At 41.0% G+C, this 233,875-nt stretch overlaps 18 protein-coding genes and 2 long non-coding RNA genes across 26 annotated transcripts; 12 read left to right on the top strand and 8 right to left on the bottom strand.

Annotated features, from left to right (window-relative positions):
- Positions 1-3,015: 3,015 nt before the first annotated feature.
- Positions 3,016-16,939, bottom strand: LOC116332006 (KN motif and ankyrin repeat domain-containing protein 2-like). The gene is made up of 10 exons (XM_039602511.1): positions 16,703-16,939; positions 11,520-11,598; positions 9,966-11,432; positions 8,853-8,928; positions 6,875-7,207; positions 6,614-6,698; positions 5,412-5,631; positions 5,181-5,323; positions 4,408-4,608; positions 3,016-3,634 (listed from the first exon to the last, which is right to left on the bottom strand). The coding sequence occupies exons 2-10, from the start codon at positions 11,536-11,538 to the stop codon at positions 3,542-3,544; spliced, it is 2,637 nt and encodes an 878-aa protein (XP_039458445.1). The 5' UTR covers positions 11,539-11,598; positions 16,703-16,939; the 3' UTR covers positions 3,016-3,541.
- Positions 16,940-22,379: 5,440 nt separating this feature from the next.
- LOC116332001 (angiopoietin-related protein 3-like) lies at positions 22,380-24,364 on the top strand. The gene is made up of 3 exons (XM_031754841.2): positions 22,380-22,974; positions 23,233-23,343; positions 24,150-24,364. Exons 1-3 carry the CDS (start codon positions 22,468-22,470, stop codon positions 24,186-24,188), a joined length of 657 nt encoding a protein of 218 aa, XP_031610701.1. The 5' UTR covers positions 22,380-22,467; the 3' UTR covers positions 24,189-24,364.
- A 1,293-nt stretch (positions 24,365-25,657) lies between these two features.
- On the bottom strand, positions 25,658-27,062 carry LOC120434431. The gene is made up of 2 exons (XR_005609086.1): positions 26,396-27,062; positions 25,658-26,070 (listed from the first exon to the last, which is right to left on the bottom strand). It is a non-coding gene; the product is annotated as an uncharacterized LOC120434431 (long non-coding RNA).
- A 2,605-nt stretch (positions 27,063-29,667) lies between these two features.
- LOC116331998 (phosphoglucomutase-1-like) lies at positions 29,668-34,924 on the top strand. Its single transcript, XM_031754837.2, has 11 exons — positions 29,668-29,966; positions 31,220-31,382; positions 31,667-31,813; positions 32,053-32,178; positions 32,633-32,823; positions 32,982-33,136; positions 33,216-33,331; positions 33,433-33,568; positions 34,006-34,189; positions 34,349-34,477; positions 34,693-34,924. The coding sequence occupies exons 1-11, from the start codon at positions 29,709-29,711 to the stop codon at positions 34,780-34,782; spliced, it is 1,695 nt and encodes a 564-aa protein (XP_031610697.1). The 5' UTR covers positions 29,668-29,708; the 3' UTR covers positions 34,783-34,924.
- Positions 34,925-37,827: 2,903 nt separating this feature from the next.
- Positions 37,828-40,953, top strand: LOC116331993 (leptin receptor gene-related protein). Its single transcript, XM_031754832.2, has 4 exons — positions 37,828-38,075; positions 38,417-38,492; positions 39,080-39,263; positions 39,421-40,953. Exons 1-4 carry the CDS (start codon positions 38,060-38,062, stop codon positions 39,535-39,537), a joined length of 393 nt encoding a protein of 130 aa, XP_031610692.1. The 5' UTR covers positions 37,828-38,059; the 3' UTR covers positions 39,538-40,953.
- Positions 40,954-44,717: 3,764 nt separating this feature from the next.
- Positions 44,718-90,955, top strand: LOC116332018 (cAMP-specific 3',5'-cyclic phosphodiesterase 4B-like). 4 transcript variants are annotated; one of them, XM_039602512.1, is made up of 19 exons: positions 44,718-44,871; positions 46,951-47,019; positions 55,966-56,107; positions 60,940-61,187; positions 64,661-64,735; positions 66,200-66,394; positions 66,502-66,538; positions 67,063-67,133; positions 67,870-67,919; positions 78,446-78,558; positions 84,814-84,907; positions 86,248-86,465; positions 86,557-86,655; positions 87,064-87,228; positions 87,513-87,612; positions 87,749-87,903; positions 88,014-88,136; positions 88,246-88,428; positions 88,523-90,955. In XM_039602512.1, the coding sequence occupies exons 3-19, from the start codon at positions 56,066-56,068 to the stop codon at positions 88,892-88,894; spliced, it is 2,340 nt and encodes a 779-aa protein (XP_039458446.1). In that variant the 5' UTR covers positions 44,718-44,871; positions 46,951-47,019; positions 55,966-56,065; the 3' UTR covers positions 88,895-90,955. The 4 variants fall into 4 exon arrangements, with proteins under 4 accessions (XP_039458446.1, XP_031610719.1, XP_031610720.1 ...); XM_031754859.2 differs by lacking the exon at positions 64,661-64,735; XM_031754860.2 differs by lacking the exon at positions 55,966-56,107 and having other exon boundaries at positions 44,719-44,871; positions 60,940-64,735.
- Positions 90,956-96,228: 5,273 nt separating this feature from the next.
- Positions 96,229-97,128, top strand: LOC116332004. The gene is made up of 2 exons (XR_004200348.2): positions 96,229-96,311; positions 96,428-97,128. It is a non-coding gene; the product is annotated as an uncharacterized LOC116332004 (long non-coding RNA).
- Positions 97,129-99,885: 2,757 nt separating this feature from the next.
- fzr1b (fizzy/cell division cycle 20 related 1b) lies at positions 99,886-106,281 on the top strand. Of its 2 annotated transcripts, none has more exons than XM_039602514.1 (14): positions 99,886-100,287; positions 100,618-100,798; positions 100,924-101,025; positions 101,110-101,173; positions 101,290-101,417; positions 101,634-101,716; positions 101,820-102,003; positions 102,087-102,152; positions 102,240-102,342; positions 102,530-102,711; positions 103,103-103,336; positions 104,340-104,444; positions 104,954-105,046; positions 105,160-106,281. In XM_039602514.1, exons 2-14 carry the CDS (start codon positions 100,721-100,723, stop codon positions 105,199-105,201), a joined length of 1,464 nt encoding a protein of 487 aa, XP_039458448.1. In that variant the 5' UTR covers positions 99,886-100,287; positions 100,618-100,720; the 3' UTR covers positions 105,202-106,281. The 2 variants fall into 2 exon arrangements, with proteins under 2 accessions (XP_039458448.1, XP_031610671.1); XM_031754811.2 differs by having other exon boundaries at positions 99,887-100,266.
- LOC116331975 (importin-13-like) lies at positions 105,228-118,354 on the bottom strand. 2 transcript variants are annotated; one of them, XM_031754810.2, is made up of 21 exons: positions 117,891-118,334; positions 117,266-117,391; positions 116,496-117,136; positions 116,274-116,414; positions 116,014-116,155; positions 115,759-115,925; positions 115,509-115,629; positions 112,277-112,424; positions 111,884-112,065; positions 111,769-111,795; positions 111,498-111,632; positions 109,424-109,570; positions 109,188-109,268; positions 108,967-109,104; positions 108,763-108,859; positions 108,639-108,691; positions 108,491-108,557; positions 108,305-108,363; positions 108,093-108,182; positions 107,798-107,979; positions 105,228-106,144 (listed from the first exon to the last, which is right to left on the bottom strand). In XM_031754810.2, the coding sequence occupies exons 1-21, from the start codon at positions 117,957-117,959 to the stop codon at positions 106,051-106,053; spliced, it is 2,907 nt and encodes a 968-aa protein (XP_031610670.1). In that variant the 5' UTR covers positions 117,960-118,334; the 3' UTR covers positions 105,228-106,050. The 2 variants fall into 2 exon arrangements, 1 of the variants encoding a protein (XP_031610670.1); XR_005609085.1 differs by lacking the exons at positions 105,228-106,144; positions 108,491-108,557 and having other exon boundaries at positions 107,935-107,979; positions 117,891-118,354.
- A 6-nt stretch (positions 118,355-118,360) lies between these two features.
- On the top strand, positions 118,361-124,921 carry LOC116331977 (cell wall integrity and stress response component 4-like). 2 transcript variants are annotated; one of them, XM_039602515.1, is made up of 6 exons: positions 118,361-118,467; positions 118,594-118,774; positions 119,638-119,922; positions 121,451-121,726; positions 121,853-122,013; positions 123,415-124,921. In XM_039602515.1, the coding sequence occupies exons 2-6, from the start codon at positions 118,708-118,710 to the stop codon at positions 123,457-123,459; spliced, it is 834 nt and encodes a 277-aa protein (XP_039458449.1). In that variant the 5' UTR covers positions 118,361-118,467; positions 118,594-118,707; the 3' UTR covers positions 123,460-124,921. The 2 variants fall into 2 exon arrangements, 1 of the variants encoding a protein (XP_039458449.1); XR_004200344.2 differs by lacking the exon at positions 118,361-118,467 and having other exon boundaries at positions 118,623-118,774; positions 123,415-123,540; positions 123,709-124,921.
- mgst3a (microsomal glutathione S-transferase 3a) lies at positions 124,788-126,570 on the bottom strand. The gene is made up of 6 exons (XM_031754819.2): positions 126,412-126,570; positions 125,969-126,095; positions 125,812-125,885; positions 125,643-125,700; positions 125,404-125,476; positions 124,788-125,312 (listed from the first exon to the last, which is right to left on the bottom strand). The coding sequence occupies exons 2-6, from the start codon at positions 126,083-126,085 to the stop codon at positions 125,170-125,172; spliced, it is 465 nt and encodes a 154-aa protein (XP_031610679.1). The 5' UTR covers positions 126,086-126,095; positions 126,412-126,570; the 3' UTR covers positions 124,788-125,169.
- A 4,334-nt stretch (positions 126,571-130,904) lies between these two features.
- Positions 130,905-138,736, top strand: LOC116331981 (leucine-rich repeat-containing protein 52-like). The gene is made up of 2 exons (XM_031754818.1): positions 130,905-131,553; positions 138,408-138,736. The coding sequence occupies exons 1-2, from the start codon at positions 130,905-130,907 to the stop codon at positions 138,734-138,736; spliced, it is 978 nt and encodes a 325-aa protein (XP_031610678.1).
- Positions 138,737-147,195: 8,459 nt separating this feature from the next.
- LOC116314302 (protein zyg-11 homolog) lies at positions 147,196-172,367 on the bottom strand. The gene is made up of 14 exons (XM_031732282.2): positions 172,337-172,367; positions 154,686-154,851; positions 153,630-154,429; positions 153,329-153,469; positions 151,670-151,846; positions 150,939-151,003; positions 150,553-150,652; positions 150,249-150,299; positions 149,706-149,867; positions 149,540-149,587; positions 149,203-149,403; positions 149,074-149,126; positions 147,912-148,009; positions 147,196-147,701 (listed from the first exon to the last, which is right to left on the bottom strand). The coding sequence occupies exons 2-14, from the start codon at positions 154,831-154,833 to the stop codon at positions 147,520-147,522; spliced, it is 2,226 nt and encodes a 741-aa protein (XP_031588142.2). The 5' UTR covers positions 154,834-154,851; positions 172,337-172,367; the 3' UTR covers positions 147,196-147,519.
- angptl1b (angiopoietin-like 1b) lies at positions 157,799-166,972 on the top strand. The gene is made up of 5 exons (XM_031732983.2): positions 157,799-158,036; positions 160,735-161,559; positions 163,261-163,454; positions 164,545-164,815; positions 165,571-166,972. Exons 2-5 carry the CDS (start codon positions 160,773-160,775, stop codon positions 165,756-165,758), a joined length of 1,440 nt encoding a protein of 479 aa, XP_031588843.1. The 5' UTR covers positions 157,799-158,036; positions 160,735-160,772; the 3' UTR covers positions 165,759-166,972.
- Positions 171,993-178,400, top strand: tada1 (transcriptional adaptor 1). Its single transcript, XM_031732971.2, has 8 exons — positions 171,993-172,092; positions 172,758-172,849; positions 172,954-173,019; positions 173,233-173,327; positions 174,306-174,518; positions 175,081-175,232; positions 175,427-175,583; positions 177,218-178,400. The coding sequence occupies exons 1-8, from the start codon at positions 172,010-172,012 to the stop codon at positions 177,368-177,370; spliced, it is 1,011 nt and encodes a 336-aa protein (XP_031588831.2). The 5' UTR covers positions 171,993-172,009; the 3' UTR covers positions 177,371-178,400.
- A 405-nt stretch (positions 178,401-178,805) lies between these two features.
- On the bottom strand, positions 178,806-180,943 carry LOC116314808 (transcription factor AP-1-like). Its single transcript, XM_031732958.2, has one exon. The coding sequence runs from the start codon at positions 180,542-180,544 to the stop codon at positions 179,573-179,575; it is 972 nt and encodes a 323-aa protein (XP_031588818.1). The 5' UTR covers positions 180,545-180,943; the 3' UTR covers positions 178,806-179,572.
- Positions 180,944-186,286: 5,343 nt separating this feature from the next.
- Positions 186,287-204,345, top strand: fggy (FGGY carbohydrate kinase domain containing). Its single transcript, XM_031732950.2, has 16 exons — positions 186,287-186,391; positions 186,704-186,897; positions 188,658-188,769; positions 189,152-189,303; positions 189,487-189,575; positions 189,901-190,016; positions 190,139-190,267; positions 196,283-196,386; positions 196,823-196,930; positions 197,200-197,261; positions 197,565-197,727; positions 200,544-200,618; positions 200,755-200,875; positions 201,343-201,437; positions 203,731-203,792; positions 203,951-204,345. Exons 2-16 carry the CDS (start codon positions 186,715-186,717, stop codon positions 204,030-204,032), a joined length of 1,653 nt encoding a protein of 550 aa, XP_031588810.1. The 5' UTR covers positions 186,287-186,391; positions 186,704-186,714; the 3' UTR covers positions 204,033-204,345.
- A 139-nt stretch (positions 204,346-204,484) lies between these two features.
- Positions 204,485-219,415, bottom strand: LOC116314195 (peroxiredoxin-6). Its single transcript, XM_031732145.2, has 6 exons — positions 219,319-219,415; positions 218,679-218,810; positions 217,928-218,084; positions 208,180-208,329; positions 207,918-208,064; positions 204,485-207,783 (listed from the first exon to the last, which is right to left on the bottom strand). Exons 2-6 carry the CDS (start codon positions 218,768-218,770, stop codon positions 207,655-207,657), a joined length of 675 nt encoding a protein of 224 aa, XP_031588005.1. The 5' UTR covers positions 218,771-218,810; positions 219,319-219,415; the 3' UTR covers positions 204,485-207,654.
- On the top strand, positions 219,286-223,263 carry LOC116314188 (phospholipid phosphatase 6-like). Its single transcript, XM_031732132.2, has 2 exons — positions 219,286-219,664; positions 222,508-223,263. Exons 1-2 carry the CDS (start codon positions 219,286-219,288, stop codon positions 222,927-222,929), a joined length of 801 nt encoding a protein of 266 aa, XP_031587992.1. The 3' UTR covers positions 222,930-223,263.
- A 3,750-nt stretch (positions 223,264-227,013) lies between these two features.
- LOC116314290 (myocilin-like) lies at positions 227,014-230,185 on the bottom strand. The gene is made up of 3 exons (XM_031732271.2): positions 229,564-230,185; positions 228,991-229,095; positions 227,014-228,892 (listed from the first exon to the last, which is right to left on the bottom strand). The coding sequence occupies exons 1-3, from the start codon at positions 230,039-230,041 to the stop codon at positions 228,090-228,092; spliced, it is 1,386 nt and encodes a 461-aa protein (XP_031588131.1). The 5' UTR covers positions 230,042-230,185; the 3' UTR covers positions 227,014-228,089.
- Between the last annotated feature and the right edge of the window lie 3,690 nt (positions 230,186-233,875).

Raw genomic sequence — 233,875 nt, 5'->3', positions numbered from 1 at the left:
TAAATTCATGTGATGTAGTTTTAATTATGCCAGTTTTAATTGCTTTTGCATTAACTGCCCTACATTTACAAAACATGTTTTTCAGTTGAATCTTTAATGCATTCAGTTAAATAGCTCTGACTGAGCATTTTAGGTTTAGCTAGATTAGCAAGCACCTCAGTTCTCTAGCAATCTCTGGAAGCTGGGAGCAGTCATTTCAATTACAGTGGTGGAAATAATTACTTAATCCCCAGGTGAATTTGTAAGTTTGCGGCCTCTAATTTTTATAATAGTTTCATTTTAGTGGAGAAAGACACAATGTCAAACAAATATTCCAAAAAATAAATAAAAGAACATAAAAATAAAAACACTAACGAGGAGTCTTTAAAGAGTTTATAGAGCGTGTCTTGGCAAAGCAAATATGTTTGGAACAACAGTGCTCTGATGTCAAAAGCTAACAGACAAGGCAGGTTTAAGAGAAAAAGAAAATCCCCAAAAAAACATTACATAAACAGTATTAATTGGTTTCCATGTCATTGAGTGAAATAAGTATTTGATCCCGTGCAACCTGTGAGAATTCTGTGTCCCACAATCTGGCCACCGTGTCTGGAGGAAGAAAAATACTGAGTATGGTTGAAAGAACACCATGTTCACAGTCAAGCACAGAGGTGGAAAAATTATGCTTTGGGGCTGTTTTTCTGCTAAGGTTACAGGACGACTTCACAGCATTAAGGGGCCAATGATTGCGGCCATGCACTGTGAAAATGAGAACTTCCTTCCCTCAGCCAGAACACTGAAGATAATTTGTGGTTGGGCTTTCTAGCATGACGATGACCCAAAACATACCAACAAGGCAACAAAGGAGTGACTAAAGAAAGAGTACATTAAGGTCATGAGCTACAGCCACCCTGCCCAGGAGTTAGCCAAAATCGCTCCTGAGATGTGTGCAAACTGGTGACCTGCAAGAAACATGTTACCCCCACCAGGTACTTAGTCACGTTTTGCTTGAAGATCAATTACTTATTTCACTCAGTGACATGCAAATCAATTTATAACTTTAAGTACTCTCTCCATTAAAATGAATGAGGTATTCATTTTACGTGCATCCCCTGTATTTTTAATATTATTTTTTGTATATAGTCCCCCATATCCTTAACTCTCAGAAACATTAAACACTGTTTTACCTCATTTTGGTTTTCTGATCCACATTTATTGTTTGTTTCAGTCTCTCGCTACCCTTTTCCAGATGCTGCAAACAGATGGTAGACGTGAGTTTAGCTTAGTATGCAGCACCCGAAGACTCTGATATTTTCTCTGGGATTTAGTCGAGATCAAAAACAGAGCTAGAGGTGTGTATTAATATTAAGCTTTCATCAAATCCTCAGAAAGACCCTAAATCAGTGCTAATGCTGTTGCTGCATTTCTGCTACTAGTTTTATGCCTTGTATACATCAATATGTGTCATACATGTATTCAAACCACATTCACATTTTGCACACTTGATTTTTTTTTTTTTTAATAAAACTGGAATTTTTATAAAAAGTCAAATTATACTAATTTGCAAATGTAATTAAAGCCTTGAGTCAGTACTTTTGGCATGTCTCTACAAGCTTTAAAATCCTGGATCTTGACTGTCCGGTCTTCCTGGCACTTCCAACCAAGCTAAATCCATACTGTAGGAAAGTGTGTAAAACGTGGAAATCAAACGTGGAAACAAATGCAAATGCTAAGTTTAGCCCTACAGCATTATCTTTAGCGAACTAGCAGCACAAGCTAACAAGCAGGGAAACCACCAACAGTGTCTGCTAATAAGTGCTCTTCATTTTACCTTTTATGTGAACCGCACGGAGCACAAGTGTTGTCTGTGGAAGCTGCAGAAATATCAGCATTAAGTTGGATAACATTATCAGTTCTTATTAGCTGAAATACTCTATAGACTGTACCAAATGAAGCCACGCTGACTGAAATGCATTTTGCATTCAGAGTGATTCATCAGCAGACAGAGAAACTGTAGCAGATAAATCCAGTCCATTATCATTATTAAACTGAAGCCAGCAAATGCCTTCAGACTGCACAGACGCCCCCCTCCATTGTTGTATCACACCCCCTCAGGGTGTTATGGAATAGGTATGTTTTATTAGTCCACTGTTCCCTGCAGACAAAAAAAGGTGTCACAGACATTTTTATCCCTGCACAAAGGCTGAAATGAGCACTGTTACTTGCTATGGCGTTAAGGCTTTGAGTGGGGGATGGGGGACGCACACCTATGCAGTCATGTGACATGCGTATATGTGTGTGTGTATCCACAGTTACATGTTATCAGAGTCATCTCTTTGAAACACTTAATTCTGACAGAGCATTTCCATACTGGCCTCCTTTTTGGTTATTTCTACATACGGATACATTTCACTAATATAAAAGATGCCCGTTCCATCTCAGTCTGCCTCATCTTCCTCGCTTTCTGACGATTTATAGTTGCTCGTGGTCATTACAGTAGGACAGCCAGTCAGCTAGAATGGAAGAAATCCTCAGGGGAAATGAAGAACCCGTGCCCTGTCACACAGAAATCCAACGCCTTCGCCATCTATGCAATCCTTTTTTTGTCTTATCTCACAAACATAATCTCAGCTCTGTGCACAAAAAAAAAAACAAAACAGTGCCCCTTGCTGTTTCCCAGGGGGCTCGAGGAAACAAAGGCCATTCAAACAAATCTGATTTCACAACTGACTGAGCATTCCTAGGTGCCATACAGCTGGAGTGCAGGTGAATCTCACACGTTGTCCTCTCACACAGTGGAATTACTGCAAATCAAAAGGCACCATGTTTGCAACCGTCTGTCACACTTGAAAGAGATTAAATCTACTTCCTTGTACGTGAGCGTTTTTAGGTTCGCCTCCGCTGTAGCTTTCTGTAGGGGGGATTCTTATTATGTTTGAGTTGGCTGGTCGTTGGCGGTGATGCTGAAATGGATGAGCTGCTCCACCTCCTGGGCGACTTTGCCACTGCATGTTGCTCGTTTCAAACAATGAAATATCATCGCTTTTCTGTTATTTTATTAAAAACAGGCGTTGCATACATCAGTGTAGCTTTTACCAACGTGTGAAATAAACAGACTGGTCAATCGGCTCCAGGGATTTGTTTCTGTTTAGTTGGCATGCAGTATTTTGAAAGTATTTTATTGAAATGATGCTTAAAAATGCTGAGAATTCCCCTTGGAAACACAGGTAGAATCTTCTTACAGACACAGATTTTTAGATAATACAACAAACATAATAAATATTCTTTCCATTGCATAGTTTGCAGAGCGAAGCTGCTGCACAGATGTGCAAAGATCAGCGATAACCTTAAACATCTATGGTAAAGACAAAATGAAAACAGCAGATTCACTGCATGCTGCCCTAGCAACCATCATCTGCCTCACTTTCTCGTGCCATACAGCCTCATTGTAATATCATCCCATTCAGCGCACCAGCTGTCACTAGTCCAGATTTCAGAAAAAAAAAAAGTCTGCGTTTGAAGCGCCACTCAGGTGAGAGGATCTGACACGTGAACAGATCCGCTTCTACAGAGCTCGAGCTTTAGCGTGGGCCTGCAGCAGGGCAGCTGTATCGGCGTGGGAACCTTGCATGGCGATGGAAAGCGCAGTTTGACCTCGCTGGTAGACAGGAAACAAAGAAAAAAACAACATTTCAGCTCAGAGTGCAACATTAATGTGACTGATTCGGGGTCCCCAGATGGTGAACCTTGCAGAATTTGGTGATCTCCTGACTTTGTTATCATCTGATTGTTAGGTTAACATTATTCGTGTTACCACACAAAATTGCTGGCGTATCTGTAGGCCATATAAATTCATTTTTCCATGGTTTAATCAGTCTAATTAGTGTGGGTTTAGGTGAGACATGGTTTACAGTCGAGGAAGGATTTTTTTTTTACTCTTAAGTGTACTTTAAAGGTAGAATATCACAAGCAGAAGAGAGCTTTGCCTCCCTTGCTCTTTCCCTGCCTCCACTTGCTCCGCATGGCACAGATATTGTACTGTTAGCGGATTAGCTCCTCTCAGCCCAGGGAGATTTGTCTTACTGTAGCCTTGATTAATCCTGGGGAAGCTCTGTTCTGCTACATCCAGACTGTCAGTCCACTCACATCCACAGAGTCAATACATTCGAGCTTTCATGCATCTAAGCTGCTTTTCTTTGCATTCAGTGATGTGAATGCTAAGATAGATGTGCCATTTTGTTAACAAATGGAGGTGAATCATCACATGAATTCAGTGTCCTAAAATTGAATTTTAATGGGTATGATGCCCAGACTATTGTTGCATCACAACATTATGATCCAGTTCACTGTGATCCCTGATAATGACCACAGAACAGAGTTTGCCAGCATTGTTTCCCAGGTTACATGATGATTTGTTTGATGTGGTCTTACCTTGTCAGTCAGAGCGAGGTCGCACTGGCTTCTCTCCAGCAGGAGCCTTGCGATGTGCGTGTGGCCCCTCTCAGATGCGAACATCAGCGCTGTGGTTCCCTGGCTGTCCTGGATGTTAGCGTCTGCCCCACAGCTAAGCAGCAGGCGAACCATCACAACTCGGCCATGTCTCACTGCCAAGTGCAGAGCTGTTTGGCCCGTCTGTGCGGGGAGGGAGAGAGTGTGAGGCCCAGACCAAGAATTGTTCAAATCTCCTCTTTCTTCTTCAGCTTTCATTCTTCATCTTTTAGTAGTCAGTGTCTTACTAACCTCACTTTTATAGGGACAAGCCAGCAACTCCAAAGATTGGGTCATTCTTAGTAGGATTGTTTTTTTGAACTCTCCTTGGTATACATGCATACCCATGTCTTTCAAACTGTTCATAACAAAGGTTGAAAGCTGAATGTGCAAACCCTTTACCCCAGTTTAAGATAATCCTGATGACATCATCCGCTTTCTCTGAATTTGAAAATCTCCTCCCAGAGCCACAGAAGACATTATACAGCAGTCTCAGGATGAACTCTGTCAATGATCATTTTTTCCTGTGTAAAATCTACCAAGTGATTCATTAATAATGGATATGGTTAGGTATAGCTTTCCATTCACTGCTTAGAAAACAGTACAAAGAACCAGCACAGGGTGCTATAGGAGGGAGCTGCACTGCCATCTCACACTGATATCCCCCTCCACCCCCACCTCATCCCTGTTACATTTGTTCTTATTGCTTGTGGTACCTTGCTGGAGCGAATGTTAATGTCGCCCTGCTCCATTAGTTTGCGGACAACTTCCATTCCACCGGGTCCATCAGGGGCTGTCAGCGAGGCCAGCATCACTGCCGTGTAGCCAGAATTGTTCTGAATGTTCACATCGCTGACACCTGTGGCACAGGGAAGATGTCAGACGTTTTTAGTACTAACAAACGTTATGTTACAATAGCTTCGACAACACAGTTCCCTATATATTACCTGTATCCAGGATCAGGGTGACAATGCTGTAGTTGCAGTGGGAGACGCTGTAATGAAGCACTGTGTTCCCGTTGTCGTCCGCCAGATTGACCAGAAAGGCCAGCAGGGAGGGTGTTTCCTTCTTTATGTGTTTCAGGTATGCAGCCACCCTACTGGCCTCAGAGGCCTCCTCTGCTGCTGCACTGAACCAGTGCTGGAACAACACAACCAGGGCCTTCCTCTGGAAAATATATGAATAAGAACGATTCCTGGTGAAGCATGAATTTAATTAACATATATTACATGTTTCGATCATTTAACAGTCCTGCTTTAAAGAAATATGTGGTACAATACAAAACTGAGGTGCAACACATGTCAACTTTTTGATGACAAGTTTTGCATGCTATTTTTATTGTTTAAAGTTTATCTGATGAAGACGTCATATCCAGTAGCGTTAATGTTGCTCTGTGGCTGAGTAGTTGCTTTTCTGCCCACCTGTAGAATATAAAATATAAAATATTCTCTCTTTGAAGCCCCTCTGTGGGGCTGGGAAAAGCCAATATAGAAGTCCGTTTATGAATGCAATGAATCATGGATCAGCCTTGTTAGCAATGCTAGCTAGCTGGTGCTAGCATTGCACGATAACTCCTCAGGGCTACCCTCGTGTCTTAATTTGGTATTGTTCAGCTGCCAAACTCAAAAATCCAAAATTATAGTCAACAATCAAATGATTTACATCATTGTAGCAACATTCAACTTTTGAAATTCAACATTTCCCAAGAGAAGCAAGTTCAAGAGCTCGGTGACTGCAATCCACTTCAAAACAAGGCAATGAAGTAACAAACAGAACCACAAAGAAGGAAATAAATGGTGTTGGCAGCTCCGTGTCAACTATTTTTTTTTTACCTTATACAACTCTGTTTAGTGTCTGTGCATTCTGGCGTAAAGGGTTCTGCAGATACCTCAGTTCCCAACCTGGTACTGCAAACTCTGTTCAGCAGGCATTTATACTGCATGTCTCTTTGTGGACAGATTTTTGTCAGCATGATAGGATGACAACCGTCCAAGATGTTTATTTGGCTGGGTTCTGAGAACTCATTTGTGTCTCTGCTGGTGTGATCGCACAGTAGTGTCTATGTAGTGCACAGACATATTTTTAATGCAGTAAATGAAAGAAAAATTTCATATCTATTTAAATTTAATCTCTAGTCATGACTGCTTACCATGTCATCATTGGGGTTGTCCATGTTGTCCATGTGATTATTAAGGAAATGACAGGCAGAAATAAAATCTGCATTCACTGCTTCTCTGGAAGAGGAAAAAAATGTGTATATGTGTGCTCAAGGAAGGTCAGAATAGAGCGACAGTTCACTTTAAAACATGAGGAACATATTATATTATGATCAGATGAAATTAACTTCCTGCTGAGTGCAATTACATCTTCCGAACAGGCACCGATTGGGTGTTTGCTGAGGTCCTCTCACCTGCCTTTGGTGGTTGTTTCCGAGCCAGAGTTTCCCTCCATCTGTTCTCCTGAGGGCTGTGTTTTCATCTTGGCCGTTTTCTCTGTAGCCCTAGCTACCAGAGATACATCACCACCATCTGTCCCCCTAAAACCTGTTCCTTCCAGTTTCATCTGTCTGTCTGGGTCAATTTGCTTCTCTTCTTTCGTTTTTCTCTTCTCTGTGTCTACATCCAGCTGGGCAGGAGCCACCTCCCTAGGAACCGTGCTACTGTTCCTTTGCTCCAAATCATCATGGACACTTTGGCTCATACAGGCTTGACCAGCCGGATTTTTACTGGCAGTCTCATTGCTTCTATAGAAAAATGAAAGAAAAAAAAATGAGGTATATGTTAAATGTTACAACTGCTTCTACACTTTTGGTTTGTTTTTTTATTTCGGTGACAGAGGTTGGTGAACTTATACTTAGTAAATCTTGTGAATTTGCTTAATTATCTCAAACCAATGACTAGTCTGAATGTCTTATGTATGTTTAGGGGAGTCAGAGGCTGGGAATTGCTATACAGTGCATCCAGAAAGTATTCACAGCACTCATCCACTGGTCAAAATTCTACACATAATACCCCATAATGGCAAAGTGAAAAGGTTTGCTTAAAATTTTTTAACATTTAATAAAAATAAAAACCAAATATATAACATGAACATAAAGATTGTGATTATATAAAGATCTAAGGAAGGGTACAGATACATTTCAGCACCATTAAAGTTCCCAATGAGCACAGCGGCCTTCATTATCTGTAAGTGGGAGAAGTTTGAAACCACAGAACTCTTCATAGAGGCCAATGGGGTAGAAAGGTCACCTCTCTGACCAAAAACCTGATCGTCACTCTCACAGAGCACCAGCGTTGCTCTGTGGAGAGAGGAAAACCTTCCAGAAGGACAACCATTTCTGCACCACTCCACCGATCAGACCTGTTGGGTAGAGCAACCAGTCTGAAGTCAATCCTCAGTAAAAGTCACATGACAGTCCACCTGGAGCTTCCCAAAGAACATCTGAAGGGCTCTCAGACCACAAGAAACAAAATTCTCTGGTTCAAACATTGAACTTTTTGGCCCGAAAGCCAAGTGTCATGTCTGGAGGAAACCAGGCATCGCTCATGACCTGGCTAATACCATCCCTACAGTGAAGCATGGTGGTGGTAGCATCATGCTCTGGGGGTGCCTTTCAGCAGCAGGAACTGGGAGACTGGTCAGGGTTGAGGGAAAGATAAATGCAGCATTGTGCAGAGACATCCTTGATGATAACCTGCTTCAGAGTGCTCTGGACCTTGGACTGGGGCGAAGGTTCATCTTCCAACAGGACAACGACCCTAAGCCCACAGCCAACATAACAAAGAAGTGGCATCAGGACCAGTCTGTGGATGTCTGTGAGTGGCTCAGCCAGAGCCCAGACTTGAACCTAATTGAACATCGCTGGAGAGATCTGAAAATGGATGTGTACGATGTTCCCTTCCAAAGTGATGGAGCTTGAGAGGTTCTGCAAAGAAGAATGGGAGAAACTGCCCCAAAATAGGCGTGCCAAGCCTGACGCATCATACTCAAAAAGACTTCAGCATGTAGTTGCTGCCAAAGTGGTTGGTGCTTCAAGAAATATTGAGCAAAGGCTGTGAATACTTTCCTGCTTGTACAGTCAAGCAGATATTTTACTTGAATTGTAATGTTGAACCAGAAAACACATTCCTTTATGGCTATTTTATTGTAGATGAATGAAATAAACGTACATGTGCGGCTTTGAAATATGGTTTATGTTCACTGTGTCATTGTAAGATACAGGAGCTGCCTCTTTTCTCCCCTTAACTGACAGCATTAGAGGGAGTGGTACTCATCTTTCAGACTTAAATCATGATGTTTTTCTGTGTCGGGACTATACAGAACCACAAATCAAATAACCAACAATCATAACATTTAGGGTTGCTAAAGTCAGGGAGTTATTTACTAACCCTTCTTTAACACCCCCAGAATGTAGGTTTTTCGACATCTGGGCACATCCTTCTGTCTGCAGGATGGATTTAGAGGCTACACAGAAGACAAACACAAAGGATATGATGAAATGTCAGCATTACATGCTCCTCATTAGATACAATGGCTTGTTTATGTTTGCATAAACCATTTCATCACTGCTAAAGCTAATTGTAATGCTGTCTGTAAATCCAAGAGCCGCCTACTCATCAGTTAAACAAAAAAACAAAACACAAACCCCATCAGTTTCCTTCTAATCCATCTGTCTCAGTTTTATGATGCAATGTCTTTTAAAGTAAATGGTGACTCAGTTTGAGCTTCAAAACTGACTATAAGCAAACATTTTGCTTATCAGCTTCCTCTTACTCAATTTATCATCGTCCTGGGTTTTAAAATTTTTGTTATGGTCTTGGAATTCTTATTATTATTTAACCTTCTTTTGGTTCTCAGTTTGACCATTTCTCTTTATTCTTGTTTGACACATTCAGTCTTAGTTCTTTGTTTCAGTTTCTGGTGGTTTTCGAATATTCTGCCTTTGGTTTATTTTGTCTTCCCCTCTTTGTCAAGTTTGCATGTTTAAGACTATCATCTCTGTTCAGTTAATTCCTTTCTCGCTTGTGCTTTATATTGAGTTCTTGTCCTTGTCTCGTCCTCCCTGATTATCTTATTACCTTTTGTTTTTTTACTTAGTCTCCCCGTATCATTCCCTGAATAATAATTCCTCATGCCTCCTGGTAATTTGCTTTCCTTAGCTTTGCTTTCTGTTTTTGTACCGTGCAAACCTTTAGACTAGTCAGCATTAAATGCTGGCCTTATGCTCACCTCCATCTCCTCTGTGCTACATTTGGGTCCACAAAAAAACTAACCTCATTCCATGATACATGATACAAAGGTTCATACAGCTAATGAAATGCTGTTGTTGTTAACAGTTATCAAATGGAAATTATTCTTATTCTTTGCACTACACAAAGCTCCACCAACACTGACCCTGGCTCACTTTGACTTCAATGTTACTATTATTAACTCTGAAATGTGGCTTCTGTTATCTTAGCCATAACGTGGCTGCTGTATAGCTACCTGCTGAATCTTCTTACCGTCACTGTCGCCACGCTGTTTGTGGCAGGACATGAGGATGTCGACAAGTCTCATCATCTCCTGCTGCAGAGAGCTGACTTTGGGATCTGGGTGCTTTAGATGCTTGCCCTCTTCTCCTGATTCACTCTCTGTGCACAAACACTTCCACTGCTGATCCAGGAGACTCTTTATCTTCTTTATGTGATGGATCACCGCAGCTGCGTCTGTACCCTCAGAAACCAGTGGACGTCTTTCAGACGATGTTGAACTGACCACAGACTCGTGTTGCTGCCTTCTTTGATCGTTTGCATTAACCACTCGTTTACTAATAAAGCAAGGTGCTTTATCATACTCTGATCTCACTACCGTCTCATCTCCATCCTGATCTACCACCACCCTCTCTGCACGGACCCACACCGCAGGATTCTTAATGAGGTGTTCTATCTTCTCGTCTTTCCTTTTGCTTTCCTTTTGCTGCTCCTTCAGCAGCCCTGACACTCTCTGGAGCTCCAGGCTAGTCTCGTGGAGCTTCTGCTCCAACACAGCTACTTTGGCTTGCAGGGAGGTCACTGTCAGCAGCTCATCCAGATCTGTACTAGTCCTCCACTCATGCGTAGGGTTGGAGTCATCTTGGCTGACACTGTAATTTCTAGGAAATATACTGTGACTTTCATGCTGAGGTCCTCTCAATACTTTGCTATTGTGAGAGGATGTACCAGGATCCGTGGTGCCGTTCATTGTGGAGGGATGGTCACGTGGACTCAGTCCCAGACAAAGTCTTTCTCTTTCCTCCTGGAGGATGCAGATCTGCGCTCTGAGCTCAGGAATGACCCTCACTTCCATCTCAAGCTCCCCCACTCGCTCGAGGGCTTCAGTGAGGCGCCTCAGCAGACCTGAGCAGTCCTGTGGCCGAGGGCTGTCTGAAGAGCGGAACACATCTTCACATGAGATGTTTCTTCCCCCAAGGTGATCCTTTGAACTCCAGACGCTGCTGTGGTCGTCTGTGGACTCTGACCCTCGTCTCAGTAAAACCGTAAGTGGCAGACTGGAGGCACGGAGGAGATTGGGTCTGATATGTTCCCCTAGAGGTTGCTCATCAAACTCCTTGATTCTGGCTTCCATCTCTGCCAAAGATTTAAACCCTGTGGGGGAAAGAGGTGGCCTGTGATCATATGCCCAGGAAGTATAGCCATGATGATGATGATGGGCGTCTGACAATCGAGACCTGGGGCCAAGAGCTCCGGTAGATCCCCAGGGGCTCGGGCGGTAGCCACACCCAGAAGCACTGAGGTGCCTTGGTAAAGTGCTTGCGCGCACTCCCTTGCTTCTGCGCTGAATGGGAATCCTTTTGATGGTGTTCCCTTTCTCTATGTCGTCTACATATTTCAGAAAATCCAGGTCAAGTCGGAAGCCATAAGGGGTTTCCACTGAATATGGGGGCTTCTCCTTGATTCCGTTCTGTGCTGTTTTACAAGGTGCAATATTCCCTGCAAAAATTACAGATAGTAAGTGAGCATGCATTTCAAATAAATATCAGATTCAGTGAAATTCTGAAGCGAAAAACTTTTTTCTACCATTTTGTGTCGCCATCATTTGTTCTCCTTAGTTCTCCGAAAAATGTGTTGACACATTATCTGATTGGACCTCGGGCATCTGACAAGAAAAAAGAGGACTAAATTAAGCCAACAACATATGAAAAACCTGTTTCTGCATTTTTACAAGTGGTCGAAGTGATTATTGTGTGGTTATATAATAATGTAATGAGCATATTGCAGATTTCAACATTTTGGCTCTGACATTGACTTGAGGTTTATTTGTGGTGCGTTTGGTGGCAGACTCGGTCCAAGTTTTGGGATCAGACGGAATAGCAATCATCCTTGTTTGTGCTCCACACACAATATGCTCATTCATTCACCCACATGTAGTGAGTGGATAACAAAACACAAACATTCAATTACGCTGAAGTACTTTTTCTTTCTCCCCCTCTCTTATTCTCTTCTCTTCCCAAAGTTTTCTATTTTTTCTCACACTCTTGCTTCATTTCTTCCGTCCACCAGGCAGCTATTATTCAACAGTGGCAGGCCTGATCTTCACTTGATTACAGCCCTGCCATCCAGGACGAGAGCTGAAAATAGCTTGAGACTGTTTAGCCCAGCAGCTATGGCCAGCAGTGCAAAATAAACTCCTACAGACATAAATACAGACAGTCATTGTTCTGACTCAATACTTTCCTCCCTTCCTCCTCTCCCTGTGCCTCCTACTAGGTCTACAGTTTTCTTTCAGATAGTTTGTTTTTCTATCACCGAACTATCTAGAACTTCATCTTTCACCTTGGAAAGTGATGTATTTTTACAATGCTCTACTGCCTTTTTAATATACTGACGTGCCCTTCTCCTCTTTTATATCACTCCTTCCCCCGCCTCCCTCTCTCAGCATCTCCCCCTCTTAAATCTTTACCTCTTCCCGCCTCCCACGTCTCCCCTCCTCTCTCCTGACCACCAGCCTCTGCGGCTGCTTGCTGTCCTCTTGAGGCACGGTGGCCACCAAGCCACAGCCCCAAACAATGTCAGCTATGCAGTAAACAGACAAACACCACCAAATGTCCCTGCTGGGAATTTTCACCTCCATCATTTACACACTCGTTGGTGGCCGGCAGTAAACGGCAAAGAAATGTGCAAATTGCAGACACGCAGGGATGTGAGCAATTTTGCAGAATAAAGCCTGCACACTGAGACATATACATGAGGCATAGATACTGAGGGCTGTACATTTGGAAATATGGTGCGTATATATTTACAGGACACGACACAGTTCCTGATTAAGAAAAAAAAAACATTGAGAGATTTACTCAGAAATATTTGTTTTAAGAAATAAATAATTTGATGCTCAGTATTGTGCCATGAATAACCGATAAATCAAACATGACACAAAACAAATGAAGAAAGCAGTGTTATTTAAAAAAAGAAATGACTTGATGAGTATTAACAGTGCAGGGTGCAGAGAGAGATGACAAGCAACATTCAGGGAAGGTCCCCTATCAGTGTAGTGAGTGTACTTGTTTGGTACTAAAGTTTAAACAGTTTTGAGCTTCGTTTCTCCGACTTTAATAGCCAAAATCTTTTGCATGAACAGAATAATATAAACTATTCCTTTTTTTCTCCATCATATTCAGTTCTGTTACCCTTGCGTGTCTAACCACTGTATTAGATACTAAAACTACATTATTTACTGTTATTTTCTTGTGGCTTCCATGATGTTGAGAGGACTCTTTTAGGCCTCTGTCTGACAAGTCTAAGTTTAGCTCGTACATGTGGGCGTAAAGCTAAAGCACATGTCAGGCAGTGAGACCCAGATATGTCTTCATTTTAAAGGCTAATTGAAGACCATTCAGGTGCTCCACATATACAGAAAAATCAAGTGGTACACAAGAAATATTTCCATAAAGCTAGTGTAGCATGAATAATAGAAAAAAGAGCGTGCTGATTGCAAGCAGACTTCACTATTGTGTCTGTCAATCAGCGCTGAAGCACAGAACACCTGTTACTGCAGACACCCCGATCTCTCTGTTGACTCAGTTCAAAATATAAGCTGCTGGCTCGACTTCAACCCAATGACAACAAGAAATTCTTTTACAAGTAAAGAAGTTTTAGGTTCTCAATAAGAAATGTCTGGCTTACTTTAAGAATAATATAAGCGTTTAGTATCTACACAGAAAGAATTTGGTGGGGCTAAAATGCACTTTTTGATTTCTTATGAGTAGGCGGACATAGCAGCGCTGTATTTAACTTAAAGCAAGAGCTGGATCAAGTGACCCTGAACGCCCCCATAGTTATGCTGCAGTAGGCCTGGACTGCTGGGGGTTTCCCATGATGCACTTTTTTAAAGCTTCGCTTACCCTTTTGCACGCACTATGTGTTTATAGATCACTCTGCATTTAATCATTAGTTATTATTATTCTCGGACTCTCTTCCCAACTTGTCATGGTAGATGGTTCTGCTAGAGGTTTCTTCCTGGTAAAAGGCATTTTTTTTTCCCACTGTCGCCAAGTGCTTGGTCATGGGGGGTTGTCTGATTGTTGGGGTTTTCTTTCTGTTATTGTAGGGTCTTTACCTGACACCAAGAGGCAGCTGTTTTTGTGTTTTGAAATAATGGAGAAAAAAATGAAAAAATGGAGAGACTTAAAATTATTACAGGTTAAGGTTATTACAGTGGTTGGAAGCAGCTAAATATGGTACACGTTCAATAAACAAGGTATACAGGCGCAAGAAAGAATGATTTATGCAGGATTCTGTGCAGTACCTCCCCAATGATCTGAGAGATTTTTGAGTCACACAGAACATCATAACTGGAAGTTACTGGCGCTAAAGGTGATTCTACAAGGATGGAGCAAGGACACTAAAGTTTTCACAGGACTCTATACTATCCCGTCCTTTGAAAACTTTCCTTTTCATGACTGTACAGTTAAAACCTTTTTAACCTGGAGCCATGTTAGCTTTTTTTTCCCACCTACCAGTCAAGGCTAGCTGTAGTTGAACATTTAAATGGCACTTGTAACTGTAAAGTAATTATCTCCAAATGTCAAACTTTTAAAAACTGCATGTAGAATATTAAGCAATAGGAATGCCAGTTTTAGATGCTTTATTTTCAGTTTTCGAGCAAACAAAGGAGCTTCACACTGCTTGTTGTTGCCCGCAAGCCTTCCATTTTTACGCATAAATATAGACCCGAACATTTCCTCCTCACCAGGTTACCACAGAGGAAACAATATAGCAAAGTTAGGGTTAGGCATTTCCCAGGAGCCACTGCCCAACTTTCTCCACATTTCTGTGGCATAGGTTTTAATTGTCTGCGCCTGGAGGAGTAGGCCCACCTCACAGGAAACCCACGAAATGAAATGTAAAATATTTGCTTTACCCCAAACAGGCCCCAGCCGAACAGCAGTGCCCAGCACTCCTGCTACCTCCGCACATAACGAATTCAGTCCAAAGTCAAGCATTGCAATGGGCTCAAATTTTCTTAAAAATAAAATAAAAAAATCAAGGCTTCCTTTATGTTCAGCTCTTGTTGTCTTTCGGCTGGAGGAAAGCCACATTCTTCTCGCACAGCTATTTTTCCTTTACTTCAGTTTCTTTTCATCCTTGTGTGCCCACAACAGCTGCTCCCCTCCTCTGGGTGAGTGCGTCCTCTCTCATACAGACCTTAAGGCTCTCCCTGCATCAGCATAAACCTCATAATCACAACATGTCTGTCCACAGCATTCTTTACCAAACCCACAAGTTCAGTATTCACTCATCATGACAAATGGCTGCAGCCTCCCTATGTAGCAGCAGTAAACTGGACTAAAAGCTAATTTACTGTTGAAAGTAACAGGTCAAGATTTGCTGTTGTCATAGATGATAGCAAAACATTTCACCAGGCTCATCTTTAGCCATGTTAATCATGTGACTCTCGCAGGATGGTTACTGTTTCTCTTCAGAAATATTGAGGCAACGTTTTGGTGGATTCCCAGAGGAAGTGTCCTGTGTTTTTTGTACTATAGTGCAATATGATCAAGGTGATAACAACTGTTAGCTTGTTAGCATCCCAAAATTAGCATCTGTTTCAGACAATGCTCCGCCTACAAGCTGCAGAGCTGCTGCAATGGAGTCCATCTATTGCTTATGGAATCAGTCCATGCATTTTTGTTTTCTTGGGTTTCTGAAGTTTACAGGAGTGGGCACCTTGTAGTCACATTGCCACCGACAACACTGTATTGCGCACATTTTGACACAATTGTACTGCATACCAGGATACGAATATTTGGGAAGGTTTAGGTGTTTCCTTACCTGTTAATAGTGAGCTTAAATAACTTCAAACCATAGCTTTCTCCGTACACTGAACCTATAACCTGTGTCTCTTTGCTTCTTTACAGTGTCGGTATATATGTGTCTACATGTTTTACTGTCTATGCTGTGTTCCCGGAAAAATCCTTCCTCTCCTCTAGTTTTTTGGCTGTACAGTCTGTGGTTTTTCCAACTCATAACTCTAACCCTCATCTTCTCTTTGGAGCTGATTTAAGAACCAAAGCCAAGTGTTTGGGCTCAACCCCCCGAGTCCCCCTCCCCATCCTATGTCTCCGTATTGCTCTGTTTTCCCTGTTTCTTTAAAACTCACATTTTTCACTGTCTCCTCAAAGTGTTCCTAGAAATTTTTCAGGTTCTGTGATATCCCCTCCCATATGTTTTGTCTTGGTGCTTTTGAACCGCTGGACTTGCCCTGTTCCCATTCCAACAGCACCAGGATCAGGGTTGCAATGAGTTGCAATGTGGCATTCAAAGCCTCACTGGATGGTATGTGGAGCCAAAGCTCATTGGATAAAACAGTTGCCTGGAGCCTCACGCAAGGAAAAAACAATGATATGCTAACATAAGAAGGTTAAAATAGAAACATGGGCAATGCAGGCAATGAGTTTGTGTCAACTGCATTGCATCAGTAAAAGTGTAATAAAATAAAAGTACAACCGACATTTAATCTTTTGAATGCAAAGATGTTGTCCCGAAGATCTGCTTAGTATTCTTACTTGGCCCAGAAGTCCACTCCACACCATTTGTTAAATCCATTTAGAGTCAAAAGCTTTTCTGACCCTGAATTTAAATCAGCCGGTCCCTGATCGAAGACATTCAAGGTCATCTTTCTGCATCTCAGCTTTGATTAACTGTCTGATCCAACAGTCCTCAAATGCCTGCAGATCTGAGATGAATATTATATCTGAGCTTACCTTGTGGCATGTTGAGCAGTTTCCCCCACTTTGTACCGCTGAACTGTGGGATTGATTGCCAGATAGTCCACTACCGTCTGCTCTCAGCTAGTTCAGCCTGTCTGTCTCCTGAGAAGGCAGGGAGGTGCTGTCAGGGAGAGTGGCATGCCGCGGCTATTTGGTAAATGCCAACGTGCAGCCCTTGCCATAACAGAAGCTGGGTTTACTTGTGTGTAAAAGGGAGCAATGAGCAAGGAGGAGCTTGTGAACATGCCTCCTGTCCAACTAGACTGACAAGTGGGAGGCTAGACATAGACGATCACACCCACTCCTCCAGACAGCAGCCAATAGGAGTTCAGAGGTGCAGCCGACTGGGAAAGACAGCTGCTCCTTTGGAACCCCGGTGACAGCACGTCAAAGTATTGAGCTTCTGGTAAGAAATGAGAGAAAGTACTAGTCACCTTACTGTGTGTCTCAGATTACACCAAGTTACCATGTAGAGTCTCATAGACCTCCCTCTTTGAGAATGTGAAATTCTACCCAGTGTTATGTGATCTGTGGCCTCTATAATCTGGTAAACAGTGGGCGAAGCACAGGGCTTGGTGGCATTCATGGGGGTTAAGTCTCTCAGTGCATACCTCTCGTTCTGTAGGGATCCTCTTTCAGCCTGTTACTAGCATCTTCCTCTGGAAATCACCATCACGCCGGGAAAATGGTAAACAGGCAGGTATTTGTACAACACTTTCTACACAGAGTGGCCCAGCAGAGCCCTTTTTTCATCCCTTTATTTTAGTTAAGAGAGAAATACCAACATCTCAGTGACTGCTTAACTTTCATGGTCATCATAGAACAAAAACTAGGACCACAGATGCTCCAAGAATTAATTCTTTCTGAGAAATATCACAACATTTTCTAAATTCATATGGTATCCATAACCTCTATAACTATTTTATAGCTATCCACTTGTAGTTCTGAGAAGATGCATTCTAAGGTGTTAACAGGGTTACACTGCATTCATATTCACCATAGGTAGTTTGATTATGAGCTAGAATGCTGTAACCATCCAAAGCAGACTTACTTGGAGCTACAACACTGTGATAGTATGTGCACCTGCCTGTATGATATCAACCTTGATTAAACAAGAATGTGTTTTGTTCGCAATGTTGCAGAAAAGGATCCTCTACCCACAATCCCAAATTGAAACAGTGATTTCTCTGATTGGTGCAAATCACTTTTACCATATTGATAACTGTGTATGCTCAGGGTACATACACACATATTTACTTAGATAGGTTACGATCATTATGGTAAGGTTATGTAACCACTCCTGTAGCTTTGCCTTTTTTCATTTTCCTTTATTTTTTTTTAATCCAAATCAGATTCTTTTGGAATTCACTGGTAATGATATGACTCTCACTTTAATTATTTACATTTCCTTTTTTTTTTTTAGCTGTTGAGTGCTTCAGAAATTAGTGTTAATGCTAATTTCGACTAATATACCGATGGTAAACCCAGGAAATACACTAAAAACTGTCAACGTTGTAGAAAACACAAATATTTTTGAAAATCTGTAAAAAAAACTTATTTAAAACTAAAAATTATGTTGTTATTCATTAGGCAAATAAAAAACTGAATTCCCATTTTGAAATCCAAATTTGAGCCAGGCTACTGAAAAGTCAGAAATGAATCACACATAACATTCAACCACTAAAACGAATTTTTCTGTTATAGAAAGGAAATAACTGCAATTTGTATTTGTAATTTAATTTAATCTAAAAATAATAATTTGCTTAATTTTTCAACTTTCTAGTAAAACAGTACATTTATTCAAATTCGTAATACATTTTATCAATAAAAATATATCTTTGACTGTAGAGCTTGTGCACACTTAACCATTACAGAAACATTTTGGTAATTACCAGTACTGTTAATTTAGGGCAGTTGTGGCATAAACCTTTAGTGTAGAGGTCTAATAAATTTGTTAAGCACTGTACATTTGCTAACATGAAATATGCTGATGATAGCTCAAAGCAGTGCATATAAATAAAGCCTAACAGTGCTGCTAGCATTGATGTAGACTGTTCATCTTTCTTTGCCTCTCATTCAGTTTATTCAGTTACGAAATTGTAAGCTTTAAGAGTTGGCTCTTTGTCTGTCAGTCAGTGAGATTATGCTGAGTTTATTAGTACTGAGCAAAATTTGTTACATTTGTTGCAAAGAAGGAGCCTATAGGCAAAGGAAGAGCTCCGAGAAGTCTGGAGAACTTTTTCAACAATAATAAAAAACTGACAAGATTCACTCCTTTTAAGTTTTATATACTGCTTTTCATATGAGTTCGATACTGTTACTCTTTTCTCTCCATTTTTTGAATTGTGTCTTTTGTGTGTTGGAGTAGGGCAAACTAAATCTGTGTCCTCAGGCCAAGAGAACTACATTTCAGAATGAAAAACTACAATCACACATTTCACAGTATGTGTGTAAGTCTATGACACGATGCCGCTCAACAAGCTGTAACCACTGCCTTGTGCCCTGCAGGGTTAGCTCTGCCATGGATGGAAAACGAATTAGCGAGAATTAGCAAGAAATACTCCCCTTTCCATTACCCAAGCAGACAACTGACTCCGAGAGGGATTGTGGTTTGAACTGAGGGAAAAAGAGGAAAAAAAACAAGTCTTTATTGGAGCAAATGACTGCTGACGGACAGACCACATACTGCAGAGAACTTGGCCAAGAGGCAAAAATGTCCTCAAAGGCAGTTTCAAAGAAAGATTTACTGTTGCATCATATATAAAGAGAAATATGGCTTATAAAATAAGTTTGTAATTTACTTCAAATATTTTGTTAAAAAGAAAATGAGTAGTTAATCATTAGCTCACACAAATAGACCATTCGGGCTTGCCTGCTGCAGGGTATTAATTTTCCTCCCATTTAGATGAAGCTGCTTTCTGCTGGAAAGTACAGCTTGAGGTTTTTTGCCGAGAGGCAGGTTCTCCTTCAAGCAAGAATCGTGCTAAAGAAAAAGTGTAACGTGTTCTCTGAAGTTTCATTCTGATGAAATAATCTGTACTTTCCCAGTCTGGTCCGCAATCTTAACCAGCCAAAATCCTTATCCTTTGGCTTTTTACCCTTCAAAAACAATGGTGAATTTGTCAATTAAAGAACTGAAACAACACAAAGCAGATGGAAGAGTTTAAAGTGGGTTAGTTGACCTAAAGGTCTCATACAGCTGGCATCCTTCCCCAAATTATGACCATTATGTAACTGCGGTTTGTGGCGAGGGGAGCTGCAAGGTAAGCTGAGGCTGCACTGGCCAAATAAAACAGTATAGTCATGAAACAGTAACCTATGAGCGTATGAATTGAGACCAGTCAATCACCCAGACGGCCACAGGCTCTTGACAACCTAAGTTATTCAGTAATACAATAGCAGATTAGTCTAATAGAATCAGTTTACATCTATTTGATAGCTGGCCTTGGTATTTTTAAGCAGAAGAAATAAATAAATAGTGTGGATGAGCATTAGATAAAAAGCATTAGTTTGCACTTTTATCTTGTTTTCAGAGGCAAAACACAGGCAGCAGTAACAGTTGCTATAATAACTAAACTCTTTTCTCTATTTGGGCTGAAAGAACAAAAACACTTAATGTGAAACATGTTCAATTTTAAAATACACTGTGTTATTTGCACTGTGTTATTTGAACCTTTAAAAACAAACAGCTGTTGTTGTGAACTAGCATGGTGCTACCATGATGCTTTATACTTTTAGATAAGGTCCCTCTGATACGATGTTATACAATTTCTTTTACCTTATGAGGGTTCATAACAGTTTGGTACATTTCATAGCATTTTTTTCTCCGCTACAGGCAACCAAAAAAACAAATACAAAAAAAATACACAAATAATGTAAAAGGCTGTGAGTGGTTTAGTTTCTTTGTTTGTTTCAGACACCTTCTTGCACTCTGCATGGCCCCTAACTACTATTCTGCTAGATGAGTTATAATTGTGGGTAACTGCTGACGCATACAATCGACCTTTCAGACAGCAGAGCCTTTGGTGGAAGTCTGGGCTGAGGACTAAGTTTATTGTGTACACACTGTAGCCCCCATACAACCGTCATAGTTAACATTTAACTGACAGGCGCCACCACAATTGAGAGTGTTATTTTCATGCGTTCTCATGTGTGTGTTTCATGTAATATTGATGTCGCGGGGACATAAATCTCTTATGGGGACATTTCTACTTTTGGGGGATGTGTAGAGTAAAGAATCGGTGGAACAGGTGTTTGGTCCTCGGTGATGTTACACATCTATACAGCCTTTCAAAACCACAGAGTCGTTATTAACTGCAACAACAAGAGGGGACCAGCCATGACCTTATTTACAGGTTAGTTGAATGCATTCCCACACTGTCCTGGCTCAGAGGAAAACATCTTTAGAAAGAATAAACGAAATAAGGATTTTTAAGAGGCATTAACATCAGAAAATTTGGACTTCTGTTTAAACATTTTTTTTTATACTTTGTTTCCAAGGAGCCCGACTTTCTTGCCATTTCCTATGCTGGTCTTGAGCAACAGTTCACGTTTTCTGAAAGTCTTATAAAGTTTTTCTTTGTGTTTGTTTGTTTGTTTAAGTCACTTAACACTGACTTATAAATCCTTCAAGCACAGACAAAAATACACCAAACTCAGGGGATGAACCTGTGTTGTGTGTACACACAATAGACAACTTTAGAACAAAATAATTTGAAATTATATCTTTAGGCACTTTGCTACTAGTTTCCTGTCAAAACACATTTGTTTACATTTCTTTAGTTTTTTAAAATTTTCTTTTGCATTTTCTTCTTAAAGTGACAGGCATATAATGGTGTTTTATGTACCAGCAAGGTGATTCCCAAAGAGCTATTAGCTGAAAGCTTAGTATGTCTCAGCATGGTGTGCAGTCTGTCCTTTAAAATTTTAAACTGGACAAGTGGAAGACAAAAGAAGAAGTGACAGGCCTAACAAACTATCTCCAGCAGATTAATGCCCTTAAGAAATAGGAAAAAATCCATCAAAGACCTGACACAGGATCTGACAGATGGATCTGGCCTTTCAGATGATCTATTTACTGTTCACTGAAGCCTCAGAAATGGTCTCAGTGAAAGGGTATCTGTGAAGAAGCTTAAAAACATACCTGGATAGAAAAACACATAATAGAACGGTATCAGTCGAGGATTGGTGCCCAGACCTCAACATTATTGAAACACTGTGAGATCATCTCGACAAAGAAACAAACAAATCCACAGAAGATCTTTGAATGTCCTTCAAGAAGCCTGGAGAACTATTGCTGAAGACTACTTAAAGAATTGATAAGAAAGCTGTATTTGGGGATTTCAGTCTGTGCTGAAGAATAAAGGCGATCATTCGTTCAACTTTGTTAGAATTGTAAAATCTCTGTATTTTCCTGTTTGCACAGGTTTTCACAGTCCTGTACGCTAGCTTCAAACATCACATCTATATAGTTTATAGATGTATTATATATTTTAGCAACAGTTATGATTTTTGTGTTATTCTGTGAATGAATGCTGTTGTATCATCCCGAGTGACGATAAAACTTACATGCTAATCTTTAAAATTTGAATAAAGCTTAAGTTCCAAGCAGACTTTAATAGTCCTCTGAGAAGGAGAAAACTACATTCTGTAGAAAGATATTGATTCAGCTAACGTGGTAATCATTAATCTGATATCAGACAGAGTATAAAGCTCTGGATCTTCACTCAGGAACTCTTCATCCCGTCACAGAGCGAGGTATGAGAATAACACAAATTGTTTTCGTGTTTGCCCTCGCTGCTGCTTGTATTCCTGCCCTCTGTGGCAAAGAGGAACCTCCGGTCCTCCACCTCGAGGCTCCTGCTGAAAGTCAGTCCCGCTTTGCTGCTTTGGATGATGTGTATCTCCTGGCAAATAGCCTCCTCCGAATGGGTCAGAGCCTGCGGCAATTTGTGCAGAAAACAAAGGGACAGATAAATGATATCTTCCAAAAACTCAACATCTTCAATCGCTCTTTCGGCCAGCTGTCAGTGCTGGCCAGCGAAATCAAGGGGACAGAAGAAGAACTGAAGAGTACCGCTACTGTGTTAATGGCCAACAATGAAGACATCAGGGGCTTGTCTGAAGAGATCAGCTCCAAGATGAACAGCATCCTGCAAGAGAAAAGTCAACTGCAGAATAAATTGGAGGGCCTCGAGGAGAAACTGAGCAGTCTGTCGCTTGGCCTTGTGCCGAGTGAACGAGCAGCAGAGATCAATAGCCTTAGGGTGAGTAACCTGTTGTTAGAAAGAAAACCTGCACTTTATGTTTCTGTACTTTGCTGAGGTAAAAAAAAAAGATCACTGCAACAGTATTGTGCAACAATAAATTCTAAAATAAATCAGACAACCTTTATGCTTTTTGGCTATTACAATAATCTTTGTTTTCCATCTATTCTCTCAGTGTTTGAATGCTGTTATACAAGCTCACAATACTATATTATTATTAACAATCATTCTTTGTTTTCAACATTCTTCCCTGATCAGGAGGTGATCCAGAGCCAGGAGCAAAGCATTACACAGCTGCTGAAGGCCGTGAGGGAACTAAGTGACCAGCTCATCCACCAGAGGACAAAGATCAATATTCTAGAGGAAAAGGTAAATAATAGAGACCTCAGTAAAAATGATTGGCATCTTATGATTGTTTTGTTTGGTGGTGAATCATCATCCATAACAAATGTGCATAACGCTGGGAAGGGTTTAGCTAACTGAGAAAATAAAATACATGATTCACCCCCTGTCGTCACCTCAGTCAGAGTGAATAAGTTCCACTCAAATGCAACTTTAGTACACATTCTGACTGCTTTCAGATAATAAGAAGTTGTAATCAGCTCCAAGTACCTGGCAAGGGCATCTCTAAAGCAGCAGAAAATCACACTGGGGGGTCTACCCTGTTAGCTAAGAACAGGAAACTGAGTCTACAATTCAACAAACTCACCAAAATTGGACAATAGAAGATCAGAAAAAGGTTGCCAGTTCTGATGAGTCTTGATTTCAGCTGCTGAAAGCAGCTGGTAGGGTCTGAATTTGGCGTGAAGCTCATGAGAGCATGGATCCATCCTGCCTTGTGTTAATGGTTAGATCTGGTGGTGGTGTAATGATGTGGGGGAAGTTTTCTTGGCACACTTGGGGTGTTTTGTACTGACTGAGCATTGTTTGACTGTCACAGCCTACCTAAGTATTGTTTCTGACCATGTCCATCAATTATACTGTGATATGTGTGCACATACAAGCATGTGCACCCTCCAATCTCCAAATCTAAATCTTATTGAGATGCTAATCATCTTAGCCAGTGCTGTAGTGCTGTATACATTTCACTGAAAAAGCTTTTGAAGATTTCTACATAGAGTCAATGAGAGTATTTTTTTCTGCAAGCCAAAGATTTTTCTAACAATTTTCCACAGCTGACAGCCAACATGTTAGCTAGCCCAGGAGACCATTGAGAGGATGCCAGAAACCTTCAGCGCTGAGGCTCCAACACTCACCTCTTACCTGACCTCAGGTTCTACCAGCAGCACCAAAACAATCAATAATATGGATAATGAAACATAAAGTGATGTTGTAAGTGACTTATTGGTTTGATATCTGTAATGTGTTATTAAAAACCTGAAATATTCAATCAGACCTCGAATGCTCATCATTTACAAGCGCGTCCAGGATATTTCCTGTGGTTTTCAGCATGTCATTAATACAGTTTCATGAGAGAGAACTGTGCAAACAAGGGCTAAATGAATGCGATGGATAAATATAGACTCTGCTACTAACAATTACAAAAAAGAATAAGACCTCCAAAGATAGTTATTTATCAGTAACGGGTTATTGGTTAATCTCACACATACAGTATGAAATTGTCACCAGTCACAATATCACCACATTGTTTGATTTGTATTTCCCAAATTTGTGTAGTACTGTATACAAGGCAAAGAAAAGCCAAAAATCCTGTCTGGGAGGTGTGAGGCATTAAGTAGTGCAAACTAATTATTGTTTGATGAAGTACTCGATGAATCAGGGGAGCTCTACTTGAGAAAAACAAAATAGCGCTCCGTCATTACCGAAGTATCATTACTCATTTATTAACGAGTGGTGGCCAGCCAAAAAAGGTTTTAAAAACCGTGTAAATATAAAAGCTATAAATTTAAATCCCCTCTTCTCTATGTTTTCAGCTTAGACCATGGAGTAAGAGAAAGAATGGTTCAGTAAATTTTGATCAGACGTGGGAAAAGTATGAAAATGGTTTTAGAGATTATGGAGGTGAGATTTTACAGAGAAAATACATTCTCAAATTCCACATTTGATTCTTATCATCATTACTATCATTATTGTAATTTTATCATCTCTGTGACTAACACAGTGTGCCTGCACCCCTGTAAGCATCTTTGTCTGCATCACTTTTCATATTTACTTGTTAAACCATGTTGGCTCTGAGCCCCCAAATCTCTCTCTCTCGTGCACACAGAGGAGTTCTGGCTTTGTCTCAGGAGGATTCAGTCTCTGTCCTCTTCAGGCATCTCTGTCCTTCACGTAGATCTGGAGGACCGGAGACAGAACAGATGCTTCATCGAATACAGATTTTTACCTTGATGGGCCAGCGAGCAACTACACCATTCAGCTCACGCACGTGTCTGGAAATCTGCCCAACCAATGAACAACTTCACAGGCATGATGTTTTCCACAAAGTATAGGAGCCATAACAACCATCGGGACCCCAGCTGTGCCCACCAGAAAACCAGTTGGTTACAGCAGATGCACATGTAATACCCATGTTTTATTCCCATGGGATTTGCATCCCATGGGAATAAACTGAATCAGATAATAGGAATAATGAATGCTTGTTGTCTACTATTTGTCACGGCACAGTGGCCCGTGGGAATGGAATGGACTCTAGTGCGGATGCAAAACCGGAGGCTTGAAGGGCGGTGCAACAAAAGAACTTTATTCACAACGCTTGTTAGCAACGGAAAACTCAGACTATTATTCAGAAGAAACATAAACTAGACGTCTGAGGTAGAGGAGACTATAACTTTAACTAAAGTAAGACAAAATCACTGTGACGACTGGGTGCAGAGACTGGGCAGGGGAAGCTATCCAAAAGAGAGTTGTTAGTTAATCCAAGAGTAATTTCATTGAGCTGCCTTACATCTTTGCAGGTGGAGTTTGCTTGGAGGGGGGATGGCGTGAGACAGGGGTCCAGGTGAGTACTGAGTGCAATACAGGGAGGCAGGCAGGAGACACTGGCAGTTTGGAAGGGAAGTTACCCGCAGGTTCGAACCAGAATCCAGGAGAGGTTAGGCTGGTGAGGCTTGGTAGGTGGATTCCAGATGCCAACTAGAAGACAGAGGAATGGCGTAAGCAACACACACACACACACACACACACACACACTATGATACACCAAGAAAGGCCGTGAGGCCGAAAACTGACTAAGGTTAGCAGATAATCTGGCGAGGACTAGTTGTGTGCGCTGGTCTTAAATACTGCCGGTGCGATTGCCATCAGGTGAGGAACAACAAGGACTCCACCCAGAGGAGGGGAGCCGATGCAGTGGAAAAGTACTCAGACCTGCCCAGGCCACGACACTATTGTCTTCACAGTATGCGATTTCTATCATTTTCTAAGTGGATGGTGGTTCAGCACCTGTGGAGACACTAACCTGAATGTGAGATATCTTCACATGAAACTAAAGGAGTGGTCTGAATGTAGGAGAGGGATCCAGTGGATGTCAGGTAAAAGGCGTCTTCTTTCAAGTTTACCCAGATCTCCATCTATCATGTGGCTTCCACCAGTGGCACCTCCCAAAAATCTACTTCCCCTGAATCAGACGTCTTTCTGTGATCCAGCATCAGCATTCTCTGAACAAAATCCCAGTAAAAACAGCTTTAAACTGTGGGCTCATGAGGAAAGTCTTGGCAAAGCTTAAATTTTAGCAACCATGGCTCCAGAAAGCATAGGAAGGGAGGAAGATGTTTCCTGCCAAGTATCAGATTCATTGCACAACCCCAGTTTTGAAAAACGTGGAACACTGTGTAAAACATAAATAACAACAGAATGCATAGATTTAGAGATCACATAAACACAGATTATAATCACAATAGAACATCAGCTGAGTAAAGTCAACATTTTAGGAAGAAGAAGAATCTTTAACCATCATAGAACAGTGAGCTGTGTTCACAGACAGTGATTTCTGGAAGTGTTTCTGAGCCCATGCAGTGATTTCTATAGCAGGGTCATGTCTGTTCCTAAATCAGTGCCATCTGAGGTGCTGACAATCACAGCATCCAATACTGATTTTTGTCCTTGTCAGAAGCTGTTTCTCCAGGTTTCCCCAAATCTCTTGATTTTATCATTTACTGCAGATGGTGAGAGTCTTCACCGTTTTACATTAACAAACACTATTCTGAAATACTTCCACAATTTGTTCACTGAGTTTTACCCAGTGTGTTACTGACCTGTCACTAATTAACTTAATTAGTTGCAAATTGTTCCTCCAGCTGTTTCTTTCTGGTAGCACTTATGCTTACAGCCTTTTCCTGCCCCGGTCCCAACTTTTTCAGAAATGTTGCTTCCATTAAATTCAAAATGAGCTAATGTATTACTTAAAATTATACATTTACTCTATATGCATACTTGATATGATTTTATTTGTGAATAAAATGGAGTTTAAGAGATTTGGAAATAATTACATTCTGTTTTTATTTATATGTTACCGGTCAAAGATTATAGAGAAGAAACAGTCACATATGAACAGTTTTTATATTGGGTCACATTTACTCATTGACCCCTGACAATTTGGGAAGGATCCCTTGAATGGACCATGACATAGAAAGGAAAAGGTTGGATGCATATATGAGGCTCCACAATCTCTTCTCGAATTGTTTCTATATGTTTTTCATACTGTCCTTTTTTATGTAACAAGAACAGCATCTAAAAGTGTCAGCTTTTGTCATGATTAATGGGTTCATTGTTTGATATATTTGTTATTATCACAAAAATCAAATAACTGTTATAGAAGACTTTAAAAACAGCAATTGATTCACTTCTGAAATGCTAAAAGCATACATTTTTGTCACTACTGTTGTCAGAATTGTAATGGATTAAAACTGTGTTGGAGAAAAATTGAGAGCTTAATTTTGTTTTATATATAAGAGTCGTTACATATGAAGTGCAATTGTTGGAGGAACTCCATATAATTTAACAACAGGCATCATTTTATGGAAGAAAAGTTGTTCTGACATTTTGACTGGTGGGATAATAAATATAAACAGGCAAACCAAACACTAACATGAATTTGTATCAACTTACAGGAAATGGGTAAAACAACCTTTTATGGAAGGAAAGAATGTGTTTACATGTGACACATTACAGTGAGAACAATGAACTGGATGAGAGTGAGCATGAGTAAGAGTATCCTGGAATCAGGTCTGAGGACAAATGAGAAGATCCGAGGTCAGCTAAGGGTCATACATATATAATGTGCGTGTGTAGTAAATGAAGTGTGTTCAGGTGCTTGGAGAGGACGTTATGCAGTGAGATGTGAGGTACCAGGATGCAATGGTACCCTAAAAGTCAAATAATATAAATATCATATCCACCTCTGTTTCATAAACTTCTCATACAGAACCTTCAGTGTCAGGCACACTGAAACTCTTAACCATACGATTACCTAATTTTGTTGCATGAGTCTGAGAAAACGGTAACATTTTGGTACCTTTATAGCACACTGTTACCCTGAGGCAACAAACTTGCAATTTACCAAAATTACCAAAATTACCAAAATTACCAAAATTTCCGGTAAGGGGTGGTGGTGGGGGCGGGGGGCAAATTTGTTTGATATATCAACAAAGACTTCAAGCTCCCAAAAAGTAAGGTGAAATTTTTATGTCTCAGATTAAATAAATAAATAAATTAAATCCATGCTGTAGTGGTTTTAATATTTAATGTATTTTTTGCATTATTTTAATTAAGTACATTTTAAATAACTTCAAAATAAATACATTTTAGTTATATTTTCACATTGTTTCAGTAACAAAAAAATAAAACAGCACCCAAATTTATCCAGACTACGGAGCCCCGCAGGGGACATGGGAGAAAAAAAATGTCCCCTGCGGGGCTCCGCAGACAAAACAAAACAAATAAATGTTTATTTATTTATTTATTTTACATGGCAGGCTGGCTTTTGAACAAATATTTCTGAATTTCCTCTTAGGCTGAACTTTTTTTCTACTGATTGATTAGTACGGCTCAGTAAACTCCAGAGGGCAGTGTTGTTCCATTGCGTGCAGATGACTTCACTGAGATTTGATTGCACCATGAAGTATGTCTGATGTGAAAACTGATACTTCCTTAAAACCTCACATGTGTGTTCCCAATTACACTCTGACTGCTTGTCCCACTGTCTGCTTCCACAAACAGCATTAAAAACGAGAAATATCCTCTCCTGAGATAGTGTGAGATATGACTTTGATGACGTCATAGTTCTTTTATGCATAATTAGTCTAAGCACAGCTGCAGGACTTTACAGATAGACAAACTGTTCACACGACAGCCACACCTAAACACACACACACACACACACACACACACACACACACACACACACACACACACACACACACACACACACACACACACACACACACACACACACACACACACACACACACACACACACACACTTCTTTGTGTTTTGCCATGCAGACTTGACAGTGATCTCCCTGCACATGTGTGAAGCAGCGTCTTCAGTTACTCTGCCTGCCTCTGCACACACATTAGTTTGAAAGGTTATTTTGGGCTGCACAAGCACCCTCTGCTTCCAGTGAAATAATAGGAGGAGTCAATCTCTTGCCTTTCCATTCTGCTCCTCCGTACCATTCCTCATGTCAGCTGACAGGGGATTTCCCTCTAAATAACAAGTTCCCCTTTGCTGTCTGTGCTGCAGCATTAAGTTAGACCTTTATTTTGAAACAATGGACAACAGCCCTCTGCAGGTTTTGACTGTCCCTACAGCCCCCTACCCAGACCAGCGACCCTGCACCAACGGCCTGAGGAAAAAGGTCTATGTGTTCCAGTCCAGGAGGAACTACCTGCACAACTTCATCCAGAGTATCTTCTCTTCCATTGACCTGCGCGATCGCCAGGGTTCAACCATGGTGGTGGGGGGAGACGGACGCTTCTTCAATCGAACTGCTACTCAGGTCATTGTGCAGATGGCAGCTGCCAATGGGGTCAGTGTCACCATGTGTAAGGGCCCGCTTCCGTTGTTTGTGTGTGCATGTTGGCAGGCGGGTGTGCACATGAGCAAATTTGCAGATAACTGCATGTGTGTCAGTGTCACCTGCCCCAGTAACTTATTATCTCTTTGTCAGCGATTGTAGCTGCTTCATGTCAACTGCAGCCTGTGACTTTTGCTTTTACTGTCCAAACTATAATCAAAAGGTAGAAAAAAAACCACGTAATTTTTGATGTAATTCTATTTTTAAAAAATAATTATAACTTTTAAATGAAATTATAAATTGCATATGGATATAAGATACTGACTAGATATTAGACTAATCTCTGTTCAGTATCTAATATCCGATCTAATAATAATTATTGGAAATGTCACTTTGAAACACCTCCAAGTCCCAGAGTTCTCCATGTCGAGGGAATGCTCTCCATCACTCCCTCTATGACTTTTTTTTTGCCTCCTCTAATAATAGGACCCTTTCCGCAAACATAATCTGAGCTACCTGGGGTAGGGGAGGGGGGGGTAGGGGGTATCCCCTTGTTTTAGTTGCATAACTGATCCTTCATTTTCCTGGGAGATTAGTGAAAGCAAGGCTTAAGTGTTCTTGGCAGAGAAACATCCACCACCGTTATATTCAGTCACCATTTACTGATCTTTCAAAGCAAATAACTTGCATTTTAATTTGTGGGCTAACAGGTCACCTGATGTTTATTTTATACCATATTTGCACTGGTTTGCATAAAATACTATATATATATATATATATATGTATATATATGATACCAATTGGTGCCACATCAAATTATGGAGCCATATAAGAGGCCCTAAACCCTCCTATATGACACTCTCTACCTGTCATGAACAGCATTTAAAATTTAGCCACTTAACCTAACCAGTTGCTTTTTATTTTCTCTGCCGACATAAACACCTGACACTTTAAACGCAGCACACGTCAGGTGTTTGGAACACATATGGCCTACACAAGTGTTCCAGATTAGATCCAAATGTGTCTGTTAATTGGGCCGGGTAAATGATATACTTAGAGGGATTTAAAATACACTTACACATGATAGAACTTGCTCTTGGTGTGCCGCAAGTGCCGTTTGTGAAATAAAATATCCTATTTACTTCTGACAAGAACTGTGACAAACCTGATATTTACTGCTATTCCCACCCCTGCCTCACGCTGATATATCAAGATACATATTTTTCTCAACCAAGTAAAAACACGCCTATGTGACTTTTCCCCAGGTGGGCCGTCTGATCATTGGACACCACGGGATAATGTCCACGCCAGCCGTCTCCTGTATGATCAGGAAATGCAAAGCCATCGGAGGCATCATTCTCACTGCCAGCCCCAATCCCGGTGGACCTGATGGAGACTTTGGCATTAAGTTTAATACTGCAAATGGAGGTATGGTAACTTGAGAAAAGAAAGCATGCAGATGCATTGGCCAAGTACAAAATAGTGTTACAGGAGAAGACAGGCATTTAATAAGGCCTCATTGGGATATGTGGCTCGGACACAGAGAAAATGTGATGCTTGTATTGACACAAATCTGGGACAAAGTTCAAAAACATCAAAACAACACACAATAGTCAGTATCACTATTCCTGTCAACAGAAGATTTTTCTACTATTACAATACTGCAATTTTACACTGTCATCATAAAACCAGGCTTTTTCTGCCTCATTCAGGCCCAGCCAACGAAGCAGTCACAAACAAGATCTTTCAGATCAGCAGGACCATTGAGGAGTTTGCCATCTGCCCTGGACTACAAGTGGATCTGACAACCATGGGAAAACAGACCTTTGACCTGGAGAACAAGTTCAAGCCATTCACAGGTGAACTAGAGCATTAATGTTAGTCTCTCATTCGTCATCGAAATTAATGAGCATGTGGGGGAAAAAGGGATATGAGGCTAGTTATATGACTGACCAGATATATTCTTTGCAGGTACAATAACGCATATTGTCTTTACTCTTTGTCAAATGCGTATTGTAAGTGTATTTATGTATTTAGTCAACATTCTCTTTCCCTGATGATGGATAGAGTTTTGTTTCTGATTTGTGGCGGTGCGCAGTGGAAATCGTAGACTCTGTGGAGTCCTACGCTAACATGCTGAGGAACATCTTTGACTTTGCTGCTCTGAAGCAGCTTCTGTCTGGCAAGAACCACTTCAAGATAAGACTGGATGCCTTGCACGGAGGTCAGAGAAAATGCTCTCATAACTCATTTATTGAATAATGTCATAGTTATATTTGCACGCAACTCCAGCAAGTTCTTTAACTCATTTGCCTATGAAGCATGATACTATTCAAATCTATATGATTTCCATATTTCTCACATTCATGTCAGCAATGTAAAAGAGAAGCTTACCAATATTACAACAACATGGAGATAATAATGAGATAAATGTTCGAGGCTCTGTTCTATTCTGGGAGAGGTAACATTGGGTTGTCAGATCTGTGACTTTACTCTCATTAGATTACTAAATCTATTTTGAGCGTCCCCAAACACTGAAACAAAAAGTCAGGGCTGGAGCACCGTGAGCCTGAGTTTTCTCCTTGTTGTTGTTTTAACATACTTTGTGCAGCACCAGATCTGCCTAGTTCATCTTTGTCCTCTCTCACTCCTGTCTCTCTCACCTGTCCGCTCTCCAGCGGTAGGACCCTACGTGAGGAGAATACTGTGTGATGAGTTGGGTTGTCCTGCCAGTTCTGCCATTAACTGTGTCCCTAAGGAGGATTTTGGGGGTCAACACCCAGATCCTAACCCCATATACGCTACAGATCTGGTTGACAGCATGCGAGACGGACAGTATGATTTTGGTGCAGCATTTGATGCCGATGGGGTGGGCTTACCGAGTTATTATTTCTGCTTTTTATTTGTTTGTTTGGTTTTTCAAACATTACAGTATATGTAATATAAAAATGCAGCTTCAAAAGACATTTCCTTGGGCCTGAATCACAGGCTTTGATTTCTAATCTCGAACCTCTTTCTGCTTTCTAGGACCAGAACATGATCCTTGGTAAACATGGCTTCTTCGTCACCCCATCTGACTCCGTGGCTGTGATTGCTGACAACATTTTTTGCATCCCGTACTTTCAGCATGCAGGGGTGAGAGGTTTTGCTCGTACTATGCCCACAAGTGCGGCATTAGACAGGTAAACGTGTGGTCTGCTTTTCAAATATCACCATCAAAACAAACTGCCTTAGAATACTCTTTCATTGTATTTCCTTCAGAGTAGCCAAGGCAACGAAAATCGAGCTGTATGAAACTCCCACTGCCTGGAAGTTCTTTGGGAACCTAATGGATGCAGGCATGCTGTCTTTGTGTGGAGAGGAAAGCTTTGGTACAGGTACCAAGTAACTAAATCGAAGAAGACGAGGATTCTGATTCTGGGTTTTTGTTTTATGTTTTCTCAACGCACTGTCAACCAAATTCCACTTCACGCTTCAGGAGGAGACCATATTCGTGAGAAGGATGGGCTTTGGGCTGTGCTGGCATGGCTGTCTATCCTGGCCACCAGAAAGAAGAGTGTGGAAGATTTAGTTAAGGACCACTGGCTAAAATATGGAAGAAACTACTTCACCAGGTGAAATGTGGACACACTAAAAAAACACAGTGTTATTACTGAGGTTATGTGATAAAGTTTTTTTTTTATTTGTTTGTTCTAAGTGGCTGAATTATAGTTAAGCAGAAATTGTGTCACTGATACAGATGAAGCTGTAACAGGTGGGTTGATGAGACATGTGAAGACACATGTGGAACATTACTGACACCTAGTGGAACATATGTGGTATTGCACTGTATGAAAGAACATTTAACATGAGAGTATTATTAGTAGTGTTAGTATTTTCTGTACTGACTCACTTTTGATTACAAAATATTCATTATCAACACAAATTAAGCCACATTACAACACATATGTAAAATAAGGCATCAATAATCAATAACAAGTACCTGTTAGTTTATTTATTTAGCTGTTTTTTCTCATTTGATTTTTGTTTCTACTCTTTACATTTTGCCCAGGTATGACTACGAGAATGTAGACATAGACGCAGCATGTGAAATGATGGAGGATTTGGAGATCACGATCACCGACAAGACCTTTGTGAGGCAAAGATTTGCTGTGGAAGACAAAATCTACCAGGTGGAGAAAGCAGACAGCTTTGAGTATGCAGACCCGGTAGACGGCACCATTTCCAGGAATCAGGTACACGAAACACACTGTGGTGCATTTTTCTGTAATGATAATCTTGCGGTATACACAGATGCATAATGTATGCGATCTGTCAGCATCAGAGCCTCTCAGCTGTGTTTGCAAACCCTAAAAAAAATCCTCTCAGTCTGCGCTGGGCTGTTTTCACTGCAGGGGCTGCGGATAATCTTCTCTGATGGTTCTCGAATCATCTACAGACTCAGTGGGACCAGTTTTGATGGGGCAACAGTTCAAATCTATCTCGACAGCTACGAGAAAGAACACGTTTTTGGGGATGCACAGGTGGAGTATCTAAAAGTGAAAACTGCATTTTGACCAGAACAGGCAAAAAAGACAAACCTTTGACTCAATAAGCAGAAACTCAGAACTCTTTTAAATGAAATGTAGCGCTGTGTGGTGGAGAGGAACAGTATGACTGCTCTGTACTTGTTTGGATGATTTTACATATGGCAGCAAGGTGCATGAGTCTCTAATTGTGCCATCCTTGTTTTGGACAGGTGATGCTGGCACCCCTTGCCACTATCGCTCTAAAGATTTCTCAGCTTCATCACAGGACAGGTCGAACTGGTCCGTCTGTCATTATATGATTCCTTATCAATTGACAAAATAACGCTCTTTTTTAAGTTTTTCCATCCTGTTTTTTTTGTGTGTTTGTTTTTGTTTTTTATAAAGGAAGTCTCAAATCCAGTTGTAGCTACACATGATGCAAAAGTGTGCACTTGAATGAAATTAAATGTAATACATTAAACGGCTTTTTTGTTTTTGGTTCGGTTGTGGCATGCTTTGGTGCTTTTTTATGGCAGATGATATTACATCTACTTTAGTTTGTTTCAATTTTGCTTTTGTTAACTGTCATTTTCATTCTCACCAGTGAGGCCCTGGCTAAAATCTGTAAGATTACAGGAAGGTCAGCGTTTTTAGCGAAAAAAACTGAACCTATTTGAGCATAATGTTTTCATAAAGCGACTTGAAAGCAGCACTTTCACTTCCTCAGTGAAACTCTTTGAAAAACAGCATCAGCGCTGTCTCTTTTTAAAAATCTTTTTCTTTTTGTACCAGTTACTACTGAAGACTACTTGACATGTGAAGTTGAGAAAATTAAAACATGACAGTTTTGTGAGTGAAATAACTTCTTGTGCAGCAGGTGCTCAGTTTAAAAAGAAGGAACGGGCTGTTTCCTGTCGTTAATCCTCTAAAACCATCATTTGTATCATGCGTACCCCTTAATTTAGGGAAAATGAAATCTCATCAGCGAATAATAACCTGAAATTGAAGTTGAGTGCATGGGTGGGTGCTTGAGAGTGAGTGACGGCTTTCCAGCTCAAAAAGCAACAAGTCAGCATTTAAAGATTGCTCCCTAGAAAACATCTTTTAAAGATCTTTTAGTTTCACTGTGACAAGGGTCCTTTTTTTCTTTTCTTTTTTTCTTCTTTTACTTCACTATCTGTAAGTACAACTTATGCTGCTACCTTTTTAGTACACCAACAAAGCAACAAGAACAAGGGAAACTTTTAAACTGCAAGAAAATATTTTTTTAAATAGCTTATCCATATCAGGTGAGTGCACCACATAATTTCCATCTGGACGGCAACAGCACGAGTCCACAAACATCTGCCCCAGCTCTGTGATCACTCATGCCCTTTGAAGTACTGTCCCTTTCTTCTGGTTTCATCTCCATAATGCACTGAACCTGAAGGGGAACAACAACACAGCAAGGGGAAGGCCAGCTGTGGTTCATCTCAGGCCCGCCGTGGTGTGAGTTTTGGTTCCACTAAAAATTTCAGCCCAAGATTGCACAAGTTTACATGCATAGTTACTCAGTCATCAGGATCTGTCCGTCAGTAACACGATATTATATTACAGACTGCAAATAGAGGAGGAAGTTAACTAAGGAGGACATAAAAGTCAGGTATTTATGAATGATAAACCTAATGTCAGTAAACAAAATCAAAACCTATACATGCATAGTATAAAGATGCCTAAGAAGCACTAAGAAGTATATTCATGCCTTTTCTAGGTAAGTAAATCCATAACATGGTATTATATTCAAGGGTGTGTCTGGGGGTCTAAATATATTGGCTCCTCTGGTGTCTCCACACCAACACTACTGTAATCTGTAAATCTAGTAATGCCCAACATCATTGGATGTGAGCATGTATAGGGCCAGAGTACAGAACCTGTACCCAGATATATTATTTGTAAATATAGTGCCTTCATAGTTTCATATTGTTCTTGCATATTTTAAAGTATGAATCTAATATATGCTGAACTGGACTCCATTGGGGTAACAGCACTGGGCAGCTTGATTGGCATGCCCCCAGAGAACACCAGAACTGACTGGTCTGCCACTGGCTCCCTGTTCGCTTCACAGATGATGTTACAAGCATTGTGAGGTTTGTCCTGCCATCTCCAGACTCTTTCACACCTGTCACATGTGCTCAGCATGAACCTGCTCTCATTTGGGTGACAATGATGGACCTGGCAGATCTGTTGTTCTCAGGCAAAGACCGGCTGCATGGTGCTGAGCTGTGAACACAGGTCCCACTAAAGGATGCTGGGGCCTCATACCGTGCTCATGGAGTCTGTTTTTGACAGTTTGGTCAGAAACATGCACATGAGTAGCCCGCTGCAGGTCATTTTATAAGGCTCTGGCAGTGCTCCTCCTGTTTTTCCTCACGCAAAGGAGCAGAAACCAGTCCTGCTGATGGGTTTATGCCATTATACGGGCCTATCCAAGTCTCCTTGTGTCACAGCATGGTATCTTATCCACACACTCTGTTGGGAGACATAGCAAACCGACTTGCAAAAGCACCTACAGACAGGTCAAGGTCAAGGTAACAGTGACAAGAACACAGATTAAAAAGCAAAACTACAGAAAAATCAGTCAGAAGGGAAGAGGGCAGGGCTGCGGTCTTTGGCCACTACCTGCAAAACCAGTCCCTTTTTGCTGGGATTGCTTTCTTATTGCCTCACTAGTGTACCTGCACAAACAAAGGGGGAATGGACTCAGTGCTTTATAACGTTTTTAGCTTTTTTTTTTCTTGTACTGTGATGATCACATGTTCCCTTATTTATTTTTTTTCAAGCAGTGTATTATACTATATTATTGTGGATAAAACTCCCCAGCTGTAAGATTATAGTGATATATGCCATAATAAATCAGTCATTAGGATCCAGCAGTATATTTTATATAATTCTGAATAATGTTTAACTACATTATAATACTGAAACTTTAGTTCTATTACTTAAGTAGGGTCATAGAACTAAAGTTTCCCTTAAGTAGGGTCATGAATTTTACTCAAGTAATAGTAGTTGTTATTCAATAAGGAAAAACGACAAGAAAGTATCTCTTGGGTAAGATAAATAGTCATAAATAAATATAACAATAATAATAATAATAATAATTGACTTGATATCCATTTCAAATGTAGGGAAGAGTAAGTTTAAGGTAACAAACAATTAAAATACTCAAGTAACGAATAAGTAATGTAGTCTGTATTACTGCAGCAGGTTATATTGTAACACAACACGCAGACGTGTAAAGCCCGCTGGAGGCACGCGCTAAATCCTCTCGTGCTCGTCATCGAAAGACTACGTCACCAGCTAGGACTGTTTGGGTCAACGTTGGTGAATGGTGTGAGGTGAAACTTTTTGCCCGTCAAGATTACAATAAATCGGTAAAGAAGGTCAAGCCCAGCTAGCCGCAGAGCTACTGTAGCTTTAAGGAGGTCACCTGATGCAGAGAAAGGAAAACCCGACCGAGGAAGCAGGAAGTTCCTGTACGACGACATCGAGCCCGAGCACGTAAACACTGCACAAAGAGCAGAAATAAACACAAAGAGGGGGTTTCAGACGTTGACCGCAATGGCAGGCATTAAAGGTATTTTTTTATTAATTTTGGCTCTGCTGGGTCAACCGAAAGTTGAGTGTTAAAGTTTTTGAAGTTAAAAGTTTGTAAGCTGAGTTTTCCACACTGCTCAAAACGTTTGCTGTATCATCTCGAAACTCGCGTCTCTGTCGCAGATCATTAAGATCTGTTGCCAGATAAGTTATTAACCTGTTGATTTATGCATTAGAGTTGTTGCTATTATCCAGTGTATCCTAACTCTTAGTTTACCGACTGCTCTGCCACGAGTGCTCCACGCCTACCGTGTATTTGTTTTGTATTTTGGCCAAAAACAGCTCTGTGATTAATGTAGAGTTATTGGTGTCTCCTTTTAGCACTGGTTGGTTTGTCCTTTAGTGGTGCTATTGGACTGACATTTCTTCTGCTGGGCTGTGCATTAGAAACCTACGGGTAAGTTCTCCTTGTAAACGTATCAACAGCTATACGTGCTACTTTATGACACTGACTTACGTTATTACAGAAATAACTGAGTTTTGGTTGTAGTTTATCAAAGAGCTCTGAACAACATCATTCACTCTGCAGTTACATTGTGTGACTTTTGATTGGAGAGAAAAAAAAAGGGCTAGATCAATGCAGTCAAGGCCTGTATTTATAGCTCTTATAGTCTCTTGTTGGTCACACTCCAGGAATGCCAGTTTCTGTAATGCAGCTCATCGGTGCCTTTCATTAATAGCCTGCCGCCCTTACATGTCAACATCTCTCAAACCTCAGTTTCTAATGCAGCTTTTCTCTTTCATTAAGAAAAAAAAAAAAAATCAAGCCCATGTTGAGACAACTGATGTGACTGAAGTTACTACTTCAAAACTGGAAATCACCCTAAGAGCCCCAGAACATTTTTCTGTAACTGGTTTCACAGTTTTAGAACTCCTAATGACGAGTAAACTGAGCTTCAGGTGTGCTAAGATGTTTCATTCTTTTGAAGACGAGTGTTTCATGTCCTTTGTAAATATTTTTGACAATTTCATCTGTTTTTGCAGGGTCTACTGGCCGATGTTTGTCCTGATTTTCTACGTATTAAGTCCCATCCCGACCTTCATATCCAGACGCCTCAGTGACGACTCTGAATCCAGCAATGCCTGCAGAGAGCTGGCCTATTTCTTAACAACTGGCATTGTGGTCTCATCGTTTGGACTACCCATTGTTTTGGCCCGTACCAACACCGTGAGTTCTCTTTACTTATTTACTTTATTTGAATACACAGCAAAAAACCTTTCGGATCCTACTAAATGAGCGTAAATTCATCTGTGCGTACAAGTAGTGCATGTGCAGTGAAAACAAAATTACTGTGGAAATCTAATGGGCCATTTCTGTCATGCAGATCAAGTGGGGCGCCTGTGGATTGGTGATGACCGGAAATGCCGTCATCTTTCTCACCATCTTAGGCTTTTTTATCGTGTTTGGAGGCGGGGATGACTGGAGCTGGGAGCAGTGGTAAAGTGCCGTTGGAAAGTGGACAGACAGATGGGTGGGTGGGTGGGTAGGTGGATAGTTGAACGAACAGACTGCAGACTGAGAGGCACATGTGTCCTGCACTCAATGGGGGATGAAGCTCTAGTGTAGGCAGCAAAATGTCAAATGAAACCAGCGTGTTGTCATGCTGATTTTTATACTGGGGTGGGGATTAGGTTTGGAGATAACTGTGTGCCCTGTAATGTGCCTTACATCTGGGACCAGGGAGAAACGAATGTCTGTACCCCTCTTATGTGCCATCAATATCCACATTAATACATATATGATTTTTTTTTCGTCTTGCCTTTGTTTTAGTCGCTGAATCACCCTGCTCACTGCAGCTATTATGCCTCAGTTAATCAATATCCTAAAGGGATCCTAAAGAGTAACTATTGTAATGTATACTGCAAAGCTTGTACTGCATTTTCTGTCCTCAATGTTTAAGGGAGGAGTTATAGCTTGCTTATTATTATCAGCACTCTTTGCTAGTACAGAGCAAGTTATAGGACTCCTAATCAGGTGAAGATATATTTGTGTTAAGTATGTTGTTTTGCTTTTGTTTTTGTTTGTTTCATTTTTCCTCAAGCATTTTATTTTTTTTGTTCTGGTGCAATTGTTTACATTTTCACCAAAGATAGTTTCTAGACTGCAATTCTACTGGAGCATATTCACCACTAAACTATATTTTAAAAAAATAAATAAATGTCCGCTACACAGTAACACGATCCTCAAAAGCCACGCGAGGCATCTGAAAAAGAGCTCTTTGTACGATCAGTCCAGAAAAAGTAGCCATTAAACTTTATACTTCTGTACATTACAAAGCAATCCATAATCCTGACAAAATGTTATGGCATAATGAATTCAGTTTTTTTTTGTTTTTTTTACTTGTTGAATGGTAAATACTGTACATGTTTGCTATTTTTGTCCTAGTAGATGCCTTCTCTCGCATACTTCTTCACACACACCTGCCTTAGACAATGTACCTTTCAAAGGGTCTGGTTGTGATTTGTTTTTCACCATCAGGGCCCGGTGAAATCTTTAACTGTAATTTAACATTTGCATCCTTGCATGTATTGTTTCCATAGTCAGTCAAACTAATGATGAGCTTTGTTTGATCAGCATGTGTAACGAAAACTGTCACAGAAAGAAATGTTCTCAGAAAATTCCTGATTTTCTAAACATCTGCTACACAGTTGCTTTTCGGGGGGAAATGTTGTATTGTTTGTATGTAACTGACATGTTCAAGTCCATCAACAGGAAGAAAGTGTACGTTCTCTGTTGTGACTGCTATATTCACACTTTAAAGACACTAAGGAGTGCCTAAGAGTTCTGTAAGTTTTTTTATAAGCTCCTGATTGCACTTTTCTAACACTGATTAAAACTCTCTGTGTAGTGAAGCAAATGCACGGGCTCTGTCTTTCTGTTCACTGATCATGATTTGATGAGAACTTGATTTGACTTCTGCACATCTCACCTCTTTGTCGCTCCTGATGGCTGATGCATCCAATCAGACACCTGTGCGCTGTTTATACAGCAGAGCAGCAGTAGCGGTTGTAGCAAACCCCAGAAAGGGCCTCTCATGAGACAAAAAGTGGAAAAGAAGCTGTGTGGGTGAGTGTTTTGGAATTATTTCCTTCTGGTTGGATTTTGACAGAAACACAGGTGTGAACAGCTGCTAAATTTTTAATTATCTGTTTATTTTTTTTATGTTTGTTACTTCATATTTTGTGTACAAGCTTATAATCCTCACTGAAAAACCTATTTCTGCTTTCCCTTTCCGCCATTTCCAAACACACGCATTAGTAATGAATGCAGACTGGCAACAATGCCAGTTGTGAACAAACCGCATAACAAAGGAGTGATAAAACCCAACATTACCTATTCAGGGTTAAATTGCATGTGACAGAAATCCACCACGCAGCTGCACACCACCTGAGTGGTTTAATTTCATTCTCTGTTCATGTGTGTCAGGATGCGCCGAAGCCGCCTCACCACTCTGAAATGAGTGCATTTCCTCCACAAAACAAAAGAACCCGCACTCTGCATATGAATTATTATTATTTATATGTAAAACATGCTGCCTGCCTCCACTAATTGCCTTTTATATGAGAGTGGGCACAACATGTATAGTTTATGGTCTAACATCTCTACAAACAGGTTTAGCAGCTGTATCATTGCTGCTGCGTAAAAGTCTCTTCTGAAACGCAATAGCAAAGTTGTGTATGTGCAATGTATAATGTCTTCACTGCATGTTTATGCAAACTTTAAGAACTTGAACACTAGATACTGATTATAGTAAATGTAAACCCGGTTTTGGAAGGCATTAAAATGATGAATTCAGCCACCTGTGTGAAACAATGCCAGCAAGTTGCACTACTGATGCACCCTGCAAAGAATTTTTAGAGCCAATTTACGCTAGTGGACTAGTCTCAGGAATGAAGCAGAGGCCTTAACATGGCTGTAGATCAAAAAAATCCTTTTGTTAATGCAATATTTTATGAAGAAAAGTTGGGGATTGATTGGAGAGAACTAACTGTTACATTTTGATACAATTTGTTAGAAAAAAGAGCCAAATGCTCCTTCGATTACATCAGTGGGATTAATACCATGTGAATCGTGTCTTCCGACTAAAAAGCTGGCACCTTAATGTGATGCAAGTGTCTGCCGAGGGAGAGAGAGTAAGTGCTGAAGTCAGACTACATCTATAATCTCTCTGAAAGTGAGGCATTGAGAAGAAAAGAAAGATGAAAGGAAAGCTGAAGATGAAAAAGATGCCCAGGGACACCCATTCATTTCTCTTTCAGGACAGCTGTTGCCTGGCAACAACCAAGGCATCACAATCATTCTAAAACACTCCCGAGAATGCCCTTGAACACAACACAATGCAACAGAGTTTTGAGCAATGTAACAGCGCAACACACTGTGCAACACGCATACAGTGTTTGTTAATGTGTGATGCTGCAATAAACACTACATGACACTGCCGCTGTGGTGGGTGGCAGTGTCAAAGGCAACACACTGTACAGCTCAGTGCAGATACACAGCTCAACAGAACCCAGTTAAACGATGCAAGACCAAAAAGAAATGAGTAAAGCATAATGCACTGCAGCAAGAGGTAACACAATGCTAATAACAGTGCAGTAACACTACTGAAGGTAATTCTAACTAGAACAGGCAGATATATATTTAAATACCTACTTTTTCCTGTAGAATAGTGGTTGCCAAAATAAAGAAAAGATTCCCACAAAACAGGGATATTTTTTTCATTACCGTCCTCCATATGGTCTATGGGCCAATGAAACTGATGAGACTGTATTTATATAATAGTTTTAGGATAAGAATTGCCCCAAATGGCACCCAATACTGGAATTGTTGGTAAGATCTTAATCAGTTTACAATTATGAGGTTGCCCTTGGAAACCTTTGTTCCTTTTCACAGGTCTGTAACCCATCTGTAGGCTGAATATAAAAGATGCACATTAGCATTAGCATGTTATTTAGTTAGCATTTTGGCCACCTCCGTATTTATTTTATGTTGTTTATTTTATGTTGTCACGAGAAATGTAGTGCTAAATGATCAGCTATCTAGCAGTCTTGGTTAGCATTCATAAACTGTATGAGATTTTCATTCACAAAAAACTGGAGCACAAACAGATGAATCCACTGAAAATGCTTTAAATGTGAGCAACAGCACAAACACAGTGAAGAGATCTAGCTCAGTGACTCAAAATAGCAAAGCGAGGTCTAGCAGACAGTTGCTGGCTAGCACGGTCTGTGTGAACACAGTCAAAATGTTCACACCCTTAACTTTAAGCCAACCTCCAAACAAATGAGTTGTAAAAAACCCCCAAAACTGTCTCCCTCCCTTTCACCCCAAACCAGTCCCAGCCAGTGTTGCCAACTTAGCGACTTTGTCGCTATATTTAGCGAGTTTTCAGACCCCCTAGCGACTTTTTTTCTATAAAAAGTCGCTAAAAAAAGACGTGAAAGCGCGTATCGCTTTTACTCTCAACAAGCAGCGGGTGCTGTAACGCAGTCAGTTCTTCTTTTAATCTTTTACTCTTATGCTGTTTTGTGGATCACAAGGTTTAAAACTACTTATAAACACACAAACACAAAGTAACTCCACCAGAGTGCCTATTTCGGGTCACTTTTGCCGGTCCAAGCCCGGGTAAAGGAGCAGGGTTGGAATTGTGACATTAAAAAAACAATAATTGCTAAAAGAAATTTAATTTGTAGTTCTAAATAAACTCTAAATGCATTTAGGACGTTTTTTACTCACTTTATGTCTCTTCCACGATGTTATTTCTCTCTCCAACAACATAGGTTATAATTATATTAGCGTGACCAATTATGCAAATTAGGTGATGACGTCATTTAGCGACTTCTAGCGACTTTTAGGACAGCCAATAGCGATTTTCCTTACTGAGGAGTTGGCAACACTGGTCCCAGCAGATAGCTGTCCCTCTCTTAGCCTGGTTTCTTCCTGCTAAAAGGGAGTTTTTCCTTTCCATTGTCCCAAGTGCTTGCTCATAGTCTGATTGTTAGCGCCTTGAGGCCATTGTTGTTGTGATTTGGTGCTATAAAAATAAAATTAGAATGGAAACTTCCATCATTTCTGATGCTGAAGTTGGGCATTTTAACCTCGGAATCTACGAGGACTGATTCACTTTCAGAGCAAGTCTCAAGAGTGAATTGGTGAACTTTCAGTTCTTTGCTCTTCTGCACTGGCTTCGTTTTATCTGTTATCTGGGTAGGTTGCAGCTTTGCAACTTGAGTCAGTTCCAGCTGGCATGGGTAAAAGTAATACATCATAGACAGGTCCATCACATCACTGCATGTAGATAATTATTTTGTATGTGAAACATAGAAATAACATCTTTGATTAAAATAAAATAAATAAAAATAGTGTGGATAACTTTCAGTTTAGCTCAGTATCCCTGACTGCTATTTAACAGAAACGATCCGCATATGAGGAAGTTAATGAAAGCCAGAGGGCCAGGGGGACTTGTAGAGCCATTAAACAGTAATCCATATCTTGCGCTGGCAGGAAATCAAATGGATGATGCCGAACAGGCAACAGTAGTGAGGAGGCACAGAGGGCGTGACCGTTGTAAAGCCATTGGTAAGGGGAAGGATTTGCGTCGTGGATGTTAAAGCCAATCGATGCGCTCGCGAGGTCGTGAAAGGGATCGAGCGCGAATGGCACAAATGGAACCTAATAAAAGGGGGCGCGTGCTCGGAGCGCAGCACAGGAACAGTGCGTACAGTTTGTTGCAGTAGACACGAGCGTGTCGGAAAACGGATAAAGCCTATCACTGGTAAGAGACCACGTTTAACCGTTTTCTTATAGACAAACTGTCGTTTTCTTTAGCTTCCAGGAAAATAAATAAAGAAAAAAACTTACCGAGCTTATCATTTGTACACTCAGAGCTTTATGTTGTTTTTCCTCTCTAGCACACAACAATAGCCCACGCGACATTTTTGAAGTTTTGATAAATGTGTGCAGCATCCCTTTAAAATATGTACAGGAAAAGATAATGGAATAAATTATTTCAGATATTTGCGAAAAATTGTGTTTTAGGACGTTCAGGTGACAGGTTTCCGTAATTTGAGCTGTACCGTGGCTATTCTGGGTGGAACACGATCGGCACTCGGATGTCTTGAGTTGCACTGAAAGGTCTTTTGATTTAGTCATATCACGCAGTTTTCGTGTCTCTGTGCAGGCTGTGGTCCTTATCTCTCTGGTGACTTTTCTTTGTGGGCATCTCCCTTCCTGTTGACAGTCGACTTGTTCAATTTTTTTAGTGTGTGTTACACTAAAAACATTCTTAGATTCTCAGGTTAGACGCACTTTACTGAGTCTAACCTAAGAATCTGCACAGATGTTTCTCTTGGAGTGTGACGATGAGGTTAAACAAGGCAAACGCAATCAAAGTTAGTGATTTCTCTCCTACACAAGCGAGTTTGATTTATGTCTGAGTTTGGGACAATTGTGTGGGTGGCGAGAAAGGGAGTATTTGTGTACTGTAGATGATGTGATGGAAAGCTTGGATAGACCCACATTAACACAACCTGTCAACCCATTTAGCAGTGAAGTCAGGGTAGGATGAGGTCAGTCAAAGATGGATAGCACTAGTTAGGCTCATTATTTTAACTTGCTCGAAAAATCATGATAATATTCTAGTAGATTGATGTGTCTAGCTTTAATGAATATAGGTACACAGTAGTGACATATTTACTGGGAATGGCTCCAACACTTTCAAGTTCATTATCTCCCTTTGAGTTTTTGTTGGTGCTGAACTTTGTGAACTTTAATTAATAAAGCCATCACTTTTTGTCATCTTATAAAAGGTCTTTTACCATCTTTCACAGCACTAAGTGGGGCACAACAGTAGCCATTGATTGGTACATGAATATCCACCCGTAAAACTAAAGCGCAACACATAGATACTAAAATGTCAGCAGACTGGTGATGTCATCAGTTCTTTCCAAATGCACTGTTTGCTGTGAATGCTACTGTTAGTAGCGTGGAGAATATAAGTCATTTGCACCATTTTATTAATTTCACAATTGTTAACATTGAGACCGACTTTTGAGAGTTTCTGTTTCTTTTTTGTGGGAGCCTTTTGTTTTGTGCAGGAGTGAGTCTAGATACTTGGCTTTGTGGATTTGTAACAGCATATTTTTGAATGTATGCCTTTTTTTATTCCAAAGTTTGAACATTAAAAAACACCATAGGTTTCATTTTTTCCTCTTCTTAATAATCACTTTTCTGAGCTTTGCGTTGGTTCTGCATCCGACACGAGCTCCCACCCCACACCCTATAGTTGTGACATTTTGCTGGAATGTCACATATTGACGCATGTTACATTTCTGAAATTTAGCTGCATTTCCCTTTAAGCCCAGCTCAAAGCATTTATGATGTCCGTTGGGTTGTGGGGTATGAATTCAGCTGGCCTCTTTGTGATTTTATTCTCAGACAGGGCTGACAAAGAGGGCACATACATACAGCTTTTTGTTGGGCGGGCTGTCAGACAGATGACTCACTTAGTGGTTGCTCGGTTGGTGGTACTAATGATGATGTTGTTACTGTCCTGCCTTTCTTGTCACTGAACTGTGATGTTTGGCTTCCAGCCGGTTTTTGTCATGTTTGGGTGGAAACTCCAGCTGACTGGAAATATAGAAATCACTACATGTATGATTGAATGCACAAGCACAGAATATGGTATATAGTTCCCCTAAGAGATATATCATGGACCATTGGTGCTGGTCTACAATCAATCGTGTAGTTTCAACTGACCAAAATACTGTGATCAGTCAGCATTTTTTCCTTCTCAAAGATTTCACTGTGAAATGTGATCAGTCCAGATATAATCCATACATTGTTTCTCCTTCAGGTCGAAAATTTGCTGATGTGAATTCCTGCTCGCCCGTTCACCACTGTCTCAAGGAGAACAGCTCCTTCTGTAAGTACACCTTTTCAGTCACTCAAAGGAAATATTGTGGCCAGAATCCACTTTATAGGTATTATAGAGTATTATATATTTTTCTATTAGTTTCCATGCAGAGGAATTCTGCTTGCAGTATATTGCAGAGCTGCTTGTTGAAATTGCTCGGTACAATTTTATATCAAGTTCATAATTCAGTGCACTGGGATTATGGGCATTTGTACTACGTGACATTTTCAGAATGCATATGCGGTAGGTATTAATATGATATGTGAAATTGTTTTTCAAGAAAAAATACATAACTAATCCTCCCCTCAGATTTCCCACTTTCCTTAAATGATTTCTTAAAGTGCCTTAAATTGTGGTTTTAAAATGTTGGCCAGACAAATTGAGCAATTTGAAGGCATCTGCTTATCAGCATAAGGTTTTAAAATCAATATTTTCAATTATTTTTTAATCAATTTTGTTTTTGTTTACTCAAATAACATATATATATTTTGTTTATGAAATTGTCCAAAATATATAAAAGAAAAATTAGACATCTGTCACGTAAGGTAACACAGGCTCAGTGAATTTAAAGTACATGGACATAGTTGTGTATAGATTCCTGTTAAAGGCCAGATCTGAAGCAAGAAACCTGAATATACTAACAGCAACAAATGAAGGAAATATTGGCTAGTTCTTATTCAGTTAGTTCTTGTTGCAGAACAGACATTGGTATAGGTGGTGGTGGGAAAGAGAAAATGGTTCCCCAAGATAGCGTTGCGAAACTTTGTGTAAAGAATTTGTTCACTTCAACTCAAGGAGTATGTCCCAATAGGACAGATCAAAGCTTCACAATGATTCATTTCTGGATTTGCGGTTATGTTTACATGGATGTTGCCAGTGATGATGCTCACCAAAGGCCCTATCAGTGAACCATCCCCACCCCCACCTCCGAATCCTGCACACCATGCCAAGCCTTCTGTTACCGCCTTACTCCCCAAGTCAGCTGTTATTTTTCACTCTAAAAGCTTTAGCCTGTGTAGTTGGTACACCAAGTTTCCTCTTGTAAATGGATACTTGACGAAGAGCTGACACCGACAGTACTTCAATCACAATACCTGAGTGCATGTTATTAAAGCGACTTGAGTATGATGGGGTAATCAGCGTGTGAGTGTTTTTTCAAAGCTGGCACTCTCTCGTAATTATTGCTGGTTTTGTCAGAAACTCTTAGCAGTGACTCATCCAGAGTCACTGCTGCCATGTGTCCAGTGTCCAATCCCCATCAATTATGTGTAATTTTGTTCTTTTTGTCTGAATCCACAACATCTAAGGCTCATGATGAACTAAACATTTTTTGTCATTTCTTTCATCCAAATATTAAAAAAAGTATTTTTAATGAATGCTGAATATGAATAAATGAGTCATTTGTGCTAGTCTGCTAGTTACACATGATAAGTACACGAGGGTGATTGTAGGTATCTTCTTTAAGGTAGGTATTTTTGCATGAAATATTTATTTATTTGTATTTGTGTTTTTAAACCAATCAAGTCAGTCTGTAAGACAACAAAGCTGGAAATCGGTCTGCCTCCCCCATTACTGTTATTCACAGTGCCAATATAACAAGCACATGCCGTGAGAGAAGAACAATCTACAAGTACCAACAGGCTCAGAGAGTCTGGCCTACCCATTCTCTCTCTCTCTCTCTCTGTGTGTCTCTGGCTTTCTGTGTCTGTACAGTAGGGCAGTGGGTTCCCTGTGGCCTCCACAGTGACGTCATATTTCAGCTGCCACAAATTGGTGTGTTGTTTCTCTCCCTCCTCAACAAACTCCTCTCAGTCTTCGCTCGTCTGAAAAGCTCATTTCTGCTTGAATCTGCTTTTGCGCTGAATGCAAATGTGACTTAGTTTAGAGCTCTCAACTGCAAGCAGTCTAAAATGAGAAATGCTCATTAACATTAGGAAATTCAGTTGTTGATTGAAGCTTAAAAACAGTGTAAAACTATTAATTAATCTTTGAAAGGTTTCTTCCTTCATAACGTATTTGATAAATATTTATAACACTTGTAGTTGTGTTCATTCAGTTGTGTTTCATTCTTAATCAATTGTTTATTGAAGGCACACCAAAACAGATTTCAAATTTTATTATGCTGTTGCCAAATATAGGTTAGTTGAAAAATACAGCAAAAAAGAAAGAGAAAAGAGTGTTATGCCTAGTTAATTTTCTGCTTTTAATGTTAAGTTGCCATTGAAAATAGGAGCATATGAAAACCAAATAAGATTTTGAAATCTATAATAATCTGTTTTAAGCAGGAATAGATAATGAGTTAATGTTTCAACTCATTGTAGGATGTCTTCCTCTCTCTTGTGCTCACATTTATTAGAATTATGAACAACATAAGACTGTCTTGCCAGGGGGGGCCACTGGGAGAGCCAGCAAATTTTGGGGGGCTGGGCAGTGCCCCCCTTAGCCCCTCCTTGGTGGCACCCCTGGTAGAGACAAGCAGCATTTTGCTTGAAAGCTTGCTTAAAAACTGAATTATATAAATAGTACTGTAGTTACAGATAATAGTTACAGATTACTTTCAGCTAATCAGTTCCTTGGACTAAACATTTTAAGCCTGTGTAGAAAATTGCCTCTGACATATTTTTGATCTGTAACAATGTATCTTTCTATGAAATGATTATTCATATTTGTGGATATAATTATTTCAGTGTGCTATAACTATGTAAATACAAGTACACCTGCATGAAGTGCAACAACTGCTTTGTGTGTAGAACAAGCCTACACACACAGTGTGGGACGGATGGATAAAAATAGAACAATAAGACTGCCTAAAACTTGCTGCAACCGTCTAACAAGTATTTTTCGTGACATGCAGTTCTTAACCTTGTACATTCAAAGGAAATTAACAGATCAACTCTGTGCTGAAGGAGCCTGGCAAATATTGATTGGTATCATATTCAGCGCTGTAGGAATTACATTAATATGGATCTTTCTAAAATGGTGCCTGGAGTGCTTTTGTGAAAGCAGAAGTTCTTCAATCATATATAACATTCTGTGATTGTCTGTTTAATGAAGCCAGGAAGCCTATAAATAGTGTCTATACATTTACTCCAGTTGGCAAGTAGATATTCCAGAAGTTCTGCAAAAAAAGCAAGTACTTGTCACTAGCTTAGATAGTTTTCATTGAAATTCCATTTGTAATGCATACGTGTCTCTCCTCTTGGGAACACGTCTAACTTTGACTTGTCATTTTTCTCAAGCTGTTACATCTACAAAACAGCTTTTTTAGCATTATGCACCACAAATTGTACTATTTTTCAGGCTTGTGCAAATATAAGTAAGTAAGTAAGTAACCTTAAAACTGTGCAAATTAAAGAAATGACTCTGGAGATATTGTCCTCCAGGAGGCCTGATTATTTATTTTTCTTGTCGTCTGTTTGCTCATTGAAGGTTGTAAATAGTGATTGTCATAAACCTACAGCTACATGTCTGCCAGATTAGACTCGACAGATAAAGTGTGCAAATGTTTTTGAAATGCAGTGTGCGATCATTGAGCTGTTTCATTTGAATCACCCTACAATAACATATCGATGTCTTTCGGCTTAAATGAAACTGCGGGTGGCTCTGACTTAGTCTTCATTTGGATGAGTTTCAGTTCCCTTTTTTGCATATTTAGCCTATGATTTGAAATGTCAGGAGGAAAAAAACATTATGTCTTTGTTATCTTTCTGAGGCAGTAAAACAAGACCACTCAACCTCTTGCATTTGGTCATATAGATGAGATACAATCTGTGAACAGCCTGCATGTTTAAATTGCTGTTCTGTAGGACTGAATAAAGTGCATTCAGTGGGATTTAGATGGAATAAACGTGGGTGGGCATAATAGTCAAATGGAACCTAATGTCGACAGCTGTCTTGTCCTGTGACCAGTGCTAGCTTCTCCATTTAGCATTCACACATTGAATATTCAAAACTTAAACAAAGATTAATTCAACACAGAATAGTTCAACGCCAGGTCAATGAAGTCAGTTTGCCAAATAAATACATGTCATATAAGCAAATCTCTGGGTGTTAGTAAATGATAAATGTAAAGTTATTCCTTCAGAGTTGTGCCACACAGATGGCTTCAAAAGCCCGCCTTGTTGGACTTCAGAGTAACTGAATTATTATTATTATTATTAACACAGTTCCACGCATGATTTCTTTACCCCTCTTTGTTTTACCACCACAAAAGGTACCTTTGTGTGGGTGACCAGCTGTTTTCAATTAATGACTCACCCTTCACAGCTCTCCATTGTTCATGGGTGCTGTGTGACATAGATTAACTCGTCAGATGGCTGAATTTTGTCACTTCTCGTTTTCGGCCATGCAGACCTCTGATTGCAGACGCTAGTTTTTGTTAGCATTGTGAACTTCCCATTTACTGTGCATGCTCTTACAGCATTAAGGCATTTCCCTGCTTCCCCAATTCAATGCTTTTGTTTTATTTGATGTTCACATTTATGGACTGTGACAGGAAACCATAGAACCGATGGAAACCCCACGCAAAATATAGTATCACTAACTACAATTTTAATAATCTAATTCGTGCAGTTTATCATGTATCTCAAAATCATGTATCATCACACCTTGTAGGGATTGTAAATTATGTTTTGTAGGCAGTGTACTGTTATGCTGTCTTACACATATCTTGATTTGCCCCCCAATAGAGTTTATCTGATTAGGAAAATTTACACTTATAGTGTACTTTAAAGCTTTTTAGCTTTGTGTTGTGCAGTGACTGATTACTGTAAAGCCAAGGCTGTCCATGACCCTCACATTGCTCTCGAGTTGTAGATTAAGCAAAGATGCTTTGTTATTTTTTCCCCTTAATGCAATGATAATATCCATATAGCACATTTTTATAAGATTTGGGGAAACCTGCAGTCAGCTGAGACTGAAGAAGTCACTTGGATGAGTGACGAAACGTTTCTCCCACAAAACGCTACATCCAGATGAACAGATTCAACTTTTGGAGATTTACTTTCCTGGATGATTGAGAATGCATCAAGACATATAGCACAATGCTCTCTGATGTGCTCTTCAAATCCATGCCAAATTCTTACAATCACCATCTTGAGTGCTGCCTCATGACCATGCATTCTGGTACCCGCTTCACATCAACAATCAATTATTTGTAGAGGCAGAGACCAACCCCTGGGGGTGATCTTTCGCTGAGGCTGTGAGAATGGGAGGTCAGTGGAAGCTTTTTTTTCTCTCTCTAGTAAGTCGAGGCTGTGTAATCTAGTGTCTTAAGTCCACTGATGTTTTGATTGAGAGTTATTTCATGCTCAAATGCTCAAGCCTCAAAGGGCTTTCCCTTCCTTAGATGCATTGAGAGAGCCCTGAAATTTTTATTAAGACGAATGGCATGTAGCAAGACTTTAAAGTAAGATTATGACAAACATTTTTTTTAACACTAGTACATCTATATAATGGCTCCTTGTTGACAGTGAGCCTCAGTTGTCAATCTACTGATCTCCTTAAAATATTGTCTGAAATATAATGAACTAAAACGGAAACTAAACCAAACTTTGACAAAACACCATAATAGAAAGCAAATTATAACTTTGCTGTTTTACCTCAGTAAAAGTTGGAACAGTTGGAAATGCCACAGCTTTCAAATTGTAGCCTCAGAGGCATAGAAACAAATAATTAAACAGTGTATGCTACCTAAATTCACAATAAGTGGTCTCATAGAGACTGCCAACTCCCATAACTCCTTGTTTAAAAAATGTATTACATCTATACACTTACACTAAATTGGGACTTTTGGCCATGTTGTACACTGAGCACATGCTTCTCAGCATCTCTGATGAAGCAAGGACACAGTCATCTTTTCCTTTGATTAATTTTCCCAATAGTGTTAAAGCTTTAAAACTATTTTAGGATAACGTCTATCATTGCTGGGCTTATATGGCATGATTCTGCATAACCTTTCACCATCTGCAGTCCTTTTTCACTACAATAGTCCTTGGCTTTCAGGTCAGGTCAGGCTGATAATCTGTAACAACATGACCTTTATGTCAGGGCATGGGAATATATACCTTTAAGGATACTCTTACAGTGTTTTCTTCCTGGCGTAGGTGTCGCTTTTGAAGTAAATAATTGGCAAAAATGTAGCTTGTTGTTAATGATACGTTTATTAATAATAAAGAAAGAACATTCCAAACACATAACTTATGTGAAATTTTGGAAATTTTAATAATTGGGGCAATTATAGGTTAGCACTTTAAAAAAAAACCCAGCAACTTTGCCTTTGATAATGGTTTTTCCATTAAACATTATAAGTGCTAGTGAAGTCTCAGCCTTAGTCATGTTGAAAAATATTTTATTGGGTAGTTGTTAGAAAATAGTTCAGCGAAATTTATCACACATCCCAAAATTGTGACACAAAGCCAATAACACTAAGAACTCCTTAGACTAATATTATTGCTTTTCCTTGCATTAATACTACAGATTAAGATTTTTTATAATTAAATGGGCTGAAAAATGTTCAAATATGTTTTAAATTTGTGGAAATTATTCTGTTATTTTAAACTATATAAAAATGACTGACTCTTAGAGTCTTAAAAAGAAATGTCACAGTGCCAGCTGCACTAGTTGTGTTTCCAGTGTGTTGTTTTTCCCATGATTGTGGGCATTTCTTTCCCCACACAAGGATAGATCAGCATGTTGCTCCTGTCAGAAGAATTGCAGCTGCATACATCACCTAAAGCAAGTACTGTAGTGTTTTCAGGATTTCTGTATCAAAGGTTATCATAAACATATCAGTTTGGTGGCTGGTTTATTTTACATTCATCTTTGTACTTTTCCATTTCTGTTATTATTTTTAGTGTAATTGTTTACAGTTGCGAAAAAAAATAATCATATGAAACTTTTACAACATATTTGCACACTGTTTGAACCAGTGCCACGGTTAAAATTAATTTTTTATAAGTCAATGCTATAGTTAAAATAAATTAAAGAAATATCTAAAGAAAAGAACACTTCAGAAGAAAAGGTTGTGGATACCCAAGGTGTCTTGCTGAGGATTTAAAAAGCTCTCAAAATTATTTGAATTAATCGTTCCACTTTTCAGAAAATGATCTACAAGTGGCGTAGTTTTTAAACAACTATCAGTTTGTAGTAAAAAAGCAGAGCGCTTTATATGGAACAGTCACTTTTTGGGAGGGCAGTTTGAAGTCACTTTCACACCACACATACACTAGGTGATTGTTTTGAACATCTATTAGCAAGGTTAAACTGTTTGTGGTTTGGAAATTTTCTTTTCATGCCATTTAACTTGGCAGCAGCTGGAGAGCACCGACGGCAGTCTCCCAGCAGTCCTACACAGACATTAACACAAGGACACAGTGCCAGCCAAATTCAGGTTAATGTGGGTGCCACACTGTGGGGATCAATCATGACATGGAAAACATTGATTTATGTCTGTCACATTGATTAGTCAGTCATTCCTGCCTTGCGGTGATTTTCCACCAGCTGCGGTCATTCTATAATTGATGAGTGTGCAGTCACTACATTCAGAGAAGCTGGCAGAAACTGGAACTGGGTTAAAAGCAAGCAGTCAAAGTGATACTTACTACAAAGCCAAATGAGTGGAGCTTGACCTAGGCCAGCTCTCTAGACCAAGTCGGGTGCCACTCATTTGCTAACAGCAATGCATGTCCTTTATGAGACAGCTAGGGACTTTAACCTAATGGGCATAAAAGTGTATATTGTTCGTTGTTGAGGAGAATGTTAGGACCTCCATAGATGCTGGCATACGATCACACCATCACCATGCCTTTGCGACACCACCATCATTTTCAAAATCCTTCATTCTGCTTTCAGTTAGATGAAAGTTAGATGAGGTAGTGTAAAGAGCGGCAAGGTACAAATTATTGGTATGATGCGGGAAATGAATGGCTTAATCAGTGCGTTCACCCAACAAACTGGGGTTCAAATCCTGTGTGAAACTTTAAATCTACTTGATTTGGAAAATATACCGTTTCACTACATTAGCTTGTGTGTGAAAGACTTTCCGACAAAGAGTCCTGGGCTCTGCAGTGAGCAGCATCTCACTAAAAAGCCTTCAGGCACAACTGTATGTATCACAACCCTAACTAATGAGTAATTCTTACCATACTATAAAAAACAAACCGTGGTTCTTTTTTTTCAACCACACCTTTTTTTTTTTTTACAGTAGTGCTTGTTTAAACACTTCATATTTAAGAGGCTTGTGTGCGGTTTTAAGAAATACAAGACTAAGAGGGGCACATGATACAGATTATGTGATCAGCAAGAGATCAGAACAAAGCCATGATCACATTCTGTGTCCATCCATCCAATAGTTGTCAAAGATATTTCACTTACAGTAAGGAATGTCACTTTCATTATGACCATTCGAAAAAAAGCCCTAGGCTTTATTTCTTGAGACCAAGAATGTCTGTAGAAAATTTGATGGCAACAAATAATTGTATTTCATTCTGATCCACAATGACTAACTAAGGCTAACATAATGGCATTGCCTCTCTAAGCCACACTGCTGGCGTAGATAGAATGCTTGTAAAAGTGATTATGGTTGCTTTAGTGTTAACACTGAAAGTATGCTAAGATTTCCAGTTGTGTTTTACACTTTTCTGAAGGGTTTTTACTGCCTTTAAGTTATATTACCTTTTATATGCTTTTTATCCAAATGATGGCATTTGTAAATCACTGATATGTAAATGCATAGAGAAAAGTAGTGTATCACAGCTCATGCAGTGTTGTTTCTTTGTATCAAATTATTCACTGCATGTACACCATATAGCCGGTCAAAACTGTTCAAGTCTGATGCAAGGCTAAAGCAAGTCTGACATCAAATGCAGACAGATTTACTATGATTGAGGCAGAATAACTTTTGGAATTTGCTACTTTAACATTGTTACCCACACCCTCCCTGCTTCACGTGTGCAGGCGTACTGGTGAAGCTGCCCACAGCACAGGACGCAGGAAAGAACTGAATTTTTGGAGGATCTGACACAGAGACGGAGAGTCTGGCTGCGCATCCCTCAGGATGAAGAAAAGTAGGAGTGCGCATGGAGTAACACCAGGTGATGTAAGTGCTGATTTTTTCCCACCAACCATCTGCTAAATCATGAGTCCGTCCATGCATTCAATAGCCTGCAATATGTAATTTCCTTTTATCTGAAATTCTGTGCCTCACCATTAAGGTTTCTGGTTCCGTATTTGTGCACTTTCCATATATTTTGTAATATTTGTCTTCCTTGTGTTTCCTTCTGAATAAAGGTAGATTGAGCTCTAGCAGGAAAACACACTGCAGTATGTCTGTGTGGTGGTCAGTGACTCACAAACAGATGACTGTACTGTACACAAGAGACCGCTATCTGGTAGAATACACCGCAGAGATGGAGATGGCGTGTGTGTTTGTGCATGTGTTCATGATTTGTGTGTGTACGAGAAAGTGAAGATGGAGATCGAGAATTGAGGAGTGACTTTAGAAGCAAGAGGCAGAGTGGGCCGAGGATGAACGTGTTAAAGTACAGCTCACACTAGGAAACATTCAGGGCATAGACTGAATGGAAACATGGATAAGAGGAGGAAGGACAAGGATCTGACAGAGAGGCCCATCTGCTTCTCTTCTGTGTCAGTGGTGTTTATGACTGGGCAGGCAGGCCAGTTCATTTACACTGACATTGTCCAACAGGAGCACAGAGGCCAAGTAAAATCCTGGATGATGAAAGTTTTCCTGCTGTGACTGGCCTTTATCACCCTCTATCCCCTTTAGAATTTATTACGCTTTGCAAAAATGTATTTCTTATTTAAATTTATTGCCTGCCTAATGCAAAGCATTTCTGTGCTGTGTTTGCTTCTTAGCTGAAGGAAATATCCAGTGTAATGTAACATGATGGTTAATCATGACAAGATATATAACATTTTTTACTTTTTTTGTATTTTTACTGTAATGCAAACATTTGTTTTGGTAATGGTGGTCACATTTTTGATAGCTTCATAATAGAGCTCTCTTTTCTGAACCTTATGATGTCAGCCGTTTCTTTCCCTTGCTACAGTTTGTTAGGGCAAATATCTAATCAGCCAATTACGTGGCAGTAACTCAATACATTCGGTGCATGGTGAAGGCGTCCTACTGAAGCTCTGAATGGAAAAGAAAGTTGATTTCAGTATCATATGGTACCAGTATTGTAATGTGTTGTCCAGCACCTCTTTGAAGTAAAGCACCTTTGACAAAAGGGGTTCCAAACTGATACTAGTAAGCTGTACCTAATAAACTGGCTGGTCACTGGATATACTACATAGTACATTGGTGTGCCTTAAATATTTTTTCTCTAGTTGTTCTGTTTTTTCAGTAATTACTTACACTGCTTTTTATAACTGCACTGCAGTGTTTCCCACTATGTGAGAATTTGGCTGTGGCAGTGGGCTGCTGTAGTGTTCCCTAAATGACTCACATGTTGGCATTTGGTAGTTTTGAAAGTGTAACAGAGATTACTTTATTTAAAGAGATTTGTTTATTTCTTTTTATCCACCATATGTGTGTGTTAATTTTGTTCATTTTCAAGCTTGAGGTTTTTGTTTGCTTCATAGAGAAGATTAATAGCTCATTAAGCATGAATTCGCTATGCGACAGTGTTTGATGTGTCCTACCTTTCTTTTAGATTCTGTAGCACTTACATAATTAAAGCACGAGTCATTTTTCCCGTCTTTGCTGAAAGGTTTAATAATTCAGTCACTACATAAAGCCATGCTGTTGGAGCTTCACTCCTAAAGCCGTCTCATTTATGATCGCCTTTCTCAAAAAGGCTTTTTGGAAGTGCCCCACAAAACACTGGAGCTGTTTCAGCTCTGCAGCCAAGAAAGGCCTTTCATCTTCCTGGAGAAAACACCCACTCCACCTCTGTTTGACTCTGTGCAGCTACACTACCTCCGTTTGAGTTTCTGTTGTTTTCCTTTCATCTTAGTTCCTTTCCTTTTATGACCATGTTCTGACACACATTACAGATCCAGGTTTACTAATGTTTCGACCCCTGGCTTATACTTTATGTACAAGGTGAATTGGCCTTATACTTTCTTCCTGATGCCATGGGCAAGTGATCAGTGGAGAAATAGAATTACATAGCGAGACAACAGATGCAATCAATAAACAAATAATAAATAATTTACCCAATAACACTGACATATTGACAGGAGACTATTTAGTTCTCTGCTTGACAAGTGGTTTAGTAAATGGAAACAGACTTCGATTGGTTCTCTGGACAGTTTATGTTTTGCCAAATTTAATTTTCACCCATTTTCCTGGGAGAGGAAGAATATATCTTTAAAAAGACAGGAGCAATATGTCAGGCAAATTGCACAGAACGAGCCGGGGAGTGAAGAGCAGTGTGTTTACTGACAATCAGAAAGGACAGCACACTCCCATCTCTGCATTGGTTTCTTCAACCATCTCATGTTCACTCTGTCATTCGGAGTCTTTTCCTTTCCTGTTCTCATCTTTTTTGCAGTTATCTCTCATTTATGTCTTGCAGGGTACTTCCCTGCTATTACTTGTCAGTCACATTGATTGGAAAGAGGAAATTGGATGACATAATCTTTCTCTCACTTCTCCCGTTAGACAGACACCAGCCTGTGTACACTGTCAGTCAAATAATATCTATATGTTGTCCAAACATCTCTCCGTTTGAGCACTCAGTTGAGTTTACCATGTGCTTTCCATACACCAGTGAAGAATCACTGCTGTAACTGGATAACTGTATTACCTGGAGTGTTTTTCTCAGTGGTCATTTCGAGATTGACAGAGAAGATTTGTCAAGTTTTTCATGGGCGCCATCCACATATTGAACTCTGCTGCTCCACCCACAAATGCATTTTCCTTACAAATGTGGGACATTTTAGGGGAAATGAACAGGATTTCCAACGGTATCAGATTTGGTGAAATAATTGATTAAACACAGTTTTCCTTACTTTTTGAAATATTGCTGTTATCTAGTTAGCATATTAATGTTATCCTATTACTTTTTATTAATCCAAATATTGAAAGCATAATTATGTTTTTGAAAGTTAGCATATAATTATTCCTCATTGTGGTAATCAAATGTGCTTCCCAATTTTGATCCTGTGTTTTTGGCTCTTTATTACACTGTGACTTAAATGTGATACTATACAAAGATTAAACTCCCAGTGTTGCCATGCAATTAATAAAATATCATGTAAAGAATCTTCATTAATGTCTTTAATGCCTTAACCAACTATAACATCACTAAAGTCTGGATCTACATTTTGATTTTATTTTATTTTATTTTTTCAAAATGAGAGGTGAATCAGTGTGTAATGATATTTGATTGATTTAGGCATGAGTAGTGAATCAGAAGCACAGTAGAGCCACAGCAATCGAGTAAGTAACTTTTACTTTGTGCTGTTTTAATTTCAAGTGAATAATTTTTTTATTTTGTTATTTTTATGTCAGCATCTGTCTTCTGTATTTCAGAATGGGGATGTGTACAGAATAAATTCATTACAGTTTTCTGGTTTTGATTATATTGCAACTCTAGGACTTGGTTTCTGCAGAAGTGTAGCCTTTTCTTCGGGTCATTGGATCAGAAGTGCTGTAATTTAAATGTGATACATTAAGACAAACAATTCTGGCCCTCACTACTTTTTTAACTCCAGTTTCATTTCTAAGTGGTGTCTATGAAATAGGTTTATTTGAATGAATCATTGCATGGCTTGTCCACTAGAGAGCACTAAGTTCATTTTTCAAGTTGTTCCATGTGTTCACAGCTGTCTTAAAAAATCTATACTAAGACTGTTGTTTATATCAAGTGTTTACATTAGAAAATACACTGCAGGACAACATAAGAGTATTTGCCTCAGATATCAGATACTGACTGGGTTAAAGAGCCTTGTTGTTGTTGTTAAACAGTGGTAAGCTTTCTGTCTGGATCACAGGGAGGTTAGACTGTAGCTTCACGCTCTTTCCTTTTCACACTAGCTGTCAGCTTCTGTATTTCTCACTCTTCTTGTCTGTCTAGCCTCCTGTGGCCACATTGACATAAAAAACCAAATCATTTCTCAATAGCCTCAGACTCATTCTAGGAATTCTTCAGTCCCCGTCCTTTCCCCCTCTCATTGTTATTGTGCTTCATATGCTGCTTGTCTGCATGAAATCTTTGACGTGTTTAATTTCTTCTTGCATGCTGTGAACATAAACTGTTTTATATATGCAGAATGAGCTCTGGCAGCCCATTTCTGTTTCCTCAGTACGCTGACTTGTTTACAACCCATCATTTCAATGAGTCACTCTGTGATCCATACTGGAACCTTCATGCTAAAGAAGGCGCACTAAACATACAATATTTACACTCTGCACAGCTTCATCGACATAGAAGCTGGCACTTTTTATTTATTATTATTTATTTATTTATGTATTTATTTATTTATTTTTGCATTTCCAACCATAGCTGGAAGCCTTAGGTTTTGCAGTTGACCGAAAAAACCTGAGGCTTGAATTCACATGAATTAAGTGCAAATGTTTGTTGGCTGAAGGATGATGCGATTATAATTTAGTGGTCAGAGGTCACAAAATATATTTTTGGCCACAACTCACACTACATGTGCAAATTTTGACAAAATGTCTAATAAGAAGGATATTTACATAGAAAGGTAAGACGTGGATGTAAAGTAGAGTTTCACTGGCCTGTGAATGCATAAAACTTCAAGGTGTTAATTTCATCTATCCATTTTTATTTTTAAAATCATGTTTTTTCCCCATGGTTTTACATTTTATCCTCTTATTTATAGTATTTGTTATGTGCTATGTGCATTTTTACTCCTTTAACATTTTCCCTTACTGATTTTCTTTTTCTGAGACAAATTCGTATCATAGCTAATCATTCATTATCTCCTTTCTGTCAGGAAAATAAGGAGCCTCCTGTGGGACAGTTTTCTGCAGGCAACACTCTCGGGGTGGAGGTGTGCAAAGTCCACAGGCGGTTTTCTGGCAATCTGCAGCTGCCTCCGTTGTCATGGCGACAGGCGGAGAAGGAGAGGGAAAGGGGAAGGCCGCTCACACCAGAAGAAGATCCCGGGACCCATACCAGACCTACGAGCCTGCCCATCGCCTCTCTGCCTCGCATTGACATCACACAGGCTGACCCTGACAGGTGAGGCTGTGATAAACACATTGACGTGATCAAACGCTTTATAAGGCGGCACCGATGCTGCGCACGTTTGGGCAGATTTTTTTTCCATGTACTTCTCTGCGTTTGTGCTTTTGTTGTGCTGCAGTAATAATGTAGTAATTTGAGAAAAGCAGCACAGCTTGTGTACTGGGTAACAGCGGGAGGCCGGTGTTTTCTCCCATCTAGATCTGACATTAGATTTGCAAACAAGCAACAAAGTTGGCATTTATGATTTTTTTTCAGCTCCCAGCAGTCTTCAGCACCTTGGTTTCTTCTTCTTCTTCTTCTTCTGTTTTTTATTTTTAACCCTGTCCCCTTGTGACAGAACACAGAGTTTTCTCATTTTTAAGGGGGCAGTTGTTTAACTGCAGGGTTGTTTTTAGTTTCTAGGCAGAGGAACAATAACAGACTGCTGGTCTATCCATTTTTTTTTCAAACTATGTAATATACCTGTAAGTATGATAAGAGGGGCACCTCAATCCACATCATTTCCTCAGGGAATAATAAAGTATTCTGATTCTGAACTGTTTGTCCAATTCAGAGTCACTGGGTGGCAGGACCTGATTTGAGCTGTCATAGGGTGAAAGGCAGGGTACATACTCGACAGCTCATGTGTCTATCGCAGTGACAACACAAAGAGGCAGACAACACATTCATGTTACGGCAAATTTAGAATCACCAGTCAAACTAAGATTCATGTGTATTGAATGCGGGAAGAAGCTAGAGTTCCCCAAAAAAACCCACACAGACACGGGAAGAACATGCAAACACTTGAAGTTGCTGAATAGCAGTTTCCCTTACGTATTATTTCGTTGAGCCATTATGATTCATCCCACCAAACTACTTTCTCTTTTGAGATCTTTTGAATCTATTTGATCTGTTTTCCGTTGTATTTTTTGTTGCTTTCATCTGTATAAGACTTATACTATGTCCTCGTGCTTTTGCAAAACCCATGTTTTTCATGAAAAACATGGGTTGGATTTATCTGGATTACAGGTCAGGAGCACAGAAACTTTTGCTCTGTTTATTGCACAACACTGGAGACGCCCCATAACTTTTTGCTTTGTTTTCCAGCTGCTTTTGAGTAGCCAGTCAGCTTGTTGATAAGGCTTCTGTTCATATTGATTAGCATTATAAATAATGCAGTGGGGGACTGTCTGGATCATATCAACCAATAAAAATGAATCATAAGTTCAGCCATATTTATTTCAGTTTGTGAGTGAATATTTTAGTGCAGTCTTGTCCGGCATCAGACTTGGTTGTAAAGCGGACTCTTTAATGGAAACTAGTGGAGAATTCAAAGGGGTCGGGTTGGGCCAGGCAGACTGTTGCAGTGTTACTTCTAGTCATTCTGGCCAGAAACTCTCACCAAGGTCCTCAGGCAAGCAGGCAACGATCAGACGTCTTCATCGATACAGACGCTTCACTGTAGCCAGCGCATGGTAAGGATATTCTTTTGGGGGTGTTAAAGAGAGAAGGAAATAAATAAAATAGAGGATCGAAACTCAAGTAGTGGGTTTGCTTGTCAGCTGTATTGTGTTTTTGAAGAGCTACAGCAGGTAGTTGGGATTGTGGATTTATTTAGTAACTCAGGCGGACCCTTATTTAGAAGTAGTTTATTTCAGGTTGTCAAAAATGTCCCTGCTCCAGGATGAGTTAGAGCCCAGGGGACTCATTTTTAAAAAATAATTCATTGGTGTGGAAAGATGCCTTAGAAAAAGACCCTGAAATAACACGTTAAAAAAAGGATATTAGCAGGAAACAGTCCCCTTTATGTCATACCTTACGTAAGGTAAAGTTTATTTATATAGCCCAATATCGTGGGGTTGTCACTGCGAGCTTCCAATAAAACACACAGCAAACACTTTATTACGATAAAAGTGTGAGACATCTCTGGAAAGCCATTTGCGATTCTAGGACCAAAGCGATTGGCAGACATCCCTGTGCTGTACGTACAGAGTGTTGAAATACTCAGATGATGAAATTCACCCTTGGGGCGTGATTTCATCACAAACGTTTTAGTTCTTAAAATATTTTTAAAAGTACACGCTGAGCAAAGCAGCGTGCTGGGACTTTCTCCTCTGGGATCTACTTACATTAATGTGTGTGGCTAACCCATGTTGTTCATATAGACTACGGCACGATTCTACCCTTTGTTTCCCTTCTTAAATAAATCCTTCTGTTAATGCCACAAACTTGGATTCATCAGAAAACAGGTTTTTTTTCCCCCAATCGTCAGTTGTGAAACATTGGTAATGGTTTTATCCAGTCCAAAGAGTTTAGCCTTGTTTTTTCTCCTGAGAAGCCATTTAGCGACAGGCCATCTTTTGACAGTACTTTTCTTTTTCTATTTTCTTTTTGGGACCCTCTATCTTTGATAAAATTAACTTCTAACTTTCATGTCTAAGTGAAAAAACCCAACATATCAATCTGCCGATAGCGTGATTACTTCTGGCCTGTCTGATTTTTCTTTAGATACGTCTGCTTATCATGCAACTAGAAAAGTAATTTGACACTTTCACCTACTTATGATCCAAGTCCCACTACCACAGGGCTGCTTAGTGAGCAATGTTTTGCTGTACCAGGCAGCGACATGTAAGTTAAAATCTGACATTGTCTTATCTTTGATTTGATTAATAGTCTGTAAATAACCGTTCCTTCATTGTACCCCTCATAATCTCTGGTGGTTTTAAATGTTAATCCAAGCATCAGATTTCCTGACGATTTCCAGGCCTACGTGGAACTGTGACCCCGCTGTATATACTGTATATGGAAGGCTTTTAGTTAAGCTCTGGTTCTCCTCAGTCTTCCACATGTCAACCAAGTCAACAGACCTTCAGCCTAATCACAGAAATCAACTACTGTTATGGACATTGAGTTTTATAAACAGTAGCTAAGTACCAGAGAATTTCTAATAATACATTGTCTGCAATCAGAAGAAGAGCACAGCCATATTGCAGCTTTAATAACACATCACAGCATCAGAAACCTCCTGCTAGTTTTCCTCTTTATTTTACACCACACAGTCACTGTACTGTCTCTTAACACACAGATGTGTTTTTTTCTCATCTGGGGAAATATATACAGTGTACATTAAATGCACATTAACTATAATCTCCAAAGTTGGCAAATAAATGAGGATCTGGATTTTCCACTTAATCCCGACGTCCCACTGTAAAGTGTTGTCGGCGCTGTGTTTTAATACAGAGGGATAAAGGACAGGCGGCCAGATAAACAGAGCGACTGCTGGTGCGTTTTTCCTGCGCTTCAGCCCAGATCTGCATGTTAGCATCTGCCAAGCCTACGTTATTCCAGCACGTGGGCTGCTACTGGACAGAAAAGGGAGGCTATAAAAGTGTGTGTGTGTGTGTGTGTATGTATGAGTGAGCAGACACAGTGTCACTGTTTTATGTTGCTCGATGTGGAAGTGGATGAGGGAGAAAAATGTTTCGAAGGTCTCCTAGGTGCAGAGCTGGACATTTTGACTTCAGTGAGGAAGTTGTCAACAGAGCACACCTCTCAGCTCCAAGGTGATGTTTCAGTAGTTTTCTCTCTTTTTTTATTGCATTATAGTATTTTATATGTATATGAGTCCTTTTTTCACTCTACATGTCAATATTTTAGAAAAATAACTTCATTGGTAGATTTTAACATGATGCTCTTTTTTTTTTAACCTTATTTTTCATTTCCACTGTACTGCATGTTTACTGAAAGTTCTGCAGTTTATCCGAATCTACAGAAATTGCGTTCATATGCTGTGGTTTCTTGATTGGTTTCACACTGTGGGATTAGATCCCTGTAGTTAAAATATGTTGTTTGGTGAAACTGAATGATGCAAAGCACAACACAGATGACGCTGGTCTTCCTGCATGTGTGTAATCAGAGTTCTCACATTAATCTGAGCTTCTCTGGCAGAGGTGTGGGACTGAGTGTCTCAGTGGGACACGCGCCTAGTTAATCCCACATGTAGGAGAAATTAAAGAGGCGGGCTTTAACGTGGAGAAAACATGAAGTGGCACTTCTAATAAAATGAAGTACCCATTTTTGTGTGTAAATGGTAATCAAGCTAAGGACTCTGAGTTATTTTTCCATTTCATGGTTTGTGGCATCTGCTATTCCTGCTGGGCCCTGACAGTTTGACCTTGCACCTCTAAACTCCTGTCCATCTGACCCAATCATCTGGTTACACAATAGCTCGTCCCTGTCCTCTGCACAAACTCTGTGGTGACAAACAGATTATGTCTCTGTGTGCATCTGTGGTGGTTTTTATTGATCAAACAATTATGGAGGAAAGCTGCATTTTTTTATGTGTCAGCTAAGAATGCTAAGAAAGGCCATAAATTCTACAATATTATATTGTCTTCCATTTAAATAAGTTTATTATCATTAGTTCAATTTTAGTGTTCAAATACATTCATCTTAAACAATGAGGGAAGGTAATCAACATGTAGGCAGATGCTTGTGAGTGCATCAGTTACTGTAAAAGAAAACGTAGTTAGTAAAAAAGCAAAAATGTGCCTTGAATCACACAGCAGGGAGCTGGTCACTCTTTGTATGTCATTTCCTAACTACTGGGTTTGAATGGAATTGTCAGTGTTCCAGTAAGAAACAAACCAGACAAGCAGATTACAGTAAAGCCAGCCCTGCTTGTACAGACAGTAAAGCATACTTATTTAATGAGTGTTATAGTTTTTTCTTCAGCTGTGGATGAATGGATGAGTAATTATTTTAGGACTCATGCAATAATCTACTTCCTGGATAGGATTTGTCAACATGTTGTGCAAGCCAGTACTTACAGGTAGATTATGGAAGGTATTTTCAAGATGACGATGATAATTTAAAAGTTAAATTTAAATGACAAGATTGATGATCAATCAGACTTTGACTTATGCTTTTAAAACTAATAGATTTAAGAACTTGCTTTGCGTTGTAATGAATCACATCTTGATATTTTCTTCTTTTCCTCCCCTGATTGTTTTTTCACTTTCTTTTAGTTTTGAAGGGGAGAATGGCCCATCAGTGTGCTGCAGCCCATCAGACCCTCAGGCATCCCCAGGTTCAGGTCTGGTTCTTCATCCCAATATGGCAGCTTACGGCCAGCGGCGAGAGTCCTTCCTGTACCGCTCTGACAGCGACTATGAGCTATCACCAAAATCCTTATCCCGAAATTCTTCCATCGTTGGAGAATTGTGAGTGGTTTTAATCACAGCATTGTCACATTACACTCAGTGGTCAGTTAGCTATTTGTTTGTCTGTTTGTGTAACAGGCTTTCCTTTCATTACTCTCATTTTTCAGACATGGAGAAGACTTGATTGTGACACCGTTTGCCCAGGTAAGAGCTTGTTATAGCTCCATAGATCAAGTACAAAGAGCACCAATTATCTCAGAATATAAAACACAATTTCTCCCAATAACTTTTTAATCTAAATGTCTCATGGAGCCATATTGAACTGGTGGCAATGAGGTGATATAACAACATCGGCTTGGGAGAAGAACTCCACACTCGGATTTCAGCTTCATCGCAGAAATCTTTTCAGACAAACAGTATAGAAATGTAGAAATAATATAGAGATATTTAGTGCCATATTATTTAATTACATTATTAAAAACAGTAATTTGCCCCAAAATAGTCATAAATAAACGAATCACAATTCTTTAAAACACTTCTCTCTTAAACACATGGTAAAGTCAGTAGCAAAGGTTATTCTCCATGCTCTCCTGTGAGAGGTAAATTATAGTCCTTAAACATTTTTCACACTATTTTATTTTCATGCAAAATGTTCAAAATGTTTTAAATTTCACTTTTACTTTTTGCGCATTCTTTCTCTTACATCAGTCTTTTGATCTTCTCTTTAGGTTCTGGCAAGTCTTCGGACTGTTAGGAACAACTTCACCACCTTGACAAATGTACAGTGTGCATCTAATAAGTAAGTGGGATCATTATTAGTTTCTGTACTTAGAGTTTTTATGATCCACAATTTAATATTTATTTTTTATTAAGGAAAAATCTGCATGTGGATTTTAGTTTTTGGAGATACACCAGTAAGCCATACCATTAAAATCAGACTGGGACTTCTGATTGTGCCATGTGGTGTTTTGTAGAAGGCAGCAGATAAGAAGATAATCAGTGTTTGTCACTTCACCTGTCGGTAGTTTTAATGTTGTGGCTCATAAGTGTCTGTTTTGACAATGGTTGGAGATGCCAGCATGCTCCACTTGGGGGCACCAAAGATTCAGAAACTTTTATAATGCTGTGGGCTTGTGAAGAAGTCTCGCAAATATAAATTCACATATCTCAAGAGCCTTTTGCTGGTGACACAAAACTGGACACAGTGACATTTCAATTCTATTTTTTGTTATGAGAGGCACTAACCTCATCTTTTACATGGAAGTGCTCGCAGGTTTCCAGTGATCACTGAATTGGGTCAGTGGTTGTAGTTGCATCACATTTGCCAGAGGTGCACACTAAGTCAATCTGACCTCAGAGAAAAGGGTCACCGCAAGCCTGAGACCTGTTCAGAGAACCAAGGGAGCTGTTTTGTGTTTATGCTATGGCAACAAAGACCGACTGGAACCAAATGAAATAAATAAATAAATAAATGATGGAACCATTTGTCCAGGCTCCCAGTTTTTAAAACTTTGTAAATTATTTCTCTTTTGCAGGAGGTCTCCAGCTACAAATCAGCCCCATGTCACCAAAGTATGCCTGTCAGGTGAGTGATTAAGCCTTCTGTTAAAGAAAGAAAGGGGAGTTCATTATCACCCTTATCAGAATGAATGATTCTGGGAAATGTTGCACCCTGCAACACACATACAGTGCTAACTGTCTGTGCTGTTTATATCGCTTTTGCATTTTCTGAGATTTCAAATTCCAGGTTTTGATGCTTGCGCAGAATGATGCTCAGTTAAAGTTTTGAATGAGCCAAAAAAGAAAGATGCTGAACTGAAAAAAAGCAAAGAAAAAGAAATGGAACAGCCAGTGATGTCCAATTGTTCTCCAATGCATGTGTTGTAATGCATTTACACAGATGGGGATTCTTGAATGCAACTAAAGTCTGCACAGTTGTTAGCAAAAATAATAGTTTAGGTTTCAAACACGTGAAATGGAAGTGGCATACAGTGGACTGCTTATTTCACGCCTCTGCAGTGATCAAATAGATTGTCCCTTTGCACACAACACACATTTGCATGAGGAAATATAGTTCCTCTTTTAAATTTCCATAAAAGTACTGAGTTAGATGTTTTCCCAGCTAGGATAAAATGTTATCTTTGACTCTTTTCACAAATGCAAATATAAGCAGCAGGCCTTTGAGTTATTCAAGGAGGAAACCGTGACTTGGTAAATGCGCAAAATTCCCGTAAAGTGTCATTATGGAGGCATGGCGGAAAAATCAAAGTGTGAGAACAACAGAAGCACCTACTGGTTTAGATTCAGATCAGGTAGATGGCAACAAGTGAAAGAAAAAGAGGAGGGAGGTGTCGATATTGGTTCTTGCTGCACTGGTTCTTCAAGTCCAATTGACGTCAGCAGGGCCTACACACATGGGTGCTCTACTTCCTATCAGCACAGATGGGCTGCGAGGAGTGTCCCACAGCAGGAAAAATACAACACAACTGTGAGTCTCTTATTGTCCTTCCTCCTCCACATTTCTCACAAACCATGACCTCCAAGTAATCAGTGCAGAGTGAAACTATCTCACTGGCTTCCATTATGACGCATGAGGAAGATAAAACAAGAAAAACAAATTTGAAGCCTCTGCGACAGAGCTCGGAGGTTTATATACTGTATTTCTGGTCCTACCAGGGACTCTTGCTGCTCTCAGCTTTCGGTGAGCATATAGAGAAAATGGAGTACACCTGCCACTAAATAATGGTGATTGTTGAGTTTGTTCAGTACGCAGCTACAACAATTAACAATATCACAATGAAAGATGCCATCATATCCTCCCTTGTGCTGCTTTCTGTCCCGTTTTCCTTGACTCTTTGACCGGAAAAGGAGAACAGATTTTTCCTGTTTTCCCTCTGTGTTTTTAGTCCGGCAAAATCCCCAGTAGTGGAAAAGAAAGAGTACCTGCGTCTTTTTGGGCATGAGCTCAGCATAAATGAGTGCGCACTTATACACTCTGGATAGCTCTATAAAGGGATTCAAGACGGACATGGGGAAAGACAATAAAAATCAAGACAGAAGATGATGTGGTGACACATGCACACATTGGCGTCAAGACATATCAAGAGAGCCACCAGATTGTTGCTGCGAGTGAGATACAAAAGAATGAAAACACAGTAAAGGTCAAAGAGAGAGAGAGAGATAATCATCTGGCAGTATGGGAGTAGCATATCAAATTCGGTGAAATAAACAAAAAGAGCACAACCGTGACCACAGCCAGTGGGTGAAGGGGCATAACGAGTAGAAAACAAGAAGCAGGGGGTATACTAAAAATCAGCTCAGCTGCAAATGCGTCACTGCAGGCTGTTTGCGCTGTTCGACTTACTCCAGAAACGTGATGGGATTGAAGTTTTCCCCCGTATGAGTTTGCAATTTATGGTTTGCTAACCAAACTGGCCCCATCGCACACAGTCTCGTGAGCTCAGCCAGCAACAAAGAGCTCACTCTTCCCCTACTGATTCAGATTACAGGCTTTGCTCTATATCATGCCTGATAAATAGCACTTTTGAGAAGTTGCTTTATTATGACGTCTTTGACAGTCAAGGGCTGATGATTAATCTGCAGCGATTATTACTGGCATTAGCCAAACACAGATGGTATGAACTCTGGGGTTAGTCATGTGTCCGAGAGAGCTGTAAAATCTCATAATGGCTTCATGAGCAAATGTTCGCTAGACTGTTTTCAGATATTAATCATTACACAACGCCCTCAGAAATTAATCTTTAAGAAATCCCTGTTCAAAGAAGGCTACTCCTAGTTAGCTTTAGACTTGGCCCTAAGAGGGAAAACTATATATGCGTTCCCACTTAATTTGTGATGAAATTCTACTGTTTTGCTTGATGTGTGTGTGTTTTTAAATGAAGTGTAATATTGGAACTAGTAATTTTTACTTGACTTCCCACTTTCAAATCAAAAGTGATCTTGTTTACACTAGAAGCACACACAGTAGTAAAAAGAACTGTACTGTATAATAATACATTTGCTATTTTCCTAAGAACGGTGACTATCCATTTCATATCTACATGTTAAATTTGAGGCCAACATGAACAGCTGGTCAGCTTAGTGAAAAAAGACAAAAAAAACCAAAAACCCAAGCTTGACTATCCACAGAGCTCACAGCTCACTTATTAACATGCAAAATAACAAAGTAGCCAAGATTTCGCGCTACATTTTCCATCTTCTGTTACACTTTTATCCTTTTCACTGAAAGAATTTTTTTTAAAAAAAGGTAAAACTAAAGTAAAAAAAGTAAAAGCAAATCACACACTAGCGGTTTTCTTTCTTTCTTTCTTTTCTCATATAGATCCCTGGTGTAAATAAGATCTCTTATAAAATATATCATGCTTTTAATGTTATTGTAGCTTTTTGATACCTTTGTGTTTTGTATTATTTAAACCAGCTAGGTGCTTTAGGGGAGATAGATTTGGCTTTCTTCAAACAGAACCACATTGGTGGTTATCGCCTATTTCTGCTCTTTATACTGTTACATCAAGGTTTTATACATCATATTGTTTAAAAAAAAGTTTCTACAGACCTTCAAAGTCACCACTGAGAAAAGCTGCAACTAGATTTAAGTTACACTGTCAACATTTACTTGTGTTAAATATAAGAATTTTGAATTTTGTCAGAAAAAAAATTGAAAACAACAACGTAACGTGGCTCGACCAAATATACAACCCCATTTCCAAAAAAACTGGGGCGCTATGTAAAATTTAAATATAAATAGGATGCATCGATTTGAAAATCTCATAAACCCACATTTTATTCAAATTTTATTTTATTCAAATAGAATATAGACAAAAAATTTAATTTTTACCACTGTGTAGCATCGTCTCTGTTTTTTTAACAGCGATGTCTGGGAAGTGAGTAGACCAGTTTCTGGGCTTTTGGTTGGGGAATGTTTACCCATTCTTGTCTGATTATAGCTGCTGAACAGGATTAGAGGCAGGCCAGTTCAGCATCTGGATTCTTCCAGTATGAAGCCATCTTCTTGTTATACATGCAATTTGGGGTTTAGCATTGTCTTGCTGAAAGTCTTATTGCTCAAGGATAAGATACATATATATATCTATATCTGGAGTACGTAGCTGTACTGTTGCACTAAGGGTGTTTTCTGCATTCACTGACAGCAAACAGTGTAACACCACTGTGTAAGGATTCCATGACAGAGCCATTGGACCCAAGAGTTAAATCAGTGAAATATGCCATTGTCTTTTGAAGTTGCGTCAATAAGCGTATCCGGCATAAAACTCTGCCAAATCAAACATGCAAAGCCACCCGACGTTGCAACCCCTTGTGACAAGGGAGCAGTCGAGAGTAGCATTTATTTGAAGTGCTTGTTTTTCCTCTTGATGGTCTTTCATTGTGAGATGTGTAGTTCAGTGGCTCAGTGAACCTGTTTCCAAGAATATGATGCATTTCCAACCAGGAAAATCAGTTAAGCATAGCAGATCGCTGCACTGAGACATACACATTTTTTACTTTGGAACTAAACAGTCACGTGACTTTGTGCGTAACCTGCAGGGTGTGTGGTCCAACACAATGAGCATTACTCATTTTTCTTTTGTCACTTTTAGTAAACATGCCGTGGAAGAAAAGTGATGACAGACCTAACTGAAACGAGTTAGTCTGACAGTCTAGGAAGAATAGGTTGTTATTTCCCTTTAAACCTCAGGTCTAGAGTTGCTGTCCACACGTGCATTTGTTTGTACAGTCATGGGCTGTTTTTTTTGTTTTTTTAAGAAAAAGGTTCTACGCTTTTGCCTGTCGGGGCATAATGAAAACTTATCTGTTCCTCATAGCTTATTATGCTGTAAATTTGAACAACAACACAGTGTGGCATGTCATACAATGGAAAATGCACTTCATTAATGGATCATCAGGAGATGTGAGCACCCCTATCAAAGCAGAAGTTTTAGTAGTTTGCTGCTCTGGTGCATCTAGGTGTCTTAACACAATAGAAAGCAGGAAAGAAACTAGCTTAGAGAAGCTGTTGTTGCAGTTCATCAAAGTCCATCATTCTGCAGTGAGAAGGATTGGTCACATGTGCAAAGGAGTGGACATCCCAGCAAACTGACATTAGGATGAATTTGCTGGAAATTCATGCTAAGGTAAATTTGCTGGGACGTTTAATGCTGAAAGAAACAGCAAAATCCCAAGAGCTCCATCTCGGACGCTAAAGGCCTCAGTTGGCATGTTAAATGTTAAAGGTCAAACATACCAGCATACCAGCACAAACACCTCAGACCAGCTGCCAATCAAGCAGGTGGAGGGGTGATGATTTGGACTTGCTTTGCAGCCACAGGACCTGGGTACCTTGTAGTCATTAAGTCAAACATGACCTCTTCTGTTACCAATGAATTCTAGAGTCAAATGCGATGCCATCTGTCTATAGCTAAAGCTTTGGTAAAACTGGGTCATGTAATGGGATGGTGAGCCCAAGCACAGCAGGAAATCTACAAAAGAATGGTTGAAAAAGTAAAGAGTCAAGGTGCTGAACTGGTGCAGATTTCAGGCATCAATCTAATGCCATGGAGGAACCTTAAGAGAGCTATGCATAAACGAATGCCTGCACGAAGCAGTGAACTGAAGCAGTGCTGTAAAGAAGATTGGCTCAAAGTTCTTTCTAATGTTCCAAACCAAATTTGCTTTTGCCCAATGTAATTGAAAACATATTAGGAATTTAGTAATGTTGCCAAGATCTTCTAATTGATCAGATTACTTAAACTTTCATCATAGCAAACTTAATCAGTATGAATATGTAGAATTTGTGGGCAAGGGGGAAGATTTTTGGTGCAGGACGCTTCCTGGGTTTTGTTTGCAGACTGCTTGTAGTCTGAATTTTGTTAACCAATCACGTTTGAAGAGACTTGGGTTGCATGCATGTGGAAAGTAAATAAAGGGTTTAATTTCCGAAACCCAATTCCAAAGCCACCAGCTATCTTCTGACGATTTAGTTTTTCGTTCTGTTTTGTTTGTTTGTTTGTTTGTTTTTTCAAAATTATTCATCTGCCATTTCTGGAGCACTAATAATGATGATGTGAAGCAATATCAATTGTCCTCTACCTGGAAATCCACCTGCAAGTCCTGAAAAGTTGCTTTGGTGACTAAGGAGGCAGATTACCTAATGGGCAATTAGATTAAATCATGCAAACCTGTTTCCCAAAGAGGTTTGAGCGCAGTGCAAAATGCAAATGAAAACTTTATACAGGGATTTGCAACTCATTTAAACAACATTCATATCACCATATCAAATGTTTGTTCATTTCGATGTTGATGCCAGCAACACATTTTTCCAGCCAAATCTTTCCCACTCTCACAGGATTTCCAAAAACTTTTGAAATGTTTTATTGCAACAAATTCAAAATGAGCATATGTTTTTTAATAAGGTTTTCAAAACTGTATGGCTAAAACACTTGCAGAATCTCTAAATGCTGTCTTCATACTATTTCCAATTAATTATAGGGTTCAAAAGAATTGCATATAGCTGCATTCTGTTTTTATTAACACTTAACACCCTGTCACAACTTTTTGGGGAATGGTGTTGTACTTAATTTCTAATGTTTGTTATCAATGTGATGTAATTTATTTCCTCCTATTAACAAAAAGTTATTGAGTGAATGGACACACAATCAGACAGCACACCACAAACTGAGCCAGAAGAACTGACCTGTCATTTTCAGTCTGGTCAGTCTGCTTCACTCTCGTGTGCAGCAGTTACTCTGCTCCACAGCAGGATTCCATTTCAGGTTTTCCAGGCTCACAGCCAGGGGAGAGGATCCGGAGGGCTGGAAGCGTGCAGCCTGGTTAAGTATTTGAATTATGTCATTGACGTCAGCACAGTCATAAACCTCCCTGTGGCCCTTCCCTCTAACTGGCCCGTGCCAACACAGCTCCATGGTGCATTGTGAATGAGCTGTCAAACAGGCCCTGATGAGGTGTTTGTATGTGCATGTGTGTTTTCAAGTCTTTTGTTTTCATAGGCGATGAGATTATTTCACAGTTGTAAACTATGAAGCGACACAATTAGTGAGGCTTATTTGTGAGAAGACCAAGAGTGGTGTGGTTTCGGGGGTTGGACCGTCTCTGATTGTCCACCGCACATCACTTTAAATCTAATGCTACCTTAAAAGGGAAAGCATTATACAAAATTGTCTCACATATAGCACACCAACTTATTCCTGTAGCACAGCAAGGGAAACAATAGATTTGTATTGTAACTTGTAACAGTATGCTAATATAATTTTTCTGTGGCTATGACAATTTTTTTCATAAAGTTTTTTAACAATAGACAGCATAAAATTATATATACACACGCATGATGAAATACATTATTTGGAAACACAATAAGTAATTAAACTTAAGTAAAATAAAATACAGAATGATGAACTTAAATATGCTTTGCTAAAATCTAAAAAGCATGCACCATATATAGAAAGTAAAAATATTGAATTTTTAAAATTCTGAATATATACTTGTAATGTCATAAAATTAATAAATTACATTATTTGTGAAAGTACAATATGTGTAACACTTTAGCGTTTTTGCATTTAATTCATATACTACCTTGTGTTAAAATAAGAAAATGTTTAGAGTTCAAAGCAGACGGCATAATGCAAATGATTGACACAAAGAGCAAAGGCTTTTGCAAGAGTAATCATGAATTTGCAAAGTCCTCTTTCCGCCCCTCTCGCACTTTTGAACAAATTGACGTACATTGGAGGTGATACAATGGTAAATTATTGACCCGTGTCCTGTCTTAGCCCCACATGTAATGCAAAATCAATAACAAACGACTGAAAACGTGCAAGTTACTGTGTCAAAGTGTGCATTTCTCTTCTGGGATGTGGTGAGGTCACTATGAGGAATGTGTTTGCGCACATGCAGATAGCCTTGGTCTGTTTACAGGTCTGACATCGGTGTCTTGAGTTGACCATCAACTTTCTTTTCCTGCACTTTCCAAATGTTTGGTGAATTAACAATTAACATTAACACAACTAAAGGCATTGTAGTCACTGTGTTAAAGTCAGCCTCGCTATAAAACTCAAATACTGCATAAAAAATGCCAACTTATAAAGCCACTCTCACACAGAAAGCCATTGTGAAAAGCAAATTTAAAATAAAATAAAAATGAGAAGCTGCTCTGTATATATACTATTTAATGCTACCCAGATGTTGTTTACATTAATAATGCTAACCCAATGATACATACACAAATGCACCCTAATAGGGTCATTTTGCTGTTTTTGTACTACTTTTACTGAAGTGCGTGTTTGGTCAGTCCATGGCAGTTGTTGGTATGAGCTGAGACAGTGCAATTCTTCAGTCAGACACTGAGGAAAAACAGCTTATGGGGGTAGGTTGAGAACATAGAGAGGTGCAGTGTGAGGGGGATGTAAGTGGAAGGTGTTTTGGCAGGAATGGCGGTTTGGGAGCAGCCCTGCTCGTTAGTGTGGTGGATGACTCTTACAGAAGCTGGTTTGTGGCCCTACAGAGGAGAGATAGAGGGGAAAAGGGGGGGAGAGGGGAAGGCAGACGAGGTCTGTCTGCACACTGAGGTCTGTTGTCCTCTTTGCAGCCTCCAGCATATGGCCAAAGCATTAGAACTCACCAAGAAAAAAAAGAAAAAGAAAAAGACATCCACTGAAAAAACAGGCTGGAAAAGTACCTCACACTCTGTCTGGAAGCAGGTTTCTCAGACTGAATGTGCGTCACGCCACCTTTGACTGGTGACATTGTGAAATGTCAGCCCATTTAACACTGTATTTATGAAGAACCAAAGGTGATGATAGGTTCATTCCATCTACTCATACCGTGTGCATGTGCATAACTTTGTTTTATTTAGAACTTCAACTCATATGTCATTGTTATACAGCCCAACTAAGGGAAGTTTGGCTCCAGACTTTGAAAAAATGTAACTTTTCAGCCACTGTTTTAGCCCAAAAAGCCAAAAGTCCAGCAAGCTTTTCTACAGTAGTCTGAGTGTTTCACTCTTATATGTTCTGGACTCTGTCAGTGATTAAGCTGCCAGCTTCAAAATGACCCAAATCCCAATCATACAGACTTCGCAGATGAGCCAGTCCTTTGATGTTTCAAGGTGCCCAGCTAAAATGTCTGCATATGCATGCACCCTCTTCTAAGGGAATGAGGGCAGGATGTGGTCACACCTTCTTGGCAACGTCTACTGCCCCTATGGACCAAGACAGCCGCACGCTGATGTATACCTAGTTTCAACAGCTCACCGCCTTGTGCATGAGCTGCTTTGATGTTATACTTCTGCTCTGTGTCAGTGACTTTTGCATGGCTTGCGTGCCAGTGGAGTCTGTGAATAGGCTGGTCCGCAAAACTTGGCATCCAGTTATGCGTTGTATCGAAGCCAAAGGTTCTTTGAATCGGCCAACCAGGAACTTAAGGAAATAAAAATTAGTCTAACCTGAGAAATGACACAAGTGGTAGCAGTCGTGTAATATGAGGAGCCAGTGGCATGAGTTCTGTGAGTGAACTTAAACAGCTGAAAGTTCACTTTTTTGGGAGTCAAAAGAATCCCGGGTGTTGTTCTGATTACTTTCAAAGGTGAAATATTTCCTTTAACTGTGCTGCATTGTCTGGGGTTGCATTGAAGTTCTTTGTTCAGCACTGGTGGTTCAAAATCTGTATGCCATCATCGTGCTTTGAAGTGCTTTGATCCACTATATTGACGTAAATTGGGGAGCAGCACGCTGGCTGTCCTGTTGTGCTAAGCATATGGGGTAAATTTCTTCCATGTGTGAAGTGCTATGAAGTAGAGATCAGTCTTTTCCATAGAAAAAGGAAGGTGGGGAGATCCAGATGTGTTTTAGCGTTCGCTCCCTCCAGCTAGAAATATGTTGAAACATTGGCATATTGAGCAGTGATACTTTTTAATATGTTTCCTCATGTTTGAGTTTCCCAGTGATTTTCTTGTAAACCACTCTTTTCCTTCTAAACACTGTGCGCCTACCACATGTGAGTCATAGCTGCTAACGACAGAGTTATTTAATCAAACGACAGCTATGATTGCCCTCAGCAGTCACTCCACCATTCATTAATTCCACTCCATGTTTTCTGGGAGTTCATAGCCAAAGAGGAAGTGCTTTGGTTTCTTTGGCTCGCAGTGTGGCCCTAGCCTGGACTCCCCCCGATTCAGGGAGTCAAGATTTGCCTCTCGTGTTGCTTGTGCAAACACGTTTGATGTTTGATATAATTTTTTTTCCTCCCTCAGAGAGGTTCAGAGAGGAGAGAACCAGTTTGTGAAGTGTGGTGGTGTGCTGTGAGCTACTGGAGATGCAGTTCACCAGGGTTCCTTGAAATGGTCTGCATGTCAGAAAGGAAGTCGTTGGAAATGAGTTGTCTTTGCAGTAGTGACGAAGTCCTCCTGCTATTGTCTATAAAGTTCTAATGAAATTTCACAGAGATGCATTTGTTTGGATGTAATCACAGTGACAGGAATAAAAGCTAAAATTATATGTGTCTCTTGCACCAAAAGCAGTTAGGGTTTTTTTGTTTTGTGTTTTTTACTCTAAATGCATGTATACACCATTTCTGTTAATTTAAATGGGCAGGGGGTCACAGACACACCAACAGCAGGAGGCAGCAAACTGCCTAGTCTGCACGCTACTTCTTCAAACGAGTGGAACTGAGAGGGGGATAATTTAATGAGAGAGAGGGAGAAGTTGAGCGAGGGTGGGGGAACCAGACGAAATGGGAGGGGGTTTGCAGCACGCGCAAGAGGGAGGGAAAGAGGGGGTACGCAGAGAATGAGGCTACAGAGAGACAGAAAGACAGAGCGAGTCAGCAAACAGTGACCATAGCCACTGTTTGTTTGAGAAAACAACTCCCCTGAACTTTCGGAGGTGGTGGAGCGGAACAAGATGAAGGAGCTCTGTGTACACACCTCCTCATCTTCCTCTGCGTCTTCCGGAGGTTCTACATGTCAGTGCCCCTTACGATCAAGCCACTCTGGGACACTTGGACCGCCACGCATGGTGTCTGGGGGATCAAGTATGGACATGGATCCTCTCAGACCTGATTACATGTCCATGTGTCTCTTGGCAGATGAGTCCTACCAAAAGCTGGCTATGGAAACCATGGAGGAGCTGGACTGGTGTCTGGACCAGTTGGAGACCATCCAGACCTACCGGTCTGTCAGCGACATGGCCTCCAACAAGGTAGGACAATCTGGGCCATTTGTTAATATATGTAAATGTGACAACAACGCATGTGTGAAGTTACCTGGGACTTTCTACATGTATTTATCAATTACTGTGATTTTATAAAAAGCTATTAGCCTGTCCTCCTGGATGAAATACCTAAGAACACTACAAACATTCACATTTTTGATAATTAACTTCAGGGGTAAAAAACTATTTGGATATTTGACCATTGGCACAGTAGGTTATTAAGATGATTTTATCAAGTCACAAAAGAACCATTAGTTCATTAGTGTGAAAAGCTATCATGCACATAGTGCTGTGCTTTCATCTAGAATCATATTGCACAGCAAACTCTTGCATGCATCCTTCATTTTGCCAGCATCTCTTTTTACCCACTGAAATAACAATCATTAGAGTGTGCCAAACCATAATTAAAAAAGATTTAAGTTAAACATTATAATTGTAACCTATATCTCATAGTATGCAATGCAGAATTATAATTATTACCATCACGGTACATATTCTGTAACGTGCTCACTGAAGGCATGATACTTGTGATGATGGCTTGACTGGCCTGTGATGACCTGCCAGCCTGCATATATATCTGTGTATAATTGCTCTTTGTTTCTGTGTGGTTGTGCATTTGCACAGTCTACGCAAAATGTAAAATACTTGTAGCCACATTGACGCATTTGCAAAGCAACAGCTGTTCTGCGGTAGCATATCAGCAGGCATCATCATTTTATAGATCTCTTGATAAAAACAGGAGAGAAAAAAGTGAATGTTTGCTTCGCTGCATAACAACTTTAGCGAACTACCTGTTGCATCTGAACACCATTATTGCCTGAATTCCAAGGCTGTCCTGCTTGTATATCCTTACCTTAATCAAACTGCCCGAGACACACAGCTTGTTATACTACTAGGTTGGGCTGATTAAAACATTACCCAGATGCATTTTTCATTCATTTTAGTGCTGTGTTGATATTGGCTCAGTTCTAAGGTGTAGCTCTGTGTGAGTCCATTTAGCAGGGCCCTTATTGCTTAAGGCTGGTTTGAAAGTACTGAACTTATTCTTCTGCTTGCTGTGGAAGAGGCAAGACCAGATCTGCTATATGTTCCATTATTAAACAGAATAATGCCAGGATAATTTTATAACTGCGTCTTCTTTACAAGGGGCCAAACATATAGCAAACATATATCTCTTGTGCCATTTAGTTTAGCGTGTTTAAAACATGGTTAAAGCGTGAGACACTTGTGAGACACTTGTGTCTCACGCTGCCTGGAAAGTTATTAAATGGTAAAACTCAGTTTATAGTTAATATAACTGCCCAAAAAAATGTGACCAAAAAAATGTGCTAAAGGAAAAAGGAACTTAAGCATCTCCACAAAAAAATAATTAACTGTTAGTACCGACAAAAGGATGAAAAAATGTCTGTTCTCATCGGTGGTCTCAGCAGCGTGTTGTTTTAAGCGTTTAAAAGTGCCAGTCTTCCAGTTTGGTTTTACTGAATTTAAACACACTGTGGTTTTTAAACCAGCATTTTTGAACTAATTACTTCCCTTTGCTTTGATGCACATGAGCCTGTTTTTTTCTTTGTGCGTATTTTACTTCAAAATTTACTGTATGCGGCACATTATTGCTCAGACAGCGGAGACTGTACGGCGACATCAGATTATAAACACCCAGGGTGGTGGTGTCCATTTCCGTCTGTGCTCTAAGCTTTGGTCTGAGGGAGGATTGGGATGGGGAGGGGGTGTTGTCAGACCATGATGGGTGGCTCTGACCGTGACACCAGCTTCCTGTCTCTGTATTTCCTGTGCCTCCTCTCCTCTGCTCACTTGTTACTCGATGACAATAGTGGTTGAGTCCTAACAGACAGCTACATCCCCGGGACTGTCAAGACAATGAGAAAAGGCCCTCTAGGCTTGTAGCAGCGTAGCAACTTGTTCAGGCAAACCAGGTACAGATTCCTAACAACACGAGCCAGTGCCATTGTTGACCAATGCTGATTTTTTAAAAGTGTACTGGGCAACAGTTTTATAATGTTACAGTTAAGTTTCAACAGTGTCCTACATTGTTGTGCAATTGTACAGGGATAGAAAGAAGCTATTTATTGGTCCATCGAGTTCTTATTGCAAAATTGGGAGTCAAGTCCAGTGATATTGTTACACCATCGGCCCAGTTTTTGTGGGCGTTTGACGCAAATTTTGACAAAGAGTCAGGTTTTCCTTTTTTTCTTCACCACTAGATGTAATTGAAGCCACAATCAAACCCGGGGTGTCTCCGTTTTCAGTTTCCAAGGGCACAGGTGTATCCGGGGATACAAGACCACACACTCTGCTGACCGCCAGCCTGGTTGCTGTGACCTCAGAGCGGGGAGCTACTTCCCTGCCCCTCACTATCATTAACCTCGCCACACTTCCATGCCGATGCCGGTGACGGCCTTGGACAAACACTGCCATCTGAATGCAGTTAAAGGAGTTTAGTGCTTTTGCGGGTAGCGTGCAGGCAAGCCCCTCGAGGAGAACACAAGCGAGTAGGAAACTTTAACTCACGTGTGGTCACTTCAGCTTTGAAGCACCCGCCGTCTTCACTGGGGAAAGAATGACAAAATTATTGAAACAGATGCAGTGGTGGGTCTGTAGCTGTACCAGGCGTAATGGACATTAAATTATAGTGCTGCGCTTCCATTTGACTGAAAGGGTGGTGAGGAGATCAGATGAGCTCCAGCGGTGATTATGGTACTTAATCGTAATTTTTAAAAAAAAAAGTTTTACCTCTGTAATCTTCTGTTTTTCATCTGATCTTCATCTTCGAAAATAAGACAGCACAAGGAGTGCGAATGGAAAATATGTTTCTACTGTAACCCTGTTCTTACCTGTTTCTGTTCAGCACCTTCGAAGAAATGTGTCTTTCTTGTGTTACTAAACAGTGTAAATTTGATGTACATCATTCATTTTGTGTTGACACTCGAAACAGCCGCATGCATGCGACAGAGGCGGCGTGTGCTCACTCTGGGGTTTGTTCGATTGCAGTGCAATGGTGTTGCATTATGAGGTCACATTGTTCCTGAGAAATCCCATTTCTTCACGTTTTATGTTTTTCTTTTTTCTTTATTTCTCTTGTCAGTTAATATATCAGGAACTTTAGCGTGACCCCTAAACTTGTTATCTGGGACTTTTCTGTGATGAGCTCAGGTATGTTAGTAGTGGTGCCTGAGGCTACAGGAAGAAGGATGTCTACCAGTAAATGATCTCAGGGAATTACTATAGCAAAAAAAAGGGAAGTAGGTGGAGACACATGCTCAGGCCTGTATGGGGGGGAGGAGCCATCAATCTCCTGTTAGACTTTGTAGGCCAGTCAGTTAAGTCAGCTTTATTGCTATAAGTTTCCTGCCTGACGCCAGTTGAGAAAAGAGAATAGAGAGAGGAAGACGGCTGGCTCACAGACACGCTGAGACGAGTTAATGTACTTGGACCTTTACAGGATTTCTTTGTGCTGTGTTTGTTTTTTCGTTGTGTGACAATGGGACTATGCTGCTCTGAAAAGCAGAAGATAAACTTTGAGATGCTTGCGAGTTGGAAAAAGGTGAGTTAGCTTTATAGAGGCTTACTTTGTGTTGTAGGAGTGTAGCGTGCCATGTGGAGATGGTGTTTTATTCAAGAATAGATTGCTGGATTTGAAGTGAGATCTAGTTTCAAATAACAAAAATAATTTTGCTCCTCAGTAATTACACTCAAACTTTTCCTGAATTTTTTTTTTCTTCTATGATTGCATATTTGAAAATATGTTGGTCTTTACTTTTTGTAGCATGTTATTTCCATAGTTTTTGTTTTTTTGGGACACATTTATATTATGCATTGAATATTTAAACTTTATTAAACAACGGCTCCTGATTGTGTGAGAGCAAATTCCTTTTTTGTCAGAGTTTGTGCAACTTCTCTCAGTTTCCTCAGTTTGTTCTGAAACTGAGAATCATTTGCTAACGTAAAAGGATGTATGAGTTAACGCCATGCATTGAGTAATCTGGGTTACTGAGAACACTCGCAGCCTTGTCATCGTGCCGTGTGTGTGTGATGTGTTTCAGCTGAACTACATGACCCCGGGTGACTGACATACAGCTGTGTGCCTAATTCACTTCCTAGAGGTCACTCAAATCCAAACTGTGCTGCATTAAAGAATCAATTACAAGCTCTTTTTGAGCAGACTAAAGCCAACTGATTCCAGCTTCTTTGATCTTTCTGGGTTTTTAGTGCAGCCGATGCTTTGAAAGTGGTATTCAAGTTCCACAGTCAACTAGATGTTAGCTGTCTGGTTGACAGCTATTAGACAGCTGTTGAGACCAGACAGTCTGGTTCAGTATGAAGCAAAAAGAACTCATTATAAGAGAGAATATAAGGCCTGGCAGAAACCACAATGACAGGTTTTCTATTTTCTTTCCAGTGCTAGAATACAGAGTTATAAAAAAAGGAAAGCCCAATTACTTTCTCTGGAAATGGCCTTTATTGCACACACCATTACTACATAGTTTTCATAATCAACTTTGGGGTGTGATGTTTGCATACGCTTATTCAAATCGAAAAGAACATTTTGCATGAGAGATAAAAATCGATCTCCTTTTGCACAGAAGCTATGGGTTTTTTAAAAATGCCTATCTGGAGCGTCGCTGCTGCGGTTTTTGTGATGGGTTTGTTTATGTTTACGATGCAGTGCTGTGTTTTTAAAGTAGGGACCACCATGAGAACAGTGAACGGACCATGTGATTCTGTTGCCATGGCATTCGGGTTGCCATGCAGATGGTGGTGCACCGATGGGCCGCAGACTGAAGACTCTGTCGTCTGCTTGATACAGCAAAACATAACGATTGTGGACTGAACTATTTGCATCCCCCCATTTTCTGTTTTTAAAATATGCTTAGTTCTGTGTCTGAGTTTGTGTCTGTGTCTCATCATCCTTGTGATAAACGCTCTGGTGCTTTGAAGTCTCACGTTGCGCAGTATGCTTTGCATCTGTTCTGCATTACTGTGCAGGGGGAGCATTTTAAGTAGAGAAGGGAGACAGCGGTGGGAGGGGGGTTTCACAGAACACAGGAGTGAGAGAGAAATGGCTAGAAATAGGGAGGAAGATGTGGGGGATCCTCCAAGCTCTCATTTTCTGCAGTGCTGTGCATGAGCATCAGTTTTTAGCGGGGGTGGGAGGCAAAGAGAGAGACAGAGAGAGTGAGAGAGAGGCTCCAGCAATTTGTGCCACAGGGAACTCTACAGCTATAGCGCGCCCCCATCTCCTCCTCCTTCTCTCTGCCTTTTTCAGTCCCTCTCTTTCTTTTCTCTTTCTGCTGTGAAGACTGGCTTTTTTTCGTGACTTGCTCAATCTGGGCTTGGAAAGGCTGGATTTTCCCCAGTATGATTTTTGGATGGTGGCAGAAGGAGATGGAGGTTTGAAGAAAGGGACAGAGGCAGCGACAGCCAGAGGAAAGGGAATATTGATCACATCCAGGGGGATTCCATCACTCACGACAGTGGCTCGCAATCCTTGATAACAATGGAGGAAGCCAGGAGGAGGCGCGTTTGGCTGGGAATGTAGGGCTCCGCCACAGCCCCTCTCCAGAGACTTCGGCCGGGGCGTTTTTACCGTAGTCAGCCGTCGCAAGGCGGTGATTTGGTGACGCCTTGAGCTTCAGGCTGTAGGGCTGAGCTAAGCCTTGGGGGTCCACTCAGAGAGGAGCACTTACTGCTTCTGCTGGGGGGCTCAGCACTGCTCAGCACCATGCCTGAGGCCAACTACCTGTTCTCTGTGTCCTGGGGATACATTAAGGTGTGTCCCAGAGGAGATTTTCCATTAATGGGACTGTTTCTGTGCATATTCTACATTCATGTCTGTTTGCTGTTGCTGGTGAAGTGCCCAATTTCTCTTTGAATGCATTACGAAATGTTTTTCATCTTGCTCAGTGGTTGCATGTGTTGAGAAAACTGGCGTCTTTTGCTTATCTGGAAAATCTGCATAAAGGAAATATAAACTATGCACAGCACGCATCGTATATGCTGTGTTGAAATACGAAGCAGTCTGGATAAGGAGACTGGGGAAGAATACACAAACCTAATATGGCGCATTAAATCCAGAGAACAGGGTCCCATGGGACGTGTTCCAGTGGAAAATAACAGGAAAGGGTTTATTCCCCTGCTTAGAAACAGCAGTCAGACTCATTTGCTGGATGTGTTTCTACGTATAAATCACATTACCTCCTTAACATTTTATCTCTTTACTTCCAGTTCAAGAGGATGCTGAACCGGGAGCTAAGCCACCTGTCTGAGATGAGCCGATCAGGCAACCAAGTGTCAGAGTACATCTCCAGCACCTTCCTAGGTGAGCACTGCAGCACATGTTTACCACACACCTCCTGAAGTATGCATTGCACCATTGCAAAATGTGCTGTATGTGTGACTTCAGTGAGCCAGCATCCTTCAGGAATGTAACAGAGGTTGCGAGGTTACCCAAAGCATGTGCCAAGCAGTGGGGAAACTCACAGTTCCTCTGCAACGCTGTTCTTAAACCAGTCTGATCTGGTCTGGAAGGGAGACAGGGTCCCCTCGCTCCGACTGCAGAGATATGTGAAGGGAGGAGGGAGGGCTTTGTACTCAGGGAAGACTTCCCTCTGGAGAGATTAGGAGCAGTGAGTCGGAGAGAGAGAGGGTGCTTGTGTACTTACAGTGCCATCAGGTTCAGAGAGATGCTGCATTATTCATCAGTGGGACAGCAGTGGTTGCTTGTCTTTAAAAAAAAAAAAAGCCTGGCGGCATTTCGTGACTAACGGCCAGCCAGCTCGCCAGCCCTGCAAACCACTCTGCCCCTCAGGTTTTTCTACCCTCCCATCTAGTTCACCACCAGCATACATACAGCCAGACTCCCAGCTTATAAGGGCTCACTGCAGACTAATGTTGTGGCTCTTGTTTGTGAACACGTGTCTATTTTCCTGCCTCGGAGCACTAAAACATAAAACATGACAGAAAAAAGACAAGATGCTGGATGCATGGTGGAAAGAGGAAAAGAAAAAGCTACCTCTTGTGCTAACAATAGAAGTGGCGCAGTGATAGAGACAAACATGAAAGCTCAGCTCAGTTTATCTTTGAAGCTTTGCGGTTTTATCTGCATTGCAGCTAGCACCTGTCAGGTGTAGGGAGATGATTTTCCTGTGCTTTGTGGAGGACGCAGCTAAGATGTTTTTTTTCTCGCTCTGCGGTTGTGCATGTAGTGCACACATACTGACTGAGGGAGTCTCACGCTCACACACAGTGAGAAATGTCACTCAACTAAAACATGAGTCACATGCACCGACTGAACCCGCATACTTCCAAGTCCCTGCTCTAAACATTTCGGCTTAACGTGAACCATCTTTCCATGATTCTCTGAATTGTTACCAACACATGGCTCAGATTCACAGAATGCCTGGAATACTGGCATGCTTCTCTGATCGTCATAACAACTCATTACCACAGCCTGACCCTTTGTGTCATAAAACATTTGCATCTCATCAGTGTATTCAGCTATTTTACTCATTTATTTTTTTGCCTTTCATGCTTTTGTTACTAGTGTATTCTTATTGCAGAAGACAGGCATTGAGGGATTGATTGCTAATTTAATAGCAACCAGTGCAGCTTTTTTGTCTTGAAAACCACCTTTTTTAATGTTAATTCTATTTTCTCCAGACAAGCAGAATGAGTTGGAGCTTCCGTGTCCAGTTCCAAAGCCGAGGGAAAGGAAGAGGAGGCAGGGCCAGCAGCAACAGCAACAGCAGCAGCAGCAACACGGTGGGATGATGACACAGATCAGTGGGGTGAGAAAAGTCAGCCATACATCAAGTATCTCGGGAGGTGCTGGAAATCGCTTTGGGGTCAAGACGGACCAGGAGGAATTGTTGTCAAAGGTAAGTGACAGACAGACTGGAGAAACTTAAACTTGCGTGATATCTGGTGTCTCACATGCTCAAACACTTAAATTTGTGTCCTCTCTAACAGGACCTGGAACACATCAACAGATGGGGCCTGAATATTTTCAAAGTGGCTGAGCATTCTCACAATCGACCTCTCACATGCGTCATGTACACCATCTTCCAGGTTTGTTTTCAGCCTCAGCTTCCATCCTCTAATCGGGAAAGAGCTCATGAAAACTGTGAAGCCATTCAAACAAACACACACGCAAGCCGTGTCAGTGTGTACATCATGCTCTGTTAGCTAGCTCCAAACTGTAATCAGTTTGGGTGCACATGTTTTGTTTTGGGGTTTTTTCCACTTGGTCTAGAAAAATGCTGCACCCCTTTCTGTCGAGGCCAAAAGATAACTTAAAACTGCTGCAGCAGATACTGTCAGTGCACCTGTTAGTCTGGAGCCCTGCCTAGTTTATGACTACCCATCTGATGACTCAGAATTGAACTGTGGTTAGATGGATAGACCGTAGAGAAAATAATATCCTGTAGCACGTTTAGCCAGGAGTCTTGTTTTTCTAATCCACACTGTCACACGCAGGAGCGAGACCTGATGAGGACGTTCAAGATTCCAACGGACACCTTTGTGACGTTCATGCTGACCCTAGAGAGCCACTATCACTCCGACGTGGCGTACCACAACAACCTCCACGCTGCCGACGTAGCCCAGTCCACACACATCCTCCTCTCCACCCCTGCATTAGATGTAAGTCGTGTAAAATCTGTCTTACCTCACTCGCTTTCAGCACTTCTAAGTGTTCAGAGTTTGTCCTTTAAAACGTGGCACAGTTAAAGTGTGTCGCCACCGGCCACACCTTTTACTTGAACTGTTTATATTGTTGTGATGAATAGCAACAATAGAAAGAGCATACCACAGATGGTGACACATGGAAGGATTGGTTTTTCAGACTAATACCTTACCTTGTATGGTCAGCAATTAGCTATCAAGGCTAATTTATTTTTATTTTACTTCCTTCTCTTCAAACACAGGCGGTCTTCACTGACCTGGAGATCTTGGCAGCCATTTTTGCAGCAGCCATTCACGACGTGGACCACCCGGGAGTCTCCAACCAGTTCCTAATCAATACAAGTACGTCCACCTTTTCATTCGACATCCATCAAAAAAGTCAGCTAGAGTTATTTATTCGTCTACGTTTTGAAAAAAGGGAGAAATATTTGCTTGATTTGATGTTTAATCCCCTTTTCTTGTCCTCTTTTGCATTTAGACTCTGAGCTGGCCCTGATGTACAACGATGAGTCAGTGCTGGAAAATCACCACCTGGCCGTGGGCTTCAAACTGCTGCAGGAAGAAAATTGCGACATCTTCCAAAACCTCACCAAGAAGCAGAGGCAGACGCTCCGGAGGATGGTCATAGAAATGGTGAGGAAATGTCTGCATGTCTGTCTCGGGCAGCAGCCCCGTCTCAGGATCTGAGCAGTTTTCACAGTTTTTCTTAAATTGATCGTTTTTCATGTCTTCCTCACTTCCAGGTTTTGGCAACCGACATGTCTAAACACATGAGTCTGCTGGCGGATTTGAAAACAATGGTGGAAACCAAGAAGGTCACCAGCTCTGGTGTCCTGATGCTAGACAACTACACAGACAGGATGCAGGTAAGAGGCAGACTAGTATGCACATTGGACGCAAACACTTTTATATTTACCACAGAGGGAGGAAAGGAAAAAAAAAACATACTAAACTGTGATTTTTTTTTTCCTGCAGGTTCTCCGTAACATGGTTCATTGTGCAGACCTGAGCAACCCCACCAAACCTCTGGATCTGTACCGGCAGTGGACTGACAGAATCATGGATGAGTTCTTCCACCAGGGAGACAGAGAGAGGGAGAGGGGGATGGAAATCAGCCCAATGTGTGACAAACACACAGCTTCAGTAGAGAGGACTCAGGTAGAGAACACAGGCATCCAGCTCTCGAAATAAAACCTGAAAACTGTGGTTAATTTTCATATTTACTGACATCCTCTCTGTTTATCTTTTCTAGGTTAGCTTCATTGATTACATAGTGCACCCTCTGTGGGAGACGTGGGCTGACCTGGTCCATCCCGATGCCCAGGACATCCTGGATACACTAGAGGACAACAGGAACTGGTACCAAAGCATGATCCCCCAGAGCCCCTCACCTCCTTTCTACACCAGTGATGGAGAAGGAGGACCTCACGGGGAGGTGGAAGGGCGGCCTGTAGCGAGTAAATTCAAGTTCGATCTAACGCTGGATGACCAGGAAGGACAAGGTGAAGACAGTGGAATGATGGACACAGCTGACAGTTGTGACAATGTGACATTACAGCATCTTCCCTGTGATCAGGAAGGGGCAGATATGACAACACATGACGGCTCCCCGTCGGAAACATAGCCGAAATGGTGGCGTTCTTGGAGCGTAGCACGTTTTTGGTGAATTCATTTTATTGCAGTGGAGCAATCCTGCAATTTGGCTCTGGCGGGAGCTGCTTGGCAAAGAGGGCCTGACTGAATGTGGGGCACCCCTGCAAACGAGGCTTGGAAACCCTGCGGTAGTTTGTCTTTGAGCCCCCCTGGAAGGGAGCTGGAAGAGTGTAGGCTCTGTTCTTTACAAAAGGGACTACTGTTGGACTGCAGAGGCAGAGCCTAACCTGGGTTCTTTCAGACAGAGAATGTGAAGTGGACGTATGAATCCGTGTACTGGGACAAGTCTAAATTTCAAACTTGCACTTCAGGACATTTTTTTAAAATGTTCATTTAGATTCTTTGTATCGTGTCGAGATTGGATACGATCCTGTATTGTCCAACCACAGCTACTGGTCAGCGAGTTATTTGTAACCCAGTAGTGTTTTTTTAACACTTGTCTAAAAAGAGTAGTGTGCCTTTTTTTACAAGTGTGTGTTTTTGTAAGTGGTTTTTTTTTTTTAATAATTTATTGAACACATTCATGTAGCTGTGTGTCAGATTTTCTACAAAACGGACATAGCTGTCTCACACAGTCTTCCTGATGTTCTGGCAATAGTATAAGCTTGTTCTTCACAAATGGATGTATATTCAAAAAAAAATCAGCTGACTTCCCAGCACAATTTGCACTTTGTGGCACACACAGTTAAACCAAGACAAAGACAGCATCTGTAACTTAAAGGAGAGACCATAGCAAGCATGTCAAACCAAATAATTTGATTTGATTTATCCAAATAAGTAACTGCGTAAGCAATTAAATGACTCATAGGCTAGATTTCGTAAAAGAGGAAAAACCGTTTTTTTTTTGTTTTGTTTTTTGTAGAACAAAAACCAAAACTCCAAAGATCCTATAAGGAAAGCACTTTGTTGGATTCACTGCCACCCCTCAAAAGAGTGATCGCATTTCCAAAGAGTAACTGGTGTGACAAGTCAAACTTCCGAGCGGCGGCGAGATTGATTCCCTCTCACTTAAAGCCAGTTACAGACTAAATTCTCACTACAATCTTCCAAGATTAAAGTGGAAAAGAAAATATTTCATAACCCAGTTGCGTTTAAGCCCCATCCAGTGTGGAAAAACTGTCTCCGCCCTGTAATTCCCCTTTTCATTGCCTCACACAACACACCTGTTGTGGTTAGCAGTATTCTCATGAATAGGCTGACTCATTTTGAACTTTGAATGACTTCAAGGCAGTTTCAGAAGACACCTGTCAGTAATGGAATAATTGAATCTTGTAGTTTTTCATTGCAGCACTTTGAATACGTCGACAGTTATGCAGCTGGTTGCTGATCTGTCCAAACACTTCCTTAGAGGTACCACGTTGTATGGTCATAATACGGGGAGATCAGTTTCATGTTTCACCATATGACATTCTCCTCCTGTGTGTGTGTGTGTGTGTGTGCGTGTGAGGATGTGAGAGTGTATTTAAGTGGTCACAGAGTTGCACAGTCCTGTTGCACCCAACTGTGTTGTGCTGACCCTTAAGCTGTTTGTAACAGTGTATTTATTACATTTTCTTGTATATGTTAATACTGAATTGATAATATTCGCTGTATATTTGTTATTTATATGCACTACCACGTGTCAAATGACAGTTTGACTGAACTCGTTTGTTGGTTCATCCGTGTATAGCAAGGTATTTTGCTATGAGACCATAGCATAAAGTTATGCAGGTCAATTTTGACGATTTGAAAAGTATGTTTCATTTGAAATTCCAGCCAGAAGTGTTTGTACGGTGGAAGCCAGCAGCGCTTCATACGAGGCGCAGCAGAAGCTTTTTTAGTCCTTTTGTTCCTGGCGAAGGCTGGATATTTACTGCAGCATAATGTGTACGGTGACAGGTCATTGTACAGCTATAAGAATATTTGCTGAAATTTATACCATTGTTTCAAATGTATTTTTTCAGTGTTTTCTTCACAGTATACTGTAAAACGGTGTATGTTGTGCTCAGCAAATGTTTTCTATCAGATTATTAAAATGGGCATGTATAATAGACTCTTCTGGTCCGAATGTTATTGGATTACATCAGTGACGTTTGTTTCAGTGCTGTTAAAACCAGTTTGGAGACAGATTTCAGTTTCAGTTTAAATGTTTTTATCTATACACATTAAACTATTTAGAAATTGTCCTAAGATATATATTTGCACATTATGCAATTTAAGGTGCACATTCAGGAGAAAGTCCAAAAAACTAGAAAAGTCCTAAAGAAACAGACACTGCACATTATTTTCTCCCATTTTTTAAAAAGGTAACTTTTTGAACTGTTACAAAAAGGCACAATCTCCAATTCCAAAAATGTAAAGTGTGAATAAAAACACTGCAATGATTTGCAAACCTCCTAAATCCATTTTAATTCACAATAGAGCAAAATAAATTTGATGGCAGCAACAAATTTCAAGAAGTTCAGGGTGGTGCAACAAAAGAGTAACTGTTGCTGTTAGCAACAGGTCAGTCACATGACTGGGTATAAAAAGAGCATGTTAGAGAGGCAGAGGTTCACCACTCTGCAAACAAAAACAAATGTTCTGCGCATATCCAGATGAGGTATTTAAAGTAAGGCCTTGCACATTTCAGCAAGACAATGCTAAACCACATACTACCACATATTACAACAGCATGGAGTCTGGCTGAACTGGCCTGCCTGCTGTGAGGACCTTTCACCAGCTGAAAACTGGTTAAAGTACCTAGAAAATACAACAAAGAAGCTAGAATCCTATATCAGACAAGAAGAGGAAATTTCTCTCCCAAAAGTCCAGGAGCTGGTCTCCTTAGTTTGCAGATGTATACGAACATGATTGTTGCCTTTTAAAAAAATATTTAACAAAAATTAAATTAAGTAAATGTTGACAGTGTATTTTTTAAGTTTTCTCAACTGTGATTTTGGAAGACTGTAGAACCTTTATTTTCAATAATCTGATATATGTAACACAGTGCTACCCAACCCTCAACAGGATTGGTTCCACTCTCATAGATTTCCAGTAAATATGAGTCAAGCAAAGCCACCAACTTTCAGCATAAATAGCACTAACACGCTAATGCGGCTCTGTCTCAAGAAAGCCAAATCTAGCTCCCCTAAAGCAGCTGGCTGGTTTAACTGATAGAAAAACTTAAAGGTATAAAAAAGTAACATTAACACAAAAAGCACCAAGTATTTTGTAAGAGATTTAATTTTTACCAGACGTGTCTCCACAAATCTACACAAGAAAAAAAAAAGAGAAGAAAGAAAACTGGTGCTGTGCAGTTTCCTCTTTCTGATGCTGAAGATTTGTTGTTGCCATCAAATTTAAAATGACAAATTCTACATTTTGTGACTTACTATGAATAAAATCTGGGTTTAATAGATTTGCAAACCATTGCATTCTGTTTTTATTCACGTTTTAAACAATGTCCCAAGATTGTACAAAACTCTGCGCAGGAGTTCAAGACTGGTTTCATTAAACTGCAAACCACAAGTGTGCAATGTCAGGCCTTTCCCTGCCAATGATGACATATTCCAGAAATTGGTGTTTTGAAATCATGCAATAGTGTTAAAAAAAATCAAATATTAATAGAACAAAAAAAATTCTGTGAGTTTTTGAATGATTAGTGATTCATGAGTTCAAAGTAATGGAGGGGGAAGTGTTCTATAAAATTATATACAGAAAGTTCAGCAATCACTTATAATCAAGCACTTAAGTAAAGGGAGAAAAAAAACTGCCAACAATGACAAAAGGAATGGTGAAAGCATTTTGTTGAAGAAAAGTGAGAAAGCTCTCCAATCTAATGGCTTGAATGATTTTTATTTATCAGGTAATAACACCGTTAATGGAAAAATGTAGTCACTGTTGGCATGACTACATTTTCCCTTAAAATAACACCCATGTATTATTATTGCGCAGAGTTTTTTAAAGTACTCAGCAGAAAGAATGTTTCAAACTTCTTGAAAACTTCAATGGAAAATTATCTTATTATTCTTCTGTGGGTTTGGTTTCAGTGTCTTCTGTCACCTTATGAAATGCCAGTCATACTGGAACCTGCCGGCTGTGGGGAAGCCATACCATTTCTTGATGTTGGTTGCCAAACATGACTTTTTGTGGTTTCAGCTGAATAATTGGCTTGTTGACATGTGCTGAATATGGAACAAGTCAAACTTCTTTGTGACGATATTACAAAAAGATAAAAGGCAGCCAATTGTATTTCACTGAGCTATACTGAGTGCCACACTTTATTTTTAGACTCACAAACATGATCTGGTGTGGAAATGATGTGAATCGCACCAAACGTATGTTCTGAGGAAAAAAGCCCAGAAGTGACAGAAGGAAAACAAACAACTGGATTCAGCCCTCAGTGATGTCACTTCCCTGCACTGACACCAGTGACTGCTCTTCCTGCTGATCTGAGGTCAGCATAGCTGGACATCAAGCCAGCAATGTAAACAGGAAAGGTAGAGATAGTGATGCTATGCGCGGGGCCCTCAGGGCATTCACTCTCCCATGGCTTTGAGCACCTTGACCCAAACAGATAAACATCTGAATACGTGATCAACAGGAGGAGAAACATGAACATGAAGTGATGTCTCTGACAGTTTTCAGTTTGTGGGCAAACTCCACAAAACGAAGCAGCATAGACTTAACTAACAACATTCGCTGATGTGATCTACTCATGATTCATGCTGAGGATAATCTCCTGACAATCTGTAATAATAATACTAACATTTATTTATTAAAACCTGACAGTGCCAGTCTGTCTCAGCTCCGTTCCTGACATGACTCTGCTTCCCCTAAAAATTCCGACAGTTACTTTATTGCATTTATGCGGTGACCAAGGTTTAAAAGGCACTCATTACTTAGCTATGAAAATTACCTGGTTGCACAAAACTGAGAAAGACCAGTCAAGAGGTCCTTTGTTCAGCGTAACACGCACTGATTTCAAATTTACAGCTTTAATGAATCACCGGTTACATTTTGACTGTGCTCAGGGTGTTTCATTTATTTACGTTGGAGTTTTTGGATGTCTCGATGACACCAGGAAACCCTAAACCATCCTCGTCTTCCTTTAGATTCAGCAGAAAACGAGGTGACTGTTTATGGTAAACACGGGCGCAGACAGGCTTCCATGGGGGTGGTCCATACTGCCATAGCAATAGGCAGGGAGTTTGTTTGAAACTCTAACACAAACCTTGCGGTTTGTTGGTGACTGACGTAAGCTGGGCTGGAGGCAGCCTGCTCCGGGCCTTCGACAGCAGCACCGTCTGGGTTCAAGCTGGGCAGGACGCTCTTACTGCCAGCAGATCCAGTTGACAGCCACTCAGCGTCCGTTCTCCACTCTTACCAGCCAGGACCCGAAAGGGCCCGCGGCCCAGGGCCAAGGCAGAGAGGAAGAGAACCACTTCCAGCAAAACAAACCTGCTCTCTACATATCCACTTTGTAAAAACAAATGCCTTCCTGGAGTTTCTCCTGGCCAGCTGCTGTTTGTTTTTAGTCGGGTTGACAGTAAGAAGTGAAGTCAACTGGGCGTTCAGTGTTAGGGGAATGTGGGGTAATATGAGAATGGGGCATTCCAGGATAATTCAACAGCTCTACAGGCTTTGTGTGTGGATGGCACAGATCATCTCAGAGTGGCTGAGACAGATGGGTAAGGAAGTGAGCTCAGAAGGACACTTCTTCCCCTCTACAGAATATGATGAATCTGGAAAAGATCAGATGAGGCAGCTAAGCTTCCTCTAAGGCCTCTTGTATGTGTGCATGTGTGTGTGTGTTGTGTCTCATTGACTCTAAAATGCAGGATTAGGACAATAACAGGATGTGTCCTTCCCAGAAAATGTCACAAATCATCGAGTTATCAAACGTGGCGGCAGTCATCGTAGATATGCCATTGTTTCTCTGAGTGTGGTTTTTGCCTTTGCATGCAAATGCCCCAACTACTCACAAAAAGCATTAACCGTGTATGGCAGCAGTTATATAATGCACAGAACGCACAAATGCATTTAAAAAATAAAGTCACAACACATCTGAACCATAAAGGACTCTTTCTCTCAACTTTCCATACGTGCATGCTGGCTTTGACAACTCCGAGTAACACTAATGAGGCGTCGCCTCTGCAAACATCAGCTGTGCAGAAGAATTACACTGACCATGCTGGCAGCTGTTGGTGAAGAAGAGGCTCCTGTGATAGACGCTTTTCACGACTTCAAGGCAACCGTTGGACCCGTGTATAAAGCTGTCTGTGTCAGATCACATTTAACCCTGATGCATTTAAGGACAAAGCATCAGCCTGACATTTGTGCTGATTCCTCTGGGCTCTTTACCCAGAATGCAGCTTGCCTGGGAATTGCTCGGACATGGAAGGGAACATCCCTGTGGGAAGGCAGCAGGCACACAAGAGTACACAGTGCGACAGGGAAGAAAAATAAATAAAAATAACATGCACGCATACTCAGAGATGACACATTTGGTCACATGCATACATAAAGACATGCTGAAAACATTGTGACACTGTGATAAAAGTGTGAAAGAGATGGAAAGATGGAAGCATCCCAGTCCAGACTCAGAGACACAACAGAAGCCTTCCAAGCTTTTAAATTCAGCTTAGATGTCTTTAATTTCCAAACAATTTTTCTGCCACTGGAGCTAAACCCTGTGTCTTTTCTTTCATAGCAAATGAGCTTGGTTCTGTGAAAAGGGGCTCCATTATGGGCTACAGTGTTATCAAGACCAAACTCAACTGTCAACCAAATCATGTTCAATCTGCATGTGCTCCTTTTGATTTTACCCAGATCAATAGCTGTCCTTACTTGACTTATACACACACACTCAGAGGGAGAGGAAAGGGGGAGGGCATGCAGATCTGTGGCTCTGGTGTGTCAAAGTCAGCGAGTGCGTGGGAGGAAACGTTCAACATGAGCTGCTGTGGCAGTCTGCAGCGAAGGGAAAAGAAAGTGAGAAAAAAGAGAGAAAAAATAGTGGGGTCTATGCCACACTGTTTGCTGTGTGGGCCCTATTTGAAGGTATACAGTAAGCTGAATCTATAAAGGTGAGATAATCCTCTACTATTAAAGGTCTTTGCTCCAGACTTGGGTTTAACGCTGGCCTGTGATTCCTGCCTTTTTAATGTTTCACCAAAACACAGTTCAAATTCATGTGAAAAATCACTGGAAATGCAGCTCAGATAAGTAAATAATCTAGCTTTTTGTGTACCTGACTTATCAAACAACACGTGACGCTGCCACCAGGATTTGAAGATAAGGTTGTTGTTTGTCGGTGATGCATTCGAGTCACTGTGCATCAGCACAAACCTTTCAACAAGCTTTTCTCTACAAGCTCTCTGCCTGGAATAACGCTGAGTCTGCTTTCAACACCTACACCGTGACAAGTAAACTCTCTCTCTCTTTTTTAATTTTTCATCATTCTGAAACTATTATATTTCTTGTCATCGCATAAGAGATGAGATTAGTCAGAGTCCCATTGTTGTTTTGTTGTGAATTCCAGTAAGGATCCGAGAGCGTCACCGTCTGCAAGCGCTGACCCAACTTCCTCTGTGTGCACTCAACAGAAATGATAAGGCTTCAACTTCCCCCTCCACCCTGACTCGGGCAAACAGCTGCCCTGCACCCCGAGACTCGGCCCTCCGTGTCGGCATCGGGCCTGACTGCACGTTGCTCTGTGTGGACTTGATGGAGCATGCAGATAAGGCACACTGTTGTGGCTGGGTTGCCTTTAAAGCAGTATGCGATCGTTGGTAGATAGGTTCTAGCAAGTAACCCCGGTGTTTGGATCCCTTTGTGTCTGCTTGTGTGTGCATGTATGGACTGAGTAGTCATGGAAAAGTACTCATATCCTTCACTTAAACAAAGCAATATAGCGGTCCAAAAATACGTCATTATTTGCACGTGCAAATCTGTTTTTTTATCTTTATTTTTTTATATAATTATCAGCAAAATCTCTTTTAAGCATCAAAAGTGAAAATACTCATTCAGTAGAAAATGATGACCAAACATGATTGATGGTGTTTTTATGTGTGTGTGTTTTTTATGTCTAAGATCTTTGTTTATTCTTGTAAATGAGCTCTAGCCTGCAGGATTTCCAAAGCGGTTATATATCAAGTACAAAAATGACCTTATGACTTTGCACTGCTGTACCTACTCCAACCAGTCCTTTATGGACACTTAAAATATCTTTATGAAACTGTTGTTATATTTGTTGCAATCTTTGCTTCCCTCTTGGCCTGATGTCTAAAAAAGAAAATCACAATGAGACTTTTTACCGGGGTAAATGAAGAATATATAAAAGTCATTTTTATATATAACATCGATTGCAGCTTGTACCTCGTGACAAAAATGTTCTTTCAACTTCAAAATGATTTGACGGCAGATATGATTGACAGGATCTTTCTTTATCCCAAGTGCTGCTACTGAAGGTGTTGTGGGTATCAAGGAAAAACATGGGTTGAGGCTTACGGAAATGAATAAATTGTGAAACAGCCACAAAAATTAAATAAACATAGATTTTTTTTTTTTTTACAAATATATCCTAAAAATATATAAAATGCCAAAAAGTGATGCTTAAAGATAGAGATAAATAACAGAAGCTTAAAGCAGCAGATAAAATACTTAAGATAAGATTAAAATAATGGATAAACTCTTGAAATACATAAAACAACCACCCCAGTCAAACCTGCCTAATATTGCAGAGGTTCTGTGCTGCGTTGGCAGCAGATCTTTTGGTTCCTGTGGCTTTGATGGCTGCCTCAGCGGATCGGTTTTGTTCCAGTGCAACTTGCAGCACTTGGCCAGATCGGAAAATAGGGACTTTGGAGCTGAGTCAGCTTCGCTTTTGCTTTGTGTTACTTTAGCTGTTCCCCAGAGGTCTGTGCAGCGCCTTTCTGATTGTAACTGCTGCCGCTGGGCAGTGCCATAGTATGAATAGATGTATGTTTGGGTACATGATGTGTCAAACTAAATATCCACAATCAAAACTAGGACCCATAGTTTCCCCATTAAAATGTTGCTTTCACTTCACTGGAAAGTAGTGGATCTGATAGTTAAAAGCAATGGCTAAACTACTACTCTGATCTTTACAGTTGCAAGAAAAAACTCTGGGAACTCTTTGGAATCGTAGAAACATAGTCAAGGAGTCTGGCACAGCTTCACCTGTTTCCAGGCTGCACAGAGAAGCTTAAAGCTCTTCAGCTTGTAGTCTTCAGCAGGGATGACACACACTCGTTATGCATCATCACTGAAGTCCATTGACACAACAGGACTCAGGTTCAGCTCTGCCGGCCTTTCTCCCATCAACACCCTTCCAGGTTTCAGTTATCACTGGCCTCATGAGCAGCTGAGGTGCCCCAGCAGGACAACGAGGTCTCAGATCAAGGATTTCCCAGCACCCTTTTCTGGGACTCTAAGAAAGCCGGGTACTCTGAGCCATTGGCACATAAATGTTAATAACAGTCAGGGCCCGTTCTTGACCCAAGGAGCGAAGCTACCCTCTCACCCACCGGAGAAAAATCCTGTGTAGAGGCACCAAACAGCTCTGGCTCTTTCCTGAAATACTGCAAAGAATGAGTTAAACTACAGTTTTGAAGTTCTTGCACTTTACCTGACTGTCTTGTTTTCAGGTTAGTTTACTGACGTGTTGTAAAGAAATGTTGCATTTTCCAATTCAGACATACTGACATCCTACTGTGTTTCCAAGGTAACAAATCAGTCCGCACCATGATGAGGTTTTGATGTTACTGTGCACCACCTTTGGCTCAAGGTCAACTTTTGCCTCCTCTGTCCACAGGACATTGTCAAAAAAGTGTTGTAGATCATAAGGGTAGTTTTTAGCAAAGCACAAAGACGTAATTTATTACCATCATTCTTGCTCCGTGTTTGAGACTGTTACACAGTGTAGAGATGTGAGATTTGAAACAAAACGTACAGTGAAAAGGAGACACGAAAGTGACGTTTAAGGCCTTCAGAATTCAGGGAAACACAAAAAGGAACTTAGACACAATCTATAAACAGTGCCTGTGTGGCCCACACCAGATCTGCTGACATGTAAATGAAGACCGAAGTATGTCAGAGTAGCTTGGCAGACAGCCTACGTGCAGCTCAGGGTGCAACCAAAGATGCCAATGCCTCGACTCCACTCTACCATGTCAGTCAGTCTAATTAAAACCCCAACACAATAGTGGGGCCGTTTTCCTTTCTCTGGATCCGTTTATGTGTTTTAGCAGTTTGGCTCAGAAATATTATATGAAAGAGCCCAGAGAATAGACCTTTGTCTGCTTCTATAGTTTGCAAAGTGCCCCCCCCCCCCCCATTGCTTTTAGGCAGAGGATGTAAAAAAAAAAGTAAGATTACTTCACTTTGAAGTTTCACACAGGGGCCCCTAGCCAAGCATATGCTATCAATACTCTGACAGCCTGACCCAAAAACTTTTGATGACCATGCAGCTGGTGAACACGAGAAGTATGCTTTAAAAACTGGTTAAAATTGAGATCTGTAGAATTATTCTCATACACACCTCTCTGGTGTCTACACACCAATGTGAGATAAAAATTTGCATTTTCCTTCTTAATATGTGCACATTTGAGTAAGTGACAGTTAAAAGAAATATAAAAAGAATAAAGAAAGTTTTTTTTAAAATTAAATTCAACTGATGCACTTCGCAACGGTGGGAAGAAAAAGCAGGAAGACTCCTCTGGCAGGACCAAGCTCAGGAGAAAGAGGGAGAGACAGATTAACAATGACTAATGATTAAATGTGTAAAACGCATAAAATAAAGTTAAAGGTGTTGTTTCTCTTAGAATTAGGTTTTACTCATTTAATCAATATTCTTTTTTATGTTTTCCCTACTATTCTCACTTAAATCTTTCATATAATCTATTTTAAAAAAGGAAAGAACAAAAAACCCCCAAACAACAACGAAACCGCAAACAATAACAACAACAACAACAAAGAAATTGGGAATTCAAAGTCGGGTAATTTTATTTTACAGTGCAACAGCGACATCTTCTGTCCTTACGAGGAATCACAAGCTACGCTTCAACGATGCAGTGAACATTTGTCGCCAGCTGGCGTCGCTGTTGAGTTGTACTGCGTTGACTGCACAGACAGCAGAAGTCAACCAAAGAATTTCTTCTACAGCTGTCGCCATCTTGCTCCAGAACATAAACAACACCACCGAGTCCTGTTAGCGTTTGGGTGTACCGCTATTTTTCTTTTTTTTTTGTTTTTACTTTTCTGTTTTTGGAAGAAAACAACAAGTCTTCCGGCCTCAGCGCCGATCCTTTCAAACAGAGATGATGTTTGATGTGGTCACCTGAGCCGCCGTGTCAGTCGGTATGACAGTCGTCAGCTGATGTGCGTTGCTTGTAAATTGGTTGTTGTGTGCGCGAGCATGATACCATGACAACGGTGCGGCTGTCATTAGCACACCCTGAAGCAATTTATTTTAGCTTCATATCTACCCGCTTTAAGCGAGTCATGAACGCCTCAAGCGGAATTGGCTTTTCAGACGTGTATGTTTAAACCAGCTGAGCTTAGACGATGACGCCAGGCTAACCAGGCCGTTTGGTTTGTTAGCCGAAAGAGCTACTTGTGTGTGTGTGTGTGTGCGCGTATCTTTGGATAGCGCACATTGTGTTCTGGATGGATTCTGCTGTGAAATAAGCTGAGCCGTTTTCTACACAGACATGGGGATCCACTGCGGATTTCCTTACCGGGAGGGAGCGGAGGTTTAAAGGGGGGCGGGGAGAGCAGCAGAGGGGGCTCGCTGCTCGTCATCCCCGAAGAAATGGACCAAGAGTACGAGAGACGGCTGCTGAGGCAAATCAACCACCAGAACCTGCCCGCAGAGGCCCGCCTGACCAAGGTGAGGCACAGAGAGCGAAATTTAACACGTTTCAGCACGGCTGCAGAGTCTTCTCGTGCGAGTGTGCTGTTTTTATTAGCACGGATCTTTAGTGGACTGCTTTTAATCTCTTACGTTCATCCTAGTGTTTGAGTGCTACCTGCAGTCCTGTCAGTGTGAAGTCAGGGGACCGCTTCATCCCTACTCGAGCTGGAAGCAACTGGAGCATCAACTTCCACTATGCCAATGTGAGAGGTGTTCGTTTGGTTAAAGTAACAGTGACAGCTCAGTAATCCAGGCCAGTGGTGACATACCTTTCACTTTCTTGACAGGAGAACTGTCGCTCTCCCAGTCAGAACCATAAAGCAAAGGATGCCACTTCAGACTCAAGCAAAGGTCAGAAGTCTTTATTATTATTTATTATGTAAATGTGTTATAACAATCATTTAAAGTCCAGATTTGCACCTCTAACACAAGCATTTTCATCACCGCTCTCACTGCCGCCCCTCCAGATGCTGTGGCCTATGCTGCCCTGTTGAGGAATGAGTTGCTCGGGGCCGGGATCGAGACGGTGCCAGACCCTCACACGGAAGACCGGCGGCACGCAGTCCTCTCGCAGGACTCTCACAGTCTTTTTAGGGTAAATGACAACGGGGGTGTGGGTGGCCATTAAAGTTAATTTAAAGCGACTCCTGCCGTGGGCTGTCAGTGTGATATTTACATCCGGCTGTCATAAACATTTCACGCATGTATTATGCTGTTATTTTTGACTCACATGTAAGTTGGCCATAAGAGACGACGTCCGTACCAAAACCCGGTGGCAGTTTGTAACTGTGGTTCTGCTTCCTCTCTGCAGTACACTGTCCACACTAAGAGAGTGCCTTTTGATAGTGACAATGAAGTCTCACCATACTCCCTTTCTCCACTTAGTAACAAAAGGTATGAAATGTCTCACACACACACGCTGCTCACTCATCAGGTGTTTGAGCCATGCTTTTTTTATAAGGAGGGGTTTAACGTCTCCATGTTTTGTTTCTTGTAGTCACAAGCTGCTCCGCTCTCCCCGTAAACCAGCCCGAAAGATCTCCAAGATCCCCTTCAAAGTGCTCGATGCTCCGGAGCTGCAGGATGACTTCTACCTCAACCTGGTGGACTGGTCAGCGGGCAACCTGCTGAGTGTCGGCCTGGGAGCCTGCGTCTACCTGTGGAGTGCCTGCACTAGCCAGGTAAGTGGGGGTGTGGGTTAGATTTTAAAGAGGTGCGCTGCAGATAAGGAGTACTGGAAGTGCTTATTTTTGTGTTGAAACAGGTGACGAGGCTGTGCGACCTTTCAGTGGACGGAGACTCTGTTACGTCAGTGTGCTGGAACGAGAGGGTGAGCATGCGACTGCTGCTTGTGTGTGGCACGAGAGAGGAGAGTACAGACAGGAGAACAATAATGTGTGGGTTGCTCGTGTTTTAGGGGAGCCTGGTCGCCGTCGGGACGCACAAAGGTTACGTTCAGGTGTGGGATGCAGCAGGAGGGAGGAAGCTGACCAGTTTGGAAGGCCACTCAGCCAGAGTAGGTCAGTCCGAGCAGGAGCGAAGTGAATTCAGTCAAATGTGATTTGTGCGTCTCTCGCTGAGAAGCCGTTTATCCTGCTGCTGGTAGTGGTGGTTGCGGGAACAACCCTCGCTCTGAGCCTTTAAGCTCATGCTCAGCTCTCTTTATCTGGGGCATGAGAATAAGAGAACCTACCCTGTGTGCCCAAGGTGCCCTGGCGTGGAATGGGGAGCAGCTGTCTTCTGGCAGTCGAGACCGAGTGATCCTACAGCGGGACGTCAGAACGCCGCCTTCTGCTGAGAGAAGGCTGCAAGGTCACAGACAGGAAGTGTGCGGTCTCAAATGGTCTCCCGATCACCAGCACCTTGCATCTGGAGGCAACGACAACAAGGTGAGGTGACTAAAACAGCACATCCTTGAGGAAAATTTTAGGTTAGAATCTAGGTAAAAGTTCAAAGTAAGCAAATTCAAGCTTTATTGATATCTATATATTTTAAAACAGCCGTTTGTACCTCTTTAGCCTCTTCTAGGAGAAGAAGTGGTCTGAGTGGTCTCTTTCATATTTCTGCCTCCTTATAAAACAAATTGACTGGGTTTACATCAGAAGATATTGAGGGTGGTCTCTGCCCATGGAGTTACCCATGGAAATGATTCTAATGGCTGTCACAGCATGTTTTTATTGACATAAACTGAGGTGTCAAAACTAGTCATTAAGGGTATTTATGGAAGAAAGAGTTAAACTCAAAGCTCTCCTTACTGACCTCTTCCTGCGTTTTGAACAGTTACTGGTGTGGAACAGCTCCAGCCTTCTCCCTGTGCAGCAGTACAGTGACCACCTGGCAGCAGTGAAGGCCATCGCCTGGTCTCCGCACCAACACGGGCTGCTGGCGTCAGGCGGCGGCACGGCCGACCGCTGCCTGCGTTTCTGGAACACGCTGACGGGTCAGGCTCTGCAGAGCACAGACACCGGCTCCCAGGTCTGCAACCTGGCCTGGTCCAAACACGCCAACGAACTGGTGAGGAGACGCAGACACGCACTGCACAACACTCTAAGATGTGATGTCAGCACAGCAGCGTCTGGCTATAGATAATGTCATCAAGCTAGTTAGGCCCAGTTTGTGAACACAGTAGCTCAAATATTAAATTAGCAAATCAGATCACGTTTGGACAACTTAATATAGAGCCAGTTACTAATGCGTACGTTACACCTGTGCTGTGTAATGCAGCGTTCGGTTTAGCTGGAACTGCGACCCCTGATGTGCTGAGTCATGGTCAGTTTTCATACTAGCTGGTGTTGGTTTTGTATTGAATTACATGATACTTGAAAGACGTTTCTACTGTGTCCACATGAGAAAACGCTGAATTAAAACAGCTTAGTGAATTTACAGTTTAACTGAGTTTTCAGTGTTGAACTGGACATTTAACGCTTCCAGCTGAAGTCAGTCTATTTTTATGAAATCTAAAACTTAAATACAGACTGACTAGTAAACAGCACAAGTTGACTGAAAAAAATAACAGTTAGTCTTGATGGTTACGCTCGACGCCCAGAGATGGTTGCGAATTGAAGTGAACTGTATGTTGAAGGTGTTTCGAACTAATAAAGACTTCTGCAGTATGTTATTAAATTCCAATATTCTCGTCTTACACTGGTGTTTTCTTGGAAAGAGCATAACCATCCAAATGTGGTCTGAAATTTCATTAAAAGTGGTGTTTAAATAGTCTTTAAGTATAACTTCCTTTTTTACTTTTGCTGTTCAAAGGTCACTGCATAAAAAAAATCAAGAATTCATACACTGCTTATGTTTAAGTGCTGTTCCACTCAGGAACATCAATACCGCATCAGACACTAAACTGATGATGATCTGTGGTGTTTGCTTATTACATTTTTACAAAATCATCAATTTGTATATTTGTTATACAATAAATCAGGATGGGACATGGTTGGAAGCTCCCCCTTGAGTGCTTGGCAGAAGCATCCAACTTGAAAGTGGTAACTGCAATGCTGTTCTTTGTTTCCAGGTGAGCACACACGGCTACTCTCAGAACCAGATTCTGGTGTGGAAGTATCCATCGCTGACACAGGTGGCCAAGTTGACGGGACACTCCTACAGAGTCCTGTATCTGGTACGATTACATGTTCTAAACGAATCACCGTGCATGGGCAGCACTGATGTAACTAGATAGTTGGACTTTGATAACTTACACACGTCTAGCGTTTGCATACATTTTAATTCAGTGTGTAGCAACATGCCGAAGTAAAACTGCGCAAGAATCACTTTGTGTTATATTTAATGGACATTAAACTAGGGATGCATTTAAATCCTGCGGTCTGCTTCCATTAGTGTGAATTCTGCACTTCACTGTTGCATTATTTTTCACAGTAATAAAGAGGTCATTTGTGATATTATATAAGTAAAGAAGCTGATTTTATAGTATGTCTTCGCACCAGTTAAAGCTCATGCCTGTGCTGTTGTTCTTACTGCATTCAGTGCATGTAAATCAAAAACATTATGAGGATATTAAAGGATCTCAAAACTGTCTTTGTAACTGTCCTGTTAAATCTCTCTGCCGGGTTTGTTTGTTTGTTTTTTTGTTCCACTAACAAACATGCCACATTTTTTTCCCCCTCTCAGGCTGTGTCACCAGACGGGGAGGCCATCGTTACAGGAGCGGGTGACGAGACACTACGATTCTGGAACGTCTTCAGTAAGACGCGCTGTACCAAGGTGGAGTAAAATATCCGAGAACTTTATATTCTTAATTTCTGAAAATGAGTAAAAATTGAAACTTGATGCATTTTAATGCGCTTCACGCTGTTTTGATGTATTTCTCTTCCCAGGAATCAAAGTCAGTACTTAACCTCTTCACGAGAATACGATAGTAAACGGCCCGGGGGTCGGGACGGTCCTCTGGAGGAGCCTGCCGGGCTGTGGCTGAAATACACAGAGTCAAACAACGACACTCAGACTAGCCTCGCCGCACAAACTCTCATCCTTTTCTACAAAAGGATGGAGGCAAAACTTTGACGGACAACTGCCATCCCTCACAGTGATGTCACCGATTCCAGAGAAAAATAACACACACACAGAAACAGAAGTCTTTTGTCACAATTTGTCGTCTGCTTATCAAGTTGATCTCGTTCTTTTTTTTTTTTTTTCCTGTTGTGAAAAGTGATCAAGTCGTTTCCTTATCTATCAGCAGAAGTACACCTGTGCAAGAGTTCTAAGCTATGTAAGGTAATGTAAGAGGTTTTTTAAGAGGTGCTCCTTTGTAACAGAAAGAAGATGAAGCCTGACCTGGGTGGGTTTCTTTCGTTAGATAATGTGTGAATATGATCTACAGCAGTATGCAACAGAAGAGGGAAGTGAACAAACACGACCGGTGCTCAGGTGGCTGCAGCAGAGTTTCATGTGTTTATTGGTGTTTTGTCAGTGTTCATAGACATGAAGCACGGGTTTGGAACCTTGCGCATTCCTGCCTATAGATACGAAAATGCCACCCTGACTCTTATTTCATTTTATCCTGCTTTAGATATTTTATTAAAAAACATGTCGCACAGAGACCCGATTATCTTATAAGTGTCCACTCAGTGTGTCTGTGGGAGCGTCTTGTTTTCCAGTCGTGCTTTAAGTCTCATTTAGCACCAAAGCGTTTCTGAAAACGAGGATGAGCTGTGGAGCCTTTCTCAAAGACCCGGTGAGGAAGTCGGATGCAACGCTGGCAGCTCCGACTAGTAATCTGAGTATCCGGACCCCTGCAGACCTCGGCAGAGCAAAGCGAACTCCTTCACAATCTCCTTAACGCGGCGCTTGTTGGTTTGTTCCCTTAGAGAGGGGAAAAAAAGAGAAAAGATTTGGCTGTTGGACAGATTTGTATTTTAAATCATCTCCAAAGCTCATTGACGATAAAATGTCATTTTATAAATGAGCCAAATATCATAAAGTCATGTCTTACATCCTTATTTGGCATCAGTAATGTTTCGAATGTGTTCACATTACATGCAGATACTTTTGTGTCTTTATCGTGGAATCAAACAATAAGTTTGTAACACAGCAAAACTACAGACAACACATTTAAAAAGTTACTGTTATTAACAATTATTTTTAATGTATACAAACGCCAAGTCATGCTCAGGTCAAACTCCAGAGTTAGACAACTTGTACTCAGCAGTTTAGTAACGAATGTTATTTTATTTTCAGTCATGAAATGAATGAATTTTTTCTCTGAAGTTTAGTTTTGATTGAAAAATATTATATAAAAAAATACAGATCCAGAAGTAACTTAATATTTTATAGCTAGAGTCCACATAAGAGTGTCTGACATGTACAGTATGTTTCAGTGTTACATGAGGCTACATTTTAGACCAGCAGAAACGAGCTGAAACTGTTACCTGTGTTATCAGCAGGCTGATCATGGAGCAGCTGTTTCCGAGTAATCAATGTTTTTTTTTTCCATAACTGCTTATGTTTAAAACTTTGCTGGTGACTTTTGTGTATTTAGTTTCTGAATAATTTTACTATTTTCATCATCGCAAAAGCAAAGTCTGAAAAGAATAATATACATTTTCTGTTTTTCTGAGGCAAAACCATCAGGATATAAGACTTAATACTAAAGAGGAAGAAATCTGTTTTGTTCCATTTTGCCATCAATGAACATCACACTTAGGTCCATGATCTCTTGGATGATACAGCTTTTGCAGTTTTCCCTCTGAACGCCAGCACACTGGCTTTTAAATCAAACAATAGAGATGTGATTGAAGGACAGACTTTCAGCTTTAATTCGAGGGGTCTTATAAACGTTTTGCATTCACTCTTTATTAATTAGAGCCATTTTTAGAGGCTCAAAGAGGGATTGGAAACTGACTGACAGCAGTGTCATGGTCAGGTGAGGCTTGTTTCATTGTTATTTCATGACAAATGAAGCAGACAGATTATCTGAAGTTGGTTCAGTGTGTTGACTTTGTATTTTATATCTTTTGACTGTAATTTTAAATATGAAGCTCAAGGAGGTGTCAGTGCAAGTTGGTGAGGACACCATTAGGCTGAAAAACGTAAATAAACCTATCAGAGAGAGAACAACTTTGAGAGGTGTAAAATCTACTGTATGGTTTGTTTTTGAAAAGCAGAGGAATGCACTGGAGAGCTAACCGACACCAAAAGACCACAAAGGACCAAGTGCATGATGACTAAATACTTTCATGGTTAGGAAAAACAACTCAACAGCATTCTCAATGTCTACAATCAAGTCACACTTTCATGAGTGGAAATGCAGAGGATTTACAACAAGGTGCAATCCACTGGTTACATTCAAAAATTGTTAAACCCTCGAATTAAAGCTGAACCTCTGCTCTTGAGTCATATCTTGACTGATTTAGAATCCACAGTGGTGGAGAACAGAGGAAAAACTACAAAACAATAAACAACTTGTCCATTAACCTAATAGGTAACACTTCTCTACCACTTGGTGCTGTACTTTACCTTAGAAGCTGCTGACTGAAGGTGTGTTTCTGCTCTGCAGTGACCTGGGCACAGGGGAACCCTGGGGTCTGCAGTGTTTCTTTGAGCCACTGAGACAGCAGGGCCGGGCAGTGCCTGCTTAGATTGAGCAGCACCTCAGAGAAGTGCTCCGTCAGACTGCTGGGAGACTCACCTCCAACCGCCTGAGAGAGGAGGAAAAACATACAAAAGACAAATTCAGTGCCAGAATGAAAAACAAAACAAAACATGGGTTTAACGAATTGAGGTGGACGCTCCGATTCTGTCACTAGTTTACCTGCAGAACGGTCTCTGTCAGGAGCTTTCCATCCCTCTGCAACACATCACCAAATGAGGGCATGTCTTTACAGCGACTCAGGAACTCTGTCTGCCAGGAACAGGGTAGAAAAGGTTAGCTACACGAGGTGAGAAATTCAGTTCTGACAAGAAACATGATGTTATATATGAATATATGAAAGTCTGCACATTTTTTTTTTTGCCTCAGCTTACAAAGAACTGGCTGGCAGCTTTTACTGTGGGTGTCTCTGGAAACTTGAGTGACAGAATCCCTGCAGACAAACAGGACTGATTCAGCGAGTGACTCACACAAAGGCACTTTTGCAGGAAACCTAAAAGATCATGTAAGACTTTCTTTTCATCTGTTTGCGTGCGCCATGAGCATGCGGTGATACTCACCACAGTAAAACAGTGCTTTCACATCTAACTGCTCAGACAGATACAAATCAGGTTTCCTTTTAAGAATCTAACAGACGAGAAGACATGGGTGTTGTAGTCAAACAATGAATTTCTCAGACGCTCCTAAACTCGCGCGGCTTCCACCAACCTGGGCGTGAAGGTCCATAAACGATTCGGCAATGTCAGGATGATCTCTCGGACCTGCCGAGTAAGCACACGGTGAGAAAAGCTCTGATTCAAAACAGGTGCATTTCCACGCAGCCTCTTATTACCTTGCTGAAATATAGTGAGCGTGGTGGATGTTAACACTTCAGTGAGGCTTCTGATGTGAGAGATGTGATGCTCCTCTCCAGCAAATATGTGAACCATCTTTAAAACAAACAGAAACAAAGAGACTGACCTCTGAGCCTGCGAGAGTCTGTGTCAAAGTCAGAGGAGTAATACTTTAACTCTGGCCTGTGTATGTGGAGGTGTACCTGCCGAGCCAGGTCCAAAGCCGAGGCTTGTGGGAAGGCGCTATAGATCTCCCCCAGCATCTCTCCCAGCTGAGGAACCATGGGTCCAAAATCATGTAGGAGGGTTCGAACTGATTTATCAAAAACCCCACACACTGCCTGGTAGAGGGGGGTGCAGTGGGCATGTGTGAGTCATGAAACACACATACACACATTTATGCAAGAGGTGAAAACCCTCCTACCTCTACCACCTCCGAGTCATGGAGCCATTTGCTGAGGATGGTCTGGATCAAAGTGAAGACTTGTTGTAGCACAACAACCACCTAAGTTTAAGAAAAAAAGAAAAGAATAGTTTTGAATTAAAAAATATTAGCATAAGAAGTTCTGTATATAAACTTAGATACTTTGTACCCACAGGCATTGTGGGTTTTCTAGCTGTTCTCTTCTAATCAAGCTGTTGTTTTTCCTCTGAACTTACTGGGTTTTGCGTGCTCTGGGGGGCTGGGAGTCTGGAACTGGCTGCTCCCTCTAAGCAGTCAGCCTGCCTATTGATGTCCAGAGTGGTAAAGAGACTGGCCAGCATCCCCACGATGTGGATGATGCTCTGTTTATTAGTGGGATTCAGCTGTGGGGAGAGAGAGAGTACATGGGTCTGATATGTGCAGCACAAAGCTTGAAAAGCTTAAAAAATAAAGGACAAGTAACTGTCAAGTGTCAGAGTGAAGCTGCTGCTGTTACTGTAAAAGCTGTGTTAAGTATCTGAGTGTGAAAAGATGTTTTTAAGATCTTAACTGACACCCTGGATGACAAACTGCGCCTCGAAATGCATTTTATCTCCACTCTAACAACTCTGGATTACTTGCTGTACTCTATTTGCAAAGGAAGTATTGTTACTCTTTCTAAATGTGTATATGTTATATAACAAATGACTGTTTGTGCACTTTGACAGCTGTGGGGTTGTCCCCATCAGTTTTAATAAAAAAACACTCAGACACAGAACTTCCAGGTGATGCAGAACTGCTTCAGAAAAACAGAAAGTTTTTTTCATGAAGTAAATGATGAACTAATCAAACTAATCACACTAATATCTCTTTTACTTCAGACCAAATTGTTACCAGCATTAAAAAACAGCAAGGTCACCCAAACAATTCGTAGGCACCAGCACCTCTTCTGTAATTATTAATTCAGTATCACATTTGTATCAGTTACAATGTAAGAATTTTCCCTGTTAAAATAAAGGACCGGCAGCGAGACTTGCCAAAAAAATACAATACTATGCTGTATATAATAGAAGCTTAACAGCACAACTCTATGTATCTGTATCTATCATGTAATGAAGAGTCTTCACTGTTGATTAGTGTTTGCACCCCATCCTGGCATTTACATACAATGATGTGACAAAGAAGTTGTCCACAGGACTCTCTGCAGTCCTGTGGACACTGAAGCACTTTGATTCTTTTCTTTTGCAGTCAATCTGTTGTAGATTTGCTGCTGTGTTTGGGATCATTGTCCTGTTGCATGACACAGTTTGGGCCAAGCTTTAGCTATCAGGCAGATGGCCTCACATTTGTCTCTAGAATACTTTGGTATACCTACGAGTTCATGGTCGACTCATTGACTTCTGCATGGTCCTGTGGCTGTAAAACAAGCCTAAATCATCACTCCTCCACCACCGTGCTTTAGCGCTGGTATGAGGTATTTGTGCTGATATACTGTGTTTGGTTTTTGACAAACATGATGATGTGCACTATGGACAAACATCGGTGATTTCCAGAGGACATTGTTCTAGAATTTCATTGGTTTGTTAAATTCAGCTTTGCAAGATTTACAATTTTTTCAGCTTGTGAATAATCGTTCTCACTGTTTAATAATGGACGTCAGATTGTTTCGATATAGTCTTGATGGGCAGCTATAATTGCTTCTCTAAGATTACTGCTGACTGCTTTCGTGTTTGCCGTTGTGTTAACACACACCTGAATGTTTCAGAGCAGCAAACTGCCAAACCTGCTGCTTTTATAGAGGTGCTCACACTTGCTGATGATCAGTTAATCACATGATGATATGATTAGCAGCACTTAGCAGTACCTGTCACTTTAATTCCTATGGTCGTATTAAGGATGGACTTAGTTTTTCAGGTGACTGCATATCGATATGGTTTCACTCAAATTGCACTGATGACAGTTTGTAGCTGAAACGTGGATTTAACATTAAGAATTTATACTAATAGGTAAGTGATGGTATTTTGTCTGCTATATGTTATTAAGACTGGTCACCCTATACAGTAAACACTGGAATAAACCATTACAGACTATTACAATACCCCACCCCCGCCCACCCACATTTACACATATACAAACACACACCAAATAAACCAGACACTAATATTCTGTAGAAAATATACAAATATTGCTGCTCTTACTTTTTCCTCAAAGGCTTCAGCATGTTCTATATTCAACTGTATTTACAAAGAATTGCAAACTACAGCATTTCCTGTATTTTTTTTTAAACATCAATTTACTAAAGCATATAATTATTATTATTTTTACATTTACCTCCTGCTGGGCCAGTGTATCCAGCTGCTGGATGTGAGGCGTGATGAGTGAGTGCAGTCTCCCTAAAATCTCCTCTGATGGCAGGGCAGACAGCAGGAAACCCAAACCCTGCATCAGCCACATGCACTGGCTGCTCTGCACATACACACACACACACACACACACACATACAGAGAGAGAGAAAACACATAATAAATTCCACCCTCAGACAGGGAGGTGATATGGTCTGTGTTTCCAAAGTAACTGTGACTGTTTAAGGTTAGGAACTCACCTTGTGGACTTCTTTAACCAGTACATCCTACAAATCACAATAAACAAATCACCGCATGGTTTAAAAACTCACGCAACCCTGATGATGTGTTGCTGTGTATGCCTCCGTGTCTGACCTGTGACACCGTCAGGATTTCCTGAGCGTAGGGGCCGAGGTCATACCGGCACTCCCTGCAGATCCTCTTCAGTGTAGATACACTAGACACAGACAGCTCTGGCTTTGCAAGGCCCTGAAGCACCATAGGCAATATGCCACCCAGCATCACCGGGTGATCAGCCAGCCACTCAGCAAGTGAGCCTGTTCGACGAGGGATGTTAAATTTCCGTTTGAGCATAAACCCAAATCACAATCACAAATCTACGATCGTAAAAGAGAGCCGAGCAACCAAAGATCTGTTACCACAGACTAAACAAGAAAAAGAGAAAATAAGAATTTTCTTTTAAAATAGGCGAAACTTGTTACTATGAACAAAGACAATATCATGCAGGTGTCTGAACACACACTGTACCTATTGTGTACATCACAGTGTCGGCTAGCAAAATGTTGCTGATGTTGATTCTGGGGATCAGACCAATAAGACCGGGAATAACATCAGAGTAGTTCACGTCTATTGTCTCAGCTATGGACTGGAAGCCAAACAACAGCGCCTCAGTGTCCTGAAGATGGAAATAAACAAAGTCTGGTGTTAGAGATGACATGGAGCATTCCAAATTGCATAAATATAGAAATAGCTTAGCAGCTCAGATTCTTTTATTTTATTTGTATAGTTAAACTTTCTTGCTGTTTTTATAATTGTTTTTTTATGATCATTTATTGTATTCATCTATTTTATATGTGGATTTTTCTGTTTAGCATCTGTTGTGGACAGTAAAGGGTGTCTCTTTACCGTGCATATGACAATAAAACTTGTAATTTGAAAAAAAAAAGAGACACACAGCAATCAAAATTAAAAAAGAATGAAAATAAAGTAAGAATTTACTTCAAAAACTGGTAAAACATGATCTTTTTAAAAGCTCTTAAACATAGCACAACTAAGCTCAGATGATAGAAACAAACAGTCTATTACACACACAGTCAGATAACAAGCCACGCATTCAGGAGCTGTAATATGTTTAATAGATCTATTAAAACAAGTTATGTAAAAGCAACTATGAGGCTCAAAACATGAGATTATTTTGAATGGTTTGACTCACAGCAGTTGTAAAACTGCAGACTTATTCCTCTAAATCATAAGTACAACTGAATAATTAAAACAATAACAATATCCCTAATACTCAGTGAAACATGCTATTTACTTCAGTTCTCTATTCCTAATGCTTAATGAAGTAGGAGTGGATCATGGTGAATTGTGCTATAGTTAGCTCTGAATACTGCTTTGAAGTGCTTGAACACTCAAGATAACAAGTGTGGGCTCTGGGAAAGAGCAAGGAGGCTGTCCTTTCTTCTTCAATGCAATGCAACATTAACAATGCTACCTTACAGTTTTATTTTCTCTTTCAGTGTCAGTCACTTTCTCTATAGATGGCTCAGCTGAGCACAAATCTTTTGAACTGAGGGGATCAAACTACCAGAAGGCAACATTGCTGACATAGAGGACAGCTACAAGTACCTGGGGATCCCACAAGCAAATGGGAACCATGAAGAGGTCACTAGAAAAGCTGCAACCACCAAGTACCTGCAGAGGGTCAGGTAAGTCCTGAGAAGTCAGCTGAACGGTAAGAACAAGATCCGGGCCATCAACACCTACGCCCTGCCCGTGATCAGGTACAATAGGCAGGCTGGGAAAATAAGCTGGCCGAAAGAGGAGATAGAAGCCACTGACATCAAGACAAGGAAGCTCCTGACCATACATGGAGGGTTTCACCCCAAGTCCAGCACACTGAGGCTGTAAGCTAAGCGGAAGGAAGGAGGCCGAGGACAACAAACATCCACGAATACACCATGAAGATGGCCCCAACTGAACACGTACTCAGTGAATACCTCAGGCAGCAGAAATCCAAGAATGAGGAGGAAGAGGAGGCACGATCATGGAAGGACAGGCCCCTGCACGGTATGTACCACCGGCAGATAGAGGAGGTGGCTGATATCCAGAAATCCTACCAGTGGCTGGACAAAGCTGGACTGAAAGACAGCACAGAGGCACTAATCATGGCAGCACAAGAACAAGCTCTGAGCACAAGATCCATAGAGGCTGGGGTCTATCACACCAGGCAAGACCCCAGGTGCAGGCTGTGTAAAGATGCCCCAGAGACAATCCAGCACATAACAGCAGGGTGCAAGATGCTAGCAGGCAAGGCATACATGGAACACCATAACCAAGTGGCCGGCATAGTGTACAGGAACATCTGTGCCGAATATGGAAGTCCCGAGGTCAAAATGGGAGACGCCCCCAAGGGTGATGGAGAATGACCGAGCTAAGATCCTGTGGGACTTCCAGATACAGACGGACAAAATGGTGGTGGCTAACCAACCGGACATAGTGGTGGTAGACAAACAGAAGAAGACGGCTGTAGTGATCGATGTAGCGGTTCCAAATGACAGCAACATCAGAAAGAAGGAACATGAGAAGCTGGAGAAATACCAAGGGCTCAGAGAAGAGCTCCAGAAGATGTGGAGGGTGAAGGTAACAGTGGTTCCAGTGGTAATCGGAGCACTAGGTGCGGTGACTCCCAAACTAGGCGAGTGGCTCCAGCAGATCCCGGGAACAACATCGGACATCTCTGTCCAGAAGAGCGCAGTCCTGGGAACAGCTAAGATACTGCGCAGGACCCTCAAGCTCCCAGGCCTCTGGTAGAGGACCCGAGCTTGAAGGATAAACCGCCCGCAGGGGCGTGCTGGGTGTTTTTTTTTTTTTTTATATAGTTTCATGAGTAGGGTGAGAAGCCGGAAAAAAAGAAACAGCTGTTTAGCTGAGCTGATTTGATCAGTTCTCCTGCACAGCTCTGGGACCAGCTGGTTTATTACTGCTCTGTAAATTCCAGTAGTTTTCCTGACTTACATAAATGAGTAACTCATGTATGTAATTAAAGAATTTATGCTTTTATTATTTATGCGTTTTTTTATTAAATAGATGTTCATTGCACTTTGAAAATAATAGTTTACTCTTTTTATGAGTGACTTCAATTACTTTGCCTCTTGTTTGGGTGGTTAATGTCTTACACCTGGACTTCTTTAAAGCCATGACAAAGTCATTCATCTTTCAAAGACCGATGGGTTGCATGCAACAGGAAAAAGACGCTCCCAAAAAATCTGTAAACTTTCAGAATAACAAGCTTTTAGATTTTGAATGTAACTAAACAGATGTCTGCACACATGGTTTTATATAATCACAAGTGGAACTAAGTGATGCTTTGTGACCTGTTTTCTGCCACTCGGGCCTTGTATACAAGATAGATCAAAAACCTCAAACTGCTGCCTCCACTTGTGTAAATTAAATTTTCTGATGAGCAGTCTCAGCTGTTTTAGAAGGAGAAAAATAAAGTACACATATTTGACCTGTATTTTTGCCTTTATTTATTATACGCATATATGTATTATATGTATGTGATGATTTTAGAGGAATGCAGCCTCTTTGCTATTTATCTCAATGGCTTTCTGTAGCACCTGAGTCACTTGAGTGATGCTTACTTACTTTTTTAAGGTTGTGTGGTTTTTCCAAGTAAATCAAATGCCCATTCTATGAAATTCAATTAATACATTTTCATATTAAGCAGCTGAATAGGAGTTATTCAGGGCTTTACCTGCCATACCGCTGACTGCTGGGGGTCCATCAGTAGTCTGCCAAGCCTCTCATAGAGGTTACTGAGCAGCTCTGCCCCCAACATTTCATACACGTACATCAAAGTGTCCGAGATGTCGACCCTACAAAGCCAGGAAAACATATTTGTAAAGTTGGTGTTGGGCATTGAAGAAAGATTATCAGTGTGGTACATTATTAAAGTCAGCCTCCAAATTTCAGTCAAACTGAAAGAATAATAAGACCAGACCCACCTGTAAATACGAAACTGCTCTTTGTCATCAGAGGACCAGGAGGCGTACTCTTCCTGGGATGGATAGTGGGATTTGTGAAGCAGCACGTCCACCAGTTGGAAGTAAACTGGCCTGTAAACCTGCAGGTAAACAGACTGCTTCTCCTCCTCAAATGACAAAATGTCATCCTAAAAATGACAACAAGCTGAGTTTGTAAAAAGAAAGTATAAATCTTTTGTCCTAATGGACAACACGTTAATACTTCACTCTCCATACCTGCAAAGTGTACCAGAAGGTGAGAGTAAGAGAACTTGTGGTCTCATTAACTGGGTAGTGTCCAGGGATGCCCGTGCAGAAGAGAATCATGTTAACCAGAGCTAGGTATTCTTGCCAGTGGTCCACCTGTTCCAACAGAACTCTGTCACAGGGAAAGAAATTTAAGAAATAAAAGAACATTTCAGACATAAAAGACAAATGGTGGAGCCCAGGTACAGGGTAGAGTGTGTGTGTGTGTAGTTGTGTGCTACTGTGTGTACCTGGAGTGTGTTTCCCCTAAAGCAACTGCAATTCGACAGATACCATGTGAGGTTTCCATGTCCCCATCCTGAGCTGCTGTCTTCAGTTGGTCATAGAGGCCCAGCACCAGAGGCATCAGGCTCAGTAGAGCATTAATGTACCTGCACACGAATGTTTGGAGTCATCCACCCATATACTGCATGTCACTCATCATAACCTAATCATCCAGCTGTGCTTCTCACCTTTGGCAGTCGGGCTGTGAGATGGCGTTAACTATCGTCTCCACAGCTGCGTCAAAAAGCTCTGGGTCGGACAACGCGGTGAAGCAGTCCTGGAGCAGTTCCTGGATTTCCCCCAAAGGCACATCTAGCGCCACCCAGCTAGACAGGCATTGGAGCACCTTCTCCTTCACCTGACTCGATGAGTCCTGGCTCTGCATGAGCTGTCGCAGCAGAGGACACACCACTGCCCACTCTCCGGCAAGAGCCTCCCTCAGCTGGCCTCGCCGAGCTTGAGCCAGGCGGCTGCTCTGGAACTCCTCTGGAAGCACGGTGAGAAGCTCTAGCAGAGTGAGACAATGTGCGTGGGGGTCCTGAGAGGCCTTTGCTCCAGCGCCATCTTCAGGATCAGGTTTGTGCGGTTGGAAAGCTCTCACCATGTCTGCCACCGGCTGAGACCAGGCCTGGGGAATTACATTAAGAGCCAAAGAGGCCAGTGCTACACACAAACGAGTCAGCACCATTTTGGGCCCAGAAGAGAACTGCAAGATATGGCTGAGCAGTTGCGTCCTCAGGCTCTCGTGCTGGTCTGCAGCGAGGTCGCTCCAGTGACGGGAGATCTTGGTGTGCAGGGTGCTGGCACCGAAGAACTGAACCTCTGGGATCTGCAAAGCGACACATTCACACACGGCTGCTCTTAGTTCCACATTCAACCAGTCTGTATTAAGTTGTGGTGCCTAATGTTTGTTACAGAAAAGTGCAGTGTGGGGGTAAAGAGGGAAAAAACTACAGACCTTGTCAGGACTGAGCAGGGCCCAGCAGAAGTGCCAAGCCTGTGCAGAGGCCTGGGCCTGGGTCAGCCACTTCTGGGCTACATTCTTATGCTCCATGTCTGGATCAAAGTACAGCTGGTAGAGAGCCTGGATGGAGAAACACATACCAGTGCAGAGAACAAAGCGATGTAAGAAGTCAAAGGGATATGCTGAGAATATTTTAGCAAATAAAACTGGCTTTAAATTTGCAGGGCAACATGTACAACAACCACTAATAATCATTAATAATGCTGGATGGCCAATTGTTTGAACTTGCTGAAAAATGTGTTGTCACAGCAACTAATCCAAAGCACATGTGTTAGTTATTATTAGTACAGCAGGTGCTTCTAACTGGCATCATATTACAAATGCTACACTTTGCCCAGTCTCTCTACGATGAGCAAACTACAGTTATTTACGTGATAAAAAAAATCGTTTCACTAATTTGGTATGAAATCATATTTATATCAGCAGATTGTGCTGCAGTTCTTTTTTTTCCTGGGAAAACATGCTGCTGTTTCCATTATCCCGTAAGTATTACAGCCATGTACACATAATTCAAACTTCCCAGTTAAATGCACGAGTTTTGACTAATATCCTAACTTACCGACTCCACGTTCTCCACCGTTAACTCCAGCTCCACCGGGGTGCCTCCCGGGTTGCCTGGAGGCTCCATGTGGCACAGGGTGAAGGTTTCTTTTACTGTTGCGTCTGGATATCCTTTACAACTCAAAGCCTGATTTTTTTTAGGAAAAAATTTAAAGGAGAATTCGGCGTCTTCCAAATTGTGTCAAGACAACGCTGAGAGAGGACGCAGCGGGTCATTCAGCTGTCCGTGCGGCACACAGGTGGGCAGTGCGCTCAGCCGTGACGACACGCTGACCTCGGTGGGAACTGAGAGGTGGTTGGCTCACAGCAAGACACTGACACACATTCAGCTGTTTGATCCTGCAGACTAGTTTTCACAGTGATAAACAGCGCAGTAAAACTTGTCAAAGAGCGCGTTCACTTCGGTGCCACGGCGCTTCGAACGGGCGCTCCTGACGCACGCAACTGCGCCTCTGACGCACTGATGTGTGATTGGTGCAGCAGAGCAACAGCGACTGCAAAGTGACGCGGTGTGGACACTTCCATGTAGAGATGATTGGCTCTGAAAGGACAAACACCGAGACGAGAGGCCACGCGTGAGTTTGCGGTGGTTATCGGGGAAGCTTGTTTTACTCATTAGAATCTATTTCTTTGTGGTGCCACCCACCAACACCGCCCGCATCCAGCCCCACCCCTGCTTCTCTTCTGCCTGACTCCCTCAGGATATTTTTAGAGCCCATGATGTGCCCTGTCAAATCGCGTAACGGAAACAATCCCAGAGAGCCACAGAGGAGAGCTGCTGTGTAATCTAAAGGGGGAAGCCTGCCGCCGATGAGATGAAAATTGAAATTCATTTGGTGTTTTGCGTCTTGATTGTGCTGTCCGGCACAACGCGGACAAGAGGTAAGCTGCCATTCTCTCTCTCTTTCTCTCTTTCTCTGTGTTTGATGCGAACACTTCTGACATCCCGCCGATGTGAGTTGGGCTCGTAATCGAGTCCGCACGCGACTATTTATTGGTTTGATTGAGGTGATGACGGAGATCTTGTTGCTGCAGGTTGTTGGTTGCATTTCATCTTCGTTAAACGATGTTAACTTTCCTTTTGTTTTGTTTTTTCATTTTTAGATTTTCCTCTCATCTCTCTTGGCTTACTCGTAATTTGCCATAATGAATCTGTCATGATGCAAAATAGCACCTAAAGTAGATTAAAACGGCAAGAAGCTTGAAATTGAAGGGGACATCTATGCGTTAGTAGATGAACTGACAAATTAGAGTCGTTTTCCTCGAGAACAGACGTAAAAGCAAATATAAAGCAAAACCTTTTTCTTTTCACCCTTTCATTTTTAAGAACCCAAACAAATCAATTCAGTCAACTGTCACCTCAGGTCACCTTAGATTGTAAGGTAAAGACCCTAAAATTATAGAGAAAAAAATCCCAACAGTCAGCTGACCCCCGTGAGCAAGCATTTGGTGACAGTGGGAAGGAAAAACTCCCTTTAAACAGGAAGAGACCTTCAGCAGATCCAGCCTCACTGTTTGGAGGTGAGGGGAAAGAGACAGGACTGATAATGAACTTCAAATTGAATAATTTACCACGCTCTGGGAAAGTTATATTTTTACACTATTTTACTATTTTAACACTCACTTCATAAATAATTAAAAAGACCTTTATATTAATCTAAACGTGACAAAAGTCATCACTAGTCTGGAAAATGGGTCCTAAAGTCAAAGTCTCTTTAACAAGAGTTCTCTTTATCGAATTACAGGTCAAAGCAGTGCTCTGCCCAATGTCTTCACACCAGCCGTCTTCCTGAATCATCCTGGAAGCTCAGCATCTTCTAACCTGACAGAGGATCGTGGGAATGAGTCCCCAGAGCACGCACGTATTCCTGCAGGCAGGGATGAATCCACGGGTGAAACCACAACCCTCAACGAGGCAGAAGGAACAGTCCGTCCAGAGACAGATGCAGTACTTAAAACCCACTTGTTCACAGCAATCCCCGCAGCACTTACATCTCAGCACGCAGACCTCGGTACTCTAACTCCTTCAGGTAATCAGCCTCATATGACTTGTCTTAAAAAGCTGCATCTTTATAATTAGGAACATGCAATTATGGTGATCATAATTCTATAATTGTCCATCTATAATTTTCAAGTCCAGTCTGTTTAGATTGACCAGACTAGAGCCTTAAAATAAAACTTCCCACACACTTAAACACTGCCTGTTTGCAAACACAGGCTCTTCTTGGGCACAGTCCCTTTTGCCAGCAATGTTCGTGCAACACACTCCTCGCCTGACCTGGCCCCCGCTTGACTGGACTGAGAATAAGAATGTGTCGCAACCTTGTTTAAGAGATTCCTTTTATAGATCAGATAAATATAACCCACTCAGCTGATGCGGTGTTACCGCTTTGAGAAGCACAGAAATAACAATATGACAGATCCCTCTCATTTGTCCCTTTTTGACCCTTTGTTGTTGTCCTGTCCCTGCAGAGTAACGTGCAGGCTGTGTGAGGCTTCTCGCTTCAAAAGCTGAAAATATTCTCACTTGAAAATATTCTCACTATAATCCAATTAGAACACAAACATTTTTGTGTTTTGTGTATTTTGTTGACACCACACAGTACTTTGACAGTCTGTCTGTTCTGCTGCAGGAATGTAGTCCGGCTGTCAATCACACCATGTGCACCACATTCTCAGCCCCCACCAAACTGTCAGTGCAGGCACATGTGCATGAGGTGAAACGAAATACACTCACGCCAAGAGAAAGTCATTGTTCTACGTATAAACAATCATCAGCCACTTTATTTCGTTACACCTGTTCAACTGCTCATTAAAGCTAATCAGTCAATCACATGGCAGAAGCTCAGTGGATTTAGGCATGCAGACACAGTCAGGTTGACCTGCTAAAGGTGAAAACAAGCATCAGATTTCTTGGCAGACTTTGGGCCTTTAGCACCAGCTGAGCCATGTACACCACAGCCTACCTGAGTATTGTTGCTGACCATGTCCATCTCTTTATGAACAGTGCGTACCCACTATGTTGTGAAAAAAGGCTTCCACAGACACCTGATCTCAGTCTAGTAGAGCACCTTTGGGATGTGGTAGAAGAGGAGTTTCACATAATGGTGTGCACCTGACAAATCTGCAGCAACTGTTTGGAATCGTTGGGATATATTTCAGTTCTTAAGCAAACAGTAGCTACTTATTTAATGTAGTTCTGTGGCTTTAAGCTGAGACCTCAGAGTCCAAAGCTGTTGGAGAAAAGACTGTGGATTTATCTGATTCAAGAGCACCTCTGTGTGAGCAGTGATGCTTGAAAGCGCAGGTCATCGGGATTCACAGCGTTCTGTTATACTGACAAAGAACAACGCATAAATGTAAGTTTTCTGTAATTTGCACAGATTTTTGTCAGGGCGTGGGCCACACATGCTGCACAAACACAATCGCGGCAGCTTTAACGTCAGCAGGGCAGTGCAGCGTTACCTCTGGCTGTTGTGAATGCATTTCATTTCGTTTGAAGAATCTTCTGTACTGTTTTGAATTGATACAGCACTGCGCTCACATCCCCCCTTTCAGCTGCCGCAGAGAGCCTTTCATCAGCGCCGACTGTTCAGAGCACCACCCCTCTGCACCCTGCAGCTACAGAAGGCAAAACCCCTCTGACCAACCATTCCCTCTCTACCTTTTCATCTCAGCCAGCCCACACAGTCCACAACACAAGCTCCACAGCACCCACCTCCACCACATGGCCACACTCTGAATCTCTGAACACAGCTACCACATCTCCAGGTGGAGCCTCTGCTGGGTCAGTGTACAAGGAGGTCCAGTCTGTAAATAAATTCGGCAGTGAAGGTAAGGTGATTGGCAGGTGCTAAGTGTGATGAAGGTGTTCCCTTAAGCTTCTCCCATTGAGTTGTTTTGCCTTTACCATGACCTATTTTATTTTCTTCATATCATATCAAATTCTTTACCGTGTAGAGGGGTCCGGCCACCGTTCCAGCTCCCCTCTAGACCCTCTGCTGGCTGGTCTGCTGTCAGTGTTTATTGTCACCACAGCTATCGTCTTTGTCGTCCTCTTCCTCAAGTTCCGCCAGCGTACTAACCACCCGGAGTTCCATCGTCTGCAGGACCTACCCATGGTAAGATACAGTCTACTACCTTTGCATTACCATTTTCACCACTTTTGTTTTTTTTTATCTCCATCTTAGAAGTCCCCAAACTTTATGAAAGTCAAATACCAAATAACTGCATCTTTTATTAAGCACCCTTCACTGTCAAGATGAACTTGGGCATTAGAATATCAACTGCAAGCAGAGATGACATATTGGAACGTGACTTGGCCGCTAGCTTATTTCTTGATCAGGGGTTACTCTTGAGATGTGGTCTAGCCGATTAAAAATATTCGAGAGCTTAGGTAAGAGAAACTGAAAATTATTTTCATATATTTTATTAGATCCTCACTAGCCACTTCATTATTTACACCATGCTAGTGGTTGGCTGGACCCCTGTGGCCTTCAGAACTGCTTTCATTCTTTGTTGTCTAGATTCAACAAAACATTCCTGGAAACATTCCTCAGATAAACCTGCAGCTTTATCAGCTGTGCATCCATGATGTGAATCTCCAGTTTCACCACATCCCAAAGGTGCTCGATTGGACTGACATCTGATGACTGTAAAGGTCAACTCATTGCCAAGATACCAGTTTGAAAGGATTTGAGCTTTGTGACATGATGTGTTATGTGAAGCAGCCATCAGAAGATGAATATGCTCTGATCATAAAGGGATAGATATGGTCAACAACAGTATTCAGATAGTCTGTGACACTGTGCCAAGAAAACACCCCCTACACCATAACGCCACCAGCAGCAGCCTGAAACATTGATATAAGGCACGATGGATCCCTCATGTTTCTAAGCAGATATTGATTTATCAGACCAGGCAACATGTCTCCACATTTTCTATTGTCCAACTTTGGTGAACCTATATGAATTGTAGCCTCAGTATCCATTTCTTAACTGACAGGGTACTCTTCTGCACACCTGGGTTGTAACAAGTGGTTTGTTACAGTTTTTATTATTACAATAATAATTATTATTATTAGTGTTGCCCTCCTGTATGTCTCAGGCAGCCCGGGCAGTCTCCTCTGACATCAACAAGATATTTTCACCCACAGAACTGCCACTAACTGGATTTTTTTCCTTTTTCGACCATTCTCTGTAAACTATAGAGATGCGTGTGTGGGAAAATTTCAGTAGATCAGCAGTTTCTGAAGGTCAGCCCACCCCATCTGGTGCCAACAACCATGCCACAGTCACAGTTTCTTAAATCACCTTTCTTCCCCATTCTGATACTTGGTTTGAATTTCAGGAAATAATCTTTACCATGTCTACATCCCCTAAATGCACCGAGTCCCTGCACTGTGATTGGGTGATTAGATATTTCTCCAACAGGAGGTATACCTAATGAAGTGGCAAGTGAGCGCATATTTTGAATTATGCTCTGTGGAGTACTGATAATGTTTTTTAAATCACTTTATTCAGGATGATTTGATGGAGGACGCACCACTGTCCAGGTACACCTACTGACAGAAGCTCCTGTTCTGTCAGTCACTTCCACCACTCAGAGGACCGAAGCAAATCTAACACCAAAGGAAGACCACTTTGGATGTGAGCAAAACCTTTCTCTGGAGGCAGAAGCTCTTTTTCCTTTCTCTTTGGCACTGAGAACCTAGTGTTAGCAATTAAGAAAAAAAAAAGTTTTTAACCAAGGATTCTTAATGTTTTAAGCGGGAGGTTTCAAATTCACTTCAAATTTCTTCCACATTCCTTTTAAAGTTTTGGAGACCTTCAGTGTGGTGAGAACTCCCCACCCCGATGGAAATTAACGTGACTCTGCGCCCCTGACTGACTCCTGCACAGCACTTTAATATGACACAAACGGTTACACTGCCCTCTAGGGGTGATCTGAGGTAATGTGGATCAAGGTCGCATGAAGTCCTCCGTAACTGTAAGAATAGCCAGTAAGGCAGAATGAAGGCTCATGGGAAAGCTGCTCAAAACAACCACAAACCCTTGGGTGACCAAATATCATTGAAGTGGTCTTGCAGAAAGTTGACAAAATAATAAACAGATTTTACAATTGAAAAGCCACATCTTTGGAGAAAGACATGCCAGTCTCCAGCAGTGGAAACCACTGTTTTTCCAAATTGTAATTTAGCCTGAATTACAAATGCAGATTATTTACTGTTGCAGCAGTTAAACGTGCAGTTATGTTCACAAAGTCATGGAAATCTTGAATTTGGTGATTGCTTTTCTTTAAATGTTTAGGCTGCCAGTGTTTACTGAGGAGATACCCTGCTAAGCCAAATACTTAGATATCTGTAAATTGTAAAACTCACTTAGTAAAAGTGTTGTTCACACACACACAGTGGAGATTTGAGAGAGCAGCATTGGAATCATTTTAAAGGTCCTCCATCTGGACTGGTTGGAATGCACTGCAAATACAGTGGAACGAAGCTCTGATGTTTTAACTTGGTGTTACTTTACTGCCTGCAGTGATGTATGATGAAATGCAAGAATGACTTTCCTGTTTAATAACTTGAAAATAAATATATCAAACCTATGTATGTGGGGTGTGCCAAAAGCAATAATAGGTGGGTAAGCTCTTAGGCATTATGCAGTGTCACTGTTCACTGTGTGAACGACAGTTTCTATTGTCAACTATGATTCGCTTAAGACTTCAGCAGGGTTGGTTCCTGCCTGTCCAGACAAGGTAGGTGCACTTTGAACATTACTCCAAAAAGAAAAGCCACTCCCCTCCACACACAGATACACAGGCCATTGTTAACCACATTCAGACAAAGAAATTAAACGGTTGATATGAGAAGGTGTCAGTTTTATGACAAACAGAAAAATAGAAGTTATGGAGGTTTTTAATTACAAAAGCAGTACAGTTGAATAACCATCTTTAGTCACTCAAAGTTCCCTTTCAGCACAATAAACAAGGAATTTCTTCATCATTACTTCTTTTTATTCACTAATAAATTCATGATTGTAGGTGATATTAAGAGTTTAGACCCAATTTATAGATTGCTGTTAGCACTATAAGACAAACTGATAACTCATGTATGTTACAAAAGTGCTAGTCTCCATTATTCCAAATCAGGCCATACAGTTCCTGAAGAACTAGTCAGATCACCTAACCTAACACACCTGACTTAAAGATGAGAGCACTGTGCAAGTGTATGATTTACACCATAGCGATGATGACTGAATTGGCCCAGGCGTAAATTTTCATTACACATTGGATCCAACACCAAAACGCCTCATCCGTGAGCTCCCCCTCCAGCCCAGCAGAGAGCCTCCGAAGTTCAGTGTGGCCAGCATCATCCCAAGTAAAGCCAGATTTCCAAAAGCTCCCCTCACTCTTTTTTTAGGATCTAATTAAGATGAGAGAGACAGACACACATTCTGACCATGTTTTATGATATAAGAATAGAAATCGATGTGAACTGCTGAACAGTTTCTTACCTCCTGTAGAGTAGCCGTGTGCATAAACCTCTCTGCTGATAATCCACACGACTCCAAGTCCACTGACCAGACGCTGCAACAGCCACACAAACAATCACTCAGATGCAACAGGACTGCTACCCATTGCATGCAACAAGTTGGGAACATTTTCAGCCAAAATGTTGTGACGCAGTTGACAAAAATAAATTGTACGCTTATGGTGCCGATACAACATGGCAGCACAATGAAAATAAACTTACAGGTGAATGAAAACCGCCAACAGCCAGGCAGAAGAGGAAGGCAGGGTAGGATTCCAGGCTGGTGGGGAGGTCACAAGAGCATGTTAACATCAACCTGCTTCTCTGTTGTCGATGAAAGAACATGACATAATGCTGCTGTGCATGGATTACATTACCTTACTATACTTACGTGTTTTGGTGTGCCCGCTGGATGCAGTTGAAAATGTTCCCAGTTTCCGGGTCGTCGCTGTACATCTGAGGATACTGCAAGGCGTGACAAGCTCATTTGTACAGGACAGCACCTTTCAACAGGTAGTCTCCACTGTGCTCCATATTTGAATACTCACGTGCACATGGTACTTCTTCCTGGCTTTCCCAACTTTAATGGCCAGATGTGTAACCATGACCATACTGGCCATGCCAGTCAGCACCACATATCCATACTCCTTGGAAAGCACAACCATCCTGACAGACCTGGAAAATGAATTAGAAATATATTGTGTCTTATATCGAAAGTACTCATTACACTTTTATTTTGGTAAGAAAGGCAACGCATTTGTTTCCTCCCTCGGCTAACATGTACAAGAAAGTGTCCATTTTCAGACCCTCTAATCACACAATTACCTCGAACACCTGAGGAGAAAATTAGCCGTGCAGCTGCCGGCGCAGATAAAGGACGTCTCACAAACGAAAGGTCAAACGAGAAACACCAGCAGCACCATGACTCGTCAGGGCTGCTTTGAAAGCGCACATATTAAAAACGAATTACAATAGACACGAACACACTCACCTTGACGAAGCAACCAAAGTTCACAGCTACAACCCTGGAAAACACCAACCACCGTGAAGTTTCCGTCTGAATATATCTGCGTGCGTGCGGCTTACGTAACATTCACGGGGGGGCGTGGCTACTGAGATATCGACGTTTCAATTCAGTTTTATAGCTAATGCGTGTTAAAGGTTAGCTGTAAGACTCCTAAGGATAAACCGAAACCTTTTTTTTTATTTATTTTTTTTTATAAGCACATCCTTGCGGAAGTAAAGACTCCTCACGCCACACAGGCTTCACATTGGCCACAGCCCTGTATGCAAATACTAACACCGACTCATTATATACGTGCGCGTTTATGTGTTAAATGTCAGGGAGAGATCCAAGTTATCTTATCATAGCACTGCTCCACATTTCCTGATTAGTTCCGCCTATCTTACGTGCAAAGCTGCTCCCCAACAGGACTGACCAGCGTGGATAGACTGTGCTACCAGTAACTTGCAGTTAACTTCACCTTCGGTGTTACTAAAGTTGTACGTTTTTGTTTTTATTTTTTATTTTTTGGAAGTAGGGGTGTTCATGATTTTTTGAGTGGGCGGTGCAAGGAGGAACAAAGGACAACACGGGGAGGAGATGCCGGAAATGAGGATGTGTAACCAGAAGTTAAAATAGATTGCTGTGATTTGCAAAGCGTCAAAAACAATACTTTGGGGCTTTTTTAATAAGTAACAACACGATCTTTCTACTTAAGTAAAAGTATCCTTGAAGTATTGAAAGTGAATGTGCTCCAACTGACCTTGGATGATTGGATGATGGTAATTTACTGATTGTGTATGCAAGCTGGAATTTTTTACTTATTAATATTATTATTATTTTGTTAGTCATTGTTTTTCTTTTTTCACTTTTCTTTTTATTGTTATTGTCCGCAAGCCAAAAACATTTGGCATAAAGTTGAGCCTAACTGCTCAGGAAAAGCACTGATTTCCTTTAAAGGACATAATCTTAGAAAAGAAAAAAGCCCATTTGAAATTAAAAAAACAAAACAAAACATAATTTGATAGCATAAGGGTAGTCCGCTCCTCTTGAAAAACAGAGTTTGCACTACCCGGAGACGATTTATGTGACAGTGTTTACTGCAGAATTAATCCCTTTCTGACTTGGCATACCAGACAAAGGTGGGAGCCCAGTGTCATTAATGATGGCCCCATTCTTTTGAAGTGACTTATATTAGCCATGTCAGCGAGCCAGCTCACAACAACTGATGCAGAGCACAGACTTTCTTGGCTGGAGTGCAGCCACATTATGTGCCCTGTGGTGAGGGGAACAGGGATCTGACATGCCAAGGTTTCTTGTATCAAATATCAGGTCAAGTTGAGGTATGCACACCACTGTTAGAGGTGTCATTGGTTCAGTGACATTTAATAGTTTATATAGCACCTTTACACAAAAAAGTCAAAGGTCAAAGGCCTCTGTGAATAAGTAAATTTTCGACTGCTTTTTGAAAATTTTCAAAGACAGGGTGTTTTAGAGGAGAGCATATTCCAGAGAGTGGGGGGCTGCAGCACTGAAGGCTCTGTCCTTTAAAAGACCCCAGCCTGGTGAGGGGGATGGCGAGTAAGCCTTTAACTGGGGAATGCAGTGTGGGGTGTAGGGGAGGGAGGAGAAGATTGAATAAGTACAGGAGAGAAAGAGCATGTGGCGATTTGTAGGTTTGTAGGTTAGGTGGGGGTGATGTATTGCCAGGACTTGTTGCAGGTAAGAACTGTGAGTTCTGAACTTGTACAGAGCTTTGTCTGGTAGACCAAACGGGATATCACTGCAATAATCCAGGCAGGAGGTGATGAAGGCATGGATGAGGGTTTCAGCTGAGGACTCTGAGAGATAAGGTCAGACTCTAGAGATGTTCTTTAGGTGGTAGAAAGAACTTCTAGAGATGAATCTGATATATGATGAGAATTAGAGGCTGGGGTCCAGGATGGCACCCAGATTGAGAACCTCTGAAAATTAATGACCTTTACCCATGTTAAGGTGAAGGTCAGCCACTTTCAGGAGTAGTGACTCGACACAAGAGTTCAGTTGTATTGTTTTTCAATATGATGAAGCTGGATTACATCTAGATTTAGATGTCATCCAGAGAAATGAACTGACTAGAGGGTTTCTGTGCTGAGATACAGCTGTGTATCATTAGGATGGCAGTGGAAGCTCAGCCCGTGATGGCAGATAATCTGACCATGAGGGGCACGCAAACTGTGAAAAGAAAAGCTCAGACCCTTGTATTTGGGAAGTCCCTGAATTTGTAAAATCCTTGTAGATACTGATGTGAGGATGTGTCGCCAGTTTAACAGTGATTGGATGCTTTTGTGAATATATTTCTTTTTTCTTTTTTTACTTTGTGTGACCTGTAATACAGGAACACTCAAAGTAGCATAACCTTCACACCAGCTGTTATAACGGAAGAAAGTTGTATATCTGCAGATTAACTAAGATAAATAGGGGGATTCTTCTTACAACACCAGATTTAAAGGATTACAAAAACACCTTTCGGCTGCAGCTCTTTCTTCCAGTGTTTAGCATTTTTCTGCCATGCCATTCTAGACGGTTAAATATAATGATGAATATTTTAGGGAAAACAGAGAGTAAGACAGACGTGCACTGTGCATGACTGTACCTGCTGGAGATTCCAGGAAAACAAATAGCAGAGATTATACTTTGTCAGGAATAATGCAAAGCCTGTATTTTGAAGTCTGCTTGCCAATCAAACAAGAACTGGTCCTGCTATGCGCTTTCAAAATAATGGTTCCTCAAAGTATATATGAGATGATTAGATAATTTAAAAAAAAAAAAAAAATTCTCAATGTTCTTAATGTTTTAAAAGTATCTTCTTCTACCCTTTCTGTAAATATCACATCTAGATAGATATTTAAGCCTCCAGGTTTTAAGTTTCTATGTCTGCAGCATTCCCTCATATTTCTCATTTGTCATGGTATGCACATTCCCCAAAATCTATATTTGGAAATTTAGGGATTTTGTCAAAAAATCAGCTCTGGCTTTGCACAATGCTGGACTGAACTTGCTGAGTTATGGCTTATGTTCGGTTTATACAGTTTTGCTTCCTGTATGATCATAAATAGAGAGCGGATAAATTTAGACATCTATTAAAAAAATCTCTGTGCAATAGCTTCAAACTGCACCTATAAAACTAGTTACACAAAGACCAAAACATGGTTGCTGTCTCTGTGTAACATTACCAAGTTTTCGTCACTAGATGTCCCCATAAAGTCACTAAATATCCTTGACGCAAAACAGCTGTGTGGATTAAGTTCAGTCCACATGGATCGCAAGCGTGAAAAAAGCATTAGGTTATACACAGGCCCACTGCTCTGACACACCAACACGGGGTAAAAGGCTTCCACCTGGTTTTGTTGACGTGCGCGAGCGGTCAGCGTTCAGCAGGTTGCTGGCTGTCGGCTCGGGGTAGCTCCTTTCACGGACTGTCAGCGGCACATCTGTCCTCCTCCTCCTCCTCCATCATGCCGAGTCTGATTCAGCACTTCAACACCTACACAGAGAACCAAGAATAGAGACAGGGCTCACACTGAGACTGGAGAGAGGAGGAAAAACAACTGCAGCCTGAGACCACCTAGTACCATCTCATCTAAGCCCATCATCTGCTGGCTGTATACATCAGGGAAAGTTTCAAGTGGGTGGGCTGGCTGCCTCTGTGACAGTCAGTCACAGAGGCAGCCAGCCCACCCCACATACAGCGAAAACCCGCGAGATGCACATCCAGGTGCACCTGATCCTACACCTGAGACAGGCTGATGAAAAGTGTGCATGCCATCATCACAAACAGATCTTTACATACACATTCTTACATCCACGCAGCTTTTACCCACAGACCCTCCAGTAGCGTGTGAAGATGTAATCACTGCGCCCGTGCCGGCAGCTGAAGGATCACAGGTCACCTTACACTAGGTGTCAACTGTGCGCGGGCTTTAATATTTAATGTCAGCCTTACATTACCTCCACTGCCCAGACCCTTCCACTCTCCACGCTCCAGCTCACTCCCAAGCGTGAGATCACTCCGCAGCCCTCCCCCCCTTTCAGTGCGCCCCCTTTATTTGGATTCAGTTTCGGAAAGCGAGAGGATGGCAAACATGTAACGGAACAACTGACTGCGAGCAGCAGCGCCGCATCAAAGGACGTCGGGTTTTTTTTTTACGACGTGCGAACAGCTGTCAGCAGAATACACTCAATAAATTCATGACATTCGAAACAGCACCAAGGCAGCCGGCCGTCAAGTCCAGCACAGCGGATGCGCGTCGGATTCAGAACCAACAGACAGGATGAACTGAGACATTACGCGCGAGAGGTTGCCACGGGCACGTTTGGACTTGACCTCGGCGGAGATCGTTTCTTGGGACAAGCGGCTCGCACGGTGAGGATGTATCAATGAAGAATGTCACTGCGACCGACTCTGTCCAAACAGGGTTGATGAAGCCCTCGGCGGTGTCATGCGTCTTGCCCCGCAGCCAAGCGCGCAACCCCTGCGGCTTCTAGTTCTGCTCCTCCTCACGACAGCGGTCCTCTCATCCCCGGTAATCTCCACTGGCTGCCCGGACAGGTGCGTGTGTGATGACCAGCTTGTGGTCCAGTGCGCTGGGCAGCACCTGACCGCCTTCCCGGTCAACCTTCCGCTGGCCACGCGGCAGCTCATCATCTCCAACAACCGTATCGCGGAGCTGCCGCCTCTCGCGCTCAACTACCTCTCCGACCTGGTGTACCTGGACTGCAGCAACAACTCTCTGACGGAGATCTCAGAGTCCACTTTTGGGAATCTACGCAAGCTGGCCTACTTGGACCTCTCCTTCAACACTCTGACCCGGATCGAGGACAGGACGTTCGGCCCCTTGGCGAGCTTGGTGATGCTGAGGATGACGGACAACCCGGGGCTCTCCGAAATTCACCCGGACGCTTTTGGGGAGAACGCGGCCCTTCAGGTACTCGATGTGAGCCGAAACAACCTGACGGTCTTCAACATCACCTCCCTGATCGCGCTGCCCGCCCTGCGCTCAGTGGGGCTCAGCGGGAACCCGTGGAGCTGCGAATGCGACAACGAGGACCTGTGCTTGTGGGTCCATCTGGAGGGCTTCAAGTTCCAAGGTCTTGTCAGTTATCTACTCTTTTTTTTTTTTTTTTTATCAACAAAGAACATCGCTTACATTTGCTTTGGTGAGACATGGAAAGGCCCCAGAGAGCCAGTCATTCCATTTAATTGTTAGATAATTCTCAGTTACATAAACTGGCCTCCCGATGGAGGTTCTTTCAGTAACAGAACAGCATCCACTAAAAAGATGAACAAAGTGCCCGCGCAGCACCTTTCATAGATCCAGCTGTGTTGTATGTCGATAAGAAGCACTTTAGAAGTAAACAGACAAAGGGCAACTTTAATAGCTAAAAAAATCATGGTGAATCTAGAGGCTAAGTCACACATAATGGACTGTTTATAAGCTGGAATTACTTCTGTTTAGTGTTTAGAATTCTTTTTACTATTATTTGAAGTCATTGAATTGAAACCCCCACATCTGTTCAGTTTAACCACAAGGCACTGATTAAAAATAAGCTATTGAACCCCTTTTGTCCCGTCTTCTGTGGAATATAGTTTGAAGGTCATTTGATTTCATTTAATTTATCTGGGTCTTAGTCATATGCACATATACATTAGAGCTTCAGGGGCCCTGAAAGGCTGTGCATCTGGAGCTGTAAACAATTTTGCCTCGTTGGTTGGTAATCGAGATTGGTGTCCTCCTACAAAGTGACAGTCCTTTAACTGGGATATTTTTTGTTTTTTCACACCTTACATAATTAAAATTTGTATTATATGACAAAAAAGATGTTCAAACATGATGGCAAAATGGCAGCAAATCTCTTTCTTTTGACTCCCTCAAGGAAAGAATGACTCTGTGTCTTTCTGAATACATGCAGAGGCTTAACTACTGGATTTCCCTCGCACCATGTCACTCCCTGTCATGTCTGCATCTCAGTACACACACAGACACATACACACAGACACATACACACAGACACACACACACACACACACACACACACACACACACACACACACACACACACACACACACACACACACGCCATGTGGTATCCATGTACACCACAACTCTGAGATGTGCTGTTAGTTTGCTGTAACTTCACTCCTCTCTCATCTTTCAGTGGGATGAGACGCAGGTGACAGCAGTGGAGCGTGGCAGCAATCAGACTATCAAATGACAAAGAGGGTGAAAGAAGATCGTAGGCAGGGACCCACTTGATTTGTCTTCTGGCGACTTTACTCATAAATTCTGTTCTGCTTTCTACAGTGATGAAGGAAACAAGGCGTTTCTTTTTTGTTTTGTTTTTTTAAATCTGAGAATGACTAATCAATCCGCTATCAGGCTCCTGCGTTGCAGGCGTGATAAATGGATCATAGCTCCACCATCAAATATTGATCCCCTTTGTTTTGTTGCTGTCAAGCTGATAAATGTGTCCGGGATTCCATCATCTTTCTTACTTTGAGTTATTATGCTCGTGGATAATGGTGTGGATGTGTCACTATGCAAAAGGGCAGCTGCTATTTATAGTGTGATTTACTGAGCAAGAAGCCAGCCATAATTCTAACACCACAGCTATAATACAACTGCCACGCTCACTAAAAAGGCATCCCCTGCTCTTTTCCCTCTCACACACACGCACACATACACACACACACTATAGTTCATCATGCTCCCTGTGAAGCTCAGACTGAGTCCAAAATGAGTCCTGCAAGAGCTGTCCCATTTTCCTGCCTCTCGTTGCCTTTTGTCTAGCTTAATTTGGAGTTGAGTCTCTTCCAGTGACAGCTGCCAGTGAGGGAGAAGGCGGACACATGGATACAAACATTCTCTACATCTACACGCAGCCTTTGGTAAACACTATAGAAACTCACACACATACACACCCTCACAGGCGCAGATTTTACACACTGACTGATTTGTGCACTGAGACGTTTAAACACAGACAAAGCATACTTGTGTAGCTGGGGGTGGGAAGGGGGTTTCTGAGGGGGGGGGGGGGGGGTAGAAAACATTTTAGAGACGGTTGTTTTTCAGCTGCAAGCTCCGGCTCCCAAGCCTTGTTATCGCTCGCCTGGGTCTCACCTGGTTCATGCAACATGGCTCGCCTTGTCTCCTCGGTTTAGGAAATGCATCAAGACCAAGCGAGAGGCAGGGAGAGAGAGAGAGCGAAAGAAATAAAGCCTCAGGAAGGAACCAACAGATTCTCCTCTGTCTCGCCTTCCTGGCTAGATTAGCACTCTCTCAGCTGTTATATAAGGAGAGCGTCTAGAAATAGAGCAGTGTGGATGGGGGAAGGAGAGAGGGAAAGCCCTCTCCTTTGATGTCAGTCCCTGTAGGGGTATAGGGGGTGAAGCCATAAGGGTTTCCTTCCTAGCTGTCAGACCTCCTCTCACACACACACCTGCATGTATAAACACACACACGCAGACATGTGCATCCACAACCATTTGCAGATTCAGATTGGAAACTTAAATCTTATGCAAGCACATGCATGTACAGTGCACACTGTACGTGTTTGTGTCTGCAAGGAGGGCTGTCGGAATTTGAGTAGCATATTGTGTGAACAGTGAGCAGCAGCAGCAGCCTCTGAGAGGATCAGAGCAGACTTTGAATTTTCCCTGCTATAAAGCTTAGAGGAGCAGAGCCTCCTCGTGTTCTTCAGCTGCATGCTCATTTTTTAATCTTTGAGACACATAAGAGCTTCTCTGAGCATAAGAGCAGAGATTTCAGCGCACAGTGAATAATATATTAGGGGAAGCATACATTTCAGTCGCTCCGTGAGATGGAATTGTCGAGTAGTTTGATTGAAAGCGACGGTATGATCCCTGTCACCCTCTGTCAAATCACACCTCCCACCAACCTGAGCCTGTTTTTATATGTGTTGCCAGTGAGCAAGCGAAATAGGTTTAAACAGCTAAAAGTAATTGAGTGTGAACATTTGAAAACAATTAGGTAAAATATTAACTCAACAGTTGATATAAAAGCGAAAGAAAAATGACTAACAAATAGGTGAATTAGCTTAAATGACTGAATGTGCAGGTTAAACGACGACGCAGAAAGAAGTAAACAAATTCAGCAGAACTATAATAATACGCTGTTGACTTGGAGCATATGAGGTCGTCAGTGAATAAGGTTGCATTTTTGATGGACGTGGCCGATCTTCATTAATCACAAACACATAAAGAACTTAAAGAAAACAGCACAGTTATCTGTTATAATGACAGTGTTCTTTCTACTTTGCTTTTGGCAGAAATTGGGGAATAAAGAAAACCAAACTGGTTATTAGCCAAACTGTTACTTCAAACATAAGGATTGGCATCAGCCCAATATTTCAAAATCTTATGTGTCTCTTAAAGTAGTTTCATGAAAAGCCACCTACGTGGAAAAGGAAGTGTAGATGATTTAAATTCTAGGGTTTTTTCATGTCAAGACATAATAAAAATGATCTGGTCCTTAGCAGGTATTAAAATTTGGGAAACATAACCTCAGATTAGGATGTGACATATTACACAATGTCATTATGTGTTTAACAAAAATTAAGCTAAAATGCAGAAGCAGTGTGTGAAAAATGAATTCCACAGGAATTAAGATGGTAAGCAGCAGCTAGGTGCTGATAACGAAATGCACTTAATTAACTGATCATCAGTTCTTAAAGAAGCGATTGCTGCTGCAGCCAGCAGTCTGGGAAGGTTTGTGCAGCCATTTCTAAATCATTCGAAGTCCATCATTCTACAGCGGGAAAGATTATTCACAAGTGGAAAACCTTCAAGACAGTCGCAAGTCTTCCCAGTGGACGTCACAGCATATTTACCTGAAGTTCAAACTGTGCAATGTTTACAGAACCTGTAAAAAAAACCAGGAGCTAGATCTCAGACTCTGAAGGCCTCAACTAGCATGTTCAATGTTAAAGTTCATGACAGCACAATCTGACAAACAGTTTGGAAAGGTTGCCAGGTGAAAGTCTATTCTCTCTACAAAGAACATGTCAGGATAGCTTAGGTTAAAAAGCTGCATCCGAACAAACCACAAGACTTATGCAACAATGACGTTTGGTGATATTTGGCGATAATTCACAGTGCCACGTTTGGACCAAAACAGCATATCAGTACAAAAGCTGTAAAGCACGGTGGTGGAGGGGTGATGATTTAGGTTTGTTTTGCAGCCAGAGGTCATGGATTGGCTCAGACAACCTTTACTCATGTATAATATTCCTGTATAAGTGTAAACATACAATAAATGTAAGCTGTACTTATTTCCTACTCTTCTATTAAAACAGAAATAAACAAGGGACTTTTTCACAGTACTATATATACAATGCTTTGACGGTCATTATTATCATTATTGTGTATTGTCATCTAAAATTGTCAGCTGAAATAACACAGAATACAGTAAAATGTTCATAAATTCAAAGCTTACCTTGCTGAAAGACCAATGATCTCTGCTACAATAATCTGAATTTGCACACAATGACCACCTAATGGAGCTTCACCCAAACTGTGCTTAAGGTCAAGGGCAAGATCACATTCATCATTCTCAGTCTGTTTTAATTCTTATCAATTTGTCCAACAAAGCAAACTATTGGCAGCTGGATGACCAACTACATACGACATAAATCTACAAAATATAGGGTAATACATGAGTAAACATTATCACTGTCATTTCTCACAGCAAAAAAAGAAAAGATTTAGGAACGTTTTATTATTTATCAGCGGTTTGTGCGACGAGATCACTCTGTTAGTCAGTGCAGTGTAAACATGTTGAAGTTCTGAATGAGAAATAAACATAAGCAATATTAATGAGATGTTTATGTAAGTGTTGTACAGTAAGTTTACAGTTATTCTCTGACGGTCTGCAACATGTCTCAGTTTTCCTGTGTTTGTTAGGGTTATGTGAATGTTACAGTTCCATAGCATGCATCTCACAGCAAAAAGAGTCAGGGTATTTTAAGGATGCTGGTATGAAAATGGGGCTACAGGAAACTGTTCCCTGTGCAGAAACTTCCACGTCTTTTCATCTCTCCCAGTGGGAATTCCTCCTAGCACAAAAGCTCTGAAAAAACAGAAGCCAATTAAAAACAGTGGCCGCATGGAGATGCCACGCTCTGCTGTGTTGCACTTTTTTGCTCACAATAACAAAAGACTCAACCAGCTTTCAGGATTGTTATCTTAAAAAAGGCCTCTCTGGTGAGCTGCTGCAGGGCTCAACACCTATAATGTGGTGTGTTTAATTTTGACTCGGAGGGCTTTAAAATTACAGGATGTTCATGCAGTTTTCTGAAAGACAAGGGACTCAATATTTTGTTGGAATATGTGGATTTCAGCAAGGTCTCAGTACTGTAGTGAAGTCCTATCCGTCCCTGATGATGAGAATCCTTATTATCTGTGGTTTCAAGCAGACACAAAGGCTCAAGTCACTCGCTAATCCTGTGCAGGGAAGAGGAATTTAAATAATTCATCCATGATTTATTTATTTATTTTTTTTGTTAATGTAATGCTGCATCAACAGCAGACTGTGAAGCGCAGGAAGCTCTTAAAGCTTTTGTAGTTTTCTGATAGAAACAGCAACATTGTTATGATGCAATTTTCTGCCTTTTGGTTATTTATTTATTTAGAAGTATGAATGTGAATGAGTTTTGGATATCCTCGTCTCAGGATGCTGCCATTTACAAATGTTGAGGAAAACAAGCACTAACGTGCTTGAATTATTCAAAAGGCTGCTCTCTTTAATGCCATATGTACGATATCGTCCGAGTGCATTATGTCTCACAGCAAAGGATCTCGTAAATCATATGCTAATTAGATGCAAAGGTTTTACACACATCTGCTGCACATAAGTAAAAGTACTGGATGAAGAATGTGTGAGAGAGAAAGAGCTCTGTGACAGACTGGCGACCTGTCCTGGGGGGAACCCCGCCTCTCACCTATGGCAGCTGGGATAGGGTCCAGCCTCCCTGCGACTCTGATAAGGATAATTGGAAGAGAACGGAGGGATGAATGATATAGTACAGTGGAGGTGATAACAGGAGTTACATGTATCCTGTCACATTTTCTACTATTTTGTACATTTTTGCTTTTTTTATTTGGTGAAGTGTTTTTTTTCTGAATTTGTATGATCTGTTAGAAAGTTGAACCACTGATTTATTGATAATTTTTACCTGGTTTTGTTTGTTTGTTTGTTTGGTGATGGTTAAAGCTATTAAGATAAAAGTTTTGAGGTGAGTTTTTACAGTCAGCGAGGATAAGTCACCTGGAAGTAAAACAGAAGGAGACCGTATGATGCTGAGGCTGAGGACCTTGAACAGCTCTGCTGTATTTAATCCTATAGAGAACTCTTGATTTTAAACCAGCTGTGACACCAAGTGTATCATATTTAATACATGTGTTTTCCAGACGTCTATGTCATCAGTGTGATTTGTTTAAAATGAACTGTGAGCAATAAATTGCACAAAAAATGCCAGATGTATCAAAAGCGATACAAATTGAAACTTATATGATATTTAATTTCTTTTTTTTTAATTTGTCAGAAGGTGGAATAAATTCTCCAGTTTAAAATAAAAAAAAAATAAATTTAATTGTTCAGGCTTTAGAGAGTTAACCACCTTATGATGTTTTAATAAAAAGTTTAATTAATAATCATAAAGAAAACAATATTATTATAGACAAAGATCTGATGAAACTTCACTTCCTTGTGTCTTAAAAATGTCACTTAACAGTAACAACATCACTCAGCTTCTGAGCGGTGCCACTCTAGGTCAGCTGTGACGTGTCTGTGGTGCGTTTCTTTGATATTATAAAAAAAAAAGAACAAAACCAGGATTAATTTCTAACAGTAAAAAAAATGCTGATATGCTGCTGTGTCCCATGATTAATCCTCACCGTTCCTCCTTGGTGTACTTTTGTGTGACAGATGAGGGCCAGACGGTGTGTGGTTCACCTGCTGATACTCAGGGCCGTCGACTGGGGGAGGTGGGCATCCAGCTACGGACGTTATGTCATCAGACACTCGGCTCCTGGGACTACCTTTTCTTTGTCGTCATCGGCTTTGTCATCTTTGCTGCTGGCACCGTGTCGGCCTGGGTGATGGGTGTCATCATGGTGCTCTATGAGCGCTACATCAAGAAGAAAGACGAGCAGCTCGAGATGGACGACGAGGAAGAAAGCATTGAGACAGGCCGTGCTGCGAGCACCAGGAGTGGCCATGACAATGGGAATTTAAAAACCTCACATACTGTTTAAAACAAAATCCCACCCCTCTCGCCATGGATTCCCACAGTGCCTCCTTTCAACTTCCACAACTGTCTGAGAAGTCTCATGAAACTGGGTCTGTTTAACAGGCTCGAATCTGTTAATGAATGGAACAAGGAATGTGTTTCTATCATTTTTAGTGGGCTTCCAGGTGTTGTTACACACACTGTAGTCACCATAGTGGAGGTCCCCAGTCCTTGGGTAATACATAAACTATGTATGCAAATATATGACCACATATTTTGTTAATTTATGTGCAAAGTTAGCATTAAAAAAACTCAAAAACAACATATCTCAGAAAAACTCTGAATATCCTTTCACAGAGATATTTTTGACTGATTTTCAGATCAGTTTAAAATCAGCTTTTTGAAATTTTAAGGTTTAAAAGTTAAAAAAAAATCAAGACTGATTTCAAGGCAAAGATAAAATCTTAAGCTAAAAAGTAAGCTACCCCCAGGTTACCTGTGAACTGCGACCTGCACTATAGTAACACCAGTTGACATAAAGACAGAAAACGTGGCTTACAGTTCGTGCTTTGCTGATGATATTGTTAACACTGAGTAGGGAAAGTGTGTTTTTGTGACTGTAGTTGCTTTTTTTTCTCCAGATCAGTTTGTCTTTTTTATTGGTACATTTTTCACTGAATATTCCTGCAAGATGCTTTAATATGGATATTTTATGGATGTAGTGAGGAAAGCTGGATACCAGAACTAAAGATGTTGACGGCTTGCTTGACAGAAACAGAGCTCTAACTGGATTTGTAGCTCAGTGAAGGAGCACAAAAATATTTTCCTCCAAAAAAGGCCTTCACCTACTGCCTACAGCTATTGGCCCACAGCTGTTTCGCTGTATTGATATCATAAAAATAAATAAATAATAAAACTCAAGACAGACATTTGCTGTGTTGAAACCAGATGTGACAAGAAAGTGGTGGATCTGAGTGAGAATTGGAGGGACACTGCACACTCATACAGTAATGATTTATCAACCATAAACCATCTCTAAAGGAGATCATGGTTTACAAACTAAACATCATGCTATATTCAATAAGAATTGAAACTACCATCTGAGACCATATAGCTATTATTATTATTTTTTTAAAACTCTTAATGAAGTCAAAGACAGCGGGAGTTGAAGGCCCATTTTGCCATAAATTATTAAACTGCTGAACTTCTGTTTGCAAACTGTGTAGTCGCCCCCTGCTGGCCACAAGAAAGAATCAGGTTTAAGGCACTTTCACATTAGCTTCACCTTTTAGGAACAGAAGCTACATCCATCTTTAATATACAGTCTAAGGAGCAGTAATGCTGAATACATTCAGAGGTTTAAACTTATAAGGAATTTATAGCAAAATAATCCCACTTAAGATATTTAAGAGCTAAACAAATGTGTGTGGATAAATTTAGACATCTAAGTCGGACTATTATTTCTAAGCCATAGTCAAAATATGCATGCATCCATGCATCCATCCCCCCAGCTGTCATAGGGTGAGAGGCTGGACTAGCACAGAGAGACAGACAATGGTTCACATTCGCACCTACAGCCAGATTAGTTCTAAATCTATTAGTTAAAATCAACCATCAAAGTAAAAAACACTTTTGCTGTTTGCATTCCATTGTTTTAATACCAAGCTAGGCTAACCATGTACTGGCTTTTTATTTAGTGGATGGATACAGTATGCCTCTCACTCAAAAAAAAATGAATTCATCTTGTGTTACCATCTTTTTTACATGTCTGATTTACAGCATTCGCAAAAAAAATCCAATAGAAGGAAACTAGAAATGTTTGCCAAATTTTCTGTGATAACTATAGACCCAGTTCAAATATACAAAACCTTTTCCTAGTATTATAAAATGCACAAAAACTATTCGGTTAAACCAGACAGCCATCTTATATAGAATTGTTTTTTTTACACTGACAGTTTTCTCAAGGACCTCGATGATGGCGCTAAGCAAAGCAATACAACTGTGACACAGCTCGAGCTCCTCTGTGTAACATTATAAATGTCTTGTTGTCGCTCCACCTGCAGGTATGACAGGAAGGAGAGGAGGAACTCCTTTTAAGGAGTGCATTTATCCCCATGTATGTGACAGAGTGTACGATGTAGCTTTATGTGTCACTTTGCACAGTGAGAGTGTCAGTCCGTGCACCGCTGGGGCATGTTTTTGTACTGTAATCCATCTTTCCCTTAATCATTAGCCCAGAAACAAACTACAGTGGCTGTATTTGTGTTAAGGTTCTACAGTTGTTGTGAAGTGGAGAGAGCCCACAAGTGCCAGCTGCTGAGATCTGTTTTGGCAGTGGGCCCTGCTGGATGGCGAGCAAACAGGACAATGTGATAAGTGATTTCTTTTCTGTTGGGTTTGAGTGCAGTGTCCTATCTACTTCTGCATGCACTGTTAATGCACCAAAAAGCCTTACAAGGTGTGTATACGTTCATTAAAGAATGAAATAGGATTTCCTGTAACATACGAAAACATCCTATTTGTGATCATTTCAAAATGCTTAAAAAAACAATTATTTGTATTTTTTTGGTGACTGAATTACTTTTCAAGGACAAACATGAACATGAACACTTGCTATGCTTCAGGTTTCCATGTCACAAACCTTCCATGCTTTTAATACTTATCTAGAATTGCTCTCCATTGACCCTGACTTTAGTATCAACTTAGAAATAAGGAGGAAGATTAAAAAAAACAAAACTCCTTGCTTGAACCGAGACATCAGGCTGCCTTTTTTATGTGTACTGTTCCTGTTAAATCTCAGAATTATTCATTTGATTAAAGAAAAAAATAAGCTATGACAGACATGCGAAGCATTAGATCAGATACTTTTTTCCTGTGTTTGAAGTCAAATGTTTGGATGTATCCAAGTTTAAGTCGCTGTAACAAGTACAACATCTCACAGAACTGAAAGCAAAGTAGAAAAAAATACTTTACCGAAGACATTTTGAGACACACACACACACAATCAAATTAATGAGAGCCAGTTTTGCTATTCTGATAATGTCAAGGTCGGCCGAATATGGCAGAATTTGTGTGCTGAAACATGTGAAGGCATCTGCACAATCTGATGCCTTTCTGTAACGTGATCTGCATCTACTAGTGAGAAACCTTTCTTCACACATTTACTGGCACTTGCAGTCACATATTCTTGTGATTTGTCCAAAAAGAAAAAAAAGGTAGTGTTTTATGTTTTATGTGAGGAAATGAAAGCACAATAATAGCATACTATCCAGTATAAACACAGTATTTATGGAAGTTTTCTTGTTGCACTCCTTGACAGCTATTAAAAGAAGAAAGCAAATATAAACCACGTACATAACCACATACATAAGACACTTCTAATTTTTTGTTGCTTGTTTTCTCTTGATATTAATGCTGACTCATAACACTATATATAATTATGCATGTACCAATGTTTTGATTGGTGCATGCATAATTATATATACTGTTACTTCAGCAGTATGCTGAGATTCCTGTGGACACTTCAGTCCTCTGCTCCTGATTGCTTCCATGGCTTTGGGTGTAATATTTGCATGGGTTCTGTCAGTAATGCATTGCTTAATGTGCAGGTCTATTCAGGTCTGCATACTACTAACTAACTAACTAACTCTCATATATACACATAGATGCATAAGCTCGATCATTTTGACTGTGAGCCTGTGTTAGATTCTGCTGCAGCTTACTGATTAGGCCACGTGATGCCACAGGCAAGGGTGAGGGTGCAGACTGGAAAAAGGATTGCTGGTTGCCCCAATTCATGTCAGCACAGTGACACACATGAAATGACAAGGAAAACCCACGTCTCCCTGTCCTAATACATGCTGCAGTTGCTGTTCGCTTACACAAGGTGAAGGTTTGCAAAGCTTGGGTTTGAGTAATAACAGCTTTCTGTTGCATAGTACGTGAATGAGCTGAATTTCAATATTTAAGTGGATGAAGTAAAATGGAACATTTTGCACTTGTTACACCCCCGTGCTTCACGGTCAACCCGTACTTAGGCACATGTATGCTTAAACACACAGAGACAGAAGCCTTGGTTCTGCCTCTAATTTCCCCTTGGGGTAGAAAGACTCTTATTAACACTGATTCTGACAGCGAGCACAATAGTATTGTTTCGCATCACAAACAAAATTGAAATAATTTGCTTTCTTTCTGATGGTAAAATAAAGTAGAAAGCTTTCTCTTGTATCTGATGAAAAGCCAGCAGCTTATTAACATAGCATAAAAATAGAGGAAGACAACTAGCTTAGCTCTTGGAAGGAAACTAAGCTGGCATAACACAAAGGTAAAAATTTAAGTGGGTTTAAAAAGTGCTAGATGAGTTGATTTCTTATCTTTGAAGACCAGCAGTTTTTTCGTGGACGATGGTTACACACCAACTAGCGCAACTGCTGGTACATAGCGCCAGAACAGGTGTTCAAAGGGCAGAGTGGTAATGCAAGAGAAGCGATTCTTTCTATTCACAGAACCATAAAAGGATTTAAAAGCTGCCATTTGTATTTTATATAGGACTGCAATGCTCCTTTAAACAAAAATGTAACATTCATTTGGCAGGTTGGGTTAGGGTCGCTGTTTCCTTCTGGTTCCACGTTAATCTAAGTTCAGCGGCAACTGGCTACAGCATCACATTAACATACAAACCTGAGGGGCAACAATCATTTGATCTGACCATTGGCAAGTTAGCAAGTAGTAAGACCACATTTCCCAAGATGTTGAACTGTGGCTTCGAAATAATAGCAGTACTTAAGGCAGTTGTAGTGCTTGCGAATGGATGTTTGTTTTCATTTTCATATCCCATCATTCAAAAGCCAAGCTGAGGCAGTGGTCAGGATGTGCTCCAGGACAGAGATGCGCCCAACTGGATATGGTCACATTACAGCTGTGACTGCGAGCCAGTTCAGTAAATAGACAAGGAAATGCACACAGCTACTGGACGCAGAAGCTCCCGCAGCCCTGTTTCCTGCTCATATTTTTGCACCACTGTGTGCACCCACTGAGCTGGAGGCAAACGGGCCAATGTAAAAATGCCTGCAGATGGGAGATGTGACATGAAGTAAGACTGGCTCTAACCGACCGTAATAGCCCTCTGACACATCTACTTACAAACATGCTCACTTACACACAGTCATGCACACACACACATCAAATAGGAAAATAATCCTTTAGTCATGGAACAGTGGAATGACTTAAACTGAACTTGGAGATGAGGGGGATATTTCCACAGAAGGGTGGAAATCTGGTGTCTGTGTCACAGCTGTTACGTGAGAATTTCATCATTAATCAGACCCAAATTAATGTCAGCTGAGACCAATCTGCAATACATGCTGTACGCCTGTAAAGAAAATACTTTAACGTATATAAACTTAAATGCATTTCTTTTGCATGCATTTGTGAACACACAAAGGCTAACGAGGGCTCTTGTTTTATACTCCAAGTTTTCTTTAATATTTTGTCATTTAAATTAATTTCTGACCACAGAAGCAAGGAACAAGGATCAGGATCTGCAAACACGGGTTTTCCACTAGTTTTTTTCTTCCCTCATTTCCTCCATTGTGATCTCAGTACATTCTCAAAGCAAATTATTTGTGTCGTGGGATTTGTTGCAAAATAACATTACTGTTTGATTTGATTTCTGTCACATGCAATATATATTCTATTGGACTCAATATTGACAACTTCTACTTATCCCTCCCTTGGAAAGAGGCTATTGATTGATGGTAAAGAGTGAACCCCTGCCTTCACTTGGCAAAGAGGAGGATGGTCCTGCTGCTGTTACACACTGTATTTCCACACAGGCTCAGGGGCCTGCCAACTCTGTATCCTTCCCCAGCAATAAAAGGTCATTGGAGAGGAGATGGTGTGTCCTTTTGTGCGTCACAGTTCTGCCTGGAGAAGTGTTTTTTTCTTCTTCTTCTTTTTTTTGGTTTCGCCTTCTTAGACGTCTCCTCTCCTCCTCTTCTTTTCTTAAAACGTGTTTTCTTCCGCTCTTGCTCTGTGGGTATGTAGAAGGCTAGTCGGTGTCTAATTAGCTTCCAAGTCAAAAACCTGTAAAGCCAATAGGCACATATGCACTGCAGAGACCGTCGCACACAAGTGAACAGGCACACAGACATTCGCAGCTGGAGATGTGTTGCATTTTACATGAGTGTATTCTGGGCACCCAGACCAGTTCACAGTTGTTTTAATCCAACGGAGCTGGCTGCACAAGTGAGATAACGAGATGCTTACTCACACTAAGCTCCAACTCAAAAGCAGTACAATGGTATTTCAGACTGAGACAGGCACTTTGCAAACTGGTCTGTGGTATTTTTTGCACATGCAATTGTGAAGCATGAAAGGGACTTTAATTTTCATTTGACTGGCTCTGTTCCTCTTATCTCTTAAATCACTCCCTTGCTTTATTTGTCTCTTATATATTTTGGCCATATGGCCAGAAATATCTGCACCTGCCATTTTCCCTACTGACGTGCCTATTTCTAGCTTTTTGCCAATCTCCGCCCTTCTCTCTTTCTCTAAACAAAATACTTTCTTGCTGTCTGATAAATACCAACAATGAGTTAAGCTTAGCTTAATACAAAAAAGTTTCATGTCTAATTCATATACTGTACATTAACTGCTTCTAGCACTGACAAAGTCCTGCAAATGGTGGCTTTAATACTTCAATCTTTGGAACAAATGAAATAATTTAGTGACCTTCAGGATTGCTTGCACTGTATGTGTGTGCATTTTCACATCAAAAAACTCCTCTTGGACAGGAGTCCAGGCACATTATGAGGCTGGAGGTGAAAGCAACTGAGAGACACAGGGAAGGAGTTTCAGGGATCAAGTGAGGGTCAAGGAAAAAGGTTGACATGCCCAAAAAGTACTGTGTTCCTGTACTTTCACAGTGAACAGTTAATAGTCTTCAAGTTGAATCAGTATTAGCTCCATGACTTTGACACGAAAATGAAAAATCGTGGGCTGGAATCTTCGGAGACATCTGGGTCAATTTTGAAACTCCAAAATTTCTGCATTCCAACACTTGATACAAGCATCTAGCAAACACTATAGTCTATCATCAATAATATATCACATACACTAATTTTGCCTGACAGAATCACGTCCATTTTTAATTCAGTCAGCCCAGTGAATACAGCCATTCAATTGCGGCTTTTGACTTCTGTTGATTTCTTTTTAAAATACCTTGAAACCTCCAAATGATTTCACAAAGTCGTGAATCAAGCATGAGTCATGAACCCCTTTCCGTCTTTACTTCTTACAAATAGTAAAGACAATCAGTCTCGTTAGGAAGCTCTCTTTATACATAATCATCTCACTGACTTCTTGTTAATTAACCTAATTAGACTTTAGTTGGCCCTGTCTCAGCTTTTTTCTTCTTTTTTTACAAACTTTACAAACTATTTCCATGTTTCCCCCCTTGCTTTTGTCCATCTGATATCCTTCTGTCTGCTTCTTCCTCATGTCACTTAAATATTGATAGGTTCCTCGAGCAACAGAAAGAAACTTTAGACCTGTAACAGTGCACAGCGCTGTTGTCCTTCGGCTCGGTTCTCTCCATTCACTTTACCTCATCACACGCCGTCTTTTCCTGTGTGGACAGATTACACTGGTTCAAAGTTGAGTTCTATGCTATAGAGTAACAGCACTACTGTAATGAAAACCCTCGAAGGAAGTGCTGTTTTTCCACCCTTCTCATGACTTGAACTTCACACCTCTCTGGTTGTTGGCACTTTAACTTTTAATCCCACCGGGTTGCCACTGTGAGTTTAAAGTTTAGAAGGTGAGTCTGTGATAAATGCTGTCTCTGGATCAGATCTGGTTCCCGTTTTCAAGGGTAAAGAATAACTCACCACTTCCAAGGAAATGAGAAACCTGGCTGAATCACAACATGCAACATCATATTATTTTTAATAAATATTTTTAAATTCCTGCTGGGATTTTTTTTTTTTTTTTTTTTCAAACAGGTGAATCGAAGCAAATTGACACTTAAAATGTTGAGCAGCCTGGTAAAAGTCAAATATTCACACGAGCTTTTTAAATTCACTTCTCAAAAGGAATTATTAATAGAACAATTTATAATAGACACTCTCGATGCCTACAAGCAGTTCTGTCTTCCGGCTGTATTACATAAAACATAATGAATTCAGCTTCAGGGAGAGACAGAGAGAGCGACAGTGTGCGAGAGAACAGAAAAATAAGAAGAGGAGAGAAAAACAGATAAACAGCAGGTTAAGCCTGCTGGTACCTAGCCACTTATCACATGATGATGACCTGGAATCCATAAATCTAGTGCCTAAATAATTTACACAAATACACGTTAAGGGCAAAACAGTCCCAAAAATACAGTACTAAAGCACCCCCTAGTGACAGGTTTGAAATTAAAACCTTAAGTCAATCCATTTTTAGCTGCAGTTCATTTTATTAAGCTTATATGCTGTTCAGCCCATTATCAATGTAGACTAAAAACAGTGCACATGTCAAAGTAGAACATTCGCTCTGTAAACAACAACTCTGGTTTCAAAGTAAGTAAACAGTTTAAAAAATAGATAACACAAATAACTTTTTACATCAAGCAAATACACTGTCCATATGAAATAAATATTATGCATTATGTGGTTTATTCTATTAAATATGTTTCCAGAGGATTAGCATTAAGTGTCTGCACCTTGATACTGCATCTGCTTTCTCTGCAACTATATATCTAGCATATTTCAGATATAGCTCAAAGATAGCAAATCAAGTACAATGCTTCTTTTTTTAACACTTCTGTCAAGAGCTTTGAGGTGCCGTCTGATTGTTGAACGCTCCCGCATGAATCTGATGTTGCTCAACCATGCTCAAGATGCTGTCTGATAGTCCTTTAATGTCACTGTGTGTGCTGGGATGTGCAGCCAAAGCTTTCAGAAGTTCAGTCAGGCCTTCCTTCTCCAGCATGCTGCTGTAGTGTGAAGCTGGATGGATTGAGGAGAGGAGAAGCGATAAAAAGATGAAAGAGGGATAGCGCTCAAGTCCCAACATGACCTGACTATTAATAAACCAAACAGCCTATAAAATATGATCATATTTTTGCATGAATAAAACAATTGTTTAAGATCAACCCATCACGCCGATAGTGTAACCGTCCTTGGATCTCTACAGCTGTGTTTGTGTGTGTGTCTTACTGTTTTGAGTGCAGACCAGATGTATGGCCCAGACTGCCCACAGCTGCACGCCTGCGGGCTGACAAGTTTGAAGCAGAGGGCAAAACGGATGGAACGACCTGAAACATGGACATCAAATAACTCAGTTTTTGTTTGTCCCAGATGCAATCCAGCTGAGTATGTGAGCTAAGGTGATGCAGAAAATGATTCTCAATCACGTTAAGGATGTTTTGTGATGTCTGAGCTTTCTGTAGCACTTGTGGTAGAATTCTGGGTATAACCCAGCAGAAAAAAAAGAAACGAACAGCAACAACAACAACAAAAAACAAACAAACTGGCAAGTGCCAGTGTTACCCCTCAGGCTCCTGGCAGTCGAATCTTTAGCTGCCATAAATCTAGTGGAAGGACAAGTTTTATAACACATAATTACCAGGTCATCTTTTAAGACTTCAGCTATCAAATTGTGCCCTGGCTGGAAAATTCATACAGTTACAGCAGAAGGGTTATTATCACTAAGAAAATTTTATGAATGCCAGTTGGGAAAAAGTCATTTTATCTAAAACGCTGAAACAGTGGTGCTGGTATAGCTGCACCATTGAGAAAACAATGCATGAATTATATTAAAGTTGCAAAATCCAAAAGTATCGGAGATTGTCAGTAGATGCAGCTATGCTATCATATGAGAAGCCTATATGATATCCTTCCTGAGTAAATATACCTATAGGCATGGTTTAAAAGATCCTACATGACCTCCTTCTCAAGCTACTGTGTTCACTAAACTTGACCTCTGACCTTGAAGTCTTACCTTAATCATGAGGTCAAGGCCGCTGATATTCAAAGCTATCAGAGAACCTTTTCTTGAGTTATCATCAGGTTGGTTGTCATCACTGCTGCCCACCTGGTTAACCTAGTTAATGCCCCAAGTGTTTCAGGCTGAGAGGTAAAAACTGTTAAAAGGAACTGTCCATGGTGTTTAAGATCAGGCTTGTATTACACTGATTAAACTGGGCAAAAACTGCGCAAATGTTGAGTCATCTAAAGAGAATGTAACATGTGTAACCTAATTAATGGGAAACTGTTTAAATAAAGTGTTATTCAGTATGTAGCTCATGCCTGATGTCAAACTGAGACTAGTTTTATTCTCTCTTTACAGATTTCTGTTCTATCTTTGCTATTCTCTCACCTGTAAGATACCATCTCCCTCTCAAGATGGGTCCACGTCATGATGGAATCATGCTGCCGAGATAGAAAGGCATATTCACAAAATGTGGTAGGTCTTACGTGAAAAGCAGCATTCAAAACACACACACACCAGCTGCTTCAGTACTGTGCTGCGCAACTCATTTTCCAGGGTCCAGGCATCTGGTCTGGAAGCAAGGTGCGCCAGTATCCCCCCTGCAAAGTAGCGAACCCCCACATCCACCTGAGAGTCCTGCAAGAGACTGAGAATGTGCTCCAAAAGGTCCTCCTCCATCAGATCAGCCTGCAACTCCTCCACCTCAGCAATGTTGTTCTGCAATTCAGGGAGACCAATTATAGCAGTGACTGCAAAAACATAACATAAAAGGCGAGCATAACACAGGAACTGCTTTGTGTATGATTACGGCTGCCTACAGACGACTTCATTTAAAAGTATATACACTACCCACCAGAAGGCCAAGAACTTTCTGCTGAATAGAAGGTTCAGTGTAGTAGGACTGCAAAGCAAAAGGGAACAGCATGAGAGGAAACATACACTCTTATGTTAACGTCTCTCTTTGTGAGGGTTCATTTTTAATCAGTGTGTCTATTGTTATGTTTTCTGGTCTCCTCTACCTCCAGAACCTCCTCGTACAGCTCCAAGCCCCGGCACTCAATGAAATTGCGCGCTGCTACTGGCATTTCATCCGTCAGGTTCCACAGAGCACTCAGGGCAAACTTCAGAGTGGAGTCGACAACTCCAACCATGGCTTTCTGCTGCACAATAGCCAGCAGCTGCTGTTAACAGAGACAACAAGAAGAGGAAATATGACACCGTGGAAAAGCACAGAGGGGGAGAAAAAATGGGAGATTACTTTTTTTGTAGAATAAATAAATATATAGGAGAAATATTGTACATATAGCAGGAACATACTAATGTGTAGCTTTAGACATAGAGCAAAAGAGGATAACTAAATGTGGAGAGCAAGACGAAGTGACTGAAAAGCAGAGAAAGAGCAAATTGAGGCGTAGGCGTGCATTAAGCGATGGAATGACAAGGGCATCAAGTAGAGAGGTGTATGCATTAAGTAACTGTAAATGGACAGGTGAGAAAGACGGTGAGGGAGAGAAAAACAGAGGGAGAGAATTAGAAATAAACCCGTGAGAGCCTTAATGTACCTTCATTATAAAGATATCCTTGCTGAATTGTGCCATCTCCTCTGTGGACAACTGCACATAAAAACAAATGGATGAGTGCTTCTTTTAAGGGTTTTTTTATCCATTCTTCTAAATGTCAGTCTAAAACAAGAAGGTACTTTTATCCCACAGGAAAATTGTCCACATTTAACTGGACTAAATGAAAGCATAAAGCCGCTCGCTGAAATAAGTGTCACAGGGTTAGCTCTCAACAGGTAGGATTAAAAGGTGCCACCACTATTTTCCAGCAGCAGACTAATGCACAGCAAGCGAGAAAAGTCTTGACCTTGGCCACCAGAATGGAGATGACAGCCACAGCCATCCTCTGCAGGGTCGGATCCTCGTGGCTGCTCAGCCAGTTAATCACCAGCATTGCCGCCAAATACCTGAAGCACGATAACAGCGTGGATATAAGGAACACAGTATTACAGAAATACACCAGTGATGCACAGAAAAACCTTGTGAAAAGTTCACTGCTTTGGTTTAACATCTGGAAGAACTATTTCTTTTGGCAGTTGCATTTCAGAAAAAAAAAAAAAAACACAACTCAGCTGGACTCCAATCTGATGGAAAAACACTACAGTGCCACTCTATGCATGCACTGATTATTTTGGCTACTGCCAGACCAATGGACTCAAAGGTCATATTACGACTGACGGAAAGTAAACTAACTTGTCAAAAGGAACCTCCTGGAGGATGTAGTCACTGCAGAGGGCCAGCAGACAGTTCTTTTGCACCTGGAGAGACGGTAACACTTCATGAATTGAAGTATGGGGTATTATAGAGCAACTACAACTACAATCTGGATTAAGTGACGGAATTAAGTTGGATTCTGGTGAATAGCAACTCAGCTAGAACAAAACCATTGAGTGCCACCTTTTGCTGGTATACAACTACATGATATTATGATTCTAAAATCTGATGGTGGCTTTCACAAAGGATGGGGCATGCACTGAAATCCATCCATTACCTGAAATAATGGTTTTTCAGTGCATCCATTATCTTCAATAGCTTGCACCACGCAACAGCACTTTGCTGCTGCGCAAAGCAAATGCACAGCTCAGGAGCATTTGCGGGTTCAGCATATTTCAACTTTGACCCATGCCTGCTGGGAAGCACACATAGCTAGTGGAAAGGAGGCTATGACCTGGCAGCAGGTAGGGAAGGCAAAATGAGGAAAAGTTGATATCATAAGTCTGAAAATTTGGAGTGCACACACATACACACACTCTCACCAGAAGATTAATACAAAAACCTTTTGTGGAAAACAAGTTTCCATCCCAGTAGAGACGCCAAGTTTTAAAACTCCTAAAACACCTAATATTAGTAGTGAACCCAAAGGCGAGTAGAGCACATGCCACATCCTGTGTGAAAGCCTTCGAGGCACTGAGCATATTCCTGACCTGCTGGTGGTTGGGGAAATTCTTCATGGTGTTTAATAGCTGGGTGACAGTAGAGCTGAGCAAGCTGATGGGCATGGCCTCTGCCAAGTCCTGAGTGGTCAGGTTGAACACACACGCTGTGGCGACCAGGTGGATGTGCAAGGAGGTGGGGTGCCTCTGCATACCACACACCACCAGCTATAGGACAACAAAATATCCATTATATTAGTAGTGCCCAACATTTTTTATCTGAAATATACTCAGAGCACTGTCTCAAAAAAAAAAAAAAGCACCAATTTATGTTCATTTGCACTAAACTGAACGATAAACCCTTTCGACTTATTTCTCAGCTGTAATCAGCTAATTGTTTTAACCATCCATCACTATAAGTTCACAATGTCAACCATTCACTACTACTCTGAGCTTCGACTCATTGTAACAGCTATTCATTTCACTTGACACTTAGTGACCAATAACTTTACGTTTATCCTTTTAGCTACCAATTTCATTTATACTGATAGCTAAAAATATTAACTATTTATCCATACTTTTACATTACAATTTAAACTTTCAATTCATAATCTTAACTTACAGTTTACCTGTTACTTTTTATCAATTATTTTTATTCATAACTTTAGCTAGCTCTAAAATTATAAATAAGTAGCTATTAAGACTGGCTAACACTAGTGGCTAATCGTAGCTAGCTACACACTATGCTAAGAATATAACTTCAAGCCATATTTAAATACTTCATAACTTTGCATTCAGAATTTCATGTAGCTAATTTATTTTACTCAACCACGTTAGCCAATAGTTTAACTGTAACACTTCACCAAAATATTTTACAGATATTTACTCAAAATTTTAGCTAGCTCCTACATTCCAACTCTTTATCACTTTGGTTTAGCAAAAAAATTAAAATGGCTTACATACAATTAGCTAATTTTTATATTAATTATATCATTTTGTACCTAATTCTTTGATTCAGTTTTTTTTAGGTCAGTGTTAGCAGTTGTGTTAATCTTGCTATACTTAAGGATCTTGCAGAAGTACTCTCTGTGATACTGTACCCCATTTGGGAATCACTGTAGTACACAAGCATGTGTTTCCGAAAAAGTAATGAAAGCAATATCCAATCTGCATGTTCTCCTGTTCAATTCTCAGCTCTATTCAACCAATTCATCTGTACAGTTGGACTGTACTATTTAACATCAAGGCTGTAATTTAAACGGCCTCACCACCTCTTCAATATCCACAATTCACAGGACATTAAAGCTGTAAATTAGGAAAGTGGTTTAAAACACCAAAGATTTTTGAGAAAAACTATTATTTATATTACTATTTCCTTTATTTCAATGAATCATGTTTTAGTACTTTGAGATATGGTGTGAATGTTTGCATTGTTCTCTGCATATCCTGTTTCTCTTGACAAAGTCTTAATTTAAAAAAGGAAATGCTGGTTTCAGTGAGAGTACTGTTTTTAAAAAAGAAATTAATGAACAAGGGAAAAGATCAATGGAGAACAAAGGGAGATACTACAGTAAAATCTTACTTTTGGTAAGTTTTTGCTTCTAAGCTGAACAAAATAGTTGCCAACTGATTTTCTGCTATCACCCAATCAAACAAATCATTCCACAGGTTTACTAAAGACATGTCGGTAAGCAATGCAGACCACAACACCTTCAGCACGTCTGGCTGTGGTTTGTCAGTGTCGGTGGTTAGGCTGTAGAGATGGACAAGGGCCTCTCGTACGAAACACTCACGGTCTCTGTACCTTCTGAGTGCCTCACACACCTGCTTCTCATCAGCCTCTCCTGTTACCTGAACACACATTCAGCAGCATTACAGAGACAGGAAATGCAGTGGGAATATTCAGAAAGAGTACAAACAGAGCCTCAAGTCAAAAATAAATGAGAAGCTTGTGCAGTAATCAAGCTTGTATTTCTACCATTGCATTCCCTGGGTAGTAAAAGATTCTTACTTTTAGGTTTTTCTGTGTAGAAAAGAAGTCACAGGAGCTAACCCCAGTGGCTAGCAGGCCCAAAAAGACCAGTCCACTTCTGGATTCCACAAAGCTTCTGATTGCAGCTTCACTGATTCTCTTCCTGCCAGAGATATCTAAAGAAACTAGTGATGGGAGGACCTGGGGACTCCCTTCCAGAAGCTGCCGCACTGTCTCATCTCCATCTCTTCCATCGCTGTCATCCACAGAAAAGTGGTCCTCTGAAAAGTCCAGATGCTTGAGAGCATGAAGCTGGCTAAAGACAAAGACCAGCCGGGCAGGGGACATATCCAGGTGCCGCTGCCTGTGGGCAATTAGGGATCTCAGGGTGTTTTTGCACTCAAGAAGTGCAGTGAGCTTAGAGATAGCACTGCAAGAAATATCCAGCGTCTCCAGGTGAGGGAGAGTGCAGATATCCTCAAGGGCAGCATCATTTAGGTCTGTGTTGGCAAGGTTTAGCATTCTAAGGCCCCGCAAGGAGCTGAAGCCAACATGGATCCCACCATTTGCCTCTAAAGACTCCCAGTCCAGACGTAAACCGTTGAGGGACAACCTCTGCAGGCTGGATCTGCATTCTGGGTTGGAGGCCAAGCCTGAGACAATGTCAGCCCCAGTAAGACCACCAGAGACCCAGGAGGCATCTAGTTCCAGGAGCCGGTGAGGGCAAAGAGCCAGGCGGAAAGCTTCTGCAGACAGTGGACAGCTCCGAATGGAGGCTCGGCGCAGACGGAGTTCTTTGCAGTTTCGGAAAATCCCAACAGTTGTGTCATTCAGTATCTCTTACGGGAAGAAACAAACATAGGGATATTGTAGGAAAAAGAAGCATCGGTTAAGCCATATTTATGTTTGTGGAATATACCTTTCCTACTCTTGCAATATGACAAACTGAAACCTCTGTTTACTGCAAACTAATAAATGATTTCACCTTCAATGCTTTGGAATAAGTTTTCTTTCCTTCAGTTTGCCAAACAACTGCGACCACTCAGTAGCAGCAGGAAATTGATGTTTGCAGAGCTGTTTCAGTTTCTGACCTACCTTTAGCTGCCATGTGATTCAGAAGCTGGTCAGCAGTCTCCTGCGGGAAGACTGGGGCCCAGATGAGGCTCATGGAGCCGTCTGCTCGCATGCTGCACAGAGAGCACAAGCTCCGGCACACCTGAGCCAAGCAGAGGTCACAAAGCATCAGGGGGCCCTCCGCATCCTGCAATAGCATCACCATGTATCACTATAATCACACACACTACAGAAGAAGTATATGCTCATATGCTCACTTCAAAAAAATCTCACTCGACTCAAATTAGAGGGTTATTATGATATTCTATGTGATTTGGCCAAAATACAACAGTGCAAGTTTTATTATATGTCATAATTCATAAATGTGTGATGTAAATGTCATATTAAGAGGTTTCAGTTTATTCTAATTGCATTTAAGCATACAGAGACCCTCCAGTTGTCTGTGTGGTCTTCCTCAGGCCTCAACGGATCTACAGTGACACGGATCTCTAACCTTAGTCTAATTTTATCCGCCACAGATGAGCCTCCGCTCACGAGCAAAGCCTGTTTAAATCGCCTCGACCCCACCGCTTTCTGGAGGGCAAAGTGGACAAAAACAACTGTTGCTTCCACTGCTCTGCACAAGAGCCGAGTGCTTGTCACAGAGTCGATGTGCACGAAAATAAAACCCTGGCGACATTACATGGAAGGGAATGGGGTCAAACTCACCATGCTTGAAAGTGAGAAGTCCGCAGGAAAAATGAAAAAAGTAACAGCAACACTTCGTTCACCTGATTTTTAAACCATGTTATTCTGATTATTTATTCATTTCTTCCCCTTTAAACGAATGACAGCTAATCAAACGCTCCTCTGTTTTGATTAAAGTCGCTACAGTTTTTCGCCGGACGTCAAACCACAAGTGTCAACTGTCAATGTCCAGCTTGTGATTGGTCAAGCCGCATGACGTCACCGAGGGCTTGGCGCAGTGTCTGTGATTGCAGGGGATTAAACACTGTATCGATTACAAGCTTAGAGAAGTGTCTTTGGAGGTATTGCATAGATTCTAAATAGTGAGACTTGGATAGTGACTTTAAGTGTTACGAGGACTGGATCTTAAAAAATAAAAAATAACATCGCATATGTATTCTCCAACTTTCCACTAGACCAGTATCTCCCCCTTACCTTCTTAAGGTCTGGGGGTCCCCCAAAGTGCCTCTAATTTTTCTTGATGAACAGGAATATGAACATGTAAATAATATAAAATAGCTATCTATTACTTTTTGGACTGAACAGAGCCTCCCACATTTACATAGCCACAAAGCATATGCTTACACACAAACACATAAACCAGTTACTAATTTTGATAAAAATATGGATATTTTTGTGGTCTGTCAGTTCTTTTACTCCACACACTCATGAAGTAATATATTCTTTTAGTTTATCTGGGATTTTTGTTATTGTGTTTTTGCACTTTTTAAAAAAAATGTATCTGCTTTCATGCATCTTCATATCTTCATTCAGAATAAACTGGTACAACTATGGTATTTGCGAAGGTGAAACTGGGTGGTAGTAGAGTAGTTTGGCCACAAGGAGGGGCTCACAGAGAGAGGTGGATTTTATTTTTAACCACAGTCACAGCTAAAGTCTCGAAGTTCAACGTAAACTTTCACAGAAATTATCCACAGATACAAAGGACCAAACTCCATTATGTGCCTCCAGAATATATACTTTTCATATACCTGGTTTTCAGAAACTTGAGCAGTGAGCCACTTCAGGTGGAGCATGGACGACCAGGTGATTTGTTTAGAGTTTGCAGATGTTATTATGCTTACCATGTTTTATTGTTAAAGGCTGATAATAATAATGGAATATGGGTCATAAATTGTTGATTCTGCAGGGCATTTTTTCAGCTTCTGAAATGGCACGTGTTAGAAAAAGTTTGGTAACCACTGTTGTATACTGTGGAGTCTGTAGTAACAAATCATGTTAACTCAGAGGAAGGGGAAAATTGTGAGGAGCATTTTGCAGAGTAATGTCTGTTTTCATAATATATTCGAATAATTCTTTTTATTTTGAAAAGTAGTAAAGTCACTTTGATGTCTTCAGACTTACTGCAAAATTAGTTCAAAATAATTAACAAATTTAGAATTTCTTAGTTTTATTCATTGATATGATTTTACATGCTCAGAAATCTGGTATTATCAAGGCTAAAACCATTTATTTACAAATTAAAGATTCATTTAAAAAAAACGTTTTCCTTTTCAGATTTTCAGATTTCAAAACATTTTCTAAAAAATAAAGATTTTTCATTCCTGTTTGCTGTAATTTTTCAGTTTCACCCACTGCGGTGAGACCCACGATCACGCACAAACAAACATATGCCCTCACACATGTGTGCGTCACACACGAGCACCCACACACTAAAAGGCGTTCGCACAGACACATTTCTACAATATGAATCCTGTCTTGATTGCTCAGAAACAATACTGTCCTCCCACATGCTGAAGTATGCCTCCCCACACAGAGAATCCCCATGCTTCAAAGCCTGTGCTTCCTCTCCGGTCCAAAACATTTAGCTGAGGGGCGTTCTTTTTTGTCTGCAAAGCCCTGTGCATATTATCCTCATACCAAATAAGCACAGCTGCCAATAGCTCTTGGATTGCCTCTGGAGGAACACACATCCCATATAGGGAGTAAACACAAGAGAAGCACTCGCATCCAAAAAACAGACCTCATATTATTATGCTAGAGCTACTGGATCGCCAGAATCATTCAGTCATTAGATTCGAGTTGATAGGAAACAGATTTGCGTGGAGTGAGCAGACTGTGAGAAGTAGTTAGGTGAATGAAACTGACAGATGAATATGTGAGTGAGAGGGAGAAAAGGAAAAAGGCCATCAGCTTACAAGCCTGACTGGCGTGTTGCGTGTGTAGGAGACAGACTAACCCTGCAAACCAGATCTTGTTAGGATTTAAAAGATGGCAGAAAGATTGTTTTTTGCATGTGCCTTCACCAGTCACTGACTCACAGCCAAGTGCATTCATCACTTTGTGGTGAAACTTTATATTAGGAGGAGTCTTTTTCCCCAAACTGACATCAGAGGAGGAAGGCAGGGCCAAAGCCTCTGCTCAGACTACAGGAGGAAAAAAAAATCACACCATCAGTCCCTCTCGTTCTGTATATGGACCACCCTCCAGTGTTCTCTTCCAGTTGACAGTTTTTGCCTGTGCCATAGCATAGTGTGCAGGCCATTAATCTCAATGAGAGCAAAGTCAGAGGGAGACTGGGAGTGAGGAGATGGGAATGGAGAACCAGCAGAGGAGGCACGCATGAGACACCGAGCTGGGTTCTACCTGCAGCTCTTGGACCACTGATTGATCTCACTGACACAGGTTAGACTTTTGCCTGTTTTAAGATCTCAGAGTGGCATGTGAAGTTTCAGAAACTGATGTGACAGGATGTATATTTTTGAACTATGTGCACATTATTGAATCTGTAGATCTTTGATGAATGCAAAACACAGAATTAAATGCAATGTGCTGAGTATAAACCTTCTTCTTCCGATGGCTTTGGAAGGATCCGTGGAAGGACTGTTAATCTCCTAAAGGAAATATGTCTGATGTGAACCACTTGGCCCCATTCACCATGTTTAATGTTGTCTCTTCAGCAGACAGACTTAATCAGTGGCACCGTCAGAATAACTTGTGGTCTAATCCTGAAAGAAATCTGCTGGCTCCGAGCAAAAGCCACAACAAAGTTTGAGTGGGATAAAAAGGAGGGATATATGATTTGCAATAATGTATTCTGTATGTTGGTATAACCAGTTTGATGGGACCGTAGGGACTCGTACGCTGTGTTCGCAGTAATATAAAAGAAAATCCTTTAATCGAGGAGCTTACCAGCACACAGTGGTGCCACTTAGAGTTAGTGGGCCATTTGGCAGAGTCCTCCTAGTTCCCTTCTCCGCTGGGGAAAACCAGCCACCGCAAAGTTTGACCCGTCTGGTTGCAAAGAACTGTATTAATATAGATGAGGTGGCTGGATCTGGTCAGGTCTGGCTCTGACCAAGGAACGTAGAGGTGAAAATACCCTTTTAATAAGTGAAAAAAAGAGGGAGAGAAAAATGAATGCTGTGGCCGAGTTGATGAAGACCAGCAGGGTGTGAACGACAGAGAGAAACCCGGTGGTAATAACTGCAGATGAGATTCACAGCTCCAGCTGAGGAGCCTCTATGTAAACACTGTCACTCCTGTCAGACCAGAGCCTGTGAGATTCATATTGTGGCGTTGGAGACATACAGACGGGCCAATTGCTGAGCCTTAGCAATTGAAGGGAGGGATGACCGGTGACTACAGAAAGACAGGAAAAATGCACTCTCTGAGTAATAATAACTGACTGCCTGTGCCAAGGTGTTTTTGAAGCCACTTTCATTAAAGCGCCTTTTCCTTTCCCATCATATGGTTTGTGATCTATGCCAAATAAACAGAAGCTAGTTCCATATGTAAAAGCTAAAACAAGCCAAAGCTTTATTTCTATCAATGAGTCTTTGTGCTTCATGAGAACACAAAAAACTTTCCCTTGAGGCGAGCATGTTTTTTTTCCCTGCAAGGATGATAAAAGGGTACTATTCTGCTACGGGAGCATTCTGAGCTTAGGTAATGCTCTGGGATCGGTCCCGTTTACTGTGGTCAGGGCTCTTCAGTGCAACTAAACATCAAGTTAAGGCCACAGAAATGATTCAATGCCCCCGCTGTCTCTGCCTCGCGATCATTAATTTCTGCCTTCGTGGGCATCTGTAAAAATCCTCAGCAGATTTGTTTCAGAGAGCATCAGCGTGATGCAGTTCATACCGTGCGCCTGTCAGAAGTGTCAGCTGAAGCTTCAGCTTCAACTCATCCACCAGACTGCCTTCTGGTTGGATTTGGCTTGACTGCCAAAGTCAGCCTGAAGCTGGCTCGCCGTTATTGCTCCACTTCCAGAGCCAAGCCATGTTACTGAATATGAGAAGGAGGGATCTTTCACTTAGCATGCGCCCACCCCTGCTTCTTTTCGTTGCGCTGTCAAAACCAATAAGATCAAAACAGCAGCTTTCTTTACAAAAATAGACTCCAGAAAACATTACTCATAATCCAGGAATCTCCCCCCCTTTTTTTTTTTGCTCTTCATCAAACACGCCAATTTATTTTATTTGTCACCAAAACCCAAATGTATCTGCTTTCTAGCAGCCAGGAAGAAATGGCAGAAGTTAAAATGAGTCAGAGAAGCCCAATGACTACCACCTGCTGCTTTCTTTGCTCATTACCAGAATAAAAATGTCTAAACCTCATGAAACAAAGACTGCCGCTGGATGCTTCCCTATTAGATAGCACATTCAGCATCCTCCATGGCCACTGTAACACAGTTTTCTCTCAAGTATATTTTAATTTAATTGAATTTTTTCACTTGGAGTTAAATCTTTTGTCAGATTCCTCTGTTTTATCCACATAAGCTAGTGCCGGTATGGTGAAAGACTATAGGGGAGATTTGCAGAAGGTCTGAGCCATGAGGTCTACTGAAATATTAAAAACAGATCTCAGCACTTGTTCACACCCGCCCAGACACCTGATACAAATGTGGTAAGAAAGAGAACCCATGAGGGGAATGTATTTAGAATAGGAGATTTTAAATACACAGATTCCTGGTGATGAACAAACAGCTTAGTACGTGAAAACAGGTGTATCTCAGTTTTCACTTTTGCAAAAACTATTTAGTTATTGGTGCTTTTTGACAATGTTTTGCAGCCGCACTGGATTAAACAGATTCAAAGGAGAAAAGAGAACCTTTGCAAAACTTTAGTTTTGTTGTAGTCTGCCTGTTAGAAAGATGATCAAATAGAAAGAGATGAGTGATAAAGATAAATATCTGAACCAACCTCAGTGGAGTCAGTTTATTTTGATGTCCTTTTAGAAGCAGGTACCCACTGATGTCCAGATCTGTGGCAGGGAGTTTGCAAGGAGCTGCAGGTCAAATATGGTGTTTTCATGGAAAACTCTAGAATAACACCAACCTAATTCCTTATGTATGCAATGCGTTTCTCTTTCCTTTTCATAGATCTGTACGTTTTTTTGATAACGCATAGAGGAAACACCATGGGACCTGGAATGTGGACCGTATTTATTCTGCTTGGTCTGTCCCTCTGGAGCAACAGTCAAGCCTTTACCAAGAACCCCATCCTCTCCCGGATAAGAAGGGCCCCAGAGGCCAATGGAGAAAACAAAAAGTGCTCTTACACCTTCCTGGTCCCCGAGCAGAAGATCACAGGCCCCATCTGTGCCACCCGTGGTTATTCAACCGACAAGGATCGAGTGACACGCCTGGATGTGGCCTCGGTGCGCGACCTGCTGTCTAAGCAGCGTCGGGAGATGGAAACTTTGAAGCTGGTGGTGGACGTCGATGGCAACTTGGTGAATGAGATGAAGCTGTTGAGGAAAGAGAGCAGAAACATGAACTCCCGAGTGACCCAGCTCTACATGCAGCTGCTTCATGAGATCATCCGGAAGAGGGACAACTCGCTGGAGCTGGCTCAGTTGGAGACACGCATCCTCAACGCCACCACTGAGTCGCTGCGCCTGGCATCCCGTTACAGGGAACTGGAGGCCAAATATGCAGCCCTGTCAGCCATAGTGAACAACCAGTCAGTGGTTATAGGAGCACTGGAAGAGCGCTGTATGCAGGTGTATAGTCGTAGGCATGAGCATCCGCCTCTTGGACCTCCACTGGTGCAGGTGGTGCCTGAGAACATTCCAGTCAATGTGCCACGTTTCACCAACGAAATCCAGAGGTTTGCACGGGAACGAGGCTCTCGTTCCGGTCCGTCACCCACAAGCGGTACCCTGGAAGCTCAGAAACCTCCACAGAGAAACTTCAGTGCAGAAGGTTAGAGAGTTACTCATCCATCCACAAATCCATTCATTTAATCCCTGCTTCAGTCCCAAATATCCAACACAGTCATGGTAAAATGTAGAGCAGCCTTCACAGGCCAACCACAACAAAATAATAATCCAAAATTTTGAACACAGCTGCAGGTGGGCCAGTGTCCCAACTTCTAAAGGTTAAAGATTTTGTAAACTCAGCTCGCACCTCAACAGAAGGAACACAAACCAGGATGGAAATAAAAATGTGCTAATGTCTGAATAGAGGCATGCAACCTAAAGTAAAAAAAGAAAGTCCTAAGCAGTGAGATTTTGCTCATCAACAGATCTCCCTCAGATAGTTCAATTACCTTCACCCAAGAATAATAGAGTGTGTTGAATTTCAGTGCAGGTGTGTGCGAAAGATCCTTCATAAGACTGCCACTGCATGTGAAGTGCAGACAAAACTCAGGCTGGCATTACAGGCGCCATCCAAACCACAAAGTAGAGGTAATTCTGTTATATAAGTGAATGGACTATACCTTTACCTTATTACCATAATGTGAGCGACTTACTCATCCTTTCTGTAAACTCACTTCTACACCTGCTAACAATGAAAAAATTTACGATGAGAAGGTTAAATTAGCTTGAGAAAGGGCAGACATTATTAAAGAAAGGTTAATAAGATATCTACTTTTTTATTACTTCAAATGAGGGAAAACTATTTCTTATTAAAGTGACTTAATAGGCCAATTTTCTTCTACTGCTCTGTATTTAACTTTGCAGACCTACAATACATGTGTTTTATATTACTCTGTGTGCTTGTGTGACTTTTTTTTCTTGTTTACAGTTTTTTCCCGCATATTTCATTTTCTGTCATACATTTCGTTCCTTGTAATGTAAACTCATTGTCTCAGTGCTCTGATTTAATCTTCCCTATGAAACCAAATTGCGGTCGCATGATAGGTTTGGTCAAAATTGACCTTTTGTTCTGTAGAGAAGTGTGCTTTGTGAAAATGTAACATTTGAAACCACTTACCTACAAAACAGGGTAAAAAAGAGAGGGGGAGCCTGCAACGTTAATGATTTGTGAAGTCCTTTTAAAGCCTCAAGCTGAGCATTTACACTTTGCAATCTTGTCAATACCAAACAGGGCCATACTTAAAAAATGAGCATCATGTTGTATTCAGTATTCATAAAGTTTTTACTGACAGCACGGATCAAGGGAGTGCAAGGTCCCTGTTGGCCTATACAAAAAGTAGTCCACACTAACTACGTCTTAGCTAGGTTAGGCTAACTTGAGGATAGTTTGCTAATCTAAGGTGAAGCAAATTTTATTTCTTTTGGGTTGTTTTTTGTTTTTTTTTTTTACTAATTTTGTGCATTGAAAAAAGAACTGGATGCTCTAATGTCCAATTCAGTTTCTTATGTAGCATAAATAAGTTACTAGCTGAATCTAATAGCAAACAGTACTGGTAAAAGCTAACTAGCCTAGCATCAGTTTCCTTAACAATTCAAACAGCCTAACAAACCTCACCCTCAGATTTTTTTCTCAGCTCTTTGATTTTTATAAGCATATACAAATGTGTTTTTAGTAAATCTGATGATTTTTACCTACACAAATGTAGAATGTTTGTCCAGCTCTCTATTTTCTTGATAGAGCTACATTTTCTAGTTCGCTCTTACTTTTATCAACTGTATCCTTTTGTATTCTCTTTTCCCTCAGGCCCATTCAGAGACTGTCTTGCAGCACAGGAGGCTGGCTATAGCACTAGTGGCATGTACCTAATCAGACCAGATGAAGCTGAGAGGCCAGTGCAGGCCTGGTGTGAACAGGACATAGACAACGGCGGCTGGACTGTCATCCAGAGCAGGAGGGATGGTTCAGTTAACTTCTTCAGGAACTGGGAAAACTACAAGGTGATGACAATGGCACTTCCTCTGCCCCGTCTCTTTCCCCCCTCTTTTCTTCTTTTAAAAGTGCTGTCAAATAAATACTTGGCCTATCCAGAGATAACAATGTGCTGTTATAAATTCCATCTAGAGGAGCCACTGGGGTGTTTGAAACAATTCCCTGAGCCTGAATCTCCATGTATTCACTTACTGTAAGCTATAATACCCTGTCAGCAGCACCATTTGTTGGAGATCCCTTTTTTATTTTCCCATTATGAAACATTAGCTGTCCCACTAGGAAGGTATGTTCCACAGCTCAGCTGGAGCCAAATTCTTTCCAAACTGCTTCTACTACAGCACCTTCCTGGGTGGATGGTTTGTTGGCTTACTACACCACACTATATAGAGCCCCTCATCAAAGCACAGTGAGATTGAGATTGAGTATATCATTGCTGGCAGCCTCTGCAATCCGGAGTTCCATTCAACCAGGTCAAGGCTGGAGGCTAAATTGCAATTTTCAACACTGATTTACCTCTGTACTCTCCCACAAAGCCACCACACACATACACACACCACAGAGGAGGCCTCAAACTCAAAGCCTACATCATTCATCATTTGCTGGCTCCCCGAACTAATCCACAATCGCAAACCTCAACCTCTTTTACCAAGTGAAGTGTTCTGGCGGCATGTAGCCAGACATAGATGGCTGGTGGTTTTTCAACACAAGTGGCCAGGCCAGTTTCACTATTAGCAATGATCCAAGAGATCATTGCTGTGGGGTAGGAGCAATGAAGGAGAATTTTGAAGACAGATGGCTTTTCCAGCATAAACTCTACAGCATGTCTTCCTCAGGAATTTCAAATGCAGGATGGTATCCGTATATCTCAATGTATTTTTTTTTTCCTTTTTAATTTTCACTTTTCTGCAGAATCATGTCATGAAAAAGACCTTTCTCATTTGTTCTCCTGACAGTCACTCATCATCGCCCACAACTCCTTTTTATTTTCCTAAATAATCCTCATGTTTCTAAACTCCTCGGGTAACTGCAGAACAAACAGTGTACATTGTTTTCTGTGATCTTTTTTGTAACTTTCCTTTTAATCTTCCTTTGACTCAGAGTGGCTTTGGCAACATAGACGGAGAGTACTGGCTCGGCCTAGAAGGCATCTACGGCCTCGGGAGGCAGGGGGACTACAAGCTGCTAGTGGAGCTGGAGGACTGGATGGGCAAGAAGGTTTACGCTCAGTACAGCAGCTTCCACTTGGAGCCAGAGAGCGAAGGCTACCGCCTGAGGCTGGGCACCTACCAGGGCAATGCTGGGGATTCTCTTAGCAGCCACAACGGCAAACAGTTCACTACTCTGGATCGAGACAAAGATGCTTTCTCAGGTAAACAATACTGTGTGATTGTCACACATAGTCTTCTCTGAAGTGTTAAAATATACAGTCTAAGTGGTCCTACTTGATTGGTCAAAACATAACAGAATCTGCTAGTTTGAGTTTTCTCAGACTAGCAGATTCAAAAGGGAACACACTGTGACACAAGGCCAAGTTTGTTCATATCAGTGCATAGTGGTATATATAAAAGATGGGATGGGTCTAAACAAATGTACTTTACACTTGCATTCTTTCTAATTTGGGGCAATGCAGCTGATTACAAGTTTAAAAAGTTACCTCAGTAAACATTTTCACCTAATTTAGTTTATGATCTCGATACTTTGTTTCAAATATTGTTTATCACAGCAAGATGCTCATTTCATAAATATAGTTACAATTACCGTAAAATAGACTAGAAAGCAATGTATGATTTAAGGCACGGCTACTGTATGAGCACGTGATGTCCTCCATTTGTCGCTTTCAGAAAAGCTTTACTATCACAGTCTATTTTTCTCACTTGAAAGAAAAAATAAAGACTGGGTTCAATCTCTAGAAATATGTCCATCATTATCATCGTTCTGTCCATCATTATTGACAGACGTATAACATAACACAATGTTATGTTATTCTTTTTATGTTATTGGGCATATACAAAAAAAAACTTATAATTTTTTAAAATTATAGTAATGTTTCCTAGGGCAGTGCCAATTACCTCACTGAGAAGAATAACAAATAAGATAACCAATTCTTCTGTTTCCCATTCGCAGGTAATTGTGCCCATTTCCATAAAGGAGGCTGGTGGTACAACGGATGTGGCCAAACCAATCTCAATGGTGTCTGGTACAACGGAGGTGTCTACCGTAGCAAATACCAAGATGGTATCTTCTGGGCCGACTATGGCGGAGGTTTCTACTCGATGAAGTCTGTCCGCATGATGATCAGGCCCATAGATTGAGAAGAATGCATAAGCCAGGCTGGTCAAGGGGCAGCTATGTAGGCCAGGGCAAACTTGAAACTCCGTCTACATTGAGCCTAGCTTGAAGATGGAGTTTACCAACCATCAGACAGTGACCTGAACTCTCTGCTATAAAAGACACAGATTCTGCTCGTTCTCCTTTTGATATCATAACTGACTCAAACAGACGGATTCACCATATTCCTATATGACTGCTCATAGGAAGCCATACTGCTCCTTTACCACCTAATGTGTATGACCGAGAAGGTGAATTAAGAGTATATGCCTAAGTTTTTCACTAAAATAATGGTAGCTGTCTCTCTGATTAAGAAACCACAATGTTTTCTTATTAGTATATGACTTCATGGAGCAGAGAAGCCACATCATAAAGGAACTTCAGCGGCTGTGATTTCATTCCCAAGGTTAGCGTCACAGGCTCTTAATGCAGCTCGTCCTACCTCGCCAACATAAACGTCTGGAGGAAACACACGTATACGGTATTTAACTTGCTATAGTTGCTGGTAGCTGGAAAAGATATTTTGTTACTACCTTATAGATTTATCTGGGCTCTGTATTCACTTCCAGATGTGAAAGAGCAACACATTAATGAGTTGGAGTTTATACATGTGATTACATGGAAAGAGTGGCGATTTTATTTTTAATCCCTACACTTAAAATGACCTGTATACTGCATGTTAAAGTACTTTGAGTGCAGAAGACCAGAAAGGATAATTTATGTGTATAATTAAGTTATCATTACAGTGAAAGGGGCCAGGTGTCCTGAGGGAAATGGTAAATGATCCTGAAGAAAATAGGACTAATTTCCTGCACTGTACGCGACAATCATTCTCCAAGTGTGCTTACACGTATGGAAATTTGTTTTATACGTTTTTCTCATTTGGCTGTTGATTAAACTTCAGTATGACTCTGTGAAATACAATCATTGTTGGGAGGGGGAATAAAAAAGATGGATTTCCGTTTTGTTTTGAGTGGTTTTCGAGCATGAAGAATATGCCAGCCGAGCGTGTTGAAAGTTATAGGCATGGGGACAGACAACGAGAAACACATTTCTGAAAGCCAGACAGAGATGGAGAGAGAAATAGAGGGAAGGAAGGGGAGGAGGAGATGAACTGGGATGGAATGGGTCCAAATTTCCAAGTTATTTTTTCCAGCCACCCAACCAGCCCCCTACCCGCACGACCATTTTTTTTTTATCAAACACAGAGAAATGTACATTCTTTCCACACAAAAGTGCTTGAACTGTATGTTTTTGTAATAAAAAAAAATCTTTCCTCAACAAAGACACCAGTCCCTGCACCCTGTAATCACTGGTATAGATGGAGAGCACCATCTTTTTAAGGAAAACCATCCCTGGGGAGGGGGTTGCAGAGATGTAAAATGATGGGGACGCGTTTGAAGAAATAGCCAGTTGTTGTATCCACAACAACACATTAAAGCCAAGCAGCCTGTAGTCTCGGATCTGAAAATAGGCTCACATCTTGTGCTCACCCACCACAATGGCCTTCACACCCATGTCTTAAAAAACTTTTATAAAGCATGAAACATGAACCAGGAACATGGGTCAAACCCAGCTGGACATGGAAACATGTTTATGGACATGTAAAAAAGCAGCCGCTAATAAAAAAAAATGACATTACAATCTTAAAATTAAACAGCAATAAAAGCCGATGAGTCACGATGCTTGGCAGAACAATATTACACAACCAACAGTCACTAAATGGGAACATTTAGGGTTCACTTCAGGGGACATTCTTGTTCAAGTGGTTTCCATAGGCTGGTTTATTTGTTCACCAACTCAATAGGTTTGCTTGACTTATTAGTTATTAGTCCTGTTCTGTCTTGCTGGTTAAAAGTTGTTTTCTGATTCAAACGAGTGCTATGACACTTAATAGAAGAAGGATATGCAAAATCCAAAAGTTCCAGGGAATTCCTGGACCAGTTGGCAACACTTTGCATTTAACACTAATAGGAGTTGTCTTAAATCTTTCTGGCTCTGTCGGCTTTGTGTCGATGAGCCAGACCATCACACTCTTCAAGTGGTGTCCGTGGATGACTGGTTTCAAGCAAAGTCATCAACGCCAGGCGCACAACTTTGATCACATGGAACACATTAATCCTTTTTTTTTCTTTTTCAACCATTGTGTACTCCCTTTGACAGTCCAAAAGAGTGCTCCTAATGCCTTTATGTCTATAAATCTGTTTCATTATAACCGTGAAAACCTCTGTTTCCTGAGCGTTTGCCTGCATGCATGTCGATGTTAGTTCAGAAGACTGAAATTAATTACATCAGAATATCTTGCAAACAGTAAAATTGAGATTAATGGTACAACTATCATGTGTCTCTAATAAATCTGAAACTAGCCACCTGGCGTTTAGCTTACTTTGCCATAAAACTGGAAAACACTTCCAGTCAGGATCAAGAGTTATAAAAGCAAAGCAAGCGGATCCAGAGCTTACAGATTAATGTGATATACCCCCTTTTTTTTTACTTCTAAAATGAGAAGTTGAGTAGTTCTGGAAACTACCCCATGACACTGATTCCACGCAGCTGAAAAGATGAAAAAAGCGCAAAGCTATTAAAGCTAATTTTAGTTTTATTGTTTGAGGATTCTTCTGATTTTAAGAGGATTTGTCTTCTGTATAACCGTTTCTGTGCTCAACTAAGCTAAGAGCTAGCAAAAAAGCAAATAAACGTGAAAATTAGAAGCCAAGAGCTTTAATCTGTCACAGGTCTGAAAATATATAAATGCTTATTAAATCCTTCATTTAAACATTTAATCTCATTGAGATTGAGATCTATTTTTCAAGACAGACCTGTGAACAAAATAAAACACATACAAACATTTAGGCAAACAGGTACATGTACACAATTTTAAAAAACAAGAGTGCAAGAGTAGCTGCAGAGAGACAAACACAACCTTTAAAATGTTGTATTGAAATCAGAGAATACAGCTTCATAACGTTTTGGTAGTTTGTTCCATTTGTAGGTGGAGAAATATTTAAATCCGGTTTTTCCAATTTCTTTGTGAACAACAGGTACAGCTAATGTTAAAAATGTCCCACGGCCTGACATTGTAAGAGCTCCGTTTAAATTCAGTCAAGGAGATAAGCAGGCAATCTTTGCAGCAAAGAGCCTTGTAAATAAATATCATACAATGCTGCTGTCTTCGATTTACTGTACATAATCACCTGTGATGAATCGTAATTTACTGTAGTACACAGAATCAAGAGGCTTCAACTTGAATATAGAAGCAACATCACCATAATCAAGCATAGACAAAATTGGCAGATTGCACAATGATCTTACTAGTCCTGAATGAGAAACAAAATTTGTTTCTATGTAGAAATCCAATCTTTGTCTTTAATTTTCTTAAAAGGTGCTCCACATAACTAAAATAAATATGCAGAAATGTGACCTACTGACATATACAACGCATTTTAACAAAGTATAGGCCTACTGCTTGCTGAGAAGTTCGAAAGCAGGTTTAGATACCTTTCTAGAGCGTGGTTGTTCTCTAAAACACTTTTTTGTGCTTTCATGCAAAAACTAGACGTCCTCCTGTCCATCCCTGTCCTCCACTGCTACCCACTGAGAAGCTTTACTGGATTAATTTCAATACAAATTTTCCCAGCTTGACCAAGGAAAAGGACGCTGATTATAACGGACCACCTTCCTGTTACAAATGTGTCTCTAAAACCTCAGTGAGAACAGACCCCACAAATCAGCCAGTGTGGGTTGCTCCAAGTGTAGCCTTCCAATAACTTGTGCCGGTGACACACTGAACCCTCACAATTTTAAACAGCCTCACAGGGACATGGAAATGCCTGATTAACCCACAAAAACCAAACCCCTGCGCAGCCTCATGCTGGAACTGTGAAGGTGACATCCTTGGCTCCGGTGAAAGGACCACACTCAGGTCTGCACCAACTCAAAATACCTTGCCAGCAGACTGGGGATGGGCGAACGCTGCTGCGGTGTGGTCCTCTGAAAACCACTGCACGTTTCAGAGGTAAAAGCCCTCCTTGTCACTAAGTGAAGGTTCACTGTCTACAGATTTCAGGCTCGGAAGATTCCTGACAGTTCGCTGCTGTTTGCTATAAGACATCTGCTGTTGGGGGAATGTCCGTGAGAGTGACTCATTAGCTCTCAGAAGCTCACTTAGTGTCAGCAGCAAATCAGCAGACAGGATGTGCAGCTGTTTTCTTTGAAAATAAGCTCCATGATGAATTTCTTGCTCTAACTGGGACGGTTAAACAAATCCGTAACTAAGTTTGTTGCTAAGTGCCCTTTTGATTTAGGGCTCAACAGACACTTGTTTAAGATGGATGATCGTTTGGAGAGATCTGGAAAGGCTCACTTTGCTGTGGACAGCTACAGTTTCCACTCTGTCCTAAAATTTCCAGAAGAGTGATACTGTGTTTAGCTGTGAAGCAAACAAGCAGAGGCTGAGATTGTGAAAATGATCTTTATCTTGCTGAGGGGGTTTTCTCCAAACTAAGCAGCAAATGCAACCCAGAGATAACAAACAAAAGGACATGTGAACCATAGAACATTTGTTCCTTGAGTTTCAGCTGCTTATTAACAGACATTTAGTCTGTTAAATGCATCTAATAGCGATGAAAAATTCAGATGGTTTTCATCGTTCTTGCGTTTGGCATGGCAGGCTTGTTTATTCTGCTAAAGCCACGAAAGCCTAAGATGATCAAATGGATATCCTTTGTAAAGAAGTATGACTTCTGAACACTGCAAGTTAGTCACGTAACTGAGGACCCGCTAATAGCCTACAGTATGTCTGTATATGTTCAGTGATTGCACTCATTTTGAATGACATGAGTCAGATGGCCTGGTAAAAGCTTCAGAACCTTCTGGGTATGTGGGGGCAGGGGCGAGGAGCACCATCTATTTGATGACTCAGCTGTTTTTATGCCAAAGTTAAAAGAGTGAAAAACAAAAAGGGCCTCCTGGCCTAAATCTGCCTGAGAGAAATATTATCTGTAAAGGACAACATATGGAACCACAGAAGTGCTTTCGGATGAGCACCGTGGAGAATTGAGGTTTCTAACCTCAACTGGTAACTCTAAAGCTACATTTTTTTGGTGAAAGCAGAAGAAATAATTACTTCATAGAAGTGTACTGGCTGATTTATAGCTGTTGCATTCCAAAGTAGCTGTAGGTGTGAGTGACTTTTGAATTGAGTGGAAATTTTAGTGGTTATAAAGGGAAGTGCAGGCAGGCATGCTGCATATTGGAGGGAAACTTCTGTGATCATTAGAAGTGTTTCTTCTGGTCTAAGGGGAGCTAAAAAACAAAAAAACAAAAAGTAAAAAACCCATAAAAACCCAAAACCTAGTCTGCAAAATGTTGGAAAAGCCTAGAGCATGAAAACATGACAATGTGACCTTTCTCTAAGTTTGTCGTAAAAGGTTGTAACACTGCCTTGAGTTGCGTGATTTGTTTTGAAGGCTTTGATCACATTCTTCCCACTGGTCTTGCAGACTGACTCTGGAGTCATTCTTTATACACGTCAGCTCAGGCTCTAAAGTCGTTTTAGCACACAGATGCTGTGTTCTGACATGAAAGCTGTTCACTGTTAAACACAAAGAGCTAAGATTCTGCTTGGTAAAAGACAGACGACTTTTCGGGGGGCATCTTGACCTCTTTGTTATGGGTATGAAATTTACAAGATTAAAAGCACTTTTATTCAGCTCTTCTGCATCAAGTGGACACCAGTGGGAGAAGTTTGCCCTCAGGGTTAAAATACATGCTTTCATCAAAGTTAACCACGTCTTTAGAGAGCTTGTCTGGCAGAAGGCCCTGAAGGCAAACCTCACTAATCTGTGTACAAATATGAAAATGATACCACACTGCCATCTAGCGGCGCAGTCGTTTGTAACAAAACCATATGGTTTAGTTATTCATTTTACTTACATTGTGTTTTCCGCTTATTTTTGTTGTGTGATTGATTCTGTTATTTTTCTTCGCTTAATCATCTTATTTATTTAATTTAGTCACCATATTTATTTAACTTAACTTATTTATTGATTGGTTATTGACTTTTTAATAGATTTCATTTAACTAGGTAGATTCAACTAATCTCAGCCATTAAAAAATGCTAAGTGCTTTTCTCTCTTTTCGACTCATTTTGTGAAATGTATTTTCTACAATAAAGTTTATAGGTTTAGGGGGGAAACGTTACTGTCGCCGATTAATGACGTAATTGTAGGCGTTTATGAACGTCATGGCGGCTCATGCTAGCGAGCTTGAGATTGCAAAGAAGAATTTAACGGATGCAATTGGCGATAATGTCAAACAGTAAGTGAAGTGTTGTTTGTGTGCTTGTCTTTGTTCGTAGTCTTGCGTTTTGGTCCCATTTCTGTGCCACTGAAATGAAAAGGTAACTAACATTAATTAACTGCGCCTTGGACCAATTAGCACCTAGCTATCCTCTGCTACATTTTGCAGGATTTCCCTCGTTGTTGACATATTACTGTAGCATCTCTTTGGTATCTTTTTTATGTCTGTGGTGAAGGTGATGCGTAAGAAAGGTGAGATTTACCTTGAGCTTTATTAGCTGTATGAACTCTAACGTTATGGCGGGTTTGTATAATTCCAACTTGACGATATTTTGAAAAGTGTACCTCGAGTTGGCGAGAAGTGAAACTTAACTTAAAGAGGACAAGTGAAAGAAACAGGAACAAAACTGTTGAGTATTTGTGATTTTTAAAAGTTAATAGCACGTGAAAAACGCGATAAAGAGATGTAATGACGTGCAGATGGTGCTTGTGTGTATGTATGTATGTATGTATGTATGTATGTGTGTGTGTGTGTGTGTGTGTGTGTGTGTGTGTGTGTGTGTATGTATGTATGTATGTATGTATGTATGTATGTGTGTGTTTCTGTGTCCAGCATCACTTTGTGTTGTAGATGCACTTAAGTCATGTGTGTGTTGGTGCTTGCTTCTTGTTTCCTCCCTGCAGTTACTGGGCAAACCTGAAGCTGTGGTTCAAACAAAAGATCAGCAAGGAAGAGTTTGACATTGAGGCGCGTAGGCTGTTGGCACAGGAGAATGGTTAGTGTCAAAGAACAGCTCTCCTCTGTGCTAGTGTGTAATGTAGAAATTATAATAATACTAATAAAAATCTGGCTTATTCTGTGTTTCCTTCATTCATCCAGTCCATGTTCACAATGATTTTCTCCTGGCTATTCTTACACGGTGCCAGATCATCGTCTCCACACCAGGTGAGTTTTTTATTAATAACTGAATGCCTCTGAAATTGTGGCTGAACCTATATTTTATAACAGCTGACATTTTATGTATGTATTAAGCCATACCTTTTTGTCAGGGCTGGCTTAGGAGCTGTTGAGATTAAAATTCAAGAATATTTCACCAAATAAAATGGCATCTCTGTTTGTCTTTCATGCACCTTTTTGTGTGTCCTTTTTGTCCTCTAGAGGGTGCAGGGTCATTGCAGTGGCAAGGTAGCTGCGCTTCAAAGCCCGGCAAACCGAAGGGGAATAAGAAATGTTCCTCTAGGCAAAAATTCGACGTAAGTCCTCCTTCATATTTTCATCTCCGCATGGGCTAGATATGTTCACGTTGGCAACAATACTGCTAAAATTTTCCCACAAATGTATATTCTTTGACAGAGGTTGCACACACACCTTTAATGAATTGTTGAAAAAATACTTCTTATAAGGTTCTCATCTCTAAATATTTTAGTTGCCAGGTAGTGTGACCAGTAAACCTTTATTGAGCTGCCGCTCCATTGAGTCTCTCTGTGGATGAGCTTTATCTCCACTGTGTTGGGCTGCAACTAGTGATTATAATCCATGTTCTGCTTTGCAGTCTCAAAGAGCTCAGCACAGTGCCACATGACCCATTGCTCCTGCTGAAGTTTCTGGTTCTTGGGCCATTCAGTTCACAGCAGAAAAAAAGACTGTCACCAATCTAAGTCTGTCTGACTATTAACACAAGACCCATTTAACTCTTTACCCCTTGAAAGCCTTCTAGGAGTAACCCTTGAAGGTTTTTTTCTGAACTGAGTAGTTTCTCATATTTCAGGCCTGCTTATAGAACAGGTCATTCAGTAGTAGTAGACCAATAAATACTTGGGTGTCAAAACTCATCATTAAGGGTACAGTGGAGGTAGAAGCCGCTGAATCCCATTGAGGATTGCCACAACAGCAACCTGACCAGCAAACCAACTGCTAGGGAAACCACACAGAAAGGGCCAGGGCTTTCAAAATGAGAGTAGGGGAATGGTCCAACTGTAAATCAGCCATGGGTGATTTCATTTTCTGTGGCATGATTTAAAAAAAACAAAATGCATTAAAAAAAAAAAGGCTGAAATGAGTCGACAGATACACTTGTGTGGCCATCCTAAGTAAAGTGTATGTGTGCGGTACACTTAAAAAGTAAAATCACGACCGAGTGTTACAGCTGCAAGGTTAGCCACCTCTAAATAACAGCTGTGTGCTTGAACAGTGGACTGACAATATCGCTGGGATGCTTATGTGTCCTTCAGCATCGTTTCCAGCCTCAGAATCCTCTGAGCGCCGCCCAGCCATTCAGCCCGAGGGAGGGGGGAAGTGAGGAGGAAGAGCTGCGTCTCAGCGCCCACACTCTGCTGCTGCCCACACGGGGCCAACTGGAGGCTCGCATGATGGTGACCGCCTTTGAGGTGGGCTTGGATAACGTCACAGAAGATGCCATCAGCACCATGATCTATGCCGTTGAGGTATATACTAACAGTTCAACAGAAGAGTGACTGTTTGAGCCTCAGTGCACCCTCATAAAAGCTGAGAGTGTGACGTGAGTGATTCTTCTGCTTTTTAAGTCTGACATTGTTTAAACATCCGTGCAGTGGTTTAAATGATCAGAAAGAACATGTTCTGCGTCATTTATTATGCAGCACTGACAGCTTTGTTTTCTCCGGAGACTGAGCAGAGCTTTGTCGCTTAGTCACACCAAAATCGAACGAGATGTTTACCCATGTGTTGTTGCCAAAAGCAGGAGGGACATCGGTTTTACTGTCTGTCTGTGTCCTTGCCCAGCCCAGCGTCTTTTTCACTCAGCTGTTTGAATTGTTTTAAAGTTGAGTTATGAAACAAGTATATATAATATACATATATGTAGTAAGAGAGGTCTTGATTCCATTATCAGTGGTCACTTGGATTAAACTACACTAAGCTATCAGTCAGTTTACATGCAAAAGCTAATGCGACCTGTTGCACCTAGAAATGAATGGGAGCCATTTTCAGTCTGACTGTGCACTGACTCAGTGCTCTGATTTATTTCAGCACCACTTGAAAGATGTCCTGACTGCCATAATCATGCGGAGGAAGGCGTATCGATTACGAGACAGCCGTTTCCCCTACGCCTTTGGCAATGATGTCACGCCTCAACCCTATCTGAAAAACAGCCTTGCTGCTTACCACAGTGTTGCTGAATGGTAGGGACTCCAGCTTTTGTTGGGCTGTGAGAATTCTCAGTATAAGTAAAATGCATTTGATGCAGAAAAATGTTTTTGCCCTCTCATTACTGCAACTTCATTAAATCTTTTTAGTTTTTATGTTTGTATCAGTAGCTGCTTTCTTTTGCTGTCAGTATGGACTAATAGTGTACTTTTTTTTTTTTTTCTTGAAGTCCGCCACAGAGTGCTTCCCTCCCTGCAGGCCCACCACCGCAGGTGTCACCCGATGAGGCTGAGCAGCAAGCTGTTCATTTGCTGGCTTGTTCTGCTGACAGTCTTCCTGCGCCTCTCCCTCCAATCAGCATGTTTGATCTCCTCGAGGCTTTACAGGTAAGAAAATGTGCACGACTGGTCCTAGCAACATCAGCATATTTCACAGTGAATTTGTTTGGAACAGCCCAAAGGAAAAGTTGTGATATTCCCAGGCAAGTGGTCAAATAATACACAGGGTTCGTACGGGTGCTTGAAATCCTTGAAAATGCTTGAATTCTAATGTCGTCTTTTCAAGGTTTGAAAAGTGCTTGAATTTCAGATGTGGTGCTTAAAAGTGCTTGAAAATGTAACTGTATTTCATTCACAATAAATAGCTATCTGATTGAATTGTTTTCTTATCAGATAGAGAAATAAAATGAGACGCAAAAGCAAAATTTCCCCGCCTGGGCTGCGTCTGTTTCAATATGTGACCCCGCCCCTCCCTCGGACAGTCGGGGATGAGTGCGCTAACATACCTGTAGGTTGCTGTTTTAATGAGTGTTTGATGGAAAACAACAATGGCGGAGTTTGCGTTCTCCCTACGTTACACATGCTATTTTTTTAAAATTATGGTTATTATTTTGCTAGCTATCAAACTCGCTGGAGAAATGATTGAAATGCACCGAGTGTGATGCAGTATGGCAGCGCTATTACGGAATATCCTGTGAACTTAGCTAACATTACTTAGCAGTAATATGAGTTAATTTACTCAAGTGAAAGCTTTAAACATTAGCCCGATACATAACTAGCTAACTTAAGGCTTTCTGATTAACTCTCTGGGGTCGACGGACCCAGAGTCTCCATTTCAACTTGGGTCGAACGTGCGGACTTCAAGCTATATACCAGTTTTTAAATTGTGTTGATAGGTCACGTAAAACCGATGTTTTTTGGGGGGGGCGGGGGGGTTCTGACTAAAACTGGCGTTTACTCCGGGAAGAAACGGTAAAAACGGCGTTTTTTATGGAGAGCGCTAGCAAACACGCTTTGCTTGTGAGTGAAAAAAGAAAAAACACTCCTTCCCTATTGGTGGAAAAATGTACCATGTCGACCAATCAAAAAATGATACGGCAACATGTGGTATTTGGTTGTTGGGAAGAGAGAGAGAGCGAGTGAGCGAAAAAGAGAGAGAGAGTTTTGATACGCGAGAGATTTGTGATGTTTATCATGTTTGGAGTCTCAAGTTAGTGTGTTTTCTTGTGTAGTTAGTGTGTAGTGTAGTCGTTTTGTTTTGTGTGTCAGTTGTACTAGTGAACGTCACAGTTGCTGCAACTGTGCGCTGGAAAAGCTTAAAAAGGGACCTTGAAAGTGCTTACAAAGTGCTTGAATTTGACCCTGAAAAAAGCGTACGAACCCTGAATACAACCTTTGACCCCGGTAAATGTGATGGAGTTTTTCACCTTGAAAATTTGTGTGTGGGATTCTTAGAATCCTGTGAAGTTGTGTAATGGTCCACAAATGAGTGTGTAATAAGACTGATATAAACTCATTTTTCCAGCAAAAATGCCAAACTTTTCTAAGTTCTGGCTTCAAAACTGTGTACAGTTGCTGCAGTTTTTTGTCAAGGTTTTTGTAAAGGTTTATATCTTCATGTCTTACTCTTTCTTTACTCTTAACGCTGGATTCTTTTTTTTTTTTTCCAAGCCTACCTTTCCATCATTTAACTATCAGAATTGAAATGGTTTTCTCATCTCTTTTATACTCGTTAAATGCAGGTTCACCACGGCGTGATGCCCTCCCACACCATGTACGCCCTCAACATGGAACGCGTCCTGTCACGGCTTTGGCACCCCAGCCATGAAGAACTAGAGCAGGACCACGTCCACCGGCAGCGCATAGCTGCTAAAGAGGGCGTGCTTGTCAGCTGAGAGCCCCCGGCCACAGGACTGTGCACAGACTATGGGGGTTATCAGGAACCAAACACAAGAACGACCCCCAGATAAATATAATTTAGGAACTCTGTGTTCGAGAACTTAAAGCTGTTTAGAAGCTGGAAAAATTTGTGTTGCACAGAAAGATGGAGGACAAGTAAGATCAAAAGAAGCTGTTGGATGAGACCAGAGCAGCCAGTCGGCTCCAGTAATCAACTCCACCAGTCGTTTCTGGCAGACAACCGTCATTTTGTAACTTCTGTTCCATAGTAGAATATAGTGTTTAATTTTATGTACACTGTCTGGGGATCCAGTGCAGGATGCAGTTGTAGAGTTTGTGGATAAGATGCCTTAACAGACTAAACCCTGTCTGAGTTGCCTCGAGTTCCTCTTTGTTCACATTGTCAGATACGCATCAAAACATCCTGTAAAGATACAGAAAAGCACATATCTAATCCTCGAGTGTTGTGTAAATAACCAGTTCACAACATGACATACGGCACGTATAAAAGATTACAAGTATTTAAATGGTCATAAAAGTCCTGGACAGAACATGCAGGTATATTCATTTAATGGCTGATTAAATCTTGTGTCAGGCTGAAGTTGAGGGAATCTGTGAGGAGCTTATCTAAACCAATATACCAAGACTCAAGTTAAACAGAAACAGTCCTGTCATAACAGGTAGGGCCAGGGTGTATCAGCCAGTGAGTGAAAGGACCTGTGTGGGTTTACAGTCTGTGTGTAGGCTCTTTAAACTGCCAGACAGCTGCTTCCTCCAATCATTTACCACCAGAAGCTGGCAAATGATTGGGTATGAACATATGTGCAATCATTTACCAGCTTCTGGTGTCATTGTTAGACTACAGAGTCTGTTTTTTGTTTTATTTTGTTTTAATTTCTTTCTAAGTAATTGAACATGTGCCCCTCTGTTCAGGTTAAATGTATAAAATGTATACATTTGTACTTTTTTTCTACAGAAACTTATTTATATTACAGACAGTAGTTGAGAAAATAAATTTAAAAAATACGCCTCCTCCTTTTTACAAAGTATCTCTTCTCCACCCACTCCCTTCAAGTGTGTAAACAGATCTGCCTCGGCTTCATGGCGTTTCTTGTAAAAGAGTCACCAGCTGTAGTGGGAGGACGGTGACTATTACTCGCGCGCGCGCACATACACACCCCTACCCGTCCCAGCGCTCGCTCGGGACCTCTTGCCATATTTGGCTGCCTGCGGCTCACTTCCGACGCTTCGCTGTCCAATGGGCGTCCGAGTAGCTTCGGCAACCATCGGGTGCGCCTCAGCGAGCTGGTGACTCAGTCTCCCGTCCGCCCCAGTTTCTCCAACAACAAACGCTCCATGTAACACACTGCAAGACTATCCGGTCACCTCCAGGCTCATTTATCGTTAATCACAAAGCCACAACACACATCGTGCCGCATATCCAACACTTTTATTTTCTCATATTTACAGTTAAGTGCTCAAAATACTGCGTACAAATATTACTAAGTGTTAACTTGAGGTTTGACATTAGTTACAACTATATCACAAAGTTGCATGAAGGTAAGTATTAAGAAAGTAAGGCAGTTTTGTCAGTAAACACACACCTATGAGTCTTTAGGGAAAGGTGTGAACTTTTGTTGTTGTTAGTGTTCTGTACATATAATCGTTGTTGCCTGGGATACTCAGTGCTTGACTTGTGTCTATATGCATACGTTGCTACTTGACATAGTGAAAGGCTTGATTCACATTGTGTCTATGCAGTTGGAGCCCACACAAACCCTATCTCTCCTCCAGTCAGGATGCAGGATATGCGTGGGCCACAGTCGAGTGATAAGATGTGGACACTTGCCATAGCTGGTTTGACAGATTACAGATTTCATTATGTAGTTTAAGGTGGAAATAAATGACAAAGACACACACACAAAAAAAATGCCAGAAATATGTAACGAGCCAGATCAGAGGCGCTGGCAGAGCCAAGGTTCCATCTGAGCTGTGTGCGCCTGTGCAATAAGTTTGATGGCTTCTGCTCTTCTTGTCAGTCAGCCTCCATGTGGATACAGTCTGAGCGGATATTTTGGTGGAGGAGAAAAAAAACAATGCGCTGAGACTTCCCTGAAAGGCTGAACGGGCCACTTTAAGCTGCATTTGGTCCCCGAGCAGTGTCCCTTGGTTCTTTTTATTTTCTTCCCTTGGCAAGTCTAGTAAGCTTGGAGCTGCTGCGTCAAAATGAGCTGGCAGCCGCTGTTAACGTGGTCCATCACCTTTTGTTTGAGCAGAGCCAGCTCGTCCCGCAGGACGTTGGCAGAGGAAACCAACTCCGTGTTTTGGCTCTTTAGGTTTTTGACCCTCTCCTCCAGTCGGGCGATCCTCTCCAGCTTCCTTTTCCGGCATTTGGACGCGGCCACCCTGTTCCTCATGCGCTTCCTTTCAGCTTTGATGCGCTCTTGGGACTCCATGTCGATGGGGGAGAGCGGTGGGGTCTCGCCGGACATCTCCGGGACCGTCTGTGGCTCCTCTTTGAGCGCATGTAGCCGTGGGTGCTGCGCAGCCACCGGCAGCTGGTGGTCCATGTGGTTGTGGGACGGCTGTGGAGCCGCCGGGTAACTTGTAGGTGGAGGTGGCTGCCTCTCGCCGGCAGGTGCGGGCGTGGAGCCTGTTACAGCCCGAGTGAAGCTGCTCAAGTTGGTGTACTCCGGCGGCTCCGTGCGCACCGTGCAGCTGTAGGAAATCCCGCCGCTCTCGGGCGCAGCGGAGCCGGATGTCATGCCGTTGGCCGAGCCGGTCTGTGGGTCGGGCTGGGCGGCAGGTATCTGCTGCTGGTAGTGGAGCTCAGCCAGCGCCCTCACAAACCCCTCAGCGAAGCCCTCCTGCTCGTCGGTGATGTTCTTGGGGCAGATGAACTGGGTCGGGGTGGGAGTTGTCAGCCCGTTGCAAGACTGGATGATCAGTCTCTCCAGTTCAGGTGAAGCCAGCTTCAGTAACCCGACATCAGGGGACGTCAGGATGTCCAGGGCCTTGGCGCCCAAATGAGGTTTAAAGTTCTTCGGGTCGTTCAGATTCAGGGTCATGGTCTGTTTGAGGGTTTTAGGGTTGAAGCCGTACACTGCCGCCCCGTCATGCTGAGAGTTGGAGGCTTCGTCGTAGAAGGTCGCTTCCATTTTTCTGGACATAAAGTTTTGTTCACCCTGAGGGAGATCTTTCTTTTTCTCCTTTAAAAAAGAAAAGAGAAAACAGTCCAAGGTCGACTGTTTACATATGTCCCGTGACAGTCCGTCAACTGGATTGCGATAGAGTCCGCCTATTGTTGAAGTTCAACTCACTTGACAACTTTATGTCCTGGGAAAACTTTTCTTTTGTGCGCCCTGCGCTCATCAACAACCAAAGACTGTCCCCCCGCCGCCGGGTCTCCGTGTCCTGACACACCGAATGTCCTCCGTGACTTATCCCCGCTCCCAAAAAGTAAAAACAGTGCCTGAAAACGGCTAATACTTTCTATCACTTCCAACGTGGAGACGAACTTTATCCACCTCTAAGCTGCAGCTCGCCTGAAAATAACAATGATGTCATTTCTACGGCCAGCGATTGGCTGGAGATGACTTGGTAGGCGGGATGTGTCTAATGACATGCAGGTTGCTCTGACAACAGGCTATATCCCCGCCCACCGCGATGGTTTATGGGATTAGGTAATGCAGACGGTGGAGCAATGTACTCTGGGATTACGTAGTGTTTTTGAATATTTAGTTACCCGCTCAATTACTAGTTATCCCCCGAAGTGCGCGCTGAGGGTGCGCAGAGATGAGCGCTGATTGGAAATGAACCAGGAATCTTTAAATAAGATGTTTCTGATCAGGAACGTGTGATCTAAGGCTGTAGGTTTCACGGGCTTAAATATTAAAAAATAAATCAGAACAAAGAGATAACCTGCTTGAAAATGCAGAAATGATGGTGATCAGTGTGTGTGTCTGTACAGGAAGAACTACACGGGACTTTTGAGGAAGTGGGCACAGGTTGGCTGGTAAAGCAGGGTTAAAGACAGGAAAGAACAAGAACCTGACCTGCGTTGAGAGCTCCTTTGTTGCCCACAAAATATGCGGTCCTACACCTGTGCTGGTTTTAAGTTTCTTTTTGATTCCTTGCTATGTGAAGATGGCACGTGTCCTCAGCAGTGCACATATTTACTCGGAAAATGTGTACTTGTGCCATACAGTATGTGGAAACAAGTAATATTCAAAAAGCTTAGAAATATAGGAACAAAAAATCTATTATATGTAAACAAATGAGTATTAATACATAAATGTACACTAGGCCGTAAGCACTAATTTATATTCTTGTATGGGTATTCCATATTTCTATACATACAATTTATAGTAGACTATAAGATTTGTTCATCTCTAACACTAACATTGTTGTATAACAAACATTTATGCAGTTATGATCTGTTTATCCAAGTACCAGTATCACATGATGCAATAAAATCAAGTTAGCTGCTGAGCTAAAGAGTATTTTATTTAGCTGATCATTTTCAGAAAAAAAAAGCTCTTCCAGGAGAAAACTTTTCCACTCTTTAAGGAACATCAGCTTGTAAATTTCCACAGCTGTCTTTTAGAGTGTTTTTTCTCTTGAATGTGCTCATGCAGAGGATGTCAGTCATTCTTTTTGATGTGTGGTTTAAAAGAAAAACACAAAAAAACAAAGTTGCGTAATCCTGTTTGGAGTGAGCCACATGTTTGGCATAACGTGAAAATAAACTAGCATGCAACTTTTTGTTTTGATTAAGGTGCAGTACTAGTTAAAACATTCATGGACTTTTCCCACATATTTATTTTGCAATGCATTTTTAAAAACCTTATATTGAGGGGAAAGCCAGCACATTTAACAGCTATATATATATTTTTAAAGATATTGATGGGGGAGTGTTTGTTTCCTGTAGTGACCAATCAAATAAACTTAATTTAAATTATGTCATGAAATAAATACCCAAATAAGTTCCTGCGATAGATGGGTGCTGAGTGGTGAGACTTGCTTGAAGGACTTTGATATGACACGTGGATTCCTTAAACACTGTAATTTTTGATTAATTGTTATTGAGCAAAATTTGTCAACGCTGATAAGGCCATACAATTAAAAACTCTAGGTAACCTTAACACTGGACTGTGCTGAGAAAAAAAAAAGACTGAATTATAATGTGCCAATGATTTTATGACATATATGAGGGGATAGTAACATATGGACCAGATCTTACCTATGCACTGACAGGCTAACCCAACCCTAACTCTGCACAAAAAGTAAGGAAATTTGCGCTTGGTCGGCTTTTATTTTCTTGGCAATTTCTTTCTTTCTTTCTTTCCCCTAAAATAATAACACATTTATAAGGAAAATGCATTTACAGGTTGAGCAGCAGAGTTGAGTATGTGGACTTCACCCATGAAAAACTTGTCAGATCTTCTCTTCTTATGCCAAACAGCTTATTCTGCTACTGACTCTTGTTTTGAGTTGCAAGCATGGACCCTGCTAGAGCCGTCAGTTGGTCTGCTCCAAGCATGCCCCATTTGACTGATCTGGATGGGACTTGTGCCATAGTGCAACTTCAAGCTTGTGTTTTATAAGACCAAGTAGCAGCATTATTTGGAGCAAGCCCTAGTATTATCTCCAAATTGAAGGCCAACTTCTATCTAATGGGGAATGTCAGAGACAGGCTGTGAAGGTCGGCGTCCCAAAAAGATGACGCCACAGGAAGACCATTTCCTCATGTTGTCAGAACCGTAGGCAATCTTCTACAGATTTGCAGTCAAGGCTTGCAGGACGACATAGCAGTGGGTAGGCAACTCCCTCACTGGAAAAACAAGGCTTGTCGTCACTGGCGGCAATCTGAATGCATATCAAGATATTGAGATGAGATTCTACAACCAGTAGCAATCCCATGTCTCCATAGTCTGGGACAGAATTCAGTCCTCTAAGACGACAATACTCACCTCCACAGAGAGGGGTTTATCAGAGACTACCTTCAGAATTTGGGAGTGGAGAAGATGGAATGGCCTGCCTGAAGTCCTGACTTCAACCCCACTGAACACTCGTGGGCATGCTGTTCATGACCAACACAACCATATTGGCTGACTCGCGACAAGTTGGTTGAAGAATGGGACGCCATCCCACAGCAGTGCCTGACCAAGCTGGTGACCAGCATGAAGAGGAGCATGTGTATGGTTCTTCCACATGCTACTAAGGTCCCTGTTTGTTAAATGAATCAACTGTTAAATTGCCAATATGTGTTGTTTCTTCGGACAAAATCATCCAGTCTAATAAACGACACCAAACAAAAGTCAACAGCAGAATAAGCTGTTTGGTATCGGCAGAGAAGCATGGGTGCAGCCCACACACTCAACTCATGAATGCATTTTCCTACAAATGTGGCATCATTTAGTGGAAAATAAACAGGCTGTCCAACATTATAAGCTTTATTGCCAAGAAACATTGTTACAACACCAAAATAACTGACCAAACACAAATGTCCTTATTATTCTGCTAAGTTTGCAGTATATTTTATCTGCAGGCAGTACATGAGACAGGTTTGTGATCACACAGACTTAGTCTATGCTTGGAAAAGTCATTGCTTTGCAAAATGGCTGTAAAAAAGTGTAAAAATATTGAATGCATTCTTTGGTATTGCAGTCTTAACCACCCTGCACTGTATGTATGAATATGTGTTCATTCATTCACATAGGTAGACACAAAGCCAGCTAATGACAGCTGCTGTCCAGTCTGTCTGGTCTACCCCATTGTATTATTAAACATGTTCTCCTCAAGCCAACTATAAATAAGTTAACAGCCCAGACAGACAGGCTGGGATAACCAGGGCAGCCTGAGGTCAACACTCTCCAGATGACATGTTGTCTTCATCAGAAGGCTGCACAATACCCATTCTAAAGTATGACACCCTAAAGAATGCTTTAGAAACGTTCTTTCTTTCTATCACACGGTAACTTTCTAGGCCACTCTGTCCATATACCTGTGTAAAGACCCACCATGCAGTGTTTCCAATCAAACTAACGCTACGGCCTGGCCATGCTTCCTGTTTCTCTGTCAGCTTTTCCTCTCTACTGGGTTGACGGGGTCGCCTTTAGATAACAGTGCTTTCCTCCTCCCTGGCTGGGCCAGCTGTTTCCACTGCATGGAGTTTTCTAATCAGGAGCTGGTCCCTCCTGTCTCCCAACAGGCCCTGCTTTTGTTGTACAGAGGTGGGACAATCCAGCTTTCACGGAAACACCCCTCCCCTCTCCTCCCCTTTATTGGGGCAAAACACAGAGAGAGAGTGTATGTGCATGTGTTGATGTATCAACAGAACAAAGTTTTGATTACCTTCAGGCGTGGACTTGAGGGACACACACACACACACACACACACACACACACACACACACACACACACACACACACACACACACACACACACATACACACTGGCCAGTGAGAGAGACAGATGAGATTTCAAACACTGTCCATGCACTGTTTGTTGGAGACCATCTGTTTCTTCCTGTCCTGCTGCTTGGTTTTTCTCTGAAGTCCATCTCTGCTGATCATTCCTTGCCCAAACATACTGGTCACATCCAGCCGCACTTCCTTTACACAGCTGCTTATCTCCTTTAATAACACAAAGAGACAAGGTAGGATTTAGAATGAAAATCTTGACTATATAAAATTCCCCACCCTTTGTCCTTCCCTCGAGCTTGAGGGAACTGTGGAGTATCTTTGCTGTGTTCCTAGAACTGCACACTTCTGGACAGAGATCTCAGATGTCATTCCTGGGATCTGCTTGAGCCAGTCGCCCAGTTTCCAGTCACTGCTTTGAGTGCTCCGATTTCACCCTCCACATCTTCTCTACTCTCTCAGCCCTTGGTATTTCTCGAGTTTCTTGTGTTCCTTCTTCCTGATGTTCTTATTGATTGGTATAGCTACGTCTACCACTAAGGCCTTCTCCTATCCCATTTTGACCTCGGAACTTCCAGGCCATACTTCCAGAGATGTTCCTGTATACTATGTCGCATACACTTCCACATATGCCCTGTCTAATGGTATCTTGCACCCTGTTGTTATGCGCTGGGTTGTCTCAGGGGCATCTTTGCACAGCCTGCACGTAGGCCCGTGTCTTAGCTGATGTGGTAGACCTCAGCCTCTATCAATTTTGAGCTTATAGCTTGTTCCTGTTCGGCCATGATTAGTGTCCCTGTGCTGTCTTTCAGTCCAGCTTTGTCAAGCCATTGGCAGGATTTCTCTATATCAGCCACTTCTTCTATTTCTAGGTGGTACATGCCGTGCAGGGGCCTGTCCTTTCATGATGGTTCCTCTTCTTGCTCCTCTTCTTTCTCAGTGGTCTGCTGCCTGAGGTATCCACTAAGCACACAATCAGTTGTGGCCAGTTGCGGTTTATATATAAATCATAAAAGCAACTGAAATCACCAATGTACTTCATTACAAATGTTGAGTAGGAATCAGTAGTTCTGATCTTTTGGGTCCACACCACTAGATTTATTATAATTTGTATTTCTAATTATTTTTTATTTGTATTATTTTTGTATTAATTTTTAATTGTAATTTTTAATTCAGTTTACTTTCAGTTCCCCCCGCCCGCAGTTTATATTTTATAGTTTTTATTTAAATAGTTTTAGTTTTTAATTAGTGACATTGCAGTTATTTTCTGCACACTTTGAAAAAAGTCAAAATGTTTTCAATGGTAAACTTAGACTTTTCAGATAATAAAAGATATAAATGTAAAATATAAAAATATTTAAATGTATATATAAAAATATGGCATGATGAAAAAGTGAATCAGCTGATTTCTGAAGCTAAAATGCCTGAACAACTTAGCATCGGTTGGAGGCGACGGTAAGCTTTTTGTCCGCTTTCGCATTCCGTCTAGCGGAATCTGAGGTCCAGCAGCGTTAACTCTGAAAGTACCCTGATCACAAACTTGAACTATCAACATAAATGTTCTGCGGACTAAAATAATTGTGTAATCGCTGGGTAAGTTCTGAGTGTCGCGTCTGATTACGCACTCGCGTCCTATTTGTTTATTAATAAGTACTTTATAAGTACTAGTCTGTTATTATTTCTGAAAACTCTGTTTTACCAGCTGTTGCTGCACTTCACACACTCCTGCCCTCCAGCCGACTGCAGGAGTGTGTGAAGTTGCTAAAAAGAAGACATTTTTCAAAAGCAAAATACGCAAATTGCCTTAATAATGGCGTTTTTCTTGCATTTGTATAACCTGCTCAAAGTCAACACTGATAATGTAACCTGGTTAATAATAAACCTCCTCCCCCACTTTCAAATCAGCTCATCTCCTCATGGCAGAGATTTTTTATGTTGGAGTGGACGTGGGCACAGCCAGTGTGAGGGCTGCACTAGTGACCAGGGAGGGCCTGCTGAAGAGCACTGCACAGGAGCCCATCGGCATCTGGGAGCCGGAGTCTGACCACTATGTCCAGTCCTCCACTGAGATCTGGGAGAAATGCTGCACAGTTGTCAAGGTGGGATGATTTATGGTCTCAGTGTGTGTTATAAAAATATACATCCATCCCTCTATAGCAGCCGTCTGAGCACAGATACATCAACACAGACTCTCATGTGTTCATTTTAGCTATTTTTTTAGCATGGATGTTAATAGTATTTTAGCAGCTAAAGAAAAAAAAGCAGTTTCTTCATTATATATATATGTTTTAATTATTTAAAAATTCCTTCTAAAACTTATTATTTAATATTCCTACCGTCCTTACATTGTTCTCTCCTAATTGTTCCAGCATTTTCTTCACTACATCAGCAACCGTTTGTTATTTTTAGCTAACTCTTGGTAAGTCTTTCAGTCGTTTGTATTGTCGTTTGCCATATGCTAATGTTTCGCTTACTTTGCAATAAGCGAGCTAGCTATAAGCTAGTTATTTCGTCTTTTTATTCAGCACCTATTTTAGGTAAAATATAAAATATATTTACCACTGTTCTTGTGGTTTTTCTGCTAACTTTCTGCATTTAATTCCCTCCTAGTTCAAACTCAGCTGGTACAGTAGGTAGGTTTCTTATGACCAGTACATTTGCATAATTAATGAAGCTAGCACCACTGAAGAACAATGGGCTGTGAGCTCAGTTTCTTGATCATTAATATGCCAATTGTCATGACCATGAGGACCATTCACAAAGAGTTGAGGAATGGCTTTCAGTCATTGTGCAAATGTACTGTTTATAAGGCTGGGGAAACATGCAGTCAGCTGAGACTGAAAAAGTCACTTGGATGAGTGACGAAGCGTTTCTCCCACTGAAAACGCTACGTCCAGATGATTTTTGGGATTTCCTTACATAAATGATTGCGCATGCTTCAAGACATTTTACTTCAAGATATTGAACCTCCATTGTTTCCAATACACACAGCACTATAACCAGTGGTCTAGAATTAAGCTGTGTGTTGTTGTTGGACTGTAAACTAGTTTGTTTGAAATACATTGCTGAAAAGCTGTTATACAGGACCTAATCAATTTCCCTTTTATTTAGAACTCCCCTGTAAATACAGCATTACTGTATGTCTAAAGAATATAGGGCATATATTAGTATCAGATAATTTTTTGCTCCCTAAGTTGGCCCCCAAAATCCAGTATTGGTCAGGCTCTACTCTTAATGGCAGCACACACACTTTGGCAACAGCTGCCTTAAGTTAGGGGAGGTATATACTCGGCAGCTGGCATATGTGGTGGATGACTGGTCTCTGCGACAAAAAAATTAACATTACAGGGTTTTTCCTGGCTCAGAATGTGCCTGTGGGAGAAGCATGATTCATCCACATTAGGTTAAGGCAAAGAGTATGTGTTACCTTAGTTAACAGAGGTTTATGTAATGAGAAAAATGTGAGTAACTTTAACCGTACTAAAAAAAAAAAAAATTAAAAATACCTGTTAAAAATGCTGGTTGAAATCATCAGTAGTGGTAATTTCTCCTCAGTGGAAGGCAAAAACCTAATGGGCAAGGAATATTCAGGAATAAACCTGTATTAGACTCACTACATGTTGTAAACATGTTGTGCTGAAAAATCTTTTCTATGTATTGCCATTTGTACTCCCTAGGTTTCAATGTGCACTTGGTTGGGAATCTCAAGCACACATCCTGTGTGAACAGCTGTTTATTTATGAAAGGCAGAAATTGACATCATAAGCTGGTGAATGTATTCGTGCCCTCTTACGGTTGCGGGATGAGTAAATGCACGGAGGAAATGTAATTTAAAAACAACTGCGTGTATTTGTTCCAGAAAGTTACTCACGGTGTGGAGAAGAGCCAGATTAGGGGGATTGGCTTTGATGCCACCTGCTCTCTAGTGGTTTTGGACCAAAGCTTTCAGCCTGTGCCTGTCAGTCAGGAAGGTAAGCGATTTATTTTATTGCATTTTTAGTCCCCCATGGCCTGATCTGAATGCTTGGTAAGCATTGGTTATGTAAGCCCCATTTTTACTGAGCATTGATCCTTCAGGGGGAAAAAAATCACCCCCCTCCACAGTGAGGTCCAAGGTCATAGTCGGCTGCAGACTAGAAGCCTGGAGCTGGCTGTGAATCATGTTTTTGCTTATTAAGCAAGACACAAAAACATGACCCAAATTCTTTGGTCTAAGTACTGAATATATACTCTGAGAAGAAATTTATCCATGACAACAGTTTTATGTATCATGTCTTAACAGATACAATATTATATACAATATTTGCGCTCTGGTGTTTGTTCCCTTCTCCCCTACTGAACTGCTATTCCCAGGTGACCCCCAAAGGAACGTGGTGATGTGGATGGACCATCGTGCTACAGAGCAGGCTGATCGTATAACAAAAAATGGCCACAGGGTCCTGAGCAGGGTAGGAGGAGTCATGTCACCAGAGATGCAACCCCCTAAGCTGCTCTGGCTCAAAGAGGTGAGAGGTGAACAAGGTCACCACTGATCTCTGCATGTTTTATTATTGCTCTTTGTACTGGCTGTTTAGCAGATACCTGGTGGGCTTCTTTTTTGTTTGTTTTTTATTACTGTTTTAGCCTTAGCATATTTGTCATACAGTTGTTGCTTTTATTCTCACACACTTTGTCTTTCACTCATTCAGAATCTAAATGAGAGCTGCTGGAACAAAGCCAGTCACTTTTTTGATCTTCCAGACTTCTTGTCGTGGAAGGCATCCGGCTCTTTAACGAGGTGAGCTGTCGATGATGTTACAGAGACTTACACATTTATGTATGTCTAATAAAAAAGGAGGTAGGTTTGAAAAGGATCACCACTAACAGGCCTAAAAACCCTTGTATTAATTCTAACGTATTTACTGGTGTGCTGCCCCATTAAAAACAATAGTCTTGTTTCTGTTATCAATTAAAAAGAAAAGATGCAGTTGCCTAATCCTTTGTAAAATGTGTGGACAAAGTCATTGGTTTTCACAAAATACTTGTAATGTGTGCTGTTAATAAAGCATGTTTATTATCCTACAGTATTTGTAAGTGGATGCATGTTGTCCAATGATGCACAGGTCTTTATGTACTCTGGTGTGTAAGTGGACCTACTGCCCTCCAGAAGGATGGGATGCCAGCTTCTGGACAAGCATTGGACTGGACGACCTTCTGGAAAATAACTTCTCCAAAATAGGCCAGAAAATGACATTTTATACATTCAGATAGTTTAACTGATTATTTCTTATATCTTTTTCAGTTTTTGTCTCCTTTATTAAATTATAAGAATTACAAATTTTAAATAATTTTGTCATCCAGGCAGTGTGACGAGTCCTCCAGGAAGTCCACTGGGAGACGGCCTTACACAGGAGGCAGCAGCAGATTTGGGTTTGGACCCAGGAACTGCAGTTGGGGCTTCTCTCATCGATGCTCATGCTGGAGGCTTAGGTATCAGATAACGAATCACACTTACTTGAAAACGAAAGTATTTTTTTGTCATGAATAAGGCGAGATTACTCAGTTTACAGCTGCTTTCACACAGCCTGTGACTGTGGCTGTTCCATATGAAAGCTATAGTGAAAGCATGGAGGGTAATCACATAGCCAAGTCATCACACACCAGAGATGCGTAGCTGTTTTTTAATGGTGTCTTGTAATTTAGCTGTAGTTTGTGTGCTGGAATGGTGCAGACATGCTGAAGGAGCAAAAATTGCTCTATGCTGTCGTGTTGTTATGCCTATTTAAAGGTACTGAAAGGAAAATGAAGGCATAAAATATGATGTCAGTGATGCAAAGTTGATATTTTATTTGCAAAGTTGATATTTTGATATGCTACGTGGCTCTGTCAGGGTCACAATAAAAAAGAAGTTCATTCCTTAAGGAGCAAAGTTTAATACAAACATTTACTAAATAGACTTTAATATTTCATAATTTCCACTTGTGGCTGTGGCTTTTCAGTATCCTGTGTGCAAAGTTTAAACTTTAACTCCAAAACAAAGCATGTGCTAAGTTAAATCATTATTTTTGTAGGTGCATGAATGTACTAGGAAACCAATTTATATATCATAGTAATATGTATATGGACAAATGTAAATTTGGGCTTGATGGTAGTGCTATATTAGATGCTAGTTTATCCATCCATTATATTCTGCTTATTCAAAGCCATGTCACAGTAGCAGCAGGCTAAACAGGGTGCTCCAGACTGCTTTTCCAGTCCTTTCTAGGAGATCCCGGGGCATTCCCATGATGCGGCAGATATATAATCTCTACAGGAGCTTTTGGGTCTACGCTGGATTGTCCTCCCAATTGTATGTGTCAGAAAAACCTCTTAAAGGAATCTCCAAGGAGGAGGCTTCCTAACCAGATGCCTAAACCATCTAAGCTGTTTATGTTTGGCGTGGAGGAGCATTGGCTCTATTTCAAGCTCTCTCCTGATGTCTGAGCTCCTCACCCTGTCTCTAGTGCTCGCAAATAAAAGAAGTCAACATAAGTTTCCCTTGTGGTGTGGCTGGGGAAGCATTGTTGCACTTGTTTGTGAAATGTAAGCCTATTGATCAGTGCAGGGCTCGCAAAATCGCTAGCCCGACGTCCCGGGGCTAGCGATTTTTCCAGTCGGGCTACCAAAATCTATCTCTGCCCTGCCCGTCGGGCTATAGGAAGGACAAATATATGTCATTGCTTTTGCATTCTTTCAGAAATGTAGCTGGGTTATGTCATTGGCATCGGTGAGCCACTGTCACTATGTGACATATTGAAATCGCGTTTGAATTTGCACTTGTTTTTTGCTTTCACTTTGCAATCGCGCAAACTGTGTATAGAGAGCGGCAGTACTGATTGGTGAGTGACGATAATTTGCGCACCAATTCCTCTGACATCGTCTTATCAATCGTTAGCTTACTATGCGAACCTGACGAGTGAAATCTCCCACAGCAAGCTTAAACATGTGAGAGGCTGATCGCGCAGAGAATCGCTCAGCGTTATGTCAGTGCGTGTGTAAAAGCAGCAGGATATTTTAGTTCTGCTGAGCCAAATAAGACAAGTCAGGGTGAGGAAGGGACAGCCAAAGAAAAGCTTACCACAAAAACGGAAAAGTTATGAAAAATCAGACTATAAAACAAAAAGAAAGTGCAGCTTTATAGTTTCATGGACAAAAGAATTTCTGTGGCTGCAATATGACAAGCTAAATAACCAGGGGTGCATATAAGTGTCCGCAGGTGCGCATTCGCTGTCAAAATAATTAACGCGCACAAGAGAAGAAGTTGCAACGCGTGTTTGTGTACATAAGATTTTCTGGAGGAGGACAGACATTTGTTTAGAACTCTTAAAGATGTCGAAGAAGCTCCTTTAAGCAATTACTTTGGTGTTCCTCCACCTCCAAAGAAATGTCAGAAGGACTCCGAACCACAAAAGAAGCGCGTACTCTCGGAAAAGTGGTTGCAGGAGGTGAGCTGGCTTCAAACAAATGATGAACGCATAGAAATGTGGTGCAGAATATGCCGTGAAAATCCCACTCTAGCGGACAAAAACAGTGCCTTTTATACAAAGCAAACGCGCATTGCAACTTCTTATCTGGTGCGCGTCTTTTATTTTGACAGCGAATGCGCACATGCGGACCACTTATGTGCACCCGTGTAAATAACATAATGTTCTGCCGGGTGTGTTGTTGGTTTCCCTCGATTTCTGAGTCGACAAGCGCCTTTGTTACTGGGACCAGTAATTTTAAGAAAGGCCCCCATTAGAACCCATGAGAAATGCAAGAAATGCATTATTGCTCAGTCTGCAAATAACATACTAAAAATCAACCTGAAAAATCTGTTTAGAACAGCGTACTGTGTTGCAAAGAGTGAACTACCATTGGCAAAATTTAGCAGTCTTTGCAAACTTCAAAAAGCAAATGTCCTAGATCTTGGTTCCACTTACCTCTTACCCGTGACTTCAGTGGAAATTTCAAATTCAGGATCTGACACAGACTGATTCATGTTCTGCACAGTTCTTACAAGTGCATAGAAATTTCTGTTCAATTAGATCCAAGTATTTGAGTTGATGATTGTAATTTTTATACAATGTTGTAATTTGTGTTTCAACTATTTTAAAATTAATGTTTTGTTTCCGTTACAATATTATACATTAAATTTAATATTGTAACGGAAACAAAACAGGAAACAAAACATAAAAAATTGCTCCCTTTTTATTCGGCTACTTAAATTTATTTTGGGCTACCAAAAACTGCAGAGTCCCTGCCCGAAGGGCTACCAGGGATTTTGAAATTTTGCGAGCCCTGCAGTGGATGACCTGCCACAAGTTAAAGCGCTAATTATCAGGATAGTGTGATCCTCACTGAAAAGGGAAAACAACCTGCTTGACCAGCCGACAACTTCAATTCAATTCAATTCAATTCAGTTCAATTCAATTCAATTTTATTTATATAGCGCCAAATCACAACAAAAGTCGCCTCAAGGCGCTTTATATTGTACAATAGATCGCACAATAACAAATACAGAGAAAAACCCAACAATCATATGACCCCTATGAGCAAGCACTTTGGCGACAGTGGGAAGGAAAACTCCCTTTAACAGGAAGAAACCTCCGGCAGAACCAGGCTCAGGGAGGGCGGGGCCATCTGCTGCGACCGGTTGGGGTGAAGAAGGAAAACAGGATGAAAGACATGCTGTGGAAGAGAGACAGAGATTAATAACAGATATGATTCGATGCAGAGAGGTCTATTAACACATAGTGAGTGGCTGGAAAGGAAAACTCAATGCATCATGGGAATCCCCGGCACCACACGTCTATTGCAGCATAACTAAGGGAGGATTCAGGGTCACCTGGTCCAGCCCTAACTATATGCTTTAGAAAAAGGAAAGTTTTAAGCCTAATCTTGAAAGTAGAGATAGTGTCTGTCTCCCGAATCCAAACTGGAAGCTGGTTCCACAGAAGAGGGGCCCCAAAACTGAAGGCTCTCCCTCCCATTCTACTTTTAAATACTCTAGGAACAACAAGTAGGCCTGCAGAGCGAGAGCGAAGTGCTCTAATGGGGTGATATGGTACTACAAGGTCATTAAGATAAGATGGGGCCTGATTATTTAAGACCTTGTATGTGAGGAGCAGGATTTTGAATTCAATTCTGGATTTAACAGGAAGCCAATGAAGGGAAGCCAAAACAGGAGAAATATGTTCTCTCTTTCTAGTCCCTGTCAGTACTCTTGCTGCAGCATTTTGATTTGCTGAAGACTTTTCAGGGAGTTTTTAGGACATCCTGATAATAAAGAATTACAGTAGTCCAGCCTGGAAGTAATAAATGCATGAACTAGTTTTTCAGCATCACTCTGAGACAGGATATTTCTAATTTTAGAGATGTTGCGCAAATGGAAGAAAGCAGTCTTACATATTTGTTTAATATGTGCGTTAAAGGACATGTCCTGGTCAAAAATGACTCCAAGGTTCCTCACAGTGTTACTGGAGGCCAAGGTAATGCCATCCAGAGTAAGAATCTGCTTAGATACCGTATTTCTAAGATTTTCAGGGCCGAGTACAATAACCTCAGTTTTATCTGAATTAAGAAGCAGAAAGTTAGCAGCCATCCAGGTCTTTATGTCTTTAAGACATTCCTGCAGTTTAACTAATTGGTGTGTGTTACCTGGCTTCATGGATAGATAGAGCTGCGTGTCATCTGCATAGCAGTGAAAATTTATGCTATGTCTTCTAATGATGCTGCCTAGGGAAGCATGTATAATGTAAATAGAATTGGTCCCAGCACTGAACCCTGTGGAACACCATAATTGACCTTAGTGGGTGAAGAGGACTCTCCATTTACTTGAACAAATTGGAGTCTATTAGATAGATATGATACAAACCACTGCAGCGCAGTACCTGTAATACCTACAGCATGTTCTAATCGCTCTAATAGGATATTATGATCAACAGTATCGAACGCAGCACTGAGGTCTAGCAGGACAAGCACAGAGATGAGTCCACTGTCAGAGGCCATAAGAAGATCATTTGTAACCTTCACTAAAGCTGTTTCTGTGCTGTGATGAGCTCTGAAACCTGACTGAAACTCTTCAAATAAGCCATTCCTCTGCAGATGATCTGTTAGCTGTTTGACAACTACTCTTTCAAGGATTTTTGATATAAAAGGAAGGTTGGAGATTGGCCTATAATTAGCTAAGACAGCTGGGTCTAGAGATGGCTTTTTGAGTAAAGGTTTAACTACAGCCAGCTTGAAGGCCTGTGGTACATAGCCGATTATTAGAGAGAGGTTGATCATATTTAAGATCAAGAATTAATTAATGGCAGGACTTCTTTGAGCAGTTTTGTAGGAATGGGGTCTAAAAGACACGTTGATGGTTTGGAGGAATTAATTATTGAAGTTAACTCAGAAAGATCAATTGGAGAAAAGAGTCTAACTTAACATCGATGGTACTAAAAGTAGCTGTAGATAATATTACATCTGTGGGATGATTATTGGTAATTTTTTCTCTAATGATAAAAATTTTATTTGTGAAGAAGTTCATGAAGTCATTACTAGTTAACGTTAAAGGGATTGTTGGCTCAGTAGAGCTCTGACTGTTTGTCAGCCTGGCTACAGTGCTGAAGAGAAACCTGGGGTTGTTCTTATTTTCTTCAATCAGTGACGAATAGTAAGATGTTCTGGCTTTGCGGAGGGCTTTCTTATAAAGCAGCAAACTATTTCTCCAGGCTAAATGATGATCCTCTAAATTTGTGACACGCCATTTCCTCTCCAGCTTACGAGTTATCTGCTTTAGGCTACGTGTTTGAGAATTTGTGACTGTGCATGGCGCTGCTTAGTTACCAAAAGAAAGAAAATACCTTTTTTGGTTTTATGAATTAGCTGGAAGAAGGAAGTGAGAAGGGAGATAATAGATGGATGATGTGATAATATTTCAACAACTATAGTTTACCACATGAGGATTAGGTGCCTAGCATATGTTAGACATTCCCAGCTTTAATATTTTGGGAAATAAACTGAATAACAAACCTGCCTGAGATGTTAGTTAATTTCTGACCAGTGTCAGGGCAGCAGCAGAACTTCCTCAGGTTCAGAAATCCTCACCATCTGGATCTGTTCTGTGAGTTGAACTCGTCGTGAACTCTTGCTTCTGACCCTCGACCGTGACCTCTGCCAATCACACATTGCTGCATCAGTGAGAGGTTACAGCACTCTGCACCATTAGTTTCTGTTCATGTCACAGTGATGGAGACTGGCCTCCCACCTTAAACTCAAACCAGCTTGATAAACATTATTCCAGCAGTTAGCGTCACTGGTGAATCCCATGAAGAGGTTGGAGCACAATTTCATTCATGTGGATTTAAAGCTCTAGCAGCATCTTTCACACTTTGTGTTAGATGACTGCAAAAAAACAACTTAATTATTACAATGTATCTTTTCCCCTGCATAAAATAAAGAATGTTAAATAAAGCAACATTAACCTCCTCCTTCCAGGTGTGATCGGTGCTGATGTGAAAGGTTTTCATTTGCCCTGTGAGGGTCAGCCGATCACTGCACGCATGGCGCTGATCTGTGGAACGTCAACTTGTCACATGGCGGTCAGTAGTTCACAGCTGCTGTTCACCTGATTGGTGTAAAATTACCGTACTAGTGTACTACTGTACTGTTCACCAGTGGCCTTTGTGATTCTGTGTATGTTCCTGTGACTATCTCCTGATGACTAATAAAAACGTCTTCTGATGATTAATCGTGTACTCACCGCCTTCATTTCCTAGGTGCACATTCTGTCTTAAGTAGTCTGATAAGATATCTTTCTAAAAGCCACTCTGTCTATATTACTTGTTTATACTTATGTGAGCATTGTTTAAAAATTGTTTATAGACATAAATTATCCTGTCTGCACAGGCCAACTGCAGTAACTCTGAGATGAGAAGCAAACAGCACGCATATCCTGTTAGTTAGGCGGTTTCAATTTTCATTTATAAAATATTTACCTCCAACTAAAACTAACTAAAAGATTTCCTGTGCCGTCAGATCAGTGAGCAGCCACTGTTTGTGCCAGGAGTGTGGGGGCCCTACCTATCTGCCATGGTGCCTGGACTGTGGCTCAACGAGGGAGGGCAGAGTGTGACAGGAAGGCTGGTCAGTCTACTCATATTTTTCTTTATCTTTTTCATTAATATTTAAATTATTTTACAGATCCTCTTTATGCTTCATACTAACAGAAAACATGGAGACAAATCCACTTATTTTTTCCTCCCCTTTCACATTTGAACTGCTGGTTTGACAAAAGGAGCCAATGCTTTGGGATGTTTATCGATTCAGTTTTGACATTATTAGTTGACGCCAGGTGGTCACCAGTCATTTGTGATGCTTTTCAGTTTAAATGTATTGCCTCTTTCCTCCCTCAGATTGACCACATGGTGAAAGGTCACACTGCATATACCCAGCTCCAGGAACAGGTTCAGCAGAGGTCAGCTGATGCTTTTAATACTGCAGTTCCCAACAATGCTTTTGCACATCTGTGATCCTCATCAGCTGGACTAGAATAATGTCAAGTATGCTTTAGGAAGATTAGAAGCTCAGTAATGTTGTGCTTTCAGTGCAACTCAACTGTTCTCTGGAGGAATAGGAAGTTAAATTTTTTGATATACGGTACTTCACGTTTGCTGAAGATTGAATATAGATTCCATGCTCACCAACCACCATGGCATTAATATAGGTAATATCAGCTGTCATTTTAAGTGGCCTGGCAACAGTGTTTTTAATTTCCTAGGCTTCCTTTTGCTGGCGAGAATATCTACAGCTACTTGAACAACCATTTGAGTTCGATGGCCAACTCCTGCTCTGCTGTCGATCTGCTGGGGTCCAGTCTTCACGTGTGGCCGGACTTCCATGGAAACAGGTCGCCCCTGGCTGACCCAACTTTGAAGGGCATGGTAAAGGCTATGACTTAAAAGATACATATATATATATATATATATATATATATATATATATATTTATTATTTAAAAATCTAAAAAGGGGGGGATCTTGTAATAGAATCAAGTTTGTTTTATTTCATCACGTTATAATGAATTTCCTGAAGGATATGTGTAGACTGACGTTTTGTTGGATGTGTGAGTATCAGATTTTAAGTTAGGGTATGCCTGCTTTGAACGTTTCTTCCTTTTTGTGCACTTGGGGTTTTCTTAATCTTTTCTTAATGTTCTCTTATGCACGTGAAAGTCCGTGTTTCAAAGATCCATGCTCTACAGAATGATTATGAATGAATTTCACAATTATTCCACATATATGTGTGAGGCTTTTAGAACCAGCAACATATATGCAGCTCTGACTGGCCGCTTTCCAGTTTTTGTACTTTGTTCATTTGTCACACATTTAAAAGGTTTAATCAAAGCTAATACATACATTTCATTGTAAAATGAGGGCAAATGATTAAAGTCAGACGTTACTTATGTTACATTTGGAGGTCTTCATTTTTTTTCTCCATATCCTGGAGCTTCTGCTGCATCTCTTGGTGTATTGTCTCCATGCTTTGGAGTTGGCACTGCATTTCTCTGTGGTTCTCCTCCACTTGAGTTTTCTCCTCTTGCATTTGTTTAACCTTTTTCTCCAGGTGTTGTTTTTCTTTGATGCATTTTTCAAATGCTCTTCGGAGTTTTGTTCAGTTCAGTTCAGTTCATTTACAAACATCAAACATGTACATTCACCATCATTACAAAATATCATTTCATTCTTTTGTTTGAAAAGGAGTAGGCAGAAGTATACACTTATTTGGCCCTACCCCCTCAAGTTTGACCTCTCATTCATTTAATTTTCTTTCAGTCTTAAATTAAAGAAACAACAAATGAAGCCAAAGCAAAACAAAACAACCCCAAAAAAAACCAAACCCCACCACAGTATAGTTTCTTTCATATAAATAAAGACAGAATGTGTAAATTTGCAGATTCACAAATTATGAAACAAACAAACTAAAACACCATTACCAGCAACATTACCGTCCTGGGTTAACCCACTTTTCTTCATTCTTATATTTGTTTAAAATTTGTTTTTTATATTTTATTTTAAACTGGTTTATGTTGTTACTTTCTTTTATTTCTTCTGTTAGACTGTTCCATAATTTAACTCCTGCAATTGAGATAGGCGTACGTCTTAAAGTTGTTCTAGCACTTTGAATTTTTTAATTCCATTTCCCTCTTAAGTTTTACCCCCCTTCTCTTTCTATAAACAATTTACAGATTTCTTTTGGAAGCATTTTATTTCTTGCTCTGTATATTATTTGCGCTGTTTTAAACTTCACCAAGTCTTGGAATTTTATAGCTTGCATTTTGATAAAGAGTGCATTTGTATGGTCCCTGTACCCCGCATTATTTATTAATCTAATGGCCCTTTTCTGTATTATAGTTATTGTTTGTGTATTACTTCTCTATGCGTTTCCCCAGACCTCTACACAGTAGCTCATATATGGCAGTAGTAAAGCACAGTATAATATGTGCAGTGCTTTCTGATCCAAGATTTGCTTTGTTTTCCCCGGGACGGCAATGCCCCGTGCCAGTTTCCCCCGTACATAAGTAATGTATGGTTTCCAACAGACCTTATGGTCAATGATCACACCAACAAATTTTATTTCAATTACTCTTTCTAAGTATACATTATCAATACGTATTTCCACTTTGACATATCAAAGTATCTCCTGAAATATGGTCCATCAGCATTAAAACTCAGCACATGGGGAAATAGTTAATTTAACTTGAACTTATTTAACTTTGCAAAACCACAGATTGTGTTTTCTAGAGTGCTGGTTTGGTACAGAGAAAGCAAATTAGATAAGATCCTAATGACTGATTTGATTTTGTAAATCACAGCAAGTCGGTTAAAACCTGTGCCCTGACCTTATTTGTGGAACTCCCCACAGGACTGAATAGGTTCAGGTTGGCAGTTTTATACGATCTGTTTCTGATAATATAACAATGACCTATGAACATATCTTTTGCTCTCAATATAGACAGAAATTCACATTTAACTCATGCATTTGTGCTCAGCAGCCTTTCTGTTCTCTTCCAGTCCCCTCGAGTTCAAGACTGATAGGAACGTGTTGACAATCTGTCTGCATCGATAAACTGGACAACAATTATTTGCGCACCTTTTCATAATGTCTCTGAGAGTGATTATAAGTGTGTCTTTTTTTGTTGAGCCAGTATAATTTAGATTCACCAACTAACATTGTCTCAGGATAATGGTGCATGAGTTGAGTTATCTTGTTTCTACTATTGCGTGCAACAATATCAATATTTGCTGTCCCTATATCAATACTCAAAATATTACGATACTATGCTCTATCAGTTTTCCCCCCCTACGCCTAGCAGCTATGAAGGCCAGCCGAACCAGCTAACTTCAAAAGCAACACAGTTAGGTTGAGGTAAATTTCCCATTGCACGATTAAATGTCATCAATTTAGTTTGTTATTCTTATTGGCTTACTTAGCTTATGGTCCCTCACTAATCATATAAAAAAGAAACTGTTTTTATTTGTGAGTTTAACTTGTTTGAACTTGTGAAGTTCTTTGATGGATTGAAAGTTTCCAATCCAAATGGATATTTGGTTATCCATGTTTTGTTTTGGGGTGGAATGGAATATGAAAACTTCTGTTTTTAATAAATCACCAAATACTGGATGACAGCCCTGCTTTCACAAAATCTTAGACGGTGATCATACCCTTGCTGGTATTTTTGTGTCATAACTGTTTTGCAGGTAGTTGGACTCTCTTTGTCCCAGACCTTGGATGACTTGGCCCTTCTCTACCTGGCCACCATGCAAGCCCTCGCTGTGAGTCTGATGGCGTTTTGTGTTTCAAATGACTTCCTCTCTCTCAGACTGATACCCTAGCACCTTTAAGTACAAAGGAGGTTGTATTTGCTTTCTTGTAACTTTATTCCTGTTGTGTGTCCTCCTCTGGTTTCAGCTCGGTACACTTCATATTCTGGAGGCCATGAAAGAAGCAGGACATGAAATCAGAACCCTCTTCCTGTGTGGTGGATTGAGCAAAAACAACCTGTTTGTACAGATTCATGCTAATGCTACAGGTAGGAAATACCAATAACATGGTTATATGTATAATTTGAAACACAGTAGCACAGTATGTACATTTATGATTTATTGAGAGTAAGAAAGAATGTTTGTATTAGTATTTCAATAACTTAACCACAAAATAAAGATTAAGAAGAAAAGTTTAATTCTGTGCAGCTTCCAGTAGCTGACTTAGAAGTTTAAAGAGTCCCCCAAAGTCTTTTTTAATGACACTGCACAACAAGACAGAAGAAGTTCCTCCTAGGATGGACCTACATGTAACTGAAGTGTGCACAGACTAAAAAACAATATAGTAAATTTGGAATAAAGACAATCAACAACAAGAAATAATTAATATATAGTAGGAATATGATACAGGAAGACGTTGAAGAACATTCAGGCAGAGAGGACCTGGAGAGAGGAAAAGGTAAAATAAGTTCTGTGATAGCTTTAGCCTATTCCATGTCTTCAATCTCATTTTCAGGATTGCCTGTAGTGTTGCCAGACCAAACTGAAGCTGTGCTAGTGGGAGCAGCAGTGCTGGGAGCATGTGCATCAAGACACTACAGCTCTATACAGGTAGAGTGAAGTTACAATACACACCAGTCAAACAACATCTGAGGGATTTGGCAGGAAATGCTTTTGAGACTTAATTAACTTAATTAAGCACTCATTAGATATAATATCTGAAGAAGAGCATCTCTGAATGGGCAACATGTTAAACATTGAAGCAGATGAGCTACAGCAGCAGAAGACCACACCGGGTGCCACTCTGTCAGATAAGAACAGGAAACTGTTCTGATGTGACATTAAGGTTCATAAAGAACATGAAAGCATAAATCCAACTGCCTTTTATCAACAGTTCAGTCTGGTGTTGATGGTGTAAAGGTGTGGGCGATATTTTTTGGCACACTTTGGGTTGCTAGTACCAAATGACCATCGGTCAAACAAACACCTGCAAAATCACGAAACTGGAAGTTTTTTCTGATATGTCACAACACCAACACAATAACGTGTTTTATGAAGTATCCCGGTGGAAATGCACTGAAACACTGTCGGCTGTCACAGTGGAAATTTGGATTTGCTCTTTTGTACAAGTAGAGATGGAGGTGCATAGTGTTTTACTCCAGTCTGCACTTTGATTTTAAGAGCTGGCTTCCCAAAATACATTCAGCGATTGTAGGGTAAGTTGTTCATTTTAACAGTTTTTCTGTTTAACAGAGTTAGATAAGGATTAGAATCTGTGACTGGCTTTTTAAAATAATTTAATAATATTAAATTTTCACGGCACTGGGTCTGCTGACCCAGTGTTTGTGTTTTTGGTTTAAGCTATACTCTTTGAATTATGGTTTTCTGTTTGTATTATATTTATAGTTCCTGGTTTTTAGGTTTCTTTATGTCTTCCCTGTGTCCCACGTCTTGTTACTTTTGTCTCTCTGCTTCATGTTCCCGCTGTTTCAGAGTCTGCCATGTTTCTATGTCTCAGTGTCAAGTCCACGTTTCTGTGTTATGCTTCCTGTTTACTTTTACTTTGACAGTCTGTGTCCTTGGTTAATGTATTCTGCTTTGCTTCCTTTGTCTCATTATATCTGATTTGTCCCACTTGTGTTCCCACCTGTTCCCCATCATTGTCTTGCCTTCGCATTTAAGCCCTGTGTTTCCCTTTGCCCTTCGTTGCATCGTAACCTCACTGTGCTGTGTTTCTCCCTTCGCGTTCCTGATGAAATTCTAGTTCTCAGTTTGTGTTTCGTATTTACTAGTTTCCAGTTTCTATTTTATATGTTCAAAGTTTTGGTTTGTTTCTTTGGAAGTTTATTTCTATGGAAAAGTCTTCCCAGCAATAAAAGCTGCTGCTTTACGTTTCATTCTGTGTCCTACGTTTGGCTCCTACATCCTGCCTGCCACGGCACAGACCTTGACATACATACATTTCAGTCAAAGAGGACACGTTTGATGAAGTGGTTGCATTTGAAGAACATATAAGTAATCCCATGTTTCTGAAACTTGGCTTTAAAGGGATGTTTATGATTTTTAAAAAGCAGAAACATCCTAAAAATTAATTTCTTTTATGCTTTGAACCACTTCATTATAAATACAATATGGATAGCATTTTTTAAAGAGACTGCCCCTGCCACTTAAATGTAAACTGCATATATCCCAGTTTATTTCGTAAAAGCCAACATCTTTTTTTGTCAGCATCATAGAAGACTGTGTTGTACAGCTGTTTTTAGCAGTTGAGCAGTACTTATAAACTAAATACGAAATAGATGGAGTGTCTCTTTAATCCAGGTCAACTTGGTATTTTAATGTTTAGTTTACAGTTTACAGTCTGCAGCAGTTTGCAGTTCTTATCATTAAATGCTGTAGTGTCGTGGAAACACAGCAGAGGTCAAACATGACACAGGTTATGTCATACATAATCACTGACTCACTACCTGCATCTGCTGGGCGGAAACAAACTACATAATAAGGAATCCACTGTACTGGCTTTTGTTACAGAGAGGTATGGATTCATCTTGTGTCAGGTCAACTCATCATCTCTTTGTGTCTCAGCAACACAACTCTGAGCAGCCTCAAAGGCAGACAGACTAAAAATACGATGCTGCTATTTGGACGAGGATGCACCTGTCAACCCATTTACGAACATAGACACAGCAGGCAGTTATGTTGTCTGAGCCTCCGAGCTGCAAACCGTCAGCTGCATGGATTTTGTAGGTTTAGACAGCAGAGGGGCCTTGCACTGCATTAATTATAAACTCCGCCACAGCAGCAGGCTGCTGCTCTTACTATAACTGGGTCATGGCTGACATGAAGCTGAATGAGTGTGCTATCATTTATTGAACGAAATTCATGTGTGCGTCTTGTGTTTCAGGAGGCCATGGAAAAAATGGCTAAAGTGGGGAAAGTCGTCCAGCCTGACAGGGAAGTCCAGAGGTGAGGAATTCAGCAACGGAAAGGAAGCGCTTGACTCTGATGCCTTCTTTGTGTTTAATAATTGATATAGTTATGGGATATTTCAGGAATGAAATCTGAAATATTCAGCGGGCATCAAATTTATCTCATGATTTTCTTTATTCCGTCCTTTTTTTCAGCTTCTATGAAAGGAAGTACAAGGTGTTCCTGCGACTGCTCGCCCACCAGAGGGAGTGCCAGGCCCTCATGAGCCAGAGATGACAGTGCTGGTGGGAGGTGTCTGAGATGAAGCTCGCTCTCTGTGACGCAACAGTGATGACAAATCAAGAATGAGACGTCTTAACCTTGCTGCTTTTTTCAGTATAAATAATGTTTTTTAATTCTATTATGGGGGTTTAACATTCTCATGTGATACTATGTCATATATGCAGGACTTATCAGATGACATATGGCATCAGATCTCTGTGTAAAACTATGTGTTTCAAATTGAGGCTGAATGGGACAAGTGGCAGTTAAAGTCAAATATCATGGAGTGTTATCTTCTAATGCATTCCTAATAAATATTTCAAATGAACACTCCTGTCTCTGTCACTCCAGCCTAATGTGTCTGGATAAACAAGCTAATGTCCTTCCAGTCAGCGCTCAGTGACATTCATTTTTAAACTGCTTGTCCTTTGTTCTCTCCTCACTCGACTTCATCCCTCCATTTCCTGTTTTTAACACCTCCCTTGTCCTTAAATTCTCCTGTCTGCTGCTCACAGAGGGGAAGCCTGTTGCCATCGTTCCCCCAGATAAAAGTTGATAAGCTCTTAGCTGATGCTGTCAACCCTGTGAGGAGGGAACGCCAAATCCCACACAGCTGAGTTAACACTTCAAACAAAACTAACTTAGGATACAGAGGAGGCCAGGGACAGTGCTAGCCAAAGTTAACAAAGTCACAGAGGAGATCCTGGATACATATACATATATATATATATGTATATATATACCTGTATATGTAAACGCAAATGGCAAGGCTTTTGCAGTTGTAAGTGCAAGAAGATAGATTTGATGCTTATTGCCAACCTTTTTAATGTGCAAACACCACTGGTTGTGAGGCAGGAAGAACTGCGGCGGCTTGTAGCTGAGGCATTGGGTGAGAGGGGACTGTTGGCGGATGTGGCAGTTGTGAATGGGGCAGGCATAGCTGATGTGGAGCCACTAGGTCCTGTACCTACTTCTTCCACTAGTTCTCCTCTAACCACTTCTATAGCTCCTCCCAGTCCTGCGGTGGGGGATGTCAGCTGAGGAACTCCAGCTGATGCTCCGCATTAAGGAAGTGGAGCTGAGAAATTGGGAGCTGGAAGTGGAAGCGATGCATCTTAGGGTGAAGGCGTTAGAGCTGGAACGCCAGCCTAGTAGCTCCATCCTACCACCGCTCACACCGTGATGTCATTACAGATCCAACAAGAAGCAAACCTCAGCTCACTCTTTGGGCAGTATGGATGTAGGCAGTAGCATATACATACAATTTTGTATATACATACATCATTCCCTATATTCTTTTATGTTGTCAATACAAACAATGGCAGTAAGAAACAATGTTTTCAAAAGCTTTATTATCACGGTGACCTTGAGATGAATCTATTGACCTTGAAGGAGGTTAGAGGTCAAATGTAACATGATATTTTAAATCTTTATATAAGGTACTTTCTATATGTTAACAATACACACCATACTTGTAAGAATTATAGTTTCTAACTTATGAGGCTTTTTGTCAATTTTTGGCAAATAAATCATTAAATTGACCTTAAAGACCTTGGTGGATATAAGATTGTTAACATTACCCGACTCTACACCACTACAAAGTTTGCATTCATTCAAATTCATTAAAAACTTTACGAGCTATCATGTTTACACACAGAATGACACGCATGCACAGAAATGCTACCAAAAACATGATACAACATGTTTTTGCTACCAAAAACATGTTGTATGACCAAAAAAACTTGGTCAAGGTAACAAATCCAGTGAAATCGGTTAATTTGTCCTTGCAAAAGTTTTGCATCATCACTGTCAGCAGTTTAATATTAGACCAGTATTACACACTGTAAACATTATTGCCAAATTTAATCGTGTTTACTGATTTAAGCTTGTCATGCTCAACTTGACAGCTGTAAAGAGAAGAGTGGGGAATTATATAACTTAAATTTTGTTACAAGTTGCGCCTCTTCTCAAAGTATCACCTCAAAAACCTAAAAGGTCCACAGATGTATACAGTAGATTTAAACCTGCAGGTCCTGGATTGGCCAGTTGAGTCTGGCGCCGCAAGCAGCTCAGTCCCATAGACACTTGTTGAAATGCCACATTTTACAGCATTAAAAGGGATGTTTACTGCCTGATATCAGTTTTAGTCTCTATGAAGAGACCTCAGATAATATGAATCACTGAACCGGCCCTTTCAGTATTGCAGTATGGCCCGTTGTGTGGTACAGACCACCCAAGAAATTTGTTTTCAGCCTCCCCTCAACCCTAGATTACATGGATGGATGAGCTTGGTGAACTGATTAAGGCTCTGAGGGAACACATGAGTGTTGACTGATGTGTTTCATGGAGCGTTGCAGTGAGATGTCGCCACACTCACATTTTCCAGACCATAGAGTGAATGTACCTGGCTTCAGAACTATTCAGCAGGCGTGGATGTTAATCTGAGCAGTAATGAGAAATCTTTTTGTATTTGTGGTGGTGTAATCCCAGACTGCAAAGAAATGTTTCTGCAGCCTGAATATTAAACTGCCAGCTGCTGGAATGCATCCATATTACTGGCCAAGGGAATTCGTCATTGCTGTTGCTATTTTGAGTCTAGTTTGAATCAGCACACTGTTTGGATCCCTCCATCATCTGAGAAAGAGGTCACCAAGATAACAGTGGATGATGAATGGATCCTGACCACCCCTTACTAGGCATGCAGATGAATGCTTTCTCTAACATCTGCTTCAGCTTGTAATTGAACTCCCCTTTGAAACATTTTTCAAATCTTTCTATTTTTTGTGATATTGTATTCATTTATTTCATCATTTTTCATGTCTGTAACGGTCATTTGTTACAGCAGTAACAGTTACTTAACACTAAGCAGAGCTATTAATGTTTGTATGTTGCACACCTGAAGTTTATGTATGCAACTTTCTAACCAAGCTAAGTGCTAATGCTAAACTAACACCAAGCTGGAAAATGAGGACAACAGAAACCAGTGGTGTCATGTTGGCTACGTCCATCTTTTATGTACAGGGTTGTGGAGACCTTCTAAAGAGTCAGCTGTGCATTTTCTCTTATTAATATCACAGCTGATTATAGATGAACCTTGCTAACCAAACTAGCTAGCTCTTGATTTAGTGCAAAACTCCTCAGATGGTATGACAACATCCAGGCATCAATACGGGAGTAGCTTATGGGTATGGATATTAATAAACCTATTTGTGAGGTCATATTCCTATATGTATTTATGATATACAGCTTATGGCTTAAATAGCATCATAAACATCTTACTTTTGATCCTGTAAATGAAAATGTCATGCCAACAGTATTTCTGCTAAAAAAAAAAAAAAGAGAGACTTATTCTGCCACACGGTAGATTTAAAAAAAACAAAAAAACTTTTATTCAAATAGTAATCTATTTCCCCATGACAGCTCCTTTCCATCTGTCTTCTTAGAAAAGTAGGTAGCTTGTCTCAGTTAGAACAATCCTATATCATAAGGCACTGGTATTCATTCCATCCACGTTGACTGGGACTGATTCACAGCTGGGATGTCTATCAACCAGGTGAGAGTAGCTGTCCATGCAATGGACAATGCAGTCCACGTAACAGATGCAAGCGTTGAATATCAGCATCCTTTCTGCCTGTGCTTATGGCTGGGGTGTGTAGCGCAGGTACTTCTTGCCAGAGGGGAGGTCTTTGGTGTAGACGCCAGCTGGGAACAAAGAGGCGGCCTCTTCTTCAGACATACTCGGGGGAACCATCACGCAGTTTCCAGGCTGGAGGAAGAGACACATTGCAAAAAGTCTGCTGGTCAACACAGCAGCTGCTGAGGTCCTGTAGCTATTATCTGTGCCTTCAGCTGCTGTAATAACTGGCAGCAACTGAGGTCACTTTCAAATGCATGGCATACCTTCCAGTCGGCAGGTGTGGCTACTCGCTTCCCTGCTGTGAGCTGGAGCGAGTCCACCACTCTCAAGATCTCATCAAAATTGCGTCCTGTGGTGGCTGGGTAAAGCAGGGACAGCTTTAACTTCTTGTCAGGACCAATAATAAACACCTACATGGGCGGAAAAAAAGGTGAGAGTTTGCCAGTGAGAGGGATAACAACCTTCACAGGAATGAGCAGAGATGGGGCACCAATTCTAAAAACAAATGTGTGTTCATGTTCTCACACAGCGGGCAGTAAGGGGCATGCCATCTTTGTCCTTCTCATCTGGGTCCAGCATGCCCAGGGCGACTGCCAGCTCCCGATTGCTGTCCGCTATGATGGGAAAGGGCAGCGAGCAGCAGGCAGACTCCTCACAGTTGTAGGCCACGATGTCCTAGTCACACACAAGAAGAGATGGAAGCCCTCCATTAGATATTCAAAGCAAGTGTGAGTGGTGCAACACTGATTGAGCTTTGTCATATATACACTGCTACTCAGATTTCAGTGTAGATTTCTGGGATGTCAGGAAATAATCCCCCGCATTATTTAGGTCACAATCATATAGACTGTGGAGTCCTGGCCTGACGAGTTAGCTTTTCTGTGTTGTGCCATCCGACTTCGCCAGAGGTTGTTTGGTTTCCCCGATGTATAACTGGAACTGATCACAGCCACAGAAACAGCAATTCAAAACAACAATATTGCAGACGTGGAAGCAGAGCAACTACGGACAAACGTTTTGGCCGGTCTCAGCAATGCAAAGCCCCCACCATCCAACATCAGCATGGAGGAGAGGAAGGCACTCACATCACTTAGTAATGACAACAACATTATTATCCTTCCGGCAGACAAGGGTAGGTGCACTGTTTTGCTAAACCAGAAAGCCTATCATGAGTAAATTTTATCACTGCTCAGTGTTACACCCACCAACAGAAGTACAGCACTATCGAGAAAGAAGCTCTTTCTCTTTTGCTTGCACTGCAACATTTTGAGGTAGATGTCTGTGAATGTTCTCAGTCATCCAGATCATCGTAGTCTAAGGAGCTTGGAAAGAAAAGCATCTGGACTTCTTTAGGTTGCTTGAAGACGTTTCACCTCTCATCCGAGAAGCTTCTTCAGTTCTAGGGTCAAATGGTGGAGAGTCCCAGATTTAAACTCTGTGGGAGTATCCCCCCAAAGAGGGACAAAAGGACCCCCTGATGATCCTCTGCCTAATCACATGAGCCAAGGTGTGAAAACCTTGCAAAGATTAATAACATAAGAATGAATTTTTCTCATTCAGCATCTGTTATGTCTATCTCTACCTCATCACGCCCTGTCATTTTGGATACTTTCTCTCCTGTTTCACTACCTGAGCTGGTAAAACTAGTGAATTCAGTGAAAGCATCCTCTTGTCCACTTGACATTGTACCTGCATCATTATTCAAGAATGTCTTCCAGGTTATCAGTCCATCTGTGCTCACTCTAATCAACTCTTCACTGGCGTCTGGTATAGTTCCGGTTTATTTTAAAAATGCTGCTATTTTCCCACTTTTAAAACAACCTCAGCTAGACCCCTCTCTTTGGAGCAGCTACAGACCCATCTCCAAAGTACCGTTAATTGCTAAGCTTCTAGAAAAGGTTGTGGCTAAGCAACTTATAGCGGCTCTAGACAAACATAGCATTTTTGATAAGTTTCAGTCCGGCTTTTGTAGAGCTCACTCCACAGAAACAGCCCTTCTTAGGGTCTCAAGTGACATTTTGATGAATAATGATGCAGGAAAATGCTCTGTCCTACTTATGTTGGACCTAACATCGGCTTTTGACACTGTTGACCACCACATCCTCCTCGAAAGGCTTAAACATTGGGTTGGTGTGTCGGGTACTGCCTTGGAGTGGTTCTCCTCATATCTACATAACCGATCTTTTTCTGTGGTGGTCCTCGATTTTAGGTCATTTTCTACCTCCCTTACTTGTGGTGTCCCTCAGGATTCGGTTTTGGGGCCTTTATTGTTCTTAATATATCTTCTCCCCCTCCAGCATAGAATGGGCTCTTTTGAGGACATTTCTTATCACTGTTATGCTGATGATATTCAGTTGTACATCTCTTTTAAGCCCCAGGATTTATCTAAGCTGCAGCTTTTAAATGACTGCTTAGATTCTATCAAATGTTGGATGGCTGTAAATTTCCTCCAACTCAACGAGGGGAAAACTGAAGTCCTCATATGTGCTCCGGACAGATTTGTATCCCAGATAGTGAAAGCCCTTCGTCCTCTTTCTGTGTATGTTAAATCCTCTATCAGGAATTTAGGTGTCACTTTTGACTCGACTTTTACATTGGATGGGCATGTGAAATCTCTGGTTCGGTCTTGTTTTTATCATTTAAGAAATGTGGCTAAGTTAAGACACCATTGCTATTTCAGCTACACTGGCTTCCTGTTGAATTTAGAGTACATTTTAAGATCCTGGTCTTGACATTTAGAGCCTTGCATGGACTGGCACCTCCCTACATCTCCGATCTGCTACAGCCCTATGTCCCTAGCAGGTCCCTGAGGTCATCTTATCAGGGCTTACTTGCTATAAAGCAGACTAAAATGAGAACTAAGGGTGACAGAGGTTTTGCCACCGTGGCCCCGAGACTGTGGAACTCTCTCCCTCACACATTAAGAACTGTGGACTCGGTAGTTGTTTTTAAAAAACAACTCAAAACTCACCTTTTTAAAACTGTTTTTGGTTAAATTTCTGCCTGTTTTATATTGTCTGTTTTTACCCTTTTATTATTTGTTATCTTATGTGCAGCACTTTGTGATTCTGTCTAGAAAGGTGCTATATAAATAAAATTTTATTTATTTTTATTATTTATTTATTTAAAACGGGTGTGGGTCACAATCAGCCAGGGATTCGGGTGAGCTCATTGTGAAACATAGCCCCTCCCTATCATGTGATTTCCTGAGGTCAGATGGCCCAGGGTGTGACTGGGCATTGAGGTATATGTCGGTTCTAGTTCAGCACCTGTCATTGTTTACATCGATCACAACCCCCTTGTGTTTTTGACTAGGATGCAAAATTCTAACCAGAGGCTCATGAGATCGTCCCTCCTAGTACAGGATTTTAATTTGGAGATCCATCACAAAAAAGGAACCGAGAATGTGATAGCAGGTGCACTGTCGCGTGGTTTTCTCCACTCCTAAGTGCCAAACATCTGTACAGGAGATGTTTGGTCTTGGGAAGGGGGTTGTTGTGCTGTGTCTTTAAGACTCTACAGGTCCTTCCTGATTGGAGAGCTGGTGGCAGCTGATTGGTCCCCTCGTCAGGTGGCTGTTTTTAAAAATACCCCTGCCCAGCAGTTGAGCGGCAGCGACTGACAGCAGCAGACCTGACCCTGGCTTCCAAACCTTGTGCTATTCGTGTGTGGTTCCTCAGATTTATTGAGCTTTGTATATAGTGTGTAAATTAGTCTTCACTTGTAAATAGTACATTGTAAATAGTAGGGATGGGTACCAGTATCTGGTGCCATTATGGTACCGGTTCTGACATAAACGGTAATAACCAGACCGGAAGGCAGCGCACATTTCGGTGCTTTTTTTTCCTGAGATGTCATACACTTTGGATTCTAGCCAATCATTTTACCTTTCCAAGGATAGTAGGCGGGCCCAAGTACGTACGTTCTTTTAGAGCAGAGCAGTGTTGCCAACTTAGCGACTTTGTCGCTATATTTAGCGAGTTTTCAGACCCCCTTAGCGACTTTTTTTCTAAAAAGCGACTAGCGACAAATCTGGCGACTTTTTCTGGTGTTATTGGAGATTTATTTATGACGACTTTTTGACGTGAAAGCGGGTATCGCTTTTACTCTCAACAAGCAGCGGGTGCTGCCGTGGGCACCTCGCCCGTACCAAAGCGCTCACAGGCGGAGGATAGTCCTCCCCCAGCTGCTATCAGGGCAGACTATGTTCACACCTATGCGTCCGAACTGCAAATGAATCGCGCATGAGCGAAGCCGCTGCTCCCGCACTGACTGTAACGCAGTCAGTTCTTCTTTTACTGTTATGCTGTTTTGTGGATCACGAGGTTTAAAACTACTTATAAACACACACTCACACAAAGTAACTCCACCAGAGTGCCTATTTCGGGTCTTTTTTGCCGGTCCAAGCCCGGATAAAGGAGCAGGGTTGGAATTCTGACTTTAAAAAAAACAATAATTGCTAAAAGAAATTTAATTTGTAGTTCTAAATAAACTAAATGCATTTAGGATGTTTTTACTCACTTTATGTCTCTTCCACGATGTAATTGCTAAAATAAATTTAATTTGTAGTTCTAAATAAATTCTAAATGCATTTAGGACGTTTTTTTTATCTCTTTATGTCTCTTCCACAATGTTATTTCTCTCTCCAACAACGTAGGTTACAATTATATTAGCATGACCAATTATGCAAATTAGGCGATGATGTCATTTAGCGACTTCTGGCGACTTTTAGGACAGCCAATAGCGATTTTCCTTACTGAGGAGTTGGCAACACTGGAGCAGAGCTACAGATTAAAAATGCTCAAGGCGAAGCGGTCAAAAGTCTGGCTGTACTTCACCGCAAAAGATGCAAACTCAGCAGCCTGCAACAAGTGCTTTAAGGTGATACTGTGCAAAGGAGGTAACACCTCGAATCTGATGAAACCCCTGGCACGCATAGCGTTTTTTTAAAAGCTGAGAAATGCACCGTATTTGATAGCTTGCTGCAAGACCTCTGAGCACATCTACTGCGGGTGTGGTGCAGTGTTGCCAACTCCTCAGTAAGGAAAATCGCTATTGGTTGTCCTAAAAGTCGGTAGAAGTCTCTAAATGACGTCATCACCTAATTTGCATAATTGGTCATGCTAATATAATTGTAACCTATGTTGTTGGAGAGAGAAATAACATCGTGGAAGAGACATAAAGTGAGTAAAAAACGTCCTAAATGCATTTAGAGGTTATTTAGAACTACAAATTAAATTTCTTTTCTTTTGTTTTTTTTTAATGTCACAATTCCAACCCTGCTCCTTCACCCCGGCTTGGACCGGCAAAAGTGATCCGAAATAGGCACTCTGGTGGAGTGACTTTGTGTGTGTGTGTTTATAAGTAGTTTTAAACCTTGTGATCCACAAAACAGCATAAGAGTAAAAGAGTAAAAGAAGAACTGACTGTGTTACAGCACCCGCTGCTTGTTGAGAGTTAAAGCGATACGCGCTTTCACGTCTTTTTTTAGCGACTTTTTTAAGAAAACAAGTCGCTAGGGGGTCTGAAAACTCGCTAAATATAGCGACAAAGTCGCTAAGTTGGCAACACTGGTGTGATGCCTGTTATCGGACCTGGAGTTAGCAACATCCCCCAAGAACCCGAAGAGGAGAGTCCTGGCCCCTAGCCCTGCCAGTGTAGCAGAAATGATGACGGATGATGATGTCAGCAGCAGCCGTTCTTCTCTGCGTGAGTAGCTTAATGTTGTTCGTGTGTAATTTACGTTGAGTACGCTAACCACATTATTACATTAATGCACGTAAGGTGAACTATCAAACACCGTCGTAGTTACATGCGGCTGCCTTCTTGTTTGATAGAGTGATACCATATATGCCCTATAGCTGCAGAAAAGGCTAACATTGTTATCCTTTTACAAAAAAAAAACAGCTAAACAGGAGAGGTTTTAGGACAAAGTTTGTGTTTTCCATTGTTCTGTGTATGGTTTTGGGGACCAGGGCGGGGTCACTTCCTTTTTAACCCTAATGCTACGTTCCTGTACCCCTAGACTGGGGCCAGGGGCGGATCTAGAAGGGTGGCATGGGGTGGCAACTGCCACCCTAAAATGATCCCTTGCCACCCCAAGTGCCACCCCAGTTTTGCATATGACAGTGTTGTTTATTAAAATAAGATAGCATTAACAGTTTGAGCGTAGTTACAGTCAACAGTGAATATAAATGCTAAAACTGAATATATTGCATAGTGTTCCCCCCCTCTACCATTAACAAATGGTTCAGCCCATTGCAGGACCGGCTTTTTTCTTGTTATCAGTAGCAAGTGATGTTTATGATTGTGCCAGAGCACATTTTGAACAACACCATGGGAATTTCGGATTTTACACAGGTGGTTGGATGTTACACTGTGGAAATGGAAGGAAGGTGAGTGTTATTAAACCTCTGTGGTCCACGGACACGCTGCACCTGCAAATCACATGACTAACAAGCTGCAGCCACGCTGAGTCTCTATTTCAGCCCACATTGAAAGTTCGGACTTCAAAGTTTTTAAATTTTAATTACAGGCCAGTAAATCCAGAGTTATGATAATATATAATCATGCTTTTTCTAAATACTGTCGTCACATTTTTTGTGTGTGTGTGTTTTAAGCGTTTTCTAAGGACAGCGCGAAAACAGTAAAGGAAAAGAAGCCACCGCTTTCCTATCGGTGTAAAAATGTACCATGTCAACCAATTTTTAAAAAAGTCAACACGTGGGATTTGGTTGTTTAGGGAGGGAGAGTTTTAGAGTGACGGTAACGGCAGCGAGACAGAGCGAGCAGAGAGAGAGAGAGAGAGAGAGAGAGAGAGAGCGAGAGAGTTTTTAGATGTGGGAGATTTGTGACGTTTAGTGTGGAGTGTACAGTTAGTGTGTTGTGTTGTCTTGTGTAGTTGTTCTGTTGTGTAGTCGTTTTGTTTTGTGTGTCAGTGAGGGCACTAATGAATGTCACAAAGGCACATTTGCAACGTAAACACTGTCACTAAGCAGAAAACCAGCGGTGATACACCTCCTGTTGTCAGGCCTGCAGGTTAGTCCCTGTGCTGCTCTCCTCTGTCTTTTGGTGGACAAACTTTTTTTTTACTGGCACACATCATTTGTGGGGCATCTTATTGCGACACCTGATTGTTCTCTCACTTTAGTTTTAGTAATATTTTTAAATGGTTGTACAAAATGAAAGAAACGGCAGGTGTATTGGCTGCATTTTTAGATAAATAGTTGTATATGTTTACAAAATGTACAATTTATATTTGCATTTCAAGTTAAAAAATTTACTCAACATGCCTGTGGGTTTTTTTTTTATAGTAAAAAATACTACTAGGATTTTAAGTTCTTTGTGTGATTTCAGATCAGTAATACTAATGCAGTATGTCAGTGAAAAAAACAACTAAATTCAGTTGAGCTGAAAAGAATGATCCCAAACAAGGCAAGAGGAAAAAAAAAAATGAAACAATTTGAGGGTGAAATACAAACGTAAACTCAAAAGGAGTCAAAAATGGGCAGTTGTAATTCAGACCTCAGTGGGTTAATCCAACAAATCATGAAAAATTAGGTTTAAATTTTTGTTCATGACAGTGCAGATTTCTGACATTTTGTGATTGATTTCTAACAAAAAACAGTGTGAAACTTAGACTTGTGTTTGTAAATGAACCGCCCCATGTTGTGTACCTTTCTGGGTTTTATACTTATTGGGCTACATATTTATTTATTATACAGGCTATACAGTACATAACATCAAAACTGTTTTATGTAACTAAAGTGTGTAATTATGTGGGCTACAGACAATAATTAAGTTATAGACTATATTTATATGAAAAACGTGTATACTTACTGCATTTGAATCATTTTAACCATATGTAACCACCTGCATGTGTTTGGGAAAAAAAGGCTTTGATTTTGCCACCCCATTTGATTTCTTTGCCACCCTCATGCCACCCTAAAAACATTTCTCTAGATCCGCCCCTGACTGGGGCGTAACATACCGAAGGGAATCTACACCAAGTCTGTATGGTTTACCTTAGATGCATAAACAGGGTGCACCTTTAAGACCGATTGTCTGTATGATCAACTCGATCACCTATAACATCTCAAAGTTTCTGGCTTCGATCCTCAACCAGAGGCAGCTGTGAACACCACATCCAGAACACCTTGGATTTTGTTGAGAAGGTGAGAGACGTCATTATGGAGGCAGAGAGCGCATTGCGCGCAGTGGTATCGAGTAGCGTTTTGGGGCACAGAGGAAGAATAAACCTTCCTGTTGTGAAACTAACATCAGCTCAACGTGTGTCCCTTTTTCTATTCTTTATCACAGCACCACACGTTGTTGAACAGGAAACCAGTTGCCACTCTGGTCATCATCTTAGGGAGGCAACACGACTACATGTGTTTGCTTTTGTAACTGTGGCTTTGTTATCCTACCCTGGAACACCACCAAGTCATTGGTTCAGGTATGTTGACACCTTGAGATGTGCCACAATTCACTGGTCACATTAACTCGGTGGACCAAAACATCAAATTTACCAGGGAGGATAATGATGATGATGATGATGATGATGATAATAATAATAATAATAATGATGGTAATAATAATAATAATAATAATAATGATAATAATAGTAATAATAACAAAAATACATTTTATTTAAGAAAGCGCCTTTCAAAACACTCAAGGACACTGTACACAAGCAATAACAACAACAAACATAAGAATTTACAAAATTATAAGGATAAAACGTAGAGCAAATAAATAAAATAAATTAAAGTAGCAGGATGGAAAAGCTTATGTGGAATAGGCTATTGTGAAAAGGTGAGTTTTGAGTCTGGACTTAAAAAGAGGGAGGGAAGTGATGTTTCTTATCTCAGGAGGAAGGGAGTTCCAAGGTCGGGGGGCAGAGCAGCAGAAAGCCCTGCACCCCATGGTGGCTAGCCAAGGGGAAGGGTCGGAAAGAGAAAGAGAGGAGGAGGATCTGAGACACCGAGAAGGAATGGTGAAAAGGATATGAACAGTGGCAGGTTAGCCTTCTTAGACTGTGAGATTTCCATTAGTAATCGGGGACATTTAAAAGTTGATGTAAACCTACGTATATGGATCAGTATTTAAGGTCTGACTCATCATCCACCGGAGCATAAACTGGGTGTCATCAGGACGCTACAACACAGAGCGAACACGATCCCCACAGACACAGCAGCCAGGGAAGCAGAAGAACATCACATCAAGAAGGCCCTGAGTAAATGTGCGCAGTGGTCTTTGAACAGTGGTTGTTCGTATAATAATCCTATTTTGCCACTGCCACAGGAGTGATGGTTGCTGATTATGTGCCTTGATGTTTTATTGTAGATATTCCACAGACATTATTAATGACTATTATTTCTATTAATCATTGTGATTTACAACTTCAGAGGCAGTATACAGTACTTAACCTTATACTCGGGAAGAGAAGGGATGCTCATTTCACAGCTGGTGCAAAGGCAACATGGTAGACTTTGAAGTGCAATATATATTTTTTAAAAGCACCAAATATTTGAAGCAGGAAGACAGTTTCCCACACTGGTTTTTCAGGCTTTCTTAAAGATATATAGATTGATACTATATTGATCCCACAAGGGAAATGTAGCAGTTGTAACTGATGTTATCAAATTGAGTGCAAGCAGTAAAAAATGTTGGCTGAGATAGTCTCACTTTTAGCCTCTCTAAGCCAAACTCTAAATACACAGTATTAATACACTTCCCATAATCACAAGTCTCGTCCTTCTATAGAGCCTCAATATGGTTCAGACACCTTTCATCTCAGTTTTAAATTAACAGCTTGTGGTCGAAGCTTTATTTGTGTTGCAAATTTTTACGCACACACTATATATATACTCCTACCTATCTATATATATATATATATATATATATATGAGCCAGGCCTGCACAGGCTCAGTGTTCATTGTTCATTTGAGAAACCTGAGATTTTAATAGGAGTGAGGTTTTGAGTGAACCTAGAAGGATTCATTTATTTCAGCATGTTGTTGGAAAATCCTAAATACCCACATAGATTTAGCCCGGCATTAGTCCAGATATCTAGATGTCATTTGCCTTGCAAATCTCTTGTGGCTTGTTTAAAGAACGATGCTCAGCTGGGAAGTCAGAATGCTGAAATATCACCAAGCTTAGAGCACGGTTCACCAGCTAGTACCGACTTCCTGCTTTCTTTGTGTTTTCCAATACTTCTAAATACTTAAATGTGTGCAGCAAATAAATAAATAAAATGTAGTAACAACACCTTGGCCCAGCCGTGGTGATCCTCCAGGAAGTCCACTGATAGGGCGATCAATTTAACGTTGCGTTTACTGAACTCACAGCTGAGTCTGGCAGCTCGGCCCAGCTCTGTGGTGCACACAGGAGTGTAGTCTCTGGGGTGGGAGAACAGGATTCCCCATCTGAAATGAGTCAGATTTACCATCATGCTGAGGCCTCTCAGAAAAAAACGAGGCCTCATCCTGACCCAGTTTCCTCTCAGCAGTCTGCATTTCTTGATATTGTGTGTGTTACTGCTTGTTTCTGGGTTTCACAAAAGGACAACAGGATGTGAAACGAGTGTAGCAAATATGTTAAAAATGATGGCAAAGTTGTTTTTTCTCCACCTTGAGGTCAGCGGTCTGCACATAATCACTTTCACTGAGCTCAAAGGAGTTTTTTTCTCAGGTTTGACCTCAATTTCATTCGTTCAGCTTACAGGTGCTCTCAATATCAGAAGACTCACTGTCTCACAAAAAGATCTGATTACTGATAGATGCACTAAGAGGTAAAGTGTTATTTTTAGACACACTTAACTGAGATCGCACTTAGACCACAATACCGTCATTACAGGTACAGTATGCAGATTTTAAAAATGCCACATGCAGTATTTTAAAGCAGAAGTGAAAAACCATGACAGGAACTACATCCCGCCCTCTCTCCCCGCTCTTAAGCGAATTCTCAATAAGTCTGTAAACCTGCAGCGTAAAAAATAAAAAGTCACAAAGTCTACTCACGAATCACCAAGAAATTCGTGGAGTTTAATTGTGCCAGTGGTGGTCTCTGCCTCGAAATCAGGAAACACGTCTCCGAGCAGCAGCCCCGGCATGCTGTGGCCGTGGAAGTGTTTAGTCCGGTGTGCAGTAGCTCTGGTGACAGCAGGTAGCGCAAAATAAAGAAGAGGCGGAAACCACGCACGCACTGCGACAGCATGATAAACCCAATTTAGGTTCATAAAAAGCGCTGCGCTCTGAGCCTTTAGCGTAGTTGTGACACATTTTGCGCTCAGACCGGTGCCGTGAAGAGAATATAGACATTTATTATTATGAAATGTTTATTATGACACAACTAACAAAATAGTCAAACTTTACAGTCAAGGCGGGCCATCTGGTTCACAAGTGATAACGTGTCCGCTGGGTTTCCAAGTTTAAAGAAAAAACCTAAAGCTCAACACCGGACCCGTTTAACGAGCACGGTTTTGTGGATTCATTCTTGTCACATGACAAGAGCGGTCCCGTTCTAAACTGGTACCATTTATCCCCTGTAAACCGGGCAGGATGTTACGAGCTCATCAGGGGCCATAAAGGAGAGCGGATACACGACCTACGGCACTGTCCAACCAAAATGTCCTCACCAGGGTCCAGGCGGAATAGTTACCGTGGAGCTGCGTGTGGAAGCCGGGCAACGTTTGAATACCAAGTCCGTCGCCGGAGCTCCAGCTGTTCTTACTTTGCCTCTGGAGCGCAAACCGGAAACTTTTCTGTCAGACTGAGCCAGCCGATATTTACTGTAACGCTCCGGTTTTTGCTGGCGATAGATCTATGGCTGTCCAAACGGCTCGGAGTGTGCGCCTGTGAGGGGTCTGCATGGGGCAGCATACGGCCCTTGGTCCGGCTGGTCGAGTTCTCCGGTCATGTCATCCCGTGGCTCATCGGCACCGTGTACACTCTTCTCCGTGGACGAAGTGTGGAGGAGCAAGAGATCATGCTGAATTTGGCATTGGGTAAGTATCATTACACCATAGTTAGGATTTCTGTCTTTAATGAAACAAAAATATGTTCTGATTTAATAAATAACACACCTAAGTCCACAGCCATCAACAGGCTCGATATTTACAGATTTACAATAAATTTACAATATGTTTACGTATTAATATGTGTGGGTTGATGTAAAGGATTTAATCTAGGATTTGAATTTATACTAATTAATTCTGGGCATTTAACGTTAAGCTGGTGAGCATGGAGGCCTTAAGTGGAAGCAAGAAGTGCTACAAAGTCAACCTGACTTTATTTAGCTGTCCGACGCTCTCGCAGCTTCATATTTATCACCACATTGCCGATAAGCCGGTGCGTTATTATGCACGTTTGTGCCATGGTGACAGTGGAACCCGTGGCATTCATAAGTGGCTCTCATGCTTGGTCAAAACTAGATAATGTTAATAGCTCTTAATGTCCAGAGACCAAAATGAGTCTAACTAAGTGCCAATTAATGCATTAGCAGGAGTGAATGGTGTTTGAGCGAGAAACAACTGCACGACAGCGATGGAAAGTTTTTCGTGGGAGCTGTCTGAGATGTGATGTATTTGCACGTGTAGATTATATTTGTGAACTTGCAGCTTTGAGTTCAAGCGCTGTGCTGGTATACTGTATTGTGTTGTGGTGAAATGCCAGAGCTATTTCTGGCCTATAAAAGCCCAGGATGCCATGGAGATTTGGAAATAGTATATGATGTTAGACCAATCAGATATTGACCGGGTCAAAGACCTTTATCTTTTTTTTCTAGGTCAATAAATTAAGCTGGTTATGCTTTTACTTCAGCCTTGCTCAGTGCCCCAAGGTGTTACATTAAGAGATCAACATGTTTAAAATCTTAACTATTGGTTGATTCAACTGAAATAAAATTCCACTTGACTTCAAAATGGTTAGCAGAGTGCTAACTAAAGCTGCTAACCATGGTTCACTGCAAAATTTGATAAGTGACCTTTACTATAATGAAGATGTTTGAAATACCTAGATCTCAGTTCTCTAAATATCTGAAAGTCCTCATGGACTATCAAAGATGTTCAAATGTAATTTATAAGCTCCTAAAGCTGCTGAGCTCTTTGATAATGTACTTTTGAACTTTGGGCAAGGCCATCAAGTATTTGTATATTCGTTGCTAATTCAGAACCTGTGTTAGGAAGCTTTTTCAAGGGAAACATGGGAAAGTCTGAAATGTGATGATAAAGTGATGGGATAGGATATTTAGGGACATCAAAGGAACTGCAAAGGATGTAAAAGTATTACTTAGCCAATTTAATATCATTAATCATTTTTGTTGGACACAGTGCCGATCATGTAGATTTAGCTCACAAATCTAAATAATCTGCCAGCAATATTAGTGAGAGTAGGGTCATTTACTCCAATTATGATCATGTAATAAATTCCAGAAATATTTTTTCTGGAGTATAAGCATTAAGAAACAAGAATACAAACTGTGATCATGGCAGCAGACTGATTCTTTTTAGAGGATGTTAGGCTGAAGAGGTATCCTTGGTGTGAGAATAGACTGAGAAAATATCAATAGTTGCAGCATTTGGAAAAAAAAAATGTCTTGAAATAATTTGAAAACTGGACAATTATTCAAGAAAGCAGGGAATATGTTTTACTTTTCCTCAGAGGACTCTTGACTTTAGGCCGCGAGGTGTGGAGCGATGCCAGTCGGCTGTTTCTCAGTATAAAAAATATATAAAACCTTAGTTTAGTAATTTTTTTAATTAAAGAAGAAACTCAAACAAAGTCACCATGATTAAATATTTTATATATAAATTCAAGACAACTTTTCCACAGTATTTACATGTTTTTTTTGGGTGAATTCAGTGTTGGTTGCATTCCTGTGCCCCACACACTGCGTGGTTACAGCAACACTGGTACTAATAATCAAACCCTGAAAAGGCAGTCTCAGTTAGCGGGGCAAGCTAACATAGGAAACCACATCATGAATTCACAAGCTAGTCGAAACACAGCCTAACTGAAATAATGATCACAGCACCGATAAAGCTTATGAAGCTAAACATTATCTTTACCACAAGTTTTTCTTTCGCAGAAATGCCCCATACTTGGCAACATCAAGTGCTCAATTAAGCAACTGCGTGCAACTCAGAATGGGGACAGAAAGTACAGCTAACTTAAGCGAGAAAACAAGTGTTTCAAAGCTGGTACAAATTAAGTTCAACACACTAAAGTAAAACTTTTGTTTGTATTTACAGTTTAAATCTATAATTAACGGAAGCTTTAAATAAATGTATAAACAACTGAACAACTTCAGCTGCATTTTTACTCATCTTTTCAGCTATTTAGTTTTTTTTCCTATATATTTTAAGGAAAATGTAAAACTAATACTAATAATAATAATAATAATAATAATACTACTACTACTACTACTACTACTACTACTACTAATAATAATAATAATTATTATTATATTATAATAATAATAATAATAATAATAATAATAATAATAATAATAATTATTATTATTATCATTATTATTATTATACTACTACTACTACTAATACTACTACTACTAATAATAATAATTATAATTATTATTATTATTATTATTGTTATTATTATTATTAATTAATTAATAATAATAATAATAATAATAATAATAATTATTATTATTATTATTATCATTATTATTATTATACTACTACTACTACTAATACTACTACTACTAATAATAATAATTATAATTATTATTATTATTATTGTTATTGTTATTATTATGAACTAATATATATCTAATGCAATATTGTTGTTATTCACATCCTAAACTTTAAAAACTACTCTTTCCTCCCCACAGCTCTGATTTTGGATTTGCTGTTTGTCAGACTTGTGAAGACTCTGGTCAGACGTCGCATGCCCGCCCAGAACCGCTCGGAGATCCTCTCCACCTTCTTCGTGGAGCGCTATTCCTTTCCCTCCGGTCACGCTTCACGGGCGGCCATGTGCGCCCGGTTCTTCCTCGCCCAGCTGGTGGACACAGACTCCATGCGGCTCCTGGTGGTGGGGTGGGCTGCTTTGGTGAGCCTGTCCCGACTGCTGCTTGCAAGACACTATGTGACAGATGTGGGTTTTGGCTTGGCCATGGGCTACTGCCAGTACAGCCTGGTGGAAAGACTGTGGGTGACTTGGAACTGGTTGCAGGACGCGCTGCTCATTGGCCTGGGAGAGAGGCTGAACAGGGCTTACGATGGACTCTGGATGATAGACGGGAAACATTAGGTCAGGTTTAGGTGTGTGTGCATGTAGGGAAATGGATGAACATGAGTGGGTAATTCTGAAATTCCTGATTATTGATGTTATTTTAGGATACTTATATGTTTTTCAAAAATCTGTATCAGCGTTATGTGTTTGTCTTTGTGTTTACTTTTATTTTTAAGTAGAAGTATTAAATGTTTTACCTCCATTAAGCTGCTTGTTTGCACATCACTACTGATAATGCATGGACTTAATTTCACAAGCCTGAAACCAATGTTGAATTTATTTAATTAAATTTTTTATTTTAAAAAATTACATTTTTTTTTGAGTGCGTGTGAATGTTTAAACTGTGGTATAAAAAAAGAGACTTCCACCTTGACATGGTTCATGATGTGAGAATTTCATCTGTTTGTTTTTCATGTGGTTTAGCAGTGACTTGTCACAATCCAGTGTGTTTGTGTGAACACTGTTGTGGGGAAAGTCAACTCACACTCAACCAAGTTTCCATCAGCTGCTGCTGCTGAGTCTCCTGACTGTCATTGCACGGTAACACATTCCATCTCATCTTACAGTGTTGATAAACTGCTGCCACCACCTCCTTTTTAACATACCGAATACCACTTCCAAATCAAACAGTTGCTACAGAAATCGTTACACTCGATACATGTGGGTTTGGAGTTAACATGTTGAACAGGTTAAGAGAGCAGACACTTGGGTAGCCTACATAAACAGAGCTGGAAAGTGTGACAAGTTGTGTTCAGGTTGCAAGTGGGAACGTGGAATATTTTCAAGAAAAGCTGCTTATTTTTATTGACTTTCATATAATGCAGGTGAGCTGATGTGTGGGTGTGTCTGTTAGCGGTTTTATTAGTCCAAGAAATGTGACAGAAGTAACCTCATCTCTTTCAGTTTCATCGTGTGAATACATATACTCCATATTATTTCAACTTTTATTATCTAAATTTAACGAACACAGTTGTGTTTAAATAGGAACAATTTTCTGAAGGCTTTCTGTAATTATAAAAGGAGAAGTACATTTATTGAATGTACTGTGTATCTTAGAACCTCAATTCCAAAAAAGGTTGATATGCTGTAAATGTAAAATGTAACTAAAGCCAGGAAAGTATATTTTAATCATAATACAGCATGGAAAACATATCAAAGGTTTACAAAGAGAAAATATATAATTACAAGAAGAATATTAGCTCATTTTGAATTTGATGGCTGCAACAAGCCTCAAAAAAGTTTTGCCAGAGCCATGTTTAGTACTGTAAGACAAATCCTGTCTTCTTTTAAAAGCAGTACGTAATTCTCTCGGGAACTGAGGGGTCTGCCAAAGATGCCTCCTGGGTGAGGTGTTGGGGGCACGTCCCACTGGGAGGAGGCCCTGGGGCAGACCCAGGACACGCTGGACAGATTACATATCTCGGCTGACCTGGGAACACCTGGGTGTTCCCCCGGATAAGGTGGAGGAGGAGGCTGGGGAGAGAGAGTTCTGGACTTCTCTGCTTAGGCTGCTGCCCCCGCAACCCAGCCCCCGGATAAGTGGAAGAAGATGGATAGATATTTTTTGATGATGCTTGAAATGTTTTCAGTTGGTGAAAGATCTGAAGTGCAGGCGAGTTCTGCACCCAGACTCTCCTACTATAAAGCCGCGCTATTGTAATAGCTGCAGCATGTGGATCAAGATTGCCCTGCATATTTCAGCAAGACAATCTTGAAAATAAATTGGACTGGATGGAAGCATGTGTTGCTCTAAAACCTGTACACAGTACTCATGCTGATGGGGCCTTTCTTGATGCGAAAGCTGCTAATTCCACAGGCGCTAATGCAACCCTTTTGAACTGAGCACTGATAATATGGTCCCCTCGTCTTTAGTTGGGAGGACATGGCGTATGTTTTCCAAAAAGAATACAAAATTTTGGATTTGCCTAACCACAGAACCGTTTTTCTCTTTGCCTCAATCCATTTCTGGATTCAGAAATGTTTCTTTGCACAGCTTTAACCTATGTTTGTGGATGGCACGGTGAATACATTCACAAACAGTGAATGAGCTCATGCAATGGTTTCCATGACAGAATCATACTTTTTTAAATTCAGTGCAGACATTCAGAAATTTAGCAATGATATTCAGGCTTGTCCTTTGCACACAGAGATTTCTTCAGATTCCCAGAAACGTTTGATGACGTTTTGTACTCTGAAAGATTTCCTTGCAACTTTACACTGGGGAACATTCCTCTAAAATTGTTCTACAATTTGTAGATACAGTTTTTTTTGTGATTGTCAACCTCTGCTCATATTTTCATCTAAGAAGTTCTGCCTCTCTAAGATGCTATTTCTATAACCTGACTTGTTGCCAATTAACCTAATTAACTGCAAAATGTTTCTCCAGCTGTTTCTTTTTAGTAACACGTTCTTTTCCATCCTTTTGTTGCCCAGTCCCAACTTTTTTGATGTTGTTGCCTTCAAATTGAAAATGGGCAACATTTCTATTTAATGAAAAATTGTATTTTTCAGGAAGTAGCATAACAACGAGGAAGGATCACTGAACCCACAGTCCAGCCCATCCAACAGTAGTATTAAGTATTAGAATGGACTAAGGTTGTCCTTATCTTATGACATTAGTTAACTTAGCTAATGCTGCCTGTAGATAAGCCTGTGGTTGAGGATGTAGGTAATAAACAGCACATTAGCTTCCAAAGCTGAGCTCCTTTGCTGGTGCTGATTCTACGTGGCATGGTTTGTTTTTGTTTAATGAAGACGTAACCATATTTAAATGAACGTGGGCGATGCCAGCTAATGCTATTTCTAGCTAGCTTGTTTATTTCATTAGGATGCTAACTTTGGCTAGCAAAAAGGAGCCTAAAATAAACTACATATTGGAGAACTGACCACCCCACCGCTTGGAATATCTTTTCGTACAGCCAGTGCTGAACAACAGAGGTGGGACGTAAATACTTCATTACTTAGTTGAATAGAATTTCCAGATAGCTGTACTTGTTTGTACTTTTATTCCCTACATTTGTACTCAAATATCTGTGCTTTCTACTCCTTATATTTTCAAAACAGCTTGTTACATTAGGTTTAACGCATTTGAGGTAAGTTTTTATTTCTTGGTACTGTGGAATTATATAGCATTATATAGCTTTTTAGCATTATACTTTTCAGCATTATATTTTTTAAACATTATAATTTTAAGCAGGCCCCTGTGTGACCTTAGGAGTAAGAATAGTTGAAGCAACATCACAGGAAAAAGATGCATAGGCGAGATACTAAGAAATAGTACAGAAGTTACAGTGGATAACGGGGGGCAACAGGGCAGCGTTAAGAACAGTCTAACACATTGGATAAGTATAGACTAGAAAAGCAGAACTAAGGAGGAGAGCGTAAACTCCCAGCGCAACACACACTTGACACCTACAAACCGCACACTCATGACACTTGACATGACCCACACACACACACCCCTACAGTGCAGACAGAGACATGTACATCACACACACACATTCACAATTAAGATATGCAATTAAGAAAGGGGTTAAAGATAGGGCAAGACCTTAAAAGGAAAGGTAGAAGACGATGGATGAGGAAGAAGTTGTTTTGATCGAAACTGTGTATAACGTATAGGCGAACGTGATAACAGAATAACAGGAAAGGTGGGAGGCAAATAAGGAACTTTGGAATATTATAAATGTAACAGTTCGAAGGACTGCCCTTCGAATCTGCAAGAGGCTTCATGCTGAGCTGATTCCCTTCTGTGCAGGGGTTGAAATAAAGAAGTTGATTGAATTGAAGAAGTCTGTCTCGAGTCGTTCGTTTTGGTTTTTCACCAGGTCAGAGAAAAAGGATCGGGAGAGGCGTCAACTCGCCGACAGTTTTGTGCACCTTAAAACAGATTTGTGCCTAAATGAAGGGAACAATGAGACATAAAAGACAATCCTATTGGTTTAGCCATCACCAGCGCTTACGGCATACAGCGAAATGAAAGATGCAAACAGATAATTTATGCATAATCTATAGCACTAAACTGTTCCTATATGGAACTGGTCTTGGTATTTCAGCATCAAGGTAGCAATAAAGAAGAGGAGCAAGTACAAAGGGAGTAACATTTTATTAAAGTGTCAGGTAATTTGAAATGTAGCATTTCTATCAGATCAAGTGTGTGGACTGTTGTCACAGTGTGTTGCTAGCTAAACATCCTGCTGCTGTATTTCACGGGGTAGTGAAAAGAATAACAGCTGACTTCACTCAGAGATGAAGAAATATAAAATAGATAGGAGAAGAAGAGCAGTTATATTTAAAGGTTAGAACTGCTCAGGGGCATTTGATGAACAGGAAATGTGCTTGGTTTTTTAAAGCAGATACTGGATCTGTATGATGTGAAGTTGTGGGGTTTTTTTTCATTTTGTGAAACATCCCACAAAACAAATTTACAATAAAGCCCTGTATCGGACTGTTGCACAGGGGTGTGGTGTTCATGCTCTGTATTAGATTACAAGTGTAGCAGAAAATAATTTGAATTTGAGCTGATAATACTTAGGTTCATTCTTTGAATTCCACCTTTATGCTAACCAGGTCTAATATAAAGTTATTCTGAAGAGTATGCTGTCAGTGTAGAGGATGGAAATCAGCCAAGATGGCTTGTGAAATATTGGATTACATCCTGCTGAATTCAGTTGTGTACATCTACAAAAAGCAGTAAATCTGAGAGCCACAGCACAGTCAGCTCTAAATTTAGGTATTGTAACCACTGTAGTCTATGAGGACTAACTTGCTTTTTGAGGCAGCCTTGTCTGCAGTTGGAACGCTGCAGTTTGTGGCTTCGGCGGCTGAGGACATGACTGCTTGGTTGTGACTACATTTTCAAAATGCAATCCAGAAAACAAAAACTTTATTTCATAAATTTATATCTTAAATAAAAAATAACATTTGCAGATTACAATTCTATTTCACAAGCCATAAGTAACAATATGACATAACCACACTGAACAGCTTTACTGTATGAATAGTTCTTTGTTTTTATGCCGCTCCTTATTTATGATACTAATGCCACAGAAAGGCTGTAAAATTCAAAACACATTGATAGCAAAGCCTTGACAGAGCACCTGAAATGATTTTTTATTTCATCTCTATCACTTGTTGTTGCATCAGTCCTGCCAACAGCAGTCCTTCTCTGTGTCCTCTCTAGCTCCTGCCATGGCTGGCCCTGCCCAGTCTGATGTCATAGGTGACCATGTGGAAGTTGTCCCAGGCATACAGCTTCCTCTCAGCGTGGTTGTAGTCCACCATGCTGTTGTAACTGTACTTGTTTTTGAAGGGCACTGACACAGCTTGTCCCACACCAGTGGCTGTATCAAACACAAAGTTGAGGGTGGTGTTGGGAACAGTGTAGCTAGCCACTGTGTACAAACGTCCACACACCATGAAAGCGTTAGCCACTGAGTTCTTCTTAATATTAGTCTCCCAGGTCTTCTTCACCTCCAAGCTCTCGGGGTTCAGCTGCGAAATTACAATTGCACCCCTTGCTTTACTTGTACTGTAGATGGCCCACAGACCCTTTTCATCCACTGCTAGGTCAATGTCAGTGTAGCCCCCCCAGGAATAAGGGTGCTGGCCATGGAACCCAGCCTGAGGCAGGTCCATGCGGGTTGCCAGATATTCAGAAGCCAGGTCGTAGCGAATCAGTGTCCGACTGAGTCTTCGCTGATAGTAAAGGGAGCCTCGGTACACAGTTGCCCCTGTGCTCTCCACAGGCTCTGGCAAAACCAGCACCTTCATTGGGAGACCTCGGGAGAACTGATCCATGTCTTCGTATGCAAAGAGGTGACGCACATCTCTACCCACTGCATCAATACGCCACACAGTGTTGTTGGTGTAGTGAGGGCCTTGAGGCTCTGGATCCTGCATCCACACACCATACTTCCCTGTGATACTCTCAGCTTTCCTGTGTGACACAGGATCTCCCACTGACACCAACTCTCCACAACCTGAGGAAAAAAATGCAAGTTACTTTAATTTAGACTCTAAATTTTAATTTGCTTAAAAGCTATAATGCTCGATTCCAACAACTCCAATAAAACGTTACCTGTGAAGTTGTGACTTCCTTCATGGAAGAGGTGGGATGCAGAGATCTCTGTCACTTCAGCTTTCATCTCCTGATATCCACTGTTCCCAAAGTCATATCCGTGATCTGGGAGAGAAATACAAATTCTGAGCAAAACTCAAAAGTAACACTTTAACCTCAAAGTTGTAAGGACCCTATTTTTTCCTCAGAGTGCTTGATGCTCTAACCCTGAAAATAATCACACTTGTGTAGACATCAACATGAGTGACGAAGCCATAAAAAAAGACTGTGTTAAAAATTCCTATCCCCTTACTTAACTGGTGACAGTTAACTGCAGCCCAACCTGTCTCTGCCTCTTTAGACTTTTCAAAGCACGAGTTTACCACAGAAACATTTATTCTGAAAAAAACAAACAAACATTAGGGCTGGAAAAAATTGCATAAAATATGTTTTTTCATAGATTAAAAAAAGCATTTTTTTTGTATTTGTATGATTTCGTGGTTAAAGAAAAATGTTCTTTTGGGATTGCCAATCTTTAAACTAAGATAATTTTTTATTTGTGTGGTTTCCCGTGACCCCCTCACTGGTACATACCATTGGCTGGTCTGTTTTCATGCTGAGTGTCCAATGAGGTGAGCGTCTGCTGGCAGGGTTTCTGCCTGAGGCTTTCTGCCTCCTGGCTCAGCTCAGCCAACCTCCTCTGCAGCTCCTGGATCTGCCTGTTTAGACGCTCCTTATCCTGCTGCAGCTGGTTTCTTTCCCCTGTAACCTGGGAATAAGCTTCCTGGAGACCTTCTTCTCTTTTAGCTCCAACCCCAGTCATGGTGCCTTGGTCTACTCCTGCTAGGAGACGGCTGACCAAAGCTTCGAGCAGGGTGAGCCTGGACAAGACTCTATCCATCTCGCTGTTGCTTCCAGGGCAGCTGGACTCTTGTGGACTGGCCACAGTAAAGGTGTAATGGCAACGTCCAGAGGGGTCATTGGAGCGGTGGAGGGAGGCTCGATCTTGAGCCTGGGTTTGGATTGACAGAAGTAAGCAGGACAAACTGAAGAGGGACACTTGGAGCCACATTTCAAAGGGCCTAACTGAATCTTGTGCTATGTGGAAGTTTGTAGATGCAGTTGTCTAACCTCTCTTGTTAAAACCCTAGACTCTTTTTAGACTCTCTTTTGTTTTCTTAAGCTAGTCTCTTTTCACCTGAGTGTCTCTGGTCAGTGCAGGTCAATGTCTGAATCCCGATAATGCTCTGAGTGTGGGTATTTATACAGTTAACTGTCAGAGAATGGGAGGGGACGAGGAGTGTGTCGGGAATGAAATAACCAGGGGGTGTGGAGTGCTTGTGTAAAAGGCCACGTGTTTCTTCTTTTTGCTCGTGGTGGTGGAGATGTGTGCAGAGACAGCAAAGACTATGTGAAAATCAGCGGAAAAATACACAATTTAATGTTTGTTTACTCCTGTGAAGAATTCTTTTAGTGTGTCTCAGCAGTCGGTATGTCTCTGCAGGTTGTTTTGACTGGACAGCATCTCTTTATGTGTCTAGTGCGTGTCAGCTGCTGTGCTGTTTACTTCCTTTGAAGCTGATGGTCTTTCTATTAAACCACTGTGTGATTAACCACAAATTCAGTTTATGGGCTCGGTGTGTGTGTACATTTGTGCTAAGAGGAAGTGTTTAGCATGCCAACATTCAGCAGCCAGGCTCGAAAGCAAGGCAAGCTGGTCCTTGAGAAGACCTCAGGGCAGACTGGAACTTATCTGTCCCAACTACAGCTGAGCAGGATGTCTGGCACAGGAGGCAGTCTGGAACGGAGACTTATCCAAACCCCATATTTTCTGCAAACTGCCACAAATTACAGATAAATTATCAAGACAAAAGGAAGTAATCATTCACTGTTGAGGCTGGAAAAACACAGAACTTGCAGTAAGCAGTCTGGAGAGATGACGCTGAAAGTGCTGGTTGTACAGGCCGACCTTCTGATATATACATACTTACAAAATTATTGACAAAATGTTCAAGAAGCATTACTCAACTTTCACGTAACCTTAGAAGAAGAAGCATTGCAGAGATGCATGAACTTTTCAGACTGGGGGGCCCAACAGTCTGAATAAGACAAAGTGTCTAAAAATGGAAGACATTTAAGATGATTGTTACTCTTACTCTTATACTAAAAACCCAACATGCAGTTCTGAAAAGGAAAAGGGAAAAAAAGCAGTGACAAGAGTCTCTACAAGGTGATAAAGTCTTTCCCAATATAACAAAAACACTGATTAAAAGAAAAATATGAAAATATGTTTTTCATGACACCCGGAGACACTGAAATCATACCTTGAGCCCTATAAATGTGCCTCGCAATCAACAAATGAATTAAAATTGTTCATGACCTGAAGCTTAGCAGAAGTTTAATGGTGCAAAAAGAAATAACACAGTGCCCACAAGTAAATCAACTACAGAATGGTTGAAACCCCCCAAAAGGGACCTCCCACCACATCTACAAGATGCTGAATTCAGATATGGTGGTTTCTGAAGCGTGCACTCAAATGATTACTCGTTGTGTTCACTAGTGCAAGTACTGCTGTCTGTGTGTTTTTAGTTTACTCAGATTGTGTTTGTCTAAAAATGTGACTTATATAAAGCTCAGAATATGTTTTAAAATATATGAAAGCAGAAATCCTGATATATTCAGCATGTTCACAAGCTGTTGTAACACAGTGCTGCCATGCAAGTTGCTCTTTGATGGTTTATATGGCAAAACTGTGCTGACTGTGTTTGCTTTCTAGTTTGAAGCCACAGTGGTACACCTACAGCATGTTCCAACTGTCTTCATGTGAGTACAGTGTACTTACTGTAAATGTGCAGAAGTCATCTTCTGGTTAAATGCCCTAAATGCTTTACAAACAGTTAATTAGGCTTTTCTTGCTCAGACAAGTCCAAAGCACATTGATATACACTCAGAAGGAGCCACGCTGGTACGGTGCTGTTAATTACAAGGTTTCCGCGAGAGAAAATTAGCCTTCTGTAGTCTCCATCTATAGTAGTCTTGTGTTCAACTTAGAAATCCTTGTTATAACTGCAAATTTTTCCTTTTCAGTCAGATAAATTCAAAAACTTTACTGAGATCAACAATAGCTAGTTGTCCTTAGTTGTCTCAGAATTCAGAAATCCTTGCTATAATGCTTTGAAAACAGCTACTGTATGCGTGTTTAGCCAGAAAGGACCAGAAAGAAAGCATGCATAACCAAAGTGCATATTACAGTTTATGTTATTCATGCATCACTTTCTGCAGATTGCTATAACCCAGCTCACAGATGTTATGTCATCTCCACAACACTCCCCTTTGAAACATATCCCCACAGTTATGACTATAGGTCATAAGTTTGCATTATGAATTGGTAGCATTTCATTTCTCCTCTACTTTCATTTGGATATTCCACAATTGTTCCAAAATATTGTTTATGATTAATAAATAAAGAACCAGTTTTTTTCAGCAACAGAGACTTGAAACGCACATCTGTATTTAGTTCCACAAGATCAATTTGCTGTTACTCTTTTTTTTTTTACTGTGGAAAGTCACCAGTATTCCACAGTGTTTTTACTACCGAGGTGTGTTTTTCTTATGTAACATAATGACTCAAGCATCCTGTAAAAAGCGAGCGCCAGCTCCTTGGTTGACCTCAAAGAGAAGAGAGGATCACATGGAATACGTAACTTTTTCCACAGGTGAGGCCATGCAGACTTTTTAAAGGTTTGTAAGTTAGTAAAGTCTGTGAAGCTGCATTCATGCATGAGTTGTTTATTGATGTGTTTCCCCTAAACATAATGTTCTCAGTTATTTTCCCCTTATTCTACACTACTTGTTATTATTACTGTGAATATTTCGTCTTGTTCCAGCTGGTTTACTTGTCTTTGAAGCAATGAGATTTTTACACTGAGGAAAAACAAAAATCCAAGATTTTAGGGATATTTTATGGGCCCATATTTCTGCCAATTGGTAATTTGGCCTGGTTTTACATAAATCTTAATTCTGCATCCTTTGCTGCATAAATCTAAGCAGCAAAGGATGCATCTGTGTCATTACTTATTTAACAAAAGCTAAACCAAAATGCAGAAACTAAGTACACATCACGATTCAGTGGGTTGTAATAACATGTTTATCAGCAATATCTTGCAGTAATCATTGTCTGTATGATTTTTTTAATCTCTCACACTGTTGGGGATTAATTTTGGCCCACTATTCTTTGCAACATTGCCTCAGTTCATTGAGGATTGTGGGCACCCTCTTAAGGCCTTTCCACAGCATTTCAATCAGGTTGAAGGTCTGAACTTTGTCTGGACCACTGCAGTCACCTGATACTTTTCTTTTTTGGTCATTCTGTTGTAGATTTGCTTCTGTGTTTGTGATTATTGACCTGCTGCATGACCTAATTTGGGCCAAAGTTTAGCTGTCAGGCTTCAGGTTTGACTTTAGAATATTTTGGTATACAGACGAGTCCATGTTCAACTCACTGACTGCAAGGCAATCAGCAAGTCCAAGTCATCAGTCCTCCCTCTTTTTGGAGGGGTTGTTTGTGCTGATTTGCTAAATTTGTTTTTTGCTAAATGCAGCGATGGACGTTACAGCAGAACATCTCCACTTTGGTCTTGACTGTCTAGTTTCAGAAGTCTTGTGGTTTATTCAAGTGCAGCTTTATAGAGCCATGCTGTGATGTTCTCTTTACAGGAGAGGACAGGATTTCTTCCAGGAACCCTGTCAAACAAGTCAAACTTAGTCAGTGTTTATTTAATTGTACTGTCATGAACTTTAACATTTAACATGCTTTTTATTCAGTTTCTGACCATAGGATGAATTTCTCGCTGTAGAATGATGCACTTTCTGGCACTCGAGTGCTCCAGACCAGCAAACTGCCAAA

The sequence above is a fragment of the Oreochromis aureus genome, linkage group 18, assembly GCF_013358895.1.
Source record: "Oreochromis aureus strain Israel breed Guangdong linkage group 18, ZZ_aureus, whole genome shotgun sequence".
NCBI lineage: Eukaryota > Metazoa > Chordata > Actinopteri > Cichliformes > Cichlidae > Oreochromis > Oreochromis aureus.
This window is presented reverse-complemented; position numbering and strand designations above follow the sequence as displayed.

Coding starts and splice junctions, on each gene's coding strand:
- angptl1b (XM_031732983.2), top strand. CDS start 160,773: ATGGGACCTGGAATGTGGACCGTATTTATTCTGCTTGGTCTGTCCCTC. Junction 163,455..164,544: donor GGAACTGGGAAAACTACAAG/GTGATGACAATG, acceptor CCTTTGACTCAG/AGTGGCTTTGGCAACATAGA. Junction 164,816..165,570: donor AGACAAAGATGCTTTCTCAG/GTAAACAATACT, acceptor TCCCATTCGCAG/GTAATTGTGCCCATTTCCAT.
- LOC116314808 (XM_031732958.2), bottom strand. CDS start 180,544: ATGTCCAGAAAAATGGAAGCGACCTTCTACGACGAAGCCTCCAACTCT.
- LOC116314195 (XM_031732145.2), bottom strand. CDS start 218,770: ATGCCGGGGCTGCTGCTCGGAGACGTGTTTCCTGATTTCGAGGCAGAG. Junction 218,085..218,678: donor CACGAATTTCTTGGTGATTC/GTGAGTAGACTT, acceptor GACTCATTTCAG/ATGGGGAATCCTGTTCTCCC. Junction 208,330..217,927: donor ATCACCACGGCTGGGCCAAG/GTGTTGTTACTA, acceptor GTGTGTGACTAG/GACATCGTGGCCTACAACTG.
- LOC116332001 (XM_031754841.2), top strand. CDS start 22,468: ATGAGAATAACACAAATTGTTTTCGTGTTTGCCCTCGCTGCTGCTTGT. Junction 22,975..23,232: donor CAGAGATCAATAGCCTTAGG/GTGAGTAACCTG, acceptor TTCCCTGATCAG/GAGGTGATCCAGAGCCAGGA. Junction 23,344..24,149: donor TCAATATTCTAGAGGAAAAG/GTAAATAATAGA, acceptor AATTTTCCACAG/CTGACAGCCAACATGTTAGC.
- LOC116314302 (XM_031732282.2), bottom strand. CDS start 154,833: ATGCTTTGTGACCTCTGCTTGGCTCAGGTGTGCCGGAGCTTGTGCTCT. Junction 149,868..150,248: donor AGGATATCTTTATAATGAAG/GTACATTAAGGC, acceptor CTCTGTTAACAG/CAGCTGCTGGCTATTGTGCA. Junction 149,127..149,202: donor GCACAGTACTGAAGCAGCTG/GTGTGTGTGTGT, acceptor CTATCTCGGCAG/CATGATTCCATCATGACGTG.
- LOC116332018 (XM_039602512.1), top strand. CDS start 56,066: ATGAAGAAAAGTAGGAGTGCGCATGGAGTAACACCAGGTGAT. Junction 66,395..66,501: donor TCTTCCATCGTTGGAGAATT/GTGAGTGGTTTT, acceptor CTCATTTTTCAG/ACATGGAGAAGACTTGATTG. Junction 87,904..88,013: donor GGAGGATGGTCATAGAAATG/GTGAGGAAATGT, acceptor CCTCACTTCCAG/GTTTTGGCAACCGACATGTC.
- LOC116314290 (XM_031732271.2), bottom strand. CDS start 230,041: ATGTGGCTCCAAGTGTCCCTCTTCAGTTTGTCCTGCTTACTTCTGTCA. Junction 229,096..229,563: donor TGAAAACAGACCAGCCAATG/GTATGTACCAGT, acceptor TTTCTCTCCCAG/ATCACGGATATGACTTTGGG. Junction 228,893..228,990: donor AGGAAGTCACAACTTCACAG/GTAACGTTTTAT, acceptor TTTTTTCCTCAG/GTTGTGGAGAGTTGGTGTCA.
- fzr1b (XM_039602514.1), top strand. CDS start 100,721: ATGGACCAAGAGTACGAGAGACGGCTGCTGAGGCAAATCAACCACCAG. Junction 102,343..102,529: donor AGGCCACTCAGCCAGAGTAG/GTCAGTCCGAGC, acceptor TGTGTGCCCAAG/GTGCCCTGGCGTGGAATGGG. Junction 103,337..104,339: donor CCAAACACGCCAACGAACTG/GTGAGGAGACGC, acceptor CTTTGTTTCCAG/GTGAGCACACACGGCTACTC.
- LOC116331977 (XM_039602515.1), top strand. CDS start 118,708: ATGAAAATTGAAATTCATTTGGTGTTTTGCGTCTTGATTGTGCTGTCC. Junction 119,923..121,450: donor CGGTACTCTAACTCCTTCAG/GTAATCAGCCTC, acceptor CCCCCCTTTCAG/CTGCCGCAGAGAGCCTTTCA. Junction 122,014..123,414: donor GTCTGCAGGACCTACCCATG/GTAAGATACAGT, acceptor CACTTTATTCAG/GATGATTTGATGGAGGACGC.
- LOC116314188 (XM_031732132.2), top strand. CDS start 219,286: ATGTCCTCACCAGGGTCCAGGCGGAATAGTTACCGTGGAGCTGCGTGT. Junction 219,665..222,507: donor CATGCTGAATTTGGCATTGG/GTAAGTATCATT, acceptor TCCTCCCCACAG/CTCTGATTTTGGATTTGCTG.
- LOC116332006 (XM_039602511.1), bottom strand. Junction 7,208..8,852: donor TCTGGGGGTGTTAAAGAAGG/GTTAGTAAATAA, acceptor ATTTTTCTATAG/AAGCAATGAGACTGCCAGTA. Junction 4,609..5,180: donor TTAACATTCGCTCCAGCAAG/GTACCACAAGCA, acceptor CTCCCCGCACAG/ACGGGCCAAACAGCTCTGCA.
- LOC116331993 (XM_031754832.2), top strand. Junction 38,493..39,079: donor TGTGCATTAGAAACCTACGG/GTAAGTTCTCCT, acceptor CTGTTTTTGCAG/GGTCTACTGGCCGATGTTTG. Junction 39,264..39,420: donor TTTTGGCCCGTACCAACACC/GTGAGTTCTCTT, acceptor TCTGTCATGCAG/ATCAAGTGGGGCGCCTGTGG.
- LOC116331981 (XM_031754818.1), top strand. CDS start 130,905: ATGCGTCTTGCCCCGCAGCCAAGCGCGCAACCCCTGCGGCTTCTAGTT. Junction 131,554..138,407: donor GGAGGGCTTCAAGTTCCAAG/GTCTTGTCAGTT, acceptor TTTGTGTGACAG/ATGAGGGCCAGACGGTGTGT.
- LOC116331975 (XM_031754810.2), bottom strand. CDS start 117,959: ATGGAGCCTCCAGGCAACCCGGGAGGCACCCCGGTGGAGCTGGAGTTA. Junction 115,926..116,013: donor CCTTCTGGTACACTTTGCAG/GTATGGAGAGTG, acceptor TGTCATTTTTAG/GATGACATTTTGTCATTTGA. Junction 109,269..109,423: donor CCCAGAGCACGCAAAACCCA/GTAAGTTCAGAG, acceptor TCTTAAACTTAG/GTGGTTGTTGTGCTACAACA.
- mgst3a (XM_031754819.2), bottom strand. CDS start 126,085: ATGGTTGTGCTTTCCAAGGAGTATGGATATGTGGTGCTGACTGGCATG. Junction 125,886..125,968: donor GGAAGAAGTACCATGTGCAC/GTGAGTATTCAA, acceptor CACGCCTTGCAG/TATCCTCAGATGTACAGCGA. Junction 125,477..125,642: donor TTGGCGGTTTTCATTCACCT/GTAAGTTTATTT, acceptor TGGCTGTTGCAG/CGTCTGGTCAGTGGACTTGG.
- tada1 (XM_031732971.2), top strand. CDS start 172,010: ATGAACGTCATGGCGGCTCATGCTAGCGAGCTTGAGATTGCAAAGAAG. Junction 172,093..172,757: donor ATTGGCGATAATGTCAAACA/GTAAGTGAAGTG, acceptor TCCTCCCTGCAG/TTACTGGGCAAACCTGAAGC. Junction 172,850..172,953: donor GCTGTTGGCACAGGAGAATG/GTTAGTGTCAAA, acceptor TCATTCATCCAG/TCCATGTTCACAATGATTTT.
- fggy (XM_031732950.2), top strand. CDS start 186,715: ATGGCAGAGATTTTTTATGTTGGAGTGGACGTGGGCACAGCCAGTGTG. Junction 190,017..190,138: donor AAATAACTTCTCCAAAATAG/GCCAGAAAATGA, acceptor TTTGTCATCCAG/GCAGTGTGACGAGTCCTCCA. Junction 196,931..197,199: donor AGAGTGTGACAGGAAGGCTG/GTCAGTCTACTC, acceptor TTCCTCCCTCAG/ATTGACCACATGGTGAAAGG.
- LOC116331998 (XM_031754837.2), top strand. CDS start 29,709: ATGGACAACAGCCCTCTGCAGGTTTTGACTGTCCCTACAGCCCCCTAC. Junction 31,814..32,052: donor CAAGTTCAAGCCATTCACAG/GTGAACTAGAGC, acceptor GGCGGTGCGCAG/TGGAAATCGTAGACTCTGTG. Junction 34,478..34,692: donor ACGTTTTTGGGGATGCACAG/GTGGAGTATCTA, acceptor TGTTTTGGACAG/GTGATGCTGGCACCCCTTGC.